Below are 288358 nucleotides of genomic sequence, written 5' to 3'. Positions count from 1 at the left end.
ATTTTCCATTTGACCTCCAGAAATACTGAAATATGCTTTAATGTAGAAACATTTTCTGGGTCATTCGAGGAAGTGAAGCACAGACGGAATGGTGTTTGCCCATCTCCTCCTGCCATTTCCCCCCGGGGAGCAGTGGCTGGTGCTGCCGGATCATTCTCCCCGAGGAGATGCCAAACGGGAGCTGGGCTGATGGTGAAACAGCCAATCAGCACCGGTGCTGCTCCCCGGCATTTCCGTGCTGCATGGCCTGGGCAACACCAATTCCAGGAGTCTGGAAGCCAAGTTCCTAAGAACGCTTTGGCAGGAAGGGAGGCCAGTACATCCACCTGTTACAAAAGGTGGCTGTGAGGAATTTGTCCGTGCCCTCCCACCGGTGAGACACTTCTTGGGCACTGTGGGTTGTTACAGCACAGCCTGGAACCAAAACAGGTGGCAGAACTTGTCCTTCCTAAGACTGAGCTACCATGAATAGGGTAAATATCACTGAGGGTAATGGCCAAAATCCCTGACAGCCTCAGGTGGAGCAGCAGTGGATTTCCACGTGCCTCCAGCCAGGGACTGGGAGCCTTGGCTGAGCACAGAGCGCTGAACGTGCCGCAGACGGAGCCTCGAGTCCTCTGGTGTCAGCAGAGGTCCCATGAAGGCACCTCATCACCTCTGCCCTGACACTTCACAGCCCCCTGGTAACTCCTCTCTTTGAGCGTAGGTAGAGGAGTGCTGAAGGGGTTGGTCCTACTGAAATATCCCTGAGGCTGCCAGCAAGGAGCTGTGGAGCTGCTGGAACACCAGTCCAGAAGCACACATTCTCCATGGGGATCAGTGTGCTCTGACAGGGCTGAAGCTGCCCCAGCTCCACGGGACAGCCCCAGCACAGGCAGAAGGCTCTGAGCTGACAGCAGGCTGGTGGGGAACAGCGTTTGTGCCAGGGTTGTATCAGGTCCCTCACAATCACATTTACACTCATTCTGCATGGATGGGGACTGGTTGACAATTCCCTGCATTCCAGTTTGGAAGAAAGAGTTTTGTGTCTGACCTTTTATTTTCAGTGCTCTGGGTCTGCCCACCCTGCTGACGTGCCTTTGATCCACGCCATTCCCTTCCATTTCAGTTACAGATGAGGAAAACTAAAGTAGCAACACTGCTCTTTTTCCTGTTATGCTTTTGGCTTAATGTTATCAAGCTGGGTTTAATTTCTGCATCCATTTCACTGCTTTCATAAAAACGACTTGGCAAGTTTGGATGACTGATAAGGAATGAACTTTTCTCACCCACAGCTGTTCTGATATGATTTTTTAAAATCCCTTTGGACTGAACAAATGCAGAAGATATTACTGACAATTCTAAAATGAGATAATAAATCTCAAAAAGGTTTTTCATACATATGTACTCATGAAGTCAGAGTTTTATCAGAACATAATCTGAATACTCTGAAAATTTCCAGAGGCCTCACAAGTATGAAAATACTTTTCTCAAAGTCACAGGAAGATTAAAAGTGAGAGACAAAAAGACATTACCAAGGGAAAAAAAAAAAAAAAAAAAAAAAGGAAAAAGCAACAAGTTATTTCAGTGTAAGCACCTTAAATAACTGGCATCAGTTCTGAAGTCTTGTGAAACAAATTGTAGCTCTCTGCAATTCAGTCTGATGGGTTACAGTATCCTGCGAGATTAGACCTCTAGGGAATGTTGACAAGACCTTTGGTGTAGCAATGCAGTGCTGCCCCCTCAAAGAACAGAAGACTCCTGAGAAATAATTAAAGAACATTTTGGGCAGCTTGGGATGCAAATACAGACATTTCAGGTTATGCAGAAATGAGCTGGAAGCCCACAGAACATCACCAAAATAGACTACAGGAGTTAGTCTGATGTTTGTCCAAATGGGCCTGAAAGGAAAAGTCTGGGAAAGAGAGAGGACAGGAAGGTTTCTGAGTAGCTGTGGTTCATGAAAACCTCTCCTCTCTGTCCTAAGTTTTTATCTTTGTAGTTTGATGATGGAGACAAAACTAACCAATCTTTTCATTAATCCTGAATCCTTGTCCTTCATCTGAAAACTGACACCAATTATGACTTAAGCTTCATCTTTTACTAATTCAGAATCTTGTTAGAGAACAGTATGTGCATATGCAAATTTGTTATTTTCACTGGTTTGTGCCTATATTCTGTGTCAAGCAAAGCTTTTCTTATGTTACCATTTAATGGTGTCACAAATAGCAGGGTCTCCTCATTACCTTGAGCATGCTTGGTTAGCTCAATACTTCCAACTGTTCTTCATGTCTTGCTACTTTTTGATTCAAGAAGAAAATTTACTGGAAAGAATAACAAGGAAACAGAATAACAAGGAAAACCAAGTATTTTAAAATTGATCACTTAATTGCTGATGTCTATCTAAGAAAGCCATCTTTGGGTTATTTTGGGTTAATTATGGTAAATTTAGGAGGTAGCTGACCTTAAATGGGGCTTTTCTGGATAAAAAGCCAGTCAAACTTAAATCAAGACTTGAAAAATTAGGACACAACAGGGAGGAGCCAAGTCACGAAGTCTCTTTCTCATACACCCATAATTCACTAAGAGAGTGTTTGAACATTTCCACAACTCCCAGAATTTGGACAGAAGGAATGGGGAAGGAAATACATTTTACCATTTAGCCTGTACATGGTGGTCTCCTCCTATTCAAAGACGTAAGCCTGAAAAATGAAGAGGTATGAAGTACATGCAGTCCAAGGCATAAACAAGAGACAGGCATTTAAATCACTTCTATCACTTTTTGCATGTACTGATGTTTAAAACAGTAGTGTTTAATGACACTCTATTTTTCCTAAGGTACCCAAGTCCCTCACTACTGCTGAAGCCATTTGAAGGGATTATTCCATTTTTAAATAATTTCTGCAGCACAATGAGGAAATCCCACAATGGCTGCATGAGCATTCTTGCCAGTGCTTGTGGTTTGAGGTGCAGTGAGTTTCCTGGACCACTGTGAGACAAAATCATGTGCCGAAGGTGTAAGCCAGCAATGAATCAGTAAAGAGCTGCTCCTCCGGAGGTCAGCTCATTAAGAATCAGAATGAACTGAGGTTCCTGGGGAGCCTGTGGCACCACACATGCCAAAAAGAGAGGCATGAAACCTCGTTACGTGCCATGACCAAGCAAAAGGAATTTCTACCTAGGCAGGATCTGTGGTTAATATTCTGCTCTTGTGCTTTGCCCACTGAAGCCCCGGCGTGCTTTTGTTTATGGTGTGGTTCTCGTTCAGCACATTTCCATGTGAGCAACTGCAAGTGGCTCTGTCACCCCGGGCACAGAACAGAGCCCAGCTGAAATGCCAGAGGCTGCAGCTTTCTTTGTGACATGAAGAAAACCAAAGAAAAATACCACAACTATTTTTTTTTTCTTTCTTTTTTTCTGTGACAAAAGCCTCAACAATAGCTTCATTATTCAATAGAATGGTGTTGTATAGATATATTACAACTGGTCAAAAGACTCCAGGATTATTTAGCTTTTAATTAGTTTTTCTGTACTGTTAATTTTCTTAGTCATAAATAGCTAAATGACACAGTATTTGTGTAACTTAGCAGTACCCAGCAATAATCACAGCTTAATTAAATAATTCACATGCCAATCTCTAGTCATGATGCAAAAAGACAACTTAAATTTCTTGGCCAGTTTCTTGAAAAAGAGAAGCAGGCTCTGTTGATACATATGGCAGACAATGTTTTCTGCAAAACAGCAAACTAAAACACATCACCACTCCCCCGTGGTAGGAGGCATGATGCATTTTCAAAGCACACTCTCACCATGAGCAGCAGGCGTGTAACTGAGCAGCTGCAGCAGCCGAACAGGGAATTCAACTACCATGAACTGCAGCGAAAGGCAGGAAGGCAGGAGAAGAGATGAAATACCACAAACTCAAATCGCAATTTCCCAAGCAATTTTTTTTATTGTTTGGAAATTTGTGAAATGTGACAAATAAAGAAGTGATTGAGAATGCCCGCTGCACTGAGATCTGTCTCTACCAACACGTGCATAAGTAGGAATGAGCGCTGGAATTAACTTCATTTAAGTTAGGCACCCATGCCAAGGGGAGTGAGGAATGAAGACATAGATTTAGTTGCTATAAATCTGCCAGGATATGGGGGTTTTTTTTCCTTACATCATGGCTTCATTATCTATTCACCCTTTTGGGATACATGCATACTCTATGAAGAAAAATATGTACAGCACAAAAATCCATAAAGTCACTATATATTGCTTTACATAGTGTTTAGCAGATATTATCCCATGAGTGAACAACTTCAAAGAACAATAGTTTTCTCTTGACCAGTTCTCTGCTACAGTGATGTTATTTATCCTGGTGTCACACAAGCAGCATTGTGCAGGGCAATCTACTGGTGGCAGCACAGTGATAAGTGTGCCACCAGTGTGTGCCATTTATTCATATTTTTCTGTATTTGAAAAAGTGAAACCCAAACAAAACCACCAAGATATGATACCCCTTGAGAGGAAGAACATGGTTTATGTGTCTCAGCTTTGCCGAAAAAAAAAACTCTGGAAACCCATGCTTCAGTTTATGAATAAAGATGTAGGCACAAACACTGCCTCAAGCAGGGTGAAGACCACCCTTGGGCAGAAGTGTTTTGGAGCTGCAGTGGTGAAAGGATGGGGGTGTGCTTTGTTTTGCAGAACATTTGGGTGTGTATAACAGGCCTGTCTAAACAGAATTGGTGTGTCTGATGGCTGATCCAATGTTCCAAGGAGGTCCTCTATTCAGAACTTGTTTTCCTTCCCACTTACCCTACTTTGTGTATTGTGCTAGATTATACTGGTTTCGTAAGTGGCAGTCACAGTTACTGTCCATCTGGATGTGTTTTGAGGCTCTATAAAGTTTTAACAACTATGAAGGGGGAAAATACTGAAGTATGCAGCCAGTCTGAAGTGGTTATCTTGGGCTTTAACCTACTGTCACCAGAAAGGCACAAAACACCCTTCACAGGCCATGTAAACCTTATTTCATTTACACCTTAATGACACAGCAAAAAGCATTCTCTTATAAGAGATTATCTCTTTGTATCTATAATCTCTTAATGAATGAAAATTGTTATAATATTAAAGTCATACTAATGTGTCTCTGCACACTGAGTCTTGATTCAGGACACATACAACTGAATAAGATACTTTGTTAACTCTTGCACTTGTCTTATTGCTTACTTTTAAACTAGAAGATTTTATACTTTTCAATATTTTTTAGTAAAATATTTATTCTCATGCTATTCATTAAGGGATGCCAATCAGTTTTCAAAACACTTGTGCATGCTTGTCATATTTTTTCCATGTTTATTTTCCATGTTATCCCGTACTAAATCACCCTGTCAATCTCTACCTCCTAGCTCTGTGATGACAGATGATGATAAACATCTGGCCAGGCACGAGCACGGTTCTGCACACGAACTGCTCAGGTGCACACCCCGAGTCTGCACAGGCCTTTTAAGGTCAGTGTGGTTTGCACTGGTCATCTTTAGCTGTTAACACAGGCACGTACTTGTGTCAGGCTCACAGGGATCCGGGGCTTTGGCACCACGTCTCTCTAAGCTACCACCTGCACATCACGGCATAGGGAATGGCTGGCTTTCCTCGGAGCTGGGCTTGTTCCCAGCCGGGGCTGGCTTTGTGCGGGCCACAGCAGTGCAGGCACTCACCAGCTCTTTGTCCCCTCCCTGCAGCCCTCGGGGCGCTGGCACGGCTCCCTCTGCTCAGCTCCTGTCTCAGGAGGGGGGCGGCCAGGCTGGCCCTGGATGGTGTGACCGCAGCTCCCCGGCTGCCTGTGAGCACACGAATGGGGAAAAAGAGCACTGCTCCCAATGCCAGATCTGTGCTTGGCTTGCCTCTGCAAGAGATTTATCAGCACAGTGAGTCCAGCTGGAGCTGGGAGTGAGCCTTTCTGCTCTGTGAGGGGTACGAAAGGACGTGGCACATGGCCAGGCCTGGTCCCCAGCGTGCCACTGTACTGCCCCACTGCTCCAGCCTTCGGCTCCAAATCACGCTGCTGCCCAGGTGTGCTTTCTGATCTATTGATAAACACACAGCAGAGGAGAAGCCAAATCACACTAAACTGTCATGTTCTGATCTATGGGGCAGTTAGCTACCATCAGCCCTCAGAGCAAAATAATAGTTTAGGTTCTTGACACAGCACCTGAAGCTGTGCCTGCAATTCCAAGTGTGATTTAAGTCTCTCTTGCTCATGCACAGCCTTCTGGTACTTCATCCCCTGGCTACCCCAGATAGGCTGATAAATTCTTTTCTCTGCCATTTGTAAGAGAGGATTGAACCATGTTGGACAGGAGAAAACTTCTTCTGCTGGGGGAGGGGGGAAAAGTTACTGCGAGACCATCACACGGCAGAGACGCTGTTGAAACAGCAGAGGATTTTCCTGAAGGTTCTTAGTACCCATCTGCAATAAATTTTTATGAGGGTTTGGATGAAATAAGAGGCCTGGGCTAACCAGCAGGTTAGTGGTTTGGAAAGCTGCACAGCACAGTTACTGGCAAATCCCTGCTTTATCCATCCTGACAGCTCCTACCATACTATTTATTTTTCTAATGCAATAATATAAATCACTGTCAGGTCATCAGCATTCCCACAGTTTTCTAAAGTATTTTTGTGTCTGCCAAAGGTTCCTGCTGGACCTCTAGTCCGATAGGATGCTATATAAGCTCCTTTAATGGAGCATGTAGTGCTGAGCTGTGCTCTGCTCTAACATTCCTGCTCAGAGGAAGAGCTACAAGGAATGAGGTGATCCCAAGAGTTACGGCTTAAGGAGCATATTAAAGACCACCTCTAGTGATAGAATGTCTTAAAACATGAAAGAAAAGCAAAGCAGTATTTCACTTAAACAAAAGCTTTCTTTCCTTTCACTGTCCACTTAAGAGAATTCTGTATGAGAATCCCAAAGTCAAGCAAGACACGGCCAGGACACTGGAATCTATGCCACACACCTGAGGCCCATGCTCCAGCTGCAAATAGTTCAAGTGCAGTGTGTGCTGGCCACGTGTCCCCCTGTGCCTTGTTGCTCAGCTTTTCCTTCGGGTAACTTTCCCTTCTCTTTTTCCTAAACTGTGGTGAAGCACTTCCAAAAGATGTTAAGAAAGGAAATAGAATTCAGTTCACTGATTATTTGGTGAGAATCTTATTTCTCTGGGAGTTGAAGTTCTGCCTTTACCAGCCAATACCATAACAGAAGTCCTGACAGTAAGAGGTGGAGTCTCAGATCCCAGGGCTGCCCATGCCATCCCACAGCCATGCCTCAGTGCTCCTGGGATGCCCTGCTTTGCTGAATGTCAGGAGATCAAAGCTCCAGCCCTGCTGAAGGATTTGAAGCACAACAGGCCCTTTTTAGATCATCTCAAGGGCTTCTGAGAGCGGGAGGAAACCAAATGACAGCTCATGGATCGAGGAGGGCCTGACCTGGGCATGAGGTAAAGGGGAGCAATAATCTCCATCCTGACCTTGGTGCTGTGCAGCAGCTTCCCTCATGTGCTTGGTCACCAGGTGAACCACTCTGAGCAAACCCCACAGATTTTTTGCCTGCACCACTTAGAGCAAAGCTTGGGGTTCTGTTAAACACCTGAATCCTCCCCTGAAATTAATTAATTTAATTGCTTTTAAATTAATTATTGACCCTTGCTTTTAAATTAATTATTGACTACTTTCATCCACTACACTCACTGATAAACTTTCTGTGCACTGTCCTTTCTTTGGTGCTCTAGTTTGTTCCTTCCAAAAGCAAAAAGTATTCAATTTTCTAGATCTAAAACATTTCTTACTTAAATTACAGGCTTTCTTCTTTGAAAAAAAAGTAATGCATGACTTCTCTTTGTTTGGCTTTGTTGTGAGGGAAGGAATGGTCTGGCTGCAGAGCTGGTTTTTTTCAGAGAGCATTGGATGGGTATATCAGTCAGATTTTTGCTTTTCCTTCTTTGAAGGAAAGATAAAACTAGCTAATGAGTTGCAGAGTTTCTCTAGGCAATGGCCTCTTTATGCTTGTTGTTAAAACCAGCATATGCAGTATTATCCACAAACCTTATTATGGAAAAATGTTTTAATGTCCTTTCCTCAGAGATATTACACATACCTTTCCAGTGGAGGAAAACCAGCTGAGCTAAATGTGGAATTTTTCTAAAACAAGAAAGAGACTATCAGAGTCTCTTCTCAAGAGAACCCATGAGGATTTATTCCCTGATTTATTCCCAATATATAATGTCCCAACTGAATCCAGCCATACTCTTGGTACACCATTGGGCTGGAGAAGCTCTTGAACTTACAAGACTTAACACCAATAGATCAATGGTATTTCGGTGTGGAGAGAAGAAACAGCCATCTGATTTAAAATAAGCCAAACAGTGAACAGAGGTAGGAAAGCTCAATGAAGACAATAAGTGAAGGGAACTCTACTCACCATTTCAGGATTGTGTACGAAGTTCTAAACACTAATGAAAGCAGCTGCACTGAAATACAGTACGTCACCTGAATATTCTACCTGAAATTGAAAAATACCAGGCTATGAGCTGATAACAGAATCAGTTGAAAGAAACACTGGGGTAGGGGACCAACTCTTGTTATGCAGACAAGGAAAGACTTGCATCTGAGCTCTGGAAAGCAGAGGGAACTGAGCAGTAGGCTGTGCAGTCAGGTAGATGGCCAAGAAAAATGGAAAGGAACTGAAAAACAGAAAGGATAAAAATAATCCTTCTAAGAAAGTTACTCATCTCCTAGTCAGGATGGAAAGGCTACTAAGGAATGGGTTTGGAAACAGTGGCAGCATAAATCAGTCAGGTGTATTTATCACAAAGGTACACAGATATTCTACTGTGACTTGGCTATGAATTGAACAGATAAGAAAAATGCAATCAGAAGTTTTTGAGAGATTTACAAAGTAGCTCTCTGTTTTAAGTGTTCATATGGGTGAAGGAAAGGTGGAGGGTATTTGGAAATGGATGCAAGTTGTTTACAACACAAGCATTAAAGATAGTAGGCTTTTGTTCTGTTGGCATTCAGAAAAGACATCTGAATAACCTGTCATCTCCACCAGCTGTTCCAGCAAACTTATTCCTCTTCCCCAACGAAGCTGTGTGTGATTGGTCTCTGAAACAACTGCTGAGTTACAGAGCCACAAGGAACACAGAATTGCTGTCTGTTCTTATTCTCTGGCACAGTCAGCATTTTCACTTAATTTAGATTGTAGCTGACATGGCTCGTGCTTTCAGCTCTAGGAATCCTCTGTTTGGCCCTTTGAATTGGCCAAGGGACTCCCTGTATAAATACACTTACAGGATTTTGTGTCAAGGGCTCTTCTAGTTCAGTCTCAAAAGGTCAGCGCATCTTCAGTTTGGCTGATTTCTCTGAACTGAGAAGGAACAGAACAGTGAGGAAAAATCCCACTCCTCCCAGCCCACAGGCTGGTTAATATCTGAGATGCTAATGCATGGCCATTAGGCTTCGAGACTGACACAGCAGCTTGGCAGGAGAGAAAGGACTTTGTGTCCTTGATGTGTCTGTTTTATGGTACCATCAGACCTAGCAGAGCTCACCACTCTGAATGTGCTTGATTTTAAGTCCTAAAGCAACATAAATCCCTAGCAGGAAAGAGGAAAAAAAACCCTCAAAAGTGAAAGAAATAAATTCAGAGTCTTAATAAAACAATCAAAAGTATAACAGAAAGAATAATGAAACATTGGAAATTATTTATGGCTGCAATGGATCACTCTCTATGTCTTTACAGAAAGAAAATACCCAAATTACCTCAGCTTTCATAGTCATATTCCCAGTGACTGCAGATAAGGAACTTTTAAATGTATGTTTAAGACTGGAAATGGTTATAAAAGATCAGAGGCTTTCAAAACTCACTGTGTACCAGGTCTAGTGAGTGCAATGCCAAGAGCAATATATGAAATCTGATCTGACAGTTTCATAATTTTCCTTTGTTTGAGGAGATCCCCATGCAATGAAAATGTACAGCAATGTGCCAGGACTAAGAATTAGTGGAAAGGACTCAGAGGTGAAGACCACTAGGCAGTTTCTCACTGGCAAAATATATATTAAAAAAAAAATTAAAAAGAAGAATTAACTACATTAAGGAAGTCCAGGGAGTATGGTTTAGATTAAAGGACAGTCTTTTCAACCAGTCCGCTGGAAGGCTGATGTAGCACCGTTCCTGCAGATGTTTGGAAAGTATTTCACAAACTCTACTTTTGGAGAGGGCTTCTAAAAGCTGTTGCTCTTCCACTGCTCTGTGCCACCTTCAATTTATCTTTAGCCTAAAATAGAAAAAAAATAAAATGGAAACAACAGTTTCTTGTTGAATAGGAGGGATTTTTAAAGAAACACAGTGTTTTTAAAGAAACACAGTAGAACATAAGATATTATAGTCCAAATCCTGTAGATCCTGTATCTATAATAGGCTGGCACCTCTCCTTTTACCTATATACAATAAAAATGAAGTAAAAGCAAATCTGTCAAAACTCAGCAGGTTTAACGCAGTCCCTTGGTTCATAGCCGCTGCACGTGAAAAGTGCACAGAGCAATAAATTGCTATACTGAAATCTTGGGAGTTCAGACCTGGTTGTGTGGTTTATCTTTAAAAGTCTGATTCAATATTATGCTCTGGCTATTGATTTTTAGCAGCCAGTGCACCTGGCAGCTGTTCTTCAGCCCTTCTCAGATATATTCCGAGCTTTAAGGGACCTTGTTCCCTTAAACATTAAGCACACAAAAAGGTTACTTAAGTAAGATCTCAAGTAAGGAAGCTTGTGTTTGGGCCAAATTCTGGGCTAATGCTCTGAAGTTCTGTTAATTAGTTTTGCAACTTTTTGTTCAATTCTGACTTTCAATTGACGAGGAGCTTTGAGTGTTCAAGTCAAAGAGCAAGAGCTCCATCCTCTCTCAAATAAAAACAAAACTGCTGAGTGGTGCCAGTTCAGCTCTGAAAATGCTCAATGTTGCTGTTTCCCTGCCTGCTCCCTGTTTCTGACTTCCTGCATTTTTGTGTATCTTTTCTGACCATCTCTCAAAGACTCTCCCATTCCATGTCTGGAAAAGGTGTTACCTCATGGCAGTACCCAAGGAAACAGTTTCTCCTTTCCTTTCCACATTTCACTGTTGCAAGTGCAAGATGTGATGAGTGATGATGTGACGCTCTCTTGCCTTAATGAAAGAGAGTGAAGGTTCCCTTGACTTCACCAGGGTCAAAACTTCACCCTCAGGGACCTGTTGGAGAAATGGGAAGGAATTTCCATTTTCACAGAGAATTTGCAACCCTTAATTGTGTTGAAACCTCAAATATTTTCTTCATGGGGCAAAGTTCGTCTCTTATTTCAGATCAATGTAGTGGCTGAGCATCATCTGCTGCTGGAAATTCTTTGGAAGTTACTTAGAACTAAAACAGGCATAAAAGAGAAGCAGGGTGGGAAAGAGTTGTTTGCTATTAAACACCAACACAAACCAAGCTGGGCTCTTTGTCTGTGCCCTTCCCCCTTTTTGTTCACACACTCCTCTTCACCCTCCCGACAGCCTTAGAATGCTAATTTTTCTAATCACTTGGAGAATGAAAACTATTTTAGAAATCAACCAAAATATTATTTTAAACTTTGTTTAATGAGACTGGATCCACACTATAAATAAAATCCTGATCCTTTCCTTCTTAATGTTCAAAAATGTTATTTCCCACACCCTGAAAAACCTGTCACTTTCAAATTCAAAGCAAATACTTGTAGCCATTTTCAAAAAAGGATGTTTATACAAACTGGAAGGAGGGATTTATGTAGAAATGGTTTTAAATAAAAGTCTATTTGTCTCTTTTCACAGATATTTAGGATTTCTCTTCACACAGCAACAGATGATATGGATGCCCAGAAAGAATTAGTGCAATGATACTGTACTGATAGAGATCTGATTGTGTCATTCTTTGTTGGGAGTTCCACCACTTTCTGAACTTTAAGGTCTTCAATTATTTTGTTTTTCTCAAGGGTAAAATATGCATGTAACCCTCAGTTAGCACTAAGAATAATGTGCAAACCTTCACACATCAAAGATGTGACTATGTGCTTTTGTCTACCCTAATGGTTTGAGAGAAAATCTTAATAAATCAACATGAGATTCTTTTTTATCTTCCTTTTTTCTTTCTTTTTCTCTTTCTTACATTTTGTTGTCTTGATTAGATAAAAAAATAATAGGGGGCTGTCAATCTGTTTTCTTTTCAGGTCTTCTCTGTCTCTTTCTAAATTAGTTACAGCCTGCTTTTTGTAGCTTTACAGCCAGCCTGACCTAATTTAATTACCATGACTTGTGTGGCTTAAAGATAAATAGTTTTATTCAGCCTGCCTACTTTTGTAAAAGTTTTCCCTTTCACACATCTCTCTACATTTTGGCATTCAGAATTCTTGTCCTCTGTTCTTCAGTAGGTTAACACAAGGTTGGTTTATAGCATTGTCCTTATTCTGACAAAAAGGCCTTTGATGCCTTTAGTCCCTGCTTTGCTCTGAATCTGGGGGCCTCTGTGGGACACCAGTGAACAATCCCTGGGGCTCAGGAGCATGGGATGGAAAATACAACCCTGTGTCCCTCACCAGGGAAAAATCCTCAGAGCTTGTTCCTATACTGTTACCATCCAAGATTTTTTCTTTTTTCCAAGATTTTAGGGAAATACTTCAGAAATCAAAGCTTGAAACCTCTCTAGAGATTACGATGAACTGACGTATGTGGCTAGAAGATCTCCAGTAACATAACTTTGTAGCTGAAAATGCCTTCAAGCTGTCTGAGAACACAAATGCTTTACCCAAAGATGTCCCTGATGCACAGATCCCTGAGGTTCATGCCAAGATCACTGGCAAATCCTTCTACCACCCTGTTGGCCACCATTAAACACAGAAAGCAAGCAACCAGCTTATAAACTCCAAAATCCTACTTAAAAGAAGGGACCATCATGTGCCTTCCTCTCCATCAAAATGGAGAAAGATTGACCAGAAACCCCTGAGTGATACTAAATAGTTTTTAAAACATCTGATTCAGGTTCTGTTACATTCCTGTAATCACTGCCTTTTTTTTTTTTTTTTTTTTAATCTCACATATAACACTGAGACGGGTGTACAAGGAATACCACCATATAAATATGTCATGTTGTGGCTATGAACACTAAATGCATTTTGCAGTAGTTTAAAAATAATTCTTTTTGAGTCTTATTGCAGTTCATCATACAAATGTAGAAGAACTGCAATTCAAGAAGAATTTGAAGTGTCATTTCTTGGGTCACCTGTGTGTTGTCGTGCTGCTTAGAAGAGCCTCAAGCCCCCTTTTTAAAAGGCTATTTGGGTTTAAAAAGAGTATATTTGAGGTCCTTAGCAAAGGAAATTGCCAGCACTAATTCTGACCTACCACAGGTTTTAACAAGAAGAACAAACTATGAAACTTAAAAGGAAACCTAACAAATGTGTTTTATGAATACACGTGCAAAATTTTTGTTACAATCAAATAAAATGCTAATATGTGCCAGACACCTTGAAGTTGCTCTCCTGTGTCTAATTCTCCTGAGCTGGATTTAAATGAACCTCCCAGTACTTTGCCTCTTCCCACCCTTGTTAATAAACCAACAAAAGCAATTTATACCAAGCACACCATAAGCAAACAGTTAAATAAAAACACTTTCAAGCCTTTGCTTCACCCCATTGGACACCTTTACCTAAAATCACAATAATGTTCTATTAAATAAAATTGCATGCATACAATTTCATTTCAATATATAAAATGTTTTGTTTTCAAGTGAAACATTCAAATGCCTTGTTTCAGTATTGTTGGTCTATTTATCTGATGTCAATATTCCACAGAACTTACATGAAATTAACCTGAATAGTTGTAAAGCTCTCAGGAAGCTGATTTGCTTCAGAACAGATTATGACATTTCTGTAGGTGCAGAAAAAAAACAAATGCAAACCTTTCATATAAACTTTTCAAGAAATATTGCAATCCTCAACAGTTGACACATTTTGAGAAAATTCAGAACTGGAGGGCCTGAGGATGTGTGTCTCATACAAATAGGTTCACCTGCAAAGGAGTAATTTCGAGACATCCAGCTGGAGACATCTGAGTGGTTCAACCAGGCTTTGCCATTGTCCTTTTAATATTTAATGATACTTACTTGGAACTTTTCCTTGACTGAGCTGGTGTATAACTCATGAATACAAACAGACCAGTGCTAGACAGCTGAGGCAGCTGCTACCCTTGCCTTTTCAACCCTACCTGCTTCCTGTAAGCCATTGCCTGGATGGAAGGAAATGATGAGCCAGAAGAGACAGGGAAGCACTTCCTGAATGGCTCAGGCTCAGTTTACTATGGTAACTTACCCACAGTCTGATTATTAAAAAAAATTAGCACACTGTAAAATAAAGAAGGCACCAACAATGGATAAGAACTGCAGAAACAGACACACAAAATAGGATAGGAAATTTGTGTGGGACATGGAATCTGTGCTGAAGGACTCAAACGAGAGTACCTGGGCTCCTTGAGTTCTTCTGAAAAAAGTGGAATGTTCCTGGTGACAGTGACTGGTCACTTCTGCTCTTCTTTCTAGGAAGATGCAAATCTGCTTCCTTTATGTGTCCAAAGTATTTTGATTTTAAATGCTTCACAAAAGGACACCAGTATGACAGTACAATGGTCCTTGACCTCATTTGGTGTCTCTAGGTAGTTTCATGTTGCCTAAAAGCAATAAAAGAGCAACCACGGATGAATTTTAGAAAATATCATTCCTTATTTACATATTTATCCTTGTTACACCCTGTACAAAAATTATGTCATAATGAGACATGCCATGAGGAAAAAAAAAAAAGCACAAATCAATTCACTGTCTGAACGTGGATCAAACACCAACTGCACTTGGCAGAAGCACACATCTGATCACTACTGCAGCCAGATTCCAGGAAACAAAGGACAGAACATGGCACAGATTCCACTGCTCTCATCATGCACAGAAAACAGCTGATATTTTGAGGTTCTGAGGTTACAACATGTGGCTCTTCTAAAGAGCAGACTGCAACCTTGAGGGGCTTGTTTTGTTTTCCAGCTGAAATCTGACATGCATTACATGTGAACATTTGGAAGTCATATTCTTCAGCGTGCATTACATATAATTGCTTGAACTTTTACAGTGTGCAGTCATTAAACTGCCTTCCACAATAATGGAGCACTTAAGAGAACCTTCACCCACATGTGACCCAATAAAGAGGAGTAAGGATCTAACTCTGCAAGCACTTTGTCCTTCAGCAGAGAGGCACAAGCTCCCTCTTTAAATCAGAGTGATGCTTGCAGTGGATAGGAAGCAGGCCACCCCGTGATCTACACACACATAAACACATACAAGGATAAATTATTTCTGGCACAGATTTACTTCACTCAAGATTCTCTGAGCAGCAGAGAGACATCTGACATGTAATACAGTAGGCCCCAGCCAATTAGGCTGTGACAGACAAGAACCTTCCCTTAATTTGTGTTGTAGGATTTCTATGTGGTCTGTTCCTTCGATGATTTCATGTTCCCCTCTGAGTGCACTTAAATCCAGTTTGTATCAACTGGGATTCTGGCATTCTTTCCAGGTGCAACAAAGGAATAGCCTGTTTGGAAGGAAGGAAGGATGATATGTGTGCCTTGTTTCTGTCTCATGGGAAGCAATGCTTTTGTAGTTCTGTTCCTCAAAAAAAACCAATCTGTGAACAAGGAAAGTAATTATTTTATTATCCATACAAGTGTACCCTTTCAAAGCATCACAGGGGATTTAATCATTAATATCTAACAGCAGCAAGACTCAAGTATGCTCTTTTGGAAATCTGCCTTGCCACAGTTGTGCAGAAAAAGTTCATATTAAAACAGTCATGAAAAGTTTAGAAAATCTCCCCCATCATGAATATCTTGCATTGCTTTTTATATCTGTGCATTACTACCTTCCCAAAGTTAAGAAAAGTAAAATTCTTCTAAGCCAACATCTCCAAGGTGCATAGAGACCTGTGGGGAGTGCTAGATTGTTGAGATGGAAATGCTTTAGTTCCTGTTCTAGCTAGACAAACTTGTAAAATTTTAAACTGGTACTTGCATTATTCCACTACATCAGCAAAAACAGCACCTCACGCTTCTCTCAGTAATAATTGCACAACATGAACCTTAATTTCATATACACCCCTAAAAAAATTCCCATTCCCTTCAATCTTGTGGCTCTGCATTAGAAGAAAAGACTAGAAAGGTTTCATTCTACTGATGGGAGTGGAATATTCTAAGTAGCAGATGGAACAGCTCCTGAAACAACTTGGTCCCTGGTAAAGGCAGTAATTCAACAAAGGTAATAGAAAATATTAGAATAAATGTTATAGGAAGCAAGAACTACCTTCTCATATACTTCTACCTTAAATTAAAAAATTGAAAGGCCTGGCAAAAAAAACCAGAAAAAATTTACAGTTCTTTTAAGTATAGGGTAGAAATCACATTCTGAGGCCTTACAGGAGGGATTTTTATTTTCTTCTTCTTGTTAACTTGATTTATTTTTATGTATCCTCAGAAGCTGCAGTCAAATTTCACACAGAAATTACTTCCAACAAAAGAGGTTCATACTTCTGGATAGAAAACAAGAAAAACTCAGATCCAAATTCCTCCTTTACTTCCATGACCTAGGGCAACTACTGCTGCCTTTTAAAGTCTGCGTGCTTCTCCCGTCCCTGGTGATTGTTATTAATACAGGTTAGGGAAAGTGGTGATAAAGATCAATTCCCAACCCAGAAAAGAAACATTAACTGCTTCTTTCATGTCTTCCATAGTGAGTGAACAGCTACAGTTTCAAATGATCCCCAGATGTTTACTACTCCTGGTGCTCAAAAGCAGTGTAGGTTTTCTCCAGAGCCATGTTGGGTACTTCTGGTTATCCTGCAGATTTCAACCCCTTGTCCTCAGAAGAAAATGCAAAGGTCAAAGAGAAAGCCTGTGTAGTGTAGAAGTCCCCAAGGAAAAATAAACCAAGGATGCTCTCTTACTATTGGCCAGCTTTAGCTGTGCCTCTGCACACAAATGCAAGGAATTCCTACAGAGATGGGTATGGGAACACTACAAGCTTGTCACTTAAATACAGAGAGATTTCATGATTCCAGTAAAAATAAAATGGCTGAGATTTCTCACAAAAACTATGCTGTTTTTCTGGTTCTTTACAGCAGTGTTTTCCTATTTGTTCTCACTCAGAGCTTGGACACAGGATAGTCCACCTACATTTGGGAACATGATAGCTAACAAAAAAAAATTCCTCCTTAGATAATACAGGATTAAAAATAATAAGAAGAATTTTCCTTCTACTTCTCTTTCCTTTGCCCTTTGTCCTAATTAATCCCCGATAATGTGAAGACTTATCTTTACTAAAGCTTAGTCCCACTGGAAGCAATTAATAGTGATAAAAACAGGGACTTTCCAAGAGTTTGGAACAGATTTCTATCTGAAGAGCCCAACAATTTTCTCATTATTATAACCAGGTAAGTAAATTCAGAAGAAGAACATGCCATACAGGACATTCAAGTACTTCACCTTCTTGGTCTGCCCAGTTCCCCTCCCCTCTCATCTTCTGAGGAACATAGTCCAAAAGATTTAGTGCTGTATGAGCAGCAGAGATGGAGAAAAAATACTCCAAACCCAATTTCTTACAGCTGCTACAGCACGTATGAGAATGAAAAACAAAATGAAATGAAATGACAAACAAAAGCCTCTGATCCTCATTTCAGGACAATTAATCTGATTGAGCACTCAGGTAACTGAATTGGGCTCCTCTTTTGAATGAATGAGAAGATGCCAATACGACCTAATTGGATTAGTCCACATGGAAATTAAACATTTACATGTACTGTTACACTTCTTTCATACCAAATAGGCAGGCCTCAAATTGACTTCTGTGCTCACATGAAATGGTCAGAATTATCCAAGTTGCTCAGTCTCTGCAGGATCAGAATCAAAATACTCTCTGAAAGATACTTTGAAGGTATTTGACCCTATTTCCTTTGCTGATAACTGAGAAGATGGTAGGGTGGCCTTGTACACAAAAACGTGCTCCCACTGGGAACAGCAACTTTTGAGTAAGATCATGCTATAACACAGCACAGTTCTCCCAGTCATCCCCCTGGCTCAACATGAAGCTACTATTTATTCTACTGCAAAAATACTAAACATCTATTTCTGAAAGAACAGCACCAAGTTCACATGTGAGACATTTTCATCTGCTAGCATATAAATGAGTGAGATGCTGAGTTAATAGTCTGTTAATTCCTGGGTACTATAAGCCATAGATTTGTTCAAATTGAACTGAAAATTCACTTATTTAATAACTCCTGACTACATGCAATCTTACTTTTATCAAAGTCATGTTACTTACTGATCAATTTCACACAGCTTATCAAAAACAGGTGGAAAGGCTCTGAAATGCAAACACCACAGCCAGAGGTCTTCCAATGTAAAGAGGCCAATCTTCCTGCTGGGAAAGCTGAAAAAGACAATAAAGTGCATCACTGAATCTCTATTTACCAGGGAAAGGCACATCTGTAAGCCTTAAGAAGCAAATACAAATTGGAATCTCTCTTCCACAGCCCTGAAATGCAAAAGAGACATTAGAACTATGCTGACAATTTGGTATTGTGGTTTGTTGAGAGAAAATGGTAGAACAGCTCAAAAGCAACTTAGTAATTTCCACACTGTTTCTCCCACTTGCAATTCACTTTATTTCAAGTTTTCTTTCCTCATTCCCAAGTCTTTCACCTTTTTGTTTTAGCACTTAAAGAAATCTTTAATTTACAGATTCCCCTTTTTTCTCCCCTTTTTTTTGCAATTCAGCAATTGTTTCCCTCTCATTTCACCTTGAGGGAAGTGAATTTTCCTAATGTGCTATATGGTTATAGAGGAGAAACATGAAAACACATGGAAAAAATACACATAAAAATTTTAGAAGTATTTTTTTAACTTTAAAGACTGCAGAACTATTTTCATCTGAAAATCAATTTCTTTGATAGGTATCCTGCTTCCAAGAGAAATTCTATTGTTAATTAATAAAATTTTGCTCCAAAATACCAATCAATTATAATTAAACATGGCACCACTTGGTTACTTGTAACATCAAGGATTTCCCAAGTCCTCCTGGGGTAAGTTGTCTTAAAAGAAAGATGGACTTCAGAGTTTACAGAGGTCTTGTGTTGCCACCCAGTGAGGACATCCAGGGAAACACAACAGAAATAAGCTGCCAGCTGCACATCTCCTTGGGATTATCTGGCCAGTAAAAGCCAAAGGCAGGAATGCACAGCCCCTTTCTACCCTGAGAGCATTACATGTCGTGCTTCTTTGTAGGGATTAAGATACAAGGTCTTCATTCACTCTTCAAAAGTAGATAAAAGCACACCTCATCTGGCCATGACAAGAATGAGAATTAACTGCATGCACAGAATTAAAAGGGGATTTATAGAATTCCCAGAAAAGGACCAGTTGCCAAAAAAGCATCCTTCTATTTGCCCATCACCAGGAAGGGTGCTTAGAACTCTAAGATACCAATCTGCAGAGACTGTGGGGCTTTTTAAATATTCCTTCATGTCCAAGATCACTCATGTATCATTCTTAGGTGTTATTTTTGTATAGATTAGCTTCTGTTTTCCATCTGGATTCTCAATGAGACTGCAGCAACAGTGTGACCTCAACCTTTTTTTTCCTTCCTTTTTAAATTTTTTATTACTTAGCACAGATTTTAAGATAGGAAATAATAGCAAGCTTACTGGGCTTGAAGACAATCCCTAATGGTGCACACTTCAGCTGGGGTGTTGCTGTTAATAAGTCTGTGATCTAGTTCCCCTGAAGTCAGCCAGAGAGCCCACTTACTCAAAGCAAAATAACCATTAGGGTAAATATCATGGGATCTGTAAAATCCATAGTTTCTAAAATTAGTCTCCTTTACTCCATGACAGAAGGCTATGAGGATTATCCATCTGGGAAGTTGCAAAGAACATTACTATAGGTAGTTGTACAGACCAAACTCTTCCCTCTTTCAGATTACAAAAGCAGTGCGTTTCGCCTGCAGCATCTGCTGGGGAGCACTTCCTGAGCACATCCTGGGGACACTTCATGCAGCAGGATATAATTTAGTATCAGCCTTTAGCAGTAAAATGACACCTTGTACTTTTAAAACACTGAGGTTTGCTGGCATACTCTGAGTGCTTCCATTTGGGCACACACAGTGGCAGAGGAACTGAGCCCACAAATTGCTCCATTGCGTGACCCAACCACACAACTGCCCCTAAAACACAAACAGGAGACAAGTGTACACACTGTCCTGAGACAAACTGAAACCAGCTCAAACAGATGGACAAAAGTGCAGGTGCAGTACACTGTCCTTCCACCTTTCCCACATTTCCTATTCTTGAGCATCCATTGATGCCTTAAGGATGAATGACACAGTGTAAGAGTGAAGAATCATGTTTTGTGTCCTTTAGATGAGATGCCTAGTAGCAAATGGGAGAGCTGCTTGTTTGTAGGCAGATAGATTTTTATTTAATCTGTGATAACTGCATCTCATCAAACCACACCCGATTTAACTACTTCCTTAAAATTTACAGATTTCTGAAATAGAGATCAGGAAGAGTTGAAGGAGCAAATTATTGTTGCTGTTTCATCCTTCCTGCAATGTTCTGGATGCAAAGCTACTTCCTTGCATTTCAGCATGCTCTCTTACAAGGTAAAGATTTGACTTTCTTTAAATATTGTTCATCTCTGAAGCTGACCAGCAATGAAGGAATGAAGCCCTGGCTGGTGAAAGGCTGCAGATAAAGTGAGTGTGACCAAGAGCCACCTCGACACAACCTGTGCCCTGGGCAAGTGCAGTCAGCCGGGACAGCAAGCCAAGCAAACAGAAAAATGCGGTGCAGATGGGCAAGACGATTGCAAAATAAAATAAACAGGCTTTTACAGGAAGCAGAAAAGCAGAAAGCCTAGCTTGTCCTTACACAATTCAAGCTACATTTGCCAGTGAACGTGCTTTCAACTAATAAAGATCTCCGCTGACCATATTTTATAAGAAATTGGAGAATAATTATTTTTTTATGATAGAAATGAGTACATGAAGTGCTTTGCAGGATCTCATACAATCTACTGTAACCCTCTTGGCTTACTGAACACTTTTGAAACAGAGACTGAGCATTTCAGCAGAAGTTAACCCAGCTCAAGAGTCCTTGAAATCGGCTTTTATTCATCACCCATAGATTATCTACTCTCCTGACTACTCCTCCTTTTCTGCACTATTGTTATTATTCATGATTTGGCAGCAGCCAAGAAAGTCCTCTGGGTTTCAGTGATGAAGTGCCTCATTTGGACTAATTGTTTCGTTTAGTTTAAAAGAACAAAGAAATATGTCAAAGCACATTTACTCTTCTGAGGCCACTTTTGGATATCTGTTGCCAGTCGTTAAGATTTTTGGAACTGAACACTGAAGAGAGAACTTGCAAAAATATTTAAAGTCAGAGCAGCACACGGGAGACAAGGCGAAAAGAGCATCAAAGCTGTTGCATTTGTGCTGCTGCGCATTTCACCTGGATGTCACTAATTTTCCCAGATTGCCTTAGCAGATCTCAGCTATGACATGGGTTGTACATCATGGGCTGTAAGAATGTGGTTCAGGTTAAGCACACTCTGTTTGGCCCCCCAAAAAATCGAAAACCATTATTTCAATGTGTACTTTTCCTTGGGCTGTGCCTGGACTGGTATCGATTTACACACTGCTCTCCAGTCTTCCATCCCAGTGCCTGTGTGGCTAACAAATTAAAGCTTTAGTACCCAGAGAATGTAATGTACCTTTTTATTGTAAATTTTTATGGCATTATTTCCTTACTATATCAGAACTCGAGAAGAATGTTAGGCACCATTTGAATTCAACTATTTGAATCTTTCTGGAGACTGTACAGTTGTTAAGGGAATACAAAATAGAACTCTGTCATTCTTTAGGCCGAGCTTCTTGTCTCACTGACAAGCCACCTGTGATGCTAATTCTGTGATATATTATAAGCTTTTGTGCAAGAATGAAAGGAGTTTGTTAGGTGCTACAGATGATTAACCATGAGACAAGTAGAAAAAATAAATTTTCACTCCTTTAGTATTTACCAAATATAAGACTAATTTGCTGTCTGTCTAACTGATATTTAAAACCAGAGCACACTTGAATTTTAAATGGCATTACTCTGAGAATTAGCCTGTTACAATACAGAGTAGACAAGTTCATTTAATATCTTTCTTTCTGCAGACCACAAAATAAATAGCATTTTGTGTCATGTCCTCAAGCTTAGTTGTATAAACATTGCTCTTTACCTTGAAGCTAAACAGATTGTAGTTTTTTCCTTAATACTTGAAGAAAGCTGAGGAAAAGCTCTCATACTGTCAGTTCTGTTTTCTCTGGGAATTTGCAGTGAAAGTGTCTTTCACAAACCACTTGGGCTATAAAAAAGACTTGAGCTCCAGTCCACAGTATAAGAAGCAAAGAGGATTTTGACACTCATAAGATAACTGGAATGGAGCTGTCCAGGCTCTCTCCGGTGCCCACAGGAAGATGTAAAATAATGGCCAAGAGCAGGTGAGGTGAGTCCCTATCTTGCATGGGTCAAGAAACAGCAACAACAACAACAACAAAACTGATATTGATGATGACAGGACCAAAAAGAAACTGAAGTACTTCAGTATAAAATCATCACTCCAGCAGCAGCCTAGCACCCTCCCTGATTCTAGGCCTGCTGGCCAGTCTAAAGATTTCTCCACAGGGCAGAAAAAATATTATTGAGCATATAAATCATCATCTGCCCCAGAGTACGCCCCATAAAGTCTATTTATTGCAAAGGGAGTTCTGTGAAGGCAGATCCTATAACACCATGTTTTCAAAAGGTATTTACCAAAAGCCTGTGGCTGAAGTCCAGGAGTGCAGTTCAAGACCACAGGCACTGGCATCTGACAGGCACTACACTCCCCATGCCAAGCAATCCATCCAGAGGAGTGAGCACTTGCTCCAAAAGAGCAAGATCTTTGCAATCTAGCAACTTCCTTCCCCACATCCCTCCATCTGTCCACTCTTCTCCTATTTCATATTGCTAGAGGCAAGGAAATACTCCACTTTTCACTGTAACTTCTCTAGGTCCATGATTTCCTCCACTTTCCTATCATCAGGTTTACTCAAGGCAGCTCCCTCAAATCAACCACCATTTTCTGACAGAGCAGAAGCAAGAAAAAGCCTGAGGCTCCAGTAAAACATGCTTGTCCTATCTCAAAACCTTGCTAAGCACAGGTTTCTGCTTTTATTTATTATTCATATTACTCTAAGAGTTTCAAGCAAGTAATTTTCAGTCCTCTGGTACACAACACCTTTTGTGCAACTTTTGCTCCAAGTCAACAGGTTTTGCTTCTTTACCAATTTTAGACTTTCTTTACACCTCTTTCGTTTTCGTCTTTCTAAGCAAATTAATAGATCCCCTTCCCCAGAGTTTGTCAATGTTTTTGTTTTCCTCCTTCTGTATCTTTTGTACAGCCTAACTCTTCAAGTGGTGTCCCTTGACTTGATTCTACACTGTAGCTTCCTTCACATAGCATTTGCAATGCTTTGATCATTCTCTGCCCTCATCATTTTGTTCCTCCACTGGGAAACGTATATTAACACCAGAAACTTTCCACTCTAGGTAAAGGGGCAACTTTCTCCTTGGAGACAGACACTGCCTGTCATGTTCAGTTTTACATTTTGCCCTGTTATTGACATTGACAATGAATGTTGGCTACTTGTGGCAACAGGGGACATAATTCTCAGCATAAAACATTTACTGGAGTAAACTCAACCCCGCAAACAAATTGATGCATACAAGGGGAACAGTAGAAAAGCTACCAGCAGGGCACAGGTTTATTTTATGCAGATGTAAAGTTTGCATGTTATGGGACTCAACAGCACTCAAGTTTCCAATAACTTCTCTTTTTTGCTTGACCAATTCTGTTCATTACTTATAGGTCCCTGCAGAATTCTGAGCTGTTATTACAAACATATACATTACAGAAGGAACACGGCCTGACATGCATAGCTGTTTAATAAGGTTTTCATCAGCTGCTTTTACTGACATTTTTCATTTCTCTTAAGCCCTGCTTTTAATGTCTCAGTCTTCATTTGATACCATGAAACAAAAGGGGTGGAATATTACACAGAATGTGTTCATGGCTGAATATCAAAAGAATCACAAAATGCACTTGAAGCATGAAGCCTCTGTAGGCAATTTCCGTTCCTGTTTCCATATGCAATCTAGACTAGAGGAAATGCTTTCTTCTTTTCCTATATCAGATCAACCCCATTTAAAAACATCTTAAAGAATTGAAAATAATACTGAGTTATAAGTCTAATATTCAAAAACAAGCATATCTGTTTGCATCAACAATTTGGTGAAATTTTAAAAGAACTGCACTTATGAAACAATCCACCTCAAGCAGATGTTTAAAAATCACCTGTCTCAAAGAACATGAGCCAAAACAAAGTGTCCCTTTATCACTGAGGAGTGATTGTGAAGTTCTAAACTTCAATTATTCAAGCTAATAAGGTTGGCAAAAAGAGAAAAGCAGTTCTCTATCTTACCAAGATGTCAATAAAGTGAGGGTCTGATGGCTAATTAAGGTCAACTAGGACCCAAGGCAAGTTTCTTCTGACTCAAGGGCACAGCTCTGGCTCATATCAAAAAAGCACATTTTACGTGAGGCTACATTTACAAAAGAGGGACCTGTACTCAAAATCAAATTGCTTGTTATGAGAAAAAGAAAAAGAAAAAGAAAAAGAAAAAGAAAAAGAAAAAGAAAAAGACTCTGCTAATTTTCTCAACTCTCAGGTCTTGATACTTGTGGTGTCAGCTACATCCCTGCCAGCCAAGCTTTCCCAACAGAAAAGAAAGGCTGAAAGAAGATCCACAACATTTTTTTTCTAGACATTTTTCTGCTTTGGTGGGGTATAACTCTTGAACATGAGATGCTTCACAATATGAAGGGGAGAAAGAGAGTGAAGCTTCACAGCCTGTGGTCAAAGGAGGTGAAAAGAAAGTTTTCCTACGGATGCAATCCTGCTGCAATTACACTCGTGTTCACTTCAGTGGATTTCTATCAATGGCCATTCTTATTACACCTCTCTTTTCCTCAGCTCACAGCTTAGCTCTGCTGCACGGGGTTGGCTTTGTCTCTAGTAGCTGTGATGGATGAAGGATTCACACAACCCCCTTTCCTGCATTTGGGATATGCCACAACATTCTGGGCAAATTTGGTTTCTTTTTTAGATCCCCATAAGTATCAGCAGGCAATATGAAACCTGACCTGCTTTTGCTCAGATCTGATACCCAGCACTGCCAGAAGAGGGTTATGCTGAAGTGTCCTGGACAGCTTTACAGATTGAAAATGCCAGTGCCAGCACACCTTAAAAGAATCTCACATGTTGAGTATTGATACAATAAAGCCTTCTTACCTTTACTAATTCCTACATTATCCAACAACAGCGTACTGTGAAGGGTAGGAAGGAAGCTGGGAGAAAAAGACCAGACAGGCTAAAAAGTTTGGAGTTGGTGTTCAATATTAGAAATGTTGCCTAATAGCTTTGCCAAGACCTCTGCATTCATAGGTCATGCAGGATGCTCCAGACAGTCTGTCAGCTAAAGCAATTCCTAAATGCCCTGATACCTCCAACCTGCCAAGTAACCTTGCTGCCTACAGATATTCCTTTTAATATCTGGGGGGTGATGATGATGCTGTCCATACAAATACCTACTGGACTTTCCAAGTCCCATCCAGTAGCAGGCCATTGCTTTGGGGCCCTGTACCAGTGTGTAATCAGAAATATGTACAGCTGGTAAAACACCCAACATTCAACAATCCACCTAGATTGTCACAAAGAGATGATTAAAACAAGGCCCAGAATCCTGCTTTGATGGTCACTTATTCAGGAAAGGAGCAATTCTGAGCCTCTTTACCCTTTGTTAACATAGGTATTAACAGTTAGATCCCAGATTTTATCTGCCTATAATGGTGTTCATGTAGTTTCTAGGAGTATTCAGTGATGTTATTTGATGTCACTTTGTTCAGTGAGTGAACAAAGTGACAAACATTTATCAGAAGGAGCAATATTTTTGTTATTGAATTTTAATTTGCCATGGCAGCTGTATAAGACTGCCACCTTCCAGGTTTTGTATATGTGCTAAAACAATTCTGCTCCTACAGTCAGGTCCAAGTCTTATTAAAATTAAATGGGTATTTTGAGCATGTTTTGAGTCACCTCTGATTATTTTAAGCTTTGGTTTGTATCACCAGACAAAAAAAAACCACGCTTAACCTAAAAATAGTCAAGAAATATATAATAATTACTTTTTTAAAACCTGAAACTTACAGTGACATTTAACCAATTTTCCAGAGCTGCAATTTGACAAGTATGTAATTACATCTGACCAGTGATAACCACAGACACAAATAAAATAAGGCACATTGAGGCTGACCTTTCTTAACTGAACTTTGCAATCAATTATCCAATGTCTGTATATTATTTACAATCAAGACACAATTTATAATAATCTTCTATGATTACATCCTATTTTTCTAAATGAAAATGATATCATGGGTAGTTTAGTTTCTTAGTTGTTTGGTGTAAAGGGACTGCTCACTTCTCATCACCTTCACTCCTGCCAGGAAGCACAATCCATAGGGCAGGTGGGAAACCTGAGATGGCTTTTGCCATGGCCCCCATCTCTTGTGATGAGAATGACAACACTAAGCTTTCCTCTTCAGCTCAAACAGAAACAACGGATGTGCTTTATGCCTGAAAACAGCTAAATATATACAAATATATACAAAGTGCTACTTACAAACACATGAGAACAGTTATTAAGGCAACCTAGGATGGAACACTTACTAATCTCCAAGAAGAGCTTCCTCTTCTAGTGGAGAAGTATAATCTGCCTCCCTAACTTGTTTTCCCCGCAGACCTTTTTCTTCCATCCCCAGGTCTATTTTAGCAATTAATGAAGTCATTATAAGTATTTCTATTGATTTCAGTAGCCTCCAGTAGAAGACTCCAGCCCTGCCTCTGGGAGCTGCCTTCAGTTCTCTTGGCTAAAAGGAATTTGTTAGCTGTGCAGCATTTCGTATTAATTTATACCACCAGGTCTGACAGTCTGCCTGGGAGGCAGAAAGACTGTAATTTAATATTTGAAGGTATATTACGTTCATTGAGTGATATGTGTACATTACCTGACTGTAGACATTAACAGAAATTAATTTTCATATAACAGAGTGCAGTATAAACTAATGAGAAGTAAAGGAATGCTGGTAACCACACAGTAACAAAATATTCTCACATCCACATGTGCCCCCTGAGAATTGTTACCTCATGCCCTGCCTGATAGAAGTCTACCAACGGTGGGTTTTGTTGTCTGAGGTGACTCACCTGGAATTAGTTAATGCTTCCAGCTGAAGCCAAGGAACATTTTAAAGAGTTCAGTGATACAGTAAATCCTTACACTGGATTTACAGTATTGGCATCACATTTAACTTTAGTATCTGTGACGTTTTTCCACATTAGGTATTAAAAATGACTGAGAGGTTATAATTGTACTCCAAGACATGCCTATACTGCAACTAAAACCTCTTTTTCTTCCTCTAATCCCAAAGCTAAAATGACTTTGTCTTCTGTACTGATCCACCAATACCTCAGGATAAACATGTGTATTTAAAATTATATTCTGTAATATGCAAATTGGGACACCCCATTAAAAAAAAATTCTGAAAAGCACAAATGTAAACAAAAGAACAAAAGATTCTTATAAAGCAGATTGCCATTCCCACTGGTTATCAAACACCTGACTTTTTCATGGCATGTTTATTTCTTCTTTAGTGTATGCTTCTTAGGACAGATGATTTCTTATGGCAGCAAGTTCTGTAAAAATCAGCATGCCATAAATTTAGGCAAAAAGCACTGGAAAAGATGCCTGGGCCTAAAATCTATTGAAACACAAAGGAACATTTAGATTCAAGATGCGTTGGATCAGTACATGCTTGCAAACCAGCTTTTGTAATTAAACATTTTAGAAAAATAATGTCATGAAAAAGAAAATACGAATATCCTGTGACTCATTTCCTTCCTTATATTATTCACCTGCCAAATTATGTATCTATGTAGACATAGATATATCCAGAACCTTTTCTTTCGTATTGAGACATCACAGCTTTCTTAGTATCCTTCATACTCTTCCCTGCTTTGCTATTGCCTCCAATGACCTATTTCTGCCCATTTTTAAGAGACCAACTAATCCAACTGCACCTCCTGCTAACACCAGATCTTTACAAATGCATTCTAGTGACTCTGAAATTCCTGATTCCTCTCACCTTTGACTGAGATCCAGGGTTTGCAAAGGCAAGTTCACATTCTCACATCAGAAAAACCAACTGCTCCTTGGATGTACTTAGGCTTCGTGCATCAAAAGCAAACATCTGGCAGTGCCTTGGAAATTGTACTCCACCTTACAAATGTGAAATGGATTTTTCTACAATGTCAGCAGGAGCTCACATTTTTAACAGCTTTGTGCTGCACTGGCCTTCAAGAAGAAAATGTCCAGGTTTTAGCAATAAGCACAATTACTGTATATTCCCTAATTATAATTTCCATAATACCTGAAGCAATACACTTTAGGGTAGGCTTAAAAGCATGTGCCATAGAAAGCACATTTCTTCCACCCACACTTGTGCATGTATCAGCCACATGACTGAATGCATGGATCAGAAAAGCACCAATGAAAAACTACCAGACAAATAACCTTCTAACCACCTACATGTATAATCATTTAATTTATAACAATTTTATGCAAACTTAAGCACAGTCAATCTTATATAAGCCTTCAAATCCCTGCATGTGGTATCTGAGGATTCTCTGACCTTCATAGGTAATTTTATCAAGCAGGAAGAATTTTCAGAACTTCTTCTCCTCAAAACAAAACTACAAAATCAAACTGAATAACAGAAGCAAAAGTCAGTAAAACACTAAGATTAGAGTCTAAATATTACAGAATTATTTCCATTTTTCCCTGGCTGTTTTTGTGGGTTTTTTATTATTTGAAGATATTTCACCTGGTATAAAGTAGAATTTATTCTTTTCAGTCTGGAGCAGAACAAGACATTTCAACAACAAGAATTTAAAAGCCTCTCCAATGTCAGGGTTTATCTCCTGGTTATCATGGAGGGCTGTGATGCTGATGGAATGTGAGCAGAGGTCCTGCCACTTTGACCACACTGCTTTTCCAAACCTCGTCCCAAATGGAAACAAAAACCAGTTGTGACATCAGAAGCCTGATTAATTGAGAGTGGCATTCTGAGCCTGCTGGTGGTGACCTAATGACTGGGAATTGCCTTGGAGGTTTAAAGTCTCATGTCCTTCCCAGGGTGGCAGTCACAGATATAACAAACCTGTCCAGTGAAATTACATTAGCCAACCACTGTTTACAAATGTGGGCATCACACAGGGCCTGCCCGTTGTTTGGCACAGACAAGCACACTCAGCCCTGGCATCTGAAGCTGCTGACAGACTGCCAGCCCCTGCTGCAGATGGTGGCAGCTCGAGAGCGCTAATTACCGATGACATTAATGATGAGGTAACCTGTCTCTCTTCAGCTAATAAACATGGAATATGTTTCCTATTAATTTTTTTTCCCAGCTAACAAATTGTTTCTTAGATAACAAATTGCAGCTTTACTGATGGAGAGCAACAAAACCAAATTATCTGTTCTTTGGAAAAATTTGTTTTCCGCTAATTGCTCTAAACAATCAATGAGAGAATTACAACTGGCATCCCCCACTGGGAACAGAAGCAGAGGAGTCAAAGTCAATTAGCTTCCTGCAGCACGATGCACTCAGATGGAAAGAGTCATTACAACAGAGTGTAAAAGTCAAACTATAAAGTGTGCAGCTTCAGGAACAAAGCAGGCTCAGACAGAAAGTCTAACAGAGGGCTTTTGCATACCTGTGAATTGTTCATGTATCACTGCAGTTTCCAGTTTTTCTTTAGATGCTTCCATGAAAGGATAAAAGACAAGGTAAGAGGGCATCCTTGGATCTTGGGAGCCCAGGAAGGCTGCAACTTTTCAGAAGTCATGCCTGAGAAACATCTCATCTCTAGAATAAAAGGAGCAGATAATCAACTCTGTTTTCTTAGTACAAAGATGAAAAATGTGGAAAAGCCAAGAACTCCATGGGGGCTAGTGAAATATTCTACAGGTGGCAGTGTTAGGTTTACAAGTGGACCCAGTGATGTTAGGGGTATTGTCCAAGCTAGATGATTCTATGACCATCCATATCAAAAAAATTCAAGCACATAAGACTGACCTATTCTGCAGGAATGAGTTCTCACTGCTCTTTTATATCATTTTCCTCAAAAGCATGGAGTTTTAGATGTGCTTTTATTTTTTAGTCATTATTCACACATTATTTGGTAGTTCCAGTGCATTCAATTAGAAAGTAACATTTTAACACACTTTGTGCTGGACATAACTCACTTTGTGTGTTGGAAGACTCAAGTCCCCAGTATTTTACATTAATTCATTGCACCCTACAGTGAAAAAATGTACACTTTGCCCTTGAAAACTGAAATCATAGAGCTCTACATGACCCCCTGACTGATTTAACTTGTCTGCTGGGCCAAGTTCCTCACTATTAGTAATGAGTGGCTCTGGCACAAGCTACTTGAATGACGGCGCTTGCCTCCCCCAGGCCTCTCCATCAGGACATTTTCCTGCACAATTTCCCTACAGCCATGTCCCTAATTTTATACAGGGTAAAAATTGCAGGCCACCCAAGATCTTAATCAACTGAGCAATGTTTTCAGCAGTGATGTAATGCTATTTTTGCAAACACATTATCTCCCCACTTTATGTTGCGGCACACAAAGGAGTCTGCTCACTTTTGCATGCAAAGGCATCCGAAACTTCTGTTTAAGGGCACCTACCACTGCTTTTCCACGAGTTATCAGAAATAACACAGCCAGCCTATTGAGAAGTGAATAACAATGAATGGCTGTTCAGGGCTGGGAAAGGTTTACATACATCCTCCCAGCTCTCTTATTCAGAGCTTGTAAATAACAACAGTGCACAAGCCCTACAGCCGCTCATTCAGCACCGTGTTGTGACTCCCTCTGTTTCTTTCTACTTGCCTCAAGCAAAGTCAAGTTCTAGTGACCTTTTTTGGCCTCCTTATATAAAACTGGCGTGTGTGACCTCAGTACAAAGCATTACATACCTTGTACCAAGTGGATAGTACAGTCTGTTGACCATCAGGTTGCTGTGACTGGGCTTATGGTGGTTTGTCTACACACTGATGACTAATTAAGTTTTGTTGAAAGGGAAAACAAACGTTTTGTTTTGTTGCAGAACACTACTAATTCAGAGACTTCCGTTGCAAAGCAGAAAAAGGAACGAAAAAAATCACCATAGTTAACAGTTCTCTGCTCATCTCCTCGGCCAGGATTCTTGTGGAATGAAGGCAACATTCCTCCACAGCTGTATGCATAACAACAGTAAGCTAAGCCACCTGTATAACATGGTCAATTTTCCTCCGCAAAAGAGAGCATGTGGTGCTTGGAACGGAAACTTGATAGAGGAGGAAACATCTCTCATACAGACTCTTGTTTACAAAGCCACTGACAAAATTTTAAATATTGCTCCAAATGCCTTGCTTACTTTTCCAGCAGAAATGTTTTTTTTCTTGTGCTAACACAAGACAGATTTCCATGGAATGCCAGCTGAGTGCTAACATTTGCTCTTTAAAACATATCCCTCTACAGATGAGATCAAATTCTGTTTTCCTTCTCACTTTGGAAACTACTGTATAAGTAATAGTTGCACTGTGTCATTCTAAATCGCAAGTTTTGCTTATAATTTTTAGCATCTCACATTAGACGGATTTTCTTCCTTAACACTGGAATCTTCATACTTTATTTACAGATACACAGGCTGCGTTTCCAATAAAACTTGTTAGTTCTCACTATGCAACTTTTGTTCATCGTTTTACACAAATGAAAGGAAATCTTTCCTCATACTTTTTGCTCATCTGGGTCACCTGAAATGCGCTGTGCAAAATGAAATTCCTACAAACTGAACTCCATCCCTCTTCCTGCACTCTGCTTCACACTTTGCTTTGCACACAATGTGGTAATTGCTTTTGCTTGACTTGCTCAAACAGCCATTTTCATGATGTGACAGCCAGGGCACTAATATATTTATGCCCTTTGTAATCGGCCAGCACTGCTTGTAATTAGGTGTAAAGTTAATTAAGTGCAATACATCTAATAACTGCCTGCCAGTAACTGTAAAGTCTGATTTAGCACATGAACTGTCAAGGTGTCAGAATGGTGTGCTAAAAAATAAGTTGCTAGCAGAGAAAAAGCCTGCTACAAGCCAGAGAAAAGCACAGTGACAGTGAGTGAGCTGAGGAAAGGAAAAGCTAAGTCAAAACTTACTATTTCCAACAATGGGACATGACCCACCTGCATGCTGCTAAGTTGTATCTTGCTTAATGGGACAATAAATTGAAGTATTCTTTTATTTACCAGCCACTGTCTTCTCTTATAGACAACCCTTCATTCAAGAGCTATACACGTGGCATAGAACTTTTTTAAAGTCTGGAAATAATAGTAAAAGAACAGATTCTATTTTTAATAATGCATAAAAAGGGTTATAAGCCAGAGGATCTCATTTCATGTTCACAGACCTAGTTTTGTTTGTTTCTTTTATTGCACAAAACACAGCTTTTCTTCTACTGAACCTAAGAGAATATTCTATATTCTTCTTCTTCTTCCTTTAATTTTGATTTGCTCAGAAGTTGCCTACACCTCCATCACCATTTGGTAGGAGCTGCAAAACGTCCTTTTCCTCACATTAAGCATTCAGGGAAGCTGCAGAAGGAAAGTGTAGCTAGTCAGCAGGGGCAGAAATAAAAACCCAACAAGCAAATTACACAAATTCTCGACAGAGAATAATGCAGGATGAGCTGTACATCATGTTAGAAGTTCCAGGAAACACAACTGATGAGCTGCACATGCACCACAGCAGCACAAGGCACCTGCAGAGTTCAATAATAATTAGATTATTAACACACACAGATGGATGAAGCTCACAAAATTTCCTGTAAGATAGGAAGAAGGACAGCATGGACAATGTTCTGAAGCTTTTTTAGGCCAGCAGATACACAAAAATTGATGGAATTTGTACATACATAGGATAGCTCAAAAACCTTCAGGGATCACCTAAGTTCAAGGGCAACATTTCTCCCTTCAAAGCTGTCCCCAGTTAAGCTCTCTTGCTAAAATACTTGAGAGAAACCCACGTCAGAGAAGTCAGTCTTGGTGGTTTGTTAGTATGAACTGTTATCTGATCAGGGAAATTATGCCCTGGATTGTACATGAAATTAATAATGCTTGTTGTGTGGTGCCCAATGACAAAGGTAAATGCCAACAGCTCTGAAATCCTAATGAATGCCAGAGTACTCTCCTGAGATTTGATCAGTGCTTGTGTTGTGCAATTATGCTTTTCTGTAATTACTGTGAATTACCATCATGATATTATTATTCTCGTATTTTCTACTCCTCTGAAATTCTCAAAATTTCTTGCAGCTAAAAATGGATTTCATTTGCATTATCACAAGCTTTGATTGTTTAATGAAAAATAATTCCATGCAGACTCTCATGTTAAATTGTCCATTTAAAATTTTCCTGTTATCTAGATTATGTTGAAGTGTCCTTTCTTTAATTTATCATTTCCCTGTATTACCACAGTCACTGCCCTCACTTCATGCTACATTTCAGAGAGAAAGAAAAATGAAAAGACATTTTCACTCATGTACTCATTTGCCTGGAAGCCCTTAGCTCTTTTCCATAAAATGCTCTCCCTTTTCCATAAAACTCTTTATTTGGAAAGCTTAAAATGGAAAGAGAAAGAAAAAGAAAAAAGCTTACTTGTCAGGAAAATGTGGTAGCTATGCTAAACAAGAATTTTTTTTGGATTTTGATTGCAGTAGGGTCTGCAGAAGGATACCTTGGACTTGCATGTCCAAGTGAGTGCAGTACCAGAACCAGCAAAATCCATTCAAAAGCCAAGTTGCAAAAACTGTGGGAAATGTGAGTTTGTAACAGTATGAAGGAGCCTCAGAGGTGTTGAGTTGAATAATTTTTAAAAAAACACCAGAAAGACACGGCCTTCAAAATTTAAAAATATGAAAGCATTCCACAATATAAAGAATCTGATATTTGAAATATTTCTTCCTGTATCTATCACTGCTGCATGAAGTGTGTGTATGTTTACATAGGTGGACAAAAGGAGAGAGAAATAGCATCTATACTTCAAAATATAGGGGAAGTCTGTTAACATTTTCTTGGTTTACATTGAAAGTTGTTATTTCCATTACACCAAAAATGGAAAAATCTTTTGACTTTTGCACAGTTTTGATAGTTTCAAGAACTGATATTTATGTTTTTCAGTCTCTCACCATCATTTTGCTGCCTGCAAATTAAAATCATTCATTGCAGTATTTCTACCAAGCATGAATCAGTTATTTTTGAAGTACACTATAAGCAATTTTCTGATGTATTGAGAAATGATGGACTAGAAGATAGCCTAGATAACTAAATTAATATTTTATATATGTATATATAATTTATATATATATAAATTTATATTATGTGGTTTGCTACATACACACGAAATATTATTTTCTTTTTTTTGTCTCCCTTGTTTCTTTCCAACCTTTTCCAACTGCTTCCATTTTCACCTCATATATGCATCTGATTTTCCTCTCACATACACAATTCTCCTATGCAAAGTGCTAATAGAACACGTGTGGTCACGATTTCACACTTGCAATATTCAAATAGCTTCCAAGTTAGTCAGAGGAAGTTTGACCATGTCCATATGTACACTTAAGGAGATGAAAGCCTGAATCAGATGAAGGAAAACAACCTCTTTTTAAAAAACCAAAAATCTTATATGAGGTTATTTACGCTTTAATGATTTTTCTTTTAATTTTCACCATGGATAAAAACAAATGGAAATACTTCATCTCTAACTTTATCAGGATGTGTGGGAAATTGAGCCCACACTGAGCATCTGCAGATCGCATCTTTCAAGCAGTGCTGCACCAGGAGGATTTTATAAGGACAGCTAACAATGTTGGGTGTCGAAGCCGGGATGTGCACTCTTGAAACCACAGCCTCTTTTCCTCTGTTTGTCAGCATCACCAAGCTGCTCCCATTGCTTTCTACATGGATCACCATCCCAGTGGGCTGTTTAGATGTCCTGATGGTGACACACAATCCCCTGTGACCCTGCCATAAATCCCAGTTCTGTGTCCAAGGCAATAGGCATGGCCCTGGCACTGATCACAAGATAGGCATCTTGCACACTTGAAGTCACACTGAATTATGCAGGATTTTTAAGTACCCAAAACAAGGACTCATAAACAAGATGGAACAGGACAGGGATCAGGGATGGGACACTGCCTCTGCCAGTGATCCAACCTTCTGCAACTGCAACCACTATAAATGCAAATTATTAGAGAAGCTCCCACCCATACTTCACGGAAACTTACACTCTCCACCCACATGGTCACTGCCCAGTCTTACCCCTCATATGGGAAGGTCAGCACAGATTCTGCTCATTTCAAAATTTTTCTTTCGTATTACAGATCAGCTTCAAGGGCCCAGGAGAGGAGCTAATCCTACACACATGTGCCTCTGGTGAGATGGCAACTGTCCCTGGCCAAGGAATTAACACCCCTTTTAAAGTTATCCTCTTTATTCTGAGCTTCCAACAAACAAATCAAATCCAGCATTTAGCAATGCATGTTTCACATCACCAAAAGCCCTTTCAGATCTCGAAGCTGTACACACTGTCTGCTGGAATGACCCCAGGCACTCTGTGACAATTGAATTATAAGCAGTGACACCCTCTTTCCCACCCCATTGCACTGACTTACCTCCACTGGCTACAGAGAGGACTCCACATGCTTTCATGCAGCCAGCAATGTACTGGACAACAGCAGGAACATATTATTAAATATTTCTTTTATCTTTACTTACAATAGCCACAGATTTAACCAGCCCACAAATATTTTCCATTAGAGTATTGCAGCCACGAGGTTCCAAGCCTTGGAGACCAAAGGGATTTTAGGTGGTTATAACTCTCCAGTCACTTTTATCTGGCCAAACCCATTTTATCCACAAAACCTTGAAGAAAATACCCAGCCACAAGGCACAGCACAAGATGAAATACACACAGTCATCTGGGCTGCTCTGCTCCCTGCTAGACCTCTAAGATATCACACGTTGACCTTTCACTACAGTTCAGATTTTGTTTGAGGATGTCAGAAATATTCCCTGGGATTGGAGAGGCTGCAGCCAGTGAGCTGGGTGGTCCTCTGCAGTTCAGGGCTTTCTGGGCTCTCAGGAAGTGATTGAGCTAATCCATCACTGAACTCAGTGAGCAGCCATACTACTTCACTATCACTGCAGTGTGGAGGGGTTTCCTTTCTGGATGACCTGGACTGGCATTGAGACTGGATCCTTCCAGTAAATAAATATTTGTCTGGCTTTTAAAATTATCTCTGTATTGCTTTGTGTAGTGCTTTACCTGTACGCAGGAAGCACTTCCTTCCCTCTGGATGGTCTGCAGAGAACGGAATGCCTGAATGCAGAGATGTGAAGGAATTACACAGAGCTCTGCATACAAATCTCTTCAAATGTGGAAATGGTCTGATGTGTTCATATCCATTAGCACATGGTTATTCCATTTATAAATTCTTTTAAATCCACCTGGATATGACTAATGCAGTGACTCTGAACTGCTTTGTGGATAACTCATGGATATTTCAAAGAGAGAGTTCTAGTCCAGATTTGCTGCTTAGTTAATACACAGTCTTGGACTAATCACTTTCCTCCCTTGGTTACTATTTACGATTGCAAAGTATAAAGCTATTTAAGCGAAGGAAGCTGTACAAAAAAAAGTCATTATTGTTAAAAGATACCTTTCTTTTTAAACTCCACTAGACTGCAGGAAGGTTTAAAAAATGTAATCAGTCAAAACCACAATTTTCTTGCACCAGGATGATGGTTCTTCCTGTCACCACCTAAACCATACTATGAAACTGTGGCCAAAAAGCTTTTATTTTTTTTTCCAGGCAGCCACATTGAAGCCGGGAGGGATGCATGAATTGTCACTGAGTCTGCCTAGAAAGCTACCGAAACACTTTGTAGTTGCATACAACTCTAAAATCCTCACTTGAACAACCAGGAACTATAAGAAGTAAAGCACACAGCTTCAATTCCCTGGATCAAACAGCTGTGAAGTCAGGAGGAAGCTCCTGACTGGTTATTTGAATAATCCTTCCAGTGGGAGTCAGACACACAGCACATACAATCGTGGCTGAATCTGTACCATGTTCAGGTTGGCAGGGCATAAGATCTTCCAGACAACCCAGGTTATGCTGGAGATGGTGGCCCCAGCTGCCTGCTGACAGAATGGCACCACAGTCACACATTTTGTTAGCCAGCTCCCAGGTTGCAGCGTCAATCACAGGGCATGATAAACCAGGCCAGTCACTTAATTGCATTTCAAAGTGGATAACTAAAGAATGTCATCTGTCCCAGATAAAACCTGGACTGTAGCCAGCAATCCATAAATTCCTCTGTCCTATTCTGAAGGCAGTATGCAGCAACATTTTGGAGTCTCTGAAATGATCTTTACCACAGAGATGACAGATGAGATCCTGTTGGGATCCACTGGCCATGTGGCTACGACACCGAAAGAACACTGTGCCAGGATGTGTGAGCAGGGCTGAAGATGCTGCAAGCTTGAAGGTGTTTGTCTGCTTGTCCTGCATCACATTAACCCAGCGCAAATATTGGAAAGCAGAAGTTTGCAGCCTTACACACAACCCAAGGTTACACAAATAAACAATCAGTAATCACAAGCACAGCACACAGTTGACCAAGCCAGCACACTGATTGTCTCCCTCTGAGAAATACCTGCAAGCAAATTAATGCTAAAAACTGTAAAAGTTTTTAGCTCCACAAAATTAGTAATGATCTTCCCACGTAGAAAAATCCTAGGTAGTTATTTGACCTCACCTTCAAATAGTTTTATAGCTTAGGAAAAAAAGCCTTTTGTCCTAATGTTGCTATCAAACAACCAATATGAAACTTGCTCTGTATTACTGCATCCAAACCTGCATTCCAGTTGGGATCTTCACACACTAACACAGAGTGAGCTGGAATGTGTGAGGGTTTGTTCCATCAGTTTGATTTTTTAAAATTTGTATTTCCCCTCTGTTTCCTGCAGCAACTGCTCTCCCGTATAAAATGTGCAGATATCACATAAGGCAGATTCAGGACCAGCTTATTCCCAGATTGTGACATCCCAGCACTTGGCTTTTTAAGCCTAGCTTCTATCAACCATTTAAAGATGAAATCAAGTATCCTGAAATTCAGAAACAGAGCTTTCTAACGCAAAACCTCTTTCATGCATATCTACACACACTAACAGCATCTTCACAGTATTTCAAAATGCCATTTTAACACCAACGGCAAAGACAGCAAGTGCCTTTCCGAGCCAGGAGAGGTTACTTTGACTCTGGCACCACCTACTGACCTGGGAATAAAAGCGCCTGGACTACGACAGCAAGAAAGGCCCCATTAATCAAGGAAGTACACCCCGATTTCTTCTTGTGGTGTGAGCATTTCTATTTTTTAATCAGCGAGACAGCTTTAACTTATATCCTCGAAAAATATTTTCTTAGCTTCTCATTACTGTTGACATTAATCAGAGTGCAGTGATATAATGTAATAGGATCTTTCCAGTCTGTAAGATAACCAGTACAAATAAACAAAAAGCTGCTTGCACTGACTTTGCAAGCAATTCTTCACCACACAGACACCGAGGAGGAACGAGCTGTTTAGTGTAACTGCCAGGAATGCACTTAGCTGCGCAAAATTCATTAAAATATGAATGGAAAAATAAAACCTCACACAAAAGTTTTGCTTAGAAAACAGTTTTCTTATTCTTGCCTTCCTAAATACTTCATTTTCCCTTTCTAGACAGAAAGTATTCTCATGCATTAACAAGGAAACCATAAATTATATGGGAATGTACTTTTTGATTAATATTTAGGCTGAAAGTATTTCTTTGAAAGAACAAATGGCAACTTCTTATCTGGATTTTAAGGTTTCTGAAAAGCACCAAATTTGAGTTTCATAAGTTTTTGCCACTATTGAAAATCAACTATTCAAATGGAGAATATTTGTACTAAATACATATTTTTAAAAATATTGAAAATTACTCCTAAATCCTGTATAATTTTTGGAGTTATGTAGAAAATATTTTGCCTTTGTCTGTATGAAGGTAGTGACCTCACTTAGCAGGGAAATAGAATTTAAACTTCAATCAAAATGCACAAGGACAAGTAGGGGTTACAGCAAATTCCGAAGATGAAGACAGAGGCTGCTAAGTAAAAACTGCTGCAGAATAATAAGAATTGATCACCTGTAGCTCTGGGGAATGAAATGAAGACAATGAATACTGTCTTAAGCTTGCTGGACATTCAGAAGAAGAGAGCTGTCATGCTTGCAGGGCCCACTGATTAATGCTTGGCTTTAGTGTAACGTAAGATTTATTGCATTTTGCCTTAAGTGGGTAATTGAGTAATCCCTCTAAAAAGCAATAATTTCCCCATGAAGTTCATAAAGTTAATACACTTCAAATCTCCAAAGAGCAGAAAAGAAACAGCTCCACATCTACCTGTGGAAATCACTGGGCATAAATCATCATGTACAAATGTGACTTCACAGAAGTTTGTTATTATAGTGTTTCACAGGAAAAAAACAAATAAATGATTTTTAAATAGTGCCTATATACATCCAGCATGACTGGCTGGATGAACACTGATTCCTGATCTCCCATCTTTTTGTATCATAGTAACTTTATTGGATCACTGAATATAATTCTCACTTTACATGGACTAAAATAAAATTGAAACTCAAATTATCCTGACTCAAAATCCAGTTGTTAGTCTTATGGGAGAACAAATTCATGCTTCGACTCTTGAAATCAATGGGAAAATGGAGAAAAGGAAAGAAAATTCATTTTGGCTGGTGGTGTGTTTGGGGTTTATAGATGATATCCTATAAAATGCATGTAAGGCTCAGACACTGAGCCAAGGAAGCAGCACTGTATTGTTAGGAGTCACCGCACAGATGGAGGATGAAATCCACAGTGCAGATCCCCAGAATGAAGATCCTGTCAGACCAGAGGAAAAGCAAGGTGTCCTTTTCTAGCTTGTCCTATTTAAACCAGGTTGAAGGGGCTCCAAGAAAGACTATATTCTATAGGGATGGATTTATAAGTGTACAAAGCTGTACGTTAGACCAGCACACCAAAGAAAAACCCCCCCCCCTGATTAAAAAAAAAAAAAAAAATCAAAAGCAGCATTTGGAAATAATGTGGTGATCAGAAATTCTGCCTTGGATGATTATAACAATAAAGGAATTTGAACTCACAGTGACTTTCAAAACCACACAAAGTGAGCTGAAACACCCCCAAATCTACTAACACCAAATCCACCCAAATCCTCAAGATTACGTACGCAGAAAATATCACCTTTAGAGCATCAACTCTTACCACAATCTCGACAGTCTTCTCTTGAGAAAGCACTGAACAGATACTGGGTTTCCGGAAGAAGAAAATATCAAACACTTCAACTGCCACACTTGAGAACACCTGCTACAACATTCTTAATATTGAGCACCACAACAAAGGTAGTGAAATATTTCAAGCTTCAGTTTCAACTGAAATTTTGACCTCTGAACCTGCATTTTCTCTGCAGGCCCTAGCTAACACTGGAGTTCAGAGGTGCAGAATTATCCACTCCAACCCAATCATGACCACAACCATTCCAACTCAGCCCCTCAGTGAATGCAAAGCAGAAAGTTCTGGAGCCATGTTGATGGTCCATACACAGCCACAACAGATCAGAACCTGGACTCCAGGTTTTCACATCACTTTTCAACCTCTGGGCTCCACCTGGCCATGACAACAAAATGGCCTTCTTGCTACGGCATGCACCTTACACTTCCCATATTACCCTCAGTAGGTTACAGCTGAGAAAGCTGTGATTTCTTTTGCACTAATGAAATGATTCTCAGGCTGGATTGCAGGGATACAATGCATTTCAGACATTCTTCTTCTCTGAATTAATGCACATGGGGCTACTAACGCAGTACTTTTGACATCAGGGTTTTTTTTGATGGTGCACTTCATGTTACATGCCTTCACTAGGAACACCAATGGAAACACTGGAATTCTCTATTCATAGTTTTAAGTTTCACTTTAAACCATCTGGCAATCTCAGCCAGGTATGAAGTAAATTACAGGCCTCCAATAAATTTTCAGGACATTCTCTACTACTTAAGACTAGATATAAAGCACACTTCAAAAATATGATATAGACATTTTGAATTCAAAAGCAATGTTATCACAACATATGAAGTAAGACAATGAAAGAGGGAGGGCACATTTTGGTACTGATGTGTATGTACTTAGAAAGAATTATGCCTTCATCCTTCAACCAGTTTTAGCATGGTACTGCCTCGGGAATTCAGTGCTAAGAAAAAGGCCAGATGGGATGACATATTGGCCAAACAGCTCTTAGGGAGTAAAGGGATTTGGGGCTGCTCCTATTAGAGTAGATTAATAGCATATCAGAATGGCTATGAGAAACAAGGGAATTGTTGCCTGAAGAAAAGTTACTCAATCTTGAAAGCAAGCAAGCAGCGTGGGCTGCCAGTGAAGCAGCCCTCAGTATGAGGCATTACACAAGTGATTTCCTTTGCTATGGTTTAGGAATTCACAGTTCTTACCCACGTTGGTCGGAAACATGATAAACATTGATTTGTATTTCCATAAAAGGTCTGCGGCATTTCCTGAGTAGGAGAATTGCTTGGATAAAGTGTTATGCCGTATTATTCGAGGCTGCCAGTGAGATGGGCCTGATTGGATGTGAAGTATTTGGGATGCCAAATTTGCATTGTTCATTAACCAAAACACATCCTTTGGTGTCAAAGTTAGGAATTGTGTTAACACAGCACAATGCAGGAAGTTCTGTTCCAGACAGCACAGCAGATACTAACAGGGAAACCTGGAAAGGGGAAGTCCATGACCTCTAAGCAAATTACAGTGGGGCCCAGTGGATGGAAGTTTGGAATGGCTCAAATATTTTGAGGGGTGAGGAAGGGGATTGAAAATTGGGAGTAACGCGAGATAGCAAATCTTGCCAAAATATTTATGTCTCTGACCCAGGCAGGTTAGATCTTCAGATGAGAATCTGTTTGCAACCAGGGGCAGCTAATAAAAAGTAAAATTTATGACTTTCTCATCGTAAACGCTGCCCCAGATGTTCAAACACAAAGTACATAGGTTCACCACCAAACCAAATGCAAGGAAGAAGATCAATAAAACAACATCAGAGTATCCTTTTACTGGTAAAGGCAGAGTATTTGTCGAAAGAGCAAACAGTGTATGGTATCTCAAGTGGCTCCTTAAAACTCTTGCCATAAAGTTATTGATGATGTTAATATGAGAATTGCAATATGAAGACCAAAGACTACATTTTTTACTCTTCGTCTTTACAAGGGGAGAAACAGAGCACGTCTTGAAACCTGGACAGGACTGATGCCGTTCCTGAAAGGTTATGAGAAGTTCATTTAATAAGAGGAAACCCCTAAAACATGAAACATAGACTCATTATGTCCTTTTATTTGATCTGACACAACGCCACGTGGACTTTGATGTATACTTCAGCAATAAGCTATTTTCTGAATTTCTGCACAGTGTGGCACTGCAATTATTGTACCTGTGACCTCAGTTTGTACACTACACAGTCCTTGGCTTCACCCTAAAAAGCTGATTTTGAGGCAGACTTTGCTGTATCACATTTTATTTTCACACAGACATTGCTATATATTATGTATAAATATGATAAATCACTGTGCACTCTTCATATTCTACAGCCAAAAGCATCCAGCACTGTAAACTGCTGAAATGCAAGATTTCCCTTGCTGTTTGCTCAGCAAGTCCAAAAAGCCTCAGTCTTAGCTGAAAATGCCTGTTTTCAGTTGCAAATAAGCTTTCTGCTATTATTCATAAAGTTTAGGGCTCAGTGCATGATTATGCTAATCCTCATGATAAAACAGCAATAAACTTGCAACCAGTAAAAAGGTGAATGATCCCTGCAAACAGAGGAAGACTAGAATAGGCTGGTGAATGTTTTTGTGGTCCAAACTTTCAATTTTTTTTTTAAATATTTTCCAGCAGAGTTTTCTGTCTTTTTCAGTTGTGAGCTTAGAACCTCTTCATTACATTCTACATAAAACTCAGCCTTCCCTGCTACTGTTTATTAGCTACATTAGAGAAATTTAGCTACCAAATATTCAGAGATCATGCATAATATACAGATTAAGCACATCTTGCCTCTAGTAAGTTTCTGAGGACACCATATGCCTGGTTGTCCTAGATGGCTTCAGGTGACAATCTTACAAGAAAGAAAGATGACTTCTTCCTGTGAGAGACTTTAAGAGTGTATCTATGGGGGAAACAGTTTTGGAAGCACATAAAAGTTGCAAATTTTGGTTCTGCTTTGCAAAGGAAATAAATAGAAGTACTTGCCATTTGCTGAAAAGCTGCAAATAAGCAGACTGAAAAGAATTAGAAGACCTCTCCAAGATTTTTCAAAGCCAGGTTAGAGGACCAAAGGATGTAGAAGGCTGAGAAAGCCATGCAGGAATGAACAGCATTCCGTGGCAGCAGCGTGAGGCCCCATGTTTTGCACCATTTCTGACATTTAGCATTACAGGATTATATTAACAATGTTTCAATTGCTAACAATCTGTCCTATGAGTGCTCGTGTGCATGATGTATTCATCATTTATGTCTCACACTGCTCTCATTATCCATAAAAAGGAATGCCAAAAATTTAGGACAGGAAGCCTGATTAATTGTTTTATCCCTGCTGCTTTCCTTTATCTACTGGTGTTCAACACATGAGAAAATCAACTCTGGTCAACCCAAAGGTCCACAGCCAGCTGAGTAGCAGATGCTTAGGAAAACAAGGTATTTAGGGATTTACCCTTCCCTTGAAATGCCCTCTCAGTCACTCAAGAAGTGCCTGCTGGCATCTACTCAAGTGCCTCTCTTCTCTTATTGGAACAAGTATATTCAAAGTGGAGTTCATTTCTCTGGGACACACAAAAAAAATAATGGGACAAAGGGGATTTAAAGACAGCTGAAGGCTACAAAGAAGCTGAGCTATAACCCTTGTGCTAAGGGTTACATGGTAGTCCACCACACTGGATTTACTCGTAAAATGCTTTCTTCATTTGAGTTTCAGCCTCTCCTTTAAAGAGCAGTGCAGTGCCTGACCTGAACAGCCCACATTTCTGGATCAAAATTTACTGCTCTTCCTTGAAGAACACTGTTCTTTGTAATGTCACTTGTAACAATTGCACTGTTAGGCTAATTTAAATGTAGTCCAAATTTCACTTCCTTTCACATTCCATTTTTGCTGAAATGAAGTAGATGAGACAAATACAGAAACTTCAGCGGGAATAGTCTTGTGCAGATGGAGGAAACCCAAAGTGCTTACTAGAGTGGGTCTTGGTCAGAGTCAAAAGAGTCCAAAGGACAGATGTGTTGTTTGTTAATCCTTCAGGAAACCCTCGTGATTAGGAACTCCTAGATCTCCAAAAGGCCAGCCAACTAAAAACCATACACTCTGCTCCAGCACTCAGAGTACTCCATTTGGGAGAGTAAGAGGATTGCTTGGCCAGAAATGAGAAAGAACAATGTAAATAAGGTTATTATACATAAAAATGAGTGTATGCCCTGGAGGATGGGAAGATTTCAGTTCAATAAATCAACTAGGAAGGTCTGGCAAAGTTCATTGTCCAACTGGCTTAGAAATTTAACAAGATTACTAGGGCAGCCATTTCTTTAAGAAGTTTAAGGAAAAACAGAGGTAGATTCAAGCCAATGTATTAAAACACTACGAAAGGCAAGTGAAAGCCATTAGGAAAGAACCTGAAAGCAATTCACGATGACCCCCAGAGAATATCAGCACAAAGGTGGAGGAAAACCAGAGAGTATCCAATGAGAGCTAACAAACAAAAGCATAAAGTCGTGTGGAATACAGAAAGCATCCAGATTTTACTAGACTTTTGCATGGATGGAAATAAATGTCTCCATTTTCCATAATTCTATCATTGTAATTTCTATAACACATGTGATACCCTATACTGCATTTAATCAACAACACTATTTTAAAACCTTTTTCTTATTAATAATTATCTGTATTACTGAGGAAACTCCAGATCACAAATACAAGGAACACAGCTGCTGTCTCTAAATATGGAGAAATACATAATAGTACCAAAAAAAAGAAAATAGTCGGCAATACAATCAATTATTTCAGCACACCACCTACATACTTGCTTTCAATATTTCTGTAGACCTCAAGACAAAGCAGAAACATCAGAGGGTGAAGCCTTCCAAGTGCCTTTGCTAACTCATGGGGAGCACCTTTTCAGCATGAAGGACATCTCAGAAAAAAGTACAAGACGTTTCTTTGGAAATCTCTGGGTGAATCACTTCAGTGCAAGCAGCAAAGCAGCAACTGCAGCAGAGGTGAGGAGCTGAGCTTCTCCTCTCCCCTGCCAAGCTGAGGGTTCATTCAAGAACAGAAGCTGATGGAGAACAACAAAGATTTCAGTCTGGACTAAAGGAGACACTGAACACCCTTGTTGAGAGATTATCCAAGAAGAAAAAGTTGAGGAAAACAGGGGCACAAAACCCTGCAGAAAAGGAGCAGGGAACTGGAGAGGATCTGCTTATGATGTGCTGAAGGAACAAACAGGAAAGGAGCAGACAAATTGGGATAAGACAGAGGCAGGGCAGCCAGACCAGACATGGTCTCATGCAGACAAGTGCAGTGGGATGGGTCAAAGGGAATGAGCAAGGACATTGACCAGAGAGGCCAGGAATGCTGGATGGAGCTTCAGTCATGCTGAGTTATGAGGCAGCTGCAACAGCCACCAACAAATACTTGGCTCAAATAAGCACCATATTTAAGTATTGGAACTCAGTGGAACAGAATGGCACAGTAAAGCACAATCATCTCCTTCTTGATATTCCTAGGTATAAGGAGTGAGTACTGAACAGCTTTATGGCCCATCTGTGAGAGAACACAGCAACTGAAATTGTATGTGGATAGTAGGACCCTGGTTTCCAAAAAAAAAAAAAATTAGTAATACTAATTCTCTCTCATTATGCATACTCACCATCACTGAATGATTATATATTCATCACATCATTTCTTGTTTTGATTCTTCAGGACAAGCAAGATTAAAATATTACATCCTGTAGGATGTTCCACTCTTCTATAGCTACAATCTTCCCACCTGAGTTGACTCAAGAGTGAGAAGGAGTAGGGAGAGAAATAAATTCAAATTCTTTTTTGTTTTCTACTCATAGAGGAAACAAACAATTCATAACTCTGCTTCCACGTTCACCCATGCTCAGTCCAAGGGCAGTTCTGTCACTCCAGCAGCAGTGGCAGCTCACTCCTGCACACTTATGAAAAATGTACCCCTTTTATGATGGTGATTTTTTTTCAAACACCACTGAGGGTTTTGGACACAATAATGTTTACACCAGCAGTGTAACCCAGAAAAAACACCCCTGTACTGATAATTACAAAATGACATCAGCTAACACATCACTTGGTAACTCTTTATTAGTTTTGAAGATCCAGAAGAGATTTGAAGAGCGCAAGCTATGTAACAGACTCGGCTTTGCATGGGACACTTAGCGAAACAGAGACTTGGTTTTGTCCCAAGGGAAATTGGAATTTCACACATAAATGGCTGCCCAGAACAAATAATCAACTTGCCCACAGTCAGATCTGATGTGGGAGACCCTCTCCAGATAAAATCATGAATAATTCCAAAATTAACAGAAATATGTTTTCATTTACTTATCCACATTCTGACACTCCAGTTTTTATAACATAAATAAGTGCAGAAGTTATTTTAAGAAAGGAAGTAAAGATTATTAGGGGTCTATCAAGAATTACAGAAGAATGTAAAATATTTTGATCACAGGATTAATTTCTGGCTAATTAATTTCAACACTTAGGTCTTTATCATTTCAGGTGTAGCCTGAATTAATATTACATGTTTAAGAAAGAAACTCATGTCAGATAAGTATTATCTGCCAAGAAAGTGCACTTTTTAAATATTCTTTAGTGTGCAAAAGACATATTAGATTTCCATGAACTCATTCTTATGTTCTTACTAACAACTGTGGTGGACAGCAAGTAATAACAGAGTCAGGCCAACACAGCAGTAAAATATGTGAACACATCAATTTATAAAAACCAGCATTTGGTTACTATTGTTGGTTTTGAGGAGCAGTCTTGCCAGCTGTCACAAAATGCATAAACAGTTCATAATCTGTAATAGTTCCTCGGACAGCTGCAAGACCATAAGGAACCAACTTTTATTCCTCAACTGAAACATTATTTTGGTCCAAAATGGACAGATATTTTAGAAAAGCTATTCCAAAAATACAGCAGAAAATCAAGACATTTAAAAAGACTCGTGGGGTTCCAACCAGATAAAAATCAAGTTAAAATGCTTATTATCACTCATTACTTTCCAGAACCCCTCCAGCTTCCTGTCTTCTTTTAACTGTGTTATGCAGCACAGGAAGGCCCCTAACAGTCATGGCATGAAAAAAAAAAAATAAACACAGAAAAATCACATAAATATTCAGACTATGCAACATAGCTGTTCGGAGTTGGTGTTTTCTTTCGCGAGAGCTTGTGCAAACATTCTGCTCAATTTCATATCTGTGGGAGTTTGCATCCCCCACATTCAATTTTCAAAAACAAACTCTCACAAAGCCTTATTCTCATAATAAACATCCCCAGCTACATCTCACCTAAATTTTCCATGGTGCTGAGTTTAATAAAAGCTGGATTTAGCACCATTATTTAGACAAGAATTGTTAAACAGTTTCTTGTAAATAATTCTTTTTTTCCATCTGCACTGAGAGGGACAGGATTGGGTGTCTTATGATTCTTTGCACAACTATAGAAAATGAGATATTTTCTAACACAAGGCAACTTAAAGATAAGTTTAGTGATTCCAGGATATAAACCCATTCTTTTGCAAGGGAAAACCCCCACTGTTCACAATAATGCCTTCTATGTGTAGTATCAAATGGAACAGTTAGGGAAAAATGCAACACAATGTTCAGAAACATTCAGAAATAGTTCGTTTCTGTGAACAAGTTCTAGGATTGAAAGTTTTCTAGCATTATGATGAAACTGAAGTAACAAGTGCTTTAGAAGATCTTATTTATGACAGTATGTACATCACAGAAAACAGTTTCATGCCAAGTGTCACTGTTGGAACATTTGTATTCATGTTTGAACAACACTAAACCTCCTGGTTTTCCAGCCTTTTAAGTACAGTAGAAAACAATAGCTTGTGTTCCTTTTACCACAAACTTTGATAACAGAGCCCTGTCATGCTTCCTTGCTGAAGTTTGCACTGCCTTAGGCTGATCTGGAAGGCCACCTGGAAATTAGCAGTGATTAATTAGCTGTGAGCCTATGATGTGAAGAGGGCAGATGAAGAACACAGCACTTCATTGCTCCCAGCCCTGCAAGCCCTACCAGTCCAATGCCCGATCCATGTAAAGGTCCCAATCTCTTGCCAGGAAGATTAAAAAATATTCAGATTCAGGAATTCTCCACAGTAATTGTCCTTCCTCAGCTGCTTTTTCTCCCATCTCTGTTCACATTCTCAATGGTAACAAACAATGTCTAATAACCACAATGGAAGGGAGAAGCACTTGAATGTTTTCACCAGAAATCCTGCCTTCCTATCCATAGAACTTAGACAAAACCATCTTGGTTTTACATTTATCAATTCTAGACATATTCCCAAATGAAAAAAACTGCAGTATTATAAACCTTTGGGGTTTTTTTTCCCTAATGGAACAATGGCATTTACCATCCCTCTTGGCTCCTGTATTTACACACCAGATTCACTTGCCCCTGTCACAAACACACACATATTTACTGCCCGTGACTTTCTGGCCAAGATACAGAAGTCATTTACCAATATTCTGGTCTTACAAGCACCATAAGTACAAAGAAGCAGTTTTAGACTGAGAAGGGGGGAAAGCAATTCAGCTTTACCTCCCCACTGAGGTCTCCATACACTCTAAATGGGAACGACAAGATTAAATGAATATCACTATTGTCAAGCAAAAAGCAAATTATTCTGTCATTCTCTCCTTATTACTGTAAGCCACTTTTACTTAAAAATTAAGACAGATAAGCAAAGAGGTATCCACTCTGATATATAGCTTTTCTTGCACAAACAGCATCACAGCACAAGAGCTTGAATTTAGGTCTCACTTCTTTCAGATTTATGTATTCAATCCATATACATAAGCATCACCAAAAACTGCACTTCCACAGGTTTTCCAAAAATCGTGGTCATAACTAATGATTTATGATTAACTTAAGATCAACAATATCAAATCCTGGCCAGAAGATGGCTGGCTAAGAGAGGGATGAATAACTATAGTACATTTACTATTAATGTTGAGACAGAATTTAAGACAGAAGTTCTTCAATAAATGTCTACAAGTATTTCATTGTACTTGGATTAAAATGATTTTTTGGTCCATATTAGGCTCAGTACCTGTTCATCAAATTCTTTTTCTCTCCTTAAATTACTTGAGAGCCCCTGGTGTTCCTGGTTTTGGAACACCAAACTCCTGACTCGGAACACAAAAAAAAAGCTATCTGATGTCTGCTCAAAGAAATCCTTCCTTCCACACTGAGACCTGAAAACAGAGTTAACCACGAACTATTTTGCTCTGTCATATTTGCTGCTATCAGCTGTGCTATTTTCAGCTTCTCAAACAGGCCACTGACTAGCTGTTTGAAACTAAATTTTAAATACTCCAGGAGCGGCCCAAACGTAGATCAAACCATTATACCTAGCTTGTGAAACCTTTCCAGCTCACCACTATTTTCCAAATGAAAGAATGTTAAGATCTTTTTTTCCCAATAGGAAAAATGACAAATCTGAGTGCATACATTAAAATACTTCAGCTCGTGACTTTTCCATTACAAGGTGAGATGCTCAAGGCTTTTGCTGTTAGCTAACAGTAATATATACATGTATGCAAAATGCTGTTTACTTTTCTCTCCTATTCATCTTTCCTCTTCTTCCTTCTCCAAACCCTCTGAGTGCCCATGTCTTGACAGACTGAACACCCCAGGTTAGGCTGCTTTTGATTTGTGAGGAGAGCTACAATGGTTAATTACAGAGCACGGTCTTCTGTGCCTCAAACATTTTGCATTTATAGGCTCCTGATATAGTCCAGAGCAAGAGGCTAACCCACATTTAATTTGTCCAACACGTTTCTGGTTAAAGTTCCATCAAATGGGTGACTGGAATCCCTCCGATTCAGCTGGAAAAGTCACTTTGAAGGAGGCGTTTATTAGCAACATTTGCCTCAGCCACAACAGGAGGCCCGAGGGCCTGGCTAAAATCAGTACTTGCCTGTAACAGCCAGACTCGGCCATTCCCCACGGGCTAGAGTGTCAATAATAGGTTAGATATTAGTAGGAATTGATTTTACAGCGGGTATAAAATTAAAGCAGTGAGGCCTGCGCTCCGCAATGCCCTCGGGGGCAGCTCCAGCCCGGGGCACACAGGGACAGGGAGCACGCCACACGGGCCTCGGCGTCCTCCTGTCCCCACGGCCGCTACAGCAAGTCCGGCCAGTGTTTAATCCTCTCTGCGGCCCAAGGTTCGCATGGAAAGTTAATGCGTGTGTGGTTCTGACTGCAAAATCCCAAAGCAGAATATCATTAGCTCACAGTTCTTTCAAGTGAAATATTCAGCAGTTAATTCTGAAAGGCTCTCACATTGAAACTTTTTCAGCAGTAGTGTGAAGGAGCACGTTAGGTAGCCTGTAACTACAAGTATTTATTTCTCTCTTCCTGCAAAAGTCCCTCTTGTTCAAGACAACCGTTATTATCCTTTCCTTCTTACTTCATTGTCCCTGGAAAATTCAATGGATATTGTTCTCAAAAGCTTTCTTGTTCAAATGTTTCACGAAACTAAAGCCCACCATTGGCAAACATCTCTAAAATTTAGCCTAAGTCGTGAAATGCTACAGGCGCTTTGGAGCTGAAGTCTCAGCGAAACTCTAATACAGATGCTTTCTGAAAACAGACTAGCTCATAAATCACAGAACACTGTCAAAAAAAGCAAAGCATTTTTACATTTTCCCCCGGTTGTAATCAGGTACAAATTCACTACTCCAACTGCACTTACACCCAGCAATATCAGGCATAAGTGTCATCCACCCTATGAAAAGCCTTGAATGTCTGAAACTTATTTTCAATTCTTTTTCTTTTGAGGGAATTGTGTAAATTCTCTTATTTTTATTTTCCATCTTTATTCCCTTCTGTCTGTGCTTCCTTTACAGCCTCATTCTACATTCTTTGTTTTTGTCAGTGTTTCCATCTCCATTTAATACTTCTTCATGGTTCCTTTTGCACAAGGCTTCAAAAATTATTTTTAAGCCTGTTAAAAACAGGAAACTAGGACTTTAATCTCATGGTGAACACTGTATTTGAAAAAATAAAAAGCCAGACTTCATCTAGAAAAGATGGCACATTATTTTTTTTCCCTGCCTTACTGTCCTCTTTGGGTGTGAGAGTGGAAAGCACAGTGCTCAGGAGGATCTAGGATGTGCATGGACTGATGGACCCTGGAGCTGCCCACTCCTCTTTTCATGCAGCCCAGGCCAGAGTTGACATCCCGGGCTGTGAATGCACACTGCTGGCTCATGTTCTGCTTTTCACCCATTCTTCCCAAGAGTGAAGGAAAAGCTGGGTATTCTCTTCATGCATATTTGGAAGACCCAGGGATAAGAACACAAATATCAAATCTCTGTCATCCAGCATTACACCACACACCTTGATGTGGCCTTTCTCCTCATACTATGCTTGTGTAAGGAAAAGGTGTCTTGTACTTTCTCTGCTTGTGAGTTGCAAACTAATTTTTAAACCTCTGTTTTAAATGTGCACTTATTCAGTAGCAGAGACCATTCTGAGTCTGTTGACATCTTACCTACATTTTATATTCACCCTCATTCTCTTCCCTAAGCTGTCACTGAACTATGAATTGCTGGGGGGGACCTTGATAAATTTTCCTCACTGTCAGGATTAGGCAAATTTTGAGGAAACAGTGCTGCTGTAAATACACATCTGACTTTAGTGATACAGTGCTCAGCTGGAAGTAAAAAATGGCTATTTTCAGTTTCAAAATTATGATACAGGTATCCTCCTACCATACACTGAAAACAAAATAAAGATGTCCCAGCTTTCCCCCTCACTCCCTGGTGCCTGTCCTCTACATTAAAGAAAGAGCCCTGATGAGACCATTATTTGATTTACATCATCACAGGACCAATACTTTCAGTAGTTATTTGAGGTGATTTTTGCCATGTCCTTGGTGCACTGCTTTCTGATGAAGTGTGCACAACACACACATCTGGTCTGACAATCTGTGGAGACGCTGTGTGAGCCATGTGGTAAGGGCTGATGGAAAAAAAAAGACCAGAGAAATCTTCTGATTCTGCTCACAGCCAGCCAAGCTGGGGTAATGTAGTTAAAATATGTGATGTTACTTGAGTCCAGACACAGCAGTGTGAAATGTATGTGCCACAAGAAATGCTGAACTTCAGTAGGTAAAGCTTTTAACAATCATGTGACATTTCTAAGAAAATAATTTGCCGATATAACCCATGATATGATGAAACTGCTTAGGTTTCCATGTCCATTTTTCAAAAAATGTACCCATTTAAACAGGTTTTCCCACTCTTATGAGATAAAGATGCTAGGTTGCTCCCCGGGATGAGGATGTCTGATTAACAAATCTCTTGAAGACACATTTCATTTCCATAGCTATCCCTGAAGGATAGCTTTGTAGCCAATTTTATGCTTAAATATCTCTAAATATATGAGCTGTTTTTCAAGCTAATAATCTAGCTAGGTATATTGAAGCAGTTTGGAGTATTTTGGCTGAAGGAGATAAACCAACAATAATTTTGAATTATGTAAAACCAGTGTATTCAGATGGGTTCTAAACTAGTACTTTAAATTACTAATGCCAAGACTCAGGCACAGTTTTCAAGCTTTCAATTTGATTTCGAATATGTGGATATGTGGTTTTTGGGTTTTGTTGTTTTTTTTTAATAGGAGCAGGTAGCAGTGTTGGGTTCTGGTATTAATTACACATGGAAACAGAAAACCTGAAGTAGACCTGGTAGCATTTTAAGAATCCAGCTATTGTGAATTCATCTGGAATTCATTGGGCTACCCCAGGCCATAATAAATTCATGCTGTATTAGCAGTAACATCATATGTACACTAATAGATGTTCTACTGAGATCAGTATTATTTAATTGACTCAAAGGATTACTTTAAGATCAGTTTTCTTCCAACTGTATTTTTAACATGGCTTTCTCCTGAAGCACAGCTTCCCACAAGACAAAATGATGACATCAGAAGAAAAACATGCATAAGAAAATACACAAAATCAGACTATTTTTTTCTCCTTAGGAAAGATACAAAGAGCATTAGAATCATGAAGTGTATCCCTCATGTAAACAAATCCATGTGTTTATTTATAATTTTCTCTGTGGGAAACAAGACATTTAACTCTTCAAAAGTGAACATATGCAGAACTTTATGCAGATTCAAGAGAGGTATTAAGATGCAACTTAGTGAAAGTGATGTATCTTACTCAAACTGAAAAAAAATGATGCAAACAATCTGTCTGTAAAAAAGTACTGAGCAGTATCACCTGCACATTTCTGCTTTGTCATGCACACTAAATAAAAGAACACAAACAACACGCAGAAAACTTCACTGGTAATAGTTGCATGACTGGGAAATAGTAATTAATGGAAAAAAAATACCTTGGATACTTTGTGTTGGAAAGATGTTCTTAACTGTTTTCTGTGTCTTGTGAACACTGTGCAGAAACACTGATGTGACTGATGCCACCCCTGAGCACCCTATGTCCAGTTCACACCTAAGTCTGTATTTCCTTCCTGAGTCAGCTGCTAGGATGGACAGGCTGCTCAGCCCTCAAGGCTCAGATCCATTTAATAGAATTATTTCTCATCACCTGATGAGAAAAAACCCCAGGTCTTCCTGGGTATAGTGGTTGGGTGTCACTGAATAAAGCACAAAAAGTAAAAGTAAAGTTGTTATGCCAGCCTCAGTGATGCCCTGAGCCAGTGCTAGGCCAGAGCAGCACTGAGTGCAATCACAGACAAGGACATGTGGCTAAATGGAGACCGTGTCTCCTGACAAGTATGTGTGGGCACACAATTAAAAGCACATGACAGAACTTTAACAACAAATTACACAAATCTTGCTATTCCAACTCATTCCAACTCATATTTTTACTTATTCTCCTCTGGATATCCTGAAGAAAATAAGGCATTTCTGTTTCCCCCCTACTTTGAAAATAGCTTGGCTCTTCTAATTTTTTTCCTCTAAAGAAAGAGACGACTGCAGGGAAGTGGGGAAAAAAAAAAAAAAAAACCAAACTAAAATCCTGAAAGAGATAACTAGAGAATACCAGGATTTAGCAATTCTGCTTTCCTCAGACAGAATATTCTGCCCATGGATAGCAAGCCTTGGAAGCCATCAACATTCCTTAAGTCAGTGCAGCTGCTTTTCTTATCCTTTTATTTCAGATTATCATCCTCCCTAATTCTATCAATTAGCTGCAGAAACAGCTCTTAGCAGAATGCAGTGCTGTGATCACAAAATAAATAGTCTGAAGACCTAAATCAGGATTCACAAAAGCTGCTCTCTTAGGAAGCAGGAGTTACACATTCATGTGTCATGTATACAACCATTACTGAGCCATCACTCACAAGAACTTTAAAGCTCTGCCAGACCCCTTCAAACATTTTTATCAAAACAGCAGAGGTGAAAAAGATGTTAGATTTCTACAGCTTTCATCAACAGGGAGAAAACCTACTAATGTCCATGTGGAAAAGGAATGGTGTCTCCCAATCCTCGGTAGACATCAGGTAATTTACACAGGGGTTATTATGAATGTCCTAAACAGAGGGAAAGGTTAAAGGAGGTTTGCAGCTTAGCAGACCTCACTTAATCAATTTCTAAGCCATTTTATTTGTCCTGTGGATTTTTTAGAATCAATTTCCAACTGTCTCATTTCTCATTCCTTTTCTCTGTCCAGATGACCTGGCAACACTTCCAAGAATGCAGTTCATACTACTTCAGTATCATCTCTTTCACAATGAATTTAAATAATCAGAAAGTATAGCAACATACATGCATTTAAGGGAAGTGTAACAGCAATGAATGCTGTGGCTTTACTCTAATCACCCATGACATTTCTACATACAGAAATCCACAAAAAAAAGCTCAAGTGTCCCTTGGGGCAGCCTTCGTGTAAAAATGACTATGTTACAAGTTAATTAGAGACAATGTGGTTTATATACAGAGTTTTAAAAAGCCAATTTGAGTTAATGGGAATGAGAGTGATTGTCATTGAGACTTGTTTAATATGGTTACTACTATAATTCAGTTTTTCATAGCAAAACAGCAAAATGGACATTAATAGGGAGTGAACAGTGAAAGAATCCAAACTTGCTGGAATTCAATTTTCTTCCAGCAAACTCAGCCCTTGTGTAAGAGTTGCGAAGGCACTGGGGATTAATCGAACAGCATAAAAAAATCTATTGAACATATGGATACAACAGAGCTACAGAACTTGCTAGTATTTACCAAAAAATCATTCACAAAGGGAAAGGACACCTCCTTTGTGGAGCACATGTGGAAAAGACCCTTGTTCCAGTGCCCTCTCAAGACACATCAACAGCCAGGGAACAGCACAGCTCGCCTTTGAAGGCAAATATACACAGGAGATTCACTGAACTGGAGGGGGCAGAAATGATGTAGCAGCCACCAGTCCAATGGTATAAGGAGATTTTCACATCTCTGCACAGCAGAGAGCAGTGAAGAGATCCCTGAACCATCTAACACATTCCCATGCATCTGCGTGGTAATGCAGAGAGAGACTGCATTTTGTGGGCAGCTACTGTGGGGCTGTTGCAATCGTATGTATAAGTGCACCTGAGTAATTTAGTGTACAATACAAACATTCATTAAAGTATCTATTTTGGACAAGTTACTAAAAAGAGAAATCTCAAGTTACAAACATCCTGTATTCTTTTTGATTCTGGTGAGTTATTGACAGACATCTGGCTCCACAGGTATTGTGCCAAAGCCTGTTCCCATTTTTATGAATGTATCCTTGTTTCACCATTTAACTAAGTGAGCTTGCCTTGCTGAACATTCCCATAGGGAATAAATAAAGACATCCTGATGTGGGTTTTGTTGATGAAGTAGAGCTGAAGGCTTTCCCTGCTTCATAAGCACATGCAATAATACTGTGCTGGCTGTGTTAACTCACCCAACTATACAGAAGAGAGACTTAGGCAGATGATGGTCAAGCCCCGAACCCCACTGACACACGGTTTCACACACCATTATAAAAGCAGTTAGGATTCCTGCCACTGCTGAGACAGCAGAAAGGTGAGGAGCGCTGTTCAGGACTTTGCTTCCTTAGACAGAAGCAACAAAAGGTGTCTTCACTTTCCCAAGATGCCAAACTTTGCTGCCAACCATGTCATCACCAGGTGCTGAAAGCAGCAGAACCACTGTGTTGTCACTGACAGAAAAAAGGTCATTGAGCCTATCTCTAAAGAAAAAAATTCAAGCAGATGCATCTGGCAGGCTTTAGTCTTCTACAGATCCCTGAGGTTTCCCATTCTGCCAAATTTCATGAGACAATGAAGGGACTTGGAGGCTTTCTGTGGTGTGTAGGAGACAGCTGGGGCTGTGAATGCTTTAATGCTGCCAAGACAGCAAGATTGCTTAGTGCCAGAACCTTCATGCCCAAAGCCAAAGCCTGTAAGGTGCCCATGGTGTAGAAAGCCCAAAGAAAAAAACCTGCAATGCTTGTAGAAAAGTGAAGACATGAAATTAGAACTACCAAATTGATTTGCTAGGATTTTGAGGCTTCCTCCTCAGAGAAAAAAAAAAAAAAAATCAGTGAAGTTCTTTATCCAAAGCTTTCCTGTCACATTTTTACTAATGGTCTGGATGATAGGGGAGGGTGTACCCTCAGTAAGTTTGATAATAGAAAACACGGAGGAGCAGCTGATGCACCAGAGAGCCATCCCACCATCCAGAGAGAGCTCAGCCACCTGGAGAAATAGGCTGACAGGAACTTCATCACCTTCCACAAGGGAATGTGCAAAATCCTGCACTTGTGGAAGAATTAAAAAGCCTCCATGCAGCAGGACATGCTGGAGGCCAGCTAGCCAGAAAGCAGCTTTGCAGAAAATGATGTGGACACCAGGCTGCACACAGAGCAACACAGTCTCCTATGAAGGAAGGCTGAGAGAGCTGGGACAGTTTAACCTGGAGAAGATCCCTATCCCTGAAGATATCCAAAAGCCATGTGGATCCAGCCCTGGGAATCTGCTCTAGATGATCCCACTTGAGCAGGAGGGGTTGGACAAGAAAACCTCCTGAGGTGCCTTCAAACCTCAACCATTCTTTGTTTCTCTATCTCCTTCAAAGTGCTGGAAATAATGTGTTATGAATAAACCCATATTGAATACATGTGTAACCTTCTCCTTTCTATTACCTGGAAAATGCATCACAGAAAAAGGAAACCACCAGAGCAAGCGTGTGTGAATGTGTGTAGATAAACACACATGCACACACATATATATAAATATATAAATATAAAACCTTGTCTGAGATAAAATAATGGAAGAGCATGTAACACAGCAAATACAAATGAGGAACATTTAAAACTTGACTTGCTTGTGACTATTTCACTTCACACAGCATGTAAATTTACACATTTCCTACTTCCTAACGTTATCCAGAACCTTGGTTTTCATTTTCCTCAGATATGGACAGATTTTGATAATTTATAAAATCTGCCAGCAAGCCAATGCCAATTTTAGTATATACATGATTTAGACCTGCTTTTAGTTTAACTGACATTTTGCTTATTTAAAACACAAAAACTGGCCACTGAGGAAAAAGCACTCACTTTTAACAGGATCATGGAAATATTAGCAACAGCAGTCCATAAATCACTAAAAATGATTTTTAGATTCTAAAGGAATGAACAGCCAGTGTGTCAAATAGAATGGTGGTTTGATGGAGAAGGAATGTGTTTTTCTGGGAACAATTATTTTGCTTCACAAAAATGAGTCCTCTTATAAAGGGCAGTCCTATTCCAACATAAGCATGGTTTTTAGTATTCCAGTTAATAATACAGTAAGCCAAATATAAGAAAATTCATTCTCAGGCATATAAGCAAGTAACAGCACCTTTACCAAATATAAAAAAAAACCAAAAAAACACTGACCCCAGAAAATGTCATCTTAGTGCTGTTAAAGGAACTGATAATTTCATGCTACAAATCTCAAGAGGAAATAAGGGAGACATGCAGTTCTAACGTCACACCCCCAGACCATGTCCTTCTCCTCCACTCAAAAAACTGAGAAAAGACAGAGGGAAAAGGGTCATGACAGGGCTGAGTGGGGACTGAAACCGCCTACTTTAGGAACACCAAGAGTGATTTAACACAGCTGAAGTACTCTGTATAAAGAAAAACTAAGGTAGCACTCATTTTTCTTTACTAGAAAAGTAAAGGTGAGTATTTTGTTTCAGAGGAGCTTTTACCCAAATCAGGCCATAGTAACTTGCAGTCACAGTTACTTAATAGTGAATAGTGACTGAAAAATGGTTCAGAAGTCCTCTGCAAATTAGAACTAAGTCAAGTTTTCCAAAACTCTTCTGAAGCCACCACGTCAAGAATTGGGATAGTGAAGGTGAAGGCACACAAACACAAGTTACTGCCTTGTCTCAACAGCTCAGACACCAACTGCTCTGTATCTAGCAAAGAAGGTACAGCTGGTTTATTTGGGCCTTTAACATATTAAAAGTGGGCTAAATCATCCTTATTCACAATTCATCATCTTAAGAGATGAGACCTTTCTCAGGTAACTTAATTCTTTGCCAAAATCTTCTCAGGGCGTCAAAATGCCACACAGCCAGTAGTATCCCATTTGTGATTTCTCCATGTTACTCTCAAGTCACTAATTTTCCTGTTCCAGTTGTGCTCAGCAGCTGTAAAATTCAGTTTAGACTGACTACACATCCCTGAACAACTCTCTCAGTCAGGGGTGGCTGATGAACATTGCCCAAACAGTACAATCTTTTACACACTTATGTCATTGTCACCATGACTAATGCCACCCCACCTTAAAGAACATGAAACTGAAGAATTGCATTTGTTATTGCATGTTTTGATGTGTTATACAAAACTTTTGTTTACAACACTTACCCACCTTTGGCTTTACTGCGTCCTGTTTAATGTTGGAGAATATCTACGTAACATGTCCACTACTGCTCCTTTGCTACAGGTTTTTGTTTCAGTCTAGGTTCAGTTTTGCTACTGTCAGCATTTTTAAAAACATATTTCAGATTTTTTATGAAACTGCAGCTGAAACAGGAGATGGAAGTGATCATGTGCATATCCTCTGCCATCTGCAGGGAATTTAGTTGGATTCTTTTTCCCTCTTTATGAATAACAGCTCAATTTGTTTGGTAAACATAATGCAAAATCGCCAAGGGTAACATGTAAAAACCTGCAGGTCAGCACAGACTTTTACAACTTCTAAATTCAGGCACAACCTGGTTGGCCAAAACGTGCCCAAGGACAGAGCAAGGTTAAGGCTGCCATGGAGAGGGAATCTGAAACATCATCAGAGTAATGCAAACCTCGTGTGTGGCAGTAACTGGAGACAGCCAGGCACAGCGAGATGGAGCTTTTGGCAGGGAGAGTTCAGCAACGGGGCCATGCTGGTGAGGGAAAGAGCTGCACAGGAGGGTGCAGGGCATTCCACCCAACAAACCAGCACAGGCAACAAGCAGACAAGGTGTGTCATCCTGCAGCACTTTAGGAGATTATTGAGGTAATAATGACAGGAGACAAATAAACCTCATTTCTTACAACCATGCAGGGCAACACATCTTTGCTATCATTTCCCACTAATATTGTCTTGTGGGTTTATAGCATAGTTTACAATGAAAATCTTATAGAGAGAAATGTGATATCGATAAAAAGAAATATTAGAAAAGGTTCTCTGTCACAAGTTTCATTGAGAGAAAGAGACCCCACTGTTTAAGTTTTATGGGTACTGAAAATCTCATACAAAGTGAAAATATAAGGAAAATAAAGTAAAAGAAACACAAAGTAATTTGACAGCTGGACTGTGGTTCTGCACTCTCTCTGCCAGGTTTGACCATTAAAGCTCAATGTCTTCCTCTTCCCTGCTGTCTCCAAATGGATTTTCAACTCCATTCTGTTCCTTGGCACAGTTTCAACACAGGGGATAAAGAATGTTGCCCATCCAAACCAGCTTAAAGCTTGGTGATGACAACACCTCCCTGGGCATGGGAGATGCGGGTTTGGATTTCCTCTGGATCTAAATGTTACTGAACCTCAGTTTTCTCAGTGTTACATGACTGATGACTGTTGTCATATCATAGTGTTAAATGAGTGTGGGCTCTGTCATCACTGTCAAATCTCAACAAAAAAACCCAAACAAACAAAACAAAAAAAAAAAACCCAACAAAACAACAAAACAAAGCAAACCCAAACAAATAAAAAAAACACAAAAAACATCTCAAACCAAAACAGCAGAGACTCTGTTCTTGAAAATAAAAGGATGTCAGTGCACAAGGCATCTCCGTGGTAGAAGCTGCAGAAACTCAATGTACATGAGCTTGGCAGGACCATTAAATCCTTTTGTGGAAATTTGAAATCTACATCTGAACTGATTAGCCCAAGTTCATACCAAGTTCCAGGCAAGCAAGGATGAACAAGGAGAGTGCTGACTCCCAGCTACCACAGGAGAATTTCCTCAGTAGCCAGTGACCTGACCCTTCAGGTAAGAATCTAGTCTACCTTCCACTGAGTGTCAGGTTACAAACAAGGAATAGCTTACCTTGAGCAGTAATGCCATGCTTTCACTCAAATCAGATTTCAAGGAAAGAAGATTGTAAGGAACAATTAATATCAAAGTGCTACTCACATTACCAAGCCATCTGGTTTCCATTTTTACACTCCTATCAACATCACATCATGAGGTGTGGATGAGACCATCCACTGTGCACGAGGCACAGGTAGCTGCTTGGAATTTGAATTTTGTAATTGGACTTTCAAATAGTGTTATAACCTTCTCTAGATTTTCTCCTAAAAATTTTCCTGGTGTTGACTAACAGCAAGAAGTGAATTGGATGTCCTTTCGGGCTCATTAACGACGAAGAAAACCAAGTGCATTTATTCAAATTGTACCAGCAAATCCTTTCTTCACTTTTCACATGGGATGCAGCATTGTATAAGCTTTGGTTTGTACCTGATACTTCCCACACTTACCTCAATGCTGTTCTTGTGCAAAGACAGCCTCTTTAATGGGTGTTAAGCCATCAGTCTAGTAATCAGATATTGCCCTGATTTCCAGATAAAGACATTTTTACCACTTCATGTTACTTCTGGACTGCTCATGTGTGTTTGTGAACCAGCCGAGCAGACAAGTTCTGATTAAGGTACAAAGTTTAGGAGTCAAGCATTTTGTCTCCATGCTATGGGATGACACTTCCCAAGGAAGCAGCGTGTACTGAGAGCTGCAGGTATGGGGTGGAGAGGAACTGCTCAGGATACAGTCCCAGCCTGCCTACCTCATGAAAAATTTTAACTCTTTTCACTATTATGACTTATTGCTGACAATTTGTTCTGTTTTGGTTGTTTATTTTTTTTTAAGAATGGTATGCATAAATTTCTCAAAACATATGGAAAAGGAATTTTTTCTTGAAATAAATTATCTTCGTTGAAGAATTCCTCCTACCACATAGGAATAAATATCTTTAGAAAGTCATTCTTTGCCATTTTCTGTCCAATAATTTGGAGAAAGATTTTGAGTATTTTTATGCCTGTTCTCCTCAGTAATGATCATCATTCTGCCAACGGGACACCTAACCTGCCTGGAGATCTAACTGTAGAAAAAAAATGCATAAAGACTCTAATTTTCAAGCTGAAATAAAGGAAATATTCATATTTTGCCTCAAATATTTCTAACGCAAATAACATGCTTTTCACAATATATTTCCCTCTTCAGTCATCAAAATTCACAGGCATTATGTAAGCTGCACTGTATTCCTTGCTGCACAATCAACTGATGGTTATACATCACAAGTGACACGATTAGAAAGCAATCACAAAGCAACAATTCCCACCTAACATGTTGCAACCACACAACAGAATCCTATCAAAATTCCCTATGGTACTACCAAGGCATATTTATTTACAGTGCTACCAATCTTCAGGATCTCTTTCTCCTCAGTTTCTGATGACCCACCAAAAGTCTCTGCTGATAAACCTATAAATGATAAATCAATGTTCCAGGGTACTTAAGAAGGCTCATTTTGAATTTAAAGCTAAATTTCCAGTAATACTGGCTTAGTAAATTTAAGCTGAGAACTCCCCAGTTTTCCATCGATATATTAATAAGAAAATTTCAGATGTGACAGGAGCTAAACTGAACTGGATTAACATTCACCTTTCAAACTATCAACCTTCAGGTTGGGGATTAAGTAACGAAGGGAATTAAGTTGTAAAGAGCAGGATTCAGTGGATTCCACATACCTGTTACCAGTGTAACAGCACTACTTAGTTCTCAAGGCACAAAAAAGCTCCAAGTCCTGTTCTTCCTAATTCTGAAACAGGATTCCTATCCTCACATGAAATGTTTAAAGATAATAATTTCTCTGTTAAATTGTCTTTAATGCAACAGCAACCAAAGGTAAACAGGAAAAATGGGCATTCTGCAACAACGATTTTAAAGCTAGAAAAAGGTGTAAAACTAATAAAGTACCTAACAGTGAAACCAACTCGCTGTACTTCCAGCCGAAACTGCGGGAGTGCAGATAACGCGTGTGCCTGCTGCCATCTCCTGGCACTGCAGAGGTAATACCGTCACAAACACTAACTTTTTCCTTTAGAAAAATGTCAGGTCTTCGAAGGAAGACCTTCCCCAAAAACCAAAAAAGATACCACTTTATGTTCTACAGAAGGAGCTTTCAAAAGTCTCAAAATCTGCAAGAATTTATTTCACTGTACAAGGCAGCCACTATCTGGACACAGCTACTTTCAAGCTAGATGGAGTTCTAACATTGGCTTAAGTACAGAAAGATCAAAGCTCTTTCATTTTATAAGAGAAATAAATACTTACCCGACTTATCTAATTTCAAAATAATTCAGAAAATTAACTGTAAAAATTTCCACATGGCATTCAAAACCTAAGAAAGTCGCTTTGGGAAGTCTACTCATCACATTAAAAATTATAGTGGAGATTACTGGCCCATATTGACTGATTAATTTTAATATCCATTTCTTTTCATAAATCCTTAAAGTTCAAGACAATCTTTCACTGTTGCATTGCTCTCATTGCCTTTGGTGAAGGGCACAGCATTGATATTTGTAATAATATTCCATGTTTTATGTTTTAAAAATAGGATTAGCCAACTTGAAAAGAGATTTTATTTTCACACCTGACAGGAGGCACCTGTACTTACCCTGCAAACTTTAGTCCTACAAAGACTGTTGAAACTTTCATTTCATAAGTTGTTTTGCTATTCTGGAGAGAAGAGACCTGTCCACATCCTCCTGAAGTTCAAAAGATGAACAAATAATGGGAATGAGCTCTACAAGTGGATTATGTCTCCTAGTGTGCTGAATGACTATGGGAATGTGACCTGGCTTGCCTTAAAAAAAAAAAAAAAAAAAAAAAAAGGCCTTCCAATGATTTGGATTCCCCACGGTTCAGTGACAATTGCCACAGGGAAACAATCACTGAATGTAGCAGAAAAGCCAAGCTAAATACAGAACATTTCCTCTCACAGAACGAGAATCAAAAAAACTGTGTTGCAACATCAAGCTGCAATTGAGAAACTGAATAGCAACTAAAGAGTTGTAAGAGACCTAAATTAAATCCAACTGGGATTTCACATTCCCTATGAAAATGAAGGTTTTATAATGAGATAATTAAAGCAATGATAGCCAACTCCTGCTGTGCCAGGAGTACAACTTAGCCTGTCCTCCTGGTTCGTGAGAGTCCCTCGGAGCTGGTCAGGAAGCAGCCCGTCACAAAGCAGCCACTCACCCTCAGCAGGATACCTGGCAGAGCTGCAGAACCCTCCTCCTGCTGGACATTCCCTAACCACAGACTGCAGGCACTGTCTAGGAGCGTGGTCAGGAACACCAAGAAGGACTTGTGTGCACGTCCCCATCACACCTGGCAAGGCCATGATGGCAGCTGCAGCTTACTTACAGCACAGAAGAAACAACAAATTTCCAAAGGTTGTGCAAAATGCACAAAATGCAAAGGTGTTGGAGAAGGGAGCACATCAGGGCAGAAACCGGTGCTAATCACGGCACAGAACCAGGGAGAGAAAAGTGACCCAAGACTCTGAAATGCCAGGTGCAGGAAGCTCAGAGTTCTAACAGAGCTCACCAACCACTCTCAGTTCCTGCCAGGTGAATCTTGTCAGCAGCAATGAAGTAGCAATTAAGTCTGTCACTGATAAGCATATGCACCTGTGTGTGTGTGTGCAAACCACCCAAACTGAAACACAGGGACATTAACTTGGTCAACCAAGAAACACCTGGATTCCTTTCTTCTGTCTGGTTTTAATAGTAGGACAGCTGGAGGAGAAATATGTTAAATATTAATCAAAAGCTCTACTATTCTTGCCTGGTCTCACGCTTTCGAGTTATTCTATTTATCACAAAAATGAGCAGCTGTCCAAAAGCAAAGTGGACAAGAAGCCAAGTGTAGAAAAAAACCCAGAGGGCTGAGAGCATTTGGGGGTAGATAAATAAGAGCACCATAGTACATAGGGTTTTAAGCAAAACAGCTGATATTCACAGCCATCCAACTTCTAAAAGTTAGGCTTTGGATGAAAAATGCTTCCATTATCACAGCCTTGGAAATAGACCACTCTTACTCAGAAAATATTTTATTCAGAAGACTTATGTATAACACAATAACTAGTGAACAAGATCCAGAATAAATTTCCTGTGGTTAAATTAAATTATTCAGACCCTTTCAGAACTTCAGCACATGACTTCAGGACTACACCGTTTGTTTTAATCACAGCAGCCTGAACCCTGAGGAAAACCATGCTTCCTCTTGGATCAAAACTGGAACCAAGACAAAGCCTAAGCTTCTGAGAAAAAGTGTTTTATTACAATAAAATAAGCAATCACACCATCAATTTACTCTCTTAGCATCTGGCCCACTGTACTGTGTGTACATGGTTTTTATCCTCAGGATAAATATTTCTGTTTTGAATGCAACTTCTTTCTAAGACTGTTCAATTTGTTTCTTTCAAGAGCAATATGGGTATCTAACACAAGTATATCTTAGATGATGATATCAGATGATGCTTTGGAAAAATCACATCCAGGGAATAATTTCATTTGCAGCCCTTCTGTGCCCAGCAAGCCCATTAATTTTCATTTTCCTACCTATAATTGATTTTACAATCTAATTAGCTGGCCACTTTGTTACTATCCCAGCAGACCATAACTTCCCCTCTTCATATCATTAACATACCTCAACATTTCTTTGTTCTGCTCAGTCTCTCTTACCTGTTAACCTCTGCCACAGCTTCCTGCAGGTGATGGCCACTGGTTGCAACATCTTCCTTGGTGTCCCTGTAGCAATAAGACTGAAGTTGTTTGACCAAGTAGCAAATTCTCTTCACCAAGGCAGCCCAACAACCCGAATGCTTCTTAACCTTTTTTTATTATTATTATTTCTGGAGTTATTATGGATTGAAGGAAAAATTGTTTATCCTGCTTTCCCACGTTGCCCCCACTTGTCTCTTCACAGTGCTTGCAAAACAGTATTTTATTTTGAAACACCTACTGCATGACTTACACCCTGAAAGCCACCAATAAATCATAAGGGAAGTATTTGTTCAATTCATACCGGAAAGTACCATTTTTAGGCTCGTAAGGTCGAATACACCTTGGCAAACGGTGAAACGTAATTCCCCACAGCATTCCCACGGCAGAGCTCCTCACTCGCTCCACCCCCGCTCCGCGCTCCCCTCAGCCCCGCCCACAGACGCAACGGCACCGGGAGCGGCCGGGCAGTTTAACAGGGAGAGAAAACCCTCCTTTTCCCGACAGGCAGCCGCGGAACCCCGCAGGCTGCCGCCCGTTTTGCACGGCTAAGGGGCCCGGGGAATGCCGATTCCCGGAGGGAAAGCCGGCGGGATCGCCTGAGGCGGCGCGCGCCCCCCTCAGCGCGGCCGCGCGCGCGGGAAGAGGCGGGGCCGGGCGGGGGCGGGGCCGGATTCGAACCGGGCGGCGGGGAAGCGGCGGCCATGGCGGCGCAGCAGCAGCAGCTCGGCCGGGAGCACCAGGGCATCACCCTCCGCGGCAGCGCCGAGCTCGTCGCCGAGTTCTTCTGTGAGGGGGCCGCGGGGGACCTCGGGGACCGCGCTGCGAGAGAGGGAGGGAGAGAAGGGTGGTGGGAGGGGAGGTGAGGGGGTGGGAGGCCGCGTCTTGTGGGACGACATGGCCGCCGGCTGGGGCTTGTGGGGGGGTGTGGTACACATCCCTTTCCCTCTCCGTCTAAATCGTGCAGCCTATGGAATCAACAGCATCCTGTACCAGCGGGGCATCTACCCCCCCGAGACCTTCACCCGCGTGCAGAAGTACGGGCTCACCCTGCTGGTCACCACGGACCCCGAGCTGGCCAACTACCTCAACAACGTGACGGAGCAGATGAAAGGTGCGGGCCGGCGGCGGGGCCCTCCCGGCCGTGTCCCTGCCCTGCTTCTCGCGCTCTAAGCGACTGCCCTGCTTCTTGCAGAGTGGCTGTACAAGTGCATCGTGCAGCGCCTGGTGGTGGTCATCTCCAGCATCGAGAGCAGCGAGGTCCTGGAGCGGTGGCAGTTTGACATCGAGTGTGACAAAACTGCAAAGGATGACAAGTGAGTAGCTCCACTCCCATGCTTCCCTATCCCGCGTATCGGGGCAGGCACAGGATCAATGCCATGGACTTGGATCAATGCCATGGACTTGTTCCTTCAAACATTTCTCAGTGCCCTGCCCTCTTGTTTGTCTGCAAACCAGTCATTATATGACTGAACACACAAACAACAATAAAGGGAGAGCAGCTATCGCTTAACTTTTCTAAGGACTTAAAAGTGTCACTACAATCTAAAAATACTGTAGCAAACAGACTACCAGAGCTTAAAGAGAACTGTATTTAGAGGAAATTGTCAGCACAGTAGAAGTTTCTTCTCTTACCACAGTTTTCTTATTTTTCCAGTGGACCACGGGAGAAATCTCAGAAGGCAATTCAGGATGAAATTCGCTCTGTCATCAGACAAATAACTGCCACAGTAACCTTCCTGCCACTCTTGGAATCTGCCTGTGAGTATCCCAAACTGCACTAAAGAAATAAAATGCTTTTGAAAAACCTCAGTAACTTTCCAGCTTTGGAAAATATTTTCTGGTTTTCTGAGGCTTTTTGATTATTACACATCGTGTACCATCAGGTTTGTGAGATATTACGTTGAGGGACTCAGATCAGAACAGAACTTGGGGTGGCTTAACAAATTTGAAGAAATTAAGTATGTATGCCCTGAGGAATGCAAGTTTTCATGAATAATGTGTTCATATGAAGTGCTATACAGAGCTCAGCTCCACAGCATTGTAACATGCTTAAAAAAAAAAAATTACTACACAACTTAGTTTTTGAGAAAACTAAAATGGCCTAACATGAATAGAACTTATTTTAACTATTGCTTTTTTTCATATAACTAGTATCAGTGTAACTTCTGAAAAGCTTGGTCCTTGTCTCAAGTTCTAGAAGATGCTCTTCAAACCTGCCATCTCCTTATGGTGAATTTGTTCTCCCTTGCTCCCAGGTGCCTTTGACTTGCTGATATACACAGATAAAGATTTGGCAGTGCCAGAAAAGTGGGAAGAGTCAGGACCACAGTTCATAGCCAATTCAGAGGAGGTTCGGCTGCGTTCCTTCACTACCACAATCCACAAAGTCAACACCACGGTGGCTTACAAGAAGGATTCTGTTCCCTAAGATGCAGGGGCAAGCTTTGTGTGTGTAAATACGCTGTCACCTTGTATAGTTTCTGTTCATCATGCAGCTAATCTGTGAGCACATCATTACTGTCCTCTTGATAAAGCAGGACACAAAGACAATGTGCCTGTGATTATGTGACACTAGACTAAGCTAGCATAATTTTAAAACAGATTTAGAAAAGGTATTCATGGTCATAGTTCAATTCTTACTTTACTGTATGAGCTAAACTAATAGTGTTAAACCACTGCCTCTGCTAGAAAAACTGCCTAAATCTGGGATTAGCTGCTAGATTTGTGTTCAGATCCTGTAATTTTATATTTTAGAATTATTTTTAAACTCCATTCTGTTAGCAGTCTTAAAAGTCTCTGTAGCAATTAAAATAATCTCATTCCTAGTGTGCCAGTTTTCATGTTAGAAGCCTGGGCTGTTTTATTACCAGAAATAACCCTAAAACGAATCAACCAAACAATTCTTGTACTGCTCTACAATGGAAGCAGCTGTTTATCAGGAAAACTTTAAATACATGAAGCCCTCTATTTTAATGACCACTGGGCTCTAGTTCTGGGGACAGAGTTGCTCTGTGTACGTCTGTAGTGTCTGTCCAGCATTTTCTATGTTTCTATTGTTTTACAGAATAAAGCTTTGAGTTTTATAGTGTTCTCTAATTCAGAGTCTGCACTCCTTCGTGTTTCCGATGGTTTTATGAATGCTACATCCTAGTTTATAACTGTCACACATGTAACATCCAAAAGGCATCCTCCTCCTCTGGTTACTTAAATGTTTCCTTCCTGAGTCTCCAAGTGGTGTGGAGTCCGCAGGAAGTCCATTCATGGATTAATAGTTTGCTCCCACCTAAGTCTTCAAATAGGAGTTTAAATAGTCACAGTGAACCAATGGCAGTGCCTTCCACGGTTGTTGAACAGCACTGGACTCTTCATGTGTCCTTAGCCATTTCTGTAGTTCAAGAAATTAGGGATTTAAATCTCCAGCACTTTCAGACTCTTCCATGGTTTTCTTCATTTCCTTCACTAAATTCATTCCAGCCAGAGTGTTTAACTGGTTTTTCCACTCTTTTACAGTTATGTAGGACCTTCTGTTATAATAATATAATTTCAAAAGTTTATTTTAAAAACATCAATTACATATACCTCACCCCATGACTGTATTACAACCTTTTTGGGCTTTCCTGTTTCCAGGATATCATTCTCCCTAGCAGTCCCAATCCAGCAGAAGTAAAAAAAACAACAACCAACAAGAAAGGCTTGCCAAAAAAATGTGTCTTTAAGGAGCACAAAACCCTTAATTTTTTTAAATAAATACAATCTAGGTACTTAAAAAGTGACATTATTCACTGCTAGGGCTTGTGCTCCAGTAACACAGGAAGACCTTGGTATTTTCTTCTGCCTATTAGCACAATTTTGACTCCACTACCCCTTCACCCCCACAAGCAGGTGCATGTCAAAGAGTGAAGTCTGCAGTAGTGAGCATAAAAACCACTTCTTTTACAGAGATGCAAAAGTGAAATTGCTCCAAGAAGCTCATTCTTGTACCAAACAGAATTTATCTTCTTTAAGAAGGGCCAGCCCAAAGTCCATCTCCATCATCATCTCTGTATTTCTTCTTTTATAGAGGCACCAGCAGTCAAGAGAAGTTGCATACAGATAGATCACTGCATGTAGATAGTGTCCATGAAAGGTACATGTGAAAAGGGACGGGTCATAGATCCTGAAGTTTTCACAAAAACCCTGCAGAATAGGGAAGAAAATAAACAAGAAAGTCATTTTATCTCCCAGGAACCAAGCCTTCATGGAGGTATCCAACAGCATGTGCTGACACCTAATGGGCCCCACACTCTTGATTAATCGTTTCCTTTGAGGTCACTTTTGCAGTGACCATCAAAACCAAGGGAGCATCCCCTTCATCTTCAATGGCAGGCTGGCTGTCCTTAGAACAGAGAATGGAGGATAAGCCTCAGAAGCAGCCCAGCAGGCAGTGCTCACCTGACTAGTTGAGCTGCCGGATGAGCTGGTTGATTGCATCACCTCTGTAGCCAGGCTTGCCCATCTCCTTGAGGAAACCCACTCTGTTCCGCGACGCGTGGCGAGCCACCGACAGATGGAACGGCCACAGGAAGCGGGTTACTCTTTTGAAATACTTCCCAGTTGAGTAGATTTCATGAATAAGGTCTTCCAGACAAATGATACCACAGCCCCCTGCATGAGAAAAGAAAAAGAGATGTCCAGCTGTATCATCTTCCCCCACACTGCTCCAGAATTGCCAGTTCTCCAGTTTGGCAAGATTTTGTCTCTCCCCACCCTTTCAGGTCAGACTAAACTCTCAACACCTAACTCTTTCCTCAATTTTCTCACCCTCTTCCTTCCTCACCTAAATGTTCCTCTATCAGCACGTTGTCTGTCAGAGGCACCCTCTTTTTCTTGATCTTGGCTTGGCCCCGTTTCAGGATGAGCTCTCGTACAGATTTCAGGTTAGGCTGTCTGTGCAGAAACAAAAATCAGATTCTGTAACAGCGAGACATGATGCAGAGGGAAGCCCATCCCACTTCCGTGTGCAGAGGTGGGAAAGTAACCAAATTATGTCAAGAAGAACAATGAGAACACAGACAATAACAAGTTTTCGATATCAAGTTGATTAAGTTTTGACCATTCCTGGAGAAGTAAGGGATGTGTGACAGCAGCTGGAGAATCCAATGACCCCCAAGTGATGGGAGGGGTACGTACCCCCACGCCACGTAAGGCTCCACGATCCGCAGCATCTTCAGCGACAGCGGGCTCAGCTTCACAAACACGCCGGTGTAATTCTTCCTCAGCCGCAGCAACTCAATCACTCTTTTCACCCTCTTAGTCACTCCCTTAATACTGAGGAAAACAGAATTTATTAATAACCACATTTCTCTAGCACAGCAACAGAAAGCCCCAGATCACCTGCAAGGTGACGCAAGGTGATGTCTGGGTTGATCCCACTGCCTTGGCGTGGAAATGACACAACAAAGGGCAGCAACAACAAGGGAAGGAGTGGGGGAAGGCTCTCACTCCACAATCCTCACGACGAAGGCCAGTTTGCTCTCCTGAGGCGCCGCTGCCTGCCCAGGCCTCTGCTCCATGCGCCTCAGCCGGGTGTCATCCCGGCGTTTGCGCCACGAATCCCGAACAAAGGTCTCCAGGCGCCTGAACTGGATCTGCTTCCCCTTCTGCTGCTGCAGACAAAAGGAAAACAAAGTGAGGTTTACATCTGAAAGGCCAAATGAAATGCAGAAGTAGTGAACAATGTCCTTACAGCTTTGGAAGCAGTAAGAAAATAAATTTGATTATCTAAGCCCAAGGGAGGCAGAACTGAGGGACAACACATGAGTTTACACACAACTATTATTTATGAACAGTGAACAAAGAGCTTTTCCGCAGGAAAAATATAAATCAGGTTAAAGACTTGGGATACTTCTAGGCATAGCTACACACACAGCTCAGCAATGGCTGGGAAAGCCAGAAACAACGTGTGGGCAAAACAGATGCTACAGCAATACCCTAGTGTGACTCAAAATTACCCTCCGAGAGAATGCAACTGCATTTCAAGTCAGTTTCTATACTGGCACACAGGCAAGAAAAATCTCAAACATTCATTAAGTATTGCTAATTTAAACAGAACATCCAGCTCACCTGATAAAAAGTCTTTCCATTACTATTAGAAAATGTAAAGCTCCTCTTTAGAATTAAACAGATGTTTAAATGTCTCTCTTTAGCTTAGGAATGAGTACATCCACCTAAGTCATAGTATTTTCTCATACAAATAGGACTTGCAAATGCAAAGCATTACACAATTATATTTAAGATACTCTACTGGTTAAATTAGCAGGCCACTTTAAATTAAAGAATCTAACGTTGTGTGTCTTCTGTTCTATCTCACCTTGTAAATCACCCATGAAATGTGTTTGAATTTTCAAAGCAGGCAAACCTAATCAAAGTCTTATCACTAAGGTCCTTTTTGTAATGAGAATCTTAAGGAGTAGCTATTTAATATTATTGCTTATGCTCCCACCTTGGAAATACAGCAAGCCACTGATGCTTTTAAAAATGTAAACATGGTATCAAACAAAAATGGCAGGAGTTTTGCACACAATCCCACAAGATTCACTGGGAAAGCTTTAAGACAGACACCTACTGTATTACCTGGGGTACAGCAGAACAAGTCTCAGATTTGGAATTAGAAAGGTTTGCTGTGCTCTGCCAGTCTGGAAATGGCACAGTGTACACAGGGAGTGTCTGCACTAGGACATGTGCCACCTCACACACGCAGAAAAGGCTTCACCATGACCTGTGCTGCCCTAACAGAGAAATAACTCTAAATGCCCCCTCAGAAAAGCACGGCTTCCACGCAAGGTTTCAACACAAGGGTGGTTTCAGACAGTGAAATCCCAGGGCAGCAGAGACAACCCAGCAGCGCTGCAGTTTCCCACATGTGGCTGCAAACACCGATCCAACAGGAACAACTCACAGTCTTCCATTTATTTGTTTTGGTGTAATAACCTGTACAATTCTGTCCTCTTTACAAGGCTCAGAGACACGGAGCTGTTGAGGGATTCAAGCCCCAGTCGGAAGCCCAAAGACGACCCCTAGCACCCCTCTCTGAGGGGCCCGACCATTCATTTCCCAGAAATTTCAAGGAACTGTGGTTCCCTGCTGCGCAGAACGAGCTGGGGCTGCAGCACCAGGCTCTGCCGGGACCCGCCGTACCTTGCGTTTGTTGAGCAGCGCCTGCTTGGCCTGGGTGGCCTTGATGGCCAGGTACGCCTTCCTCTTCTTCAGCAAATTCTCCGGCACCAGCGGGATCCGCCGCCTCGGCCTGCGGGCGGGACAGCCCGGTCACATCCCAGCCCATTCCCGCATCCCGACCCCTGCCGGGCCACCCCCGCGGCCGCCCCCAGGCCGCGGATGGCGGCAGATCCCACATTCCCTCCCTCGCTGCCCCACTTACTCCTCCAGCTCCGCCATATTGCCGTGTCGCCACTGCGCATGCGCGGGATGGGGCGGGGCATGGCCGCTCCCCCTCAGGCGCCGTTCGCCTGCCCGGTGATCATGGAGCGCCGGGAAGGGCTTGGCACCGGGGGGAGGGAAGCGCTGCTGGCCGGCCCTGCACTCGCCCAGGGGCTTCCACACGCGGCGAGCCTGGGACAGGAGGGGCCGCGGGGACACGGGGTGTGACAGCCGCGTCACCCGCAGGTGGTGCCAGAGCTTCACGCTCGGCTGGATGGTGTTGGGGTTGTTCCTGGTGAGCCGTGCGGGATGGAAAGGGATGTGTGACTTTACGCTCTGATACCGTTCTCATTTACACTGACCGCAGTGTCCTCTCACCGCTGAGCAGCTCCAGCCTTGCTGGGAGGTTCGGTGCTGCCAGGGTTTCGCTGCTCACCTCGGCGGTGCTGCAAACCTCTACAGCACTCTACATGAGCCCACTTCTGCCTTGACACCTAAAACATGAAAATCTCTATTTAGGAACTCGATCCCAAATGCCAGGAAGAACGAGCCCTCAGTGAGCAAACCCATTTCCCCAGTTTTTGGATATGAGACACAAAGCAACAAGCTTACGAAATAAATAATCTGAAACTTTTCCCGTAACTACACAAATTTCACCCTGACGTATAAATAGAGCTGGAATCCCTGGTAGCTCACACCAGAGAAAGTGGCCTATTTAAATGTACAGATGAACGTGCTTTGTGTGACAGGAGGGAAATGCAAACAGCCTCTCGGTATTCCATCATTAATGGCCAGGAAACAATAAGTCAGTAAATATTTGAAGCGCTGTTGCTATGAAAAATCTCCCAGAACAGCAGCATTCCGAGGCTGACTCGCTAAACTTTAACCAGTGGTTATATTGTTTTAATGAATGGATAGTCAAATGCCCCTGTTTGCAGGGATACCCAGGAAAAGTGTTCCCACTTTCCTAGACAGCAACCTGTTGCACACTGGCCTTCAGCACTCTGAACTTCTGCACACAAAACTTTTAGGGCTCCAATTCCAAAAGCCAAGTCAGGAGATGAGGTGGGATGTCAGAGGTCCATGAAACTTCTTGACTTATTTTCTCATTCCATGGGTATAAAACCCCATTAAATTAATTTCAAATCCCACAAAATCTTTATTGATGCTGTGTGCAGTCTCAAAACAGCAAAAGGGCTTGAGGTCCCATCACTCTCATCATTGAACTATGCCCCAGTCTGAAATGTGCCTGTAATAAATTCTTTATAGACAGAGCCAAAGAAATTATATTTTGTTCATTTCACCAGTGATCTAATCCTGAGGATATTTTGATAAGGAAAGTACCTTGTGGTCTTAAATTGTGCCTATTTTCAGATCTTTTAAGGAAAACGTTTATACAATTTGGAAAGATGCCCAGGAACTGCTCCATACACACAATCAAACCAATAATTAATAGAGAGAAAAGCTGGGTTGTCCAAGACTTTGTTTCATGAAAACCACAATCATATGGAGATATACTAATATTTCATAAAAACATTTTTGAAAAACATTGTTGATAGATGCATGGGTTTATTATTTTCGAAATAAGCATCCTTAAGATGGGCATTTTTGTCAGAAATTCTGCAAATTCACTGCAGAAGGAGCAATGTGGGTATGAGACTAACACAGATGTGTACCCTCAGTTAGTGGCACCTAATACATCAAATTGAAAAGGCTAAACCATAAAACTTGTCGTTGTGTCTCCCTAGAAAAAAAAAATTGAGTGGGGCAAAACAATTCATTCTTTAGTGCCACTAATTTATCAGCATTAATAGAAAATATTCCAGTTGCAAAAGCTCGATTTTACAATAACTATTGTGAATAATTCCCTGGAAGGAAATCAGACTACTAATAAAGCCCTGGCACTGTTCACAATTATTGTCCCTGGAAATTATATCTGGAGTTTGAAGTTATGAATATTAAATTACAGTTTTATGTCTGTCAGAATGTTCTGACATTTTCTAAAAGAGTGGTGGTACCTATTTACAAGTTTCCAAAGTGAAACATTTGTAAGAATTAAAATGTAAATTGATTTTGTTTTACTTCTAATGCACATGTAAAGGCCTGGCTAATGAACCCGAAATAGAAAAACTGTTTTTCAATTACAATAAACAGCAATGAAAATAATTTATTTTTCTGTCTTGTCTATAAGAGAGTGCACATGGTGGCTGCAATTTGAGTGTACAACAAATTTAATTGTATCTTAAAAGAAAAGTGGAGTTAAAAATAGACATCATTATATGTGGTCTCCACAGGTCTCCATGACCTCTCTCCTTCTTCCACAGGGATGAAAAGCTGCATTTTATTTGGGAGAAAGACCAATTCAATTATGTCTGAGATGAAAGACAGTGAGAACAGAATAGGAGTCTTTCCCACACTCAGTAATTGGGAATCCTACCTCCTACCTAGATTACTTTTTAATTGAACTTTTGAGATAATTATGCCATTTAGGTTGTGGAAGCATATTAATAAGTACACCACAGCATAAACTATTCATAAAAATACTACAGACTGGGGAGCATAAAAAGAGATGGAATGGAATAACCTAATTAGGAAGTTTATCATGTCAGTGTAGACAAAACAGGAGATGTTTTGTATACACAGATAATACTCTCTGTTCTAAACCTCAGTGATTGTGATACAATGGTGGTGGGTGGTGGATGATAACTTTTACTCTTTTTTTTAAAAAAAGAAAACAGTTAATTATTTTCCTTTTATGGCTCTGGTTACTGACACAACTACGTAATATCCTTTTGCAAGTTCAGTTTGGGAGACTAGGGAAACAACAGGCATGAGTTATTTCAGCAGAAACAGGAATCAGAAAAGGACTAAAACATCACAGGTGAGAAATGACCTGCAGTAATTAATATAAAATCACAGCAGAGTAGTTTCACTGGTTGTAGCAAGGCTGAGCCCTGAAGGATGTGTGGCCCTGAGTGCTGACAGTGCAATAGGGCTATAAAGGTCCTCTCACTTTTTTCCCTGTTAATTTATGTAGGGAAAGTTCTGATTGGAATATTTGATTTTGCCTGCTATTATTAGTGACAACTGCCCAGTCAAGAAAAAGCTACAGAGTGTTGGTATTTGGCCAGGAAATACTAGGCAGGGAAACACAGAGAGATGGAGAAGGAGGGATGTCAGTGGTCACCTGTAGCGTTATCCCAAGAAAGGGGCTCTGTCCCTACACACAGCAGAAAAAAAGGCAGGGAGGGGGTAGTTGCAGGATTCTCCTCATGGCACAGCAGTTGTTATAAGGCTGAGTGCTAAGGCAGTGAGACAGCAGATAAAAGTCAGTAAATTAAAGTGCAGCAATGTTTCACAAATTTTTCTATGAAACGATGGGTTCAAGGTGAAATAAGCTTGGGAGTAGGGTTTTGGAATCACTAGAGATAGATAAAAATATCAGCTTAATGCTTAGGACAACAGAACAGTAATTGAAAATTATTAGAGAAGGGGTAAAGAACAAAACAGAAACTGATTCCACAGTGTAGCCTCTCACACCAACATTTTGGGTGCTCCAGCTTTGGTCAGTCGCCTTTCTTCCATCTGTCCATCCCATACCTCCACCCACCTTCCCTCAAGACAGACTTGGAAAAGATTCAGAGAAAGAAGATCAAACACAGGGAATAGTTTCCATCTGTGGTGCAGTTACATAGACTGGACCTGCCAGCTGGGAGAAAGGTGCCCGAGGGAAGATAAAATAGTGGGTAAAATGATAAATGCTGGGATAATTGCTCTCTCTTTCAGCACAAGAGGAAGGGAACAGGAGAAGGTAGCAGGAGGCAGGTTTACAGCAAATAATGTGTTTTTTTCAGCACATGAACTTGCATTGAAGCCACTGGAGGAGTTACACATTCCAGACATGCATCCCCACCCACCTGCCCCTCTCCCCAGTGGGCCTGGCCTTCCTGCTAGCTCAGCTCTAAACTTTCCATTCAACTGAAATCTATCCTATTTTAGATTTGTCCTTGCTATTATAGCCCAACATGAATGAGAAAAGGCAGACAGAATCAGTTTCTTTCCCTGCATAGAGAAGGGCTTGTTTAATCTGAATGCACACCCTCCCTTCTCCCCTGTTCAGCTGCACTGTGTCCCATTTTCCTGCCTTTGAAGTCCATCCTCTCCAGTCTTTAAAGAGCTTTGGATAAATGCATCCTGTTCCTGCAGTGATCTATTATCAGCACTGTCTAAAAGCTAGAAGGGTGAGGCAAATTTGCCAAAAACCTGAGGAGAGGTGGAATAAGTGAGAAGGGAATCAATATCTGTGTAGCCCCAGGCTGCACTGCCCAGACCACAGCTGTGGGGAGCACCTGCAGCAAGCAAAGCCCCGTTCCTTGGTTCCAGCAGCTTGGAGCGTCATTGTCCAGTTGTAACAGTGACCCATCAGCTGGCAGGCTGAGACTGCAGGGGCACTCCATCACCTGGAAAAAAGAGGTATGAGATGAGGGGAATGCCTCAACAGGAATAAACCACAGAAATCCAAAGCAACGGTGCTGCTCCTCTGGTCTGTGCTCAGCAAGACTTGACTCTTCCTTGAGTGTTTTCCATAACCCCTGGTGGGATCAAGGCCTTTCCATATCAGATGCTGTGTTGTCACATCTGAGAGAGTTTCTGACTCAAGAGACTTCCTTAGGAAGAGCTCCTGAAGAAAAATCAGGTCCTGTTTCTAAACCAGTCAGCAGGATAACAAGCCTGTCTTGTTAGTTCCAACTTTATATCCATATATTGATTATACTGTAAATTATTTTTGGTATATTGTAGAGATAAAGTAAAAGATTCATCAGCTTTTTTTCCTATTTTTAGTAGTAAGAATAAGCTTCTTCCTGTCAGCACACAAACCCAATAGTGAAAGAAATCAGTGTGCGTCAAACAAATGATAATTATCAAAATTATCAAATAATTGTCAAACTGTTAATTCTCAAAACAGCATCTCCCACCTTGGTATCTGACACACTGAAGTTGTAGTTGAAAAACGCTGAAAAACACATGCTATTTTTTTTTCTTTACACCATTTTCGTCAAGGCACTACCTAATGTAAGAGTTGGTGCTATGTGACAAGGCACAGCTAATTAGGCAGGTAAGTTTTATCAAAGAAGAGAAGGCTCTTAAATCTGCAGCAGAGGGAAGAACCTGACCTACTTTGTATATACCCTGGTGCTTTTATTTCACGTGTTTTCACAGTCTTCCTAAATTCTCCATATAGCCAATGAAGAAAGGCTTTGGGTATTTTCACAGTGCTTAATTTAATTGCTTTAACTCAGGTTTCAGTATCTCCCTGTCAAAGAAAAATCATTCCTCACAGCCTTTTAGACAGGAGATGGAAATGAATACCTTCAAACTCACTACATTCCCAAATCTTGAAATCTCTATTCAGAAACACTTTAATGTGAAGAAATGGGAAATGATGGCTTCTCCATCTCTCGTTCTCTTCAGCTCCAGACTGGCTCCCTTTCTGGGAGATAAGCTTGAATGAAAACATGTTATCTGCAGGATTCAGCGTAGCAATAACAAGGTGCAGAGTAATGGATTGAGCAAATGCTCTGCTGCAATGTGATTCTACTTCTGGTGCCAGGAGGAACGTGGGGCAGGAAGAGGGGTCCATTCCAAGGCTGGCGCTGGAACTCAGCTCCAGGGATTTACCACAGCTGTTTCCAGCTCCTGGCAGGGCAAGCCCTGGCACTCTCCTCTCCTTCCCTTTGTACCCTGATTTCTATGTGGAAAAAGTGGACATGCAGGGCAGGAAAAAGCCAGGAAACATTCCTGCCACATCCTAGTAAGGCCTAAGAACTGTAGACTTCATTGCAGCACAGACCTGTATAGCCCAGGAGCTGCTCTGGCCCCAGATAAGGATTTTATTCAAAGGGGTCACTTCTTTATGAATACTTCAAAACCTGGAAGGCACTGCTGGAATTCAACCCTGTTATCTGTTTGTAATGGTCTGAAGACACCTGGATTTTGTGGTGTTTTGTTATTATATTATTATTATTATTATTATTATTATTATTATTATTACTATGGATTACCCACCAGATGGTTTCAATAAAACTACTTCAGATGATTAATAGCTCATGAATTCCTGACATCACTTTAAAGGTTTGCTTTTCTGAATTTGCATTGTGGAAGTGCTCCCTTGGGCATGTGTTTTTTTTTGTTGCTGATTCTCTTCTCCTGTTTACAAAACACCGCATCTACAAGCTGCTTTCTGAATAATCACATCTACCTTTGAGGTGTGGACACTTCTGCCAGCACACATGGGCCACTTCCACTGCTTTCTCTTTCTACAAGCAGAAATTCACTGGCAAATTGATGTAAGGCTTCTCATATGGAGCTAAAAAAGAAATTTGGGGGATTTAGTGGAAATATTTTTTTCTTTATTCACCCTAACTAAAATTAATATCGCTTTGGCTCCAACTAGCCCCAGTGACTGTAAGGAAATGAGTAGTTCAAACCAGCAGCTCACTGAGCTGAGATGCTGCTGCACATATGGCCTGTGTGATCAGGACTGTTCCTGAGCAGAGCCCAGATGGGTACAGCAAGCAGACACAGCCATGCTTTAGCCCCACTTGTTGCTATTACTAACTTGTTTCTCAGTTTCACTCTATTTCTAACTATGACATACTTGTCCACTGTCTATTTTCACCTTAGGCACAGTCTCTTCAGCTCACCTAATTTCTCAGCGCTTTCTTGCAGCCCCTCTTTTAATGACACAAGTTTTATTATACAAAGAAGCCTGACCAAGAATTGTGCATCTTTAACAGACTTCTCCAAACATATCCCACCCTTACTGCAGCAGTGGCACTAAAATTCCCTCAGGACTGCAGTTTTCCAAAGGACTGTCACACCTCACAGTCCTTTGGGAAACTGCATTATCAGCCAGTAAAACTTTCTTCACATTATTTCCTAAGTGATCACTGAGTGTCTCACATAAATACATACAACAGGAAACATTCTTCCTGTTCTTTTTTGAACTAGATTTTGAATAGAAATATCTCTTTTGTTGTTTGTATGCTTGAGAGGTTCTGTGGCTGCTGCTCATAAGGTGTGAAATACACTTTCATCCCTTCCAAATTCTATTAAAATCTAGTGCTTAAGTTACTGTTCCCCTGAGCTTAACCCATTTTAATAAGTTTTAGATGATTATTTGGTTTCTAAAATTTATCATCCATCTCCTAAATCTCTTTCCTTGCTTTAGCATAATTACCAGTGGTGCAAATATAACAGTTTTGCTTTGTTAGCAATTCATTTGATGCATGAAGTTCTAATGCTGGTGTTGAGCAGAAATTAAACATGTTATCTGTAGCAGAAGGTTTATTCATGAAGCATGAGAATATCAGTCCATTGCAAGCCAGCACACTTTTGTACCTAAAAAATACCAGTAGCTTCTCATATATTTGTATTTGTGATATCAGAGCTCTTCATAGAGATTTCAGACTGCATTGACTGGAGAGAGCTCCCCTTCCTTCCAGAAGTGCATTTTAAGTTGAAATAGCAGATTTGGCCACATGTTCTGACAGAGTATGTATTTTGTTACTTTCTGTCGTCAAGTTGTGGATCTTTATTATGCTGACTTAAAAGGGGATAAAAAATAGAACTATGCTAAAATCTTAGTTTATATAACACTAATTTAATAGGGACCAATTAAAGCAGAGCTAAAATAGAAATATGCCCTTTAGCCCAAAACTTAATGTCAGCTGAACTTGTGTTCTTTCCAACATAACAGGAGGCCCATGCTAATTTTGTAAAAATGAACTTTTTAAGTTACACTTACTTAATAGTAGCATTTTCATTAGGACTAACAAAAAAAATTAAAAAGAAAAAAAAGGAAAAAAAAGCTCAAGATTAAATCTTTAAGCAAAAATATTCCCACATATATTATTCAGCTAGGAAATTATTCACTCTTAAAAAGCTGTTACTTATTGGGATAGTCATAATCTTTGCGATCTTTCCTTTTTTCATTTTGGTTGTTTTAAACATGTTACTTTTGAGAAACTTAGTCTCTTGATTTCACTGAAATCTGAGTTAAGCAGTTTCTTGGGAGAGAATTTACAAGGCAATGGGTGCTGTGGTTTGTGTTAAATTAAGTGTATGCAACACAGGTGATGCCATGATCAACGTGACAGTTGGACACAAAGATCCCATCTCCACAGGTGGGCAGTGAAATCCCAGCCTGTAATGAACAAATTTATCCCACACAGTAGGTAAATATTTGTTGTACCAAGTTTCACAGTGGTTCCTCTATTATTTTTCCCCAATCTCATTAAAACTGGATTATGGCTTAATATTGCTTTATTGTCTGCACTCTGCCTGCACAGCAGCACAGCAAGACTGTTACTTGAGACTTAGAAACACTTTCACACTGGTACAGATGAAAATGACCCTCAGTTCTTGTGGAGGCAGAACAAGAGAAGGAATAGATGACCACAGAAGGCTGGTAAGCATGAAAATGATCCTTGAATTTCACAGTGGGACTGAAAATTCAAAAAGGGACCAAGGAAGTGTGGAAGAAACAGCCCTAGAAATGCATCTTCACTTACCAAATGTTACTGCAGCAACTTAAGAAATCTTTGCAACAAAATAAGTACTGTCAAAAGAGGTCTGTTACCCCAGAAAAGGTCTCCACTTGTCTGAACGACTCAAGGGCTCACTTGCAACTGAGGAAAAACCTCCTGTGGTGCCCAGTTCTGTGCACTTTATCACCAGCTCTAGGAACTTCCCATAATTATGCTCTGCAGGTAAATCACCATCAACATAACAAACACATACAGACATTAAACATGAACTGAGAGGCATCTGGGATCTTTGAAGAGACAGAAAATGTAATGTGATAAGAGTTGCTCTGAAGAGAGCTATGAAAGAACTTCCTGTTTGGGAGGATTTTGCCTACATGTCCTCCCAAGAATAATACCAAACAATAACTGACATTTCTGCAGGGTCTTTGGACCAAGCTTACAGAACAGAAGTGGAATTGCTCCCAGTTTCCCAAGTTTTTTTATCTTTTATGATCAGGGCCTCAAAATCAATGCTCCAGCTTGAAGCTGTGCCTCTTGGTAGGGCAGCATGGTGCTTGACATTCATGTCACCCATGGCAAGAGTTGGAAAGACTGTGCCTGACAGACAAGATGCCCATGATCATTCACCCACTATGAAATAACACAAATCCCTTGGGGCTGGTGCAGGGAGACCTGCTTCAACTCCTATGTTTTTCACACAGGAGTTAAAGTCCATTAAGAGTAAGACCCAGATCCAGCTTCTTCCTCCATCCCAGCAACCAAATTTCAAGTCTGAGCACACTCCTGTGGACTGTTGTCTCTGTTTGAGAGCAAATTAATTACAGGCACATTAGAAACGTGAGCAAATTTAAATCCTCTTGCTTTATATATTTGTGTCCTCTGGTCTAACCTTCCTGAGAGAAAATGGACAATTAAAACCGCACAGAATTCCTTAGGAACTTCAAGTAGCTGTGTGAGAGCCAGCACATGGCTGTGAGGAGGCAGCCAGAAGCTTGTGAAGGAATAATTGAAAGGACTAACAGGGAGTACCATATGCTCACAATTCAGATGTGGCCACAGGCAACACAGAGCATGTAGCCGGGCCAGTAAGGGCCACAGGTGCCAACAGCTCTAGGAACCAAAAGAATCCCTAAGGAAAGAGTAGCTATATCTAGGGCATGGGAATCACTCAATGAAGGATCTGGACAGATGAGTCCTAGAGGATTTTGCTGCATCTGTGCAAGATATTTCTGCGAATCCAGCTGTGAGTGGCTGGGAACAGATCAGGGATTGTTCCTCTGCCTCAGCCACCACTGCCTGAAGTGCAGTTTTTAAGCTAGAAAACTCCACTTTTGTGGGTTTTGTGCTAAAACAAGGACTTCTTACTGGCACACTGACAGTGAAGACATGTATCATGCCCTGATGCTGTGACAGGCAGTAATGGACTATTTCTCTGTGGGCAGCACTGCCAGGAGCCCCTGCCAGCTCAGCTTTTAGGGTCCCATGTGAGATGAAAAGATGGTCTTGTTGGGACAGATTCCTCATGGGAAAGGAATCTTCTTCCAGGTCCTGCCCAGACACACCAGGCCTGTTCACAGCCTGGCCTGGAAAAGAAGATTAATGCTCCTTCACACTGGCTTGCGTGTTCTTTTATCTTACCACATATCTAGAAACAACACACTTGAAGAAATAAACTCAAAAAGCCAGAGGTGAGGTGTTTACTGTTAGTATGTCCTTTTACTCAAAGATAAATGGTTAAACTCTTCCCAAAGCATCTGAACACCAAAGACAAAGCTGCTTTTGTGACAGCAGGTTCAGTGAAGATGTGGGACTCGACTCTTCTGGATACTGAATTCTCTTCTCTGAGCTTATAGCCAAGAACTGGATACTGGAAGAGCCTAAGCCCTGACTGTACAGCAGAGGTAAAGCACTGCTTACCCACTATATAAGGAATAGATCTCCTGCAATCTCAGCAAAAGGAGGAAGACTTACTAATAAAGTACTATAAATACTGAAGTGTTTATGGGACAGGTTATATAACACTCCTCCTCGAGCTTTGTGCCTTCCCCTGCGCTGACAAACACCATGAATCGTTTTATCTCTCTGTCTCTTTATATTAAAGGGAGTCTAATTTTAAGAACAGAAACTGGGCCAGTATCTTATGATTTAAAGCTATAAATTAGCATTCATATGAGCAAAGAGTTTGCATCCTGCTCTGTTTCCTGTTTCTATCCTATCTTCCTCCCCCCAGAGAATATTATGCTTTTTTCTGTTTGCAGACTAATGCTGGAAGCAGGAGTAGTTCCACAACTTCAGAATGCACTTAAGAGAGAAGAAATATATTTTTCAAATGCATTAATTGGAGAATTACACTAAAAGGCTTAAGTAATTTTTATGATGGTTGAGGTAATAGATGGCATCTGCTTTTCTTTGCAAATAAATGTCACATAGCAGGCCTACGATCCTAAAAGATGTAAACAGCTGCTAACCAAAAAGAGGCCAAAAGTTGCAGTGGAACAAAAAGTATTTTATTAATATGTTGTAAGCAAGAGAGTCTGGCTTTGCCTGATTAACATGAGGAGATGATATTAGATCCCCATATAATCCTCAAGTTGAAAGAAAATGCAAATACAGGGAAACCTCATCCCAACCCATCCAGAAGAGTGAAGACAGCAATGATGCTGCTGTCTCAAACACATCCAACTTCCATGACAAATAGAAGACAATAACACATATGTTTTGGTACAACAAAGGTTTTTGCCATTTTCTCCAGAAAGAGGCGTGTTTTGATAAATAGAATTTCTACCTCTGGACTTTAACGACAGTCTGTGTAAATAGCTTGATTTATAGTTGCTGGGTCCTGTGCTGGAAAGGAAGAGAGGGCCAGCCACGTAGGAAGTAGCCAACAAAAAGCCCGTGCTGTGGGAGTGCATCCCTGGAGTACATGCATGGGAGGGAGCCAGCTTTGTAGCACTGTGAGAGGTTCAGCTGGCAGCACACCAGGAACATTTTGCTCCCCGCTCAGAGTGAGTATGGGAAGAGGTTGGAAAATAGAGCACCTTCGCAATATGTCATTTCTCAGTGTAAGTAAAAGCTGTCATGGCTTGAGGGAAGAATGCAGGGGAAAAATGGAACAGGAAAGAAAGCATATGGAAAACACAGGAGGAGAAAGAGTGTGAAAACATGGAAGAATAAACAAGAAAAGGGGGTTAGAGTAGGTGGACAAATTAAAAGAGGATACATAGAAGAAAAGAAAAAGGAACTGGAAAGGAGAAAAAGATCAAAGACTTTGGAAGTGGAGTGGATCAAAGTCTTTGGAAGTGACCATCTTTGGGGCCCAACAGGGTTGCTTGCAGGAGCAAGTCTTTATCTGGTCAACTCAAAGGACCTGCCTGAAGCCATTTTCACCCAGCCAAGCCTTATGTTAGGTTTTGCTGCCCACACGTGTCAGGGTCTCCATACAAGGAGCTCCATGAGGGGGAACATGTCCAGGCTGGGGCAGGGTCTCAGCCAGGAGGGGACACACAGCCCTGTGTGTCCTGCACCTGTGTTTTATGGGTTATTTCCACTGTGCACCATAGTCCTACCCTTTCACAGATAGCACAACTGCTAATTTGCACTGCTACTCCCAATCTACTCTGCCTTTGGTTACCCTGTTTTTTATAGGACCCATCTCCCGATCTCTTCAGTGGATACCTTTCCTTTCCCTAACATCCCTCTTTCACAGCCTGAAAAACTCAGCTTTAGAGATGAAAGGAGAGCAGTTCCCCAATATCTACAGGATGCACAAGCTTGTCTCTCCTCCCTAGGCTGAGGGGAGCACTGGTTCCCAGAATAAGCCCAGTCCAACAGGACGGGCAGGGAAAGCTGGGCTGGGGCGCAGCAACGCCTGGCGTCTGGCTGGAGTGCAGAGCCACCCAAGGACAAATCCATCTTGTGATTGCATTCAAGCCTTCAAAATCTGCTTTTGTTTCCACAAGGAATTAAAACAAACTCTTTCAAACATTTCTATGACACAGAATTGTGTTGAAACATCTGTTTTCTAGCTGAAGATATTTTTTATTACTCTCTTAGTTTGGATATGACCAAGGACTCTGTCCTAGACCCTTTCCAATTAAATATTTTGTTGTGAAAAACCATGGCTGTTTTAACTGACCTTTTCCTCAGGTTACTGCTCAGATACGATACATACAGAATACCCAGTAAGTAACTGAAAATTCTCTTTGTCTCTACTATGTATTTGCCTACAAATAAACTACCTTACACTCCCTCAGTAATGCAAAGATGCAAAGAAAGGCATCATTTATTAAATTGTTAACTGACAAATAATTTGGCTGATGCATGATTAAAGGATACTTCACAACCTCTTATTTCTTTATTCAAGGAAGAAAGGAAACTTGAAACATGTTTCAAGCTCTATTTCACAAGTGTTAATTTAATTATTGGCAATGCAACTGAAAATTATTTCAGATTCAAAGAAAAGCTGGGCTAGGAGAGAAAGAACCAACTTGAAGGAAATGCAGCTTTGGGGGTGAGACCTGAGCATGTTGTCTTCTGAGTTGCTGAAAACATTCCACATAGGAAAGGAATACTTGGTATTGGGGTTCCAGCCAGCACCAAAAATATGGAAAATGAAGATTCAATGGGGGTATAAAAATATGTTTCATGCTAATTATTTTTTTTCACTTATGTTTCACCTATAGAAGCAATTTATCTTTGTAAAAACCTTTTTTTAAGGGGTTTGTTTAGGCATTCACTGTTAAAACCAGCAATATTAACCTACTTATTTTTACCACTGTTTTAGTTTAAGTAAAATAAAAAAAAAAACAGCAATATTAACCTACTTATTTTTACCACTGTTTTAGTTTTAGTAAAATAAAAAAAAACCCCAACCTATTATATTTCAGATTTGTAAGCTCTCCAAATGGAAAGCTGCTACATTATGATGAAAGTTATTTTGAAATATTAAAAAAAATTATTGCTAAGGATTAAGAATCTGCAAAGTAGTGAACTGAAGACTCCTGTTTTTTCTTATTGAGGAGCCTGAACTTTAAATTTCCACGGCTGTTTTTCTTATCCCTTCATCTGTGGAAGTCTTTGGAGTCCAGTAGGGATTCTAAGGATAAACACAGTGAACATTTTGTCTTCACTATTTCCTCAGAAGAAGAGAACATAACTGTAGAGAAAGCGTTACTCACTTGATGTCATGATCTGTCAAGTCATTTGAACATAAGGAATAATATTAAACATTTCCCAGAGGAAAACAGATTTCAAGTCCATTAATTTGGACAAACTGTCATTGTGTCTTCTTGATGTCAAATCTCATGTAGAAACTTGATTTCAAGAATGGTCTTTTGTGGAACCTGCTCAAGGAGTTGGAATTTGAGCTGGATAGAAAGAAAGAAATTGTTTAAAAACTTTCCCAACATTTAAATATTATTTTTGTAGCCTATTCCCAAACACCTATCCATACAGCTTTTGCTGATGCTTCACAGCCAAGCTGAGCTCTCACAGTGCTGGGCAGCTCCTCCTTGCCCTCATGTAGAGGCATGGAGCCAATGGAAAAGAGGGAGGAAACCAGCAGGAAAATCAAATGCTAGGCTTGCTTCTTCCCTGCCCCTCTATGGCCAACTGACACCACACAAATATCTCTTAATGTTACCTTTACACATACACCATTCCTAGTGCTTCTGCTAGGAAGTGTCACAGCAGCAAACAGCACAAAGCAGCACCCTAAGATATGATCTGTGTCTTTGGAATACTGGAGAACTCGGGAGCACAAGCCTGTTCCTGAAGTCTTTGCATAAAGCAGTTTCACTGCCAGTCATGTTGGACTCACAACACCCTTGTTGGGCTTGCAGTGAGATAACCCAAGTGAAGGAGAAGTCTGGTTTTGCCTTAGGATCAGAGGAGCACTGGGAAAAGTCCCTTCCCCACAGGGGCACTGCAGTCACTCACCCAGATCCATTGCTTTCTTCCCAAAGTGTCCCTCCTGGGACAGCATGACTGCCACAAGCTTAAATCTCTTGTATGCCCTACACAATATTCCTGGCAAAATCTTCCTTCACAGGGGAGAGTGTGATAGGCAGATAGATCAGAGATTGATTTTGGCATCCTAGCCTAAGCTGAGTAAAATGGGAAGATTTTAAAAAAGCAACAACATGAAAAGCATTTTAATTAAATAGGCAGCAAATTTCAGGTCAAATTTCTACTTAGATCTCACTTTCAGAAAAAGATTGTTCAGAACAAAAGGCTGCTGTTTTTCCCTTGTGTGCACTCCTGCTACTGAAAAAGCCCAAGTCAAAATTTCCAGACCTGAGTGCCTAAGCTCATAAATGAGAAGTGAGGCCCCTGTAGCAGATGTCAGGAATTTGCAAGTGATCCCAGACAGGAGGCACTGACCCCAGGGAGAGGCAGCTCCAGGTGCCCCAGGTGAGTCTGTACCCTGGGGCTGGGCCCTGGCACAGAGCTGCACCCACCAGCCAGGGCACCCCTGCCCAAACCCTCTGCTCAGGACAGGATGGTGCCATTTATTTTGGCTGGAAAGGAAGCTGAAAAGAAAGAGCCCAAGAGATGTCAGAAATTAATAACTTCTCAGATCAAGGCTCCAACTAGTTCAAAAAGCTTTTCTGCTGACAGTAGGTTGTTTTCAATGCTAAGAATGAAGTATTTATCTTTATCCTTTGAAGCTGTGCCATTCATACCAATAAAGACACAAGAATCCTGAAAGGGATACTTACTAAAACAAAATGCCTGTTCAAAATTAATATATTTTTCTGTTTGAAACCACATTGTACACAGAGATCCTTTGGAGCATTTTAAAGACAAAAGCAAGAAAAATAAAGAAAAAAATTTGAAACCGTTCTGTTCCTATGCACCAAGCAGTAATAAAAAACCAGAAAACTTATGTCAAAGTGAACCACTAAATGGGTACACTTTGTGTAAATGAAGCCAATACAAACTTCATAAAACTTTCCTTGTTAGAGGTACAAACCATGCACTAAAAGAATAACATCGTCAGGTCATAATATTATCATTTGCACTGCTCCAGCTGAATGTGAAGTTGCCTATTGCATTGAAACAACAGTATCAGGTATCACAAGGCCGTGTCCAGCACCATGACAGCACACTCCATGAAGGCAGCCTGACTCTAGGAGGTGAAATCTTAATTACAGAGGTACTGCTGAGGTAGTATTTTGTTCCAAGCATTAGGTTACTGGTGCTCTGAAATTATTAAAAGGGCATCTACAAAAGTGAATATCAGTTTACTATGGTTTCCTAACAAAAATAATAATTAATCCTCGCACACTGTGCTTATATGTGGAAATTTAACTTGGTCATTCAGGTTTTCACATGGCATTTAGGAATAGGTTAGCCATTGCAATAATTACTTTGGGGTGTCCTCACCTTTTGCTTAGTATCTGCTAAATAGCAGCATATTAAAAGTAGTTCAGATTATGGATGTCAAGATCAAGACCAACAAACAAACCAAGACTTGTTATTAAATTCCCACAGATCTTTTATCATCAAATTTCAGAGTCAACAGACTTGTGAGCATCTGGCAGCTGCACAAATGACAAATCATGACACAAAGCTGATATCCCATGAAGCTGACACTCCAGGGCATGGTGAAGGTCACAGTGGCAATTTATCAAGAGAGTAACTCTAGTTGTTTTCTGTCATATTTAAGTATTTGGAATGTTAAGATAAAGGAAGTGAATGCTGAGGTTGTTCTTGAGCATAAAAGATAAAGCAGTTACAGGACCACTCTCTACCTGCTTTGTAATTTCCAGAGAGGTCACAGAGGTTATCACAGGTCTCTGCCTTGTGCCAAAAACTACCACCTTGTTATTGCATGTAATCTGTAAGAGGCATTTTTATGAACGTGACCCATGTTCAAGTGCTCCCAGATATGCAGTGGCAGGTTCTTAGCAGAGTGAGAGATGTCTGCGTCCACCCAACTGAGTCAGTCTTTCTTCAGAACTGCAGTGACTTAGGGCCACGTTTTGAGAAGAGCCTCATACCCAAGAATTTTCATTGAAGCACCTAAACAAAAGCATTTTATGTGATTCATGACAATACCAGAGTTACTCACTTCTAGAATTAGCTTGAACAGAGATCCACCTTGAATCCCAGTCCCACTGCTTCCTTAACCAATCATGAAAATAAGGATGCATCTAGAGATTTCCTGCAACTCATCCTGAAGCTTTCTCCTCCTGTCTGCTGCTGTCATTCCTCATTTATGCAAGGACAGAAGCTCCCTGCTTCTGTGCCTTAAGGCATTTAGTCATATATCAAAGCCTTTTTTCCTTTTTCAGCCAAGAGAACTCTTGAAAGATACCACCATGGGAATCAAAGTAGGGCAGCAGATAACTTGAGGTTGTATCATAATGTTCCAAGGCCACTGTTTGTAAGCTTGGCATTAAAAGATACAGTAAAACTTTTCATAAATAACTGCAGATGATCCATTACCTCACTGAAGCCTAAAGCACTTGCACACATTTGAATGATGGATAATTTCTTTTCCAAATATTTTCCAATTTTTGAAGAGCTTCTATAGAATCCGTAATTTAGGTATTACAAACTAATATACTCCTAAAAGCAAAGGAGGAAAAAATGTCTAAGAAAATACAAAAATCATTCACAAATGAGCTTGAAAAGGTGTCAAACTGTAGAAAGAAATGCAGTGCAAAAGCAATTTACTGTTTGCACTGGGGTCTAAAGATTAATATTTCAAATATGTACAAGTGGAGCATTCCAAAATGTAAACTATCCAGATTCACAGAGTGGTGTTTGTCCCATAGTAACACACAGAAAGGTCAATTCCTACTGTGTTTGTATGGAACAGATTGAACACAAGCTGTTTGAGGAGCACAACAAGTTTGAAGGGTTTTTCATCTTCAACTGCTTCTAAAACATGTCAGCTGCTGGGGTTGTTGTGTTTTATTATGACTTTCTGATTTATGCCTTCAGAAGGAACCCATTACTTTTGCAAAAGTACAATGATGTTCCAGCTCCTTTGAGCAAGGGAAGTCTGCAGCATGAGCAGGAGAGGAAGCCATGAAAAAAAAACCCACATCTGAATTCAGCTGGTTTCTTATGCAAGGCCACAGGCCATAGCTATTCTCTGTTCAACAAGAGAGAGGAAAACTCAGGTCTATAATGAGCATTATTTTAGAGGAACTATTTTTCTAGCTATTCCAAGGAAATATAAGAGCTGAGGATAATTAATGTCCTCATGTCCACAGAGATTCACCTGTGCTTGAAGGTAAACACAGTCTCAAAGGCAACTGAACAGCAGGCCACTAATCCCCCCCTGCCCACACCTTTGATCCCAGCAGTGTGGAGAGCTACCAGCAGAAATGCCCAGAGCCTGCATTTCTCCACAGGCTGATGAGGTTTTTATATGCTCTGTGGAAACTTCAGTGACTCCCTCCTACCCTCATCTCTTCATCCATCCCCACAGAGTGGCACAAAGCCTCTTCTGTGGCTGTGTTGCTGTTTTAGTCTGTCACAAAAGCCTGAGAGATTACAGCTGTTCCTTTGCACATTTTCATTGTGGGCTAAATTACATTACAATTTATGATGTAAACCGATACAGAGAAACCTCATTATCTGAGGTGTGCCAGGAGCCAACATAAATATCAAAGCATAGAAGCTGTTCCCTTGTTTGTGATATCTTAGTGATATCTTTAGTAAGGTCTCCTCAAGAAGCCTGAAAGCCAAACCCACACCCCACAGCACAAAGGGCTCATAGAAAAGACACTACAATGGCTTTGTCATCAATTAATTTGCATGCTAATTTACAATAAGATTGCTTACTGGAAGCAAGGAGAGGACACATCAGTACAGGTATGTTACAAGTGCTGCGGTGAAATCTGTTGCTCACCATCATTTGCAGTGATGGGACTAAGGCCTTCTAGAGGGGCACATGTGACAAAAGACAATTTACCCTTCAGAGAGATCTTTCTTTCATAGCCAGAGAACGCTCTGGTACAGGGGTAATTTTTGAAGCAGCTTTCCCAGCAGCACACGGGCATTCCACCACCAGCCCGCTGGGATGTCCCTCCAGGTGCCAGTGCCCGCACACGGTGCCTGCCGTGTTCCCTCAGGGTGACCCTGCTCCTCCCAGCTTTGGCCAAGGCAGTGCAGAGGACAGAGCCCTGGAAAGGAGACCTGGAAAGGAGACCTGCCTTGTCCTGCTCACCATCTGCTGGTGGGTAAAGCTGTAACTCGATCGCCTTTCAAGCAGGGGCCATCTGCAATTCAAGCCCGGCAGCACCCTGAATGCATCAGCAAAGGTGGCTATTTGCAATTCAAACATCTTTTCAAAGCTCTTTGTTTTTCCTAGAGGTTGAATTAATTACTAATTCTTTTAAAATTATTATTTTATTTTATTTTATTTTAATTTTATTTGACAGTTATCTCTGATCAAAACCTGTGTCACAAGACAGGACATGGAAGTGAGAGAAATTTTGTTGGAGCTAGAGTGCAAAGTGTTTTTTCTTAATTCTTTCTTCTACTATATTTATTTTGATTAACTTTTAGTGCTGAAAATTAACTTAATTTGAACAAATCCATTGCGCTTCTGCAGCAGAGAATAGCAGTAAGTAGGAGAGTTTACCTTTTGAAAGCAGCAAATTCAGATCAAGCGGGGCAGCAGAGACTGGTTAACTTCTGATTTGTCTTAGAAAAGTAGGATTTTTCTTTTAGCAACCGAGATGGTTTCACAGAACAAGTCTCTAAGTCCATATGAAATTTCAGATAGAGGACCAAAAAATTCTCTCAGTTCCAAGGATAGAGATGAGAGCAAATTATTATTAATTTTTCCTGTCATTATCACAGTCCACCTAGAGCAAACATGAGCAAAATGGAATCTAAGGTAGCATGAATTCAGGATTTCTACCATGACCTCTCCCACACACCAGGGAGCAGCAGCGGCACAGGGAAAGGAAGCAGGAACACCCCACTCTGTCAGGGGGCAGCTTCCTCAGGGCCAGTTCTCTGCAGCAAAGAACTGACTTGGTAGTGCCTCAGCTCATCAGCTTGCTCAAAAAATACCAGAGGGAGCAGCTGAATTTCTCCCTGGTATTTTCAGACAGCATTTCTTTTGAATAATACCACCTCTACTTCCAATCCTCGTCAAAAATGCTAAAGTATGACACTTGACTTGGGATCATAATCCATTGGACAAGTCTCTCCTCGTGGTTTTATTGGAGAGATATGGAGAGATCTGGAGAGATTTATCTACTGGAGAGATTTATCTCACAGCAGCACCTGATGGCCTCAGGTGAATAATAAGTGTATTATCCCCTCATGCAATACCTGGTTTGATGGGCAAAAGTGATTTTGTGTAACAAGTCCTGGCAGAGGATCTGCTTAAGAGCTTACTCATCTCATGGAAATCTAAGTAAAAATTCATTAAACAAAACCCAATGTATAATCATCATTGGCATTAATCAGCGACTTCAATGAGAAGATATTTTAAGAAAGTCAAAATAGCTGTGAGTAGAGTAAGTACAGGATTTTGTGACAAAAGAGAAAGAGAGAATCATGCTTGTTTATTGTATATTCCCATGAAAACCTTCTCCCTTGGTAAAGATACCTATATTAATACATGTTATAGAGGGGTGGAAATGCAGAGCTTCCGAGCTCATTACACCAACCAAATTCTGAAATAGCCTCAGCCCTGTGTTATATATGGACAGTGAATGCTCCAACTCACCCAAAGTCTGCAGACAACTGAAGACTGAAGAGCAGAGGAAACAACACTGCACTTACACACTTACTGGTGGAATGAGTAGAATTGAAAATTAATACTGATAAACTCTTTTTTTAGGCACATGCTTCTTTATCTGGGTCCAAAGAAACATCAGGGAGGAACTTCTGGTTAGAAAACTAGGCCAGAACTAAAGCAGCTTTTCAGTGTGCAGTAGATGCAAAGTAGATTTGATCAAATTGCTCCTTTTGGAATATTACACAGGATATCTTTTACTTTCATGAGCTGCTTGTATTACAATCAGTTTGCCCAAGGATTATCTTTTAGCATGTATAATGTCTCACAAAGTGAAGCTTCCCCCTTTCCCCCAGATATGATTGCATCTCCCAGAGTTTATATCAAGGCTAACAATGTCATCTAGATTGAACTGGAAATAAGAAAAGTGCCTTGAAAAGATGCAAGTCTATAATTCTAAATTATGAAGTCTCTAATTAAGGGAAACATTCCCCTATGGGTAGATTGCTGCATGTGATCCTACAATTGCATTTCCTACACTTTCCAGAGAATTTGTTACTGCTCACCACCATCTACAGTAATGTGGCTGTGGTGCAATTCAGCACGACATGTCACTGTATAAACATGTTAATCCTCTACATTTTCATTATGCAAGTGAATTAAGAACAATTTTTTTTTCTTTTTCCCAGAAAGGTTCACTGCAGTTCGTTTACCTTAAGCAACACATAAATTTTACCATGACAGGGAAGGACTGTAGTCACTTGGCACCAGGGAATGCATGGTGCCAGCCTTGTTCCCACTCTGAAGCCCTGCTGACTGATTAGTTGACTTCAGCAAGTCTCTGAGGTTTTACTAAATTTCAAATATATTCATATTTCCTTGACCAAGGGATTTGCTCTCTCTCTGGAGGTTTCCAATTTTAGATGGCTCTGTAACACTTCTCAAATATTCTCCAAGAAAAACAGGGCTGCCACTCAGAGAGGGAAGTTTCTAGGTGCATGGAGCACTGCTGAGCTGAGGAACACTTGTGATTCCATGGAACAAATGACATGCCATGGCATGGTGAGCATTTCATTGCCATAATATTGACATAAAATAGCATATTTCATTGACATAAAATAGCATAATCCTGCTAGAGGAAAGAGGTGCAGTTACCTCAAAGAAAACTTTGAGTGCTTTGCTTCCAAATAGTATCTGTCTTTTCAATAAATCAAGCAGATCTTTATAGGATTCCCTCTGTAGACCTGTTATGGACAGCAAGCAGCTTCTGTTGTAAATTAAACAACTGAAAACTGTAAAGAGTTAGAGCCCCTCAAAGATTTCAGCATTTTCTGTTGCTAACTTAAGGCAGTCTCTTCTGATTAAATAATCAAATTTTAGGGGCAGATTCTTCATCCAAGGTCTCTCAATCAATTACCAAATAGATCTAAGAATTCCATTTTTCACAGGTAAGCTAAGGAGGTTATCCAATTGTATTTGCACACGCACACTGGCACACAAAGTTGGAGCATGTGGGTGCATGAACTCAGAAAGGGAAAGAATGATAAGCAGGTTCACCTTTCACTATTCAGATCTGAAATCTTTGGTTCTTTGCCATCATTAGTCCACAAAAATATGATTTAAAATTGCAAGGAAAACATGGAATGAAACAGACTCATATAAAAGAGCAACTAGAACTTTGTTAGTTTCTTTTCAGCACACACCATGTCTCTGCCTCTCTTCTTCAGGGATCATAAGTACCAAAATAGAGTGAGAAGCACTTATTCCACTATTCCTTTCCTGCCTGAAACCAGGAAACACTGGAAATCTCAAAGGAAAGACCTTTTCCAACAGAAAACCCTTAGGTATGCTTCAAGCAGAGAGTTTTGGATAATTACCTGTCCCTGGGCCAGATTTCCCTCGCAACTCATTGAACTATAGCCTGTGTCTGACCACTGATGAATACAGCTTATTTTTGCTTTCATCTAGGTAAGCCTTTCTTCCTTTTCTCTAAATTTTTCAGAAAACACAATAATCAGAAATACTTGAGAGACTGAGGATCCAAAGACTCCTGAAAATGGGACCTAGGTGTTTGGTAATTGATTTTTTAAATGAAAACCCTAAGCACTCAAAGATTAGCTTGTAAAGGTTTTTATCTCTTCTGCATGCAGAGCAGTGTCTAATGTGGTCTTCAGAAAATGGCTAGGTAACTGAACTCCTTCAGAAATGTTTTTCTTGCTGGTTAATTTGTTCTGAAGTCACAAGGAAATCTTCTGGAAAGTTATTTATATCAATAGCTATCAGAGCACTGAAGTCATCCAACCTAATCATCCCCAGAGAGCTGCAACAATGGGAATTATAAATAGCAAAAATATCCTGGATATCATCTCCACTATTTTAAAAACATTGTTTTCATAGAGAACAGTAACTAAGAAGAAATCTCAGGACATAAAGTATCAGAATACGTGCACATTTGTCACTGCCAAAAGGTCTTTCCAAGGGCCAGGTACTTTTCCCTGAGCTAAAGCCATTTAATTGCAATGGTGTCACAATGGTCTGTACATTCTCTGCCTGGCTCCTGGATTCTCTCTCATCATATTATGCAAGGGGAGAGCTGAAACTGTGCTGATAGATAGCCTGGAAACGCAATAGGTTAGACAAGGTAACAAAAAGCACTGTCCTAGCTTCTGGGTAAAAGGAAAATTGCATTCAAGTAGTTGTTAATTTCCAGTCTGTTTGCAGACGGATTCATTTTGCCATCTTCTGCATTGCAGTTTAAGGGTGTCCAGGACAGACTGACCTCTACAAAGTTTCTCTATTTGCTTTCTAACCTGCTTCCCCACACAGCACAAAGTGCCTTAGATAAGAGAATATGCATTATTTTAATAATTTAAGCATTTCTTTATTTTGGTGGAGTTACACACTTGCCCTTTCTGATGAGGACTGCCTGAGAAAAGCTGGGATCTCGGACCCTTTTCACTCTTTTGATAGTACTCAGAAGATCCTTCAAACCCAGATAAAACCAACCAAAGCTCTCCATACTTGTTGTTCCTTACATTATTGTATAAATTTTCTAATGCAGACAAAAATTGAAGTGGTTAATCAGATGGCAAGGAGAAAGCCCTAACTCCATAATGTGTGAAAAGTTATAAAGCCAAACTTCAATATCCAGGTTGAAATTTCTTCTTCTTTGACTTGGTAATTTATTATTTTTTAATTAAGTTTGGTAGAAAATAGTTCAGCCATTTTTGGAGCAAACTTAGTGCAGGGTGGTTTCGCCAACATTCATATTTTTCATCTGTTTTCTGAAGAGCCATAGTGATTTATAAGAGAAGCTTGAAATCTGGCAGTGAGACAACCCCCAAGTTAGAATGGTATCTTTGTCCCTAGGAAAATCCATTCCTAATCAGCCATGTTAGAAATTACAGAAAAAATCTCAGTTGGTATTTACAAAGAGAAACACATTTTGATTTTCTGTGTTTCAGCTGAAGTGTGCAAGCCCTGAGCCTGCTGAGCCTCTTGTCCTGGGCAGGTACTACCTGTCTATAGGCACAGCTCAGGGCAGGTTTATCTTGAACAGAGTTTTTGTTTTCTTACAGCAAAACTCTGACATAAACAAAAAAGCATAACAGGGAAGGAAAAGCTAATTAGGAATTAGTTGGGCATTAGAGACTCCTAACATTATTAGACAGCATTACAGCCTTTGAAACTCAGCCTGCACAATAATAATTTCCCTAAAATTTAGGGCTTATTCTCCAGTTGTTCTAGCTCAGCTCTATTAATATCACTGGAGTTACATTAGTTTGCCCTGACTAATATCCTTTAGTTATGCAGACAAGCAAGTAAAATTACTTTAGCTGTTCTTTTAAATTAATTCCCAAACACCATCTGAAAGGCTCCCTCAGTACAAAAAACAAACCCCAAACACAGGACCCCGATGCAGCCCTGAACTGGCTGCACATTCCATATTGAGGGTCAATGGGAGTTTCACAAGGATACCCTCGGTCACTGCTTCCTCACAGCCACTTCGGAGGGAGGGGAAGAAAGGGTTTGAAAAACATTCCAGATTTCAGCTGAGTTTTTGTAGCTGTGCAGACACAGAAGTCGCTGAAATGTCCGGAGGGACAGCCTCAGCAAGCCTGTGACCTTCTATGACAAACCGGACCATGGCATTTCAGAAGGGATTTAGCTGGGATTGTTAAACATGTGCCAAAAAGAGAACTGCTTCTTGGATTTTTTCAATCAAGTAGCACTATATTTGGACTGGAAACAGCCTGTGGATGAGCAGGAATAACCATTAGAAGGCAAGTGAAAAGTTTCAAGCAGATACTACAGTCAAGGAAGAAACAACGCGAAGGTATCTGGGCAAGTTTCCATACTGACTGAAGCAACACTTTTTCCCATGACATCAGACTCAAAACAACCAATATATTATAGTCCATATGTTGATTAAGGAAAGCCCAAGCCGTGCAGAGCCATGCACCAGCCTTCTGAACAGCGGCTGAACAAAAGCTGGATCGCTTGCAAGCCATGGGAGTTAATCAAACAAATAAAAAGCTCCAGGTTTTCAGGATAAGGCACCTGGGTCAGACTTCTCAGCACGATGAGGTTGTGAATCCTGAGGTAAGACTGAAAGCAAACTGCCTGGATCAAAGCTATGCAGTCTGACTAGAATGACAAGGGCAATAAGTAAACAGTGCTTTGAAAATGCAGCAGCCAAAAGGCTCAGAAAACTGTAAAGTTGGTTGCAGATAATGTGCTCAGAGAACCTGGAGTTCTCTGCCTACCTGAGGTCATACGGCATTTGCATGAGAAATTTGGACTTTGGAATGGTTTGCAGTCAGAGTTCAGAAGAGCTTTTGGCAGGTTAAGCATGTTCCCAGTAAGATGATGCTGAGGATAAACATGCAAGAGAAATATATAAATGCTGTTTTCACAAGAATAGTGCTGCTTTCTTAGAACTGCCTGTATTTTAGGGAGGAAGGCTAGAACGCAGTTCTGATGGGATGCCAATACAATCCATCGAGAGCAGTTCGTAAATCACACAGCTTAGCAACTGAAAAGGACATGGTACATTTTCAAATACGAAACAAAAACAGAACCATGCTCCTCAGGAAAGAGGTACTTGTTTAGCGTGTTTACAAAAGGATTGGGAGTTTAACTCTTACTGTAAAATGGCCTAATAACACAATAATTACTGCATACAGCTGAATTCACTGAGATATTTTATCAAACCTTGAAGTATCTGATCCATTGATCCTCTGTAATAAGGAACAGGAGGGCACCTTTGATCTTTCTCACAGAATTTAATAAGTCAAAATTAGAAAAGAGCCCTCAAATGAGGACAAATTTGACTAGGAGGATAACTAGGCAAGTTGTTAAATTTTAATTGTATTTAAACAAAATTACCTAAGCTCACAGGTTTAATAATCACAACAAATCAGAAAATAAAATGCTGCATTATTGTCACTGGTAGATTAAAGTGGCAGAGCATAGGTTTATAGAAGTATTAAGGGAAAAGAGCATTTCTTTTGTTTACACAGTACTGAACACATTCACAAATCGAGCAAGAAATGCCTTGTTCCTTAGCCGGACTTGGGAAAATGCAATTCACTTAATGATTTTTTTTCTATTTGAAATAATGGATATAGTTAAAAGAGTTGTTTACTAGTTCTGTACATCCATTTTTACTTCCTTATACTGTTTCCCAGTGCTTTAATCCAGGAATGACTTTTTTTTAGTGTCAAACCACACAGTGAAAGTCTCGGCTAAAAAGCCCATCTATGTAAACAAATTTGGCAACCACAATTCTTCATCATTCATTTTGGGTCTCAGAAGCCATTTCCTTTAAGATAGATCCTTGTCCACAGGGATCTTTAGACAACAGTAGACTAAATTAATCCCAGGTATTGTCAAGAAAAGAGGCACTGAAATGTGCTGCTTCCAAATAACAGCAACCCTCTGGAGACAGCCGCTACAGCAAGCTGTTATCTGTCAGGAAGAGCCAAGACCCTCAGTATTAGTGATGAGCTCCCACAGCTCTGTGGGCTTCACTGTACATCTGCCACAGTTATTTGGAACACAGAGTCTTTTAAAAATTGAATTTTCCTGCCAACTGAGGTGTGTTAACATCTGCCTGCTGCTGCTGTGCTGATCATCAGTGCCTAATTCCTAAGGGAACACTTAACAGCTTTCTTCACAGTTCTGCTTTGCAGGAAGCAATGGTGGCATATTGGCCAAATTTGTTGCATGAAAAACACAAGGGTTTTGAAGAGAAAGAATTGCACATCTTTATAAGATTACCTGGATTTTAATTATCTAATTTGGTCTCTAGGTCCAGTCTGAAACCCCTGGTATAGAAATTAAGGACCTGCGGTTTTTCCATACTCACTAGCAAGTCACTCAGGGTATAATGCATATCAATGCTTCTTTACAACTCCAAATAAAGACAAAAGGTAATAACACTGGGTGCTTAACAGCTTACCTTATATAAGATATAGCTAACAGCAACTTGGCTTTCACTCACGACATCCATTCCGTAGATTCATTAAATTCTAGAAGGAAAAAAAAAAAGTAAACTAGTCAGGTAGCCTTACCTAATCCTTAGGAAGCCATTCCTGTGAAATTATGGAAAACAAGTATGGGTAGTCTGACAATTATCCACAAAAGTTATCTTTTAGCCCTTGCTCTTCATTTTAAGTTGCTTTTGTACATTCCCCTCAGTGTGAAGAAAGAAGGGAACTCAGCCAGATCCAACTGGGAAGAAACATTCTGAACCTGGTGACAGGGACCTGTGCGCAAGACTGACAGGTCAGTCATGTTGTCAACAGTGCTACACTTCTGGTCTTCGATGCTTAATTCCTGATGTACGGATGAGGGATGCGAAGGTAGAGACAGACACAGTGCAGTTTAACCTTGCATTTACTGCACTGCACTGAGTACCCATTCCATAGGAAAAATCTACCTTTCTAATCTATTGTATGATTACATTATTGGGATCTTGATTAGGGTCTGTATAAAGCACTGATCACTATTACAAACACTTTTTAGGAGCTTTCTCTATGTTCTTATTCCAAACTCAGGCAAGAAACCTCTGCTCATTTAACAGTAAATTGTTTCAATCACAGCAAGAACCTTTTTCATTATTAATCAGCACAAATTACCCCAGTATTTGTTTCACTGGATACATGTAAAACATCTCTGTGACTTTGTTTTGCTTTCTGTAGTTACACCACTGACAATTAAAACCTTTCGGCTCCACAGATCATACTTGCCACAATTTACGTAGAGATTCTGTGAAACTTACTTCAGTGTAAATGCCAGTATGATTTAATAGAAAAAACAGAGATTTTCACATTGTATCTCCTTGTATATTTTATGCACGATTGCTTTTCAGATAATATTTATTTTAGTTTAGGAAAAGCAATTGAGTGACAGTAAAATATCAAGAAGCACTGGGCAAAGAAATGTTCTGCTGGGCTGAAGCAGCTGTCAAACATTTCTCAAAAATCCTGAAAACCATGTTAGCTGCTACATCTCAGTTTTTGTGCACCTCAGCAGTTCTTCGTTCTGGCTGGAAGCATAAGCTGTGAAACGACTGCTCACAGCATTCGGAGTTTGGCCGTAGCCACGGCGTCCTGGAATTGTAACACTGTATTCTTTGGGGTCTATTCAATGCTAAACTAAGTTTCCAAATGTTTCTTGGCTCAGCAGCCATTAACTGGACCTTGAACTTCCCATTTGTATTCAGTGGCGGGGGGCTAAACCTGCCATCTGTTTTGACAAATGTTTTCCATTGCCTCTGCATAGCTGACAGAAAACGAGGCATATTAGAAGTTAAAAATCTCTTTCTGAACCACCAAGAATTCTCTGAGTCCTCAGAAATCCCATCAGAACACAGCTAATTGTAATTCTGTTTGCAAAAGATTTTACCTTGTCATGAGCTGCAGGTCTTAATATCTTCCCAGATCCACATCACTTGTTCTCTGAGCATCTGCCTACTCTTCATTCCTTTGGGGCAAAAATCTTCACTGAGTGGAAAATCATAGCTGCAGGCATTCTGGAAAAAATAAAATAAAATAAAAATAAAATAAAAAGACAGCATCACTTCTACTTGTGTCTTCTGCGCTTTTCTCCAGCCTGAACAGTCCCAGCTTTTGGCAGAACCAGAAGAGTCAAAGGAGTTTGATAAGGGTTGCCAGTTATGATATTAATAAACAAAGAGGGTGTCCAGAAAAATGTAGTCATGAAAATATAAAGTTCTTGACTTTTAGTGAGCTTTTCTAGATTCTGTGGAAAATATGTAATAATCAGACACAAATGATCTTGCATAAATTGTCCTACATTATGTCCTACATAAAAAGTGCATTTAAAATATTTGAAATGAAGCTGAATAATTAATTGATGATACCACTACAAGAGAATAAAGGAAAGATGAAAAAATAAGGATGCCTTGCTAAAAGAGCTCTTTAAGTTTGAGCAGATGAACCATGTCAGCAAGGAAAAATATTCTTATGTCATTCATGTCACATGTAACAAAACATCCTACCTGTGATTGCTGCCATGTGCCACAGAGCCACTGTGCACATGAATAAATCAAATGCTATGCAAGACATGCAATTAAGCTCAAAAAAACTCAGTTTCAGATCTGCTTCAGATGGGAATTTTGTCCACACAGATGTAGCTGTCACTTTTTACAGACTGGACTGTCACCAACAGATTGTAACTAACAACAACCAGGAGAGCAATATTCCACATCCTTTTCACATGGAGCGTTTGGGTTCCTGGTCATACAGTAGGTTCAGCCGTTGCATAGGTGCCAGGAGTCTGTGTGAAGGATCCTGAGAGATTCCCAGCCTTCCCCTGGTAATCACCTGCCCTACCAGGGCACAACAGAGGTTTTGCTCTTTCCAGATGCATCAGTGGTGACTGTGCCATCCTGTGCCCCACAAGGCATTAATGGTTTCCAGATGTTTCCTCACAGGGTGCTGACACAACTCTTGTACCATTAGAGTATCACACAACAACATTATGAGAAGGATCAGAAACAAGGGACAATTTTACAGAATTTGGAATCTGCAGTGACAAGAAGAGCAAAATATGATGCTTCTGTAACAGTGAACTTGCTCAGCGTTACTTCCTAGGATCTTGTTCAGGTCAGGCTGTGCTGCAGCACCAGAAAGGGAGCAAACTTTGAATTCATTGTGCAATTTCTAGCACTTGAAATGCTGTGTAATTACTTAAATAATATCATTAATAAGTTATAATGGGTAGGTTTGGTTGAAAATGATACATTCATTTTATATAAAATAGTGAAACTTCATTTTCTCTTTCAATGTATTTAAACACGTCAATTTCCTTTATTAAGCAAAAAATTCTTCCATATTTGCCTTTTCTACTTGTCTTCACTTACAAAACCACACTGAGAGAAGAGAAAAAGAATAGAGTAAAATTTAAAAAAACTGTTCATATCACTAATTTTTTAATCATTATCAGATTAAATTATAAAACTTTCTTTAGGAAAAAAAGACTGGCAAACATAAAAGAATAATTTAGAATTTGAAAATACAACAAGAGTAGTATTTAAAGACTTGAGACAGATTTTAAGAAGATTAATTGAAACTTCTCCTGGCATATGTGAAAGACTTTAGACCCTGAGAAACCTGCTATTTTTCAGAGATATCATCTCAAATATAAAGAAGAATATAAGGAGTTCTTCACTTATCCTATTTAGAAATCATTCCCTCATCTATGAAAGCAGAGACAACAACTCTGTTTATATAAATGACAACAAAAGCAGCCTCTGATTTGTGGCTGTATTTGTGTTGAAAAAGGTGACCATGTAACAGCCAGTAAACACAAAACATGAGAAGAGGAGGGAAGCCCAGTGATAGTAACCATAAAAGATTTAAAGAGCAAAACTAAGAAAAAATATGATTTGATCTGTTTTAGTCCATCTGACATTTTTACATCCACATTTAACTAACAGGTCATTAATATCCACACAAATGTAAGCAAGGGAATTTTGAGCCAAGATGTCTTGTTCAAAGCAATAAAAGCTTTATTCACACTCTGCTTGTACCTCAAACATTTCGTAACTTGGCAGCCCTGAACAAGTACTCTGAGAGCCGCCAGTCCAATTGCACAGAACGGAATCAGTCAGCATCTGTTCAAAAAATCCTTGCTCTGCTATGGAAAAAAGCAATTATCATTAAAGTTTTTCCCTCAGAAAAATCTGGCTACACATGAGGGGAAAAATCAGATAGCAAGCTGTGTGCAATAGAGAGTTTTAATTTTCCCTTTTTGCCTTCTAAGTAGAAGAGATTCCTTCAAGTGAAGTCCTTTTGCAGATTATAACTTCCTAAAGAGCCACAAGAGGATTTACTCATCCAAGTTCCCTTAATACAGTTCTGTCCTGTCCTGAAACATTCTTAAATGCTGAGATCAGCAGATAGCAAGAACACATGTCAGAAGAGACGTGTTCCTTTTCATTCAGGGGAAGATACCAGGGAGCACTTTTTCAAGTTAGCTATTTGCAATTTGTCAGAAAGTCTCAGCTTCGCACTTCAAACAATGGTTTCTGCAGCTGAATTCCTTTGTGCAGACTGTGCTTCAGAGAAAACAGAATATAACAGAAAATAAGAAGGATTAAAATATTAGAACAGTATTTTTACCAGCATAGTATTTTTAATAATTTTTTCCATTTTCTTGACTAATTAAAGGGAAAAACTTGTTTCTGAGATGAACCTGTTTTTAAAAAGAAAACCAAACAAAATACCAAGCAGAATGATGTTTTCCCAACCCTAAATCAATTTGTAAGGAATATTTCTATAAGGTTTGCATTTAGGCATGACTAAAGTTGTGATTTTCACAATACTCATAAGACTAAAAATGTCAGTGCTTCAAATATATTCAATTATTAAATCTTCAAGAATGGCTTCAATGACTTTGAGCTCTTTTTTTCACAGCTTTTTATTCTAAAAACAGCACTATGGAGCTGGTGCTGTAGTGAATCTCATTTTTAACTGGGCTGAAACTAGGGTTCACCCTATTCACTAGGGTGAATAAGGCTTCTTTTATATATATCCCATACTAAGGGGAGGATCCTACAGTACCTAAATCTCATGTAATTTTATGGCCTGTTGGGAGAGTCACAGTGTTTTCAATTTTAATGCAGCATTCTTTAAAAATTAAAGATTATTCCTGAGGGTCTTTAGCACAATAAGCAAATGTTAGTGTAAAATACACTCTGTGTACACAGAATTACTATAATACAGAGTTAGATCAGCAACAATTCAAAGAAAAGGATGCACAATGAAGAAGCTGATAGGAGACACAGGCCAGGCTTTGGGAAGCCTGACTGAATCAACAACATGACTAATGGTGTGCATCTCAGAGGAGAACACATTTTTGGGAAGTGCCACTTTAAAGATGACTGGTGAGAGCAGGAAAACTGATGACTTACTTTGTCAAAAACATCTCTGAATGTCCATGCAAGCAGAGAGCATTTTCAGGATATATGAAAATCAGATTGTTTTCTGGGCTGACATTAGTCACTGTCCATGGATCAGGCTGTGGGTTGTGTGTGCCCTTGGTGAGCTCATCTTTCCACAACTCCAAATATGTTGTGTGATATTGTGGCCGTAGACATCCAGTTCAGCAAATATTATTCAAGGTCAAACACTTTGAAACAATGTGGAGACAGCCACAGCTATCAGAAAAGTCTGGGTTTAATTACAGACTGCTCAGATAATTGACATTCACATTAGATTACTTCACGTCCATGATTTACCTTAACATTTCTGTAAGTAATGTGCTGTGTTTAACAAACTTAGCTCATCATCTGTGATTTCAGTTTTGCTTGGAAGCCCTCTTGAAAGTTTGATTGCACTGCTACTTGTACATGCATTTTCTCTCTGTTAAATGCTAAAATAAACTGATTTGCTTCAGACAATTCCTGAGGCTAAATTTCTGCAAGGCTCTGGGCTTTCCCTGTGTTAAAAATTAATGGCCTTTCCTATTTAAAATCTAAAGTGACTTTTAGTCACCATGAAGTTTTTCATGTGCCAATGTTATCACTTAAATAATCTCTTCTCATTAGCATTTATCTTCTGTTATGTAATGTGTATGACACATCACCTGTCTTCTCATTTATTAGCCTAAACATAACAAATTTTCCCATCTTTTCTTACGTGTTAGACAAGTTGGTAGATTCCATCAAGCTATCTTTAATATTTCATTTTTATGTTTTTCTCCCATTTTCAGTTTCCTACCAAGTATCCTGAACAAGTTTTGTAGGTAAAATCTTTTTGTCTGTGGCATGTGGCAGGGTCTAAATATATCACCAGTCCCAGTCAGGAAGAAACAAGAGAGCACTCAGACTTCAGGATCTAAGTGAAACTTTTGAATTCAGAGTAATACCAATAAGTCAAAGGTGAAAATAAAGTAATCTCTTAGCTTCAGAGAATTTGTCGATTCTTATCCTGAAAATTGTTGCCCCTCAGTTCTCTTGTTGTTCTCTGAGACATGTTCCTGCAGGAGAATATTTTGTACCAAATGATGAGCTCATGTTGAGAGCAGCCCTCAACAAAATTTCCAGATGGCATATGAATTATAACCTTCTATCATGGACTTAACAAGCCGTGGGCTGCTGTTAGTTGTCACTTCCAGCTTTCGGTGTCATTTATAAGCCACTAATAAAACCTGCTGTTCTTCTTAATAACAAAGCAGAAAAATTTAATTTTTAAGGGATACACTTGGCACCCTACTTTCCTTCTCCTTCCTATTACATTCCTGCCATGACTCTCTCCTGCTTTTCGAACATAATCAGCAATAGGTCAAATCTTAATATTTTATTGAGATTTTCTTCATACCCTTTTCAAGCAAAATTCTTTGAGGGAAGAACTGCATGCCAAAACCCTTCTGCTGTGTCTGTTCATTACTGAGAAAAGAATTTTTTCCTTTCATGGTTGTTATTATGAAGCAAATTCAGAGTCCCTTGTGAACAATATGTAAAGAGAATGTGCACAATATGAAAATGCATTTAATATTTTATTATATTTTAGTTGCCTGTTAGGTATCTCACCCCAGCCAGCAATTTATAATCATGTGCAAGAGGCAGCTTCCTGAATTTCGCATAGTTTAGAAATAGCAAAGCAGAAACAACATGGTGAGGGCAATTACTTTTAAACACTATTAGAGCAGAGCTTAGTGGATCAGTGCAGCCTCTGCAAATTCTGCACATAAGAACTGCAAAGCCTTCAGATGAGGCCCTGAAGAACATGAGCTACATAAATTCAGCCTGTTAATTGCAGAGCTTTTATTAAATTAGTTGTCAGATAAATGTAAAGCAGACATTGGAATTGGGTCTTCCAGAGCTGCTTGAGAAAGTTCAGGATATAGAAAACAAACCCTGCTTAGTGACCAGAAACAAGGCCCTGGTGTCGGCACAGTCTCGGCACAGGACTCCTGTGCTTCCCCACAGAGTTAATGGGAGCACTCAGCACCTCAGGCTGGCAGGGATCACGGCCCCAGCTCCCTCTGAGCCGGCCAGACCTGTCTATACGGATTAGGAGGGCCCTGAATGCAGGGAGTGCCAAGAGACGTAAGGGTGCTGAAAGGCACCTCTGGAAGGTGAGGATGTGCAGATCTCCCATCAGCACATTCCTGCCCCCACAGCAGCATTCGGGACAACAGGCCAAGGTCATCCTTCATAACCACAAAACTGCCTGGCCAGCCCATCTAGGGATGGGATCTCCAAGGAAGTCACTTTAACCTCAAGGCCACACATACAGCTGTAAAACATCTACATGGCCTGGAGGGAAGGCTCCCTCCTTCAGCCTTCAAGGCATTTCCCAGCACAAAGTGCAGCTGTTTGGGGTTTGTGCTGGGAACAATTTGCAGTTACAGCTTTGAAAAGCCTTCACTTTTTATAGCTATTTGAAAAGTAAATGCAACTGGAACTCACCGCAGAGAGGTCAGCTAACCCAGCAGTGTGGTTTGCACGCTTCCTCTCGACACACATCAAAGGCAAACCCAAACAAAAAGGCTTTTCTTTGCACTTATAATTGACACTGGGCAGAGGCCTGTTCTCTTATGCAGGCCCCTGAAAGAAAAGTAACCTGATAATGCAAGCTGGAGGCAGACAATTCAAAAGAAATTGTGCACCCCAGCAGCTACACAGATGCCCGGCATGGCCAGTGACCCCTTCAAACTGATTAGAGAGTAGAGGAGAGAGGCACATTCAGAGCAGGTTATAACAGCACAGCCTGGCAGCTCCAGGAGGGACAGTGTCACTTTGTCACCAAAAGCACCCTCCTAACAGCCAGCTCTGCTCAACCCTTGGTCTCCTTACCTACACATAGGAAAAAAGTTATCCTGGCTCCAGGAGAGACTATACACCATGGACTTGGATCCCTAAGTTCCAAGACGCTCTTTAAGCTCCAACTGCATCTTAAGCCTTTTTCTCAGAATGCTAGTCATGCTTAAAAGACAAATACTGCATGAATGCATATGAGATTCCAACATGCTACAGCCTTCATGCAAAGCAGAAATAAAATCCCAGTAAAGCTAATTTTGAGACTGTCTCCCTCTCAGTTTCTGGGAGTAACTCCTGCTTTGCCTTTAGAAATCTCTTCTCTGACTCCATGCACTAATACAATTGGAACTATGTGTATGTTGCATATTAAGATGTATGCACAGTACATTCCTTTAATCACACATAAGCTTCCTGAACTGTATTATTTTTCATATGTTTTTTGAGTAAATAATACAGGAAAAAAAAATGCTGTGTTCTTCCAGTGTTTTGGAACGTCTATTTTGGGGTAAGAAAGTATTATGTTGGATTTACTGTACTTTGGTACTTCTGTCTCAGTTACTCAAGATCAAACCCAACTTCCCCCAGCCAGGGGGAGGGTGGGAACCACAGTAACCCGGGGTTACATGGTACAAATGATATTTACACTTGGCTATTATCAAACAAATCCTACCATCAGTAACACAACCAATCACTGAAGGATACTAATCAAATTCTGTATGTTCTGTGAATTAAATCAGCTGTCCTGACTTTGTTTCCATACACGGGCAGACGTTATATACCTCCTGAATTGGTGTTATTGGCTTTAAGTTGCAGCATTTTGTTCTTCAGGGTATTTTGGAGCAACTGCATTGAGAAGAGTAGAGTGTAGGTTTTGGAGTATTTTCCATAAGGTTAGTGATTTTAGTCAGATTTTAATTCCTACAGGAATGGTGTTATTTTATTTAAGAGGAACATCTCTGCAGCAGCTCTTCTGGCAGAGACAGCTCCTTCAGGAATCTCTTGTTTCCATACATATTTGGTCAGCTTCTCTCAGGGGTCGGTCCTGCAAACTCTTTTTGGGCCTGGGAAAAGCAGTGTTCTCTTTCTTTTGGACAGTCAAATCAGATAACTATAACCCATTTCTTGATTTTTTTAATATAATTTAACTATTTCCTTTTGCATACTGATTTTTTTTCTCACATATTTTCTGCTGTGAACAGGCTGTGAAATATTTTCTGTCTTCAACACACATCACAGTATAAGACCTGTCCTTAGCAGAAGGAAATTTCAGACTTTCACATCCTATTAAAACCCTTCAGATTTTCATGCAAGTAGCTTCAGCAACTACTCTGATAACACCAAACTTCCTGAAAAACATACCAGCCAATAGAGAGAGGTTCCCCAAACGTCTCATTCATTGACCCAAAAATTATCATTTCCCTCACTCTCTCAGATGTTTGAATCCCTACATAATCCAAATTGCACAAAGCAGAAGTAATCCTGTGCTCAGAGGAAAGCAGAGCTGAAAGGTCAAACAAATCTCAAACTATGCTGCCTCAAGCCTTTCTACTTCCAAAGGAGTGGCTAATGACTTGTTCTTTGGGAAGACTGGAAAGAGTTCAAATATGAAGGCATGATTAAGAGAAGAAAAATCTTCCACATCAATTACAGCTTTCACGCTTTTGGCCAGAATCCATAACCCAGCTTCCAGGGGCAGCCCTATGACTCTTCAGTTGCCTTATGCTCCACAGGGTCAAAAGGATAGATGCATGCTATCAGCTTGCTATTTTATAAGCTGGAAAAGAGAGAAATTGGATGGGCAGGCTGCCTCGGAAATTCTTTTGGAACATAATTGGCACTAAAAGTTTTCCCAGAAGAAAATTATTCAGGTCTCAAAATTTTCTGAGACTGAGGACTGCATGCAAGCTATGCTTCTCTCCAGCTCATCATCACTATGTCTCCAGTGCCATCAGAGCTTCAAAAAAACCTTCAAAACACAGGAAATTAGAATAAAGTAACAAATTCCAGCACTTTTTAAAGCATCATGCTCTACATGCTCTCATTTGGCAGCCTGCTGCTTTCCAGCACTTGTTAGCATGCTCTTCTCTCTGCATTTGTCTGCTGCCTTTCCGGCTGACACAGCCAGAATTGCTCACAACCATCCCAACAGCATCCAAGGAGTTCTCCAAAGTGAGAGCTTGTGCATTTACTGGTGGTTGCCCAATGATGTGGAGAGTTTCAGATCCTGACAGTGCTCTAAATACTGCCAGGTGAGTGAGAAATGTGTGAATCTGTGGTGAGGGCATAAGAGTTTTAGAGAGCCGAGCAAAGATACACAGTGACAAGGCATTGTACTGCAATACTCAGAGCTGCAGGAATAAATGCAGAAATCTGAGAAGGAACCATCAGGATCACTGTTACAATTAGGTCCCATCCATCTTTCAGGGTTTACCACCAATTCAGTGGATAAGCCCCACAGCTCTCATGATTCTCCTTTGTGCTCCTGTAGGTTTTTTGCCTTTCCTCCACATTACTTGACCCCAGGAGCAGTTCAAGGGTGAGGCAGGAGGAAAGGGTGCAGAAAGTATTCCAAGGGTTCCAGCTGGAAGAACAGCTTCTCTGAGAAAACATCCATGTAGCTGCTGTAATTTGCATGAGATAACATCTTGTTCCACAAAACTCAGAGAAATTATCCCATTTCATTGATCTGATAAAAAGTAATTGGAATCACCCCTGTCTTTTTCTGCATGGATCATGAACAAAAAGAAATTGGGCCAGTGTTTGAGGTTTGACAAGCACTTGCTGTTTTTTCACTCACTGGCTTTATACAGCTGTGATCAGAAGCACACCAGGGAAGAGTGGAGCTGGTATAGATATTTCCAGTTCACCAGCAGTAATTAGATCTGTGAGTATGAATATAAATCTAAAGACCTGACACCCAAATGGCTGCTTCTGGGTGTATTTCTATTTACTGTCTCAAGAGCCTTCTTTAATCTCTTGTAAAATTGTATCTCATTCAGATTAAACCCTGAGACAAATTTCTTGTCTTTCCACTTCACGCCCATGGAAATGATTTAGCTGCATTACACAGCAATTCCAAGGACATGATCCACAGATATCAGAAATGGCAAGAACTTATCTAAGTAGCAAACAACCAGCACAGCCAAGGTCACACACACCTTTAACTTAAGTGGCTGGGCTTCAGTTTTCCTCTCCGAGCAGACAACCAAATATACAGTTTGCCTTAACACAATTGAAGACACTTATAAGTGGAATTTCCTTTTGGATTTCCTTATTTCCTCACAAGAGCACTAATGCATTATTTCTCAATTACATTCTGTATTTTGGCACAGTTTAACAGAGTGGGAGGACAACAACCTTGGGTCCTGTGAGGGAGGAATACAGCAGGCAACGATCAGAACATGGATGTGACTGCAGCCCTTTGCCTTTTTTTTTCAAAGCAAAAGTTTGTCAGAAATAACTGGGAAATGGATAGTGAGAGGATGAACAGCCTGCAGGAAGACTCATAAGCAGGATAAACAACATAATGCAGTCATTAGCCAGCACGTTCTGCTATTTCTTTATCCATATTAAGAGTCAAGTATCGATTACCCATAACATACAGCACATTATACAGAGTAGCTCCAGGAGCCCTCAAATCACAAACACACCCCTGACATTCTTCTGAATAAAAAGACAGATAAGCAACTATTCCTACAAAACAGCAGCAGTGGACCAAAACAAAGCTGAAAAAAATAAAGCCTTCTATAATGTCTTTTAAAATTGTTTTCGAAACAAGGAATGTTAATACATTAATCATAAGTTAAACTTCAAGTAAAAATACCATCAATGAGTGTTGGAAGCTCTAACATTTAATGTTTTAAGTAAAAGGCAAAAGGAAACTTTAAAGTTTAAGCTGGAATACAAATTTGCTTTGTGACTTGGGGCCATGTCTTTTCTCCTTTGTGCCTCTATGAGCCCAGCTGGAAAGTGCAATAATAAATTAAGAAACACAAAAACAAAAAGCAGGCCTGCAATGAGATCCAGATGCTCCACTAAACTGCTGTTCCCCTTAAACACCTTCCAAACCATAACTAAATAGAAATACGCCTGACAGCTGGATTTTAGGCATGCCTGTGAAACCATGGAACAGTCTTAATCTGTTTTCCAACAATTAGAAGCTACCATGCCTCTTCAGGAACTGGAGCCACATCAGCTCCTTCTATCCATAACAAGGCAATGAGAACAGAACTACAGGGATGCCACCTCAAGATTAAAGGATCACACACTTCATGATTCTCTGTTTGTACAGTAACTTATTGTGTGGTTTACCTTGGCCAGGCAACGTGCACGCTGAGACTGCTGCGTGTTACATGAAATTCAATCTTTCCACTGTTACCATGTCTTTTCCTGGCTTTTTAATTCCCTGCCCTTTCTGAACTTTCTATGGGGTTTTCTCATCTTTTCCTGTTTAGATCACACCACTTTACCAAAGGCTGTTATTGTATGTAGTTACAAAAGGGTGATTGGAGCTGAACCCAGCCATACAAGAAATTATGCTCAAGTGTCATTATCTGAAGGTGTTTTAGTCAGAGCTTTAGCTGGATATACTTTAGCTGCACAAAAAAAATCAGCAGAAAATGGGAAAAAACTGTAGGACTGCTATGTAACTAAAGACTGATACCATCACAGACACAGAAGAAATTAGACTTGCATGAGTGTTGCAACACCACTGCTTTGTGTCTGTGGTGTTCGGCTTTGCTACTGCAACTTCCTTTCCAGTATCATTTTTGTAGGAGGCATTTGCAGTACACACTACCAAACACTAGACTTCCTGCAGAACATTTCAGTTCTGCTGGCTCAGATTGCCCTGCTAGGATCTAAAAGTGAAGAACATGACATGGGGCTCCTTCAGAAGCAGTTTCTTCTCAGATGTTAAGGACATGCCTGTGAAGCCCTGAGTGCTTTCCACTACTAAGAAAAGTGCTCAGTTGAAGTGTCACACCTACAGAGGAATGCCTTCCTGCAAATGGACAAAGGGTTCCCAGAGCATCCCATAAAATGAGGAATTCCTAATGCTGACCTTACTGCAACATGGGAGAAGTGATGCTGAGCTCTGCTAGTGTCCTTGAAGGTTATTTTTTTGCCTCAATAGAAAAAAATCCTAGTGAATAACTTTACCACTTTTCTCTGAAAAAGTTACAACATCAGCATAGACCAGAAGCAAATATGTCTCTTAGAACTCATTCTTAAATTATCACCGTCTCTCTTCTAGGTGAGCAAAGTGCTCCACATGCTCTTATTGTTGGTAACAGGATACACTGGCTCCAGGAGATTTCAAGCTCAGCATAACTGCACATGATAATTGCCATTTTCTTTAAAACATCCATCACCACTTCAGTAGATTATCAGGCTCACAGCCGAAATAACAGAATGTGGTTGCTTCCCAAAGGACACAGAGAGTGTTAAAACATGACATTGCTAAGTGGTAAATGACAAAAGACAACCAAGGGAATGGAAACTGATTCACACCAACTGGAACGAAAAAACTGCAGTCACTGTCAGTGTGCTGAGATAGATCAGAGGCCCTAAGGCATGTACTCCATAGGAATATGGCTTCTCCCGTGCAATTCCCAGACTCTGCAGGGGAAGATGGTCCTGCCCGGTCACCAGGCACAGCGACACAGCTCATTGCCACCTGGTGTCTGAGAATGTTTAATACAGCCCACCTTTACTTCTGGGCTTTAAGTTTACTCCCTCTTACAGATAAGCCCCTTCCCGTGGTATTGCATGGAATGCATTAAACCCACAGCAGCAACTGCAACCGGAGCTAAATTTTCTATTTTCTTTGACTAGAAATGTCGAAGGTAGCATGTTGCTAAAGTGATCCCCTGCTTTCAAAGCAATGTGATATCACAGTATAAGTTTCCAGCTAAGAATGACATGCAGCTAAGCACAACTACCTGAACTGGGACCTGCACCTCAGCAATTGCCCAATGCTTACATTTTATCACAATGAAAAATGTTATAGAATGCTATAGATTACTCAAAATAAGGTCACAGGCATTTACTAAGAGGCTTTCATCTCTGCTCTGCGTATGGCTCACTAACTTTAAATTAAAGTGAAAGAAGAAAATTGATACAGGCAAAAAATGAGCTCCATTTTTATAATAGCCTGAATATTGAACCTTAAAATCCAATACAGTTTTCTTACAGCATCCTAAAAATTACTAGATACCCCTTTGCATCTGTATTTCTCAAGCTGGCCTACTCCTAACCCACCCCATCCAAAACTGGGCAGCTGAATACTTGTGGCCAGACAATTGCCACTTCAGATGCCAAAAAAGTGCCCTTTAAAAGGCAAAGCCAGATGTGAATACCAAATTGCGCAAGTGCCCAAGTGAAAATAATAAAATCATAGGCTTGACCTTGCTCCACCCTACCATTTTGGGCAGAACCTGCCTAGAAAAGTTAATGGGTTTGACCTCACTTTCAAGAGATGAAGCTAGATCATGTGGAGCAGAGCCTTTGATGTCAGTAAAGTTATGCTTGATTTACCCCAGCCTAGCCAAAGTTAGAATCTAGCCTGGGGGTAAAAACATCTTTTAAATTACCCAGGCTAGTCCTCCCCGGTGCAGGTTTGCAGCTGCACCACAGTGGCTGTTCTCCTTTTCCTGTGACTTGGAGTATTTCATTGTTTCCTCCTGGCCACAGTGCAGGAGAGATACTCAGGGTCACAGTTATCATGGGACAGTGAAGGGAGCTTTCTTACAGACTTCTCATATGATCCCCTTTTCCTGCATTCTCTTCCAAGTGTTTATATCTCCAGCTCAGCAGAACCAGGGAAACCCACTGGGTGGGATAACCTACATTTTCTCTAAGTCTGGAAAATCAGCGAGTAGTTCTAAAGTGAAAAAATATGAGAGATGAAGATACAGGTTGTATTTGCTTTGGTGATCTTGAAAATCGGGATCCTCCTGCCAGCCAGAGGGATTAATGCAAGCCTAACTATTCAGGGAAGGAATACATTAGTGACAGAAGGGGTGATGAAGTAGGACTAGAAAAACCCCCTTGATCAAGTGAATAGAAAGCAAGTTCATTATTGGTTTTGACTGCCAAAATATCTTCCTCTACCTGCCCCTGCTGATAATTTAGTAAATTACATCCCACAGTGCTTTTCTCCCTAAGGAACCACACAGAGCATTTACTTTCCTTTGCCTTGAAGCACCAGCTCAGTGCAGGAAAGCCGAGTGTGCTGAAAAAGGCTTTCAGGCACACACTGGCAGATGCACAATTGTTGGTCACAGCACCTGGGACCCAGCTCTGGTCCCAAAGCCTTTTGAAGGCTGCCTGGGAGGTGAACTGAGTGGATGCACTGAGCACATTTCCCCGGGGCTCAACAAAGAGGCACTGGACAGGCTGGGAAACCTTGAGTCAGACACCAGGAATATGACTGCAAAAGGCCACGAGCATCCTGTTCTAATGTCGACATTAGCCCTGCCTGGAGCAGAAGAATGGGAATAAATCACTTCCTGAAATCCCTTCCAACATAAATATTCAGAGAAATTACCAACCTCTTTAAGATTTCACATTTTTTTTTAAACATTAGTTAAACACAAATAGCGGAACAGAATCTCTCCAGAAATAAGCTGTGCACTATTAATAAGCATTCTGTAATAAAAACTTTAAGTGAGCCTTAAGTGACCATTAAACACATAATAATGTACTTTCCTACAGACAGCAATGAAACTGAGCACTAAACACTACAGGCAGAACAAAACCATTTAGCATAGATGCCTTGAAAGTTCATTATTAAAACAAAAAGGACATTTGTTCTCTCTACATGGGGTGCCATATGAAGAACTCATTCCCACATTTCTACTAGACACTGGTTTAGCTGAAATTAACTCTGTGTTTAGGAGAGCAGAGTTACACATAAGGCTTCTTAGAAGTTGCAGGAGAGATCTTTGCCTAATAGAGAATATTGTAGTAGGCTCACATGCTTTGTTTGCAGCTTTTACAATTAGCAACACAAAACACTGGCTAGACAATGAGGAAGTAATACTGTAAAGAATATTGCTTTCTGGCCAGGTAGACAAAGTTCCTTTTGTGATACCATAAACTTGATTTGTTTGCTTTATCACTGCTTGGGTGTTCTGCAGCTCTCTGTTATCAGACTTTTCCAATGACTTATGGTGTTCCTGCTGCAAGCACAGATTCATGGATGAAGCCTGCTATAGGAAATGAAAAAGTCCACGATCAGTTTTCTCAATTAATGTTGCTTTGCTTCATGCACAACACAAGCCATCAGTAAACAACTGCTTCCAAAGATGGGTGGACACCTGAGGGTGGGAATGGACTACACTATTTATCTTAATCAGACAAAACTCATCTGTCTCAGCCAGAAAGACCAGTGTTTCTGACAGAGGTTTCACATACACACCCCATCCCAGACAACCAAAAATTCCTGCTGACACAGAGCTACATAAAATCTAAGAACAAGTTCTTTCCATTTTCAATTTGATCAGCAGATGCATCAAACCTTTTCCCCCCGTGTGGTGTCTCCCCTATAGGTCTACACCAAAAGTGAGGTGATGTACCTTGCACTTCCAACCCCTTGTTGTCCTTTCTATAGTATAAGTCCAACTAGCCTTAACCCAATAAATAAATATTTCCAGTCTTGTTGCCTTCTCTGCGTCCTGCCCAACTGCAGTGACATCACAGCAACAGCTCCCGGCACTCTGAGATGATGGGAAAGTATAAACAGTGCTCCATCTGCAGTTCATTTGCTCTCTTTGCTGCGAAAAGGAGACCAAAACAAGCGCTTGACTGATGGTTGGTTTCCACAGTTTGGTGGCAACAGCTCTGCAAATGAACTATTTCAGGCAGGAGCTGGTGGCAGTTATTTGTTAAAACACAGCAGTGCTGATAATACATGAGGGTTTTTTTAATGTGGACTTTGTAAATGATAGGATTCAAGGACAAACTTGTCAGGTCAAATCTGCCCCAGGTGCTGAATGTGGAAAAGCTGAGAGGTAGAGATTACTGCAGGGAAGATTAATGGCACTATTAACATGACTCTGTGGAGCTACATAGCTCTGCTCAGAGGAAAAGTTTGGGTAGCAGGCATAGTAAATGAAGTCTGGGTATGCTCTAGGCATATTTTTGTTCCCTTCTGTGTACAGAAATGTTTTATTTCAGAGTTATTCAAATATACTCAAGCTGTATATGTGAACTTTAAAAATTAACACATTTAAAAAATTCTTTTAGCTAATGAGTCAGTTACAAGGTAAAATCACCAGAGGTTTGCATCAAAATATCTTCTATTTAACATTATCCAGCTAACCTGTAATGAAAGTGCAAAATACAGCAATATGCACAGCTGCTCCCTGTAACAGAACATGTTTTCCATGCTGCTGCAACGCAATCAGTGTGTCATATTTTTAATTATTATCATTTCAAATGTGTAAAACTGAGTTCTGATTCTCCTCAGGAAAAACATTCTCATAGCTCATCAGGTGTGAATAGAGAACACACTTTTTGTGTCAAACAATAAGACTTGAAGCCATTGTGGACAATATTCTTTCCTTGTGAAATCAGCCAAGACTCTTCTAATTTCACTACTTCACTCATTTACATTGGCTGGAGAGATGGCACCTGAGGGAGGCAAAGCCACTCAGAGAGAAGGGCAAAAAGTTTTTTGTCCCCCTGACTTCAATTCATCCTTCATTTACAGCTGGTCCTGTTGCTGCCAACACTGTCAAGAAAAAATTTGAGATCTGCTAAGAGGTTTTAGCTCATCTTCCTGTCATTCAACAATTTCAGTTTCAGGGTCAAGAAGCAGTTTTGGGGGAAACTGGATTGTGAGAACACAACCCAAATATTCCTGAGTTTAATGTAAAGCTCACTGAGCTATTTTTCAGTCATCCCTGAGTTTCCAGATATGGATAAATTATTCAGTCAAACATAAAGATAATAAATTTTGTAATCTGTTGAATAAAGGAGCCTTTTTTTTTCTCCTGATCATGGCCTGAGGCTCATTTGGGCTTAGTGGAAATGCACTGCGATTAAAGCACTGCACATCACCAAAGCAACATCCTGTTCCTAGGTCAGCCCATGACGATTGCTCCTTGCTATCGGTTTGCAAAATTCCTGAATATTCATGAGGTTTGTTCTCTTCAGATTAGACTGAACCCTTGCACTAACTCTGGAGGCCAGGCTGTGAATATGCAGTACTCAGATTTCTCATCTGCAAAATGGTTTTCTTTACATCACAGAGGCATGAGAAGCATGAATTAAAATACTACCCAGGTAGGGAGGGCTTTTGAAGAAAGGGGTATGTAGGGACTGTGCAAATTCACCCAGCGTGTGCAGGGGTTCTTGTGCCTTTTGCTCCCACTGGAAATTCCTGGCATGTCATGTGTCCATAACTGTATGGCAGGACTTTACTTTTGATTAAACTGCTTTTATTTCAGAATATTATAGGAAGGTAAAGAAGGAGCCTGTTGGTCATTAAAGCTGAGCACTGCTTCTCCATTTATCTCTCAAGTACCTTGCAGAGCTCCTAATTGAAAACTCGAAGTTCTGTACTAATTCATTGAAATATTTATTTTAGCACCTTTCATTCCTTCTTTTTGCAGTGAGCAACTGGAATTTCATCTTTTTTTTTTTACTAAACCTGTATTCATGATGGCAACCCAGATATAATCTCTCCTTTCCAGCTGGTAATTGCTTGTTGCAATCCCCTTGGACACACCAGAAATGCAGGATGAATGAAGGCAGTGACAATATTAAGCCCTGTGTCATGTTTTGTCTGGATATGAAATTTCAGGGTATCTGCTAAAACCCAAAATGCCTGAGTAACTCCATTCACCTCTCTTTCCCTCAATTATTTACATGGAACTATCAGGAGACAGCGTGTCATAATATCCATTCATTCTTGCAAACCCTAAACAAGGAGAGAGCTGAGCCAGGACTAAGTCAAACATACAGAGAAAGAGACAAGTACATCTGGCTGGGAATAAACAGCTAGCTTTTTGCTTCCTCTCCTGGAAACCTTCTTGACTTTTGTTCTGTCTCAGTTTATCCTCTCAGAGATGGAATGGCCTGCTTTGTGTAGCAGTTCAAAGCATCCTCAGATTTGGGTGTCATTAAAAACTTAAATGTTCAAGAGCAAAAGCAGAACTGATTTTCAGAGCTGACAACCCATTCCTGTATAGATGAGCACAGGCTGAGGGAAAGAATCCTGATTATATCATCAGTTCTCCATCTACAAAGCCAATACCAACAGGGGTGAGAATGATGAGCATTGCTCACTGCTCTTCTAATGTTTGAAGCGCCCTGCATCATAATGAAAGAGAGCTTGGGGAAATATACACAACAAATTGAATCAAACTGGAAATGCTGTTTGCCTCCAGAACAGACTTGGGGAATTAATGTTAGAAACCTTAATTTATTTTATCTGTCTCCATGCCATGGTAACTTGCTGTGTATTTTTAAGTACAATAAAAAGTTCCGTTTATTCTTCTCTGAAGTTATTCTAATGGAGTCAGTCATCCTCTTTTAACAAAATTGCAACAGAACATCACAAAAACATTTACTGGGGAGGCTGAAGAATGGTAAACAGAAAGAGGCTTAGGATTTAATAGTAATATTTGTCATATTTGTCATAGATGAGTAGGTACATGCAGTTATTTCTACTGACTCCTCTAGTCCTAAACTTATGTTCCAGACAGAGTTCTCAAAGATATTTTTACCAAAAGGAATGAATTTTCTCAAAATTCACTCAGTCACATTTAAAAACTTCATATAGAAAAAACTGTTACAGAAAGGTAAAAAAACCCCAAATTTTATCTAATGGTTTAAAGAAAAAGATTTCTCTGATTGCAATTGGTTATTCTAAAATTAAATCTTATACAGCAGAAAGATAAAATCTAAGTATCAGTGGTAGCTTTCAGTGGTCTGTATATGGCCTTTATTTTGTTAATTACAGCCAGTTAATTAACATTAACTCATAGAAATTAATTTTGTAATTTCATCTTTTATGTTTCTTAGTTATAGCTCTCAGCTTTCTCCTGGCTGAGGGAACTGAGCTTTCTTACAGAAAGGATTTCCAAAGGTTTCCATAGTTCACAAATCCTGCAGCAGCAGCTCCATGTCTGCTCAATTACTCCACAGTTTAACTAAAACATCATTTCAAGAGAGGGTGAGAGTTTGCTTTTGCAGATTTCCTCTGCAAATCTGCCTAGACTAAATCCACAGTTCTTTTGCTTCTAGCACACAGGCTTGGAAATACAAAGCTTGACAGTCAAAAGGTCACAAATATGAGTGTTTTTTGAGAACCAAACCTGTGTGGATAGGCACATGTACATAACTCTTCCAAATTTGAAAGAGTTCCCAAATGTGTAAAATTAGGAACCTATTTTGTCTGGTGGCCTTGAATGAACTGGGCTTGCCCATAAACAGGGACCAAAGATAGAAGTTAACCATATTGGGAGGTTTTATATTTTTTGTGTAAGAAAACTTATCTTTCAGCTACATTTACTCACCTCAAACAATGAGATCACCATAAATGTATCTGCCTTGCTTTGGGAGTAAATCAGACACTATTTATATCCAGAGCTTTGAATTTTTACTGCCTAGTAACACAGGACAAGACAAAGGACATAAAAGAAGGAGAAAGTAGTTCATAGCTTTCTGAGAGTTGGTGCCTTTTCCCCATCCTGGAAAGTTCCACAAACAACTGTTGCTTATTGCTTTATGGCTTTGAGATCTCATTCTGAAATCAGTGATTTGAAATTTGGCTTGAAGACACTTCCCAAATCCAGTACTTAAGCTTTAATGGTGCAAGAGTAATGAAAGGGCAGGATATGCATAGATTATTGTAAATAAATAGTATGATGTGCCAGGAAAAATGTGGAAGAGAAGTAATGAAAGACAAGTGTTCTACCAGGATTTAGTGAGTTCCATCTCAGCTTGGCACTAGCACAGTGAACTTGAGCAAAGCTGCAAGGAGCAAACCTGGGAGCTTTTCTTTTGTACTGAAAATGTTTTGAGAAGTTACTTTTGAGGAATTTATCATAATGCAGAAAAACTACATTTCTCCACTTGAACTTTGTCATTGTGGTTTTAATAAATTAAGGCAAATTATTCCAATTAGATATTTTTCTGAGGATTTTTTTTTTCCATTTAGGGGGAAAGAGATGAGTGTTTGAGAAGGATTTAGTGCAGGCATTCAAGCTGTGCTGCTGGAAAGGGTTAGTAGCAAGTGAAATAAATCTCGAATGTCAACTCATTCTCTTTATGTTTCCTTGCAGTCAGGCTTGGGTAAACCTGAGCAAACTGAAGTGTGTGCATACACACATCCTTCTGCTTATGGAATGTAAAACTCCAGGAGAGCTAAAATATTGTGACAGAGAACAAATACAGAATTGTATAAACAGATTTCATTGCACTTGGTAGTCCTCAGCAAAAGCTTTCGTGTATCCACATAATGCCAGCCCCAATAAAGACAGCATTTAACAAAACTGACTGTAAAGTCCAAACCTAGGATCCAATTACATTTTAACGTATAAATAAACTCTGGATGCAAATATTTCATTGCTAATGCGGGCACAAAAAGCTCAAGATCTGACCCTCTTCTCAGTTTTCTGCAGATCAAAGAATGCCCTAAACTTTGTCATTATTATTTTAAAATTCTCTTAATTAAACTCAGAACAAGCTGTAGCTAAAAGGCCATAATTTAAGTGCTTTAGACCATGGAGATGCAGCTCTGAGGAAAAGTGTGTTTTTGTGTTGCTAGGGGAACCCTTAATGTGCTATGGCACCAGGAACATTTGGAAAAACAAGAAACGAAGCAGAAGTAAGTATTCGGTAATGAAAAACATGAGAAGATTAAATCAAGGTCTAGAAGTCCAAAAGAGGGAGAGCCTCAGCATTTTAAAGAGTATTTTAGAAGAGTGGTATAATGTCTGTTTAAAACACTTATTTAGAAAAGTTATATTTAGTTATTTCAGGGGAAAAGTTTAGACCTGAACTATTGCCAGAGATTGCTTAAATTAAAGGACTAATGGTGAAGAGTCTCAGATGTCTGATGTCCAGTCAGTGAAAAGGTGTGGACTGGGATGTTCCACAACATTTTCTCAGAAATCCAGACATCCAGAAAATGTTTTCTGAGAAAATATTTTTCTCAGAAATTCAGAAATCTGAAGTTTTTTAAACTTCAGAATTTGTTACAAATCAGCTCTCAAGAAATCTGTCAATCTTATATGCGTGGTTGTGCCACTTTGTACAGTAATCTTCTCCCAGGGCAATACAAAAATCCTTCTGAACTTAAGCCTAAACAAAGACTTTCTCCATTTGTTATGGATTGAAACCACTGCTCTAGATCAGAACCAATAGTTATGGGGTCAAGGACCCAGCTGAGCAATGCCCATTTATTCCCACAGAGCAGATAATCCATAAAAGATGGAGAAATTAATGTCAAGGAAACAAGTTTTTGTATAGCTTGAGTAGAACTGTGTGAATAATTGACTTTTTGGCCAGCTGATCACACTGTGTCATTTAATGTCACTGAAGTATTAAGTGAAAATAGCTAAACCTAATCTCAAGCATAGTTTGGTATTCAAAATGACACTACCTAAATTTTGAAACAAAACATTTTGACCAGTCTCAGAGAAATCTACTTGCTTGAGTCAAAATTATTTGAATAAACAGCCTGAGGTTACTGCATCTTTTCATTGCCCTGACATTATTTTGCTGCATATATTTGAAAATATTACCAAACAGATTGGCAGGAAAGCTATCCTGATGCAGAAGTATTTTATGCCCAAATGATTGACACAATATATGTTTAATCATACAGGAACTGAGCACTGCCTGATAGAAATCTTCCTGTCTCACAGCATCCACAGAGCAATGCTAATTTACACCAGATGCACATCTGGCCTGGTCTGTGTAAAGAAACTGTTGAGGTGGAAATTTAATATTTAAACTAGTACAAACCTACAGACTTCTGCAATAAAATTAAATTTGGGTAAAGGATTAGTTACTGCTTTCATTATCTACTAACGGAGGCTTATTTTGACAGCAGACAGAAATCACAAATAATTGGAATCAATATTTTTGCTGCTAATGCAGTGTCAATGTCATTACACCCTGAAAGTATTTAGCTCTGAAGTGGGTGAGTGACATGGCTAAACATGGTGACAGAGTGACCCAGCACCTCAGGTTTCCTACCTGCTTTTCTACAAAACCTGCACAGAGCTTTTATGAACTTCGATATATCACAATGCCCTCAAGAATCATAAACCCTGAAAATCAGGGAAGATGAGAGTAGAAATATTTACCACATCAGGCTTTTTATGAATCAAGGGCTGCTGAAGACATTTTTGGGACCAAGGCTGGCGCTTAGCAAGTTCTTAAAGAAAAATGGTTTTTGCATCAGTCCCTTTCCCTCCCTAACTCCCCCAGTTCTGCTGCTTTTTCTTCCTCCTTCTGCTTCCTTCCTTCTTTTTATCAGGATACAAGGGGGAAAGGATAAGATGGGGCTGAAATTATGACTTTTCTTCTATATTTGTTTCTGTTTTCAAAAAGTGGGACTAGTCCTGAGGGCAGGTGACTGGTGCCCCCTCAGTGACTGAAGAGGATGTAGAAGAGCTGCATGGTTGGCTCCCTATTCTCCTGCCTTTCCTAAGTAAATTTTATCCTCCCCACCCTTAATGGGATTTGTCTGGCATTGCTATTGATGGGTCTGAGTGATCATGAGTTTTAATGTAATACCTGAAAAAGATAAACAGAGTAATAGAATATTAAGCTGCCATGTGGTTTTCCTTAGCTTCCACCTGACATTCCAGAGATTTAATTAAATTTCTCCGGTTTTGGTCACTGCTGAGAAGCATACTGGAACAGAGAGGGATCACTGGACTTTGTGCAGTCCTTGCCTGACCTGAGGCATAGCAATGTGAGAATGTGCTGGAAAGTCCTGTAGAGAGCCAAAGGATACAAGGAACAGTCTAGTGCATCTTCACCCCCACAGCTCTGAACACCTACAGTACCCTCCTCACATTATTTTCCTTGGATTAGTCTGACCTTTTTTCCAGTGTGATGCCTGTTGGGTAATGGGGGCATTTAGATAACAGCTCTAATCAGCCTTACAGCTCCTACTTTTCTCTGTAATGGTCTCTGAGAGGCACTGCTTCCATATCCACCTTCAGAGTACTCTGAAAAAAATACATTGTGGAAGGATGGTGGTGGGAGAAACAAAAGGCATTCACCATCCACAGGAAAGGAATAATTCTGTAGATATTTATTTGTTAATCTGTCTCAGTCTCTGTGTGCTGTGTTATTGCTTGCCCAATGAGTGAACTCGTGCAGAATTAGCAACAGACTTCCAAAAGCTTAGGGATGAGGTAATGGTGCACTGGAAGTGTGACCAGCACGACTCTGAGTGCTGCAGGACACTGCACATGCTGCAAACAAGTTGTTTATGCACTTTCAGCAACAACAGCAGCTGATGAAACACTGGAATATGAATGGTTTGATGTCCTTTCTTAAGAATAGATTTGAGTAAAAGACATCAAAGCACAGACAAGGACTTCATTCTGTATTAATACCCCTTGTAACCAGGTTTGAAATACCAGCTGTTACTATTCATTTTGCTTTAATAACTTTTTCTTACATTTCAGGCCAGCAACTAACTAATTAGCCCTAGATTTGATAAGGGATCTTCTAGCACATATCCCTATCATTTTGTCCCTCATGACCAACAATCTGGGAACATTCAGCACAACCTGACTTCACAATTACAGAAACCTATTTGGGATATTAAAAAGCAGTCTATGCCCTTATTTCATTAAGATGCATTATTTCCATGGAGGTCTAAAAAAATCATTGAAATATTCATGAAAAAATGTCTTTCCTTTTGGATGTTTTGAGCAGTTATTATTCTGCTAGGAATATCTATTGAGCATGATCAGCATTCAAAGTTCATTTTTAAACAAATCCAAAATAGTTCACCATAATACTAAAAACTCTATAACCCAAACCTGATAATCTTCTATCAAAAAATTATTGAATTATCCTGATTACGGAAGATTTCTGCCAAACAGAATAGAATACAAAACAGCTACAAAAATTATAAAGCAAAATTGACCTTGTGGACCATTTGGGTAATTTTTCATGGTATTTTCCCATGTTTTCATACCTCATTAGTCCCCATGACTATGGCTTTAAATCTGTGCCCAAGGCCATAAGAGTGAGTATGAAATAATGAATCTAGGTAATGTCAGTGGACAGGACCAGACAGAAAATCTATGTGAAATGCACCCAATTTAGTAGAGTTTTCAGCACTTTATATTATTGAAAACTATGAAAAAAGGCAGTAAGTTACAATTAAGTCACATTCTGAGAAATTAAATATGGATGCTCAGTGCTCTCACTCTCAGCAGATGGTTAAAGCATTGCCAGACAAGCCATATAATATTATTTTTTATTTGGTATTTCCAGATCCCTGAAAGAGAGGCCTTTGCTATTTAGTACAAATATGCCCTGTGGAAGATTTTCCCCTAAATGGTTAAGAAAGAAAACTGTCTCCTCTGAAAAAACAAGCCTTTGCTAGTGGTACTGAGAAAATGGCCCTCCAGTTATCTGAACATAATTCCAAGAACCAGCACCAAACTTTGGATAATGAACCTTGTACATGATCTAACAGCTTGGTTCATTCACCTATTTCAAAGCACATATTCCTTAGAGAAGACAATATTTTGTCCTAGTTTATTATAATATTGCACAAATCACAAGAGATTACTTTAAAGAAAAAAGACACAAACACAAACAAGGCATAAGACCTAAGCAGTGTTTTGCTATGTATTCTATATTTACACAGCAGCTATACTATAAAACACAAAGTATGCAATTCCACAACCCTCAAAAGAAAAGGCAAGTGATCTGGTTTTAATTTTAGGTTTTCTACATTTATATCTGGGAACTGTATACTTCCAGGAATTACGGGTTAAGTTGGAGGAGAAACAGGAGCAACTTGCTTTGCCAGTTTAAAATAGAGTTCACTGATTTCAGGAATAGTTTCTTTTTCACATGCTGAGACTTCTCCTGAGGGAATAGCTCACTGATACAGTAAGGACAACAGCAGCAAGACGTCTTCCTACACTGTAAAGTCAGAACAGTAATGACTAGATATAAAAATTTGTAATTTAATGCTTTGAAAGGACAAACATTTTGAAAGCATGTTTCCAAAATACATCTGCAAAATAACTTGTCCTTTTCTTTTATTCATTGTTCCATGAGACTCATGGCATTATGTTTATGGTTGCTCAACTCCAGGCACAAACATTTTCCTTCTGAAAAACTGGCAACTTTTTTGGCAAAAAGCATACGCCAAAGCCAGTGTGGAATGGATCTCCAGCACGGACCCACTAAAACAGTGCACTGCATCTCTGTAAGTGACAGCAGCAGTGAAATATTATAAACATCCTTCCTCCTGATTCAGCGTTGCTCCAAATGAATTGAGATTTTACATGAGGTATATGATATTCATGGTCAAAGCTTGGAATCATTATTGTGTATTTTTCAAAACCTATGAATAAGCTCTCAGCTGCTAAATTCATGGCTTCTGTGCCTAAATTGCACTCTATACTTCTTTTGGTACAATTAATACCAGTGGTCATGGTGGTTCCAGTGGAATGGAAAAGCTGTGGAACAGCAGCTCTGGCAGAAACAGACACAGCAATAAGGTCACGATGTATGGAGGGAGCAGCCAGCACTGGGCTTGCTGCACAGTAAAAAGCAGAGAGAGTTTCCATAGGAAATGGAAAAACACCCGAAGAAATATCTGTTAGCAGAGAGCAAAGAAGGTCAGCCAGGGCCTCTAGGATCCCTATTTATAAGAGCCTACCCCTGAGTTCTCATTTGTGAAGGTGGCTGTTTTTAAAAGGAATGAGAGACAAAGGTCTAGTCATATCACACAAGGAGATTTGTGTACACAAAAGTATCTTCTGTGCTTCCTTTTCTTTTTCCCAGAAAGTTTGGAGTTTTGAGCTATGCAAGATGGATGAATGAGGACGTGGTCTTGTCTTTGGAGTTTACACTGTTCAGATTAAACTGAGGATATTTTCCAAAAGCATGTGTTATGTATTTAAGAAGAGAAGTTCACTGTGGGGTGATAGAGATCAACATTTTTTTTCCTGGAAGAAGCTTTGTTTAGTTTCCATTAAGTAATGAGCTGCTAAAGGATTTGCTGCTACAAGAATCTGAAAAAAAGACACCTTAAACACACTACAGCAAAGTATTGTCCTGTGGGACAATTCCATGGTACAAATTGGTGCCAGTAGGCATTCCATCACTGAAAAATCAACTAGGAATAGCTAAACACTGAAAATTTGTTCCAGAAACATTCTTGAGAAAATTGTTTTCCTGAAATACATAATCATGCTTATTTTTTTACATTCCAGTGTTTTTACTGGTTTAGTAGTCTTGACAGGAGGCATGAATCACAAACTTACAAGCAGACAGCATTTTGCATTCTTTTTTGTGGAAAAGTTGGGCCATAATGTTTTTTGCAAGACAGACCAAGGCAATATGCAACATGAAGATTAATTATTTGAGTTTCATTTACATAAAAATGATAAAATTGGACACTTCTATGGTTACAGTTATAATGAAAGTTGTGTCAAAAATATGTTCTTTATTCCTTACTTAGCAATGTAGTAATTTATTTTACATAAATAATTATTTTGACTGAAATACTCTAAGAAGTGTGCATGACTGAGAAGAGAGAGGCAGTAGAGTCAGCTGAATTTCATTCTGAGGAATTGTTGGTCAATATACCACCCAGCCTTTATACTTCAGAAAGTTTCTCTTTGTTGCAAAAAGATAACCAATGTCAGCCCATATGAAATTTTTCTGAGTGCTCAATATTCACAATTCAGTATCTGAGTTGTTTGCTCTACTTAGTTCCTTGATATTGTTTCCTCTTCCTGACCGGATAGCCTTCTGGACTAAATTTGTTTCAAATATACTCCATCTCATCATTAAACTAATCTCAATTTCAAGTACTACAGTCACTTTCTGCAAACATATTGTCACAACAAGCAAATAAAAATGAGTGCAAGCATTTGCTGGGAAAAGGATGAATATTTTCCTGTAATGCTGTTGCATTGCTCCGATCATCCGGTCTCCCGTAAAATATACCAGCAGTAAAAAAGTGATAAACAATTGGCCAACACTTATCCACTTATTTAGAAACAGTTTCTTGGTGAAGATTTGTGATTAAGACTGTGCATGTGTCCTCAGCTGTAAGGCAAGATATGTATTTTATCCAGCCACACAAGAAGATCTCATCTTTAGTTCCTACTTGTGGAAGTAAATTGGGCGTGATGCCAAGTCACAGCTCCTTGCACACGCACTGTTCTCTGAAACCAGGTCTGTGAGGAGCTCACAGCACTGGGCTTGGGCTTATAGGAATCTTGTAGGACCATAACAGCAAGCACAAGAACCAGCCCTAAACTCCACAACCAAAACCCCACATGTGCTTACCCAGAATTCTGTTTGCTCCAGCCTTGCTGGAAACCCTCAGATTTCAGGTCAAACAAACTGCAGTGAGCTACAGGCTGACAGAAATAAATCTGGCTAGCTTCAGGTTTCCATTTCACTGGAATAGCTTGGCCCTCAAGACACTCATAGGGAAGACCTCAGGTTTCAGGGCTCCATGCTGACAGCCTAGCCTTCCATACTGGAACAGTTTTCAAGCAGTTTGAACAAATAACTTTGCAAAAAAAATCCAGATGAAAAGAGCTCTTCCTTGCCAGGGCGTCACAAGAAGCATGGTAACAGACCCAGTTCATTTGTGCTGGAAGTGCAGAGCTCACCAGCTCAGCTTGTGACACTTGTGTAATGGGAACAGTGCTGCTAATTTACCCATTTGCACAAGGATTTTCCTGGGAGAGCACCAGGAAAACATCTGCTGTGAAGACAGTAGATAAGTTCTACACAAATTTAGTTCAGGTCACTCAGTATCACTCCAAAATCTCTCTGCAGGACAGAAACACAAGTATTACTTGTAAAAGGGCCATGAGTATTTGTACAAAGTCTGGGACTCCTTCACCTCTTGGCTGTTCTAAGTGCTTGCTGACTTGTAGGATTAAATCTGATATTCATAAAGGAGACAACCTGGAGCTGAGATCTCTGTTTCTGCTTTGAACTGGGGTATACAACGCCGTCCTCCAGAGACAAAGTTTCAACATCTGTCAAAAAAGGTCTGAAAGTACTATTTTTCCCTAAAGGGAGAATTACAAAGTGAATTAGTTAACACTTAGAAAGGGTTTAGGGTTTCAGGAAACTAAGTACCATGGAAATGCAGGGTGCTGTGATCCCTTTCTAATTGAATATTTTATCATCCAAAAGTGGCAATTCCCTTACAAGTCAAATTTTGTTCCAGTGTTATTCCATGATATCCTTAAAAAGACATCATAGGTTTTTCCTTGCATTTCTTACTTCAGCCAGACAATCCTCCACTCCTTCTGCTTTGAAAAGAATTGAGTACAGTAATGATTCTGCTTCCACCCTACAGAACACTTGAAGTTTTGCACTTCACACTTGGGCTCCTGCTGCATAGGAAGTTCTAGTGGTGACAGCAATGAAAGGAAACAGCCTTTCCGAGTTGTGAACTCCTAGGTGAGCTGCCTTTGTTTTCCAGAGTCAAAGCATGGTATGAATACTCTAAATTAAGAATCAAAGCATTCCATATCTCTCAGCACATGTATAAATTAAATGTAGGAGTTTATAAAATACTTCAAGCCCTTAAACAACAGGAGGACACCACAGCCCCTTCCACAATTTTATGTACAGTTAGGCATCTGATAAACACCCCTACATAACTGCACTTTTTTAAAAAAAGAAGCACTTTACATGTTGAAACAAAGACGTAAGTAGCAGGGGGCAAATCAAAGCACCAAATGCAAACACTGGTAAATCTTCAGAACTTTGAGATCTTAAAAGAACTTGCATTGTGGATCCAATCCAAGCATTCTCATACTGACCTTGAATTGACTGGATGGCTGGAGACTTCAGAGTGGATGAAATCCAGTCAGTAAATGCTCCAAGTTTCTAAAACACAAATACTTACCTGAATTTGAAGTATATAATGAATTTGTCTTCAAACAGTAGAGACAATTTAAATGGCATTTGGTACCCAGCCATTAAATTATGCAGACTTTTAAAATGCACAGGCTTATAATAGGTACCTCCAGAGCATTCAGAACAAAAGAACATTTATTGCTATTTGAATTCTATATGTTGATGAAGAAACAAACCAACGTAAAATATGTTATTTAAAATGTGTGCTTTCAAAGGTGCCCATTTACTGCATATTAAGCAATTTTTTTCAAAATTGTATTATTGAGAAATAAAGCAGAAAGTAAAACTACGGATCTTCGATATTTAGCATTCATTAGTGTGATGTCTGTAATACTGTCTCATATCACAGCAAATTAGGGAAAAAGGACGACCAATGGGAGTGCAGAGCTGAACAGTTATGTTCCTTATCAAATGGGAGGATGTATCAAATGGATGTTCCACTGTGGTCTGTCCCAGTGCTGTTCAGTGCTTTCACTCCTTACCCAAAGGCCACATCACAGAAGAGGCTTGTTTGACCTAGGGACAAATGAAGTCTGGTACATTGCCAGCACTTTGGAGGTCAAGAATAGGATTCCACAATAGTTGTGACAAACTGGAGATACAAATGGAGAACTTTGTACCTTTTTTGACTTCTACAAGTGTTATCACCACGCTCAGGAATAATAACCTGCACAGGCAGAAAATGTGGAATAGCTGAGGAGGGAGAAATTCAGATAGAAAAGAGCATAGAAATGACAGCTGAGATCAGACAGGATGGGAGTTAATGTCGTGCTGCTGCCAACCCAGAGTGTCATTCTGGAATGTGGCTAGCAGACAAGATTGCAGAGGAACCCTTTTGCTAAAGCAGCACTGATAAGGCTTTAGCTGGATTGCTGTGGCTGTGTCAGGGACCACACTTCAGGAAGTCCATGGACTGGTCAGACACAGTCCCAAACATAGCAATAAAAATGATTAAGTGATCTGTAAATTACGAATTAGGGTAAAATATTGAAAAAGTGGAATATTTAGCCAAACAGACTGAGGAAAGCCTTGATAACAGTCTCTCAGGCATGTAGAAGGCTATTTTATGGGTCTGCAGAAGGAGCAAGACAAAATTCAAGAAATACTCAGGTTACATCATCAGAAACATTTTGTAATGGAAGGGCCATGAACAGCAGGAAAATTTGACTGAGGTTTTTGTGCATCTCTACTGAAGATTTCAAGGGAGGCTGACAAATGTCCGCCAGGAAGCACCCAAAGGTTGTTGCTTTTGCCTTGTAATGGGTGATTTCTTATTCTTTCCAGCCCTACAGTCCTGCAGTTCTGTTTGCTCTTTATCCTGTTTAATTCAAAGCACTAAAAGCTCTGACACACACCACACTGTGAAATACATTTGATTTCAATGAGCCCAGAAAATATTTCTGCTTATCCACCTTTTACTTTCTGCTGAAGGCAAGAGACAAATTATTGTTCTCATTCACCCAGTTGTTTTAGTGAAATGTCAGTTTCTCAGTGATGATCTAGAAACTGAAAGGCTCAAGCCTGTGGGATGTGAACATTGTGGTCCTAACTCAGAGAGAAAATGAAGGTCAAGAAGAAGCAAACACATACTTGCTGTTTCAGGAAGTGTGTCAGTGTCTGGCAGCTTGTTCAGAAGGCTCGTTATCTTGTATGGAGAGACTGAGCTGTACGTGTTTCATTCAGTCAGAAAGACAACAGAAAATTAAATCTTGAACACTGCCATAAATGTCTCCAAAACATTGTTGTTTAATTTGCAATTTCAGATGACTGGTACAGCTCAGACTGAAAGGACAGAAATGATGCAAATAACCACAAGAACTAAGAAATGCCAACAACAGTATTAATCTTTCTGGGGAGATTTTCTGGAAGCTTCATAGAAAAGTTGGATTGTGAGGAAATATGTACTTTTTTTTAAAACCAGGCTGAGTTTTATATCAAATGTTCATCCACAGCTCATTTGGGGCTATTATAGGGATTAGGTGAAAGGCATAAGCTGTAATTACAAGACAAACCATGCCAAGCCAACATGGGCATTGTTCAGGAAGTCATGCCAAATGACATCCCAAGCGCACAATGTGGAGAAAGGATTTGCCAACAATTTTAATTTGTGAGAAATTGTCTCAGTATTTTGTTTCACTTTGATAGTAACATGTTTTTTAAAAATGTCAGCAAGTTACACAGGGGCTGGCTGCAGTCTAGAGGTGAAACTGTGATGAAGAGGGCCATTAGTGAAAAATGCCAAGCTCTGAGCTTTATGTCATTAATATTTATGACATAAGAATCTTATTTAAATGCCATTCTGTGTGTGGATTGGGGTGAAGGAAAAGAGGGATGCTAGTGAAGGAGAGTTACAGCATTTATGCTAAAGTGTGCAGGCATCTTGACAAGGAACAAAGCCCTTGACAGACACTGGGTAGCAATAATTAGTCTAATGTTTGGATAGTTACACTTTAACCGACCTCTAATTTTAATGGCATAAAATTCTAAAAATGTTCTGTCATGCTGCCAAGTAAAATGCATTTAGATGGGTATTTGGAAACCAAATATCATTTTTAACCATCACCTATTATTTTGGGCAAATCGCCTGAAGTGGACTGAACTTCAAATATTTATTTCATGCCAGCCTGCTCGTCCTGAAATTCTGTTGTGATTTCAGGCAGACAGTATGTTTTGTTCAGAACAGTGCTATAACTCCTACCAGTGCCTGCTGAAGTCCTGCTTCCAAAGAAGACAAGTTCCAAAGTGACAAATTCCTCCTTTGCAGAGAGTGGGAAAGATACTGTGCTGGCAGGGAGTGCTGCCCTAGACCCTTCCTGGTCACAGGTGGTGGTGAGGCACTTTCACATCCAGAACTTTCATAAGCAATGGGGTTTGTGCACTTACTAGATTCAGATTCAGAATTTGGGTTTCTCCAGAGTGAAACTCTGTCCTGTTTGTGTGACTGTCCTGGGGTGACAATGCTCTGCGCTTTGCCACATGGCTGCAGTGAGTCCCTCTCATGTTTTTATAAAATTCACATCAGATTTGCATGAACTATGCAGGGAGTCCTCGTCCCCCTGTTTTTAATGCAAATTGTCTCCTCCTCTTGACATAAATAGTCTGTTTTATATCCTAACTTAATTCCTACAAACTGCTGTGTTTTTTCAACTTATGTTGTTATGTCAAGAAACAAATGAAGTGCACTGTACACATCATATTTTTCACGGAAATGTCTGGCATGTGTATTGCTTACATAAAAATACAGCATTGTTTAAGAAAGAGAAGAATTTAGAGGAAGCTAGTATAAGAGATCCAATTTTTTTTTAAGCAGCAATTCCTTGGAGATTATTTTATTTTTCAAATTACAGGATTTCATAGGCTAAAAAGAAAAATCTGGTTCAAAACACAGAAAACCATCAAGGGAAATCAAAGTTACAATTTTATACAAAGGAACACTGCTATTTGTAGCATGAAAATATAAAATTAAATACTATTGAAATTAACTGCTGAAAATTTATTTTAATATGTGGTAACAGAAATTTGGTCGTGCACTCTGTTACCCAGGAAATGTATCAGCTTTGAAGTCCTTACCTCCTGTTTCTATTCAGAGAAGTTCAAAGCTAAGTTTCAGCAGGAATCCAGGAACTTTTAAGGCAAAGATGAATTAACTCATGTGGCATGTTGTCCCAAATTATTACTTTGTAACTATATCCATCTAGAGTATGCAGTAACATCCAGAAGTTACGGATAGGTGATTGTACTTTGCATCTACACAATCAGCCCTGATATAAGAAAGAGCTTGGTTTCTCATTGACTTTTAACTGGTAAATAATGACCGTGGAGAAATTCATCCTAATGAATTTTAATAGAATTCTCATTAGTGGGATATCCCCTTTCGCACTCCTTTGGCAGCTCTTTAATATATGAAAGTCAGTATGACTGACTTTCATACATTGGCCAGTCTCATCTCAGTGTCCATATTAATAAATATAAAAATGCTTCTGGCCATTTCATAGAAACCTCAGTGGAAGGAGAAGGAGCCCTGTTTGATAATCCTGGGAGGGCCATGTTCAAGGGGCAGTGAGGTTCAGGGCTGACTGGAGGGCTCACCCAGTGCTGCTACACTGCAGCAGTGGAAAGCTAAAGGGGAGGCTGCCCAGCAACTAGAACTGTTTAGCTTTTAGTGAGCATTTTCTACTGAGCACAGACATTATCTTATCTCCTTTCTACCTCAGTGCAACATACAAACGTGTGTTTCAACACGGTTATTGTTAGTGGGATTGCTACATTCACACAATTGCATCAACCGAGTTCCTCAACATTTGATCCATTTCCTGCCAAGAGGGAAGGTCTTTGACTTCAAGCCTAATGAGAGTGACTGCAAGCTGATCCCAAAGGTGCTGACCACTGATGATCAGGACATCTCCAAATCAAGAGCTGAGGTGAAGAGTTCAGCTGCAAAGGTCCCTGACTCCCAAGAGCTGTGCACCTCCTGGGAGGCACCGGGCCCCTCCAGCTGCCCCGGCCATTAATGCGAGCTGAGGGTGCTCAGTATTTTGCATAACCCAGCTATAAATGCATTACACTTAACTGCATAATCTCAGGGATAAGGGAACATCTGTCATCCAATAGCAGCAAACACCATCTGCTTTTGTATCACCATATTCCTACTTACTTGAACAAATGGAGCTCAAGGCACACTGGGCACTGCTTAAGAAAAAGCAAAATGTATTTAGACTTGTTACTTTGCCCTTTTGCACATTTGGAATTGCTATAATGAAAGGCTTTGCTCACAAAAGCTTTCATTAGAGTGATTTGCTGTTTGTGCTTTCTCTGCTATAGTTTCAGAATTCTATCATTTTTCTCTAACCAGCTCATGGAAACTATCCAAACTAATTATGAAATAACTCACCTCCCATTACTCCCAACCTTAGCCAGTAGCCTACATCCTTTTTCAAGGATAATATCAGGAGTCTTTCTTGATCTCTTTATCTCCTGCCCAGAAGAATGGCTGGTCCAGCCTTCTGCTTCTCTTTGCTGGCACTAAAAGAAAAGAAATGCAATGGTGACACAGTATCAGGCTAAAAATCTTCCCTGGAAGACCTCTGGAATTTTGCCAAAAGAAATTTACAACTGAGTTGGTTTGAACACTTTGTACTGTTCATAATTTATAGTGACTTATTATTATTATTAATAATTTTAATGTCTGGAGGAAAATGAAATTATACTCTACTGCATTGTGGAGTCAAATTTTAAAGATGTTCAAATTATCTGACTAGATAATTGTTCCTCTTCTGGCTTTTGACTATGACTGTTCCTTCTGTTACTTGATTAAACAGATAGCAGAGCATGTGTCCTGGTCTGAAGTAGGAAATGCTTCTTTAGGAAGCTTTGGGAAATCTATCACTTCTCCCACTACTCCAATGTACTCTAAAGGCAGTTAATGATAACAATTTATGCTGTGCTTTCCAAATTTAGCCCTCAAGGGATTGATGTGCTGAGTGTCCCCAGAAGAGTACTTGACTGGAAAATCAAACTTAAGGACTGGCATAGAAAAGGATGCTCAAGTAGGCCAAATATAAACACAGCTCCAAGAACTAAGAGGAAATTAGTGGAGAACTAGAACAGCTCATAAATCTAGAGAAACAAAAATATGTTTGTCTGGAATCTTGGAAATCAAATTCAATTTGTATCTAGTGCTTGGCTGAACTTTTCAGACAAAATTTTACAATGTTTGTCATACAATTTGTACATTTATTATAATTTATAGAAAGAGTCTCTGTTTCCCTAAATATGTACAGGGACAAGGCCTGTAGTCAGGTTTTGTACATATTTGACCAATTACATCCATGCAAAAACCCCCTGAAAGAATAAAGCATTTTATTTGAAATGCCTTTAAGCTCACAGATTAAACTTTAAAGAAAACAGCATTTCTAAAGCCCCAAAGTCTTCTTCAGAGTTCCACACTCACATCTCTGTTCTCACCACAAAAATGAAAAGTGACGTCCCAAGGTAATGTTTAATATCATTTGTTTCTCACAACAGTACCTGAGAACCTTATTAACTGCTCCCACTGTATTTAGGAACTGTGCAATATCTGTAACATTAGGCTATCTTAGAGGTTTAGGTTATTAGCTTCTAACAGACTGGGGGTAGGAGGAGGAATAAGCTCTGAGAGATTAAATGTTACAGCTCTATTGAGGTCCAATCCAGCAAAAGCACAACAAAACATGTTAACTCCTAAATTATCACAGAAACTGGAGCAGCCTCTGAAGTGAGACTCGTGTACTTGTGTGTCATTGTTTAAAACACAATGTTAAAACACATCTTCTAAGTCTGGAGACTGAAAGAAAGCTTTGCATCCCGTCGCAAGTCGAAGGAAAGTAAGAATTTGTTCAAATTCCCAATGAGCACATCTGGAATAGCCTCCAGTATTTTGCTGCCAAATTTCAGAGCCAGACACTGTGAGGTTTCTCTGGTTTTATCTGCACCACGAGCTGTGGTACAGCACAGACATAATTGAGCTGCTCCTGACCACTCTAACTCAGCTGCTGAAAACAGGATCCTTATTAGTGCTGACATTAGTGCAAGCTTATTTATCTCACTCTCCCTCCGCTGGATTACTACCATGCTTCTCAGAATGTCTTCTCAGCCTCAAATTAAATTGCAAATTATAATCTAAATTAAATTGTTCTTCTTTCCTGGCTATCTTTGGTTTCAAGAAGGCCGTACTTCCCAAACAAACAGTACCATACGGGCTTGAAAAAAAAGACATGGGGAAAAGCCACTGGTCTTCTTTTGGATGAAAATCAACTGGATAAAAAGGTTTCTGTCATGATCACACTTGTAGATTACCATCCTCTAATATTTTTTTACATAAATCAAAGGTAGTTAAACCCTTAGAACAGGTACTTCAAAATAATCCAGGTTACTTTAAACATTACTAAAAGTATTTGTTGGTTTTGGGGGTTTTTTCTCTAAATGAATGCTCTTTAACACAAATTTCATTAATACCTTTGTCATCAAATTATAGGGATCAGTAAACTCTGCTGAAGAAAAGGCAAGTTCGGATGAGAAACTTTAATGAATCTGCACTGGGGGGCATTAACCTCATTGCTGCAGTTTGCTGGAGCCTGAGCAGGACCCAGTTCAGCAGCCTCACTAAGCACTGGCTGACAAAAACAAGTCTTGCAATATGGGATGTGAAACAAGTCAGGAAAACATCCTTTACAAGGCTGCATGGAATACAGGCTATTCCCCTGGATAATTTGCCACCATTAACCATTTCATTAGTATTGAACCCTTCAGGGCCTGTGAGTGCCCACGAGCACTCTCCACTGCTGCACAGCAACCAGGGTATGTTCTATATGTAATGTGTGCTGAGGCTGTGCCACGTGGGGCTTTTCAGTGTTTCCCTCTAAATAGAAAATTTTCTCTGAAAACTTTTTTTGCTTAAGTTCCTGGAAAGAATTATAGGATGTTTTGTTTTTTTCCTTTTCATAGAAGACGAGTTCCAAAGTGACAATTTCGTTCTTCCAGTGGGTAAAAGGAATTTGAACTTCCCTAATAACTGAGTACTTTAGGGCAGTGTTCAAAAACTTTTGAGATAAAGATACAGATAGAGATTATATAGATAAGAGCTTTTCCAGACTTTTCAAAAGATTTAAGGAGTCTTTCAGAGATCACATGCAGTAGATATCTACTCACTGGTAATGAAATAACAGTCTCTTTTCTCCTGCTGTTTGCAACTGATACAGACTAAACCCCTTTCCTTCTTTCTCTAGTGTCCCTTATATTCTTTTACACCTATATTACAAAAGCAAGCAAAATTCTTTCCAGTACAAGCCTTAGGTGGATGATACACTTTTAACTGTCCTTTCTGGGAATGTCAAAGACAGCAGTGTAATCCTTCTTACTTCAGCAATAGGAATAAACTCTTTGATAGTTTGCTGATTCCTAGATGATCTCTTAGAAAAGATAAATTGCCAACTTTCTCCACTTCCAGTCACTGACATATTTGCATATATCAAATGAGAATAAATGGAAAAATAATGATTCAAAATCAGACATCAGTGTTCTAGCATGGAAAGCAAGCAAAATATGACCTATGACAAAGTAGATCCCACATATTTATAGTGCAACTTCTGGCCAAATTCCACTGGATGACACTGACAGGCTGGTGTTTCAAATCCATATTCAGTACATCTGTGATTCATTTACTTCATCCATATGGGATTCTGAATTTTTATTATGAATTAACAACATCTTTTTCAGTAATAAATAAATAACTAGTTATAACAAAAATAATTCTAATTTGTGACAGGGTAGAAATGGAGGTGAGGAATTCTGACTCTTTGTCTATCATGTCAGTAAAATTAGTCAGTTAGACAAAAATGGCAGGACATCAGAAGGAACTAAATCCCTACTGGTATCCAGGAAGGAACTGCACTGCTGGAAGCCCTGCTCATGTAACTGAGACCTTGGGCCACCACAAAACTCAGCGTCTTTCTCTGGTTCACAGCTCCAGCTTTTCCCCCCTCTTTCCACAGCTGTTTTATGTCTGGTCTGTGCACAGCAGCCATGTTAACTAATTGGTGAGATGGAAACTGTTCTTTCCCATGAAGAAGCCAATTGAAAGAGCAAGTCTTTGAACAGGAGCAGGCTGGGTGAAACTGGAGTTCTGGCCCACGCTAAGCCAATCACCCCGCATTCCTCCTGCTATCCTGGCAGCACGAGTGTCGGGACAGAGCTGATGGCCAAGCCCCACCACAGCCTGCCCGTGCCCCTTGCCCTCTCCCTCCTCCCAAAAGTGCCTGGCAGAGCACCCTCTGACTGAGAGCAGCCCTGGCAGCTGTGGGCATGGAGGGAGAAGCACTTGCTTGGGGCCGCCCTGCTGACCCTCTGCCTACACACGCCTCTATCAGAAGGTGGCAGCTACAAAATATCAAAACCAGTTTTTCCTCTCCAAACTCCCTGCCTGTTGTTTTTTTCTCCAAACATGAGTCCATCTGCGCCTTCCCAAGCAATGGACGTGCGGTGACATCTGCGTCACTCTGAAAAAAGCATTTGTGTGTTTGCCTCTCACGGGAAGTGGGAATTGCCAAGAAATACTTGTCAAGAACCTTTGTTGTTTTTCCCTTTTTGTACGTATTATTTCTCAGCAATCTCACCAATGCAAATCGGATTTAAGCTCACAGAGTTATGGAGAATAAGGTTCTTGAAGCATCAGAACAAATATTCTTCATTCCAGAGGGTATCTATCTTCTTCATTAGATCACATCGATAACGCATATCTATACCGAGCTCTCACTGACATCACTGTACTTCCTGTGTGGCAGCAAAGTTCTCAGGGCTGCTCTTAGAGCTCATACACTCTATTAGTCACTCAGAGATATTCAGACTGACGGACACCTCTAAGGATTCCCAAGACAGCCCTGGAGACAGACACAAGGACATTTCTGTAAACTATTGTGTTACAGAAGCAGTAAATATGTTATTTTAGAAAAAGTTGAATCTGGTGGTTCAAGAAAAACAGTAACAGCTTTTAAAGCAAAATTGCCAAAGTGAAATAAAACATTCACATCATTCAGATTTGGTGCTTCCTCATAGTTTTGATGGAAATTCCACTTCAGGTGCAAATCTCCCAATGAGGGCAAAATGTCATCATCAACAAGCTTCTCCTTCATAGTACATTTCCATAAATACAGATAGACCCTAGTGAAATTAGTCACTCTAAACATACAGTACAGGGTAGACAGGAGAATTTGACCCACAAATCTGCTTCTCAGATCTAATTACTTTTGCAGTCATTAAGAGAATATGATGGTGAAAGGGACAGCAAAGTATCCAGGCACCGCTGCAGCCATTTCTGCTCCTGAGCCTGTGATGTTTCTGCTGCATTCTGCGCTTAGTGAGGTCACTGATGGGCACAAATCTGCACATCATATCCTGTCCTGATCTCAGAAAGATGAAATAATGGACCACTCCTTGCCATAAAACACATGCCTTTCACAATTCTGCCTCTTTTTCGTCACTATGATTAATTTATTTCAAGGCAGCTACTAAGTCCAAAACATTTTTCTTCAACTCTGAAAAAGATGTGGGATTTTCCTGAGGAAAACCAAACCACACAGTGACAACACTGTTGATTAAAAACACAACACCTACCATCCAATGCAGTTTATGACTATACCTTCTGTGGCAGGAGGGACATTATTTTGATAAAGAGAGTGATAGATTATGGAAAGAAATTAATATCTTTTATCCAAACCTTTCAGATGTATCCTTGAAAAACCTCCATCAGTTCTTCATTGATTTTTCTTTTTCTTTGGAGATTGCATTTGTGAGGTGCAGCTCATCCTTAACTAATAAAATTTTACTTAGGCACAAGGTAATTGTAGCATGAAGCATTCAAAGTGATGAGATGGGAATAAAAAGTTAACAAAATTTAAATATTTTGGCTTCTCAAGACCAAATTATCTTTTCAATCACATTTAAAATCTGCTTTACAATCCCCAAAATGAGAACTTCTGGCTCAACAGCCAAAAATACAGAATTATGGGAATGGAGTATAATTTCATAAATATTGTTGCTTATATGCAAAATCTTCCAGATTAGTAAGCAAAGTCACAGCTTTATCCATCAAATGAAAATTTATAAAATCATGGCTATCAGTGGCATTATGTAGCAGGTTGATATTATCTGAGACAACTATCTCGTGGAAAGAAATCATCTTTCCAAGTAATATTCTTGGGTGTTCACAAGACCTCTGTTTTACAATCATATTCCCAAAGGACTAGAAAGTTAGGGGAAGAGACAGATTTCCTCAGAGGGATTCCTGTCTCTGGGCACCAGTAGCTTTTTCTTCCAGACAGGATTACCCTGTGGGAGTTGTATGAACTTTCTTTGAAGGACACAATTTTTGCTTCAGAATAGCTCAGAGTGTTCTGAGCTGCAGGTATTTTGAAAATAAAACTAGGCTTCCATACAAGGTTAAAAGTATTCCCTGAGCCCTCTCCCACATCAGATTGCAGGAGCTGGACACTACTGTGCTATCAATACAGTCAGTATATTTTTCAGGAGCAAAATACAAACATTGAGTTAGAACACTTAATATAAGGTTGCTAAGTACTTTTACTTCCTTTCTTGGTCATGGTTCTGAGAGTGTTTGTTTAAATGAGGAGGAAAATGAATATATTCCCCAGACTTCCCTCCACTGCCAGTAAATACAGAGCTCACCATCGTCCTTTGCATAACATGTGGTAAAAGGAGAAAAATTAGATTCCCCTGTTAAAATACTCATTTTCTGTCACTACTTTGCTTTTTACTTTTCCTATAAATGGATACTTATGGCCACTTCAGTTTGTACTGACTCTTGTAGAGACTTTGAGAAACATCTTCGGTCTAAATTCTGTGCTCTCATGAGCTGGCATTAATCCTGAGCTTTCCTACCAGCCTGACAGCAATGCTGAGGAGGAACAGGGACATGGCAGTGTGCTGTGGGACTGGCCTGAGGGTGACAGCTTTTATTGGGGAGGTTTAGCCAACCACAGCAAAAGAGTGGTGTTGAGAAGAGAAGGATGGCACTCCAGCCTTCCCTTTCTGCTGGGCTGTGCAGCTGCCTGGAACAGCACATAAAAAAGCTCTTTGAAGAGCAAGCTGTGCACTGCGCTCTGTGGGTAACGATCTCAGCCCCAGCACTGACAGATCAATTCCTTTCAAAGCTCATTAAAACTCTCACATGCAAATAAAAAAAGCTTCTTTCCTTAACTTCTGGGATATATACCTTCCATGAAGGAATTTTAATGCAATGTGCACATATTTATTTCCTGCCAGATTCATGGAGATTCTCTTTACAGAGATAAAGACAACAGTATTAACTACGCATTCACTTCATATCCCTTTTGTATGAATTTCTGTGTCATCATGGTGTGTCAGACATCTGTGAACGATTCTGCCAAAGCTCTGGAAGCTGGCTAGGAACTACCAGGCACCAGGGAAAGCATCTGTGCTCAGGACAGCAGGGTGTATGAATGGTGCTCCTCTGCCTGTGGACCCCAGGCCATGCCAGCTGTTTGACAGGATGAATTGGAAGACAGATCAATGAGAGGCTCTGTGACAGAGGCCATGGCACACTCCCAAACCAGTTTTTTTCCTTTCACTCCCCTGCTTTTATGGACTGCTCATATTGCTTCAGTTATTTAACTTCTTTAATCTGATAAACATTAATAAAAAAAGCAAGCTCTCCTCCCAGCACTGAATTTTTTAATCATTTCTATAGGCAGTGAGCTTACAGTCTGTTCCTTTGCCAGGGTCAGACAGCTCAGATTACACAGCCACCTTCCTGCATTAGCACCCAGGGATTTATGGAGAAAGTTTCTATTCTGCTTTGTAGTCAGTGAAAATCAACAGGACTGGCAGCACAACCAGCTTTGTTGTAATGACCTGTTCTGAAGGGAGCATTGTTGTTGATTACTCAAATGTTTTTACCTTTAATGGTTTTCTTTAAATTGCCTCATTTCATTGTGTTGTGCTTAGCTCACTGGAGCTCACTAATCTGCTCTGCTGAGAAGTATTGGTCATATTTTTTTCATTTTTGAAATAAAAACAGATTAGGTTGAATTCAAATTACCCATTTGCCAACAAGGAAGAACGTAAATATTAAGAAAGCTTACCTCATCATTTTGAAGGCTTTTCTTCTCTATTTACAGCTCCTTTTATTTGAGCTCCATGAACATTTGTGTGGGCAAAGCTAAGTTGGCATGAACAATACACAGAGAGAATTTTAGGCCTGTAAGAGAGAGTTGCTATCTCCGAATTAGATTCTTGATTACATAAACCACATTTTGACAGCCTTAGAGTTGCCTTTTAAAGGGCAAGACATTCAGCCAGAGAACAGAAATACTCTGTACAAAGCACAAAGGCCTGGTCCATGTCCCAAGGACCTCTGCTAAGCAGTACAGGTCTGTGAGCAGAATACAGCAAGATCAAAAGGGGAGCAACAAAGCAGAAGCAGCAGCATGGTCAGATGACGGCTGTCGCTATTGACTCACGTCCGAGTGCTGCCAAAGAAGAGTTTGCTGAGGGAGATATGAAGAGGAGAGGGTATTTTGCTCTTGCACTAGAGTGTAAGGTATTTTCAAGCACTGGTGATGATAAGAGCAAGAACAAAAGGGAATATGGTGAAATGTGGTGAGAACACCAGACACACCAGAAAAGAGCTTGATTCTAAAGCTGGAAGCTGGAGGCTTGATGTGCAGAGGGACATTTCTCCAATTCCTTCCAAAAGGAACTAAAACTAGGAAGGCAAAATTAGGCAAGGTAACAAAGTTACGCTGTCTCCACACTCTTCTTGCAAGGTGTGTAAGCTTGATGTTAGCAGAGGAAAAGGAGCAAGAGAGCAGACAGGCCAGCCTGAAGCAAGAAAGCTGCTAGCTCTGGGAGCATCAGAATAGACCCATATGCATTTTTTCCTATTTGTATTTTGTGGCTGCCAGGTTTTTAAGTGAATCATATTAACACCTTCCTGGGACTGTGCAAAGCTCCAGTTGAAGCTCCAGCACCAGCAGGCTGCTGGTTCTCTGCTGCCTCGATGCTGTCCCCTCCTGAGATGGTCACTGACACCCTGACTCTTGATGAAGGCATGAAAACGGTGTCTCTTCTCAATAGAAGAAACCTTTTTTTTTTCTTTTGAGGTGTTCACAGTAGTTTGTTATATTTATCTTTCCACTAGATGTGCTCAATGCTGGCTAGTGAATTTGAAGTGTCCTGGAGTTGCAGGAACTGGTAGATAGTCAAGGACACAGATAAACACACAAACTGAAAGATATTTCAGATATTTCACCCCCATCTTTTTTTAATTACCTTGTAGTAAGAGCCTCAGAAATTATTTTATTTCATATTAATATTCATGAGCATAACTCTTCAGAAACAGCAAGAATCCTGGGGGAATTAAAAAAAAAAAAAAAAAAAAAAAAGAAAGAAGCTCTGTTTTTGAATGAGGGAGGCTGTTTGTCCATTTCAATCCAAAGCTTTCCTACTGAGATCTGAAGGGACCAAACTGTCCTAGAGCTTTGAGCTACTTGGAATGAAAAACAGCCGGAACATGCAGGGACCCCTGAAGCAAGTAAGGCCTGTTAGCAAATGGAAACAATAGCACTGTGCATGTTTCAGCTCCATGCTCAGCTGGGCTGTATCTGTGGTAAAATTTACTTTCTGCAAGTTTTTATGGCTGGAAAGCACTTGGGAGAACTTGCAGTGTTCACTTTCAATTTTACCAGCGTGTTTAAGAACAACTTGTATTTATTTCCTTTCCTTATTAGTAACTATAAACATTATAGAATTCCAGTTCCTGTTCCTTTTGTTTCTATGGATATATTTATATCCTTTTTTTGTTATACACTTTCCATTCTAAATAATTCAACTTCAAGCAAGCAATAGAATTACAAGATTACAGGAATGCCAAAATTTGTTTTACCTGGTTGTAACATTAAACTCCATGTATCAGTTAAAATGCATATTAGTCCATAGAAAATTAACATCTTTCAACCTCACTAAAATTCAAAACCACCAAGAAGATTGATTTGATTTTGTGTTGTTTTTTTTTTTCCTTTTGATGGTTTTCATTGTGTGCTCTGTATTCCCTTACCTTCCCTGAGTACTTTTAAGTAGCAAAACAAGGTCAGACTTTTATTCACACACAGAATCAAGAAATGAAGAGTCAGCCACTAGGCATTTAGAGGGAAGAGCTGTGATTTATCTCCTACAAACTAACAAAAATATTTTGCCTAAGACAGAAATGCTGGAAGGATAAATCAATCCACATCTGAAAGACAAAGAGCAGATTAAAAGAAGACATAAATGTATCAAAAGAGCTACTCTGGTCAATTGGCAATGACATGTTTAGTTTCCTTTACATTGAAAGAATCTGTGGTGGCAAATGCTTGCTGATTTACTCTGGGTTTTCAGGGCCTTACAGTAAAAGCAGAGGAAAAGATGGGATTTAGGGGGCCTGAAGTAGCTATTTTCCTGTTAATACAGAATGTAATCCTGTCAATACAAGTTTAATCAGCTGTGAGGTTTTCCTCACAAACCTGTAATTCAGCTGTCACAGAAAAAATAAATGTTGGCAGTTCTAATCAAAAGGCACAAACTGCAAATTCTGATAACACAGTATAAATTAATCTGAACTCTGTATAAATGTACTGAAGTCCAGTACTGCAATACTTCTCTGCCCATGCTTTTACCTGGTAATGTCACTATACTGAAAGTGTGTAGGCAGCATAAAATTCTCATAAAAACCAGAAACTCTTCTACATCTACTAACAAAGGAAAGCAAAATGGCAGAGAGATGCTATGTGCCCCCCACACACAAAATCCTGCTTTTCAGTCCATTTTGCACCTCTGGCACCCAGTCTCACATTGAAAGGAGGAAAACAGCAGGGAATATGTACGTGCTCAGTGCAGGATGAACTGAGGAGCCAGGCTGCAGCCTTCAAGCACTCAGCTATCCTCGCAGGCTGGCCCATGCTGTGTCATTTTTCATTTCCTCAGGGGTGCTTGTATTACTATTTGAGCCATGAGAACACCACACAAACTTGTTTCCACATAAACATTTTACTCTGGAAATAAATAAAATAAATTCAATAAGCTCAAATAAAAACTGGGTTTTTTTCAAGGTTCTAAAAAGAGACCAGGCTTAGAAGCCAGAAACCAGGAATGTCAGGAAGAACTGGTAGCTCACAAGCAGCTGGAAGAAGTTTTAGGCTCATCGAGAGCCTCCTTAATATTGTTCCATATTGGAACACTTTAGCAAAATTATGTGCTTATTTCCATCCTGCTGCCCCCATATTCCTCACTCTTTCTGGCAGCTTTCTTCTCACACAGTTTGATTCTGCCCTGCCCTAAAATCTGCAGTGAATGCCCCAAAAGTGGAATGCCACAGCAGTGAACAGGCAGGGCTGAACCAGCTATTTGTTTTTGGGGCTGAATGGCCGAGGTTCTCCTTCACCATGAACCCAGGGCAGCAGATTAGGCAGCCACCAGTGAGGTACACACTGTTTTCAGATGCTCACATTATCCATTTGGGAGCAGAGGTGCCAAATGAAGTCTGCCACCTTGTTGACACAACTCCTCCTGCCTCTCCTAGGACCAGGTATAAGCTGCCAGAAGCGAGTGTGTAACCCTTGTGGCTGTAGAAGGATAGATTAAAATCAGCTTCCTGGTGATTCAGAAGATTAAATGTAATACTAAAACCAAGTAGCTTATTTGATGTAATTTAGCTGTGATAGAAACTTCTCCTATAACCTAAGTGAAATTCCATAAACTTTCTATTTTGCTATAGCTAACTATAGTACAGTACCAGTGACAACTATTGCTGTCCTCACTGATCTAACAGAGGGACAAAAATGAATAAGAAAGCTCATAAACTATGCAAATAACATTTGGATTCCAACAAAAATGGATTTAATTCGTCCTTTGCATTGGTTTTACAGTCTCACATGAAGTACCAACTATGCTAAAGGCTGCAGAAACACATGGCCATGGAAAGCCCCTGCCTCAGAAACCTAACAGTGTGCAACCTGCCAGTGATGAAATGTAAGTAGCAATTTCAGAAATGTGGCACCAAATGTGAAAAGCTAGGTACTTATCACAATTTGGACCCAGCAGCTCTTGTAATACTCAATAATTTCCTGAGAAATACAGCTTCACCCCTTCAGGAAGGCAGGGTGATGCTGACCCCATGGTATTTGATGGGAGAATCTAAAAATCCATTTCACTGTTCTGCTCTAATAGTTTTCTTCTTTTATTTACCAGAGAGAAACCAGTTACCAAGTATCAAAAGGTTTTGAAAGCTCCAGGTGCTCACATCAGCCAAAGCTTTAAAAAAAGAGATGAGGAGGAATGAACAGGCACTGTGGAGAAAACCTCTCCATGAGACTGCTGATGATTTGGGATCAGCAATGGTACATTGTGAATACTCTCATTCAGATTCCCTTGGCCAAACAAACATCAACACCACAGATGTCTCCAAGGATAGGTATGAAAAGTGAAGGAGAACATGGAAGGATCCTGAGTATGCAATACCCCTCCAAAAAAAAATCAAATGGGATAGTCAGAAATGGACACACACTCCTGTTTAACAATCTCTTTTCAGTCTGGCTGTTCTCATATATTTTCTTCTTCTATAATTAAAATTCTATACAAACCCTTCATATTCATTTAGCAGTGCTGCAGTGAGCCTTAGTTACAAACTAATCTCTTACAAGTTTTCCTTTCACATTGTTCAGAACAGTGAAAATTATGTGGTTATACCTTTAGGTTATAATATCAATGTTATACATAAATGATCTCTATTCACTGTATTTACTTTTTTTTTTGCTCTTTCACAGAGATTAACGTTTTCCTTCAATACCAGAATATGTCTGTGCATTCCTAAAATGCCCTAAAAACAACTTTTATGTCCACTGCATAATACTTCACCAGCTCTGTGCCCCTAAAATATTCTTCATGTGATCTATTAAAGAAGAAATTTGTATATTCACTACTAAGATTCCAAAACATCAGAACTAAAATAATACCAGTTTAACAAGTATGAAACATAAACTTAAACCCTAAAAGACAAAATTAAAAGAACCAAACTAAGCAAAACATGTCTTGAAATTCCACATAAGATCCCCAAGACAGAGGAGAAGCAAGCATTGTTCCCTTATTTAATAAGGAAATTGCAGATCATTTTGCCTGACATCAACGTCAGGGAAACTGATGAAGAGGCTGGTACAGGAAGAAATCAGTGTACAATGAAAGGATGATAGTACAATTAACGCCAGTCAACACAGAAAATTAGTTTTGTCAGGAATAAAAAAACCTGCCTATTTTCCCATGAGACCATGAATTAGTTTGATAGAGTAAACTCCTGTAAGATTTCATTAGGGCTTTGGCTCACAAGTCTACAGGGTTTTTGATAAAGGCTCTGGCAATGTATACTATCAGTCTGGTCCGTACTAAATGGACCCAAATCGTCCTGAATGATCTGAACAAAAAATATAAAATTATTGACGGAAAAAGCTGCAAATTTCAAAAACTTATGGAGATATAAATAACATGAAGGTCATGCTTTTAATATAGACCAACTAAGAACATTTAGTGAGGTCTGGCCTATATTTTAATAGAGAGAGAAATCTAAGGAACAAAGAAAATCTCATTTAAAAGATAGGAAATTATTTTTGAAAAGGAGTTACTGTGAAAATAAAGGAATAGTACTAACAGGCCTAAACAGACACATTCCCAAAGCAAAGTGTAGGCAAAATTATTCTTGTTGCCCAAGGTGGATTAAACTGTGACACAGGAGCTGGTGCCACTACACCTCTCTGTGGTTTCAAAAAGGTCATTACTGGGAGAATGTCCTGAAGAAACAGCTCCAGAAACTCGGGTTTTACTGAGAGAAATTATACTCATTTGTGATGATAGGGGGGCCTTCAGAAACTCCAGTTGTTAGGTTAACATGTGAGAAGTTCAACAGAGAATTGTTGAACTGTACTCATATACAGAAACAGGAGAGTGAATGCCCAAATTGCAGTGGTATGTACTTGAAAAAAATCTCACTAATTTTTCATTTATATTGTTTGCCACTGAGTCTCCACCTCCAAACAACCACAGCCAGGAAAACAAGTCCCTTATAATTTGACTCAATATTTTCTGTAAGACTAGGTATAAACCAAATACTTCAATTCGAAATCACAATTACTAGTAAAAGTACTAGTAAGAGCAACTGCTAATTGAAAATTACTAAGTAATAGCTATGAAGCTCTCTAAAAATAAGCTAAGTATCATTGTAAATGAAGAAAGGGTTTGATATGCCATTGACAAGAGCCTGGAACAAATCTGCCCTACACATTTCCTACTTAGCCGCCATCTCGCAAGTGAAATTCTCCAAACCCTATGCATACATGATTCACCTACATTTTTACCTACCTGCATCAAACCCCACCACTGCCCACTGATCAACCCTATCACAGACCAGTGTCCTTCAGCAACCCTGCACTAAGCCAAGTACACATTGCAGGACAGGCACAGAATTCAGCCTGATAAATTGGAGAAGTAGTGCAAGTACAGGATGAAATTAAAAATGTTCAAGAGCAAGAAAATGCATTTAGGCAGAGGTAAACATACAGGCAGCACCTGTACATGTACATGGCAAGTATATAAATAAAGGGAACAGAGAATACAGAAGTCAACAATATCAGGCTGTTGCCAAGCAGGCATGAGCAAGGGTGATGGTATTAGCAGGAACAGAGCTTGCAAGGAAAATATTCCTTCCCAAAATATTCCTTCCACTTAATTGGGATTTGATCTGTGTTCAGATGGATTACTTAATCCTAGCGTGGTGAGACACTGCAGGAATAGGAGAGACAATCTAGGGAATGCCCAAAGAGAAAATGATCAGAGGGCTGGAAAGCATGATGATCAAGGAAGAACTGAAAGATGTGGCGCTACTTAGCTTAAAGGAGAGAAGGTTGGGAAAAAGGGAGAGATTTGCTAACAGCTTTCCAACTTATCCTGAGACTTCCAATAGAAATCAGAAAAAGTTAAAATTTGAGCATACTGGTAGATTTACATAACAAATGCTAATATGTTGAATTCAAATCCTAACATATTTTTCAGGAGATAAAGTTTGACAGTGTTTTCCAGACAAATATCCATGCATTACAAACAGCTTTGAGAAGCTGCTGCTTTCCTGACGTGAACAATAATTTTGCCTGGTACTTTGATTGACGCAAATGCTCAGTCACATTTAAATCAAAATAGGAGGAAGCTACTATTTTCCATGGCTTCCTGTAGGACATATGCACTAAGTTATCCCAGAGGAGAGGGCAGGTTATGCAATTGCTGAGCAGCTCTGGGGAAACATTTCCAGCAATTATTTGGAAAGGACTGAGAGAATAAACTTATAAAACATTCTCATAATTTAGTGTTTTCATCACTAAATAACTATTAGATTTTAAATGAATTGGATTTTGGTTACTATTTCACTATCCTTATGCAACGGAATGAAAGGGAAATGAAACTTGCCTCACTAGTATTAGGATCCTTCCACTGAATGTGTGTGAAAGTGCTGGCTAATAAAGAAGTGGAATAGTTTCCTCTGCCTTATTATATTCTAGCCTCACTGGCCATATAGTACAGTTCCTAAACTTGATTTAGGAGTCAAAATGGACCGTTTTCTAGATTTAAGAGATGGTAGAAAGACAGCCAATTCCCACTTCAGAGCAAAGCTAAATGCTGCTCAAATTCATCTAGTGAATAAATCAGACAAGTTAACAATGTTGACATCTGAAATGCTATTTTTTCTCTTTTAAAGGGAAATGAAATAGAATTATATTACTTTCAAATAAATTTAAATAGAGTTCTTTGAGCATAAATTATCACATAAATACTTTTCTTCTGGTTACATGCTTCCTTATTTATTCTTACTAATTATCCTGAGTTAGCAGAATTTCTAATTTGTGTTCCTTGAGCATACAGAAAACTACCCCACTTTTTTATCTCCTTACATGACAATATTTGCAAAAACTGAGATGAAAGATTTCAGCTAAATAATTTTTCCATCCACTAGTCCTGCAATAGCATGGCCTACTGACGGAAAAGCTTCCTGGCTTCAACACTGAGCTCTCAAACAGCTTCTAAACTTGAACTGGACATTTTTATTTGTGTGTCATTACTACAAGCCCTTCTCAGGTTTAGAGCTACTCCACATCAATTCTATCCTCTGAGCTCTGGAAACAAACTGGAAAGCTGGGCGAGAGCTAAGATACACGGAGCTTTTTCAGAGCACTTTGGAAGCCAAAATTATGGAAGACTTTTTCCACTTTGACCATTCATTCTTTATTATGCTTGGCCTTCATCCCCTCCTGTCACCTTAAAAATGAAAACAACATGTTCATTATTATTTGTGGAAATTCATTGGATACAGGGAAGGCATCCCTTTTCCCCCCCCATCTGCTCCGTTTTTATTTCTTTTGGGAAAGACTGTGCTATTCTTTGCTTGGGTGGCAATCCTTTGAACTGTTGCTTTGCCACTGGATTCACCACTGACCACCAGGAGGACAATCATTTGCATTGGCTTCACTGAGTCTTATCTGCAGGCTAAATATGGGCCCCAGCAGCAGCAGCTGCAGCCACAGGTCCCAGTTCCTTGTGGCCTAAGGACGGAGTACAGGGATGCTGGATGCACCTCAGCTGGCCTGGTATTTAATGTTACATGTTTACAGTGCTCCTTGGTGCAACCTCTGCTCCTGACTGGGGCGTACTGGATGTTACCACAGGATAAATGCTTATTTCTATTAGTGCTACTCCTAATTACATGAAATGAGATGCTATCTATTGCAGCTGACATAATTGCATTGACCATTACCTTGTTATTCTCCTATGAGACAGAGAGAAAATACTATTCTACTTTTTAAATACCAGTAATTAAATTATATATTTGTATTTCTCCTTTTGTAAACAAGCTCTTTCTGCCTCTTTACAAAAAAGATATTTCCATGTGTTTGGTTGTTCTTGTGTTTCCTGTCTAGATCACCTCTGATGATTCTGCAATTGCTTTTCGAGACTGGATCAGCAGTACCATGATCAATATTCCATATGAGACCATTCAGGGAATGGCATTTCAGTTACTTATAAAATCTGCATTCTATAATTGTATGTTTTACATTGCTGTTATACTCAAGCATTTTAACACAGTGTCATTTTCCAAAACATCTGCCTAGCTTAGGAGCTTTAACTGCCATGTCTACTGTAGCCTCAGAACTCTTTTTCTGAAATGGTTAATGCAGAAATCTGTGATTTACACAACATGTTTGGGTTTTTTTCCTAACATACAACTCTTTCCAGGTTTTGGCACTAAATATCTGCTTCATTTATTGCCATGTTGTCTGTTTATGCAGTTTGCTTGGTAATTCTATATTTCCCTGCTGAAAGATTTGTCTTTGCCTTGAACAGCAGCTTGACTCGTGCTGTATGTAACTGGCTTATGCTTTATCTTCACATTTGCTCTCTGGTCACCATGCACAACATTTCCCCTGACATTCCCTTCACAAGAGAGTAATATTAATGTAAATCCTCCCTTTCTGTGTGTCTCATATTACACACAAACTCTCACAGCCAAAAGATACATGTGTCCAAGTCAGTACACACAGATGTGACGCAAAGACACAGAAGATAAAACTTTTCCCTTGAGCTCATGGACAGGCCCTGAATCCCTTTGCTGTGAAGTTCCTGTAGTAGCCCCTTCTCAAGCTGCAGAACCCCACCTCTCTACATACAGGAGATATATCTCTGTATCAGAAGTCTATATGCACCTGAAAGGCAGTTAAGAGATGCAGACAATATTTCGTACAATAGCGTTCAATAGACTACACAGCAGAATAATTTGCAAGACTCTGTATGTTCCCTTCCCCTGAAACTTTCTGCTATTTATTATCTTACCTTCAAAGACACTGCACTACCACTGTGTGGTAACACAGGAAGCGATAGATATGCATTAGAGTTTGTGAAAGGTGCATTGTGAATGCAGAGTATAAATTATTATAAAAGTGTGCACGTGCACATCATAGAATGGAACTACAATATATGAAAGTGGTGCTCATTGTTAATCAGAATTGCAGTCCCAGCTGTCTAATTTTGAGAAAGTGGGAGCTGTGTGTTCAGCATCCTCAAAGCTAGGCTGTACTTAGTCTAAAAGGGACCTAACAGCTGCACTGTAGGCACGAACGACTGTAAAGCCAGGGGTTTAGTACTCGTATCCAGGCTGAGGTCTGTCAGAGATCACACAGTGACACCCGACAGCGGAGCCCTCCAAAGCGACACTCGATTTGTCAAAAAGACACTTTTTCGAAGCAGGCGGGGCCGCGGTGGAGGTGGAGCCGGCTCTGTCCGCTGCGGGAACGGCAGCCGGGCCGGAGATGCGCTGAGCTGCCGCTGGCCGGGCTTCCTGCTGCCCGCACACCTGGGAGCGGGGCGTGGGCCGGGAGCTCAGGGCACCGCAGCTGTAAAGCGGGCCGGGCCGGCAGCCGCGGCGGGAGGCGGCAGAGCGGCGGCGGGAGCATGGAGCGCTGCTCTCTCCCCGCGCCGGAGCAGGAAGCGGTGGAAGCGTGGCTGGACGATCACGGCGACTTCACCCGCTCTTACTTTGTTAGGAAAGCTACGAGGTAAGACCGGAGCGGCGGCGGATAGAGGCAGTTCCTATTTTACAGGAAAACCTCGCTCTTTTCCATTTAACTTTGCTGCCTCCAAAGAAAATAAAAAGAAGCGACTCCCACCCCACCCCCGCCGCCCCCGCTCTCGAAAAAGCAAGAACTGAAAGCACCACGCAGCAGCTCCGTCCGGCTGCCACCGAAGGGCACATGCGGCGCTTCCCCGAGGGCTCTCGCCTTCAGCCCCCGGTCCGCGGCCGCTCTGCGGCGGGGAGCGCCCGCCCGGCACTGCGAGCAGCACAGGGAAGCTGTCCCAGCCCCGGAGATCCCTGTCCTGGGCTTTTAGTTATTTATTTTGTGTTCTCCTCGGTTCAAAACAGACATGGTCAACTTCTCGTGAGTAGCGAGCAACTATGCATTTCTCCGCCCTGCGAAGTAGGTAGAAGCCTCAAAGAGCATCTGATGTCTTTGAGGAGGGCGGGTTATGTCAGCGCTCAGTCATCTCGTAACAAAGGGCTGCTCTTCAAGGGCTCCGTCACCCTGTGAGTTCATCACCTTTTTTGACATAAGGGCGGCCCCCGGAGCGACGAGGGCCACGGGTTAAACGCTGATGAGCCGAGCGCAGAGTATTCGAGACCGGAGCTCCGCCCGAGGAGGGAGGCCCAGGAACCCGTCCAGTGGGGAGAGCGCCTCCGGGACGCTGCGCCTTCCCCCGGGAGGGAGGAGGGGTGCAGCCCGGGCAGGGAGGGGATCGCCGCTCGGATGAGAGGGGTGCAGCCCGGGCAGGGCGGCGGGCAGGGAGGGATCGCTGCCCGGGGAGCGGGCGCGCTGCCGGCAGGGGGCGGCGCGGGGCCGGCGGGCGCCGCCGCTGCTCGGGGGCGGCCGCTCCGCGCTCGCCCCTTCTCGGTGCCGGTTCTTGCGAAGAACCCAATACTGAGGACCTGAAGAGCTCGTCTGGCCATTCCCCCCCTTGACTTGACATGCTGCCTTTTGGAGATAAGACGAGGTATTTGCTCACTGTTGTCACACACTTCAACAGCGGGACTTCAAGTTGATTTGGAGTAAATTCGGCTATTTTTAGAAGTGGAGTCAGGTTTCCATTTTGAATATTTTCCGATAAACAAAGCCGTGGGGATGCAGAGCCCGGGCGATTTGCAGCTCCCACGGCATATCTTAGGGGGAGCTCGGGTTAGTAAGTCCTGCGGTTGGCTCCTCGGACACGGCGTCTCCGCGGGCTCGCTGCGCTCCTCTCGGCTGCGCTCCCGCTCCCGAGCCGCTCGCACCATCTGCTCGCCGCTGCTGATTTGCTTCTTCCCCGAGTCACTTGACGGGGATGGATGCATTCTGAATGAGGTTTTGCTGCTGCTGCTCCTCTCTGCATGGGATGGGGCGGTAAGAAGAGAAATCCCCATTAATAATTGACTCGCAGAGAGCTAGAAAGCTTCAGGGGTCACCTGCTTGCTTGTGACCATCTGTCAGGCAGTCCCCTTTCTTCTGCTGCTGCTTCGTTAGGTTCATTTAACAAGGAAAAAAAGCCTTTAAAATGTCTTTTAAATGTTGAATTTATTTTTTAAGGCTGTGCATAGGTGCAGGATGCATAGATGGAAGTCGTTAATCTTGATGCTCTCCAGAACACCAGGGCATGGTGTGGCACTGAAGGGCAGCTTGTTTGCCCAGGAAATAGGGTGCTAGCAGCTTTGAGAAGTAGCATTTTCCTAGTTCAGCCTATCACGCTCCCTTTGGAAACTGGATGTAGTATTGAACAAATAGGAATGCTAATTAATAGTAACCACTGTGTCAGATTTGTTTTCCCTATGGGCAGGATGGGTTAGCTCTTTTTTTTTTTTTCTGCTCTGAGGCACAGTTTTGCATTTGTGCTGTTCTGAAATAGGCAGTACTTCAGAAAATACAATTCAGTCAAGTCTCCGTGATGGTAATGCCTCTGCAGTTAGAGAGGGGTTTGCAAAAATACTGTGGACTTTTGAGCCCTCGCTTGGCAACAATTCTGTGATGTTTCTGAAATGACGGAAACATTGCAATTGTCTCAAAGCTCTCTGCTGTCTTGCATGGAATGTTCTTTGTCCTTATTGTATAAATAGAAAACTATATATAATAAGGAATACCTCTGCTATATGTAAGTTTGTATTTAAAAAGACAAATGACAAATTACTTCACTGTATGTTGGTTCAAAGACAATAACATGTAGGGCTGAGTGGTTTGAAAGAACAGCTGTACTTTTTAAAGAGGTTTAGTGTTCCACTTGGTAGTGTTATTTAGGGCTTGAAAAGAGAAAATCCTAGCATCTAATAATGTGCTTTGTTTTAGCTGAATCTTTGCAGAACAGCAACTTTGAACAAAGATTATGCTGTTAATGTTTTGCTACTTAACATTATATTTACTCTCTCAAGTAAAGCAGGGTTCCCTGAACTAATTTCAACACTTTTCTAATAATAATTTACTGCTTCTCTTTTATTTTGTTTTGTTTCATAATATGCCAAAGTTCTCACAGGTCCTGGAAGCAATAGACCAACAAGTTAGTTAATCTGATATTTTGCGGAGCACGGAGGCATATTGAGCTACACATTGTGAGGCACAATTGCTAATGAATAAAGATAGTTACTGTATCTGTTTGTCAAATATTTCTACATAGGAATAGGAAAAGATCACCAGCTCCATCGTTTATGACTGCGTAATACAAGCTGTTTTCACTCACATTAATGAGCTTTGAATTAGAATCTAATTAAGCAATTTTATATTGTGTTGAATAGTTAATATATTTTTTCTGCAATTAATTAATTCAAACAGTGTTTTATATGGTAGTTCTGTTGGTAATTTCCAGACACAAAGAAGTTTTAATTAGGTGTGTAAACAACACTTAGAAGATGTATGCTTTGTGATTTTTTTTTTTTTTTTTTAAGTATGGGGTTAGGGTTATAATCTCTTATAACTGAGTAGTTGCCTCCTGATCCAGTTTGAATAGGGCAGTTTGATATTACTATCCGTTGTTGTGGTTTGAACAAAAATTGTATTTTCTGGCAAAGTGGCACTTTAGATGTTTCTTTCTATTCACAATTTGTTCATTAAGTGACAACTGTTGGAGTCGCTGTGCTCCCCAGTCCGTGTGCTGGCTTCTTGGAGAGAAGGGCTGCAGGTCGTCGGCTTAACAAGTGCGCACCTGTGTTCCTCTCTCCCCTCCAACGTGTTGCAGAAAATGAGCACATTCCAAGGGCTTACACCTTGTATTTTGATCTGCAATGCCTCGAGGTTGTCAGTGTCTGCAGGAAGGCCACATCCCGGCCTCCTTCCAGGCTGGGCTGGCTTTATGGATATTGTCCGATAAAACTGCGGTGATTGACTTCCACGTGAGCAGTGCGAGGCTGCAATCCTACAAGCGTGGAATCCAAGTGAATAGCTTTGAGTCCTCCCTCCTTTGAGCAGGTGAATGAACTGGGATCCCATGAGTAGGAAGGTATGGAATCAGATATTTATTACTTTATTTTGTACCAGGGAGGTGAGTGGCATGTGGAGGCAATATAAATAGCTGTTATCTGTGAGGTGCTGTTCCAGGATGATCAAAGTGCAGCACAACAAAGGGGGAAGTGTGTCACCGGCACACTCGGGGACGAGATGAATTTGGTTCACAAAGTGAGGCTGTGCAGGCTGACAAAACTTCTGGCTGGAGAGTTTGGTCAAGTGTTTCTAAATGCCTCACTCTTTTAAAGTTTAAGCTTTTTTTTCCTCAGGTCTTCTTTTTATTTTTCTCTTCTCAAAGTTTTAGAATTGCTTGTCATATTCTGGCTTCCCAGAAGCAGAAACATTTTCAAGTAAGGTGGTTCTGCTTTGTTGCTGCAGCTATGGTTGTTCTCACTAGATGCTATAAAGGCATAATCTGCTGGGTTTGGGGTCATTTATGGCTAAATTCATTAGCCTTTTTGTCTTCCTGAAGTTTTATCTTTTTATGTTCCTTTAAAAAAACAATGCATGCATTGCCACACTCTAACATCCACACTTATTTCAATCCACTATGGAATATTTCTGTACTTCTGACTTCCTGTTTGTCCCTGTTTTAAAAATATGGGAGTGATTCTTTGCACTCAGAAGCAGCAGACTGCCAAAACAGCCAAAGTAAAATTTTCCCTCTCAATTAGAGGTAACTGTATTCTTACAGGTAGAATTTTATCTGATTCCTTAAATTTATAGTGTGACGAAGACAAATTATTGACCCAAATCCTATACGCGCTTCAGTAGAAATAAGATTATTTTGTTATAAATATATCTTGGCTTATTATCAGATTTGAGAAATATTTACAAATGAATTAAGGTGGGGTTGTATTTGGAAAAATAAATTTTCTTAACAGTATGGTACTTCACAGTGCTTCACTGAGGATTCCAGAACTGGTGTTTACTGGGAAACTCTACTAAGATTCAGATACTGCATTACTTGAATATATCAATTACATTTATTACTTGGAGAAAACTCAAGCACAGTTGTTTGGGACAATTTTTTTCTTCTTCATGGCTGGTGGACAATCAATTTCTAATGTGCTGCCTGTGGTACTACATTAGTCAGTATACTTGCCTTCTAGTCTCTGTCTAGAGGACTTTTAAAAATGTCTTTCAGTCTGAGCCAGATATCTGAAGTTCAGTCTCCTAAATATTACGTGTCATATGCAATCTATGCATTGGTAATGCGTGAGTGCTTATTTTTTTTCCTAATTGAATGAAAATTCTGATTTTCAAAGATAAAGGTATTGGATGTTTTCTGCACTGAAATGTGCTGCGGCCTGTGTTTTCCTTTAAAAGGTGTTGCATACCAAAAAAACCTAATAATCTTAAAAATGTGCAGGTATGAACCATATGCACTCCTAACATGAGCTTGGTGAGTAGCCAGTGGGCTTTGAACTTCCATGATTGAAGGACCCCAGTAGCTTTCCAGTGGAGGCACAGAATCCTGTGCAGATAGTTGGAATATGCTGAAAGGGGACTGGCTTTCCCAAGTTACCCAATGTAAAACCTTTATGAGAGGGCTGCAGACCCACTGATTCTTGGGACCATTGCTTGAAACCCACAGGAAGCAGTGGTGTTAATGCAGGGGATTAGAATTTTTTCTCCCATTTACTTGGTTTTATTTGATGTTTACTGAGCTTTTCTGAGAGCTAAGTACAGGAAAAAAATCAATTTCTGTGAGATCTTGGAAAGTTTTCTTGTTGGTATAATGATGTTCATAGTTATACTGCTTACAAATAATGTATGAATATCCTTCCTTATGCCTTTCATGATAACAGCAAAGCTTTAAGATGCACCCAAAATATTTTTAACTACTGATTCAAAAAGCATTCAGGAAGCTGAGGAATGTTACTTGTATTCATCAAGTTGCAAATGTGATTGACTACTGGCATTTGCTGTTGGAAATAAAGTGAGGTGAGTGCTGGAGTATTTTGGAAACAATCTCTAAAACAGCAATTACCATAGACTGAAGAAATTGTCATTAGAGAAATGATGATAAACCACTTAATATGAATTTAGTCTCAAATTCCCCCAAAGCTCTAAACTGAACTCCTACACAGAATCTTTGTTATGGAGATGAACTAGTCAGCAGAAACTGTGAGTAGCTACAAAGAGAACGTGCTTTCTCTCAGTTCCACTCGCCCTATGCAATAAAGAAACAAATGGGTGTGCAGAATACATTAAATTAAAATACACTTGTAAGCCTTAGAGGATGGGTAGAAAATGAGATAGGGCAAACTACCCTGACAGTTAACATCCCCTTTTTGCCTCCTGTTTCAGGCTAACTATTACCATATTACAGTACTTTTGATCTTTTGATTTCCTCTGCAGGAGAATCAAGAAAGTTCGATACCTTTCTTGGATTTTTAAGTTAGAGAGGATGACGGAGGTTCTGTATTGGGTATCTGCTGAAGAATCCTCATGTGAGGAGGATATAGGCAATACATTCTTGACTTGAACTAAAATGCTACCACCTACTTTCATTTTCACCATTAGATCGTTTTGATTTTGTCATGGAAAATATAGTTAATAAAAGCACAGTATAGAAGTATTTCTTTTCCTTACTGGAAAAGAAACATACATAAATGTATATGGAATGTTTTCTCATTTATATGATTGACTTGAAGAAAACTATATTTTAAAAAGGGCATTAAATACATAAGGAGCTATTTGTAAAGTGCCAGAAAAGAAGCCCTACTCAAATAGCCCTCATGGATAACACAATGGTTATAATTTCACATTGGGTCTGGCACTGAAAATGTCACCACAAAATATATTTGCTTAGTAAAAGATATGTATTTTCCCACTTATTTGTACGTTATGTGCACTCAGCCCAACAGAGAGAGCCATCTCAGAACCTCTGTACCACTTCAGTCATACTTGAACCTCTGGTTTAGGAATTCAGGTGCAAATGAAGTAGTGACGAAGACTTATGTGAGGTCTCCAAGCAGTGTGAATTTAACTTTAAATCCATTTTTATCTGAAATTACTGGTATTGTCCTACTGTTTTCCCAACAAAACCATTCGGTACCTAGTTATTTTTAATTTTTACCTTTTTTTGGTCTTGGAGAAAGAAGCAAACATAGGGAGGAGAAATAAAGGTCAGGTTTTAGAATTTTAACTTTAATCCCTGAGGATTTATTCTGTCTTCGTTATAGTGCAACTAGAAAGTCTCTTCTGTGGAAGAAAGCTTTCTTGTAAAAAGTGAAGCTTGAAGTTAGGTTAAAGAAAACTTGAAAATAGCCAAGAATAGCCTGTCAGTGTTAGTTTTCCAATTTGAATACTTTTGCTACAAATAATAAAGCAATCTCTGCCTTCCATTTTTTTTAAAATGAGCATTCAGACAAGATTAAAATTTCATCATTGTAAAGTTATTTCAGTCTCTCATGAGCATGGTTTGAATCAAGAATTAATGTTCTAAATTAAGAACTGTATTCAAACAGAAGTCATTTGTGCCAATTGAAATGTTTAAAGCTAAATGTATGCTAATATATTTGACCGAGTTTGTGCTAAAAAACTGGCATTGTCATACTTCATATTCAGAACTGCTTGCCTACCACTGTGAGAAATGGCATCTCCACTAACTGTAGTTGGGAAGGGTTTAAGGAAAAACATCAAGTGTTTTGTCAATCTACTCTTTTAGTCAGTTTGAAAACCCTTCTTTTACAGTCAGTTTACTGTTTCCATCTAATGAGTCCTCCTTATAGAATTTATTTAAATCTTTCCATTGCTAGAAAGGAGACAAGACCACTTAGAACGTGATTGTGAAATAGGAAGTACTAGAAAGAAAATGAGAAGGCAAGTATAATATTCAAGTGGCTTTGCATTTCAAAATGCTTTGCTAAAACTTAATAGTTTTGGAGTTTTTGCTAATGCTTTAAATTATTTGTGTCAAATTATGTCAAGACGTTGAGGAGAAATTTGAAAACATCTAGTGGTTATCTTATGGAAGGCAATTGAGAAAACAGTTATAAAGTTTAGCTTGAAATATTGATTTCAGCATTGTCAGGATTAAGCAACAGGAGTTCAGACACTTGAAAGCTGGCATTTTCTAGCAGGCAAGTTTGTAATCCCTCTCTTGAAGTGTGTTACCAATAACTGCTGCTTTGAATGAAAAATTAGCAGAACAGTCCATATAGGTACTAAAACATACTGGTTTGTGAGCAATAGAGAAAACGGAATTACTTGCCGTTTCACTGAAAACTACTTATTGCTGTGTTCTCTTATAGAACTGCAAGTGTTACATTTTCTTTGTGCATGGTAAGTAGCATGCAGTTTTTACTGTTGTTGTTGCATCTCAGCGTTACCTTTGCATTCTGTTGTTTGTATGTTTTCTCCAAAGGTGCCAAGCAGTTGTGGTGAATGGTCACCTTGGTGTGTTCTTTCATAGGCAGTGTGGCTATATGTAAGCAAGACAATTGCAACCTGGCTGTTAAACCTCTTCACTGGGCTGGGTTGTTGGGAGTTTTTTTTTGAGAAGTCTGCTGTGTACTTTGAAGGTAATCACAATGAAGCAAAGATGGGTACAGTAAATTATTTAATACTCCTGGTATAGTGATTAGTATTGTGTCAGTATGGTTTGATGCATACGGCACAGGAAATAGAGCCAAGTTCTCTTCAGTTCTACATGTGCCCTCCTGCATGACGTGGCTCAAGACATGTTGCTTCCTTATGCCTGTGTTTTCTCAACCATTGATTTTTTGTTTTATTGCCTATTAATACTGAAAACTTCTTGCTCTAGGGACAGGTCTACTTTCTGTGCATCATTTAACAAATCAGGGCCAAAGTCTTAATTCCTCTGAAGCACACAAGGTCTCATGTATTGCAGTTTACTTGTATATAAGCAGTGATAGAGGGCAGGATCACACCATCTTTTTTCTTTTTTTCTTCAATGTTTTGCCTGCCAGTACATTTTTATCCCCTTCTTAGCACTATCACTTCAAAATTCCTCTCCAGTTTTGTCATCTGCTGATGAAGTCACCAGCCAAATTCAGCAGTCACTACTGTCATGTTTCATGGAGGAAAGATTGGATTTGGCTGATAGGAGTGACTAAAAAATGGCAACTTTATATTCTACTATTCCTGTTCATGAGCTCTGGGATAAATTACATCTTTTTTGAGTGAAGGTTCATATTGAAGAATCATAGTGCAGTAAAGGGTGCATCCCGGTTGTGATGCACATGGGTCCTGTAGCTCTTCAGCTCACAGTGATTGCCATGGTGGGGTAGAGGCACTGCACTGAGTTTAACTCTGTGCATGGATCACTGTGGATCAGTGTGGATCAGTATCTGTTCTTGCACTTTCTAAACTACAGCCAGGGTCTTGTCCTTAGAATCAGCTCTTGACAATGCCAATGCTTACTGATGACTGTTCATATGAACAGTCCCAAGTGTTGGTTTCTTCCTGCAGTCCTTTCAAATGACATCTTAATTGTACATGGCACTCATTGCCTCACTTGTGGCTCAGGACATGTCTGGTGTCAGATATCTGCGGAGCTAATTCTGTGCTGTGGGAGTACTTGTGTTAGTCATAATACCCTTCTTGTCATGCATTGTTAAATAGGACTGAGTGTCAACAAGCGGACGCATGTCAAGACACCAAGAGATTTTAAATAGAGTTAGAATACGTCAGCTCATGCGAAATGCTGGTTCTTCCACCCGTGTAACTGGGTGAGTAAAAGGAGCTAAATAGTTTCCTTGTTAGAAGAGGCATTTGGTAAAGGTCACTGAACACTGTTCTTTTTCCAGTTGAATTTGAATGGCTTTCCTGTTGCCCAAAGTAAAATGCTTAAAAGGCTTGAAGTTGAAAGCCATGCTTTAACCAGTTTAGTTAAGGATTATTTGTTGTTGTTAATCTAAAGAGCTTACTGAGAATCACGTACTACATTGGCAAATTATTGAACCATCACCCAAAAGAACTTAAAGGACAGGAATATGTTACTCATAATTATGCAGCTCCACATATAGTTCTGTTCAATGTTAAGTGCTTCATAAACAGTGCTGATACCCAACAAGTAGTCGGTTCTTGTTAAATGTAATTCCTTTCATGTGAAAGGCTTTACAGCTGTGTTCCACATCCCTCAATAACCTCCATAAGAAATGGAGGTTATTTTACACAGTAAAAAGGCAAGAGCGTAAAAAATCAGTGATCTCACGGCCACAGTTTAAGACCAGGTAGTAGCATTCAGAGTACATTGTTCTTATTGATTGCTATTGCTGCACCATTGAGGCCTGGGAAAATCATAACACGACAGTGCAGAATAAATAAAATTACAGGTTTCTACTGATAAATCAAATTTCTGCTGTAGTTTTTTCTTTATGCGTGAAGGGTAACGGATTCTTTCTCTGCCTTGCATCTTGTATCAGCGCATCTGCGTATGTAAATCCAGTGTAAATTGGGAGAAGGGAAAAGGATAGCTTTTTTTTATATTGTCCTTTCCTCAGGAGTAAGTAGGTAGTGAATCAGATTGCTCTGCAAATTGCAGTGGCCCAACAACAGCATAGGCTCATTTCCAAACATGCCTTCAAACGTGTGCATTTTCAATTACACGGCTTCTGAGCCTCATCAGTTGTTGGAGAACACCCTCCATCTGGTACTATGTCATTACTGCTGCTTTTCTATCTTACCTTCCATTAATGTCCGTCCTCAGTGCTCAGAAACGGAGGCAGCACACACGTGAATCCTGTCAGCAATCTACTTTAAAACTATCAATTTTTCTATACCTACCTTCTTATGTCTGAGGTTTAAATGCCTCCAGCTGGCATTTGCAGCTTTTCTGCAGCCTTAGTGCTGGATGATAGTTTTGTTTTGAAGCTAAAATTTCCAGGTTATTTTTTATTTTGAGGACATCACAGTAAAACAAAAAGGACCCTTATATAACACATCTGCTAACAAGAGTTAGCAGCACTGATTTTAGAGGTTGTACTGTATTTACATACAGATTTTGGTATCTTTAGCTTTTTCATTTTCTTAAGGATATTTTTGGTCATTTTAATTGAAAATCTTTATTCTTTCTCATTCAGCCTAATAAATGAGAATTCCAAGTGTAACCAAATGCTAGCTTCTTATTTTGACTCTCAGTGAAACAACTTTTGCACATGTGACACTGTCCTATGCAAATCATATTATGCATTGCAGTAATGAATGGTCACAGTTCCCACATTTAATGTTTATCCTGTTTAAGTAATGGAAAGTAATACTGTTGAAGTCAAATTTCTTATAATATATTAGTTGTTCTTTGCTTCACTGCAATAAACACTTGCATAAGGTTACTGCATAAGAAATAGGTATCACTGCTTTAATAAAGGAGGATCATTGATTTTTAATAATTCAATTTTTATAGCATTTTTTTGTTTTTTTCAATTTTTTCATAGCATTTTGTTTTCCTACAGTTGAGGTCTCCGAATGGTATGTGATTGAAGAAACTCTTTCAAGCCTTCTAACAGATGTCAAATGAGTTTCCTTTTGTGGATGGCTTGCTATTAAAAATACTGTTGGACTTTAGATTTTAACTGATCACTTTGCTTTGAGTTAGGGGTCAATTGTGCCTGCAGTATTGCATTTACAGAGGAGATAAAGGTGTGCTCTAAGGAAAATAAGACTATTGTACAGTGCTTTTCATATGTAACGGACACTGATGCGTGTAACTCATCAGCAGCTGACTAACCTGACTCAGTTCCATGGCTTCATTCAGCTTCACTCTCAGAATTCCTGTGGTCTGCTGAGCAAATAAAAAATATCCCAAATTTAAAACATGACCACCATGAAAGGTTTCCAAAAGATCAGACTTAGTTAATAGGATTTTTGCTGTTCCTAGGCTCATATTATGTAATACAGCAAAAACCCGTTTCTTCTGAGAGCAGGGCATGTGCTGTGAGGAATCCTCAACACTGAGCAAATAAAATAAAAAGCCCTGTATTTAAAAATACCCAACCAAACAAAAGACAAAAATAAACTGAAAGAAAAACCCCTTTACAATATGGACAAGAAAATGATATAGTGATAAAAAAAAGGACGTCAGTGAGGACATTATTAGGGTTGGCTTTCTAGTGCTAAGTTAATTTGAGAAGCATGGTTAAATACTAGATATGCATGGCATTTTTTGATTGGTGAACTCTTAAAAATGCAATTTTAGAATTATTCAGTATTTGGGGTTGAGTTAGACAATGAGTGTCACCTGCAAGGAAAGGAAATAGAACTGCATGAAAACAGTCTGTTCTTGCCTTATTTTGAAGGGGGTTGAACTGGTAATATGCATGTTTCTTTGATGGTTTTTAAGCAAGACTTTTATGCTTTGAGTCCAACCAGCATTTTTTATTAACTTGGAGGGCAGGGAAGTTAACTTAAAAACAGTATATTGGCAACAGAAAAATAGGGAGGACTGCAGGTGATTCACTGAGAGAATTAAAGTTCTAAATTATCTTTTTAGAGCTTAGAAACAGAAAGTTTTGTTTTCAAATGAATATATATATGTGCCTTTATACAGAAATCCAAATCTTAGGAATGGAAAGGACTGGAACTTTTCAGTCACAAAATGATGGTGCAATCTTCTGATCTGTACTCTGAAAGCCACAGCATAAGTGGTCCTCCTCTGCCCTATTCAGGTATTTAGGCAAAAATAGCTTCCTCTTTATGGGGCAGAAAATGTTACTGCTTAATCTGGGCTAAGTGCTGCATAAAACTGGAGAATATTGATATAGAGGAGTCTAAAGGTGCATCAGTATCCTCTGTGTGAAAAGGTTTAGTTATCCTCTCATGGTGTCAGCTTCCAGTATGTGCTAGTGGATTTTCAATTCACGTCATTCGCTGTATTTTTGGTTTGGTTTTACAGAGAAATGGTTAATGCATGGTTTGCTGAGAGAGTTCACACCATCCCAGTCTGCAAGGAGGGAACCAAGTCCCAGAGTGAAGCCTGTGCTTGTCACCAGCCTGCCTGTGCCGAGACCACCAACTCTGGGACGCCAGTGAGGAAAATCTCCGCTTCTGAATTTGACAGACCCTTAAGGCCTATTTTTGTCAAGGACTCTGTAGGAGCAGTGAGCTTCCTCTCTGGCTCTGACAAGAAGGAACAGATGCCTCTGCCATCTCCAAGGATTGAGACCAGTGCAGGGGATCAGTGCTCGAGACTATTAGAACTTGTGAAAGATATTTCTAGTCACTTAGATGTCACAGCGCTTTGCCACAAGATCTTCCTACACATCCATGAGCTGATCGCAGCCGATCGCTACTCCCTGTTCCTGGTGTGTGAGGACAGCTCCAACGAGAAGTTCCTCGTGAGCAGGCTGTTTGATGTGGCAGAAGGATCCACCCTGGAAGAAGCTTCCAACAACTGCATTCGCCTGGAGTGGAACAAGGGCATTGTGGGTCATGTGGCAGCCATAGGGCAGCCTCTCAACATCAAGAATGCCTATGAGGTAAGCCAAGGAAATTTATCTTCAGCAATTCTTGAAAAAGAAGAAACTGCCACATTATCACCTGCTGGAATATTGGCATTTTAGTGCCTGTATTTGGTGCTGTATTGACTTAGAGGTCAAGATGCAAACTTGACACTGGTTTTGGTTATAATACATGTATTATAGATACATGTGCACACAGAAACATGAAGCTAGGACTAAAAAAATCAGAGTTCTATTGAGTTCAATGCTTGTTTCATTTATTCACTTCAGTAATCTCTGACAAAAGCAAAACCACAAACTGCATTTACGAAACTGTGTTCCCCTGCAGGCATAGATCTTTGAGTTTACTTCCGTAATTTCTTCTTGATGATAAAAGGTAAACTAGGGGTGGTTAATCCATGAACACATTTATTGTAATGATGGTCTAAGCTCAAAAACAAGGTTTCTCCTAGGGTTTGGGTTTTTTGTTCTTTATAGCAGTGGTCTTAATATGTTGGCACTCATGTTCCACACAAATGCTTTTCTGTTGTTAACACACTGATAGGAACAAATTTATATAATTATTGGCTGGTAATGGAACCTTTATTATCCTGGATAATGGTCAAATAAAATACTAAACTTTTCTTAATCTATAAAGCAAGGAAGGAAAAGAGCTGGTCTTTAGGCTAGTAGTCTAATAATTGCATTTTTTCTTGTATCAGGATCCAAGATTCAATGCAGAAGTTGACCAGATCACAGGGTATAAGACCCAGAGCATTCTCTGTATGCCAATAAAGAATCACAGGGAAGAGGTAAGTTGCAGTATTGCGATCACTTCACGTAATACTGTTTCCAGTCATGCTGATGCTTTCAACTTTCATAAGCTGGAAGTCATCATCTTCCAACCATTTATTTTTTTTTTTTTAGCAAGACTGCTTATGTTTGTTTAGACTGCAATTTTATCTTATCTAGTTGAGTAATGTAAGCCAAAGGGAACTGTCAGGAAGAGTTTAATCCCAAATGCAGCAGTAGAATGTATGTATTTAACTCCAGAAATGCTGTTCCTGCTTCCTGTACTCAGTATCTGTCAGCATTAAAATTCTCTGCACACTTACTGGTCTATCTCAAATTGTGATTAAGTTACTGTACTTCAGCTTAGCTTGTATCTATATTGCTTAATTCAGAGGGCACAAACTACGTTTTATCATTTTCTAAAAACCTGATTATTTTTACACTCTCTTAACTCAACATGGTTCCTAATTTATTACTTATGAGCTAAGTGCCTGACATCAGGCATTGAAAAACACACGGTGTCAATGTGATTCAGAAAAGCCAGCCTCAAGTCATAACTTAAATCACTCCTAATTTGAAACAATATGAATCTACTCACTGAACTCTTGCCCATATTTCCTGTCCATGCTGCTTCTCATGGGAGCTCTTTCATCCTGTCTCACGCTATTGCAGTAGGGAGAATTCTTATTATGGGCTAACAACACCTTCTTGCCCTGAGTATTTGAAGAGTGAATTCAGTAAAGCCCATGAAAGCCAGTGCATGGGGAAAAGAGGAGTTGCACTCTTTCAGAGTAAGGGAAGTATGGTTGGGTTTTCTTTGATTCTGACTGTAGTGGCCTTTTGCCATATCACCAGTTCTAGAATACTCATAAAATGTAAGGATCTCCACACAGTGTGTCAGAGCTTTGAAATGGAGATTTTTCTCTCCTGGAATTAATTTATTTTTCACTGTGTTCAGTTTGCTTCCAGAAAGCTCAAGCTCTCAAAAAGAAATGTTGCCAAGATTGATTTGAAGACATCATACCTTCTTTTTTTTCTGCACTTCCATCTTTCACTCCTCTTCTAGAGTGTCACCTTGACTTCTGCTGCATTGAACCTTTTTTTTTTTTAAATTAAATTAATTTATTAAACTCCTGCATTAACTTGTTTATTGAATATTTTTCTAGCCAACCTAGATGATCAGCCAGTATTTCCTTTCTTCACATACTGCAAATTTCAGCTTAAATTATTTTGTTCCATTCTTCCAAGGACAGCACTTGATCCTTTCCCACTCCCATTCCTGCTTAAAAGTCTTCTCCTTTCTACCTGGCTGCAGTCACTGCTGGCCCTGGGCCAGGAGATGAACAAAGCAGATGCCATGTGAAGAACTGTCAGGGATCAGTGGTCCATGATGCAAGGCTTCCAATTTCACCCAAGACATGCCATTTTCTTTTTGTTAAATGGAAAAAGATGGTATGCCCCACAGAACTGGGTACAGAAATGAGCTACAAAGCCTTGCTGGCTGGGGAGTGTGGAAGTGCTCACTTCTCACCAGATGCTGGTGGTGGGGGGGGGAAGGAATGAGAGCTGCAGTCTGTTTGTCCAGTCCACCATGGCTTAAGGGCTGAATAAACCTGCAATGGGCCGTGTCTTCGGCCAGCTTCCTCCTCCTGAGTGCATCAGCAAGCGGAAATGAAGCGGGAATTTGTTTATTTTGACAAGTTCAGCCAACCTGAAGTTTGAGGAGTCTTATACTCACCAGCAATTACCTGAAGGTGTTAAACTGTAAGATTTCTTACAGGAAAGGATGGCAGTTACTAATTTTTTTCAGAGTTTTACAGTCTCTTCCAGAAGGTTTTTCTCATTCTTGCTGTAAGAAATGACTGACATGTTTTTGGAGAGACACTGGAGTCAGTGAATCAGTCCTTAATTTTCCATTTGCATCCTGCTGCTTTTTCTGTTTAAAAATCCCCCAAACAACAAAACCAGAATATGGGTTCCTCCCTGTTAAAATAATAAATAGATAAAATCTTAAAACCCCCAAAGCCCCTCTAGAAATATTGAGGCTTGTGAATGCTGCCTTAGCCCAGGATGTCAGCAATCACAGTTAAAAGATGATTCTGGAAGACATCCAAAAATAAATACTGAGAAAGAGGAGCAACTGGGGCTTTCTATTTGTTTGTTTAGTATTTTTTTTAAACAAAAGAGTCAGTAATTGAGAGGAGGAAAATCTCATGCTGATTACTAAATCCTCTGGGCCTGCTAAAGTACGGAGATTTTTCCAGTAGATGTTTTTCACATTTGCCTATATTTCCACGAGGCATGTGAGAAACCGAATTCTCATTTAAAAATAACAGCTAGTAAGAAATTCCATAAATGAAAACAATTTGATTCACAGAAGAGCTCATGGAAAGGACCCAAGAATTAGTAAGAATGAGATATATTGCAGTGCATTAAGAGGACTTTACCTTTGATACGGTTTTGTAGACACTTGTAAACAGTCATTTTGACAGGATTGAACAGGCAATAGAAATCCTTACTCCACTCCTCAACTTAAACCAACTTGTGGAGCTCTCCAGCAGGTTTGGGATACCTGGAAAATGGATGGTGTCTGCAGCACAGAGCCACCACAGCTACCATACAACATCTTCAGGAGTGACACAATTTTCTATTAGTGCTGCTTTTTTTTTTTTTTTTTTTTTTTTTTTTCTTTGAGCTGGGCATAGTAATTTTCATAAAAGGAGATCTCAGTTTAATTTCTACTAAAATCTGTAGGATTTTCTCATATGGAGCTTTTAGGAGAATTAACTGAGACATCTCTCCCAAGCTATGAGCGTGTAAGATTGAATTTCCTAGTAACTGGCTAGGGAAATGCTGGGTTTTTTTTCTGGCAATATTTACTCATAGTAATAGTTGTTTGATTTGTTGTTCACTGGACCCTATCTCCTGTCACTGGGAAGCTCTTCCCAACAAATCAGGGGTGCTACTACTTACAACAGCCTTTGAAAATCCCCTGTTGAATTTTATGGTGTAAAATGGGACTGGGAACGTCACCTTTAGCCAGCTACGTTATTTTCTCACCCAGTGAACCCTTCAGATATCACATCCCAATCATCGTAGTATAGAGCAGGCCTAGCCAAGCTGATTTTAAAGAAACTCAGTTCCAGCAGCAGTCTTGCTGCAGGATTATGGAGATCAGTAATTTGCTTCTTCAATGGATTTTCAGCTTATGCTGAGACATACATTATAGTAACTAGACTGCTGCAAAGTGTGGAGGCTGCTGCTGACATGAACGATAGAAAGGGATGTGAAATTTTTGTTGATAAAAAATGAAACTCTGTAAATACAATTCTGTCACTGCAAGATGATTTTATAAGCTTGAATCCAACCTCTACAAGATCAGGACAGCAAAGTCAAGTCAACACTACTTTGTCTTCTGTAGTGGGTATGTTCTATCAAAAGTGTCAGGTTTCCCATTTTTGTTACTGTTCTTTGGCTTTAATGTAATTTTCCTTCACGTGCCAGCAAAGTAAATAAAAGATATATCTCCTTAAGAAGCAATATTAATTACATCAGAAGTCAACTTAAGTAAGAACCTACTGAAAAAGGCACCAGCTGTCTTTAGAGCTGGAATAGCTTTCACAGAGTTAAGCCTGTAATTTTAATGTGCAAAAAATGCAAAAAATTGCAGCCTGAAACCATCCATATAAAATCCAGAGCACAGTCTTCAGCATTGAAGTCATCAGTTGTCACCTACTGGGCACTCAAGGTAACCTGCTTCTTTTAGAGGCAGGACTCAGCTATTGCAAGAAAACACTAAAAATTAACTTATCTGATAATTAGAAGAAATCTCTCCTTGTAATGTGGATCAGGATTTATTAAATTGGAAAAGTAGCACAGCTAGAAAAGAAAGGTTAGAGAACAAGTAGAGCACTGGAAGATCACCTCTGTTAGCAGCAAGAATACAATCAGGAAAGCTGTGTTCAGATGTAGTAAAACACATGCAGGTATTGAATCAGCAGTTGATGGAAGGTTTGTTCTTCTTTAGGACTGAAAGTAAGGGAACAATTCTGTCATCAGAATTGCTTTTTGTCTTTGTGGTTTATGTCTGTATTATGTGATCTGAATGGAAAAGAGCCAAGTACTTGGTTTCTGATCCAAGGGGAATTTCCTTCTGCTCACCCCTTATCCTCTTTCAATAGAGCAAACTTGGAAGAACAGTTGGGAAGTGCAGGACTCCTCTAGACAGACTGTGTTCCATAACCCCACCTGCCTAGTCCAAAATGGAGGCAAAGCTCAAGAAAAGGAGCTTGTAGCACTCCACAGTGCACTGCTTACTTCAGTGATTAGGCCATAATCTCACAGGTGCCAAAGCATAAGCAGATCCTAATGACTTCAGTCTTTCCCTTAGCCTTGGTTTTCTTCAGGCCAGAATAATACCTTAAGCTTTTTTAGTTCCCAGTCTAGCTGAGCCTTAGAGCACTTGATCACCTGTGATTCACTTTTTCTGCTGGTGCAGTCATAACTCTCAGCTGGAGATCAGATTTGGCCTATTATTTGTGATTTGTTTAGAATAAGTTTTAAGAATGAGGATTTGGGTTTCATACTGTGCTTAGTATTCTCTAAAATGCAGGCATATGTTCTCCATGGCCCCAAATGCTACCACATGATTGACTTTTGTCCTAATTACATAATTACTTTAGTAACAGAAGCAGATACTCTCGAATTTCCCACATCTTCTCCTAATTACCTGGTTGCAGGCAAGACTCCAATGGCTAAAAAATGCCCCTCTGAAGTTTTTCTCATTACTGTCTCTGCACCATATTCTATGAATTCTGAAAAGTGCGCTGAAATTTTAACTGACATAAATGAAGCCAGAATTTGGGACAGTTTAATTTTTAAAATTGTTTGTTTTGTATGAAAAAGAAATGGGCACAAAACAGCTGTCTGGAAGCTTAGAATGCCACTGAAACAGCAACTAAAAAGAGAAAGGTTTGCATATGCACAAAATTTTCATTGTAATCAAGTCAACATGAATTTTTAGCGGGTTTATTCTTCTCATTACATCCTCCCCCTTCAGTTAAAATCCTTTATTGAAAGACCTTGTCAAAGATCTAAAACTGGCTCTTGGAACGCCTGCCTTTGTTAATGTATCTGAAACCTGGAATGCTGATGAAAGGAGCCTAAATAGCCTTTTTTTTTTTTTTCCTGTATTAATATGGTCCTTTTACTGGTTTCTTGTAGCTTTTTTTTTTTAAGAACTGCAGACTTTCCTTTCATGGAGGAGATGTATTTAAACAACCAACATGAAAGTACTCACCTTTTCGGTGAAAAGCCTCTGGCCTTGTTAAAGTTGTCTTCGCTCATGCTGGATCAAAACTGGAAAAAAAAAAATAAAATCAGCACCCAGGAGAGACAGTGGCATGAGAAGAGATCTAAGCATTAACCTCTGCACATGTAGGTGAACATGAAAGCATAATAACTTTGATTCAAAGAAGAGCATACAGGCTGGTGGTACACTGTTATTACGGAAAGGAAGTCCACTGGATGAGAAATATTCCTCACTGAAGTAAGAGGTTGACTGTGGGAAAAATGGGATTGTATGGAATGGAGCTGACAGTTGAGCTTTATTTCGGACAGACATTTTTGAGCCCACAGTTGGCAGTGATTCATGTTAAAGAACAATGGCCTTACTTACAGCATCAGTATTTTGGGAATGCTGGGCTGAGAGATAGTAAATTGTCTTCTTTTCCATTACAAAAATAAACCCACATGTCTTCCATCAGTTTAGCAGTTACAACTTTACAATGTTGTCAAGTTACATGGTTAAATACAACTTGTTAAACATGCTCACTACACAGTTTTCCTCTGATAGTGTTTGTCCTAAAAAAGGAAGATGAAAAAAACCCCCGATCATTAGCATTTTGCATTGGTTTTACACTAATTACACTTCAAACAAAGGAAGTTCTTTGCAGCTTTTTCTATCAGTTGTTGTACTCATGCTAAAAAATCTGAAAATATCTAAAAGCTTTGCATTATACTTTGTCAGATTTATGATACTTGGTCTCAAAAGGAATGGAAACACAGAATTATATTAGAGAAAGGCTAAGGTCTTCAAATCGTGGAAATGTTTCTGCATGAGAGAGAAACATTTATTATTCTAACAACTTGATTTAACAGTGAACCAAGTGGATACCTGTAATGATAATTTCTTATCTTATATAAATATGCCTAGAAATGGAATCCAGTGACATATCCCTAAAAATTAGCTGATTTCTCCATTTTGAATACACTAGGTTGTTGGTGTGGCTCAAGCAATCAACAAGAAATCTGGAATTGGTGGCACTTTCACTGAACAAGATGAAAAGGTATAAAAGCTGTCTCCTCTGTTTTTTATAGGGGAAGGGGGATGGATGTATTTTTAATTTTCCGGCTGCTCAGAAACATTCCTAGGAATACTGCACATTTTTTTCTTTATGAGGCCATGAAAAACGTCGATGTGAAGTAATTTAATTTCTGGATCATCATGTCACATATCTCTGAAAAATCGGCTTACTCTACTGGAATGCATTGTAAAACACTTGCATAAATTTCAGTGGACTTAATTTTTAGTTACTTGGTTTTAACTCTCCTGGCAAGCCCAACAAACACAATTTGAATAATGAAATTTGTGGAGTGATTCTCTTTTAAATACCATGTCACTTCTCAGTATAGAATTTTCAGGAAAAGAAAAGGCTTCAGATAAATTATGAATATATGAGAGAATCAGGAGAGCAGACAACATAATGGATTCCTAATTCTCCCAGTGCAGTTACTTTCCAAAAATTTCCAGACTTCATATTCAGACTGGTGGGGAAAAACCCAGGCTATGCTCAGGCTGAAGAAGTTCTCTTAACAATCAGCAATAAAAGAATCAGAGTTCATCCTTTCTCTTTGAAAACTTTCCCTTTAAAATAAAATGCACACTGAATATTTGTAGGATATCGGAATTAATCCCATCCTGAATGAGGAAAAAACTGAGGTTTTGCTATGTTAGCTGTGGGTTTGCTATGTTAGCAAATCTTTATTTTCAGTTCCCAAGAGACTCAATTCCCTCAGAGAGGCTGGTTGTTTGTGGTCAGTTTTTCTAGCTGAAATATGCATTGCTGCATAATTATTTTTTCCTTGAAGCTGCTTTTCCAATGAACCCTACTTATACCAAGATAATTATCTTTGGATTTTAGCTAAATAAAAGGAGAAGAGATTCTTGAGGAAATAAGAAATTAGGAGTAGCTGAAAAAAACCCAGATCCTGAATGTGTTGTTGCCAAAACCAACAAAAATATCAATTAATACTTCAGAGTGAAAACAAAATGTTGCAGTAGCTTATCTTTGAATAAAATTCAGATGCTGTGGGACATTATCTCAGTGAGATGTCGATGTTCATTTGTCTCCAGGATTTTGCAGCATATTTGGCATTTTGTGGAATTGTTCTTCACAACGCTCAGTTGTACGAGACTTCTCTGCTCGAGAACAGGCGCAATCAGGTATGGCCAAAAGGTTTGTCCCAGGGATATAGAAATCAGGAGGGTTTGCATGTAATCAGCACCTCCTCTTCCTGTTTCTGATGTGATAGTTATTCCTTGGCTGCTTTTAATCCCTGTGACTGAATGCTGTGTGGCTCTGATAAAGCTCTCATGAGTGGAAGAGGCTGGGTGCATTGCGGCCTGGGTTGTGAGAAATGGCCTGTCTAGGGAAAGCAGGTAGAGCCATATGTCAGAAAATTCATTCCATGTTAATGTACTTGATATTGCCTGCAATTATCCTGTGGCTCACCATATGTATTAAACAATCAGAGGTGTCAGACTCCAGAAATTACAGGCAGGAATATCCCTGTGGAATAGCAGAGGGCATACAGACTGTTCCTTTAGGCTGTTACTAGTATAACAGTCACTAAGCATATTTTCAGTAATGATCAAATGGAAAACTGAATTTCCTTCTGATTGCTATAGCTCTGCTTTGCTGCCAGCTTGGTTTTGATGGGTTATTGGTGCCACGGCCTTTATGGGTGAATATGCTTGCCCTATATAATGAGATAATGTTTCAGAGAAAAGACTAGACAGCAGTTCTTTTAAAATTTTCCTGGTAGGTCTGAATTTCCAACTGACTATCAGTGTTTGTAAATTGGTACAAATTTGGATGGTTTATTAAATGCCTTCATGTTTCTTGTGAGAAAAAAAATATGAGCAGCTAAGTCTTTCAACAGCAGTTTTGAAATACAGCAAACTGTATCTAAATGGTGTTTTCACCAAATGAGTTAATTAGGGTCTGTAGAATTACAACCAAGAACAACTGTGTTCAGAAGTCTTAGAAAATGTAAATATCACTGGTTTGAAAATGCACACATGAGCCATAGGAAAACAGGTTTCCGAAGGACAGTAACTGTGTTTTCTGGATTTAATTTTGAAATGGTTTCATTTGACCTATTAATGCCTAAATCTATTCTGCTTCTCTGACTGAATGAAAACATCAGCTTATTGTGCTATTTAATTCTTCCATAAAAACTGGCTAATACTGACTGTTACCTTGCAATCTGTGAAAGCCAAAACTTACTTCTGGTCACAGACATAAACATTGGCTTCCCTGATTCAAGGGAGAGGAGAAGACTCAAAGACATCAGTAACAAAAATTATTGCATAAATCACAATTAGTCAAACCCTCGCAAATGACCTTTTCTTCAGGTGCTGCTTGACCTTGCCAGCCTGATTTTTGAAGAGCAGCAGTCTTTGGAGGTGATCCTGAAGAAGATAGCAGCCACTATAATATCCTTTATGCAGGTGCAGAGGTGTACCATCTTCATAGTGGATGAAGATTGTCCAGTGAGTATGTTTATTCTGTCTGAAGGCAGAAGTGTTTATTCTCTGGGAGTGGGGTTGGCTTCCCTCCATTCTCATACATTCTGTTGTCATTTCATTTTCTATCTTTTCTTTCATGGCATTGGCTCAGGTTGGGTGTTGACATGAGAGGTTCTGGCCTTTGTGTAATTACAGAATTTCTGTTCTGACATAGAAATTTGGCACAGCTTTATTTCTTCTCTGGGTCATGAGTAGATCAAGACACTTCAGTGATACTAAAAGTTGTATCAAAAGATACTCTTATGGTAGGATCCAGTGTGCTTGATGACAGATGTGGAATGAAGCTAAATTTTACACTTGTCTGTAGCACAGAATAGGCCTTGATAACTGCAACAAGGTTTTAATGAGTAATACTGTTCTAAATAATGACAACCTCATACACCTGTGTATTCAAGCATCTTCTTGATATTCCAGGATACATTTTCTAGTGTCTTTCACATGGAATCTGAGGAATTAGAGGATTCAGCTGAAAATCTGAAGAGGTAAACCAATTAATTCTGGCTTGTGTTCATCCTAGGAGAATTCTGAAGTAACTTATGCTTTTAATATTCTTTTCATAATAACAGACTTATTTCTGCTGGATCCCATGTATTACTCCTATTTTTATAGAGAAGCTTTTCCCCTGAAGTAGGCATAGACCAACTCTCTTGCCTTAAAAAGGTCCCACTGAGCAGAGCAGAGTAGTCCTTGATTGATCCACTTTGCCAGTCTCAGGATATATTTGTATTTCAAGGCTAAGCTATGGAAATGCACAAAGGAGATGCTCTAAAACTGATTTCAAAGAAGTCTGTGTGGATGTTATAAAGGAGACATATGCAAATTAGTAGATAATAACCAAAATAATGCTTTTAATCAATTATTTTAATAGCTATCCTCAACTCCTAGATAAGGAAGATGACTCAAAGAATATGTCTGACTAAATCAAGACTGGAGTCCTAAAGTTCTGACTCTCACTCATCTTTGGGAAACCACTAAGGAGTTCAACTGGGAGGAAAAAAAGAGATAAAGAGCAGAATTAAATAAAGATAAAATAATTCCCAAAGTTAGCCTGAATCTCTCTATTGAAGTTTGAAAATTCCTGTCTTTGTCATCAAAAACAGTTGTTTCAAATACTGTCAGAAAGAGACACAGTTGTATATAAAATACTCTACTACAGATGTTTTGTGCAGCGAGGAAACAGATTTTGAGCCCCTTTGATGTTGTTTTGCAGTAAATATTTATCATATTAAGCTTAATTCCCCATATTAGAGAATGATGTCCAAAGTGTGTGACTTGAGCAACTAAAAGCTGTTGAGCTGTGTTAGAGTTTGACAGTGTTCAACCAGAAAGTACAGAGGTATAACAGCCTGGTGAGATCACAGGCGAAAAAGAAAATTCCTCTTTAGTCCTTTTCTTCTCTATAAGAAGGGAGCCTTCCTCCTCACTATCCCTTTTATGGTGACTAGTTAATGGACTTAAAATGTTATTTACTGCTTGCATGGGCTGCCAGGAACTTATTTCTCATACCTGATAGGGAAGAGGAATCTTGGAGGCTTAGTTGCCTATCAGACTCTTGTTCATGAGATAGCACAAGTAAATGCCTAGGACTGCACTGTGAGTCAACCATTGCAGTTACAACTTCTGCTATGCTTGAAGGGCACAATTTCAGGCAAGAGCAGAAATATAAAGACATGAATTAGATGGGAAGTATCACTTTATATTAATATAACATTTCAGGCTTGTTATGCAATCAAGGACACTGAATCAAGCCCCAAATCAGACTGCTTTTCAGAATTGTGGGGCATTGCCTTGTATGTGTGAAATAACAAAAGAATAATTCCTCTTCTCCAGCCCTGGAACATCCTCACACCAGGAGGGTAATGAAAGTCAAGTCTAATGTTGGAGGGACACACTACAGGAGCTTGATGGAAATAGGTTTATAAGTGGGATATATGTCCTCCTCCAAGGAAGGCAAAGGGTCTAAGAGAATTAAAATACCTTAAATAAATTGTGGCTAAAAAAGTGAAGATTATTGATTCTGTAAAGATACTTTATGTCCTGATTTGGAATAGACTGTTCTATTTCAGTAACAAAACCTCCATGTGACTGATTGTCTCTTTACTTTTAGAACTTGAAATTAACTTAGCAGCAGAAAATTCACAAGTGATACCTACTGCACTCTCTTGAACTAATATGTGAATTTCATCCAGTATTGGTTTTTCAGGCATACCAGATTTGTGAATGCAGTTTGTTTTCAAATAGTTCTGTTTATTTCTGTATAAACCCAGATGTTCATTCTTTATCCTTCATCTGTGTAAACTGTAGGGAATTGTTTATTTCTTCAGTTTGGTGTTCAGTGTTAATGTTGTTGAACATTAAAGAAATGGTGGAAAGCATGCACCAATACATGCTGCATTTTGTGATGACAGCTGGATTAGGGTACAGGATTTGAACTCAACTCCATTATAGATCTTTTGGTTGTATCTATATATCCTTCTCTCATGTGGGAAAGATATTCCTATTCCCTGCTTGGCATAAGGAAATTACTCACTTTTATGCAAAGCACATAATAAAAATAATAATAATAATACTGTTGTATCCTTCAGGGACTATGACACAAATAAAATCAATTACATGTATGCTCAGTATGTCAAGAATACGATGGAGCCACTCAACATCCCAGATGTCTGCAAAGACAGAAGATTTCCATGGACAGTAAGTAAAATAAGCTTAGGCCTGAAATTCAGAAATGGAAAAGGTTTTTCTTTAACTTTTAAACCTTTTTTGCTTTCCCCTTATTTCTGTCAAGGAGGCCCCAGTTAAAATGGTGCAAACACACCATGAGTGTTGGGAGGCTCTCAGAAGTTCCTTCCCTTTTATCCTTTCCTTTCCCTTCTTGTTCTGGCACAGATTAATGTTATAGATGAAAGTTCTTTGCTGCAGTGGAGATGGATCAAGTTCACTTTTCTTTGGGAGCTTTTGCCCAACACTTCCTTAAGTGTGAGCTGATGATGCAGTGGATGACTGAGCACAGGGATACTGGAGAGTGAGGAGGGAAGGTGACTTGGCAAGGCTCAGGTTCCAGTCAGGTTTCCTTCATGGTCATCATCAGCAAAAAGCAAACTTTTAATTATGTATTTTCCCATATTTTCAATGCAGAAATTAGAAAGATGTCTGCTCTTACTATTATGGTTAAGCCTGTAAGCAAGGGGGTAATGAGAGGAAGAGGAGCTACTATGGTCCAGCAGATGGCTTTTTACCAAAATTTGTTCTGAGATGCACAACAAAATGATCAGAAAAGACAGTGCTCAGTGTGATTGTTCCAGTAACTGGAAAGAAGGGGCAGGCTCATGGCGGGGAGCTGGGTTGTCTCCCTTTCTTTTCCTGTGCAAGGTTTCTTGGATGTTCTGAAATGGGTTTCTGTGATGGATTGAGCAACACAGGAATTGAGTTCTCAGACTAACCCTGTGTTAACACCAGGACTGGAAATACAGACAGAATCCAAGGGATATAGTTTATAGATTAATAAAGAGGTGATGATTTTGAAGACATTTAAAAATAAATTAATACCTTGAGAATCATCCAAACAACTGTTTGTTGGAAACAGGCTGTCCAGTAGGGTTAGAGTTATTTTGATTCTTTTCTTTTTTCCTGGAATTCACCTTATGTATGTAAAAGAAACCCATAAAAAGAAAGCAATTGTGCTTTTAGAAGGAATCTGGAAATGTTTTTCAGCAACACAGAAGACAGCACTTGCACTACTGCAGGAGCAGGGCAGTAGGATAAATGTTTTGAAAGCTGATGCATTCTGACATGAGGGAAATCCCAGGTGTTGCCAGTGCCCTAGAAACCTTGGTTTGCCTCTTTCTTTGGAGGACATTTCAACAGCACACTTACTCACCTCACAAAAATCCTGCCAAGATACTCTCTATAGTCCTTGCACAGCAGCACAGCACAAAGCAACAATACAGAAAAAAAAGATAACCTTTTGATCAGAAATATTAGCATGTGCCCATTTCTGTTGGTGCCACACACACCAACAGAAGTAGGGGTTAGACCAAATGTACTTCTCAACAACTGTCTCATTATTCCTGGGGCAGTCAGAGCAGAGCTGTGGCCTTTTCTCTCCAGGTGTTTGAAATGGAGGCATTATCTCTGTTCCATCCTTCCACTCCCCCAATAAATTAATTTCCTTCTGTTGGAGCATGGGACATGCTGCAAGTCCTGGGAAGAGTGCAGAATGCTGACCCAGCTGTAGTACTTTTCCTGCCTGCTGTTTGTGGGCAAATTCATTGATTACCTGGTTGCTTTTTGAAGGAAGATATAAGCCAAGAGTAGTTGTAGAGCCCAGCTCTACAGCTTTTCACTTCAGCCACCTGAAAAACAGCCTTTAAAATTGTAACTGTATTTTTCTCTTTGTTTAACAGAATGACAATGCAGAACATGTAAGTCGGAACATAAAGAGTTTGCTGTGTACACCAATAAAAAATGGGAAAAAGAATAAAGTGATAGGTAGGTATCTTAACAAAAATAATGCTGTACGTTTCATAGATAAATTTATGTGCTCCACAGTAAAATCACAGCACCATGCAGACTCAAGACTTCAGGAGAGAAGATCCTTAATTATTATGTTCTCGTCTAATAAGTCTACTAGAACCTTGAATATAAATTGCTCACCTAATAAGCTGCCAAAGAGTAGAGAATGTCAGCCTTTGTTCCTGGCATCAGTAAGCCCCACAAGCAAACAGAAAATAAAATATAGTGATCCTTAGATAGGAGAATGGATCCAATTTCATCAGCTTTAAAAAATTTGGCAAGTAAATATTAAGAGTTCCAAGAATGACTTTTTAATGATCTTAAAATATTTTTTGAGAATGATAGCAAAATTGCATGGCCCAATTTATAGGGTAAATATGATGTCCCTTTTTTGAAGACAGATTTAGTTTTCTAACATCTGAGGCAGAAAGAGAAACCTCATCTTTATCTAATGGAGTGCTCTGAAATTTCTTTTGCTATTAGCTTCTTTCATGAGTTCTTTTATTACTTTATTTAAATATTGCAACAAACCCTAGAAGACCAAAATGAACTGTGGAGGTTTAATTAGGGATATTTCACCATGCTGCAAGCTATTGATAAAACAGTTGCATCTGTGGGTTTTTTTTTCTCTTGAGATTTCCTATTGAAGTTCAAACTGAAAGTTTCAATCAGGCCACCCATTTAGGTGGGCTTTTCAAATCTGAGTCATTCTCACTGGGAAATGTTCTTTGAAGTATTTTATGGCTTCACAGCTGCCTCATGTTCAATTATTTAATAGGGTGAGGTCAAGAAATTGTCTTTGGGATAGTACCCAGAAGTTCCTTTACAATACTACATAGCACCTACGACTATTATTATAAGTCTGGTTTCTCTTTAAAATTATTTTTAAGATTAGGATACCCCAAACCAGAATTTGGGAAGTGGGATGGGGGTGAGAAAAACTGTCCACATGAAACCCGAGCAAATCTTACTAGCAAGAAAGATGAAAAGAACTTTTTTCTCCTGACTTATGCATTTCTCAGGTATGTGGTAAAAGCTTTACAGAATCTTGCTGTGATTTTATAATTCTGTCCCAAGGAAAGGCTTTGGAGTTCCTTAATTTGTAATCAATGGACCTCTCAGAGCTTTGGGGAAGCTTTTGAAAGAGGTTAGAGTTTTAAGTAGTACACAGTATATTTGCTGCAGTTCTCTATTTTTTTAAGAGACATTTATGTGCAAATACTGTGTCTTTTAAGAATTAATTTACTTTTGTGGCATATTCACTGTTGGGTCTTAATCTTGTGTTCATTACATCACAGTTGCTATGGAAATAATTATAATGTCATAAGCTGTACTAAACAGAAATCTGAAGGTCAGTTTCATGGGATTTTCCTGAAGAGTTTTGTAAGTCAGCTTCTTTTTTCCCAGGGCAAGTTAATATTGTTCCTTATTTGAGTGAATCCTTTTCTAACAGGATTATGTGATTCATTGATCCATTCCTTTCCATCTCATTCCATAAAGGTTCAGAATTCTGTTTGCCATATTCAGATACCCCCATCCCTGCCATTACACTTATGGTTACAGCTATAATGGTCTTGGTCTCTTTAGAGGAGACTCTGATACAAAGTTCTCCAAACAGAATACAATTTGGAAACAGAACAATGTTGCATTGTCACTAGACATCAAAACTTGCGAGGCCAACATTCTTCTACAACCACAGTTTGTGTGTGCTGTATTTTTTTCCTTAGTTTTATTATCAGCTGTAATAGGGAAGATGCACACGTGGTAACTTTTTTCAGAATTTTTAATTTGCAGCTGGACTATCTTGGCACTTGTCCAGGAAAATGCAGCTTTTATGCTCATGGGAGTGAGAAAACATTTGGACTCCATTAAGACAGCCTTCATCACCAAAGACAACATATTCCTGTAATTCAGCTGCTTTAATTAGTATTCTGATCTTAGCAGGTAAAACTAAGGGCAGGTGTATTTCTGAATTTCCCCCTGCTCACAGCAGTGTCAGGGATTTAAACTGCAGCAAGGTGTGGTAGGAGTTACCTGTCAGACTTCTTCAATGACATTGTATGCAGAAAGGCCTAAAATTCTTAACAGAAAATTAACAAATGTAAATATCAGCATGTTTGAACCTAAGCTGAATTCAGTCAGATGCTTCTCAAGGAGTTCAGTAGTGTGTGCAAGAGGCTGTAATTCAACAGCATCATCAAAAAAATGGCCAAGTGTACTTCAGCTTTGAACCTCAACTTGGGTATTCCCTGTTTAGCTCATTTACTTGAAAAAAAAATCCTAGTACTGGCTCAAATGAGGAAGTGAAAACTCTGTGTACCACTGTTCTGACTTTGATAAATGTTCTTTTGGCATGGTTGCAAAAATTTAATTAGCCTCCAAAGGACAAATTGTCTTTAGGGATTAAATCAATCTAGAATAGTATTAATAATAAAAGTTAGCAAGAAAACGACCCTACAATTTCACAGGACAATCAAGTCTCTAAAGCCTACATTTTTGGTGTACAAATGCTAATAAATACTTTTGAATTTACAACATATATATAATATTTTAACGTTTATTTTATAATACATTGAAACTACCCTTGGAGGGGAAAAAAAAAAAGCAAAATCCTAAGCATTCCTATGTGTTGGTGGTTTATATTGTAGGCTTATCTGTCCTAAACTTAATTGCTGATGGTGATATGTTCTTTGTATTACTTCCTTTTGTTTCTGTGTCCTGACATAGGGGTTTGCCAGCTTGTGAATAAGATGGAAGAAAACTCAGGGAAAATCAAGGCTTTCAACAGAAATGATGAGGAGTTCCTGGAAGCATTTGTCATCTTTTGTGGCCTGGGGATCCAGAACACACAGATGTACGAGGCTGTAGAAAGAGCCATGGCCAAACAGATGGTGACACTAGAGGTGAGCCCAAATCTAGGTGGTCCTTAATTAGTCCCAAACAGATCCTAATGTTCCCCAGACCCTCTCTGTTCTGCATGTAAGTGCAGCTACTCACAGGGACACTCAGAGATTGTTATCCCTCAGGAGAGCAGCATTTGGACTGTTGAGCTGCTCAGGAATTTTCTGCTTGTTTCTGACTCTGCCAGCAGACTCTTTAATTTGGTATTGTGTCCTAACTTTACTCCTGAGATTTAGTGGGGAGCTGGAGGCATCTCTTCCTCTCCATGAGGCTGCATGCCGGCAGCACAGTGGGTGCATTCTGTTGCGTAGGAAGGGGGAAATGGTTTGGCAGATTAAGGGGCTTCCTCTTCTTGTCTGAGGGTTTTTGTGATGATTTTGGCTCAGTCCTTCAGACAAACCAGTGTGAGGAGTAACAGCAGCATTATTGTAGGTTCTCAGCAATTTCCTCAGACTCCATCAAACCATATGAAGATGAACATCATCTGGTCACCATCAGCCTTTGAACTGGTTCCTGTTAAGCTTCACAGCTGAAGAGGGCTTTAGTCTGAGAAACTGAATTACTCACGGGTGATAACTTGAAGCTGAAAGTGAAGAATGTGTAGACTTTGGATCTCCTAACATCCATTATGTAAACAGAGTGTTTGCAGAGCTCCTAAAATGGGATTATGTGTCCTGTGGCCTCTAAGAGAAACATTACAGTTCTCAAATGAACCTGTATTAGGTCATGTTAAATAAAAAGCTGGTAAAACTATTGTCCAAATCATTTGCTTATATGGTGAATTAGCAGTTCTGTCTCCTACTATAGCCCTTTATAGATACTATAGGAAGTCCTAGCCAGATTATAGGTTAGTGTATTAAATGGGTTTTTTACAAAAAAAAAATAAAACTCTGTAACATTTTCATGTCATATGTTCTCAATAGTTAAAAATCTGAGCTTATTTTTTTAATTTAAAATGGATGCATTGTCTTTCATACTTGTGTGCCAAGTTTCAGTTAGGGTAAAGCTTTCTTTCATGTCTGAATAAACTCTTGAAAGAATTACTATGGCTATAATGTCAGGCTCATAATAAGAGCTGTTTCTTGTATTATTTGTCTTTGAAATTGGGCCATGAAAACTTTCCAAAGAGAAAAATCAGAGTTCTTTGCTCTTTCATAGAAGCTATTTATGTTTTCTTGGCCTAATTATCTCAAGAAGATTCTGTGCTGTGGAAGATTTGTAGAAGATGCAGATATCTCCTCATATGCATTCAGAGAGCTCCCCTAAAACTGGCTTGGGCCCTGCATGAACAGAAGATTTCATCAGCAAATGCAGTAGAATGCTGAAAAATCTGCTCTAGGAAAGGTACCTTGTTATCACATGGCTCTTTTGTTTGTACTAAGGGCTGCGCTTTTCTTCCCACAGGTTCTCTCATACCATGCTTCTGCTGCTGAGGAGGAAACGAGGGAGCTGCAGGTAACAGTGGTAATTGAATTTTTTACTATTACTTTAGAAATAGTGCTTTAGTAGAAAAACCCATAGCAGTCCTGTACACAGATGTCATCCCTAAAGGGGCAGAAGCATATGTTCCAGAAATAAAAATGACAGTGGATATCATACTGATGGGTTTCTGAGCTGAACCACATAAAAGGGAAAGATTACAATGTCTACAATGAGAGACAAAACCTGCCAGAGCACTGTGAGACCCAGACCTGTGCTGACTGATTTTTCTCAGGAGTTTGACAGTCACTGGTGCAATGTCAGTATCACACTCATAATGATTAAGTATTCCAGAAGCAAAACTTGAGAACTCTCCATTCTGCAGCTAAGTCTGAATGCTGTATATCTTACTGCTTTGGTACCTTTCAAACATCCCAAGTATGGCTGCAGCTTTTTGGCCTTACATATAAATTCTGTATTGAATTTTTAATGCAATGATTTAAATTTTTTTATAGTTGCTTTTCTGTGCAGTGTCCTGTTCTGCTCATGTTTAATTCTGTGTTTAGAAGCCACTGCCTAAGGAATAACTACAGCTAGGATTTCAAGTGCATTTCAAAGCACAGCATGTGCTTAGTTTCTGCAAGCCTTCAGCAGCTATTCCAAGGAAATAGCATCACCCCTGCTGCACAAAAACAAACAGGAGGGATGGAGAGGAAGGAAGGCATAGGGACTATGAGCTGGGTAGAATGGGACTGGTCTGGCCAAGCGACACAACAAGGTGTGGGAAAAAGGATATTTTTTAGAATGGTGTCACTTGGAATTTTGAACCTCAGTCCTACCACACTGCTGCTCATCAGTAAAGAGCCATGACAAAACCAGAGTGCAATTCTTCTCCTAAGGTTTCTCCTCAGGGCTTGTGATGAAATCTTTGTGGTTCCATCATTACTGCTCAATAAAACAGTGCCACAGCAAACCTAGAACTGGGCCAGTGTCCTCTGGCACGTCTTAACTGTCCACAGCTTCCTAGCACAGTCCTGGCCTGTGTCAGCCACCACTCTCTAAGGTGATACCAGAGTGCAAGCACAGGCCTTTTACTTGCACTCATAAAATTTTAATTTTAGTTTTTATTTTTTGCACTCATATTGTCATATAAATATGGCCAAAACAGTTGGAATTTTTTTTCTGGATATACCTTTTGCTTCTAAATAATTTGAAAATAGATACTTATCAGGCAGTTGGACTAGAAGATGATTGTAGGGCTCTTCCAACTGGCACTATTCTAGTCTATTATCTGCCTTATGGAATAGGCTGCAGTCAAATTTTTTTTACTTTAATCATCACTTCCAAATGCTACAGAACTGTCCTATTACATCAGTCACCTCCTTTGAGCCTGTGAACTGTCTACAACCTGTGTTTTATCATCCAAAGCAGATGAAAGAAAGCAAAACTCTTTATAGTTGCCACACAGTGGTCCCGTGTTTTCCAGAACCACCTTTTTGCTGCCGATGTATTTACAGAAACCATAGCTCAATAAATTGAAATTAAAATAGCTGATGAACTTTTGTGCTGTAAAATAGGAGGCAGAAGGTGCTAGTGGCTTCATTAAGTGAAAAAGGAAATAGCTAATCTGGTTAAACAACATCATAAACAGCTATAGAGTGCAGGGGTTTTATATTTCAGCTGAAATGAAACTTACTGTTGTGGCTGTAAAAGGTAGGAGATCAAGGAAGGGAAAGATAAATGAATGAAGTGAGGCGTGAGGTGTTCTTTTGAGCTCATTCTGTGTCCTTTGCAGCCCCTTTCGTAGGGAAAGATAAATTATGAATGAAGTGAGGCGTGAGGTGTTCTTTTGAGCTCGTTCTGTGTCCTTGCAGCCCCTTTCACTGTGAAATCCCAGCCTGCAGTTGCAGTTTTTCAAAATTATGTCAGTGGCTTTGCTGAACAGTTGCATTATTTACCACCGAACATGCAAGCCTTTCATGTGTTCACAGCTGAAATCCCCCATGAATCCAGCCAGGGACACAAAATTACTGGCAGAAGAAATGTGCAAGAAGGGTGCATTTTCCCCCTATGTCAATACTCTTTTTCACAATCTTCTGTGACTTCCTGATTCTGACACACAAGAGAGGACAGTGAACTGATATGGAACACAGGCTGGCAGCCATAATTCTATGGATTTGCATGTTACATGTACTAATGTTGTAGATGATGACAAATGCTTCCTTTTCAGTTCCTCAGCCTTCTGGGACACAGCTGCCTACACTGGAGAAATGTTTTCCCCTAGAATTACAAAGAGGAAGATAAACACAAAGGTTTATTTCCTTCACCATTTCAGATTTACCTGATTTTCTCTGGACCACACTCATATTGAAGTGAAACAGCTCTAAAGCAGTAGCACTGAGAACCCCACCTTTTATTCTACTGCAGAAAATTATACTAAATTTTGTTCTATAGTATAAGACTTAGCATTTATTTTGTTAGTATGTGAGTTAATATAAAACTTAGCATAACCTCAACACTGGTATTTTGAAGGGCAACCAATATAAATACTCAGTATTTTATAACTAGAAAGGGGATGTAATATATGGAGATATTACTGACAATTAGAAACTCAGATTTAAAAACATATAGGATGGGGGGGTGTATTGTGTACCTTGTAATTTCAAATTTCACATTGAAGGTTTATGGTTGTATATTCACCAGTGATCACAGGTGAACTCTAATTTTTCAGGTTTCTAGCCCCAAGAAAGCTCTGCCTGTAGACATGCTCTGACTTCCATCATGCTGAATGTGGATTCTGTTAGCAAATCTGTTTTACTGACATCTTTTCTCACCGTTTTTAGAAAAATGCCAACAGTTACGGATTTTGCTCCCTGCATATCCATAAAAACAAACGCATAACTCTACTGCCTTATTTTCTCCTTCTCCCAGTTTCATCAATACTTTTGGTAACAATTTGCCTTGGGTGATTTAGATAACCAGACTGACCAGGTAATTCTACCCTTGTTCTCTTGTCTATGGAAAAGTGCTTGCTAAATCCGAGGTAATAAGGTAGTGTTAAACAAGAGAGGTATGGGGAAGTAAATGAGAAGCAATCATCAGTTTTCAGTATCACATGAAGGTAAAATTGAATGTCTCTTTTTAGTCTGTTGAAAAAGCAGGTATTTGTTCTGCTCTCTCTGCCCTAGTGCTAAGCTGTGCTCTCTCATTCTTCTCCAGGCTGCTGTAGTGCCATCTGCACAAACTCTCAACCTGACTGACTTCTACTTCAGTGACTTTGAGCTGTCAGACTTTGAAACAACACTGTGCACAATTCGAATGTTCACAGACCTCAACCTGGTGCAAAATTTCCAAATGAAACACGAGGTATGGTTGCTGCCAAATACTGCCCCACAGAAAGAGACGTTTAATTATTAAGAATTCAGAGCAGTGAGATGATCTCACAGTAAACAGAATTGGACATCTGTATTAAGGAGTAATTAACAAACTAGGAAGCGATATGAAGAATTGGGGTCTGTCCTCAGTTTCGTTCTACTGGAGGATTAATAATTTTACAGTCTATGATTAATGGACTGGAAAACAGAATACTGAGGAGGGAGAGGATAACAACTCAGGAGGTGAAAAACTCCTACAAAGAGGAGAATAACATTGTTCACTATGTCCATATGAGGTAGTAATCATCTTAGTCTTTCCCTACAAAATAATAAATTAGAGATTAGGAGGAACTTTGTGGTTGTGGAGACAGTAAAGACTGAAGCAGATGATAATTATGATGGGCTGTGGGAATTTCCCTGAAGGTTTTTACCAATACATCTGTCAGAAGTGATCAAGACAGGTAAATAGAAATTCTCTTCAGCCTCTTCCACTCAGTGAACACAACATCTATTTGTAGAAACCTTCATTTTTAAATACCTTATTTTTGCTTTATAACCTTTTCAACAAAACCATCAAAACTTGTATCAAAATGTGAGATTGATTTGTAGGGTTTCATAGGCAAACACATTAGTTAAAGAAAGCATGTATTTATTGTCTAGATCAGCACTTTATAGGCCAGTTTAGATTAGTAGTGTCCAAGTGCCAAAAGTGCTGTATTACCTAATCTGATCTCTTGAATATCCTAGTACTTAGCTTCACCTCTGTAGTAAGGTGAACAACCTTAAGGAATATGTTCCAATATCCAATTACTACTTGACCTTCATACCTGTCACTTCCTTACAAAAAAAAAGGTAGGAAAAAAGTGTGTGTGTATATATATATATATAAAATTTTATAACCCACAATTTCTAATACAGTTAAGTAAAACATCCAGGGCATGCTTTCCTCCTGCATAAAAAATAAACTGCCCTGCAATGTAGTAATCTTTCCGTCATACTTATTTGCTTTCCAAAGTCCAATTCTGCTTGGGTTTTAACAAGCTGATAGGAGAGAAAAGCTGACTGTTCATTTTCAAAACTGGTCTTAAGAGGATTCGATAACTAAATAAACTTTCTCTATCAAATATGTCATCATAAACAAGGATTTTTTTTCTCCCAGGTATCTTAATATACATCAGTTTCTGAATTAACAGCAGTGCTTCTGACATTAACGTTTAGGCCTTACAATAAAATCCCAAACCCACAAGTGTTACACACTCAATTAGGAGCTGTACTAGTGGGTGTAAGCCTGTTCTTATCTATGTTCACAGTTACAAGTGTGTTACATTTGAACTTGAAATTGAGTTAAATGGACTTTTTTTTTCAGAGTTTCCAAGTGGGAGTAAGAAAGTTTTGAATGTATTAGAAATCTGTTCATATGAAAACACATCTATGCAATGCTGTTTCTTAAAGGTTCTCTGCAGATGGATTTTAAGTGTGAAGAAAAACTATCGGAAAAACGTTGCTTATCACAATTGGAGACATGCCTTCAACACAGCACAGTGCATGTTTGCTGCTCTGAAATCTGGGAAAATTCAGGTACAATTCCAGTTCCTCTATTAAAACAAATTCTCTAATGATGCACAGCTCTGATCTGATTGTCATGTCAGTAAAATGTTAATTATTCCATGGTATTGCCAGTGGAATTTTCTGCTGAAGACTTCTGGCTATGAGGGCTTTGTGAAACTGCTGCCGTGGTTTTCAGTTCCCTATTTGAGTTAAATCCTCTGGAAGTGGTTATCAGGATGTTCCCAACAGGAATATCTCAAATAAGGCATGTACATGGTTAGGTCCTTTTTTGAAGTTAATACTTATGCTACAAGCAAGTCAAAAAAGTGGAGAAAAAGAGGCTGACCCATTTTCAGGATGTTTCCTTAAAATTTTCAACAGGAATTTTTTAAGTTCAAATGCAGAGCCAAGTACAGCTTTAGATACACAACAGAACATAAAAACATAGAAATAAATATTTAAATGTTTGTTCCAAAGCTTTTGAACAAATTTTCAACCTTTCACTTAAAAAGATACCTAATAATTTTAAAAAAGCAACCTAATCGTTCTGACTACAGCTAGATGATCCTCTAAATAAAAAAAAAAATACTGATTCTAAATTCTTCCAAAATATGTTTTTAGGTTTTGGTTTTATATTATTGTAGGAAATGGAATGTTTCTGTTCATTCTGAATAAACATGGTTTTTAAACATTTGTAGGCCAAAACCCCATACCAATGAGGAAGAGGCATTTCTTTCTCTACAGACTTTATCTCACTAATGAAAATGACAAAAGGCACTGAAAAAGACCAAGGCAAGGACATCCATCTTCCTTCCCTGTTGGAATGGACATGGTAGTTTTGCTCTGCGTGCGGTCGAGCAATCTCTGATGATCCTGATAGTTTGCCTGCTATTTTTGGAATCCTGACAGTCTCCACTGCAATTTCCATAAATTGTTTATTCTTAACTACACTGGATTCCCTCCCTGCTGATTCTCATGTCCTAGATTCTGGAGTTTGAACAGCATTGAACATAACTCAATTTTTTTCTAGTTTGAGGGGAAAGGCAAGCAAGCGTTGGGAGATGTATCTTCCTAGCAGACACATAAAATCAATCATTTCCAAACTGAGTTGTCTTTTGACTAAGAGCAGGTCTCATTATTCAGAAAGTAGATGTAAAACACGTTGTAATAAATAAATCCACAACTCACTTCTGGCATTACTTTTTGCATACAGAGCAAACTGACTGACTTAGAAACGCTGGCTTTGCTAATAGCAACTCTGAGCCATGATCTGGATCACAGGGGAGTGAACAACTCTTACATACAAAGGTAAGTGGGTCTGAGAGAAGTTAAATAAAAAGAAGTGAGTGAACAAACACAAGCACAGAGCTAAATTAGATACAACCTGACTGTTTTGATGGGGGACTCTGCAAAGGAGCAGGCTTCCACAAAGCAGAAATTGTAAGAACAGGCAGAACCATTCACGAGTCCAAAGATGCAGATGCACAGCCTCAGTTCTGACTGATGGCAGATTAAGTGAACCCTTTGCTGTGCAGGGACAATTTTTTCCTGCTCCCAAAGTGCCCTCCCTGATTTCCCATCAAGTGACAGCAAAAGGCTGCAGTGTCCAGGGGACAGCATGTAGGAAACATGCAGCTGTTCAGACCACTACCTGCCCAACCCAGCTGTTCCCTTCTTGTCCGGGCCAACACAGCACTGAGGTCTGCACCCCTCTGGAACAGAAGTGTCTCCCCAGTGTTTTGAACTCAGATTGTTTTACTCTTGGTTTAGTGACGTTTTTCCAGAATTCTAAGTAGTTTAGAATAAGTTACATAGTTAGAATCACATTAAAAATGTACAGTTCTTTTGCATTGATTGTGGGTTATCTGTACTCTTTAACTTTGATCCAATCTGGAATCACAGAAAGACCTTTACAATACAAAAAGGCAAAATATATTTAAAGCATGGAAAAAATACTTTTACTAAACAAAACATTTTGGTTGAAGTTATCAAAATGAAATATCAGAACAAGTCTAAAATTTTCCCCATGTTTTAATTTTTTTAACTAAAGGTACTGGGTTTTTTAGAATTTATTAGTAGTTTGAAATCTGCCCAATAGAGTGAATTTGGTATCACTTCAAATAACATATGAGTCTTCAGTTGATTTAAAGTGTGGCTTAATGTCATTCCTGTGATATGGCAGTGTGTCCTGGTCTGACCAGAGATGGGCCAAAGATACCCAGAAATGTGCATCTTCTTCTGGCAGAGCTGGAGAATGGTTTTGAAGTGACCTGTGAAGAAGTGATCTGCTGTTCTCGCTATGTGTAAAGTAAGATAGTAGGGGAGGAAAAGCTTGTTTAAGGTTCAAAATACTGAAAGGCAGAAAAAAAGTAAGCTGAAGCAGAACTGCATTTCAGATTTATGTGTTTGGAGTAACACTGACTGATGTGTAAAGAAAAGAAACTAAACTCCACAACATGAGAAGAGTGATCTTTTTCTAGCTTGGTAATAGAGGATTCCAGCAGTAACTATAGCCTCACAGCAACTGGAACCAGTTAGCTATTTTTTGCTTTATTTATTTAAAAATAAATTTCCTGGAAGACATCTGGAGATGCGTCATCTCCTCTCAAAAATGTCCTGGGAAAGTGTCATAGACAGCAAAATCTAACATTTACACATGTTGTAAAGCTGAGATGGCTATAGCTTAATAATTCCTTTCTCAATAGAAAGTTCCATTGATTTCTTTTTTTAAACCTAAATACAAAAGTTATTTCTAGGAACAGATTCCTTTTGTTTTTTCCTTTGAAGCAGGGAGGGTGGATATTCAGTGTATGATTCTTTTCTTAAACAGCAGGGTTTCAAAAATTGAAATGGTCCTGGCAGCAGAAGTTACAGAAAGGGAACTGCTTGAAGACCTTTTGGTAGTTATGCGGGGGGGGGGGTATTTTCTTTTTGCTCCAACCCCACATGCAAAGTAGGAAGCACAGAAAGCTGCATAACCAAACCCCTGTGCTCAGAAAGGCACAGTGCCCTTTGGCCTGGAGTGGGGGTTTGACAGAAGTGCCACTACAGAAGTTGGACCTGAATTTATTTCCAGCCCCAGTCAGGGTCTGTGAGTACTAAGCAAGCTCTAGTTTGGAGCAATACTTGGGAAGATAACATAAGAGATTTCTCACATATTTCTCTCTCCAGTCAGGATGAACTCTGGGACACACAATATGCATCCCTCTTCATTCAATGGGAATTTCACCCAGCATGTGCTGGCACCATCCTGTGGTTTGTTTCCTTACAGAAACACACGAGTACATTTGCTCTACGCCCCTTTCATGGTGGTCTCAGAGGAGGTGCTGGGCAGCCAGCCCATATTCCTCAGGGGTTTGCATCCTTTAATCTTCCCTTCTGGGTTTTTGTTTGTCTTTCCATCTTTCTCTCCACATTTTTGTGCTTCTTAAATCCCCAGAGTCTCCTCTTATAACTTTATTTGAGCCTCTGTGCACTCACTCACACAGAGACCCAATCCTGCAGCCACTAAGTCTTGTGAATGGTCTTTAACCATATAGGAAATCTCATGGAATTATATGCTAAAGAGCTACTGACATGATTAAACATTTGTAGGTCAGATTATAATTAGAGTAATAGATCCAGGATCATCAGCAAAATAGACTTCCAAAAAAATCCAGATTTAGTTGAAGAGATTACATGAGCAATGAGGGATCAGGGGTTGAAAATTAAGACAGAGCAGCAAAAACCAAGAACTGTATTATGCAACAAGGAACAGGGAGAAAGTGGAAATCCCGAAGAGAAGAGGCATTTCTCCATTTTGACTAAAGCTACTCAAACAGCAAATTCTCTTTTCCAGACTAAGATACTTTTAAGTTTTGCACTAAGGTATTTTTAAGTTCTGTACCTACACAATTGGTTTCCTGCTATTTTTCACTGCCTTTAGTACAATCAACATCACTGCTAGCCTCTAAGCAGTTTGCCTTTTGGATTTTACCCTGGGCAAAGGGTAGGTTACAATGTTGCAGTAGTTTGGTCATGACAATAGTGGTGATGAAACATCAATACAGTTACTAACACAAGGAAATTACATGATCAACTTTTTGGGCCCAGCCCCATATTGCACTGAGGTCAGCAGGAATTTTTCCATTGATATCAGTGGGTTTCCTATTAGGTTTGCATTATTACTTAGAAGCTCAGCAGCTGAGCTGACTAAATATGCCAGACAGGTTAAGAACATTTGGTTTAAGAATATTTAAGAACGTGTTGCAGAAACAAAAACTGTCTCTTAAACTGTGCTTGTGAATGAACTCTTCGTGTTACCTTTGCTTTCTATAAAGGAACTTCACTATGTAACCTTGTATTACATTGTCACTCCTTGCACGCAGCTGGTCTCTACAGGTAGAGAAGGCAGAACACCAGAGCTGTCAGTGCTCTGACAAAGGAACAGCATTATCTTTTTATCTATGTTCCTACAAAGAGGATGTTAAAAGGGAAGTTATTTTTGGATCACTAATATGTTTGTCTAACTTGATTTCTCTTTTTCCTCCTCAGAAGCGAACATCCACTGGCTCAGCTATATTGCCACTCAATCATGGAGCATCATCATTTTGATCAATGCCTTATGATCCTGAATAGTCCAGTGAGTGCCACATTCCTGTGTACGCTGAAAGAAACTGTTTTACTTTCTATTTTTAGCTTCTGTTCTCCTTATATGTTCTTAAGTGCTCTTTATTCCTTTTTGGGTAAAGAAAGTAAATGCAGCCAACATGGAAATCACAGCTCTGTTGCTGACTGCCACCAAAGCCTTCCAAGTGCTGCCTGATAAGGGAAGCCTCACTAACATCCTTCTGAGTACCTGCTTCCTTGGACCAAAGGAAACAGAAGGCTTTGTGCCATCTTCACGACCTCTTAAGAACCACCAAACAAACCCCAGTCCTTCCTCTCATTTCAAAAACATTCTAGCCTACACATACACAAAGCAGCCCTGCTTGTGTTGACATTCCAAAGTGAAGCCAAACCTAAGTTTAGTAAATATGCAAATAAAACTACATTCTTCTTGCTTGATACTATTAACTAATTCTCAAGACCAGTTATTCAGCATTCACAATCCTTCCAAAGGACTGCTCCTTTTGTGCCATTGGTTGTGGTACTTCTGGCATCCTTTGTATTGTAATGATCCTTTCCTATTCAGGTAGGCAAATATGGAAAAGCAATTGAGGCAAGTTCCATTTCACCTGCTCTGTAGTGCTTTGGTTTAGTAGGGGGTGCTGAGTTCATACTTTTATTTAATAACTTGTTATTTATGCTGCTTCATAAAAGGAAAATATTTTCATTTACTCGAGGTATATGGGAACGTATGGGAATCTGTTATAATTCCTCTGCTTCAGGGAGGGGAAGGATGGAAAGAGAAGCTGTGATACATCCAGTGACAAGTTTAATTTTAATGAATGAAATGTACTTGAAGGCTTTGATGTTGCTCTGCTTGCAGTTTCATTTTGTAATAGTCAGTGATGTTGTTGTTGCTGTGCGGCTTTCTGCCATTTCTCGGGAAGACTGGAAGTTTTATTTTTAAACTGGGGAATCTGCAAGAGGAAGGAGGGTAAAAGAATGACCTCAGATACCAGCAAGCAACTCGTAATGATTTGGTGACTTAGAGACACTTAAGCAAACTGGTGTGCTGTTGCTCATTTTACTGATAGCACTGTTTTTGGCTGTTTTTGTAAAGGGAAATCAGATTCTCAGCAGCCTTTCCATTGAAGAATATAAGGCTACACTGAAAATGATAAAACAAGCTATTCTTGCCACAGACTTGGCACTATACATCAAGTAAGTCAGAAGAAACTTTGGCTGAATAATCACTGCTGGATATTAGCATCATGTCAGCATCCTGCAAAATCTTTTGTTTTAACTTCTTTTTAAGGAGGAGAGGAGAATTTTTTGAACTTCTAAGGAAGAAGCAGTTTAATTGGGAAGATCCCTCACAAAAGGAGCTATTTCTGTAAGTAAAAGCAGAATAATCAAGAAATCAGTTCACATTACTGGGTACCCAATTTCCCATGCCATGTTGCTGTGAACTTCATTAAACCCAGCAGGTCTTTGTGCTCTGGGCCTGTACAAGCTGCCATTGTCACACAGATCACTGAACTCCCTGGGTCTGAACTACTAAGTGTCAACCTGTATAAGAAATTTTGTTAAATAGCATGTGGAGTTACATTTGCTTTAATTTCACTTGTTTTTCTGACTTGATGTTCCTTGAAATTCTATATTCTATTTTACTAGTCACTGGACTTGGTGGCTACATACATTTCATGTATAGTAATTTATCCCTTTCTTTTTGTTTGTTCTGCAGAGCAATGCTGATGACTGCTTGTGACTTATCAGCCATAACCAAACCATGGCCAGTTCAGCAACGGGTATGTGTTGAATTTTTAAAATAGCCTAAATGAAAACTGCATTGAAGTTCGTTTCCTCCACCCAGTCTTTACTGCAAAGGCAGGGGTGGAATGCTGAGCTGGAGTCTCACAATGTGTGTGGGGGGCTAATATGATATATCCTAAGGACAGACAGGAACCACTCTTGTTTGTAGGTAGCAAGCAAACTTTTAGAGCTCTCAATGAGTGAAATCTCTTACAGATTGCTGAGCTTGTGGCTACTGAGTTCTTTGATCAAGGAGATAAAGAGCGGAAGGAACTCAACATAGAACCCACGGTAAGTGGCAGAATCACCTCTTGCCAAATGTCTTTTGGAAACAGCACTTAAAATTTCTCCCACTGACCACACTATAGGACCAGCTCCTTCCCTGGCATCCTAGAAGCCAGTTTTGTTCTATGGTTCCAAAACACCAATAGTGTGTCATTATCTCTGAGCCAGAAGAACAGTGTTATTTCCTTTAAGTCAGTATTACTAAGTGGGCTAGGAAATACATTCCTAAATTGGTACCTATATGCAGCTATCCAAACCCAGTAAGTTTGCCTGGCTGTTTGGGCTCTGTCAATCTAAAGCCAGACTCCTGAGGGAAGTCATGCAGTCCAATTCCCTTCATTGCAACACCTGTAATGATACCCTGCTGTGCTGAGCTTGCTGTGCTGTTTAAGGTGCTGCTTTTTAATTCCAGACTCTTTGGTTTTGGTTGGGTTTTTTATTTAATGCCTTTAAACACAGAGCTTGTTTACTTATTATTTGCAGGATCTAATGAACAGAGAGAAGAAAAACAAAATTCCCAGCATGCAGGTTGGATTCATAGATGCTGTTTGTTTGCAGCTGTATGAGGTATGGTGCCTAAGGAAGAACAGCAAATATCTGAAACCAGAGCCACTCACTGGTAGATACAGATTTACAAGTAGAATAAAAATCAAATTAAAAACTAGGCCCTTAGCTAGAAAATATTTTTTTATTTTGTATTACATATGGTTCATTATTCTATTGAAGAAATTATTATTTTAGTATTTATAATTAGTTGTATATTTGTCTGATTAATATGTTTTGTCACAATTTTTTTTAAACCTAGTTAAAATGCTGTGCTCTGTTCAATTGGTGTTATGTCCTTGGGTTATATCTGGATTATCAAGGAAAATCACAAATCTCATGCTTTGAACTCTAGTGAAAGAATGGTATCCAGCAGTGCATTGATAGAAAATGTTTAAAATTTTTAAAGAATTCAGAATTCATTATACAAAAGGTGATGTACAGGAAATGGACCCAATTTTAACACTTCCCATCCCATTCTTTTCCTTCTCTGTCATCACACACCAAAGCATTACATGAGATAATTCACTGAAATGCTTTTTTGTCCCAGTCACAAACTGTATGAGAAGCTGCTTGGTGAAATACAGTGTGAAAAACAACATAATGATTTCTGGGGTTTTTTAAGCCAGTACAACATTGGAGTGAAAGTCTGTTTATTTGAACTGTACCAAGTATTTTACAGAAACCAAGGTGAGAAAAAGAAAGGAGATGAACAGAAAACTGAATCCTTAGGAACCTTCCAGTGGAAGGAACAGGATGATTACTTGAATTTTTCCCTCTGACACAATTAGCTTTTCTGAAAAGAATGCACATTCACCAGTTCAAAGGAAACAGGGATGCAGAAAGGGAGCTACTAGCTGCTGTCCCTGAAAATCAAGTGCTTCTGTGCTGTAGAAAATGTCAGGAAAATAAAGCAGCCTGTGCATTGAAGCCTCAGAAAACTGTCTCCAGTAGGAGGTAGGTCACTGAAAGAAGAGTGTCTCTGCAAAGATACAGATTGGACAAACAGAAAACTTTACCAGAATGCCTGAGCAGACTTGAATGCCCACAGTTCTAGAGCCTGAACATCTATACTTCTGTTAGGGGTGGGCTTTACCTTTCTATTTATGGAAAGACCAGAAAAACTGGAATTATTTACTCTGAAACATGCACTGCTGCTTATATCTACAGTTACCAAGTGATCCTAGTCCAAATGGTATTCAGCTCTTGTGTTAGCTAACCAGTGCATTTAATGATCTACAAGTCTTCCCCTAAGTTCAGAAATCTGAAAAAAAATCGAGAGCTGTGTTTCATTCTCCATTTTTAAATTAAAAATTGAATGCAATTTGTTTTCAGTGTTCTCAATTTATTTCAGGCCCTAACACACGTGTCAGAGGCCTGCTCCCCTTTGCTGGATGGCTGCAGAAAAAACAGGCAGAAATGGCAAGCCTTGGCTGAGCAGCAAGAGAACCTGATCAATGGAGAAAGCAACCAAGGCAAACGGAACTGACATGCTGATTTCACCACCATAAGCTCAAGTTCACGTAGGAGACACAGTAATAGGGGAGTATTGCATTTTGCTAAACACTGTATGAATTTGGCTTATGTTTTGCCACTGCTGTATTATTTTTTCCACATTTCAAGATTTAGCATGACTGTGTAGATGCCAAGATTATCTGAAGACAATATGTTTCTCTTATCAACATCTGACTGAATTGGAAGAAGACCTGCGGGGTGGTTTTTGCTATCCCAGCCCACAAGAAGGTACTGGTGCAGGCACTGACTGTGCTCTAGAGCCTGTTGCTTTACAGATGTACATAGTTGTTTAGTGATCATGTTGTGGCCAGTATCTGAAAGACTACTGCATTTTGCACCTTTTCTCTCCCTCCTCCCATTTTGCTGTGTTATGTTATAAAAGTATTGAGCCGTCTTGCCTGTTCTCTTTCCAGAGGTTCAGAGGAAAGACTGGGACTCACTGTGGGGAGCCTATTCCAAATAAACTATTGCTAACCTCTCTCAGAAAGCAGAACTGGGCTCTGAGGTGAAAAACCCCAAAATCTGTGCACCCAGTAGAGTTCGGGTTTTTTCCACATTAGATGGATGTCTTAGCAAATGTGTTATTCCAGCTGAAGAAATGTCTAAGACCCCTGTGAATTACTAGGCAATGGGAGTCTCATGAGTTGTGCAGCAGAGGTGTCTGAGCTCTCCATGCCCAATGGGAATTGCTTGAGACCAATGAAAAGTCCCAGCGTAACTGACAGGCTGCCATGGAACAACAGCTCCCATAGAAAGCTGCCAGAAGCACTCAGAGAAATGGAAACAAAACAGGATTGTTTTGTATGCTGGTTTTAACTTGATTTGGAAGTTGATTTTAACATCGTCTAACCAACAGACTGGATCACAGGCAGAAGAGAATGACTGCAAGAGCAAGAGGTGAAAAGCTGAATCAGAATGATGCAGGAAGGGCACACTCCTGGTGGCCATCAATGACTGATTCTTCAGGCCAGTGTTACTAGGAAATGGCTACGACCACTCTGAAGAAAGTTTTATGTTAATATCTTAACATTAGTTAAAAATGATTAATCATAGTGTCTTGAAGAAATAGGAAAAAAATAATACCAAAAGCAAAAATAGCCAAGAGTGTTACAGGGAGTTGTCATTTGTATGTGAGGCATTAATGTTCTGTAAAGTAAGAAATCAATTAACTTGCACTATAAAAAGAGAAATTGCTGTATTATTTAAGTGAAGATAATTAATGAAAATGGTTTTGCATTGGGAAGCAATTAAATAAAATATACACATTGGACAAATCCCAAAAGAGGAATACAAGGAGAATACTATTTCTTAGATGGACAGGATGAGGAGATGAATGCCATCAAGTCTAAAATGCATTAGCAGCACATGCAACTTTGGCTGCACAGAGACACACAAAATATTCCAGTTTTTAAATCTGTAATAATAATTTTTTAGTTAAAATCAGCATTTGGCAAAAGTAGCCCATTTGGCACTGGACTTTGAAGTGTGGGAATTTAATTCTATGACAATAATCCAGGAAATTCTAGTTGGAAACTGCAATAAATTCTTCGTCCCAGGAGATTGTCAAGCCAACTTGTAAGAGCTGGTCTAAAAGGGAAAACTCTCCCTTTTTATCAATTTCTTCATTTAGATAAACTATGCCAGAAGCTAAGAAAAGATGAAGGAAATGTTTCAAAATGTTTGATGATACTGAGTTAGAGTCAATATTTTTTTAAATGTAGAACAAGGTATTCTGACAGTAGCATTTCTGCCACCCTAAATTATTTGTCACTGATGAAGTCCTATCTCAGACTTCTCTAGTGAGCACCAATAATAAATGGTTGCAACTATGAATTTGAAAACATTTTTCTACAGAAGTATTTATCCTCATTCTATCCCAACAAATTAAAAAAATTAAAAAAAAAAAAAAGGAGGGATTGCAACACTCACTAAGAATTTCAGGACTGCTGTTTTGCAGTACTCCATATGGGTATTTCTGTGCATACACAGTGTGCAGGTGACAGCAGCCTGACCCTGCCAACACAACCCCCCAGAAAAAGGTTTTAGGTACTTTTGGATAAATAGAAAACTTTGCTTCAGGATTTGCATAGCCCTTGTATAGTCTTTTCCTTGAGTGCTTGAGATACTGAAATATAATTATTATGCTGATGAGATAAATATTTAATATAAATAGGAATAAAATATATGTATATAAAGGTGTATTCTTGCTATTATGGTTGAGACTAGTAACTCATGGTGACAACACAGCAGATAACTATGATGATATCACAGTGTATTGATGTAACTTTGACATTAATATTCCAATATTTCTTGGGTATATTGTGTGTTCAGCAAAGCTTTATTATAACTAAATTTATAAACGCTATGAAGGAGTGCTGGATTCATACCTTTGACTTGAAAAAAAGGGCATGATGTTACATTTTTTTAAAGGTTCACTTAAAATGAACAGTTATACAGTATGTGCATATATTTAATTATATATCTGTACACATTTATCCCATAGAATCTTTTCCACCATAAATGTTGGAACATACATATAAACATACAGTTCCTAGTAAATAAACATTTAAATATCATAGCACACCTGTATCTGTATGTATTTATACAAAACCAAAGCCTTTAAACTACTGGTTTAAGAACCTTAAAAGCATAGAGTGCTGTATTTCATGAGATTCAGAGCCTTTACAGAGTGTTTTACTCTGCCTGAAGGCAAAATCACAGTGCGTCATGGCTTTGTGAGACTCAATTGCAGAAAGTGCTCCTTCCTTTTATAATGTAGACAGGGGATAATATGGGGAAAAAACCCCAAATCCAACCTGGCTACAGCAGGTTTCCTGCTTCAAGTTCACTGTCTTCAGACTTCAACCTTTTCAAAGCCAGCTGGTGGATTACAGCTATGCAGCTGTCATTAATTTCATCATGAGCTATATCTCATTATTTCAGTCTGCTCTCAAATACATTACATTGTCTAGCTGTAACAATCAGTGTGGCTTACACAAGAAACCAGCTGAAATGGAGTTTATCACTGTCAGTTCAGCCTTAAATCCATTGAAACCATTGTCACATTTGAGATTTAAATCTCTGGGGACAAGAACTTGTCCCACTAATCCTTAATACTTCTCTCAATGAGGACAACTAAGTTAGTATCCTACTTGATCTCAGACACAAACATGATTTCTTTCAAACTCACTCCACAGCACAGTTTAATGCTTGAAGTACACTTTTACTTCTGGATTTGTTCTGAAAAAAATTACTTGTGTTAACACAAAATTACTGATTAATCCTACCTCTTCTAATTCCAACAGTGAAGCTCTTGAGCTGTAGGTACTGTTTCTCTTCCAAGAAATTAGCCACACATGCAATAATAGCTGTAGAAGGCCTAGGTTTTCTATTATACCATACAGTTAAAGAAAGTGGGGAGGAAATAATGTAATGCTGACTTTGGAGATGGTGTGACTTTATAATTAGAAGCAGTTTATAGTTAAGAGCAGATTACTCATATTTTCACTGTGCACATATACAAGTGAGCTACTGATAAAAGAAAACAATTAACTTCACTGATGATTAGCTGATTTCTCCTCAGAAGAGAGAACCAAAGCATCTTTACACACATCACCCCCTGACAATTGTATGCATCTTTTGAATTCCAACCCAATACATTTTACCTGGTAGAGGTATGAACTGACAAATTCAGGGCACTTAATTAATTCATACATAAGGTTTGTCAAAATTACCAGGTAACTGATTTTCCAACCCACTATACAGAAAGATAATGAAGAATCAGGCCTAGGCCCTTAAAATTAGAGGAGTGATTCAGCTGCTGTCCCTTTGAGTCAAGCATAAGAACACAGCAAAGACTTGATATGGAAAAACATTGCCTTGCTTGTAGTAAATTCACATGTTTTTAAAGGTTTTTATAAAGACCTCATATTTCAAGCAAATTTATATAGTAGTATTCATTCAGAGTCTTATCTCTGTGATGCTGCAGGTTTTTTCTTCATGTTAAATTACATGCAGTTTACATTCCATAAGGTATTCAGCTTTATTTCCTAGTTCCCTGCTGTACTTTTTCAGGGGCTTGCACTAATTTAAAACATAAGCTTGAACAGCAGAATAAGTTTGGCCAGAGTATGGTAAATAATGAGGGCTGAGTTTTTTGCTTTGGACTTTGACAGGAAGAAGAAACATCACAGAATCTGTCCTGGTAATTAGTGACACTCACTAAATGCAGCAAATTGTGACAGCAGGATATTTCATCTTGGTCATTGTGAGGTGAATGGAAATTGCATGGGAAAGTTTCTCCTCTACATAAGGAAGGTTGTTTTCATAGAGAAGCTAATATCTGAGTACCAGTGTTTGTAAATGTGTATTTATGTGACAATGCTCTGTAATTGCTGGTTCCCACTGACTCCCACAGCACAAGCTTGGCATGCCAGGGCCTCACGCATGCTCAGATGCCCACCTGAAGTCAATATTGTGATTCCCATTTACCTCAGGGGAGCTGGGTTGTGCTGTATAGAAAGTGAAAGAATGGGTCAAATCCATCTTTTCTTACCTGTAAAGAGGGACCAAGCCCTTATCCTTGGTGACAGCTGCCTCACCTGCTCTTTGCTGGTTCAGCTATTCCCACCGATGCCCAAGGTACCTTACAGATGTAACTGAAGTTAGAATTTGAGTCCTCTTTGTATTCACATGGCAGACACCTGCATGTGTCTCTTAAAGAATGTAGTTTGAAATGCACTGTAAATAGTTTTAACATACATTCCTATTATAGTTTAATAAAAACCTTAATCACAGTCACTAGTCACTGAGTTTGTCCATTTGTATTCTTCTATCTTTTAAAAATACCTGAACAAATATATAGTTTCTGTGCACAGTATTTTTGTACTAGGTTAAGGGGTTTCTCTGTATATTATGTTTTTGCCTTTAAGCAGTATTAAAGTCTTCTGAATATCATGTGTTCTGTCTTGCTTCTGTCGTATGACTTCTTAGAATAAAGCTAGTTACATTACTTAAGAGAATCATTAGCCCTACTTACCATACAGCTGCTAGAGAACATAAGGGTCAGCTTATTTTCTTTGGTCAGACTGGTGCTTATTACTTATTTCTTCATTCTTCTCTTTGTACAGTTTTCATGCTTTTTGAAATAAAAAGGATGATGTAAAAGTTTACTGTTTGTTATAATTAATATTATTGAGGTGTAATTTTTAATGCCTGATTCAAATAATTTGCTTCTGTAAATTTGTATTTCATAGTAACTTTTCTAGGTCCTAGAAATCCTGAAGAGAAAAATATCTATTAATATCAAGATACTTCTGAGTACTACTGAGATCAGCCAGGAGTAAAGTAGTTCTTGTTTCAAAACCACAAAAAATAACTCAGTGCCACTGACCACTAGAGAGCACTGGAGCTGCACCTCCTGAGAGCTGTCAGAAACCAGTTCATTTCTGACAGAAAGCAGAACCAGTAAATACAAGGGTTACACAGATGTATCCTCATCCTCTGCCGCCATAGATCAGTTCCTGGGGGATATCAATTGCAAGAGACATAGAAATAGTCAGCCCAGTGACTTCAACCAAAACCATGGGAAAAAAAAATTTTCAACAACCAAAGACTCATCTTGCCCAAACTGCTGATCCTAGAAGTAATTCTGGACCAGTGGGCTTCTTGGCAATTTCTCTTCTTTGCCTATTAGCTCCTTCACAGCAACACTTCTGGTTTGACTTTTTTTAGCTCTAGGCAAAACCAAGAAGTATGTACACCCCTGACAAACAGCAGGCTCATTCAAGAAGTTATGAAGGGCCAGATTTAGCTCAGCACAAAACACAAGCACTGTTTGCTTGAACCAACTGCATTTATGAGTGCAACTGCACAAGTGCCCGTGCATATCTGCAAACACCAGGTCACCATTTGCTGCTGGGACTACAATCTTTCCATCCCCTCACCAGCCCAGTCATGCTGCTGCTCAGCCTTTCTGGCCTGCTGGAGGTTTGAATTCCCTTCTGAGAAGTGGCAGTGTTTGCAGCAGGAGCACTGGGATCCATTTCTTACCCAGCCCTGGAAAGAACACGACCTTGAGCGAGGGCATTTTTATTGAAGAGGTGAACGAACATCACACAGGGTCTGTCTCTTCTTGTACAGGTCTGATGCCTCATTAACAAATGGAAAAGACAAAAGCTCTTTCCTCCAGCCACATTTTTAGCAGCAGTGGTGACAGTTATTGCATTTCACATTCCCATGAAACCTCACCCTTTAAGATTTTTAGAAAAAAATCTCACATGAGTGAGTTTGTTCCGATAGTAAGCTTTAGGGACAGACTTATGGAATCTGACAGTCACTGAGTTTTAGAACAGTAGCATTTCTTAACACACACACAGAACTTTAGAACCACTTCAGCTGAAAAATACCGCAGTTCATAATGGCTCTGAAATGGCTGAAAAAACTACAGTTTACAGAGTTTTCTCTTGTTTAACACCATCAAATTCTAGGAGTAAATCCACGGTTGAATCATACCAATAGTTTACACATGATACATTTGCATATAAGCATTCAGGATGCTTTTATTGTAGTAGTTAATTAAGTCACTGGCAATTTATTTTATGATATATAGAGCTTCTTAATGAAAGGAAAGGTCATTTTAGAGATAAACAGAGGGGTTAATTCGATCAAGGTCACATGGAAAATCCATTTCTGAGCTGGAAAGGGCACCAGAACCTCGGTGTCTGTTCTGCTTTTACGTGAGACACATGATGCCCAAACTAAGAAAGGAATTTTAATCTGAAACCATCTTTTCCTTTTGCAAATACAAATATTTAAACATCTTAGCCATACAGGGTGCTCTCTTGCTATAATGCTGCACTTCAGAAGAACTCTGAAGTTCACTATTTTAAATATTAAATTAGATTCAAGCCACTAATCCAGATAATCACAAAAAACTTTTGTGGGGTTTGGAGCCATATTATAACCAAGAGAAAAAGTCCACAATAAGCAAAACAGTTGTGTCAAAATGAGCTAAAAGTGCAGTTCAGATTTTGGAGAAACTGAAATGACTGATGCAGACTTTCAATACTGTACATTTTTAGCTCACTGGACTATAACTTGACCCCACTCTATGATCACATTTCATATTCTAAACAAAAAGAAATTGGGGAATGAAGGAATATTCAAGTATAAATTTAAATACCCTTAGAAAAGCCTGACAAAAAGCCCCACAGGACAAATGGCATATCAGTCTCTGTGTGGCAAGTGTCAAATGGCACTAATGCCATTCATTTAACCTTTTCTGGAAAAGCACACTTACTTTTATTGGCAATTGTTCACTGTCACCCTTTTTTGATTGAAACAAGACCAGATTTTATTATTCTATGTGATCCTAGGATTCATTTTAGCATATAGAAACTGACAAAATAAATACCAGGGTTGTTACTGTTTTCATTCTAAATTTTGCTTCCAGATTTTTTTCAACCTGGATCTTATTAGCTCCTGCACTTCAGTTTTCTCCAATAAAAAACTCTCAAAAATGCAGCACTTTATGGATCAGAGCCATTACACAGGAATTAGAAAGCAGTGTATACACACAGTTATGAGCAAGCTTTAAAACACACAGCCCACTGCTAACTAATTACACAAATGGATCTATACTCACTGGAAATTTCTAGGCAATCCTCAAATGCTGAATTTTCTTGCTGAACAGATTTCACATTAGCAGCATCCAGGAGATTCTCCTCCAACAAAAGTAAAAGCAGAAATTCAGCAAACAGGCAGCTGCAGTAGGACAACATCTAGCTCAAGCAGGATCTAATCCTGCTGCAATGCAACACCCAATTGCAACAGGTACTTTGAAATTATTTATCCAAGACATGGCATTAGTTAGGCTCCATCAAGCTCCTGGTTGCTAGGCCACCCACTGTTAGGCTTAAATTGGCTTTACTGGCATACAACTGTCTATTTACCACATTGATACAGAATTGAGTATTGTGGTTCAAATGCTTAGTGAAACTTCCCAGTAAAGGATCCATCTTTGCAACCCACCCCAAGACATAATGAAGAATCACTCAGTAGAAAACACCCATAAGTACTGCACAATCTGCATGGTTTTATCAGGGATTAATCTCTTATTATAGAAATCAATATTTTCATTAGTATATTATGTTTATGCTGGCACCAAGCCTTAACCAACCCAACAGTTCTACTGTTCTGGCTAATTTTAGTCAGAAGAACTTGAATACAAGCCACAAAACAATAAACAGGGGAGATGAATACAACCCTCTGCAAAAGCCTTTTTGTCACCCCGATCTTTGGAACTTCACTGGAAATTGCCATCACAACACACCTTGCTACAATGATCATCGATTGGCAGGATGAGGTTGGCATAACCATATAAGTTAATAATTTATTGCCATCCACCTCATCTAAAGATCAAACTTCAAAGTCAGTAGGATTGTCCATTTTCAGTGTTCTGAAGCTGGCACGTTGGAGAAAGGCACGAAGCCAAGAACACACCCTTAGCTTTCAAAACTGTCATGAAAAAAGCAATACTAAAAAACAAGATTTCAATGCACCATCAAAGAAAAATCTGTAGTTCTGAAAACCACACAAGGAAGAAGGAGACAGAAAAAGCAAAAAGGTTGTGGAATATTCCAACTAAGGAAATCTACAAAACCGATTTTAATTGTGATTTTAGAAGGAGAACCAGCTACTATAGGAGGACAAAAGAACTCTAAATGCAGTCTAGATTGTGTGATTCTAGTACATGTGAAAAACCAAAGTCATATTTTGTCATACTGAGCAACTCACATTATTTTAGACTTCGATTTTCTACTAAATACAGCAGAAGCTGCACTACAACCACTGCCAGAAGACTGTGAAGAGAGTTACCAGTTTTGTTATGTAACAGCTTGGATGAACTCTAACTCAACACTGGGTGTTTATGTGTATAAACTACACAGATCACGTAAGACTGCCAGTGATAACTAAAAGGTCAAGATACCCACCAGTGCAATAAAAACAGATAATCTGACTCTTAGACTAAAGTCTGCTCATCTTCTGAGCTGGCAGACGGGCATGCATTATTGGCACAGCACAGGGCATGAGCTAAAACATTTTTTGAGCTATTCAGGTGATCAAAAACTGCATGAAACTGGGGGCGGGGGGGGGAACCTCCGTGTGAAAACTATGCACAAAAACCTAAAGGTTGTTGTGAAAGGCACATTTCAATGGGAGGTACTTCCCTCCTCACCCTCAGGAGTAAACAGCCTGATCACCTTCCATCTGGCTGCTTTCTTCACTGAATGTGTTATAATGAAGAAAATTTGTAGATGCTGCTGAGAATTTAAACTACATATACAAAACAACTGATCACACGAATAGAGACTACCATCCCAATTTCCACAGCTCAATGTTAGACAGGCAGCAAGAGGAGTTTTCAGAAACAACCTGCAGACATTCAGTAAATCCTCTGGCCCATGCTTGTTGTGCTGAGCAGAACAGGCCCCAAACAAATTATAATGGACAAAGTAGAGACTTGTGTTTGTTTTGTTAGGTAAATAATATCACCTCCAATTGTCTGAAGACACTCCAACAATCTTGAAGATGCAACTGAGATAGAAAATGTCAAGCAATGCTGTTAGTTTAATTATTACTTTCACTAGACACTGGATTTTTACCCCACATTGTAGATAGAATGAATGGATTAGCAATTCTTAATTGAGATGAGCAATAAAGATTCTGCCATGATCTGGGGGCAATAAGACAGATTCAGCAAGCAGTGTGGTCAGGACTGGGAATTTGATTAAATAACAGGGAACTTCTCCTTGGAGAGGTCAGCGTATCGGTTGAGCTTTACTCAGCCTCGTCATCCAGTGAATTGCCTTCAAGATATGGCAGCACATAAATTCCCTGTGCAAAGACTCGGCCCTGCAGAGCAGCCCTCCTGCAGGCACAGCCATGGCCTTCGACGGCACTTGGAAAGTTGACAGAAATGAGAACTATGAGAAGTTCATGGAAGCAATGGGTAAGGCTCATCTTTCCAATCCCTTCTGCAGGAAAAATATCACTCCAGCTGAATACAAACCCAAACTGTCTGAGAACTACCTTCGGGCCATCCTGGCCTTTCACTCTTGGCTGCTCTGCCCCTGCATCTATTTTCAAAATATCCTGAGGCAGGGCAAGAAGATGCTGAGAAATGTTCTGATTTTAATTACTCTGCGTTAATCTTAAGCATTTTAAGTAATTCCAAATTTATTTCAGCAGAAAAAAAGAATATCTAAGTCTAGATTTGAGGAAAAGGCTCAGACAACTTGAATGGATAAACTTTAAACTGAATTCTATAACTGAACTATTATTTTGACAACATCAAACCAGTTTAAAAATTCAGCAGGGAAGAAATCATCATTCTTCAATTTCAGAGAAACACTTAATTCAAGTAATTCTAACATCCTGATATTTACTTGAAGTTTGTACAAAGTGTGCATTATATGGACATAAATCTAACTACTGCAGTTAAGACAGCAATTTGTACTGTATGTGTACTAGTGAACATGGCCTTGATGAAACCTGAAGGACAAATATTTGGGTCAGAATGCTGGAATAAACTCACTTGGCCACATAGATTGATTAAATTGATTTAAAAAAGACAAATATGATGCTCCAGCAGAGATTTGGGGGGTGTTTTCTGACTAATGTTAACTGATTTGTTTAGGTGTTGGCATAATGAAAAGAAAACTGGGAGCCCATGATAATCTGAAGCTCACCATCCAACAAAATGGGGACAAATTTAATGTCAAAGAAGCCAGCAACTTCCGAAACATAGAGCTTGAATTTACTCTGGGAGCCAACTTTGAGTACAGCCTGGCTGATGGGACTGAACTTTCTGTAAGAGTCTTCCTACACAGTTCAATATTTACTACATGATAATGACTTTATAACCTGTAGTTTCAAGATAAACAATTTGTCTTCCTAATTTTTAATTTAAATTCTCCTTCTGAATTACATTACATTTTCCTGAACCTAACTGTTCAGGAATGCTTGCAGCTTATACACCAAAGCACAAGGGAGTCTTTAGTGTTAAAGGTTCAACACTGTACCATGGATGTCAGGGTTCCAGAGAGCCCAAAAAGCAAAGCAAGTAGCAATTTTCACAAGATGAAATCCAGGTGATTTGCAATTTTACTTCTAATACTCAAGTCCACCACCTAGAGCGCAGAGTGAGTATTTGTAAGAAATTACAAATCTCTCTTGATACAATTATTTAAAATAAGGTGTGCTGACCAGTAAAATACACCTAGGTTGGCTATTATGCATTTAAATTTAAAAGCCAATGGTTTTATTAAAATTTCATTTTTACAGCCTTTCTAAAAAGCATTATTACACTGTTTTAATCTTTTTTCTCTTTTAAGTATTCTACAGCCTTTAAACCAAATCAGTGCCATAACTATTGCAAAACATTTGGGTTTTTTTCCCATCATAGGGTGCTTGGACCCTGGAAGGAAATAAACTTGTGGGCACATTTACCAGAAAAGACAATGGAAAAGTACTTAAAGCAACCAGAGAAATCGTGGGTGATGAGCTCGTTCAGGTGAGTTAAGACATTTACACACAAGTTTGCAACAGAATCAACAGAAAAGTTTTAAAAGCTTTTCTAAAAGTAGAAAATATTTTCTTCAAGCCAAATAACTTCATTTATCTATAGTTAAAATTCTCAGTTGCCTATAAAGAATTTAAAACTCTCCAAACCACGTTTGGGAAATGAAACTGCAATTCCAGCCACTGATTTTTCCTTCTTAATTTTTAACAGACCTACGTATATGAAGGAGTTGAGTCCAAGAGATTCTTCAAAAGGGGCTAAGCACTTCACACAGAAACTGCACCGCAATGAAGGAACAATAAAATATCATTTTCTATTCATCCTGAGTTGTTTACCTTTCCATCCCCTCACAACACCTCCCTACAGCTACCTAGCCCTGCTGAAAACATGGGCTAGTTCTTTATGTTACTGGTTTGCCTTGAATGAACAAATTCCCATTACCAACCACTAAAATCTCTTTTGTACCTAGTCCTACTGAAGGGTCACAAAGGCTGCAGAAACTATTTTGCACAAGTAGAACTTCAGTATTTTTTGCACAAGCTCTCAAATGGAAACTTAGTTTCCTTAAAAAAGGTACTTCTACTGAGAAACAGTTTCTCTGAGTATTTAATATTGTGCAAAATTATGGGAAAATCAAAAATAAAGGAGATAATAGAGATGGGGATGAGATTTAAAAGAGAAGTACTGTCCCTGGTTTGCCCCAAATCTCTTCATCTACTACACATGCTCAACCAATTCCTGCTATACAAAGACAAATCCATCCTTATTTCTATTGACCGAACTTACAAAGGAAAACTACCCGTAAGTGCTTGTTTAAGAAAAGTAAGCTCTGTTCAGAAGCACCTGCTTGCAATCTGCCTTATCTCTTAATAAAATCTCTTGATATCTCCTAATACTGAGTCTAAGAAGGGGTCATAGCTGCCAAGAGAAAGGTTTTGTTTCACACACTCCTGGGCATCTGGTCACTCTTCGGGACACAAAAATGATAGCCCTGGTTTCAGTGTGGAGTGAACTGGAAGAACTGAGGGTGGCACATCCCAGCTGTGAGTGTGGCATCAGGTCGTGCCACTTCATTTATTTCTATTTACTACTGCAGCTGTGTGTAGTGCATGTAAAGATAGAATACACTATCTACATTAATTTCTCCACATTTGTTCCCTGCACAAGCTCCAACTAACCTTAAGGAGAGGAGTGTGTCTTAAAACAATTTTAATTTTCCCAAACTTCTTCACAAGAGGATTCCCAAAAGGTCTCCTAGTTTTTCTCAGGGCATCATCTGCTCTCCATGAAACCGCACCGGGACGAGTTCGTCAGTGTTTATTTCCACACAAGCCCCGGCGCAGGTGGCAGGACAAGACCAACACGGTGCGACAGGACTGACCGCCTGCTCCTCCCCAGTGTCCGCATCTCACCTGGCAGGGAGCAGCAGCCAGCAGCGCTCAGGAAGGAATGTCAGTCACCAGCGCTGGGGAATCCACAACAAGCATCACTTATCCCCAAAACACAGGGACAAGCAGAAATATTGTCGGTGTCCAGCGTCTTTACCTCAAGAGCCCGCCCTACGGGACGGTGCCTGAGGCAGGAGGGCCGGGGCTGTGCCTATGGCAGGGATTTCGGGGCTCCCGCCGAGGCGGAGACGGGGAGGAGGCGCGTGAGGCGGGAATGGTGGAGCTGCGCCTGAGGCGGGAACGGCGGGGCTTTCCTGAAGCGGGCATTGCGGGGTCCTACCTGAGGCGGGAATGGTGGGGGCTTTGGCTGAGGCTGGAATGTCGGGGTGGTGCCTGAAGAGGGGATCGCAGGGCTTTGGCTGAGGCGGAGCGGTGCCTGAGGCGGGAATTGTGGAGCTTGCCGGAGGCGGGGGGGCCCGGGCGGTGCCTGAGGCGGGGATTGTGGGACTTTCCTGAGGCGGGAATGGTGGAGCTGTGCCTGAGGAGGGGATTGCAGGGCTTTCCTCAGGCAGGAATGGCGGGGCTTTGGCTGAGGCGGGAATGGTGGAGCCTTGCCTGAGGCGGAGATTGCATTCCCTGAGGTGGGAATGGCGGGGCGGGGCCTGAGGCGGGAGGGGCGGGGCCGCAGCGCGTGATCCCGGGGGCGTGGCCGTGGTACGTGCGTTCCGTTCTCATTGGTGCCGCACCCGGAAGAGCCGCTGGCGCCTGCGCGGTGGGGCCGCCCCCTGCATTCCCTTTCCGCAGAGGAGATGGAGGCGGCGGCGCGGCGGCGGCCGCGGGAGCCGGAACGGGAGCGGGAGCGGGAGCAGGAGCAGGAGCAGGACGATGGTGGGCGGGTGATGTCACGATCCCTGTCGGGACAGTCCTACTGGCTGGACCTGTGGCTTTTTATCCTCTTCGATCTGGCGCTTTTCCTGTTCATCTACTTGCTGCCCTGAGGGCGCGGCCCAGGTGAGGAGCGGCGTTCGGGGGCGGGCGGGCCGTCGGTCTGTCCGTCTGTCGGTCGGTCAGCCCGACGGACTGTGCCGCCTGGAGGAAAGGATCCGCTTCAGGAGCGGGACCCTGGGAGCAGCCTTGGCATTCCCACAGCCCCGCCTCAGAAGGCCTCGGGAGCACAAATGCCTCTCAGGAAACTGGAAGCTGATTCCAAACCACCCCAGCTTTATTTATTTGTTTGCGCGATTTATTATCCGCTCTTTGTTCAGGAGGTGTGATTGATGCTCCTTGCATGTCAGTATGTCCTGACAGGCTGTGCAGCGCTACGAACATAACCAGACCTTTCCTGTTCCCCGCAGGGCCATTGCCACTAAGGGAATTCTCACCTATTTCGCACCTTACGAACACAGGCGCTGGAAGAGGAGGACCATTTGTGCGGGATAAGCAACTGGGAACACGACTCCACTTGAGTGTGGATGGAGGAGGCACATTGTTGTACTGTACCGTGATCAACCTCTGTGTCACGAGTGTCACTGTTCGGGTTTTGCCTGTGTCCTGCTCTTGTGTCCTGAGCTGTGCCTTAGAGGTCCCGTACCACAGACTGACTGTGCTTTGTGATTAGTGCCTAGAGGTCTGTTGGGCAGAAATCGAAGAATGCACTGTGTGAATAAAATCCACTGAAAGGACACCCTGCAGAGGGGCTGAGAATAAAACCCAGCTCTTCTGTACACTGAAGATATAGCTCAGACCTGTTCCCTCAACAGATGAAGCTTGGCCAGCTGTTCTGCTTCCAAAAAGTTAATTCTGATGGGTTGATGCTGGTTGGTTTCTTATTATACCTTTCTGTTTTTTCTTTCTTTACCTTCTGCAGTAACTGAGTCCTCTCAGACTCAGTATTTATAGATATAAATATGTACATATATAAACATGTCAGTGTTTAACCCAGCAGCAGTGTCCTGTCCTCACTTACTGATTAAGATAAATCAGGTTCTGATTTCCATGCTAGAAACTGTGAAGGAGGAGCTTACAAGAGCAGCCTTGAGTCACTGGCAGATGACACATAAAGATCCCTCCTCCTCACTGCCCATGGATGGTATAAGCAGACAGTGACAGGTAATTAAAAGGTTTCAACATCAATTTCCTCTGTCTCACTAGAGGGAGACTTTCAAACTTGTGTTAAAGGGAGGAGTCTCTTGCAGTCTTTGGAGAAGGGGTGAGCTTTTTGCCAGGGTTGGGTTGGGGGAAGACAGTTTTCAAGCTTTAGATGAAGGGGGTTCAGTTTTCTTTAGCATTTTCCCCTTGGGAATACAAATTTCTATTTCTGAGAAGTACAATCCATGCTTGGTGGCTGGTTTGTTTTTTTGGTTTTTTTTTTCCCCAGAAGTACATATAACAAAATAACTGGATTGCAGAGACTTGGAACCACAGAGTGGCTCAATGTCTTCCCACACAATAAATGAAAATGGACCAGGATGAGGTTAAATAGCATTGGGGATGCAAAAATAGACAAATGTTCTTTCCTTCTATTTTTATTCCATTGTGAAGACAGCTTTGCTATTGGCAGTGGTTTGTTTCAGTAGTCAGCCCTGTGCTGTAGGAACAGAGATGCTGTGCCCTGCTGGCATTTATCATCCTGGCTGCTGGCACCTGTGAGATCAGAGTGGTTTCAGGGATCTTGACTCAAGGTGCACAGGAGCCCTGCACTGTGACTGCATTCTCACAAACACCAGAATGGGCATTCCAGTTTTTGAATGAGGCCATTAGAGACAAGTTCACTATCTTCACTACCTTTTTTTACCCCCCTTCAGGCATGATATCACAAGTGAAAGCCCCAGTGAACAACCTATCAGGAAAGGACTGTAATGTTACTCCATTTCTTTTTTCATAAAGAAGATAGGTGAGATTTAAAGGCTTAGTAAGTTGAATTTCAAGGTATCTGCAACTAATTTAGTTTTCTCCTTCAACCAGATCTGACATTAAAGGTTTTGCTTATCTAGGAAAAGTTAAGAGCTAACAAAGTGCTGCACTGGGCTCCAGCTGTTCCATAGGCACATGGGGGTCCTAAGTACAGAGATCCAGGTAAATTCTGCTTATCCCTAGTAAAGAAAGTAAGGTAGCTCGTGTATCCATCAATCACTTGTCACCAAGTCTGTGGGATTATGGTATAAAAATGGCTTTATCCATTTCATAGCTGTTTGAAAAGTTTAATCTATTTAATAGCTTTATGAACAAATACTTCAGAAGATGAATTTTACCGTTCAGAAAAGGTAACCAAACCACCATCTCAACAAAAACTTTCAACCATCAGTTAGCAGCATTATGTGCCGTGTTAAAAATGTAGTTCTGGAAAGCCAACCTTTTTTCTTAAACACGAAACACAAAAAGAACAGACAACGAAGATTTTAAATTTTTATCTTGATGTTTTGAACAAGTAGAACTTTGCAAGTAAATAATTCTAAAGACTGAAAAATATATTAATTACAAGACTCGTTAATATCTTTACTGTTACAAAAATTGTCTAGGCTCTTATACAAATCTATAGCTGGAGGGGGACATTTATAAAAAAATAAATAGGCACCCTAGGTAAGTTAAAACGAGTTATCACATATTAGTTAGCAAATATTACATACATACATACATGGAGTGCAGAGGCAAATATAAAAATGAAGGTGCCTTGATTAGGTGTCTGTTTAATCATGAAATACCTGGTAAACGTGGGTCACAGAGGAAGCTGTCTGGTGAGATTACTCCAAGCTAAGCGAGGAAACTGAAGTACACCTAAGTTACTGCAGCTATTTAGAGAGGAGTTTACCAGTTGTGCTTACTGGGAGCAGAGTTCATTGGTATCAGTAAGAGGCATTCATATTGCTTGTGGTACACAAGTATCAACATTGCTATGCATGTTTAAAAATAAGTGTTCTAACATCATTCACAGTTGCTGTGCTATCCATACATAAAAATACTGTCATTTCAAATACAAGATTTTTTTTTGTTTTTTGCAAAACATAATTTTACAAATTATACATTATTTACAAATTCCAATAATCATGGTTTTTACACAGGTATTAGAGGACAGTTGTACTTAACTGGCTATGTATATTATGTAACATGGCTAGATGAAATAGAAAAGTTTGATTTACAGGTTCTGACATCTCTCTTAAAAATATTACAATAGGAATCACCCAAGTTCTTACATTTTTAGTGTTCTTCTGTAGTCAGTTAATTTTCCTACAAAAGGATCTTTGTTTATGTTGCTGTTTACTAGCAGCCATAAAGAAACATGCATAGCATTTTCACTATAAATTCTAGAATTCATTTTTTCCCCCAAGTGCTACAACAAATCTTGATCAAGAAGGTAGAAAGGTTAATCTGAGATACCTGGTTTCTTGCATATATATAATGTTCCAGTTCTACTGTAAGGTACATGTTATTTAGAAGAAAAAAGAACCTGACCTTGCCACAGAATAACCGAAATTACTGTTTAAATATTTACCTTGGATAATTGTGCTAAACAATTGCCATCATTTGGTTAAGCACTAAAACACATGTGCATAAGGTTATAAACATGAAAAAAAGTTTTTCTGATGTATTATTTTAATAATAAAAGGCATTGATGTTTAGGTGTAATGAGCAGCACCCCAAGTTAACACTCCAATGTGAATAATGGAAAAATTTTACCTTTTTAGGTTGTGCCAGGCTTTGCTATGCTGCCTCAGCACTCAGTACATGGTTCTGTGCACTGATTTCACTAACCAGATAAAAGCCAAATAAATCTTCCTCCTTGTTACTGAGATAAGTCAGGTTAACAAAAGACAAGGTAAATTCCAGAGCTGCCAAAACTGGATACATAGTGACAGAGCAGAGAAAGAGGAATCTTTCCTTTCCATGCCCCCTTAGCCACCAGTCTGGCTGCACATTCAGCCTGACCCGCTAATGCAGACCATGTCCATGTGTAGGACTGATCCAAATAGGAAAACATGTCAGTAAAAAAAAAAAAAAAAATTGAGAAAAAAAATCAAATGTGTGATCCCCATGAACCAAAATGTCAAAGGTGGAAAAAAGGGGGAGTTTAATAAATAGCAGCATTGACTTTGCATGCAATGGTAGAATAAGTCAGAACTGAAGGTAAGTAGGAATTACTTCTAAAATGTTACAAAATTCATCTCTCATAGTTGCATGACTCTATTTAAAATTAGCATCCTATTCTGTTGTACTGGTTTGTAACTTGTTAAGTTAAATTTAATAAGTTAAAGTATACAGCTTAAAGGATGAACAAATCTGATAAATGTGTTTAAAAATGTATACTAACAGAGCAGAGGTATTAATAGGAAAGCATTACTGCAGTTTACTTAATTTCCCTTTGAAAGTCTAATTTAACACTTGCAAACCAAAGTGGTTTTTAAAGAAGTATTATTATTAAGGCTTTTCAAATAAAAAATAAATCCTCTGGGTAAACTTGCATTAAAGACACTTGAAGGTTTGTGAAAGCACAGACTCTGAGAGACATGGCTTGAAAAAACCACGTCACCTCCTGCTACCTCTGAGGATAAAAACTGCTCTGTTATGACTTCATGTATTGCATTAGTTGTGGTAGCATGCTTATCCCTTTTGTTAGTCTAAGAACAGTGACCACAGTCTAAAGGAGCACTTCTCAAAATGCAGCTAACCACATCTTACAGAATTAGTAACATCCAGCTGATCCCACTGCTGCAAGGTGTGCACGCCCCAAGGGACCACATGGAATACAAACTGAAGAAGACAAGCTGAGTAACAGAGGTAAGCATTAAGGCAACTAGAGTAACAAATCCAAGAACCACAAGTTTAGCACCTCTTCTCTTCGCCTCTATTTGCATATTTGTTTGAACAGTCACAACTCCTAAGCAAGTACAGTCAGCTGGGTACCTGGTCATCACACACACACAGATTTGAGGTTGTGTCCCTTTACAGACTACAGGAAATGCTGAAGTCAAATCCAGGTGTGGGCTTCTTGGAGAACCTATCGACTGCAGTGTATTCCTTCTGCATTTGCCTTGTACCTCTGTTCAGGGGTGGGATGCCTGGGCTCCAGAGTGGCGGGGTATGTGGCATTCAGATCTACTGCAGCTGCTGGAGAATGCTTCTCCTTGTGGAAGCTTCCACTCTCTGTGAAATACAGCTTGGGTCTCTGGTGGTACTTCAGCCTGTAGGTGTCAGTCATGCAGCTGTCTACGGAGAAGTAAGTGGTCAGGGACACGCTGTCGTTCCCATCCGCATAGGCAGGGCTGGGTCCCGTGTGACGAGATCCTTTCTTCAGCATGTTCTCAGACACGGTCCAGAACTCATTAACTGATAAGCGAGGTGGAGAATCCGGTTTGTGAACAAACACTTCGTTCCCTGGAAAGGGCTCTTTAAGCCTTTGTTCAGCTGGGACAGCACTTGCTTCTGATGCAGATTTTGAAGGTGCACCTGTTTGCCTCAATGGACTATTTCGCAACGCTTCCGTTGATTTTACATCTGCTACCGAGTTATTCTCTGATCCTGCCAAAGTGCTCAGAGCGTATTTCTTCGGGGGTAAGGGGGGAGGAATGTTCTGGTACACGGCTTCAGGCACCCAGAGTGGATCTGCTCTCCGGAGCGGGTGCCCCGTGTGCTCGCCGGGAGGGGCGGGCGGCACCGCCGGCCTTTCCGGCAGGCTCTGAGGCGCACAGGGCACCAGCCCCACCTTGGGACCCAGAGTGTGATGGGCCAGACTTCTTGTGTGATGGGACTGCAGCTGGGCAGGGGGGGGAAAGTCGCTGTGGATGGGCTTCCTGCCGCAGGCATTGTCTGGGAAGGGGTGGGGCACGCTGTCCGCACAGTACACGGGCACGTTCAGCTTCTCAAACCTCTCTGCGTGAAGCCACTCGCAAGGGTTCGGCTCGTTGGCCTTGTTCCTGCTGTCTGACTTCACAATCTCTTTGACAGCTGGCTGGAGAGCTGATGATGGGAAAAATTTCCTGTTCGTCTCAGGTATTTCAGCTCTAAAATACAAAACCACGCAGGATGTGAGTATCCTTAAAAACATATGAAAAGGCTCAGATAACAGGGATTTTTTCAAATACAGCTTTGGTAAAACTGCTGAAATACTAAAACTGACAAGAGAGTTAGGATGCGTTCAATAGGATACTCCAGCCTTGGAGTTATATTAAATTACTCCAGAGTTTCTTTCATTTGAAATGTAAATGTGCCCCAAGAAGGTAAGATAAATTCCTTCAACATTCAGGACTATGTCAAATATGACCTCTCTTCTCTTCTAAACATCCTTGTGACTCTAATACATCCATTTTTGAAATACTGAATGCTACTTTAAGTTGATAAATTTGTATTTAGATTCTCAATTTTTAGGAGATACTAAGCACTTAGTGTTCGTATTAGAAACAACAAGATACAGCAGTAGCTTCTAAACACAAATTACCTCTTCCCCCCCTTCCAGACAAACGTTTCAAAGCTTTATGGGGTGACTGCACTAACCACTAATTGGTTAATCACTGCATGGTGCATATAATTCCAAACAGAAAAATGTTAAAGCCCTCTGTTTCTGGTAAGATGGTTTCAAACCATCTAAGCTATTTGGTGACATTGTCAGCATCAAAATTAAAGACAGAGAGAATTTAGACCCATCAATTATGCAAAATTAAAAAGGAATGGCCTGTCAAAAATACTGAGTGCCTTAACTTGTCAATGTTTAATATTGATCATTGTAACATAACAAATCAGTATTTCTTAAACTATTACAGAGGAGTATGCCAGTACTGGTTACCTCTTTACTGGAGGACTGGGCACCTGCAAATGTAATTCTGTTGGGAAGCCAACATGAGGATGAGGTCTGTAGTTAACTTCAGAATTGATCTGGTCTTTCCTCAAATCTGGGGCTAGAAAAGAAAATATTTCAAAATTAACAGATGTACAATCCAATTCCTTCTTTCTAATTCCTCAGAGATTACAGAAACAAACAAAATACAACAGGACAATTTCTTGCAAGATTTGAGATTAATCAAAATAACCATTTTGAAGGTAATCTGCATGGAAGGTCAGACCTTAGAATCTGGAGGAAATTTTCTGCATTTTCTTGTTATCAGAAAATAGGTAATAATCACAATTTTGAAGTCCTGTAAACATATTTTCAAGATCACCTTAATATTTAATCTGGCTAAAAGCACATTTTTAAAGAAAGCTTTTCTTAAAAGGGTGTTTATTCAAACATCCAAAGTAATTTAAATGACAAAATAACAACTATGACTTCTAAAAATTCATTTTGTGTTAAAAGAATTAAATAGAATGAATACAGCAGATTGGGGGTGGTTTAGGTTGTTCTGTTGTTTGTGGGTTTTAACAACTGAAACCCTGGAGCAGGCTGTAAGGCTCACAGAGACACTGGGCACACTAAGAGCACTGTCACCCATGTGCCCCAAACACACAGCACTGAGTGCCTGGGCCAGCACTACTGCACTCCCACTCCAGAAGCTCCTTTTATTCCCAGGCAAAGAATCATTCCCTGAAAATACACAAGTTCTGAACAAGGCAGCTCCTAGTGAGCAGGAAATAAAGGAAGCATTGAAGTATTCATGTCAACACCACAGCATAAAACACTCACTTGGCAAGTGACAAGCAGCAGTCTGTTTAGAGATAGACACTCCAAGTCTTCCTAATGCCATGATTAGCCCATTAATATCAGTAACCTGCTCTGAAGCCACTCAAAGGAATGACTTATTTTTATCATTATTATTATTAATACAATGGCTTATTTTGTCTGTGTACAGACTACACTCCTAACTGCTACACCTATTTCACTTGTTATTTCCTTAAGTTTAAATATTTAAAGTCTTGGAACTTTAGACTCATGAACATGTGAGCCAAAACCCCAACAGCAGAGCAGAACTAAAGTGAAGACTTTGGGTGTTGCTGTTTGGTGATGCTCGTTTTGAAGGTCAATATCTGTTAGGTGACGTGAGACGAAAGACATGAAATCTTTGACCAAGAACATAGGTAGTAGAGGCTAAAGCAGCACACAGCTCAAAAGATAAATCCTCCATATGGCTTGAGATGAAAAAAAAAATTAATAAAAAGGGTCACAATAAACAATACTACAACCTTAGAAATAACATTTATGGGAAAACATTCTTACTGAATGAGCCCATGCAAGGGACAAGTAATTAACCTTTCAAAACCGCCTGTGTGCCACGGAGCTGCCTAACAGTGAGATAAGCAACACTGAGGTAATATTTCCCACAAACATTTCATTCTGCTGCAGGTTGGGATAATTTTCCCTCCAAGCCCAACTCCCGGTGGAGCCGGCAGGCTCCGCAGGCGGCCGGGAGGTGGCAGCAGAGGCCAGCGAGCGTCTCCTTCGGGCACATCCAGCCGCGCCAGGTGCTTTGTGCCCGCGGAATTCCAGCGAACTTAAAAATAGATGTGTTATTTTCCCTCCTGCTGACAGGACAGCCATGCACGGTTAAAACCAGACGCCGGCTCGATTGGGAATTTTGGCTCTACGTTCTCTGCAAACCTAAATATGGGACACACAAGCCCTGCTCAGCTGGAGCCCGGCATCCTTATCAATGAGTCATTAAGAGTGAGCAATAAATGAAAGGTAATTGTGTTCTGACATATAAACCGGTCTGCTTTTAATATTTACAGACATCTATTTTCACATCTAGGCAGTCAATCCAGATTTTCAAGAGATTAACATCCATTCTACAGGTAGGACTAATCCCACAGGTAGGACCGGCAAGGTCTTGTCTAACAGATCTCCATTTACACAGAACATGTGCAAAAATCTACCAAGTCCAGGTTCTGTGGGGAAAAAAATCCCAAATGAAAATAAATAAAAAACCCAAATACAAAACCACTACAAAAACCTCCAATAAAAACTCAACTCCACATTCAATTCTACTTCCTCATTATAGGTTTTAACTGCATATTTCCTGGATTTTTTTTTAAGATTTCCTAAATTGTCAATAAAAAACCCAGCGAAAAAGTAGAATACTTATTGTAACAAATATCTGTGGGCAAATTCATCTGTCTTAGCCCAGACATTTTCTGTATTCAGTTGAAATAACAGGCAAACTTATTGGAAATTTTGGAAATGAGGAATAACAGCCTCTCAGTCAAGGAAGTAAGTATATTATAACTTACCCAAAATAGAGTATTATTTCTGAAATACAGCGAACAGTCTTTTAAAAAAAGTTTAAAAAATCCTTCTATTTTAGAAACTTTACTTTTAGAGCAACATTCAGTTGCAAAACCTTTCATAGGTATCTATTTTATCATTTAAAGACACCCCAGTCAAGCCTATATTTGTTTGTCTTTCATGGTAAGTAAACTAAGTAGCTACAAAGCTTTAATTATCTACTCATTTCTTTAAACTTGACATTAATGTACATTGACTGCACCATAAGGGTAAGAACTGGATTTCCTTAAGAGCAGTTGCATGTTTTAAATTACTACTATAAATGTACAGTTTTCCTAAGCATATAAGCTGTCTTTTTCTGTTGTGGTTGGTTTGTGGGGTTTTCTGAAGTGACACATAAGCAAAGGCAATTTGGATTCTTCTTCACACACTAACCACATCTTCAAAATGATTCTAGATTTCAGTTTGAGTTGTCTCATGCCATTGAACTGCACAAAGGGAAAACCATTAAAACACAATGGGAAAACCATGAAAATTAATAATCTTTCTTTAACTTGCAGAACATGAGCTTGGAAATTTTGTCCTCACACTGCTCACATCTCAAGTTCTTTGTACTCAAAAAAAATTGTGCCTCCTCAGCTCACCAAATTCAAACTTCATAAACACAAAGTGATTAATATAAATCATGAATACTACCTCTGCTTACTCAATATTTACATTTTCCTGCCAAAATGTGACCACACAATTTAGGGACTGGCTTTGTGGGACCTTGGCTTCATTACTACAGTTATCCACTGCTTACTGCCTATGTAAGGAGCAGCCACTTGCTCTCCCAATCACCGTGTGATCCAGTGTTTCCATCTTTATAATGTTCTGACAATAAGTTTAATTTTGTTAAGTCAGGGACAGAATGCCTCAAGTGCTGAACAGTAGCCTCATTCAGCTCCAGTAAAAAAGGAGCTGGTAAAGCACAGTTATACAAACGGTGGGCATAATTAGAAGTCCAATATTATTTCCATAAGAAGTTTTCCACACAAGAAAACCACTCATATTTTTTTTGGAGTTGCCATGAGAGCCTAACAAAGATTTCTTACATTTCATTACTCTCTCAGAAAGGACTGAGCACTTGCTTTTTAAAGTCCTATTTTCTGGTATTTACCTGTCTGGTATTTACCTACCAATCCATGTTTTGTTCATCATATTCATAGGTGGAACACAAAGTAATACAACTGATACCTGTAAGTGACTGCTGTTGTCCCTACTAAAGGTGTCCTGACACAGTTTTTGACAACCCCAAAACTGAGTCCAAATAAATTATTAACCTCACATGAATGTAAAATCATCAAATTATTCAGATCTCTTTTTGGTCCATTGATCACTTCCATTAGAAGTATTATTTTCCAAAATTGAGCTCAATACATGCATTTTTTTATAACAACCTATTTAACAATTAGTTACTGAATTAGAATAATTGAATAGGTGGGATCCTATCATCAATTTCTTTAGGATATCTTGGGAGGATCACATGGAATCACTATACTTTTTTAAAGAAAATGTAGGATGCATGTTGAAAGCTTTAAGTATTCTTAAGTACTCTCTCCAGAGAACAATTCATTGCTTTAACCCACAAATTTTTAATGCCTAAAGAGTATATTAAGTATTTTTCACTGGGTTTTTTTCCCTTTTTCCTATCCAACTGTGTTTGATAAGAATGGTGTAGTACAGGACTAAAGCAGAATAAATATCATGCAAATCAGATCTTTGCATTCCATGGTACTCATTTTTGGTTGGGTTTTTTTTTATTTGTTTCTTTGTTTTGGGTTGTCAAAACAAACAAATACAAAATTAGTTATCTTTCTGCACTAAAAAATAAATTAGAAAAAGGACAGAAAAGCTAGAAGTGGCATGGCAACACCCCCACCCCCACTTTAAGTCCTAGGAGAAACGATACTATACATTATTTGAAAAGAAGTATGATATCTATAAAAATCAAATGTTTCCTGAGGAAGTCAGCTAATATTTATTGCCCCTCTTTGTACAAGCACCCTCCCATTGTTTCAACAACAGCAGATAATGATTTTGGCTGGCCTCAGGCTGACCTATAATATTTATATGCCAAGGCATTTATCAACTTTATAAAACCCCAGCAGACATATTAGTATGTAAAAGGAAGTAGACTTCCTTATTACAAGTGTTTCTTCCTGATACTGCTTCATATCTAGGAGGAAAACAAATGGTGCCACAGTCTACCCAGACATGTCAAAAAAAAAAAAAAAAAAAAAAAAAAAAAAAAAAAAAAAAAAAGTCTTGCTTAGTATCCACCAAGAAATCTCCTAGAAAAGCTTTCTGGGGAAACCACAGGGAGTGAACCAAATTACCATGTCATCTCTGTAGGGGATTTTTTGGTTTTGGAGCTGGGGGAAGAGGAAATTTTGTATATCTACAATAGCTTTTGAAAACTTAATTTTTCTATGGGTTCTTACCATGGAAGCTTCTGTTCTGCTGGGGTATTGAATGTACCACACTGTCAGCTTTTTTGGTTGGCAAGTTCTGTTCACTGTAAAAGAAGCATCTATGTGATTATAGCATTGAAACTGTTGAACAGACAGCACTGGTCATCTAATCCAATTTCTTTGTAGGTATAAATATCTTCAGTAAGTGTAACCTGTTAACCAACATTCCATCTTGTCCATTTTCCTAATTTGATAATTTGTTATTTATTAATTCTTTGTTTTGATAACAAGTATTACTCTAAGTTGTGATTGCCACTTGGTATCTCATTCATAGGGTTTTTCATTTCATTTTTTTCCCCTCAAACTGGAATAGAACTGGAAGATCACAGCTACAAACCCAAAAGGAGAGAAAAAAAATAATCAGAGGATTTACTAAATCTTGCTTATTTAGATAAGCAGAAAACATGCATTACTAATCCAGATAGGGAGCTGACAAACACTGTGCCAATTTCTACCTTCTACAAGAGCAAGGCAGGGGAGAAGATACATGGGGGCAAGAGGTCACTTTAAAAAAAACCCCTGTTATTGAAAGGACAGGAAAACAAGAAAAATACCAAAAGAAATATGAAGAATGGAAAACAGTAATATTTCCACTTTCTAAAAGAACTTTTAAGTAATTAATTTGTATTTTTGGGGGTTTATGAGGCAGAGTCTGAAAGGTTAGCAGGGAACTAGTAGGTATTGCCAGCCAGTTGAAATTACCAGTCATATACAGCACTTCTGGAAGTCCCAGGAAGTCAATTGTATTTTGATGAAGTATGTTTTTTTCTTTCTTTGACATTGTTTTTTAAACAACAAGGTAAGCAGTTTCTTAATGAACTACACTATTTGAAATTAATCATATTTTCTCTCACAAAATGACACATTTGGGTGCTCCATTGCCTCTTGGGCATGCTTAAAATGAGACAGTTTCAACTGTGCAAAATCACTGTTTGAGGCAACCATCAAACACTGAAAATATAACCATGAGTTGGAGTAGCTTTATACATAATTATGTTATTAACCAGTAAAAGCCTATCAGGTTTTTGCATAGTGGGATTTTGTACAGTTTGGTGGGAGGGAAAGCATGGGACAAAGGGGAGAATAGCAAATAGCAGAATATGAAAGGGCCTTGACCTTTCTCTTTTCATGTGAAATAAGTTGCCATGAAAATATATGTCTGAAAATTTGCTTGGATCTAGCAAATGAGATCTATCAAAGAGAGTTGGGCTTGGGCTCCCAACTGTGCTCTTCTATTTTATGGATATAAACCAGATTTGAAAGAAGAATGAATGGATTTTTGAAGGATCCACATTCCACACACAGTTTGAGATACACAATACTGAAAACTGCATGTGGAAGGATTATAACTTTCTATTTCAAGCATCACAAACTTAAGTTGGAATGGACCTCTTCAGATCATCAAGCCCAAAACCAGTTTTAGTAATTTCACACTTTTCAGCAAAGATTTATTTCAGACAGGTCAATCAATTACCAAGTGTTCGATACATATCTGAGGTGATCTAGAAAACTGAATTTGTTTACTATGACTGGTAATAGCACCCAAGATTCACCTACTGCCATTCCCATCTCTTGTCAGGGCCTGAACCAATGTTACAGGTGTGATCAATATGGACACTGCATTGTTCCATAGCAGATAGAAAGTTACACACAGTCAAAAAATCTTGTAAGTAAAGAAGTGTAGCAATTACTACAAATGAACACACCCTGCCCCTCAGCAGGGTTTAGCAATTCTGGCTCAGTGCCTCAGTAACTGGCTCAGTGCCTCCCAAAGAGAACCAGAGTGAAGGTAAATTGAACACTTAATTGCCCACACCCTTATTTCTAGATACACTTTAGCTTTCCACATACCTGATTTCAAGCAAGTTTCAAAGCATGTTTTCCTGGGTGGTTTTGGTTTTGAAGAACACACAAATGTTAGAACAGGTTATTTTTCCATTAATACAACCTATACAAGCTCTAAGAGAACTAGCATTACCTGTAGGAAGCACTTTCCTTCACATTCTTGGCATCTGCTGTATTGATTCCTTCAATTACAGGGGAGTCTGGATTTGCAGAGCCGTTGCTGATATGGTCACTGCTTTCATACCCAGATTCTGTCCTCTGAATTTGCCAGTTATCACCATGGATTTTTCTCTCTGTAAATCCCTTGCTTTTTTCAGCATTCCCTTTTCCCTCAGAATCCAGTGAACTTCGACTTCCTGTATCCTGTTTTGTCTCATCTTCATATATAGTCATTAAACCCTTCTGCATTTGGCTCTCTTTGGGCCAGTGATTAAAGCCCCGCTCCTTTTCGTGCTTAGATTTACTGCTCAGGTTTGCTTTGTGCTTTGGGCTGTGCTGCTTTTTCTCAGTCTCACTGAAAATGCTGTCTACATTCAGTGTCTCTCGCATTGGCTTCCAACCTTTACTCCTGCTCCTCATACTTCCTTTGTCCCTGGAGTCTTGGCTGGTGTCCGTGTCGTAGCCAGTGACGCCATCGGTCCGAGTCCTTGTCACTGGTTTCTCCCCTGCAGGAGAAGGTTCTGTTTTGTTTGATCCAAGCACATGTGCAGAAAGCTTTGCCTGGTGAGGTGCTTGGTTGTCGTGCTTGTAGGGGCCCCTTCCCTGGCTGCCGTAGATCCGCTGATCCGCGCAGTGCCTCAGTCCATTTCCAACCGGAGGAGACCCTGACTTAGCACTGGAACGGTCCTCCCCAATCAAGTCTTACAAGAACAAAAAGGAAAAAAATTCCATTACAGTTCTCGTTAATGTTTCATAGAATGGACTTCAATGATCATCAAAGTTGCAGCTGCCCTGCCACAGGCAGGACACCTTCCACCACACCAGGTTGCTCAGAGCCCCATCCAACCTGGCTTTGAACACTTCCAGGGTGGAAGCAGTCATTTAAGTGATATTGTTTATGTTTCTTACAGTATCTCTACAAATCCAGTATGTATTTTAGAATACTGAAAACTGGGAAAGTCTGATCTTACAGTAAGGTCTCTCAAAAGGGAAAAAAAATCTGCACAAGCAGCATTGATGCTAAAAGTCCATTGATTCTCTGGTCATATTTTTAAAATGTACCTCTTTGTCTCCCAGACTCTTTCCTTGGTCCTCTGTCTGCATCTTTCCGTAAAGATGTGAAGTTTTTCATGTCAGCAGCTTTCTGGGCACACTCTCTGGATAAATCCTTTAGCCTGTCCTTTTGCTCGCTGTAGCCTAACTTGGCTGCAAAAAATACTACTTGTCAAACATCCTTGCTCAAAAGTCATTCATCACCAAAACACACAAACATATTTACGGACAGTAAGATTTAGTTTTTAGTGTTAGGACTACTTAAACTGACTAATGAATTATTTGACACAGATTAAGAGCATGAGATTTCTTTCCAACCATAAGATCAAGTCCATTAACATACAGGACTACAAATCACGCTGATATCACAGTATTGCTGGGGAAAAGGGTACCTCAAGTAGCCAGTGACCAACAGAGCCACACCTCTGCCTCAGGTCATTAATGTGCCTTTTCATCAGCAACATCACTGGAAAGCTTGAGAGTGTTTGAGAAATGGAACAAGGCCTCAAGAGCCACTTCAGTTAAAGAGTAACAAGGGTAATAAATATTCTGCATTTGCCGCTCTCTCTGGAAAAGCTGACATTCCATGGCAGATATTCAGATATTACTTAAACATCAAGAAAACCTTTGAATAACAACTGAGTCAATTTTTTTCCTTCAGAAATAGTTCCAGTCCCAAGGTTAGAACCTGCCTGAAATGCAATCAACTGAAATGTTTCATAATAAGACATATATGGTTTGGTTTTTGGGGGTGGTAGTAGGGAATACACACCTGGGCCTCTACCACCACTTGCTTGAATATGGCTTCTACTGAATGCTGGATTATCTGGCTGAAGTTTTTTATTACTCCTTTGATTAGTGGAATCTCCAATTCCATTCTCTTTCATGTGGTCTGATTTAGCAGCAGGATGCTTTTCAAATCCTATCAAACAACATATTTATCTTTAGAAAGAAAAATCTTCCTAATTTAAATTTCCACTATATAAAATTTTAAAAAGAGAGAAAAATTTTTCATTCTGGATTAAAAAGCCAGAAGAGAAACATCAGCAAGAGTACACTACATTTCAACAGACTAGGCAATAAGGTTCTGTAATATTTTATATACTGCCATATTTATAGTGGTAGCCTGCAGTGAAACAGGGTCCTCAATTCTTTGCTCCCTGAAGTAATCTATGTTCTACTGCTACACATGATGTGAAGAATAGCATGTCAAATTCAATTTGCCTTTTATTTAAGTACCTTGTAAGTTATGCTTAGCATGAAATTTAAAAAGCCAACCTGAGACAGCAGTACAAATTACAGAACCAGAAGACTGGATTCTTTTTCCCATTACCCATTAGTCTCAATTTGTATCCCCTTATTAACAGGTCTGAGTATACACACTAATCTCTTTTCTTTTGAGACTCTTTGGACAATGATTGATAAAAGTATTTCAGAACAAAGCAGCCAATCCATTTTTTCCTCCTTTATAATGCCCATTTCAGAAATACAGCTGATACTGTTATTAAAAAAACCCATATATCTAATTACCCAGGTCTTCCCCATTTCCTCCTGCTGCTTTGCATTGAGACCAGTGAATAATCTGCTTTGGTGCATCTTCTGGAGACACAGCTGTGCCATCTGGGTTAGCATAAAATAGCAGCAATGGCTGGAAGTGACACCGAATGCACCTGGACACCACATCTTTCCATTTTGTTCCAATCTAAGAAAAAAACAGCAAAACAAAACCCCCAAACTTTATCAACATTGTTGAACCCAAATATAGAAAGAGTAATTCATTAAGCAAGAGACACCAAATGCCTAATTCCAAATGTACACGAAGCTACAACATTTTAGCACTGTGGTTTACATATTTGCAACCAAAAGATAGAACTAGTACTGTAAGGGCTAAAATCAGAGCATCATCTTACCTCTTTTACATTAGCATCATCAAACAGCACCCATTTGCAGCTCTTGGTGTGAAAGGCAAAGGCACAGTAATGTCGGCTCGTGTAGCAAATCATTCCCACCAGAAAAAGCTCACTGTTTTTGGCATTTTCATCTGTAACTCTATAAAACAGCTGTAAAAATGATTACATATTTTAAAACATAAGTAAAACACAGCTTCAATTTCCTTACCTACTGCTAGCATTTCACCAAGACAACAGTTACTTAATGTCCTGTTGTATTATACAATTTTTCCTGAGCATAAATACTGATTTTTGCACTTACTATGTCTATTTTAACTTTTTGGGGGGTTTTGTGTTTGGAGGAGTAAAGTATTAATGCTCTGGAATAATTCCACAAATTTCAAACTGAAAATTATATTCCTAGATTTTCAACTAGGAAGTCTCCTAGATTAATCTTTGTACTTAGGGACAAAACCCTCCCAACGGGACCTTTTCCTCTCACAGAAACTACATCAAGCAGTGCATTATAAAGAGCTGTAAAAGTAGACATAAACCTGATATATATATATATATATATAAACTTTATGTCAAATTAAGTTGTGCTTATAAAAAATACATATGAATATTTATATTTATTATATATTCACATATACATAAAATAAAAAGTAAAATTAAATTCTAGAAAAAGCAAAGAGTAAGTTTGAGGTCAAATACCCCTGGAAGATAAAGTTGTGTTGCCAGATTCCGCATAACCTCTTCTGTCAGGTCAGAGTGTTCTGAATCCCAGACCAAACCGATGGTAACAATCTCAGGACAATTCATAAGAACACGACGAATTTTTATTTTTTGACCACAATTACTCTAGAAAAAAAGAAACAAAAACCATGATGGGAAGGAAAACAAAAGTATTTAAAAATTGGATGTCCAAAGGTGAGTCACTACACAGGAATTAGCTCAAAATAAACAACTCTGCAATATCTTTAATCCCAAAATTTAGTTATGGTGGTTGTTCCTAACAACTTAAGGATAACATTCTTCATCATAACAATACTTTGATGAAGACTACAGCTTAACTTCTATATCCAATCACCACCTTAAAACAAATCTCTATAACTGGAACAATAAAACAAGTGTAAGAGCTTTCTTTGCCCTAAGTTGACTGCTCTGAAGCAGCAACACAACACATAACCCTGCTTTTAGAGGAATACTTCTAGCCTGATTTAACATCTGAAAAAGTTCTCCCTTGTATCCCAAAGTCACGTAACATTTTTGTTTACTTACAGGACACTTTCTGTAGTCATCAGCAGTATTTGCTGCCTGCAGCAATTCCGCAAACATTTCTGGCTTGAGACGTTCATGTCTCTCCATCATTTTTTCTACTTCATTACTGCAAAAAATAAATTACATACCTATGGATCTCCCTTCTGAAGAGTAACAGATTTTAATTAACTGTATTGTATAACTAAAAAGACACAAAGTGGTAAAACTGTAGCAATACAAATTTTTTTGTCAAGCCCTCTCTACATCTTGCTTTTGAAATACAAATGTTATTTTTGAACAGTATCTCAAAAGCATGTTGCAACCAAAAAAGTACATATTAAGTTTCAACACTTAAAAGCCTGGTATACTTTTGCCTATTATTAGAAGGGTGTATATAGAAAAATGAGTAACAAGAACAAAAGCTCTTACCACAGGGCTGTGGTGGAAATGTAACGCACAAATTCCGTGAAAGGCAATGGATCTGATGATGCTCCACAACTGCGACACACACACTACAAAAAAAAACCCAAAAAAGACAAACTTTTGTTTTTATTTACCAAGGAAAGAGAAAATAGGGTATTTGTTAAACCAATCCAATGAAGGTCTGACCTGCTCATACAGCGTCATAGCAAACTTCTGGTGAGAAATACAGGATTTCGAAGTGCACATATCTGTTTCACTGTTTGGCACTAAGTGGAAATGAATCCTCTCAAGGATATTTTCCTAAAAAGAAATAATAATATAAATGTAAACTGAACTGATGAAGTCAGAACACATGAAGGACATTGCAATTTAGTACTCCAACTGTTCCCCTTGGCTCCAAAATACTACAGCCGCAATGAGTTTGTCCCCTGAATTAGCAAGGCCATTTTTTCCTTTTGCCAAAAATACCAGAGGTAATGGGAAGAAGTGAATCTATTCAGGTAGATCAGACAAATTATTCATTCAGGAGTCCAAATGCATTTTGAGTAGATGGAACAGTAGTAAGAGGCTCTCTTTCACGACTGCAAGATCTCAAACAGCCTCTTTCAGGAGTTCTATGCTGCATTTTCCTACATACGTGAAGAAACACCTAGCAGGTAGGAATTAATTTGTGGACACTCCCAAAGGATGTCCAAAGCTGAAAGTAACTGAAGCAGCAATCATATTTCCTGTCCCTCAAATCCTTGTCTGAAGGTTAATACTGCAGGTGTTTCAAGGTGAACATTTTCATTGTCTAACACAGGAGCTCTTAGGAAGGTCTCTTTACCAGAGTTCTGTGACACGTGGAGTCACGTTTAAAAGCTGCAGCAGTGGCTCATGTTTTTCACTAAGATGCTTCACCAAAGCAGAAAGTAACTACAGCAAGATCTTCAAGTATTTGTTCACTCTTGGGTAAGATAATGGAAATCTCTTCTGCAGCAGAATTCAGCAATGAGCTGGCTAGCTGTAACACACTGGATTTCAATAGCTGCTGACCCAATACTTCAAGGAACAAACAACGTATTCAAATCCATAGGTGCTTCTCCTGAGAAGATAACCTTTCTCTCCATCAAAATATTTTAAGAGTGACTCACAGTTCATCATCCTCACCAACTTCCTGCTCTGTCTGAGCTACAGAGTTAAGGGAGGAAAGTATGGAACAAATGCAAGAGCACTCCATCCCCCTTATCTGATGCTTACTCCATGTGTCTGTTGCCCTTAGCGGCTATAAAGAAGCTCAGCAGGATTATGTTATTTGGTTCCTACCCATGAGCCTGGAGCTACCAAAACCCCTGAACTAACAGAATTCTACTCAACTCTCACGAAGACACTTACAAAGCATTCTGCTGCATCATCCATGAATCCCAGCTGGAAACGCTGCTCATCCTTGAAGCTTTCCGCGAGGGCGTGTCTCATGTTGTCTGACGGGAGAGCTTTCTCTCGGCTGTGCTGGAACTGTGAAAAGATGGCCTAGGAAGAAATGCAGTGGTTACTTAACTTCAGTAACCACTTGGCTAGACACTCTGGTTCTACACAAATATATCATTTTTTGCATAAACGTGTGAAATATTTATAATGTATATAGACGCATGTAACTTTCAAAATCACTGTTTTCTCTTCAAGCTACTACATTTGTATTCTGCTGATTCCTCTACAAGAAGTTATGGTACCAAACTAAACACTGAACCTGTAGAACAACAACATACAAATACAAAACTAAAAGTGATTGACTTGAGCTCCCAGAGGCAACACAAGCCCTGTTCTGTAATTATACAGCTTTTTTAACTTGGCCCCTGGAATAGCAGTTCATCCATATGTATCTCATGTCTACAGATGGTGTGTATTTCTTAGGGCATAATGTAATACCACTCATGATTCACTAAATAATGTAACATTTACTGCTTAGGAGGGTATATCTTTTTTAGAATTATATACCTCCCATAAATGAGATAGAATGCCAATAATCCTTGCTATGAAATTAGCTCAGTGCTGAACCAGTGCACACAAGACAAGAGAAAAGGTCAATATCTGCAGTTCTGGGACATGATAATAAATTGCACTTGGTTTTTAATTCATTTCCCAGAAGAGAGAGCTGGCTGCTACTTTTCTTTTTGGCAGTGATATCCATCCAAGTGAGCTCATCATTTAGCAAGTAAAGGAGATTTATTCTGAAAGAACTGAAAGTTAAAAGCTATTAAATTAATTACAGATTTGCAAATATTTAAAGGTGTATTCCCCAGTCAAGAATTCTAAGTCAAGCTTTAAGGAGAACTGAAGTGACTAAAGACAAAGTAAGTCAGGAGAAGCCATGTAAAACATAAATAAGGATATGCATTCTTCACATAGGCTTCCTATGGTTAAAATCTGTTGGATAGAAGGCAAAAATAAAACACAGAAGCAAAGTTTCACCGCTAACAAAAAGTATTGTTTTAACATGATGCATTCCAGGATGTCTCTCAAGTACTTAATCTTCCCTCTAATCTGTTGGATAGAAGGCAAAAATAAAACACAGAAGCAAAGTTTCACCGCTAACAAAAAGTATTGTTTTTTAACCATGATGCATTCCAGGACGTCTCTCAAGTACTTAATCTTCCCTCCCAAAACAAAAAGCAGGGACTACTGACAAAAACTACAGCCACTATCTCCATGTAAACATTCAAAATTAAGTTTTTAACAGATCTGCTTTGAAAGGATTTATCACTCCTCATTTTGGCTGCTAGGTTATTTTTTGTTATGCAACATATAAAGCTATGCCCAGCTAAAATAAAAACAGAAGCAGTACAGATAAGGAGATGTACAGACAGGTATACTCAGTTTAGTGGCCTGCACAGTCCAAGTCCCAGAATTTGTTTGCTATGCTTTTAGTTCATAGGAGAGGCTGACAGAGATAAAATATCCTTCATTGTTAAACAGCTAAGAAGGGTAACAATAGCCGAAGAGAACCTCACCCCAGCCAAAAAATAAAAAGAACCTCACCCCAGCCAAAAAATCCACTCAAGTCACAAACAAGTCACTGTTTATCCTCATCCAGTGTATATATTGCATTGAAATTAAAATGTCCAAGATTTTGAGCACAGAACAAACAGAATTATTCAACCAGTGTCTGAAAGAGCCAAAAAAGCAAAACCAATAGTGTACAGAAGAGCTGGGGACAGACCCTTCCAAATGAATTAACTACTTTTTTTTGAGGTGAGTGCAAATATCACAACTACATTACTAAAAAAATAACTTACACCATTCTAACCAACTCCAGAACCCTGAAAATTTTCTTCTTTAAATACAAGACAATATTTCTCTTACAAACACTTGTTAAAAACGTCCTTAAAACTAAATTGCTTCTTTAAAAAAAGAATGATTTGGTCACCCAGGGATAGGTATGATATAGACACCAACTTCCAAAAAACAAATTTTAATTATTTTCCCTCATTGTGAAATATAGTTTTTCCAGAATTTTTTATTTACCTTTAAAGCACAAAATATACAGGCATCTCCTTGACACACGTGTCCTGTTAAACCTCTTAAACTTCGTCGAAATATGTCAAGTTGCCATAATACCTGTAAAAATAAAGAGAAAATAAGTAATCAGTTCTGAAGGTTCTTTGCTTAACACTACATACAGTACATTTTAATTGTTTTTTATTTCACATAATGTACAACTTAAGTACCAATATTGCTGCAGGAAATGTGGGGTTTTTCCATTAGTTTGGTAAATTGTGGAGATGGAAATGACAGTTTTACATTCAGCACATAAAATTTAGATCTGTTTTTTAAACTTCTTGAAATAATGTATTTTGGAGAAAGAGCTGAAGCACTCTCAAGGAAACAAGCAACAATCTAAACCCTGTACAGGGACTGTAGCAGTTTTCTTAGAGCTCTACATAAGAGTTAAGTCCTATATTATATTCTTACAGTCTCTTATCAAAATGATAGCTGAAATACATTTGTTTTTCCATAGATCAAAATAATCCTGGTGCTTACACAGGTATGTTTCTACCTCTTATTTGGGTAAATACCCTACGAAAAGGTAATAACAGCTTGGCTACATCCACTGCTTTCAATATCAAATGTCTTGGGTACACCTGATGTGAAGCAGTTCAGAAAGTTGTCCATTAAAAAAATAAAAATAAAACCCCTAAAAATGAGTTGTCAAGAGGCACAGTAAGACAACAGCTGCAAATTCAGGGGGGAAAAAATATTCTATCTATAAATAGAAAAGCTAAAATGAAATAGGATGTGTTGGAGACCGAAAGTCCAAAGCTCAGTTCTGAAGGTGGAGCAGAGGTTAAAAGAAAAGAAAGGAACACATTCTTCCTTGTAAAAAGGCAGTCACCAACCAACTGTTTGATAAACAGCACTGGGTTGTGAAGTTGTAGGATTGTCTGAAACTAGAACTAAAAATTACTTAGGGCTTCATTTTGGGGCACCTAAGTGAAAATAGCAGAACTGCAAGAGAATATAGGTCATCCTGCTCCAATTGGATGCCAAACAGCAAACACTCTACCAAAACTACAGTACAACTTTATTTTAAATACATATAGATATCATACATACCAAATAGCTATACCTCTCAGATCTCCTAGTTTTAAATCCATGCCAATTTTAAGTCTTCCAATTTTTAGGAAGTCTATGTCTCTATTAAGCCCTCTGCCAGTTTCACAAATAATTCTGTACAATTTAAAAACATTCAGATCCAAAATCTGATCATTACAAAAAGTACCTTATTATAAGAATTCCAAGTCATATTTCTTGGGTACCAAGTGTATCTCCTACTCTAATTCCACAAATCTTTCCCAGGATTAGAAACAAAGCCCTCACTATATGTGCATATTCTGATATATCCCAGTATTCAGGCTTGCTTATGTGCTAATTCTGAGAAAATGGGATTTTAAAAATAATATCCTAGCCAATACAAGTAGTAATTGTTGCCCCACATAAAAAAGTGTCATGTAAATTTTGGAAGTGATTTTGCTATGTCTGACAGAAACATTTAAACTTTTAAAATTCAAGCAGAAAGTTTTAAAGTTTGAACTCCTACATTTTCAAACACAAAAGAAAGGTTTTTCAGATATCCTTGATGCATGCAAGTAAAATTTTGTGCAAAATAAAGTATTAATACTCTCAATTCTTTACAGTTAAATGGTGAATAAAATTACATTCATAACAGTGTCTTATTCCTACAATTGCCATTTTTATTTTGCACACACACTCAGGAAAGTCTATTTAAAAAGTGTTTAATAGATGAAGTTTTTTCTTACCTGAACAGCACTATTAAGAAAGCAGCTGTTTTGTCCAGGTTCATTTAATAAGCCTTTAGTAGGGGCCAGGGACAGGATACTTCCAGGCTGATAAACTTTTCCAAGGTTTCCCCCAGGTTTTCTTAGGAATTTCACCCATGCCATTATTTTTTAGTTTATAATCACAATGTTCACGTTGAAATATTTAAGGATATGATGGGTGCAAGGCAAAGAAGGTGGTTCTACAACAATATTTCTAAAGTCATGGCATTCCATTCAACTCTGTGCAGTAGTAACTGTTCATGGGCTTAAGTCCATTTTCCATGAGCAGCTGTGAGTCATCCCTCAGTCCCAGTAAAAATACAGCTGGACAATGTTTTTAACCCTCAGTCTTAAAAAAATAAATAAATAAAGGTGTCCAGTTAAGGTTAAAACATGTTAAAAGTCGTTGGAATACAAGTGCTTATTAAGCAAGTTGCACAGTAACTGACTTCAGTTTCAGGGATATCAATAAAGTATTACTATAAATCATTAGTTGTATTATATTGAAAGTTTATATGTATATATCACAGAACTGGAAAGTTGTTGTTAGGTGTTATACTCCTGTTCTCTCATTTTGTTCCATCTTCTTTTTACTCCTAACTGTAACCCATGAAATATATTCCAGTTTAGAAGACGTCATGTTTATTTCATTCTCTTTCCAGTGAACCTGAAATAAGAAATAAACAGAAATTATTGGAAAAACAAGAAAAATCCAAAATGTTAAAGAGCTTCTAAATGAAAAAAAAAAAAAGATCATGATAAAACAACCTCTAAATCTAAAGGCAAGATGAAATAGCCAGGAAAGTGGAGAAGAAAAAATCCCCACCTAATAATTGTTCTTAAGCCATAAAAGTTATTTTATCTATCATAATAAATTATCTCCTAATTTCTTACACATCTGTAAAGACCAAAATAAAATTGCTGTAAAGATTCTCCTAAAAACCAGCAACAGCTTATAAAAAGACCATATAATACATGAGTTACTCAATCTTTGAATCTCCAAGTCTAATAAAAACATTACCAAGAAAAAAATCTTTTTTATTCAACACTCCAAAAGCTGAGCTGGTTTTTATTTCAGTTTTATGGATGGATTGTCAGCTAGTACTCAGCTTTCAGAAGTTTGTTCTGCCTACTAAATACTACATAAATGTGTCATTAACCTGGCTGCATTCTCAAAGCAACCAGAAAAACAGTGCTAACAGCAATGCAACAACATTCTGGTCGCTGCCCCAGTTCCAGGATTTTCAAATTCCAACAATAAGGGTTGTTTCTCCAATTCTTGAAGGAGCCTGTTGAAGGTTAAATGAGTCCATTTCCAGAATATCCCCACAACCACATGTAAAGCCCAAGCCATGATCCTCTCAAAACAATGGATTATTCTGTCTGTTGGGCATTACTACATCACCCACACAAACATTTGGAGGAACAGAACAGAATAAATTTAAATAAACCAACACAATTGGGGTTGCATATGTGGGGGAAAAAAAAAAAAAAAAAAAAAGGGAGGGTGAAATTTGGGCCTCACATTTCAACGGAGATATTCACCTTCGATTTCACAAGCATGTGAGATACCAAAGACATACCAGTATACTTCAAAACCTGCGGCTTCTCACAACAGTTTTTTCCACTGTGTAAGCTTAGCAAGATTAATGAGGAGTATTAAAAAACAAAAATTAATTGTGTAGTTGGAATACTGTATAAACTGGAAGAGAACTTAGCTGAGAACAAGCAACATCACATTCACAAAAAACCACTCTACAGCTCTCTAATACTGTACAGCTGGGATGTGTGGCTTTCAAAAATACACACAGGAAGTCTTGCACCCCTAAATTCATTCCCCTTTATTTAAGGGAAACATTGGTACTTACTTGTATTCAAAAATAAAATCAATAACTGGAACCTAACCAAAAGTCTCTTTTGCCCCATGAATAATCAGATGAGTTCTGTTTGTTTACTGATGTTACTGTATCTCACCCGTAAGTAATTTGATTTAATAATACTGGAGATAGTAAGTGTGATTTGTGGCAGCGCTGAGCAAGGAGTCTGAAATCTAGCTGGAAACTGACCTTGACAGAACATCATGTAACAATTTTGTTTTCTTTATGTTCACTTCAGTTAATCCAAAAAGAGAATAGGAAAAGAAAATGTAGCTGGAAATGTGTATCAGCTTCAGATCTTATTAGAAATACACACTGTTTTGGATACAAGAGTTCATCCAGAACAATTTAGGATAATGACAAAGACCATTCATTTACTAAGAACTTACAGGAAGTAATTTTCTCTTGCATGGCAGGGATGCCCTACAACTAACACTCCATGCACCAAGCATTTAGCTATTGAACTGGCTCTCAGGAAAAGTTATAATGATTCAGTGCAAGAATTTAATTAAAAAATGTTTCTGGATTAGCTCTGTGTCCCATTGCATTAAAATGCTTCCTGCTGAACTTCACATCCACAAAGCTGTGAATATAAATAATTCCATCTGCCACACAATCTTATTCTAATAAATTGCGGAACACATTAATTGCAGTTTTCATATATAGAAGTTCCACTCATCAAATACTAAGGTGCATGGCTTCTTATTCATTAGTAAGAGAGGCACTGCAGATGAGCCTTCCAAGAGTGCCAGAAGCAATGGGATTAAATTGCCATCACAGCCTCTCCATAAAGTGAGAAAGCCTACAGTAGCATCTTGGTTTGAAATTTACATTGGACAAATATCTCAGTTTTGAGTTGAAAAAAAAAATAAAAATAAAAACAACAAGAATATGACTGCTCTGCTGACAAGCCTATTCCCATCACAGACGGCTTTGTAAACCAGAGAAGTGATGCTGCTGATCAGTTTTGGTTGCTTCATCTCCCTAAGTTTAGGTGAAGTTTCAGGTGACTGGCACTTGGACCAGACTCCCATAACCTAAATTCAATAGTCAATAGCACTATAATTAGGACATGAAGACTTCTTCCTTGTCTGTGGTAAGCCAGTGTTGCTAAGGGCACTGCAGCATTTATTAACCACTGGGGTTTACCAGATCTTTTTAGGTTCCTGGCTTGCCAAAGGTGTGAGTGACAGAGTACAGACCATCAGTCAGCTGTGCATGCCCCATCCCTGGCAGTGTTCAAGGGCAAGTTGAATGGGGCTCTGAGCAACCTGGTCTAGTGGAAGGTGCCCCTGTCCATGGCAGGGGGTTTGGAACACAATGATCTTTAAGGCCCCTTCCACCCCAAACATTCTGTGATTGAACCATACTGAGTCTACAGTAAGCACAATATTTCAGTAAAAGAGTTATTTCACACAGTGTTACTGACATGCTACAGAAGATTTTTAGCAGCTGACAATTACAGGAACACGTCCTTCAGACTACAGGAATTGGTTGTGGACAACTGTTCTCAACCAAAGACACTAAACAAGGGCATTAAGCTCTCAAACCAACGTCTATTTACCAGCCTAACTCCTTCCACCTTGCCCAATTTCAGCCACTGTTCTTCAGTCACAGGTGATTTCATCAAGCCCCTTGCTACCCTTAGCTGTGCAGCCTTACAGCACAAAACACATGCCTGTCAAAAATTTCTGGCACTTGCCTTTACAGCTTCCAGAACAACAGATCCACTTGTCAGCAGAACTGCACGTTATCACCTGCTTGGTTGGTACACCCCAGCACGTAGCTGTGGCTGGCACAGACTCTTTAGTTTAAGAAGCAGTGTCACTAAAGAAGCTTAGAAATCAGTGCAGCTGATATTTTGCCTAAACAATCACTTTCTACAAGCACATTTGGGTTTAAGCATCTCTGATATCCATCAAGATAAAACTGATGAGATAAACAGTTGGCTCTGTGCACACTGGAACTACCAGTGCTGGGCTCCTGATAATTTTCTGCCTCATGGCTGAGTTCTTGCAGTTTTCTCCCTAGCTGGGGCATAAGCCAACTCTGCTCCTCACATCATCTTACGAGGTATCTCTCTTCCAGCCAGCTGCCTCTTTTCATGCACTTTCTAAGTACATAATCATCTTTGAGGCTTCTATCCCTTCTGTCAAATTGAATGAAAACCTGCCAACAAGTTCAGAAGTTGTTGACTGCTTCTATCCCTGAAATTTGGCTGAAGAATAGTTATTTACATCTTCTCGGCTTCACTTTGCAACTATTCTCAGTGTGTTGCACAAATTACTAATGGCAAACCTCTCTCATGCCCAGTGCTGGGCTTGCTTTTAAGCATTTTGCTTCTGCTTGCAGTTCATGCCTCTGTGCTGAGCCTGGCAACCCCACCCAACACACTGACAACTCAGGGAAATCAATTCCTAAACAGATGTAACTTAGGAATTTAGACGCAAGACAACAAAAATTGTGAAGGAAGACTGATGAAATATATTATGAGGGAATAAAGTTGTGATAGGAAACCACTAAAATTCTCTGCAATGAGCCAGTATTATTAGGACTGGGGTTACTGTCTCCTCCTTAACAGAATGAAATTCATCAAAATTTCAACAACTTGCAACTGCAAGAATTGGAGTGTTTTCCTCAGTTCAAAAGGTTGTAGTTTAAAATTGCCAAATCTTGTTAACCGAACGAAAATCTGATTTGCATTGTGACAGTGCTGGAGGCTGTAATTATTTTTCCTGACATTTGAAGAAAGAAATAAACAGTGAAGCTGCTTTAAAAATGCAGGAAAAGATCAAAATTTGAAAGGAGTCATCTCTTACACCCACCTCAATGAGGCTGAATCATAATTTTTTGGCCCCTGCACAGATCCTGTCTCCTTCCACCTTGAAGCCCCCATGTTAAATTTGTTTTTCAACAAATCTCATGCACCATAAGATACATGTAAATGCTTTTAGTAGCCATCAGTCTTTGTCCTTGGAAGGTGTCGCACAAATACATTTAGAGGAATGCAAAATCTCACTATTTTAAACATCAGGGAGGGAAAAATACTTCATTAATAGCACTTACTTGCAACACACATAAGAAACAAGAACAACACAACAAGAAAAGGCCAACATCAGTATGTTACCACTGGCTGGTATTGGTCTGACACATTCTTTCTCCTTCTGTCACTGACTCAAAAAGTCCCCAAGACACGAAAGGAGTAGTTGATGCTATCTGCTCCAGAAATTCTTCCAAACCATCCTCGTAGATTTTCAGCCCAGACTTTTTCTTTTTTCAGGATCTCTATTGTCTCTTCTGGAGCCCTTGCCTATTTAGCTGTCCCTCCTATGCCAAACCACTGCTCCTGCACGTCACACGTCTCTGTTCCCTTCCAGGATGGAGAACCAGAAGCGTAGATGCTATCCCAGATGGCTTTTGTGTAAGTGCACCATTTTTTGCTTTAAGCTGTTCCAATAAAAACTTTCCTGTTTGCATCAAAACCAAAACAGCAGGTTCACAGCTCAGCCTCCCTCATCTGTCACAAGGAGAAACCGACTTTAGAAACAGCCGCAATGGGAACTCTGAGTAAAGATCTTGGAGAACACAAATTCCCAGCCCATGACACGGGCCAGCATTTACAGTGAATCATCACACAGACACCACGGAGAAGATTTTTGTTTCTCCATCTTCCTACTGCTTTACATGTGATTATTCAAAGACTACAATGTACCCTTTCCTGAGCCTCAGAAAGATAGAATGTATCTTTACAGTGATACTCACACTTGCCTTTTTGTCTCAGATTAATTGCCTGGCTTTTCAGTTGTTTGATCTGTGCAGATGTTTGATCATTAACAGAAGTGCAAAATACCAAGTTCTGCTCATCCTCAAAAAGCTTTCTGACTTCTTAAGTCACCAGGAAAAAATTGACAAAACTGAGTTACAAGGAATGGTAATGTCAGCATCATCTTTAAACCCACACATATTTTATAGGTTTGTCAAAAAAAGAGTTTGAATGTCTGAATCACTATACCTCATATATTTCTTCATTAACATATCCTGTACAAACCTTCCTAGAAACACTTCACTCAGTCCACACATCTAAAATCCTGATCCAGCCTCAACCCATCATCATTTAACCTGGCCCCAACAAACTCCTACTTGTTTCTGCTCCAACCATGAAGCTTGTCAAGAGCTCTGTGAATGGGTTTTGCTCGCATCACTACATCCCTCAGTGACTAAACTGCTTTACTCTATCAAGAGCCATAAACCAAGGAATAAATAAGGACAGTGGCAATATCCTGACACCCTCTGGGTCACACTTGCAAATCATTTTGTCAGTGGCACACCAAGCATACTGTTTGGCCAAAAAAGATTCTGCACTATCAAGGCTTGATAGCTTGAAAGTCAAGTGCATATTTTTTCTGTTTTTACTGTCAACATCCCATTGGTCAAGAATAATAACTTTTTATACAAGTAATTTGATACTTCAAAAAAATAACCAGTAAGTACTTCTTACTTTGCAACAATTTGTAAGGGGAAGAAAGGATTATCTACATTTTGACAAGGCTAATTTACAGTCAGATTATAACATGAGGTCTCACTATTTTGACACCAAAAACACCCTTTCATTCTATAAGAAAAGAGCAGATAATCAGAAAAAGAGTCAAGGGATTTTCCATTGCCTTGGGGTGGAAGGGCATCATGAATCAGGCACAATGCTGTTTGCACGATTAAGTTGTTTTCTTAAAATAATCCTGGTAGCTTCAAAGTTAGGAAAGCTTAAGTGGGTCAGTGTTTGGTGATTTTGGTAGGGGGTTGCATGAGCAAAATAAAGCACTAAGTAGAGATATGTAAAACTCACACTTATTCTGGGAAGGGAAAAATGTAGGTTGAGAGAACAAGTCATGGTTCCTCTGAAAAGCTGATTTTAAAATATTTGCATTGAAAATCAAAGTAAGGGATATAGGTAAACTTAGACCTGATGCTAAGCAGGTGATTTGCATACATTCTCATACATCTACCCACATGCCTCTGAAACTCCATCTGTACGAGAACACACAGCAAAACAACTCTGCCACCAAAACGCTGCAAACTGCTTAAATTTCAAACAGCTCCAGCACTACCTGTACTGGCATTTCCTGTTCCAGGCAGACAGCCTCTGGAAACGCTCCTGTAGAACTCGCTGCTGGGCATGTGACGGCCGCGTTGAACATTAACCGCGCACCGCGCCTCGCTCCGAGCCCGCACCGCGCTCACCGCTCCAGCCCCGCGGCCCCTCCGCTTACACAACGGCGGGGGCAGCGCCGGCCGCGGCCCCGGAGCTGCCGCTGACCCCCACCCACGCAGCCCCGGCAGGGATTTAACTCTGGCCGGGAGGAGGCGACGCTCCCGTCCCCCGGCACTCCGTCCCCACCTCGGCACCGCAGCCGCCTCCGCCGCCGGGACGGCGGCCACAACCGTGCCCGCTCCCCGAGACAAGCCGACCCCTGCCCACTGCAGTTTACCCCCTGCCCGACCCGCGGCTCAGCCCCTGTCCCAGCCCCGCCTCAGTCTCGGCGGACCCCCGGCTCACCGGCGGCTCCTCACGCAGCTCCTCTCCCGCCCCCTCCCGGCGGCGACTCCGGGCGCGGCCCCGCCCTCACGGCAACTTTTACTTCCCCCGCTTCCCGCTCCTCCTTCGCGCTCCCCTCCCCAGCCCGGCGCCGCCGCGCCTGCGCAGTGTGGCGGCAGCCGGGACGCTCTCCCAGAGCCGTGTCCCGGATATTCCCGAGCCAGGGAAGGGAGGGAGGGAAGGAGAGTGCAGCGGCGATTGGAGGCGGTGGCCGCGCCCTCGGCCAGCGCGCCTGCGCGGTGCGCGCGCGGGAAGGTGCGCGGGGCCGGGGGGCGCCTGAGGGGCCGCCATGGCGCCTGAGGCGGTGGGGCGGGAGCGGGGCTCGGATCTCCGCGTCCTGCGGAAGGTGCGGGGGAAACGCGGCCAGGTAAGGGGCTGTCAGAACCCCGCCGCTCCCTCCCCGCCTCCTCACGGTTCGAGGGCACAGGCGTCCTCGGTTTAAAGGGCGCAGTGGGTGCCCCTCAGGTGCTCGGGTTTGGAGTTAACAACCCGTTCAAATGAGCGCGGCGGCGCTTGTTTTTTCCAGCAATTGTTTTCCATTTCTCATTCCAGGATATCTGGGCGTGCACGTTGGCTTTCCTTGAGATGCCCGTGGAATAGCACTGGCATAGAGTGTCTTGTGAGCCAAACCCCACACAAGTGTACATCCACCTCAGAGTTGCGTTTGGCTTCCATGCGGCCTACAAAGGTTCTGTGTAGTTATTAATTTATCTGTCACCTGCCCCAGAGTCACTGCCCCAAAGTTGTGTTCCCTCTGATTTTTATCTAATCCATTATGTTGGCTAGGGAGTGGTGTTTCCTTTTGTTATTTGTGATAGGAATTCCGTATCCACAAATGCTCTTATTTCTAGTTGCTCAAGTACCTTGTATATTCCACTATTATGATTTTTTTTTCCTGGATAAACATGTAGATTTCACTAACACGGTTCATTTCTAGGTTAGTGATGATATTTTAGATGCTACCACACCCAACATCAGTCCTTGGCACATGCTGCTGGATACAACTTGTATTTTTTCTCTTCCAGTTGCCTTTCTGATAGTCTTCTAGGAATGGAAAAGTGCTTCTGTGCCTAAGAGCATGTTCAGTTTTCCAACAGCATCTTCTGCAATAGTAAATAAAATAATTTCCCTGTAGAGTTCCTTTTCTGTGTCTACTTTAGGTCAACCAGATTGCAAAATGACTGTGTGGAATACAAGGCACTGAATCAAATCAGCTCACTGCCTTAAATATGACATTTTGTTGTTCTTGTGTCCTTTTTTTATAAATTAATACATTTTCCTCAGATTACTTTTGCTACTGTTTCTTCCATTATATTGCCAGTGTAAAAACCCCACTAGGAAAGCAATTTTGGCACCTTCACTCTCCAGTGTTTTCCAACAGCTTTTTGGTTTGGTGATTCTTTGGCAAGATTTTCATTAAGTTTTCCAGATTTTTGTCTTACATGTATAGAAGTAGCTAGATAAATCAACAGATAGCCACATTTTTTCAGTGATTTGTAGAGTCATGTTCACAAATTGGAATTACTTACTACAGGATTTGTATAAAATGTTTTTTCTTGAGGCATTGGGATGTTTTCACCAGATTCCTTTTAGTTTTTGACAGATATTAGATTTCTTTGTCTCTTGTGTTCTTAAAATTCCCCTAGAATTTGTGATTTTTTACAGGGAATTGAATATCTGATCCATTGTTCTAAGATTCATGCAGTATCGTGGCTCTACTTTTTTGCGTAGTTCTTTCTTAACTGTGTGTTGACAGATACTCAGTGGAAATTTAAGAGTAAAAATATGTTGAAAGTTAGTGTATTAACATGGCTATTAAAAATCTAATTTTGTGTTCGTGCATCTTGTTATTGTACACTTATAAAAAGCATTCTGCTTATTGTTTTGGGTAGTGTCAGTTCAGTCCTTGATCCCTGCATTACTTCTTTGCAAAGCCAGTCAAGCAAAGGCATCTGTGTGTCCCAAAGTGGGATTATGACCTCATTTTGATATTTTTGCTTTCCCTGAACTCTGCTTTTCATGTTTGCCTCTGCCCTTTCTTCAGCACGGATTTGTTTTTCACCACTAATCTTTAGAAGTCCCTTAGGATTTATAGTGGTTTCTTCTGTTCCTGGTTTTTGTTTTTTTTTTCTCTCGGAGTAAGTGCAGTCTGTGAGCTTTAATTATAGTATATTTTAAGATTCTCTAGCACTGAATCTTAAGAGAGCCTTCCACACAAAGTTCAGGCAGAGGGTGACACAGGTGCAGCACAGGAAACCCTAAATGCGGTAGCAGAAGAATTTTTAAATTAGAATAAATGGTACAAAACAATGCTACCAGGGCAAATTATTTCCTGCTGCCTTTTGTGGCAGTGCAGGATATGTGCTAGGCATGATGCAGAAGAATTTCTCTGTGGGTTTATGAGCACACTTTGGTATTATTAGTCAATAGATTGTTACACTGGAGAGTTGGTGGGGAGCTGAAGAGGTGCTAAACTTGCAGGAGAGGGGTTGAAGGAGATGCGTTCAGGATGAGACACAAAACACCAAGCTGGGGGGGAAAGGAGGCAGAAATTATCCAGGTCCTTGAGCACATCCAGGGCATTGGGGTTTGCACATGTCCATTCCAGGGTAAAACACATTTATGGATAGCTACATGCCAAAAGAAAAGTCTTAACATAGTTAGGAGACGTCAGAATGTTCAAAGGTAATTGCATTAAATATTTTTCCTCAATGTTGCAGGAGTCACACATCATTTTCATCAATGACTGAGCTACAGATCTTTGTTTTACAGATGCACACAAGGGTTTATTTTGGTGTTACCATTTTCCTGTTCCAGGGTCATCTCTAATCTTGTTGCCAGTGGCTTTTCTGTAAACAAATTCTGACTTCTTCCTCTGAAATAATTCTATTTTGTCTTTTTTTTTTTAATATGCATTTTTAAATGAACATTTTTGTACCTGTAGCTTTACTGGAACACCTGTTCTCCAATTTCTTTCATATTTCTTCCTAATGCTTGGAACATATTTACAACAACCTTTTCAATCAACTGCTATCCTCTTCATGTTCAAATGTTTCATAAAAATTATGCCTGCTCTAATTCTTTTTGGAAGGGTAAAATAGTAAGGTTTGTGGGTTTTTTTAAAAAATAGTTAAGCAATGTTTTATTGAGTCATTGATTTTGTCATTGTTGCTCTTCTGCATGGATCTTTCTCCTTTTTCATGAGCTGTTCATTGTGTGAAATCAACTTTGTGTACTTAACAGGAACTGTGTCTGCACTTACTGGAGTACTTTGCAAAAAGTAAATTAGCAAATTATGTGTGAGGTCTGAGACAGAAAATTCCACAAGCCAATGCAGAATTTAAGGTGTGCTTTATTAGTTACATCTTTTTAAGTGTTTTCACTGCAGTTAATTCAGCACTACACTATCCTGCCTGTTATGGTCCAGTCTGTTTTACTGGCCTATCATGAACAATTTTTATGTGATTAAGTACCATTTAGCACTCACTTTAAGACACTTACAAACTAATGCCATTTTAATTGAAAAACTTGTTTAATTCCAGTGGAGGGGAACTGCCATCGTGTTGTTGTGAAGTAATTACTGAGCTCTGAAGAGAGTGTTTGAGGCTGTGCTACCCTTCTCAGGAGAAAAAAGGATAAAGAGAATCATTCTTCTAGAAGAAAATGTAGTTTGAAAGATACCAGGGGCACTGGGCCCTATTCTGCATAGGCTGTAATAGGATAAAGTTTCATTAGGTAAGGTAAGGGTTACTTCAGAATATGTGATTTTTTCACATTCTCTAAGCCTTTGGGGTATTGTTAGATCCTATGTTTAAACAGTTCTGCCTGAAGAGGAAAAAAAAATCTTTCAAATTCCAATATGTTCTTGCAGTTCTTGTCTTCAGGAGCAGTGCTTTTTCAATGAGTGATTGGCTCAGTGCTCTGCATAATTCTGCAAGAGTTAAGGAAAACACCCTGGTAGGGTGGAGTGCCATAAAGGTGGAGAAGAGCCAGAGAAAAGGTAAATAATACTTTTGTTATTTGTGACGTCAAATAGCAATCATATCCATTTGCTATGGCTTCTGAAGGGAAGCCCTAACAACACTTTAGCCCTAAAATTCTCTAGGCTGTATGCTCAGCTGTATTGCCACAAAATGATCCAAAACAAGAGCAGAACAAATGAAAAATAGATCTTCAGCTTGCAGTAAGCTACATGAGGATGTGTTTTATTATGGGGAACTTTACCTAACTCCATTCCAGTGCTCAAATCTTCCCTACCATGAACACCTTATTCCCACAACCTTTCTTTTAAACACACTCCAGCAGTGTTTTCCTCATATAGTCTGGAGCAAGCAGTCACATGAAGCTTACTCATCCAATTGATCTCATTCCCACATCCTGCATAGAGCCTAAAATTTATACATGTAAATTGGGGACATTAGAAGGCATGAATGAAAGGAGGAGAAAATGGATCCTGTCTGGAAAAAAGAAATATCACTGGCTTTTTTCATCTTAAAACTCCAAGTGAGGCTTCAGAAGCAATGAGAGTGTTAAGTGGTGGTTTATTTTAGGTACGTTAAAAAAACTGCCTAGCATTTCTGGTCAAGTTTGATCTGTTTCCTCCTCCTTCTCTCACTTAGCTGTGGACACTTTCGTAGAGCACAGCCACCTTTTTTAAACTTATCTTCCTGTAGGTGCAGGAATAACACAAGATATTGTCCTCTTATTCATTGTACACTAGCCAGACTATACATTTTTTCCTGGTAGCTTTTAAGGGCTACAATGTTCAGTGGGGTGGCAAAAGCCATTTCATTGAAGTCATCTAGAATTTCACTCTTAGAAAATCAAACATTGGTTTGCATTCTTCTCCAGACTTTTTGATGATAATGGGCCTGGAACCAGGTCTCTGTGTTCTTGATTTTTTTTCATTCTTTAGGAGCAAGGAAAAGGGTGGGGGTTGCATAAGTCTTGCAACTGAATATTTTTCCTCTTGGATAATCCAGTTTCCAGTCCAATAATCTACTTCTGTGGAACAACAATGTAATAGAATAGCCTAAAATAGGAAAGGATTTCAGTTTTTAAAGTTACTTGCTGAAACAGTCAAAGTATAAGAAAATTCTGTGTGTGCTGTATATATCTGACAACTTTTTAAATTTGTGTCCTCATCTGGATGCTCTTGAAAAAATAAAGTTTTTATAATTATCTTTGTTTGTGTTGCATCAGTCTTCAACAATCCTTGCAAGTTTCCAGGTCTCATTTATTGCTTCCTCCTAGCATGTAAACCAATAAGAATGGATGTCTGCAACAGAAAAAGAAAAGAAAGAGAGGTCTGATTCATACAGAATTGAACTTTCAGGGTGCAACCCAACATGAAGTAAAATGAAAACAAAAGAGAAGAATTTAGTGAGTATAAAATCAGACGTAACTAGTGACTGACATTACATAATATATATTCTGTCTCATTAAAAAAAATACATTGATTACTTCAGATAATAGAATGCAAAACATGTTTTGCATTTTGTCCTGGGTGAGAAACTGAGCATGATTTGATTTGAAATACATGAGTTGAGTGCCTTCCTCATGCACCTCAGTCTATGCCCAAGTAAAATGTAACAGGGTTAAAATATGGTATTTAAAGTAGATGGTGACTTCTTAGAGAAAAAAATGTAAAAGTAAATAGGATAAAACTTTTTTTTGCCATAGACAGATCATGCTAGACTTGCCTGCTTTCATTCTGTGATACAGTAATTGCTTTTCTAGGCAAACACGCTTGTTACACTGAAGAAAAGGGGAATTTTTAAGGTAAGTGGCAGATGGGCAAAGAAATAGCCCAGAGGAAAAAGTGGCAGTATGTTACACTTAGTGGCAGGGGGAAGTTGTTGGACCTCTATCTAAAAATTGATATTGAAACTCATAGTGCTTAATTTTTTCATTAGTGATCCTGGCACAAAAACCTAGAACTTGCTAATGAGCTCTGTTGACATCACAGAGTTGGGAAACAGTCCCTGTAGCGTGCTGTTGTACTGAACTAATTGGATGAGCTTGAGCAGTAGAGAAATAAAATGGGATACAATATAAAGTACAAGGTCGTGTGTTAGAGCCTAATGGGAAAGGCTCCCTGATAAAAGCTCAGAGCTTGTCAGGTGGAGGATGAGAGAATTTTAAAGAAGTGGGTGTGCAAGCCAAAGACAGAGTGGCTGTGAGTCACTGATTTGATGCTACTGTGGAAAATGTGAATCCAGTCACAAATAATTTCATCCCTGTACTTCTTGTACAGCTGAAACGGTACTAATGCCAAGTGTTGTACATGTGGCCGGTGAGACCTTAAAACAGAACAGATCTGGAAATCCACATGCAAGAAATTGAACTTAGAAGGATAGTAAAAATATGTTTTAAATCCCTACTAAATGAGAGGAGTGGACACAAGGACTTGAAACATAAAAGACCTTACAGTCTTTGAATATACCAGTTGAAGCAAGTGTGACAGAAAATGAAGCAAGTGGAAGGTGCCAAAAATAATTCTATTTTGTCAAAAGGTGTGCTTTATTAGTTACACAAAACCAAAAAAAAAAAAAAAAAACCAAAAAAAAAAAAAAAAACCCAAAAAAAACAAAACAAAAACCAAAAAAAAAAAAAAAACCCAAAAAGAACAATAAAAAAAACAAACAAAACAAAAATCCCAAACAAAACAAAAGCTTTGTAATAAGAAATTAAGATAGGTATGACCAAATTTAGATTGAATATTAGAGGAAGATTTTTAGTTGTCCAGGTGTCTGAAGATTGCTAAAAGAAAATGTCTTGTGCAAGGAACACATGCTAGAATAGCATTGTCTTCATCTCATGGAGTGCTAGAGCTGCAGATCTGCTTTACTGCTTCCTTCCCACTGATGCTTTCCATTTCCACATTTTCCTTTCTTTCTGCTTATTTTATAAGCCACATCTGAACAAATGATAAAGTGACATCACTAAATATAAGGAAACTTTTCATTTTGAGCTGTGTATAGTATCGCTTCCTTTTTAGCAGTGAGACATTCATGAAATTGATTTGCATCACTGCAAAACCCGGATAGGAAATAGACATTTCCATTTTAGTTCAGCTTGCTCTTTTCCTTCCTTTTTGTACAGCATGTTCTTGTTTTTACCTTTGCCAGCAAATAGTCAAAATGTTCTCATTAAGAACTTGAAGAATGACATAGTGCTGGAATTCGCTGCCGGAATTAAGCCTTACTTGGCTCCTTGACGTACAGTAGGCCAGCCTAGGAAGAGCCTGTCATGCCTCAAATGTTTGTTTATAATCATTTGTAGTTATCTTGCATAGTCATCTTTCAGTAATCTGGAGGGTAATGACCACAGTAACTACTGTTTCAAGTTACTATTTGCCTAGATTAACTTGGCTCTGCAGAGAATCTTCTCAAAGGAAAAGGAAGTGGAATGATACACTCTGGGCTTCTGCATGACTGCCAGTCTTCACCCTATGAGGACTGGGTATGGTCACCCTCCTGGCACCCAGGATCTCCTCAAGATTTGAAATTTTTTACTTTTTTGTTTTGGAAGATGACTGTCCATATGTCCTTCAGAACTCCAGAGAAATCCAGTTCTAAGTTATACCTTCCATGCAAAGCAGCCTGAGGGCTTTCCTGTGCTAATGAGTACAGCCAGCTCTGAACTGGCAAAGTTCAAACTGTTCTTTGTACAAACACCATCGAATATTTTAATCTCCATTTGCTTTTGAAAGAATAGTTGGCTCACAATACCAGGGCTTATTTTCACTCTTACAGTGATTTATAAATCCTCTGCCTCTTGCAAATGTTATTTAACTTTGTCTCACAGTATCTTTGTGCAGTAGGGAAGTATTGCAATTTCTGGGCCAGGTATTTTGGATGAATAGTCTGTTCTCAGGAAATCCAATTTCCATCTGAAAACAAAAGGGTTGTGAATTCATCCTGAATTTAGTTTAAAGCTTTGTCCAAAAATAACAGTAAGAGAAGTTATGTGGACTTTTTAATAGCTAAAGTTACATCTTTATTTAAAAACATCAAATACTGATTTGTTGATACTTTTATTAGTTAGAGGCTGCCCATTGTAGAATGAAAATATTTCAAGTAAATATTTCAAGAATCCAATATTTCAAGTAAAATAAAAGTAGAATGTTATTCTACTTGTAATGTTTCTTGCATTCATTTTACACCATAGCTGGGAATATTATGTATGTACTCACGTAAGGCTATTTTTTTACTTCTTTATTTTTACCATGAAATTCATTCTTCAGCATGAGGGAAAAAAAAAAAAAAAAAAAAAAAAAAAAAAAAAAAAAAAAAGCAAACAAAAAACCACCACAACCCCAACCCCCAAACATACAATAATAAAAAGAAAGGTTTATACAGCCTGCATTAGTATTTCTATTTTATTAAAGGGAAACCTCAGGAATAAGTTTTGTGTGTTGTGTCCTAACCTGAGCTCTCTGTATAGGATCAGGACTCTTGCCAAAGGTGTAGCTGAGGTCAGGCTTTTGTGTTCCCTGCAGTGCCCATATGCTGTGTGGGAGGTTTAAGTTAGGCCTGGCTGTCTCTGGTCCCAGCTTACATTTAAATGTTCCCATTTCCATGTGGGAATTGACTGCTCTCACTGCTCTCCTAATGGATATTTTGATGTAAATTAATGAACATCAGTACTAACAGCATGTGCTAGAATTGACATGGTACTCTAATACATGGCTTTGGGGAGGCAGAAAGTATTTCTTAAGATTGACAAGTCCCTCTTTTCCAGATCTTTAACAGTGCCCAGCAGATGATATTTATAGAAAGAAATGGGGTAAATATGGGGTGATCTTTGTTACACACTTCCTATGTTCCAGGTGCAGATCCCATAGTAGCCATTATCCATAATAGGCATAGTTACCACTATGAAGTTGTTTATCCTATTTCGAAGTTATTAATAGTTTTTGACCCATAGAATCTTATAGCACCAGGTTCCACAACCAGGCACTTCTTGAAAAAATATTTATTCCGTTGATTTTAAAGCTGGTTCCTTACCATTTTATTAAGAGTCAGTTTGTTCCTGTGTTATTGTTCCCTCATCATCTTTTCCATACCATTTGTGGAGACCTCTGTCATAACTTCCTTTATTTGTGTTGAGATAGTTTAATTGCTGTGTCCTTGCAGTGAAGTTTTATTTGTCTTTTTGTCTTCTGAGTCTCCTCTATTGTACTCTTAAACCATGATAACTTCTTTTTTTTTTTTTTTTTTTTTTTTTTTTTTTTACAGAAGGGTTAGAGCTCTGTAGTAGTTTTTCCTTGCTCTGAACACTTAGTCTGCAGGCTGTTTAAAATAATGCATTATTTCCTTGAAAGGATTTCACCCTTTCAGTGGCTTCTTTTTTTCCTTTTAGTAAGAGTATTTTATATGCAATTTTTTGTTTCTTAAACTCTATCAGTATTCTGACGGCATTTCGTAACTTTTTATAATCTATACTCTAACACCCAGTTACATAACAGCTCTGTGGCAAACACACTATTTATAAATCATTTAGATCACTTTTTATTTGGTTTTGAACAGTATGTAGCCTCAGGGAATAATGAAGGAGCCAGTGCTACGTGACTTGTCAGCCTTATAGGGATCTTCTGGTGTTTCTGTCTAGTCTGCTTATGGGCCTCACAATGAAAAATTCTAATCTAACATATATGGGGGTTTATGCTCCACAGTCTTAATGTATTTCAGGAAGTCTGTTTTATCCTCTTGGTTTAGGTGCTGCCCAGAATATTTTGTGCTGGTCAGCAAGGCCATCTCAGAGCTGAGGTAGAGTGCAGATTATTCATGTCTGGTGTGAAAATAATTTTCAAGAGACCTGATTAGATACGGGCTCATTTTCCTCTGCATTTCCATGTGGTTTCCCAGAGTATTTCTAAGGCATGATTGGGGTTGTTAGCACTTCACTATATGTAAAAATGCAAACCAAACTACCTGCATAGTTAGGCCCAGCTCTGTGATCCAAAACATCCATTCTGATGCTGAACACATACTATAAATTCTGATTACAAATACCTGTTTGAGATTAAATAAATACCATGTAGAAGTTCTGTATGCACAGAGGACAGTGCCAAAACCTTTGTTTGATTTCATTGGGAGTAGAATTCTGTCTCCAGTGTGTTTTTCCTGCTTCTGATTGGGACAATGTGTTTTAAATTAATTTAAACACAGGGATACCTTGGGACAATAGAATAATAATTTATTTCCACAATTGTCAGTTGTAGGGATCATACAGGAGGGAAAGCAGCCAAGACATGTTGACATATTTCTGACTTCTAAGAAGGGAGCATGCTGTTAATTTTTTTTCTCAAAAGCAGACAGTACAGGCCATGGACCCTGATTTTTCATGCCAAAAAAGGTTTAAGGTTCATATGTTTTAAAAATCCCTTATAGTCATGGAGTTATTTAGAAATGCATATCTCTTATTTATTTTTTACATACTGTGATCGTAGGGTATGTTGTATAGACTGGGAAATAGCAAATCTATTCTCAATTCAACATATTTTTAGTGAAAACAAATTAATTTTTAAGTTCCCTTTATACTGCAGCAATGGGTACCTTAATGTAAATAAAAATGAGGTAAAAAAGCCTTTGGGAACTAAGACTTTTAGGCTTTTTTATTGTGTATTTATTCTCACCATATTTCTGACTTCTCACCATACCCTTCAGTGCCTTTCTCTTTTTGAAGCAGATACAAGTGTCTTGTGATATAACATACATGACGTTAAATGCACATTTCCTGAAATATTTATGAACTTGTGCTTGTTTCTGTTTGTGTAAATCTGTTACTTGAGTGTTTTCCCATTCAATCTGTCCTTGCAGCTGTATTTGTCACAGCTAAAAGAAGCCTTTAGGAGCCCCTCTAAGTTATAGGGTACACTTCAAGTGTAATATAACAGTCTAAAAAATAAATGCAAGTCCTAAAACCCAGTGAAGGTAGCAGTGGACTTCTGAATTCCCAGTCTTACCAAGAGATGTTCCTTTGTGGCAAACAAGTTGGATTTTGGCAGAGGGTTTTGTTTATTGCAGTGGGACTTGCACAGTGAGGCTCCTTCCAGGCTGATGCAGCCAGGAAACATTCCTGGACACTGGCACTGGCTGCTGCGTGCTGTTGAATGCTTAGCACATTGCACAGCCCTCTCTGTGCCAATTAACACTCTCCCAAACCCTTCCCAGGCACGGCTCAGGAGTTTAGCGTGGCCTCTTCCCAGCAGGTGGTTTGGCACAAGCCCCTTGGTACGGGAAGGTTGAACGGTGTGGCTGCAGACTCTTCCCAGCCAGCGGGGATTCCACGGAGCGCTCCGGCCCGTGCAATGGTCTGTCGTGCTTGTGGCTCTCTGGTGGCAGAGCTGGGAGGCAGGAGGCACAGGGCTCCTCCTCTGCAGCTAATGGCTGAGCTGAGAGCGGAATCAGAGCTCCCGGCTTTGTGGGGACGCAGCTCCTCTGAGAAGTGTCAGACGGAGCATAAGGACTGTCCGTGGTTTTGTTGTTCGGACCATCAGCTGAACGTGTCCATAGCAGGCTCTACGCCTCTCAGACATCTGAAGCCTCCTGAGCCCGTTCTGCTCCAGTGGATCCACAGATAAATAGGGAACTAAGGTTGCCATTATGTGTGCTGTGTAAGAAGCAAGATGGCATGCTCTGCATGTATAGGTTGTTTTACAGAGAATACAGTAAAAATTATGTATCCCCTCTTCACAGTCCTCGCTGTGTATGTGCTATGCACCAGTTTTCTCATATTTCTCTTCAAACAGCCTTATGAATGCTCATAAAATGCTAATTCATCCAGAACTTATTTGCATTACAACGCACCATAGGTTTTTTATTTAGTCTTGCAGCTTTAACTTTGAAGAATTTGTATTTTTGTCATTGTCCATTTAAAGGTCGTACAATGTGCACAGTTAAAATCCCCAAACTAATTCCTTGCTAAGAAAGTGTTCTCAGTCAATGAAGTGTTTTTGTTTTTTTTTTAAATTTATTTCTTTATTTCCTAAATTTGTTCAGCACCTGTACATTTATTTGTGAAAATTGTGTGACAAAGTAAATGAAAGGAAATGGATGGCAAAATTTCCTTTTGCCAACTACCTGCACTGAAATGACATTTGAAAAACATGTATACTGATATTTATAAAATATCAGAGCTTGTCAGCATATCAAGAGCAAGGACTCTCTCATTCTTTTAAGTCCCAGTACAGATGTAGGGGAAAAGGTCTATGAAATTTCCTTCTAGTAAGAGAAACATTTGTGGTAAGAGAGCTTGGTGATACTATATTTGTATGTTTGACATAACCAGTCATTGCTGGGCTTTTTAGTTGTGAATAATACAAACATTCTAGACATCCAGGAAATACCTCTGTACTTTTTCATCCCAGTATGTAATCTTTGTCATTGCCAAATTTACAGAGTTTTCTGTAAACAAATCCAGGTGACACAGGCACTGATGTGCATCATAACAGCTAAGGAAGAGTCAGAAAGGAGGAAAATGGCCTGAACTTGCTGTCACTGAAGTAATAACACAGTTCTTACCTTGGGCTAAAAGCAGGGTTTGGGCAGAAGGTTGATTTGTCACAGCTTACCTAGAGCAGGCAGGACTTGGGGTGCATTGAGTGCAGAGTTTGCTTGGTTTTCCCTAAATGACCGTACCTTTCAAGTCCCTCGAGAGTAGTGTCACTTCTTTTTTCTTGGTACACCTGCTCTTAAATGACATGTAAATGTTTCAGAAAGTAAAAGAAGAACATGTAAACACAAACAGAAAACATCACTGTCATATTTTCCAAGTGACTTTATTTAGCTCATGTTTACAGATGAAACCGGGTGCCAGAAAAGAGACACTGCATCCCACATTATTAATTATAATCCAGCTTCCAAGGAAAAATTTTGTCAGTAACCTTTAGTAATATTTGGACCAAAAATACACGGATGTGCAGCTTTGAGCATTTTGTGCCATGTAGAATGCAGCCTCTCTCACAGGTCCTCTGTTTCTGGAACGGTGTTGGATTCCGCAGGCTGAATGAACACTACAGGGACATTCTCGGATGTCCATCCTTTGGGAGTCCTGTTGAAGGATCTTCTGGCAGCAAGAGGGTTTGCAAGGATCATGAATCTGGGATCGTTTAGCATCAGCATATTATAATCTGGTACCTTGAATTTAACCAGCTTTGATGCTCTCTCAAAACCACCAAAGGGAGTGGCAACTCTGTAGATATCAGAGAAATAAAAGTTAAATGTGATCTTAAAAATACTTGTTTTCTTTCCCCCCCAGAAACTGAAAAGAACAGATTTTTGTTCCAGTTTCTTGTTTACATTTTCAAGCTTCAGGAAAAAAGAAAAAAAAAAGCATTCTGTTTGTTTTTCTGGGAAACTCTCTTTAAGATCTGATTACTTTCCTCTTAGATAAAGCTTGCAGCCTTTTCAAAAATTCAAATGGATGGAAAAGCGAAGAGAAAAAGACATTACAAGAAAACCATGTAATTGGTGAGTCACAGTTACTAAAGTTATTTTTTTGGTGATAGGTTGATAAGTCTGAAACTGTAGCTCAACACATTCTCTCTAGCAAGTAATTAGTTCAGAGACTTCTCACCCCATTTTCTCCTCTCCTCAGCTGCTTGTTCCTCCCACTACACTATGTTTCAGCACCATATTGTTGTACCAGTTAGAATGTATGTGGGTTGTGCTGTTAACTTGGGTCACTTCTGTGATCTGGGTTAAACAAAGACCCTTCAAAACAGAGGAGCACTTCAAAATCCAAATTATTTCTGCAATCTGGTTTATATCAGTATGCTCGAACAATTGTAGCAATACAAGTGAAGACGAGTGGAGCTTAATGAGTGAAGCAGAAAGCAACAGCCAAAGACAACAGGCTCTGGAAAGGAGGGAATGGGTGAGGACTTGATACACCAGCTTTGTTTCTGAAGAAAATGTTTATGTAACTAAACCTTGAAACACTGTTCAGCGAGTATTTTTGTGTTATTTAAATGTAGACTTTCCCTCAGGCAGTAAGCCTGAGAAACTGGAAGATAAGGAATACTATAAGCTGAAGTTGACTCTTACATGCATTTGCAAATACTTTAAAACAACAGTATTTCCAAATACCTCCCCTGATCTTCTGTATATACAGGTTTCAGACTGAAAAAAAACCCCTTGAGTTTTCCTGTCACTTCTTCCAGCCTTCTTTGGACAAACAAACAGACTATGGTATGTGCTCTGCATTTTGATCAGCTGCATAACTTTGCTGGGCTATATTCTAGCCAGTGAAGAGTGTCAGATTTTTAAACTGCACAAGAGCACCTGATTTCTGCAAAAACCAGACATGTAATGGCATGGGAAAATTAATTTTTGTTGAAATGTAATTTCAACAGTCTTGGTATATTTTGTGTGTGGTACAGAACAACATATCTGATGGAATATCTTTCCAGTGGTTCCAGGTATTACAGGAGAAGCCCAGAGAAAGTAATACCAACAGAAACAGAAACTAAAAGAGATCGTTTGAAGATCTGTCTAGGATTTTCAGCAGGATAAAACCCCTAAGTTTTTACCCCCAAAGTACTAAGAATGAAGTACACATACACAAAAAGAAGAGATTAGTTCAGAAAAATGAATCTGTGACATGAAAGAAATGTTGCTGCTCTCTCATTACATGGATGATTCACTGCATTTTGGTACGAGCAGCATTTGTTGAAGGGGATGGTGTTAACTGCAAAGCATCAATCCTGGGAGATATAAAAAATCATGCAAGCTCTGGGCATGCACCCTCACTGAGAGAAGAGCACAGCTTTAGATTAAGCTCAAAAAATGTGTCTCAAATCATGATAAGACAAGAAGTTGCAGAAGCAGCAGCAGCAACCAGTCCAGGCATTAAACTCTTTTGGGGTCAAAGGAAATTGTTTATCCGAAGTTGGTATCGAGCCTGTGGTATCAAGCTTTTCTTGTGGAGCTGTCTTCTAGGTCACAATGTCAACATGGATACCGTATGATACCAATTAAAATAATTGCTTGGTAATTGGCACAGAGTGAATGTAGTGATCTGCATCTCACCGGATAATAAATATTGCTTTAATTGCTGCCCTAATTACGATACACATTCTCACATTGTTGTGATGTTTAATTGCCATTGATGTTTATATTAAAAGGATAATCAAAATAAACAGAATTGTAATAGTGGTATAATTTGCAAAACAATTCTGTTGTCTAAAACATCCTCTTTGTAGTATTTAAGGGTTTTAAATAGAGCATATTCCTGTATGTAACAAGAACAGAAGGGCTTTCTTCAGAAATTCAAGTATCTTTTGTGGCAAAATACCCCCCTGCAGTTGCTACAAAGTCTGGCCTCAGAGAACTCTGCATTTCTGCCTTATAGGCAGGGGCACATGACAATTGACAGAAAGGAGAGTACAGTAATTGGCTAAGAGATGTTGATTTTCCTTTACAGCAGCAGTAAATATATTCTTGTGAGCAATAACTTGTCTGACAACATGGTGTTGTAATGACCTCTGTTGTGTGCACATCAGCTGTGCTACTTGAGCTCTGATTCATTGTATAGAAGCCTAAATGTCATGCCTAAAAAATTCCAGTAGTCATTGCTCATAAGGGTGGAAATGCTGGTTCAGAGCCATAGGAAATGACACCAGGAAGTGTAACAGATTGTTTAATATTCGCTTTGCATATTCCTAAAAAGTAGGTGCTTGATTTAACAATAGCAGGCACAATCATGTTTATTTTTACATGTTGTTTTAACAGGATATCTTTTTAATTTTTTAGTCTTTCTTATTGAATATTATATTGTCCCAACATAGGAGACTGCTTGTAGCTAATGATTTGGGAAAGTCTGAAGAAATGTCTTAACTACATTAGATTAGCACCTTTGGTTACATAATCACAAACACATTTTAAAATGGGATCATCATTCATAGTGAGCTCTCCACTGCAAAAAAAAAAAAAAAAAGAGATGTAGGAGCAAAGAATTTGACCCTGCAAAATGCTCAGAGCTTCACAGGAGCTTAGTGCAAGAGCTAATGCTAATTTCACAGAGGTATTTGGGTGCTAAGGAACTGGCTAAGCACCCAGCTCCTACTAATCTCACATCACTTGAAGTTAGCACCCAAAACTCCTATGAGACTCTGGATATTAGCATTTTATGATAGACTTCAGAATCCATGAATCAATGAAAACAGAGCCCAGTCCAGACGGACTGAATTCCTGTACTGCTTTTGAAAGAGTAGTCTTTGGGAATTGAGAAAGCTGAATACAATTTGTCTGGTAGGAGAGGCAGAACTAGTCTGACTTGCTTGTCCTATGTGAGTAAGATGTGGTGCTTTGTATGTTACTCATAATCCTACCTTTGACATTTTATCCAGCTCCAAGAAAGCAGATGGAATAAAGGTACTAATTTAAGTAATATTATAAACTCCTTAGCAAATGCAGATTCATGTTGCTTTCCCACAGATTCATTACTTGGTGCTTCCGCACTGGTAGAAGAGACAAGAAATTTTTTCACTAGCGAATGCTTCTTCAATCCTAATAGGAATGAATCTCCAAAAGAAGCCAGATGGCATGGTCTGTTCTGCTGCTTTTCTCTGCTAGCACAGATTGGTTTTATCTCTGAGGAGGAGAAAGAGTAGCTTGGTGTGCACAGTGTGTTCAGAGCCCCTCTGAGCCCCACTCCCCTCTGCCCAGTGCTGTGCTGTCAGAGCACCGCTGCCTGTCTCACTGACAGCCCTGCCTTGCAGTGCAAACCCTCCTGACATTTACTGCCACAGCTCTTCCTCCAGTGATCTGCCAGCACTGCGAGGTCCCTGCAGCTTAAAATGAATACTACACTCAAAAAAATACCTCTATGAATTCCTTATTTGTTTTAAATACTGTTTTACTGTTATAAAAATTGCACAGCTGCAGGGTCCACAGCCACCTCTTCACTGCTGGACAGTGGGGAAAAAATCTGATAAAACTGAAAGCTGTTTAATGCTGAAGATACTTTAACTGAGTATGTATGCCTTGGTTCCAACACATCAGACCTCCCTACCTGCTCAGGTTGTGCTGCTTTTCCAGTTTGTTGTGTAACAAGGAAAGCTGAAAGGAGCCTGAAATGGTTTGTAAAATCTGAGTGCCACTTCAACAGACGCCAGTGAATGAACCGGGAGGGATCCCAGGCCCATTTCCCTTGGGAATCCTATGGCTCACACTTGATGTTAACCACACCCCTCCTGACTAATGGTGACTGTAGCAGTGCTTTGCAGGAGAAAAACACAATGGCACTTTACTGGTTGATGAAGCAGGATGGAAAGCCTAGATAGATACCCTCACTGATAACAAAATTGTGCCATTGTATCACATTTTAATTGTTTAATACAGTATAATTTGCTTTCTCTCCAAGACTGCAATTAAGCAAGCCAAGGATGCTGTAACCTAGATGCACAGAATGACTTAGTAGGATCTAGACACAGAAGTCCAGTTAGTCTTCTTCTGCTGGATAGCTTGGCATGGCAGCGTGCTGTTTTAAATCCCATCATCAAACACTCTCCTGTGCATTTTTGGGAGTGTAGACGTCTAAGTCATGGCTGTGAAATCCTCTCCAAGAGAAGAGTATCTTGAATTTTAATTTTTCGAATTCTCAAATTTTTTTAAATCTGCTAGAAACATAAGTGTGACTGTAGCATGTAAATCTTTTCTAGCGCTGCCAGGCATCCTTTTCTACTGGATATCAGGGTTTTTTTCCATGAAAAGAAGAGTTGTGGTGGACTATGTTTATATATATTTTTGGTTTGAGTTTTACCAGTTTCACAGTCTGGATCTGGATTTATGTGCCGAATTTTAGGGTTTTGTGGCAGTTACAAGAGAGAGTACTGACTTTTCCCTTATAAGAATGCACATATGTTCAAGAAATTCAGACTCTGGTGAGCCACAGTTCTGCCATGTCATACAAGGAGAAACTCCACATAGAAAGAAATCCAAATAGTCAGTGCTGTGAAGAGGGCAGCTAACAGAACACAGGGCCACAGAGACAGCCTTAAAATCCACAAAGAAGCCATCAGACACCGTCTCAAGACAGATATCCCTGTTAATGGAGTCTCTGTGCCCTGTCTGATGCTGTCCTTCACAATAATGACTAGTACCTCTTGTGAGAGGGAGAACTGATTCTGTCTCCATGCATTTGTATCTTCAGCATTTTTTCTTGGGCTCTCTTTTTTTAATTACTCTTTTTTTTTTTTTTTCTTTTTTTTCTTTTTTTTTTTCACATAGAAAGAAATCCAAATAGTCAGTGCTGTGAAGAGGGCAGCTAGCAGAACACAGGGCCACAGAGACAGCCTTAAAATCCACAAAGAAGCCATCAGACACCGTCTCAAGACAGATATCCCTGTTAATGGAGTCTCTGTGCCCTGTCTGATGCTGTCCTTCACAATAATGACTAGTACCTCTTGTGAGAGGGAGAACTGATTCTGTCTCCATGCATTTGTATCTTCAGCATTTTTTCTTGGGCTCTCTTTTTTTAATTACTCTTTTTTTTTTTTTTTTTTTTTTTTTTTTTTTTTTTTTTTTTTTTTTTTTTTTTTTTTTTTTTTAGGTTACAATAAGCACAGTATGTAAACTGTGCTGTTACTGTTCTGATGTTGGCAGCTGTGGCACATCTCTGACTTGCATTTGCTATTTTGTCTGCTGAGAAGAGTGTGCCACACAGACTCAGTTATTAACGTGGCAATGTATATTGCTGCTAGGAAATCAGAACTAATGCAGTGTCTGCAGTGCCAATTTTGATGTTGAATTGTGTAATGTTTTAGTCCTTGCACTCATAGTCGAGGCCCCCACCAGCATCAGGAACACAAATGATGTTTGTGGTATATTTCTCTTTCTCTAAGTTTGTGTTGCCATGAACAATTTTGTTTTTCAGTAGATTGCTGTCTGGCCTTTTGAGGAGGGGTTTTGGTTTGGCTCAGCTGTCTGGAACTCAGCAGGGTCACTCAGTCCATTACTTCAGTAAATAAAAATAGTGTAAATGGAATGAAAGAAAGCAAAAGACATGAGTAAGAATTTGCTTTAAAGCTTTAAAAACCCAGTGTTGTCCATATAGCTAGAAGTTCTGCTGAAAGCCATGGTACACTAGTTACTATGTAAGTAAAACAATATTTAATTTGTTAATTTGTTGCTGAAGGTTATCAAATATATAAAAAATGTTACACTGCAATAAAAGAGAAATCTTTTAGCTATATAGCACAAGGGATTGGTTGTGGGATAAAGTTCATTGCACCATCATTGCCTAAAACAAAGCCATGTGAGTTGTATTAAAAAAAAGAAAAAGAAAAAGAGTACTTTGCATTATACAACTTAGAAACAAAGTTCTGACTGAGAGATCTGACAATACCATACTTACTGAAGTCAACAATAGGCATCCTGAAAGGAATTAAAGCTCTTATTTCCCATGTATTGAGTACACTGAATCACAGAATCATAGAATCATAGAGTGGTTTGGGTTGGAAGAACCCTTAAAAATGATTGAGTTCCAACCCATCTGTCATGGGCAGGGAGACCTTTCACTAGACCAGGTTGCTCAGAGTTCCATCCAACCTGGCCTTGAATACCTCCAGCAATGGGCATCCACAGCTTCTCTTGGCACTGGATTCTGATTCTTTCTTTCAATATTTTTAGCCATTTATTTTCTGTTCCTAGTTCTACAGTTTGAATTTGGGCCCATACTTTAGGGATAGGCTAATTTGCTCCTTAATGCTCTTGTTTACCACTTGGAGTCTCTGTGTGTGTTCATGTTTATGCATACACTTGCAAACACAGGTTGTAGGGTTTTTTAAGCTGGTGGAAACATTTTATTAGTAATTTCATAGTAATTTTCCTCTGGTCAGTAAAATTCAGTGCTCATTCAGGATTACCTGTTAAAGCTCCTGTAGTCAGGCAGTTCCGGCTTTGCTTCAGGTGTAAAAAGTTTAGGGTATAAAGCTTCCAGCAATTCTGGATCATCCCTAATGGCTTCTATCCAGGGAGACTGGTAATACTTTGGCACAGCAGTAGTGTTGAACTTTTCAGGAGGAATTTCTTTCAGTGGTCCAGAATATCCTGCAATGTGATCAAGGTAAAATGATTATAATGATTCTTTGTGTTTTCTGCTTCCTTGCCACCGTCCTGTGCAAGCAGGAACCAACACAGCAGAACTTCTCAGGGAGTTAAAATGAACACTTGGGTCAAGTCACCAGGCCACAGCTACACAGAAACAGAGATCTGGCAGGGTAGCCAGATTTGTAAATTTGTAGCCTTTTAGACAAATAACTCCTCCAAAGTATTCCAACTTCTTTTGAAGATGAGTTTATTTTGGTTTTTTATAAATTTGTTTCTATTGTAAGCATTTGTTTGAAAACAGAGAGTACATAGTCCTTGGGCTAAATTAACAAAAAGATTTTAAAAAACAGACTGCTGATTAAAAGTAAGATAATTCTATCTCTTTGAGTGAAATTTTTCTCAAGTACATCTACATCTAAGTCTTTAAAGGAATGCTATTTCATTCTATAAGCTTAAACCTCGCCATGGCTTAGTACCTACTCTGACCAGACCTTTTTTGCCTAAAGAAAGGCTTGAAGATTTCTATCATGTCTTAGCAATGGAAATTACCTCTGTTTGCATTGTGTTTGGCCAAAGGATGCACAGAGCCTCAGCAGACACCAGCAGAGCAGGACTGACCTAGTTTACATGGACTGGAAAAGGTCTGCACAAAACATGCATTGAGTGATTCTGAACAAAGAATGAATTTGTAAAAACCACGGTCTGCTCATGGATAATTCATAAACAGGAAGAAGGGCTATATCACTGAATAAATTAATTAAACAAATTAGCCTTCTCTAGTCTTTAAAGAATACAAAATAAGGCCTTCTTGTAACTCACTCCTTTAAATAAAGCCAACAGTACCCTCACAGTTAAGGATTTAAAAAAGAACAGTTTATGCAGCCAGAGGCAAATTCCTTTCAAAGTTACTCCGCTCTAAAGAGTTCCAGCAAAATTTAGTGGCTTCAGATTTACATTTATGGATAATTAAACTACAATGGATAGCTGGCTGACTGTTGAGCAGGGTGTTGCATGTTGGAAACAATGGTTTGACAAAGAAAAATCAATATATTAACATAGTTTTAAGTGAGAGAATCTCTTTCTCAGTGTTTTTTTAAGACCTGTATATATAGGAGCAGTCTCTCTTGATATTAAGTTATGTTTTCAGTATAGAGAGAAGTAGTACTAAAGGTATATCAGATCTTTTAAAAATGAACACAAGCAGCTAAGAGCATCACTTTACATTTGTGGGAGAAGTTCTGATTAGTTACCTGACTCGAGTGTGTCTATTTCTAATATTAGTCCATTATCTTCTTATTGAAGATACTGCCTTTAAAATGGTCATTTCTTTGCTGTGCAGTGAGACTGAATGCATTCAGTGTCTGCAGACTCCCATGTTACCTGGGGCAATGTTGTCAGGGTGTGGAGGGCTCCGGGGGTCAGGTGTGTTGGGAGGTGTCATTGGGGCATGCTGGGGGATTCCTTCCACACTGAGGCCGTCCATTCTGACACTCTGGATGGGCTCTCCACGCTGCATTCAGACAGGAGAAAATAACACTTCAGGTATGGCATTCCCTGGGGAGGCTGCACCAGTGCTCTGATTTACAGGCCAGATCTAAAATACAATACTAAAGCACACTGTGCTGCTGCTTGGTAGAGTATCCCCTTCACACTTACATTGTCTAAGTAACCAAAAATGAGCATTTTTTTTTGGTCACTGGACACTAGAAGCTGTTCTGTACCTGACACAGCCACCATGCTACCCAAAGGGTCAAAAAATTTGCCAAGTTTGATCCCTTTGAGTTTCAAAGCATTGATTCTTCAAAGCTTCTCTTCCCATATCAGTTGAAGATTTGCTGCATTTGTTGAACTGCTTTTGTTTGGGATTGTCTTTTCCTTTATTTGTAGTAAAAATAACAACTTCAGAGCAGGTCACTTTCTGGAGATTCATGATATGATGTTATTTTCCACCCTCCTATTGGGATATCAGTTCTAAGGAAACATCTGAAGCCTTAATCATTGTTGCATAAATATAGAATTAGACTCTCATAAGAAGTCAGCATCTTATTTTAGCCATGACACATAGGCTAAAAGCAATTTAAATATAGACTGGTTTAGAATAAGTTTCTTGAATAGGAAAGCAAACAAATAATACTTGTTTAAACTTGAACTAACAACAAAAAAAGATCAAGGCAGAATGTTTTCTAGTCACCCTGAAGTATGTTAGAAAGATTAACTCTGGCAGGCAGAATCCTAAAGATGATGCAGATACCACCAGCAGTGCTAAATAGTCACTTAGGGGAGGGAACAGGAGCCAGAGGCATCATTTTTTCATGTGTTGGAATGTCCTACTGATTGTAAACCAAGTGTATTCTGTGGTTTTGGGGGGGAAAAAGTGGACTAGAGGGAAATGGATCTGTCAGACTGTAGCAAAATCATGTAATTGCATAGAGAATTCTGGCAAGATTGATGGTGTGCTCAGAATTTATCTGTGTAGCTTCTAATATTCAATAGAGGGAGAAATGGGGGGGGACAGTATTCATCGATGGGCTTTTAAACAATAGTTTAGTAATAGCCTTGGGTGATCAGTGGAGTTATTCAGATGTTTTTATATGGGATTTCTTTTGTGCAGATTTATTTTAAAAAGGGAGATTTATCAAAGCTCAAACTGGATCTCATTTTATCCCAGTGTAATTTAAAATCTGTTGAGCAAGTTATCAAAGACGTTGGAAATATCTATACCATATAAAAATAAATGTAAATTTATTTTCTTGTCTATAGGATCTCATTTAATAAAATACAATTGGCTCACTTTTTCTTAGCCTCATTCCAGGACTTTGCTTGTATTTCTCCTGAAACTACAAGTAAGTCATACACAAAGCGTATCACGAGTGCCAAAGGACCCAATGTAGAATCACTAAGAAGTCATTAGAAACTACTCACATTTCTTGGCTTGTTGGCCACGTAATGATAATTTTCATATGTGTATTTGTCAGATCTCCGCTGGCGCCGCTTGAAGAGCCTGGCCCCTCTGTTGCTGAGCGTCGACAGTTCCTCCACCATGATATCTCTGGGCGTGCTGACCTTTTTTCCAAGGTTCAGGGTGGGTGAGACTGCAATGCAATGGGTAAGTACAAACCTCTGTTTCTCTTAAATGTCTGATATTCCATGCTCTGCACCTGAAATCCAACAACTTGTTCATGCATGTTTAGCTAATACGTAGCACAGTGTCACATGGTGTTAGTGAAATAAAGCCTTCTTCCTGAATTTTGGAGATTATTGAATACCACAAACCTGTATTCTCAAAAATGATAAGCACCTCAAGCTCCAAGTTAGCTGCTATCATGATCAGATCTACAGTGTCCTACACACTATATTAATAGCAGGCTAGTGAAAACTGACTTCTGCTAAAACTGGGAACAAAATTCCTTATGCCAGGTTCCCACATCAAACCTTCAGTTAACTTTCTGTGTCCTGCATGGGCTAGATAAGAGATAACTCCTTTTAAACAGGCCTACCAGTTTCTATTAAATGCTATTTTTAGACTGACTTTCAAAATGAAGCTCAAGGTATGGAAAATGAGTCCTAGCAAAGAATTACAACCTGCTTCTAGGAATTGACTCATTTAGGACCTTTTGGGTTTTATTCTCTCTAAGAGGAAACTGAAGTACTGGATGCATATTTCTTTATTCACTACTTGGGGGAAATTTCTTCTGTCTTTATTCACATCCTGTGGAATTTGAAAAGGAGACTGCATAGGCAAGAGATGGGGAAATCAATCAGGATTGTAAAAAGAGAATAGGAATGCCAGAATTCCTATGGCATCTTCATGATGGTGTTCTGGAAGCTGGGATGCTGGTGGCACTGAACAAGCTATTGGTTAATGACTGAACTCTCACTGAATGTCCTCAACCTAGAGATAAAACTTAAACCTTAGAACACAGATACCTAAACACTGAAGAAACTCTTTTCTATTTATTAATTTTTGCTTAGAGCATTGCAGAATTTAAGAAATATAGCAAAAATAAGACATTCTATGCTTCACATATTCTTATGGTCTTAGGATTTAAAATTCTGAACTTTGACATGTATTTTAATACATTAAAATGAAATGAGGACAAATTACACATAATACATATCCTGCTATCAGAGTAAGCAGGTAAGCAGGCGGGAAGCCCAGTTTAAAATTAACATTACAAATTAATTAGCTTCAGAAGGTAGCTAATGCCAAAGTCAATATTGCATATGAAGGGTTTTGTTTTTAGTAAATGGCATGTTTAGCCTGGCATGTGTCTCCTAGTAACTTCATGCTGGAAAAACAATGTGATGTGCTGGCATTTAGGAATACTTAATGGAGACAGATATATTAAATATTTAGCTGAAGCTGGATGGACAAGAGTTTTCCACATAGTACATCAAACAAGTAGATGGGCCCTAGAGTGCCCTGTTGATCCATTTCTGTCCATACCAATTTCAACTGAATGCTTGCAGTGGATTTCAGTGGAACAAGAGCAAGTTAACTGGATCATGAGCTGGATTGTGCACTCCTGCTTTAAAAATAGTGTGTGCAAAGAATCCTAACAACCTTTTGTTATTTAAGAGCTAGTTGCAAAACAGAGAGTTCTTAACATGGGAGAAAATGACTCAGCTTGCCCAGTGTATCCCTATCAGTGGCTGATAGCGGTGGGATTTTGGCTCTGACATGGAGATAACCATACTGGTTATTGGCCCGTGGCCTGAAATTTAGACCTCAAGTGATATTTTGATTTTATCGTTTCTCAAAATGACTGCAGAGGTAGAGACTGCTGGATGGCTTTATATTAGCAAGAAGAAAGAAATTGACCCCACAATTCAGCAACACTTTCACATAGAAAAGTTTTTGTTGTTTGTACGCAGAATGGGGAGCGTGCACATCCTCAGAGACTGGGGAGCCAAGGCAATTGCAGAGCCCTGTCCAAAGCACTCAGGATTCTTCTGGGACACTCTGGATGTTATCTATTTTGGGCCTTGCTGTTCCCTTACATACACACTGTTCTTGTTAATGTTAACTGAAGGCTCCAAGCTACTTTGTAACCCACAGTTGTGTACTTTTGTGTATCCAGGCAGCATCCCAAAATCATAAGTGTAAAGTTCATTTGAATTCCTTGCCAAGTAAAATCTAATCATCTGTCTAGCTTTATGATGTGTCTAGGGATAGTTTCAGTGTCAGTGCAGATAAGGTGATGGAGAAGGAGAGAAGGAGGACATTTAGGGGATCATAGAAAGAGAACATTAATGTCATAGATGAACATTGAAAAATTTAATTCATAGTTTAATCCTAATCTTAAACTTTTAGCGTAATTTCTTTAATTTTCTTCTGCCGAGTCCTTCTCATCTTGTGCGTAAAATCACAGCAGATTGTACTTAAATATGATTTATATAGACCCTCCTGCATTCATTACCTAATATTCCTTTAATCCTTCAGTTTACAATCTTCTAAATATCTTAATCTGGACTATAAACTTTGATGATATATATTGGAAAGTGTGTTTGTTGTAGTATCAGAAATAAGATCTTTTAACTCTATCAGAAAAGACAGTTAATCACATAGATACTGAAGAATACATTTAAGAAGTAATGTAGAACAGGATGTGGGATTTAAGTGATGGGCTTCCTTAAACATATGTATTACATCCAAGTTTTTCTTTACCAAGTGTTCTTAGAAATGTTCTGGTTAGTCCAAGTCTGCCAGTGACAAACCAAGGGCTTGAGAAGGTCGCTATATGCACCCACTGATTTACTCATGCAGTTTCTCTTTGAGACTGTGAGAAGTTTTAAAGTTGGTATCTATTCCTGCAGCATTTTTAAAGTTGGTGTCTATTCCTGCAGCATTTTAACTTTCTCTAAAAACTGGGACAAAGTAATGTCCCACAAGCCAACAGCAGAGGTGGACTTCCAGTCTTCACCAGTCTTGCTCTGAGACTGGTGATCTCACACACTGGCAAAAAACTTGGCTGGTTTTGGACAACTGTTTCTGCTATGAACGTCTTTTAACAAGGAAGTGGAGAGTCACTGTTTACCTGAAAGCATTATAATAAACAGGGTCTGAAATAAAAGTGGAGTAGGAACGCTTACACCATTCCAAGGTGCTAGGGTTTATGTTATGTTATAACAGAGCCTTGTGTTATTGTGTACCTGGGTTAGCAGTGGGGAGTTTCACAGGGCTGTGAGACTGACTGGAACTGTACATTTAGTTTTGATGTAAATACCAGTTGCAGGACTGTCATTAAGAATAGTGATTCCAAGCCCAGAGAGACAGCAGTTCACCTTCTAGATATCAAATTAAGCTCATTGAATTAACAATTCAGGGCGAAACAAAATGTCAAAAATTAGTTAAGCTGAATCTAGTTAATTAAATGTGCTATTTCTCCTTGGTTTTTCCAAGGCTTGTTCAGATTTGGTCCCAAAGAACTGGCTTATACTTTGTGTCACCACAGCTTTGGTTATCCTTCTCTTTTCTATCTGGCTTCACTGAGCTTGTACAGTTATAAATTTCAGTCTCTTATCACACCCATTTCATGGACTTTCATTTTTTGTTAACATATAAATATCTCAAGCACCCGAAGAAGAGGCAAAAATAGAATTTTACTAAGAGTTAGAATTGCCTTCAGTGGCCACATATCACAGCATATCTTGCAGGATAAGCTGCCATAACTATGAGTATGAATCTTGACAGTAAATCTGATAATACGTAAATAATAAAAGGGAAGATTATGTGAGGCAAATGTTAAGCATCAGCACAGATTATCCAAATACGCCAATGATTTCAAGGGCTGTATGCTACATTTATTAGTATTGCTATGAATAGTAGCAACATTTACCATGTGAAATGCCTGGTTCCAAACAAACATATGAAAGACTTTTTTTTCCTTTTGCCCTGAAGAGCTTACAGGCTATTTCAGGCACATGCATGCTTGGGTTTACAATACCAAAAAAAAAATGGGGTTGCAATGAAATCTGGAAGGACAGACTGGCTTTTAGATTTGAGTGCATGTTCAGTGGAGAATTGAAACAGGAAAGAGGTATTTGTTTAGGAATAGAAACTTCAGGAAAAAAAACCTCTGGAAAAATCAGAAGGAGTAGGACCAGGCAAACTTGTAGCTTCTTGTTCTAAAAATTCCTAAGTCCCTCACCCTACTCTTCATGCAGTCACAATGGTCATGAAGTAAGTGCAGAAACCATCCACAAGGTCTTTGAAACAAAAGCCCACTGGAAAGATTTTGCAAAACTGGAATTCCATGTTCAATATTTCATCCCATGAAAATGGTATAACTTTCATAAATTCTAAATATTAATGCAGCTCCCTGTGGTTGCAGTGGGGATTGTGGGGTGCTTATCACTTTTAGAAAATTGATCTTTTATGCAGACGGTAGAAAAGGCTTCATGGGCAGGATTGGAAGGCTCTCCAAAAGCATCCAGCACATGCCTAATGAAAGCCAAGCAGATTTGTATTCCCCATGGAGTTAATTGCTTCTTAAGGTGTCACGCTAGAAGCATAGCTTCAAGAACCTGTTTTAGAAAATCAAACGACCTTCCCAAATGTGCAACTCCAGAGAAGTAAAATTTCTGTCAAATAAGATTAATTGGTGGCTATGCATTAGAGAAAATGCCAAATGCTAGTAAAATGTGTTAGTTACACAGACAAGATTTGAGAAGAATGGAGATGTGAACATTTGTTTCAAATTTTTTTATCATTTACATAAAAAAGCAGAGTGAAACAGACAAAAGAAAAACAAACTAAGAGGGTACAGATCATTATGTTTCTTAGATGATAGCCTTTTAATGTGGAATGAAGTCATGTTATTAACCCCAAATAATGTTCTGAAAGGCTATCCTAGCAGAATGTACATCAGCTGTTAGATTACTTCATTCCTCCACAGCAGTTGTTCGTCTGAAAATAGCTTTCAAATGAAAAGAGGCAACTACAAAAGGATTAGTTACCATAGGCAGCATGATACTCCCACAAGATTATTTATGGCAAGACACCCAGAGACAAAGCTGTAAGAGAGTTAAACTGTATGATTAAAAAAATGTATTAGGGAGGGCTAGAGGACATTGCATATGCAGTAAGCTGGGTTCAGTGCTATACCATTTCTGTGTATTTCATCCATAATGGCTGATGCTTGCTCTTTCCTCTCTTTGGCCAGGGCAGAATCTGATAACATTGTGATTTTCTGATACGACTTTTCCTTGCTGCAAAAAAACAACACATTTTTTATATTGTTGAGCCAGCGTGCACAGTTTGGCCAACTTTCATTCCCAACAGCCTGTTTAGAGTGGCTGAACAGTGAAGTCAGGGGTTTCTGACTGAGAAATACTGCACTGCAAAATGCACTGGCAGTTCTTGCTTGCAGACAGATGTTAGGACATGTTTTGATGGATAGAAGATTCAAAGGAATGGACTCTGAGTTGGTTACATAAATTCTTCAGCAAAAATCAGTGTCAGTGGTATAGGTCTTCTCACATCTACTGGTTATGCTGCAAGATGTAAATTCCTAACTAATTTTAATTTACATCTTGGTTTATGCTTTCAGAAATGTTACATTTTGAAATTTCTTAATGTAATAAAGAATCTGAGGAGTGAAACTAGTTCCTCTGGTATCTTTAAAGAAGGTGCATTTCTGACTAAGTAAAAATATAAACATCTGTTAAGTTGCAGAATCAAGAGGTTACATAAATGTCTTGTATATGACAGTTTGTAGGACAGACAATGTCAAAACATTTCAGGAAACAATACACTTACCCTACTGTTTTGTTGTGCAGATAAAAAGCGATGTCAACCCTTTAGCTGAGGCTTCAGAAGTTAGTTATGCATGGGGATGACCTGCCTGGTCCTGGATGGTTTGTACCCTTGTGCTGGGATCTGCATGGTACCTAGTACTGAGACAAACTGGGGGGCTGATCCTCTCCAAAGGGGTTGGCATCCAGCTGACATCAACCAGTTATATATAGAACCAAACACTCCAGCCACTCATATCTTCCTGGCAAAAGAAGAGAACTGAAAAGATTCAACTGCACCCACAACAAAGAGAGGTTATGTCCCTTTCAGAACTTATTGAAAATTCGATGGAATGCCCCCCATGATGTACAGATTGTCTCCTCATCTTCTCATCACCCCTGAGAATTGTAATCTGTGTGTTATCATCAGGAAGGAGACATTTAAAAATAAGGCGTTAAGTGTATAGATAGGCAAGACTATAGCAGAGAATGGCATGGGCTAATCCTTCAGTGAAAGATGAAACCCTGCTTCTCTAGGGGCTGATGGCTAAAGTCAGTGGCAGATGGCTGATATACAGAGGCTGCTCTGCCAAAGAAATGAGATTTTCTTCAGCATTATACTTGCTAGGGAGTAATTGCTCAACACGTACACGCCTCACAAACTGTTACTCAAAATCCCTTCACTTTCTTTGATCTCTTCAGCAATTTGAAGCTCACTAATATCCAGCATTCCAGGATAGTGTTGTGTCAGTTTATCAAAGAAATGCGTGATTTGTAGTGCACAGATATTTCCAGGCAGTGACCAACTGGACAGAATAAAACAGTGGCAGAAGGGAACATTTCCCCCTTGCCCTCCTGTCTGAATGCAGATAGATGAATTTTGGGGCAGTAAAAGCAAGGTGAAGTCCTTGTATTTCCGATTTGGATTTGAGTTTGTTCTAGGAAGTTCCTTTTTGTTATGGAAAATGATGGTCTTACTGGGCTTGGAGGATTGATCAGAAAATTGCATGTATTCTGACTGTAAAGGGAATCTGGAGAGTAATAAAATAAACCAACACAACATGCAGACCTTTTCCAGCAAGAAGCACTTTGAGATAGATAAAATGTATGTGCCTGATCCAATGTCCTGAAAATCTGCCTGTCCAACTGAAAAATTGCGTTATTTTTTCTCAAGCTTTCTATTGCATTTGCTTAGCTTTTCAAAACATATTTCTGAGATCCTGGCCATCTCTGCCCCAAAGAAATGTTCATTTTAATCCTCACCATCAGAATCGACCTGCTGCTATTGCTGATTGGTGATTTTTTTCTAGCTTTTGTGCCTTGATCAGACACTTCTAACAGTACTAAGAAGCATAGTCACAGTCTTGGTTGAATCTTACCTATTCAACTAACAACTTTGAATAGTCTCAGTGGTTCATCACCAGCCTGTCAAATGGGATTGGAGGGAAGAATTTTAATGTTAAAATAGCCTGATGAATTGGGGGGGGAAGTGGGGGGTGGGAATCAAATGCAATTCAGCAAAGCCATATCCAAAAGCAATTCTAAAGTGGGCATTCATCTGATTGACACTGACTTAAATGTTTAATCCAGGAGGAAATCTCAAATAGGATAGTCTCATATTTAGTCAACTCCAATTCCCGTTAACTAACTATTTGATACAATAAAAAGTACATAAATGTTATTGTTTTGAAGCTGAGGGTTAAAAAAAAATCTTTTGTAGAGTGACTATCCCAGAATTTAATTTACTACTTACTAGTGTGTGAAGATTTTGAAATAGAAAGTAGAAATAAGCACGTCATTGCAGCTGAAATAAAGAATGTGTATCTGTCATGGCTGCAAAACTAGAACTGATCCTGTTCAATGCTGCTCTCTTTTATAATGCTCAGAGAGGGCCAGGGCACCATAAAATACACCAAGTTGCTGAAATTAATATATATATGTGACTAGTAGAATGCCCATAATTCTTAATAAAAGCTAAGGAAGGTGAAAGAATTACAGTACCATGTGACATCACCATAAAAATTAAACCCTGCATGTCATGACAAGAACTCTTTTATTAGTGGCAAACTAGGATGGTAACAGCCTGGTAACAAAAGCAATATTTTCCTGTCTTCTTCATTTAGGGCATTTTTATTTAACCAAGTAAGACTTGGTTAAATTGGTTTTATTTGACCAAAGGACTTTTCCTTTGGGTCTGGTCTTTTCCAGCTCCTTATTGGTTCTTTCCCACCACACTGCTTCCTCTAAATTGCATAATTGACCAGAAAGGACACCCAGGCTGGCAAGTGGAAAAAGCCTGGGCCATTTCTCCCTCATTTTCTCTCCTTTTCCATCCTTTGCTTCTCCTCTCCTCTCCACAGAGGCAATTTAAATGCTGAATAAAGCCTCAGTTCTTAACTGTTGCTTAAATTCAACCTGAGGCTATGACTGGCATGTCTGCCTAACTTGATGCCATGAATTTAAATCAATGAACTATTCAGGCTGTTAATGTATATGTAGTGTATAATTCAAAATATGAGCAATATCTGTTTGTAAGAAGGGAGCTGTAATTACTACACAATGGCAAAGTTGCTGTTCAATTAATGATGAAGCTGATGTTTCTGTATTCAGTGTCCATCTGTGCTTTGGACAGCAATTTGCAGGTATAACTTACTGTAAAATACCTGTCTGGAGCCAAATAATAAGTTAGGTAGACATAAAGTGCAAACAGTTGCTTTTAAAAATTAAACTGGTCCTTTTTTTGGAGATAAACTGCCAACAGTTGCTTTTTCAAATGAAACTGGCCCCCACAGATCTAAGTGTACTTGTAATCTTGTTTTTACTTAAATTCTGGACCTAGGCCTCCTATATGTGTTGCAAATGAGACCAAGTGCTGTTGTTGTCATAAATTTTCATGAAATACATCTTGCAATCTGACTGAGGCAGTACAGGGTTCCCTATTTCCACTTCTAAATTCATATATGTTTGAGTGAAAAAAACACCCACTCTAGAATTATCTTGAATATCCTTCTCTGCCTATGAAAAGTGTGGGAAAAGCCTTTTTTTAAAAAAATATGTCCAGTTTGAATTTTTGCTTAGGGATTTTTTTTTTCTTTTTCAGATGAAAAATTAAGTATTTTCATTTCAATTATATGCTTCATTGGTACTTTTTCTGTAGCTACATTGAGCAGACTGGCAAAAGATCATTGCATTTGAGGTATTGATGTATTCAATAATGTATAATCAATAATTTGATAGGCTTTTGAAAATATTGTTACTGTTGTCTTTCTGTTCAGGATCCAAAGAATATAATTTTTTATCTGGGATCCATAAGAAGACATTCTAAAATGCAGTCTATGATTTAGTAATCTCATTATCCTCAAGTTTTTTTAAAACAAATGGGATGTTTTATTTTATAGGATTTACATTTGCCACATCAGACTCAGTAACAATTCACATAAAAGCCTGAGAAATAAAGCCCCCTTGTTTTGCCTGCATTGTCTGTAATAGAAGAAGACCTAAAGGAGGATGACAGATTAATATTGCCCTTGCTCACAGGCTGTCAGGCTGGTTTAATTATCTTAGCTGTTAAATAATACTTCTCACTGATATTCATGGTTCAATAGGTACAACTCATAGGAGACTCCAGTCTGTGTTTGACTGAAGTTAAATAATCCGTAAAAAATAGCATTTCTTCAGTGGCTTTTTTTCCATGCTGTGGGATCTTTCTGCATTTAGTACAGACACATGGGAAATACATTTTCTGTGCAGTGGTGGGATGGAGCTTCATTTTTGGAGGCACAGTATTGCCTCTACTCTCCCTGAGAGTGGGAAACCTGCCCCAGCAGCCTGGGATGGGCTGGTGCTCTGGGTATGGCTGTAATTCAGCCTACAAGGACAGCAAATATGGGGTGACTCCTCAAGGTTTATTACTCACAGTTGTCTGAAACTTTCATGCTTCATTTCCAGTTGAAATAGGCATTTTAAAAAACATAAAGCTGACAGCCTGATTTAATCCCCAGGGCTAAGGCCACAAGCACCAGTCTGTGCTGTCAAAGACTTAATCAGAGCCAGCAGCTGGCCAGGGAGCTTTATTTCAGTACGTGCATGTTCTGATGGTCACTGGTTGAAAACTCCTTCATTTCTGTGGGTGGTCCACCTCACTGTGAGCCTGGCATACTCTTTGGGGTTGTTTTATTCTTCCATCAAAAGGATACAAGTCCTCTCCTGCTTGCATCAATATTGCAGTATGACCTTGTGTCAGCCTCAGTAAGGGGCTCTTAAAGAGAAGATCCTTTCCTCTTAAATAGTGCAGGGCATGCACATCTTTCTGGCAGGTTGATGTTTGTTTGGAGATAAACCCTTTTCGTACTGCATTCAATTCCAAATTCTTTCTCCATATCTAGAGAATCTATTTAGATACCTTCACCACAGGATTTGGATACCTGAGAATTTTATTTTGTTATTTTTCATATGTTATTTTGTTGTTTTTCACTGTGATTTTAAAAGGAAGCATTCCAAATGAAATAGGAGTTCAAAGAAAAGACTGACTATTCTGCCAAGCTGTTGAACTCCTGTTTGCTGGGGAGTGCCAAACATCAAACTGGCAGAGTATCTTGGGGCTTTTGTTTTTCAGGGTGAAGGGGACATTTTAGTTCAAAATACATGTCATAATGGTTAAAGTATGTAGAATGTTTTTAAAGTACTTGAAGATGCAGATCCAAGGCAACATCGCTGTGTATCTGATTTTTATGAGCTCCACTGATACTATCAGTTTCATACTTATTTTCCTAACTTTGTGTTGACAAATCCAGCCATTCAGAATGAAAAGCCATCTTCTGGACAATGGTTTATAAAGAATATGTGAATTTAACTGCATTCTGGGGGAAGTACATAATAACTTTTGTCTGGCATGTGTTTCAGACATCTTTTAAATTTTCTGAAAAGAAGCTATTGGAAGACTCAAGTTCTTATGAATGCAGGAGATGGAAATAAACAAACAAACAAACAAAAAAGCCTTAAAACTTGAGATTAAATTCTGACATCTTAGCAGCATTGCTGTTCCTGACTCAGGAAAAAAAAAAAAACTTGCTGCCTTCATATGCATAGAATCTTTTTTCTCTGTTAAGACAGCTACAAGCTTGGCTTGTGATGCTGGCAGTATTCATGATACAAGTATCTTGTTGATCTAAATTCTATAAACTAGGTAGTTTGAAACTAACTCAGAGAAGACAAGAGACTTTTGTTATGAGCAGGGTGAGTTCCTTCATATGTGGTTTGTAGTTCATATGTTTGTTTTTAAGTCAGGACAGTGTGAACTCTTCAAAATAAACAAAGAAGAGATCAAAATGCCATCACCTAAAATCAGCCTTAAAATGCTAAACACTGGTAAATAAAGCTGAGAATAATGGGAGTGAGGGGAAATAATTTTTGGTTTAAAGAAAAATTAAATCCTGATCCTACCAGTAAACACCTTTTCAATTTTATGTGTGTTTGGTCTACTGATCACTGGGGGCTACAGCTCCAAAGCAAGACTGGATTAATTGAAGCATGAGTTCAACAATGGTTGAACTCAGAGAAAGGTGGACTGAAAGAGCAAATAAAAGGTTGTAGAGCTAGAAACAAATTTGAACAAAAAGAAGACTATTTGGACTATCATTTTTACATCCAAGTACATCAAGCGTACCATCAAGCCCTGTGTTTGTTAAGTACAGTTTATATAGCTTTTCATGCTGAAATAATTTTAAATTAAACATAAGTCTGTCAAGCTGAGAACACCATGTGAGTATAAGGCACAAAGGTTGAGATGCAGTTATGGCTATGTAGGAACACTGTTGTGCACACACAGGAACTGTGCTAGCAGGAAATAGTCAATAAAATACCCCAAGAAGGAATCAGCTGGCTAAGTGTTTCCATAGGAAAAAAACTGGCAGGAAAATACCCTTATATTAAAAAAGAAGAAAACAAAAACAAATAAGGTGGAAAAGCTTACTTTTTCCCCACACTTGAGAAAGAGAACAGTTATTAACATTTGGTTGAAAAGCAGGCGTTCTGGCTGCCAGCCAAAGGTAGCCCTGCTGTGAAAACATTTCTGTGGCTGACACAATACCTTATGGTATCCACTGCCTCTGCAGTGAGGAGCAAGGAGTGCTCAGCAGCAGGGGAACACAGTACCTGTTTTATTGCTGACATGTTTCAGCTATTTTAAACGCTTTTTCCTGAAGCAGGTCTATTAAAGAAGCATTTTCCAGTACTATTTCAGTTTCTTCCTCCACTGTTTCATCCTCTGTACAGCTCATCATCTTGCCTGGGACCTCTGTGTAGAACTTCAGTGGACTTCTGGTTTGACTACCAATGTCAGCCTTCCTTTAGAATCTCAGGTTTCATTTATTACTTGCTCTAATTCTTTTCCCTAACCAATAAACTTACTGGGGTGTGAATTTATTAATGTGTATTTTTTGTTCTCCAGAAATGACAACCTGACTTCTTGTATAATAACAAACTTTAGATAAAGAGTAATTGTATCTAGAGAGTACCATCTTCTGAAGTAGATTTTTTTTTTTTGCCTTTGGTTTATTAATGTTCCAGGCAGATTCTTTTGCCTAAATGAAGAATACAGTCTAATATGACTTCTAATCACTTATTTTTCAAGGCCCTAGATGGTATCAACATCCACTTTATTATAACTATTAGGTGAAAAACATTTTTCTGTTTTGTGTTGAGCAAAGTAGCTCCCACAGCCTCTCACTGGACTCACAGCCTGGAAGCCTCTGCCCATGCTTCCATGATGGAGAAAGGATGACGAGACAGCTCTCTTTGAAGAGTGGCAGCCTGCAGTAGAAGGGACATGGATCATTTTGCATTCTTTTCTTAAGTCACTGTGTAGGCCAAAATACAAGTTTGAAGGTTGGCCCTTAGTGTCCCATAGACCACAGCTAAAAATCCCCTTTCTTTATGCGGACATGTGCATGAGTGCCTAATCCTGTTTCACAAGAAAAGCAGAGAAATGATGTGATACTCCTGTGCTGCCCTGAGGAAAAATTTTGTGAACATGCCTTCTAATCCCTAGAACTGAAGTGAGTCTGTCCTGGAAACTTCAGCACGGTTCCAAGAGAAGTGTCATCCTAGGTAACAGTGGTTTCTTTCCAAGACATTTGTTCCTCTGGGTACAGTTGCTATTTGTAAGTGATTCAGACTAATGTCTCATAGTCTGCAGGAACCTTCAGTCCTGACACAGGGCAGCTGTGTTAACCTTGCTTTATCCTTGGGGGTTTGGGGCAAGGCAGCTCCTGTACTAGTTGGTGTCACTGAGTTTTAGGCCTACGTGTCACAGGCATGATACTGTTCTTTTTGAGGTAGGAATATGTCATGCAGTGGATATTCTGGTGTTGGGTGTAGTAGCTTTTGATGGACATTTCGCCATAAATTAGAATAAATTAGGGGGAATCGATTTGTGATTTAAAGCAGCTGAAGTTTCCCTCAGTGGCAAAGCTGGTGTTCACTCCAGAGATGGCAAATCATGTCTGCTTTCAGAGACATGAAGCATATTTCAGTAAGTACACATTACATAACTTGTCCCACATTTCTTTCTCTTTTTAGTATCCCAGTGTTATGAAAAATTGTGTTCCCATTAATCATTATAGCTGCCCATATTTTTCCGTGAAAATAAATCACCGTCCTCTGCCCTTCCTGCACAGGAACATATTTAAATCAAAACAAGGATATGTCCACGATTGGTTCAGGGAAGGGAGTGTAGGCTAATGTGGCTTTGCTGCTGCAGAAGGATGAAAGCAGGATTTGTCTCTGTACTCAGTGGATTGCAATGCTGTGTGGTAGTGTCACTTGCCAAATAAGATTTCCCCTTTAGCACATGCAGAGCTTGGCTGAACGTCAGTGGAAACTGCGAGCGCTCAGTGCAGGGGGACCTGCAGCTGAGTGCTGAGGGTAACACTGAACCTGCTGCCTCTTTTGTTCTTCCTGCATCTGAAAACATTTGGGCTGGCAAAGCTAGAAAGCACCTCTACTACTGGGAGAAACCAGCAGGCCTCTAAATTCCTGATTTAGATTGTCACCAGCTTTATTGAGACTGTTTTTAGAAAACATTTAAATCTGTGTGTCCAAAATTGCATATGTAGCACCATATTCAGGCTAATGAGCAGGGGGCTGATTTTAAGACATGATGGGCATTTAGGCATTTACTGTTTTCAGATCTCAGGGCTTCTGCAAAGTAATTTTTATTTAAATGTTTTGAACATGAATTTAGAGACTTACCTTATCCAACAGTGTAAATATAGAGGCTAGGCTATTTTTAGACTTTAAAATGTGATACTGGGCAAAAGGACTTTTGAAGCAGAGATTGCTGGTTACCAAACCACAAACCTGGACCTACATTTTTCAGTAACTGTCTGTTTCTCTCTATTCAGGCCATGTGTAGCCTTAGAGAGTAAGTTAGAGGCTGTAGATGTGGATGATTCTCAGGGAACAGATCCTCTCTTGGGATGTCAGTTTTCTCCAGTGAAGAGGTCTGAGGAAAATTCACCCTTAGGACAGATTGAGTTTTCTTTTACAGTATATGTAAGATGTTAATTCTGTATTAGTTGTACAAGGAAAATTAGTTCCTTATTTAGCCTCTGAAAAGAGAGAAATTTACTTTGGTCTTCTGGAAAAGCACTATGCTCTATTTTGGAAAATGAATATACAATACAAAAAAGACAGAAATTTTAGTGCAAAATGAATCAGCTTTATTCAGACAATTGCGTACTTAGAAATTGAGTTTTTCTGCTGACCTGTTCAATTTTGGCTGAGAAATTAAGTCCTTACATAGTGAAGGTAGCAGAAATAAAGAAGTCATCCAAATAAACTGTGGTCATCTTCAGCTGACAATCATGTGATCAAAGCAAGGGATGTTCCCCTTGCAACCATGCAATGTTTGCTGACCTTATAGGCATTGGGTGTCATTTAACAACCAGTCTTGTGAGGCAACCTGGATGTGTTTTAGAAGCTTTCAGGTATTATTTGTTTAATAAAGTCACAGAATGATTATTTATTAGTCAGGGAATAGTCCTAAAGCTCTAAGTCTGTCTCTGACATTTGTGACAGTTCTTCTCTAGGTGTTTTTTTACAGGCAGACTCAGTATTAGCAGAGAAGATGTAGAGTGTATTGCTGTTGTGGTTTTTTCCCAATAATCAGAAATGAGATGTAGACCTCACTTCTAAGATTATAGTCTGGCTGAACTTGTTTTCTGTTTGGTGTTTTCATTATCAAAGAAGGTTCAGAGTTTCTTTCTTGTCACTGTTAATTTTGCTGAGGAAAAATATGCCCACCACCAAAGTGGTCTCCTTGTGGGAAAAATCCAACTTGGAAAAAAATTCAACACCATTGTCACCACTGAAACAACACAAACTATCAATTTGATTTTGGGCCATTTTTTTCCCTGTCTCACATGTAGGGAAATAATTTCTTCACTCAACAGTGAAGTAGCAACCATCTTTAGTGAATTTTCCCTGAATGGTAGTCATGATGTTGCTGCTCTGCTTTGTGGCATCTCCAATGTTTGGGTATTTTCTGGTGCTCCCATTAACTTTGAAGTTAATTAAAGTACTTCATGGCTGAAATGTAGAAAGCTGTAGTTCAGCAGATGTTCTTTTTATAAGTTAGCACAAAAGTGGTGAATTAGAAGTAGTATTTCTTTGTTGCTGTGTCATCATGTCATGACCTTACCTTTCAAAGGTAAAGTCATGTCATGACCTTACCTTTCAAAAATTTCCAATTTAAAAGGCTCTGCTAGTCAGTGAAATTGAATGCTGTGTCATTAACTTAGGCAAGTATAAATTTTAAAACTGTCACGTCACAATTGCATTATACCCCCAAAGATACCTATCAATTTGACCCTTTTAAGTGCAAAATATTGCAGTAGTTTTCATTGTGTGGAACACATCTACTGTACTACTGTGCGCATGTTTTAGGGATAATATCTGAGTTTGTGATTAATTCTTGGCATTTTTCCCTTTTTTTTTTTTTTCTTTAGCTGTTATTGGAGTCATGCAGAAAAGATCAGTGAGCAGGTTGCCACAGAAAGGATATATTTTAGAGGATATTTGGAATATACAATCAATGTACAGTAGGTTGGACACGATTCTTTACCAAGTGTGAGCAATGGTGTTGGAAGTAAGACTTTCTGGGCTACACCATCATCAGTCTGCCCCTTTAAGTTTTTTAAAATAAAAAGTAATTTGTTGCATCCAAATAATTGTGAACTCACATAGCTCTTAAATACGAAGAATCAAAGGCCAGGTTTTGATACATTAATCCATCTTTGCAAGAAGGATTAATTTAAAATGGGAGAAGGAATATTTCTCTCTTGAAGTGTGCTGTATTTTCTCTTAATGTTGTTGCTCCTGTTTCTTCCTTCACAGATTCACTTTGTTTAGAGGCATTCCATGACTAATGGGCTTGCTAGATGATTAGCAGAAAACAAAACTCCTACCATCTCATATTTTCCACTTTACAAGAGCCCAGCCATGCCATAGATATTTTCCATTCTTACTCTTGATATTCTACAGATGTGGAATTAAAACTCCTTGCACTGTATGGGAACGCGTTGTGGCATTGTACACATTGTGTGTTTTACTCTCCTGAGTAATTTCTCCATTACTTGAGCTGCCCTAAGTGTGGGCATTGTGCCCAGTGGAGTAACACTTGCTGTACCAACACCTTTATACTCCTTAATTCAGATAAAGCTTATCTGTCAAATCAAACAGAAGCTGCCAACATTTGCAGCTTAATTGTTTTTCCAAATTCCTCTTTTGCTTAGAACAGTGAGCTAAAAGAACTAAAAGAAACAAGAAACTATTGTTGGCAAAGGTCTGGAATTGTGTTTATAGTTCCATCCCCCTCAAAAAATGCGCTGCAAGAGTAAAAGGCATTGGTGCAGGAATTAAGGCTTTTTAAAGAGTAAAACTTACCAGAAATGTGGACTCCCTTTCATCCAAACTCTGACAGGAGTTATTCTTCAGTGTTATTGCACTAGGAATAAAATATAGGTATCATATATTATGTACACACTTAAACACCAAGGCTGAAGGTTTTTTTCCTAGGGGAGTATTTGTCTTTATGCTGTGACATTTGATTTAGAACAAATAGCCATGCTCTGGTGCAATAGGAAAGAAGAGACATGGATGGATGATTAGGGATGACAGATCCAATGTTTTTCCTTTTTCCCCTGAATTGTATTTACTGCTAGAACTTAAATTAAACAGCTCTTTAGTACTGTCATTCAAGTGGATGGTAACTTGGGCCTGCGTGGCAAGGAAGTTGTAAACAAAGTCTGTGTGACTTTTGACTGTGCACATAATGCATTTTAATTATGCCAACTTCCTTCTCTTTCCCCCAGAGACTATGGCTCAGTATGTTGCATGGAAATGGCTGGAGTTGGTGGACACGTAATCACATGAACTGACTATACATTTGTTCATTACCTTTAGGCTGTTCCTTGCCACTGTGCATTCAAGGAAGATTCTTTAGCAGTGCTTGTGTTGCTTTCTGTTTATGTACTTTCTGTCCCTCTTTTCCAGGAGGTTTCTGTTTACAGGAGTTTGTATTGCTAATCCATTAGCACAGATATTTTTTTTTTTTAAGCTTTTTGTCCATCAAAATACTTTGTCTGCAAACTGATTTTATCTACATTTATTGTTATGCCACCTGCTAAGAAGGAGAAGTTAATTGTTAACTTCACTTTGTTGAGAAAGAAGTGGCAAGTTGGTCAAGTTTTGCTCACTCATTTTTAAATTAATCACAGTTTCTTATTTATGCAGTTTTCAAGGAGGCACTAGAAGAACTCTTGCACCATCTTTCATAATTTTTCATGTGTGTCACCTTTTCCCCAGGTTAAGGGAAGTGACTCCTGATATAAACATGCCTTCATTTGGTGCCTTTGAGTATGGTTGTGCCATTCTTTTCCCTTTAGTGGCAGGGTTGATCTCCTTGTTAGCAGCTGAGTGTATGTTTTACATTACTGTTGGGACAGATACAGAAACAATATGTGCTTCTTAGTAACAGACATCAGACTGAAGACATTGCCAGTGGTGATTTGGCAATGGCTCACGGGTAGGCTCATGATTTAACAGGAACTTAAGATTTGGTTCCTTTGGATGGGTTTTGTTTGCTTTGTTACAGATTTTAGGTGAGGCTAGTATGGTGACATGGGAGAAGACAGGGGCTTCTGTTATGGTAAGCAAATGTGGACTCTCCTTTAATTCTGATATTTTAAACTAATCCTTCTACTGCCCTTTGAGGTTAATCTCTGTTCACTCAGCTGTGGCCACTATGAGTAAACAACTCCAAAGCCTTACATTCTCTGTCATGGGATTTGGTGAATTTTGTCTGGCAGTCTGGGACATAACTTGATCTGTCTCTTGAATTACTAGATTGTTTCTTCAAAGGACCTGGAGCTTCCTTCCTCTTTCTTTTCTGAGCTGTAAGAATGTAATTGTGCTCGTTGTGAAGTATGCATGACTGCTGTAAATAGCCAGTGGATTATAGGTGAAGGTAAGAGCCAGGAATGTCCCCATCCAAGTGCAGCACTGCCATTGTCCCAACAGCCTTGGGCAGTGCACGTGTTCTTTCCATTCCATGTTCTCTTCCACTGGTAAAACGAGATAATGACATCTGTCCACGCCATGCTGCTGAGGTCAGGAGTAATTAACTACAGTCTATGTGGGACTCACTAAGCAATGCCTCCTCTATCATCTGCTTTAGCTCAAACTTTAATGTTTTATGGCATTTGAGTTCCAGTGGATGTGCTGATAATGACACGGCTTGGTGTCTGGTATCCCCACAGATCTCTAACTGTGCCACAGCTTCTCTGTTGAAACAGGCTTTGTCAGGGAGAGCAAATACTATGGATTGTATGGATTGTGTACCATTGCCCTCTGTTGGACAGCACTAGGCTTAGTCCAACTGCTTGTCTTCTTTTGAGCTTGCACAACTTTAGAGCAATAAACCTGATAATACTGTATAAGTAAGCTTGAAGTGTTTAGTGGCAAACTGACCATCCTTGTTCCAAAGATTGCACCGGTCCCTAAAAGGCAGAGGGAAATAGAAGTTTGAAAATCTACCATGTCCTACAGTCTGATATAATAGATATAATCTTTCTGCTTTACTGGTAAAACATGATTTTATTTTTTTCCCTCCTGCTCTCTGCCTACCTCTTCCTACCTATCTTCTGTGGCCTATGAGCTTTCTGTGTATATGTAGGTGAGTGTTCAATATAATGTATTTCCTGTATTTAGTTTAGCTATGGTTTTTCAGGAGGTTTATATGCTTTGTCAAAAAGTATCATGCATTTCATACACACTGTAGTATCTGAAAGAGAGATTGTGAATAATGGCAAGAATTTAAAACAGATAAGTAAAAATATGAGATAAAAACAGTAAAAGTAAAAATATGAGGTAAAAACAATCAAATTATTATCTGAGGGGAAAAGAAATCATAATGTTTCTTGGAAGTGCCCGTAATCCTCATTGTGGTTGTGAACTTAGTCCTAACTACTTTTGTGTTCTCTGCCCTCCAGTACACAGTTTATGGCAGAACATTCAGAGCACTAGAAATTATTATAAAGGTCGCATGGAAAAATAAATCTACTCTTGCTTCTGTTTGAATATTATCTGTTTGGATTGCTGCTCTCCAAACCTGTATTCATACTGCTGTTCATTTGAGGTTACATTCAGAGGAGTCACATCTAACTCCAGTAGTAAACATCCAAAACACAGTGATCTGTATCTAATTCTTCAGGGTAAACAGCAGCTTATTAAAGTGTAGGAAGAGATGAGTGGTGATCTGTTTCTTTGAGAAACTTTCAAGTTGATTTTGAAAAAGCATCTGCATAAACTTCCATAACTTTATGGCTCCCAAAATAGCAACAATCATCTCTTCACTGTCCTTGGGTGTTTTTAGTGGTCTGTTGATGATCCATTTTGCAAGTACAGAATTATCCAAACAAACCTCTCCAAGCCTGGGTGAGTTTGGAGTTGTGTAAGGCTATGCCTGGGGTCCTGGGATCCAGTCCACCTATTTTAGGCATTTATTTAAGGATGGAGTTAATTTCTTTTTAAGAATGCCCCTCCACACTGATTATACAGGAGGCCAAGACAGCAACTTGAGCCTCAGCAGAGTCCCAGCTGAGATAACTCTCTATAATTCTGGACGAGTGAGCAAGTTCCCAACAGAAGATAACATTAAAAAATCTGATTAATGCTGTAGTGTTTTGTCAATCACATTTTTAATTCTACAGGTTACAAAAACCTAGAGAACTGCTGACACCAGTTCAGTGCTTGTAAATTTGCTGCGTTTTGTGGTGCTGCACATTTCTGTTCCTGCCCTGCTGGTATAAGTGGTAAATTAATGAAGCTCCTGTTGACTTAGCTGGTAACAGGATTTTGCTTCACGTGGTCCAAGGAGTTTTGTTGCCTTGCTTTATTCTTGGTGTTTCTTTGAAATGCAGGTTTTCTCAGGGCATACTGATTCAGTAGGAAGATTTATTAATTTCTACATCAATCTTTTTATTTTATTGCCACATGGAAAATCTCTTGGGGTTTTAAACTGCCAAGTGAAGTAAAGAATGGTGAACTCCACAGAGAAGTGGAGAAAATGATCTTGAACTTTTAAAAAATGATGAAATTATGTGGATCTGTGGTGGGGAATTTCTTGGAAACTATAAAAGTTACCAATACTGATCATCTTCTTTAAAATATTCTATTTTGCATATAAGTAGTTCACTAGGGAGCTTCAAGTCCCATGTTTGTATACAAACCATTTCATAGGCCAAATATTTGCATTTAAATATAAACTGTCTTGAACAGACCTAAAAATCAGAGTAGCTGACGTGCACTTGATCAAAACTGCTGTGTTTATGCTTATAAGCTTTTCTGTTAGAAAAAAAATCCCCAAAACATTAGAAATACCACAGAGTTAAGAATATGCTGACTTTATATTGATTCATGTTTTTCAAAAATTACTGACTTTCTGAGATTAAACTGAAGTGCATCTATTGATATTAGGAAGTGACTAACTAAAATGAGCATTACCTAGCAGTTGTTAATAATATAAAGAGTGGCAATTGTTTTAAAGCTGCCACAGTTCTGTGAGGTTGTTCATGCTGGGAAATGATACCAATATATCTATTATTCTGATTTAGAATTCTGTAAAGCTTCTTATTTTCCATTTTTGCCTTTGGACAAATTCTGCTTGTCTACAGCCTGGTTTAAATTATTTTCAACATACAATATTGTTTGTCCAGCAATTAGCATATCTTTCTTTTGGTTTCCTTATTTATAGGGAAAAAATTAGTCATGAACCTCTTCAGTATTCAGCCAAAATTACCCTTGGGTTTTGATTTACTTTAAAGATAAAATTAGATCTGGAGGTTTATCAGCACCTTCTTTTTTATATGTGTCAGCGTATTGTAACCTTTCAGCTGTTTGAACTGTAGTGCAGCCCAGTATGTCCTCCTAGTTCTCCATTAAAATCTGTTCATTGACCATTACCTTTCTTTCTCCACAAAAACCCCCACAACTTCATGTGCATGCACACAGACGCTCCAAGATCATTTTGTTTTGAGTGTGAAATACTTGAGGCCTTTTTTAGGACTGAAAATGTGTGAACAAACACCAGACATTTTCCAGCATCTTGAGTGCTGTTTCTGACTCAGCAGCAACACAAGGCTTCTTTTTAAGGTCCAATAATATAGCCAAGGAACAATTTCAAAGTACAAATGTTCAGTTTGAGGAAAACCAGACACTGGCCTGGAAATGTCTGCCTTTCTGGACTTAAAATTCCTCATTCCACCAGCCTCACATTCAGCAAGGGAGCAGTCTGCCACACTGGAGTCATTTTAAATGCTCTTAAGCGTTGATGAATGCACCAGAAAATCGAGGGCATTCCGAGAAACCCAGGGTACATTCTCTGAAGAGTGAAACATCCTACAAAACGTATGACTGTTCCCCTGGCACGGAGATTTTTAATCTGCTGCCAGTTACGGAAGTCAAGGGAGTTATGTTAAACTGTGAAGCTGCCTTATGCTTCCTTTCTTTATGATCT

At 39.5% G+C, this 288358-nt stretch overlaps 6 protein-coding genes across 17 annotated transcripts; 3 read left to right on the top strand and 3 right to left on the bottom strand.

Moving 5' to 3' along the window:
• Window positions 1-66578: 66578 nt before the first annotated feature.
• MAD2L1 (mitotic arrest deficient 2 like 1) lies at window positions 66579-69806 on the top strand. The gene is made up of 5 exons (XM_041482335.1): window positions 66579-66913; window positions 67092-67238; window positions 67320-67440; window positions 67782-67885; window positions 68383-69806. Exons 1-5 carry the CDS (start codon window positions 66829-66831, stop codon window positions 68553-68555), a joined length of 630 nt encoding a protein of 209 aa, XP_041338269.1. The 5' UTR covers window positions 66579-66828; the 3' UTR covers window positions 68556-69806.
• On the bottom strand, window positions 69663-73654 carry RPL7L1 (ribosomal protein L7 like 1). The gene is made up of 7 exons (XM_041482333.1): window positions 73545-73654; window positions 73304-73412; window positions 71609-71772; window positions 71297-71434; window positions 70944-71053; window positions 70559-70771; window positions 69663-70303 (listed from the first exon to the last, which is right to left on the bottom strand). The coding sequence occupies exons 1-6, from the start codon at window positions 73559-73561 to the stop codon at window positions 70563-70565; spliced, it is 747 nt and encodes a 248-aa protein (XP_041338267.1). The 5' UTR covers window positions 73562-73654; the 3' UTR covers window positions 69663-70303; window positions 70559-70562.
• A 24232-nt stretch (window positions 73655-97886) lies between these two features.
• Window positions 97887-203606, top strand: PDE5A (phosphodiesterase 5A). Of its 10 annotated transcripts, XM_041482269.1 has the most exons (24): window positions 97887-98407; window positions 100508-100594; window positions 129664-129767; window positions 146702-146804; window positions 165738-166320; window positions 167004-167093; window positions 173349-173420; window positions 174488-174577; window positions 175772-175909; window positions 176360-176427; window positions 178531-178639; window positions 180352-180436; window positions 183188-183363; window positions 184766-184825; window positions 188000-188146; window positions 189607-189732; window positions 190916-191010; window positions 194236-194323; window positions 195410-195510; window positions 195605-195682; window positions 196034-196097; window positions 196318-196392; window positions 196870-196953; window positions 198284-203606. In XM_041482269.1, exons 4-24 carry the CDS (start codon window positions 146722-146724, stop codon window positions 198416-198418), a joined length of 2547 nt encoding a protein of 848 aa, XP_041338203.1. In that variant the 5' UTR covers window positions 97887-98407; window positions 100508-100594; window positions 129664-129767; window positions 146702-146721; the 3' UTR covers window positions 198419-203606. The 10 variants fall into 10 exon arrangements, with proteins under 10 accessions (XP_041338203.1, XP_041338202.1, XP_041338201.1 ...); XM_041482268.1 differs by lacking the exon at window positions 129664-129767; XM_041482275.1 differs by lacking the exons at window positions 97887-98407; window positions 100508-100594; window positions 129664-129767; window positions 146702-146804 and adding exons at window positions 161150-161167; window positions 161298-161406.
• A 4783-nt stretch (window positions 203607-208389) lies between these two features.
• Window positions 208390-210289, top strand: FABP2 (fatty acid binding protein 2). Its single transcript, XM_041482332.1, has 4 exons — window positions 208390-208456; window positions 209144-209316; window positions 209912-210019; window positions 210239-210289. The coding sequence occupies exons 1-4, from the start codon at window positions 208390-208392 to the stop codon at window positions 210287-210289; spliced, it is 399 nt and encodes a 132-aa protein (XP_041338266.1).
• Window positions 210290-213023: 2734 nt separating this feature from the next.
• USP53 (ubiquitin specific peptidase 53) lies at window positions 213024-243540 on the bottom strand. Of its 3 annotated transcripts, none has more exons than XM_041482262.1 (16): window positions 243449-243540; window positions 235997-236684; window positions 234204-234296; window positions 232077-232211; window positions 230889-231002; window positions 230709-230791; window positions 230301-230406; window positions 229734-229880; window positions 229041-229190; window positions 228661-228832; window positions 227903-228052; window positions 227140-227283; window positions 226052-226778; window positions 224044-224117; window positions 219191-219302; window positions 213024-218411 (listed from the first exon to the last, which is right to left on the bottom strand). In XM_041482262.1, exons 2-16 carry the CDS (start codon window positions 236138-236140, stop codon window positions 217409-217411), a joined length of 3354 nt encoding a protein of 1117 aa, XP_041338196.1. In that variant the 5' UTR covers window positions 236141-236684; window positions 243449-243540; the 3' UTR covers window positions 213024-217408. The 3 variants fall into 3 exon arrangements, with proteins under 3 accessions (XP_041338196.1, XP_041338195.1, XP_041338197.1); XM_041482261.1 differs by lacking the exon at window positions 243449-243540 and adding an exon at window positions 243000-243326; XM_041482263.1 differs by lacking the exons at window positions 227903-228052; window positions 243449-243540 and adding an exon at window positions 243000-243327.
• A 12718-nt stretch (window positions 243541-256258) lies between these two features.
• MYOZ2 (myozenin 2) lies at window positions 256259-272469 on the bottom strand. The gene is made up of 6 exons (XM_041482327.1): window positions 272309-272469; window positions 271655-271758; window positions 266470-266639; window positions 264928-265057; window positions 263364-263547; window positions 256259-256687 (listed from the first exon to the last, which is right to left on the bottom strand). The coding sequence occupies exons 2-6, from the start codon at window positions 271728-271730 to the stop codon at window positions 256456-256458; spliced, it is 792 nt and encodes a 263-aa protein (XP_041338261.1). The 5' UTR covers window positions 271731-271758; window positions 272309-272469; the 3' UTR covers window positions 256259-256455.
• Window positions 272470-288358: the final 15889 nt, after the last annotated feature.

Source organism: Pyrgilauda ruficollis, unplaced genomic scaffold (assembly GCF_017590135.1).
Source record: "Pyrgilauda ruficollis isolate IOZ18807 unplaced genomic scaffold, ASM1759013v1 scaffold58, whole genome shotgun sequence".
NCBI lineage: Eukaryota > Metazoa > Chordata > Aves > Passeriformes > Passeridae > Pyrgilauda > Pyrgilauda ruficollis.
The sequence above is the reverse complement of the archived record's forward strand: the minus strand, read 5'-3'. Positions and strand labels throughout refer to the sequence as shown.

Bases quoted from the DNA above. Each gene is read 5' to 3' on its own strand.
- PDE5A (XM_041482266.1), top strand. From the start codon at position 153,312: ATGGAGCGCTGCTCTCTCCCCGCGCCGGAGCAGGAAGCGGTGGAAGCG. The intron at 166,321-167,003 runs GTAAGCCAAGGA...TTCTTGTATCAG, and splicing joins ACATCAAGAATGCCTATGAG to GATCCAAGATTCAATGCAGA. The intron at 178,640-180,351 runs GTAAGTAAAATA...TTTGTTTAACAG, and splicing joins ACAGAAGATTTCCATGGACA to AATGACAATGCAGAACATGT.
- USP53 (XM_041482262.1), bottom strand. From the start codon at position 236,140: ATGGCATGGGTGAAATTCCTAAGAAAACCTGGGGGAAACCTTGGAAAA. The intron at 232,212-234,203 runs GTAAATAAAAAA...ATTTCTTCCTAG, and splicing joins GTATATTTTGTGCTTTAAAG to GCCATCTTTTCACAGTTCCA. The intron at 229,191-229,733 runs GTATTTGACCTC...TCATTTTTACAG, and splicing joins CACAACTTTATCTTCCAGGG to CTGTTTTATAGAGTTACAGA.
- MYOZ2 (XM_041482327.1), bottom strand. From the start codon at position 271,730: ATGTTATCAGATTCTGCCCTGGCCAAAGAGAGGAAAGAGCAAGCATCA. The intron at 266,640-271,654 runs GTATAGCACTGA...ATTGCATTGCAG, and splicing joins GGATGAAATACACAGAAATG to TCTCACCCACCCTGAACCTT. The intron at 256,688-263,363 runs GTAATCCTGAAT...TGATATCTACAG, and splicing joins GACTACAGGAGCTTTAACAG to AGTTGCCACTCCCTTTGGTG.
- FABP2 (XM_041482332.1), top strand. From the start codon at position 208,390: ATGGCCTTCGACGGCACTTGGAAAGTTGACAGAAATGAGAACTATGAG. The intron at 209,317-209,911 runs GTAAGAGTCTTC...TTCCCATCATAG, and splicing joins CTGATGGGACTGAACTTTCT to GGTGCTTGGACCCTGGAAGG. The intron at 210,020-210,238 runs GTGAGTTAAGAC...AATTTTTAACAG, and splicing joins TGGGTGATGAGCTCGTTCAG to ACCTACGTATATGAAGGAGT.
- RPL7L1 (XM_041482333.1), bottom strand. The intron at 71,773-73,303 runs GTACGGCGGGTC...TTTTGTCTGCAG, and splicing joins CGCTGCTCAACAAACGCAAG to CAGCAGAAGGGGAAGCAGAT. The intron at 71,054-71,296 runs GTACGTACCCCT...GTTTCTGCACAG, and splicing joins GAGCCTTACGTGGCGTGGGG to ACAGCCTAACCTGAAATCTG.
- MAD2L1 (XM_041482335.1), top strand. From the start codon at position 66,829: ATGGCGGCGCAGCAGCAGCAGCTCGGCCGGGAGCACCAGGGCATCACC. The intron at 66,914-67,091 runs GTGAGGGGGCCG...TAAATCGTGCAG, and splicing joins GCTCGTCGCCGAGTTCTTCT to CCTATGGAATCAACAGCATC. The intron at 67,886-68,382 runs GTGAGTATCCCA...CCTTGCTCCCAG, and splicing joins GCCACTCTTGGAATCTGCCT to GTGCCTTTGACTTGCTGATA.